The sequence below is a fragment of the Phyllobates terribilis genome, unplaced genomic scaffold (assembly GCF_046119375.1).
Source record: "Phyllobates terribilis strain yellow unplaced genomic scaffold, ASM4611937v1 Scaffold_4__5_contigs__length_816908805, whole genome shotgun sequence".
Taxonomy (NCBI): Eukaryota; Metazoa; Chordata; class Amphibia; order Anura; family Dendrobatidae; genus Phyllobates; species Phyllobates terribilis.
The window spans coordinates 701,739,058-702,027,415 of record NW_027362764.1 but is presented as its reverse complement, the minus strand read 5'-3'; the positions used below and the strand labels follow the sequence as shown (position 1 = coordinate 702,027,415).

Here is a 288,358-nt window from a genome sequence, read left to right as displayed (position 1 = left end):
GACTGCGTTCTTCCAGGGGCAACGTTTTCAGGAGATCCATTACCACCTGGTTCATTTTCTCACAAAGTCCATTAGTTTGCGGATGATAGGGTGTCGTCCTTATCTTCCGGCAGCCATACAGATTGCAGAATTCCTGGAAGACCTCCGCTTCAAAGGCAGGTCCCTGGTCCGTCAGCACTTGGTCCGGGTACCCGTGTGGGCGGCAGAAGTGCTGCTGGAAGGCTCTAGCTGCTGTTTGAGCCGTTAAGTCCTTAACGGGGATGACAACCAAGAACCGGGAGTAATGATCCACAATGGTTAACGAGTAGACGTAGCCACTTCTGCTTGGGGTCAGTTTTACATGATCCAAGGCTACCAGTTCCAACGGCTGCCGGGTGACGATGGACTGCAGGGGAGTCTTCTGGCTGGCACGGTCCTTCCTTCTTAGGTTGCACGGGCCACAGTCTCTGCACCACCTCTCGATGGTTCCCCTCATGCCTACCCAGTGGAACCGCCCACGCAGCAGGAACTCCAGCTTCTTCCATCCGAAGTGTCCAGCCCCGTCGTGGTATGCTTCCATCACCATGGCTGCGTCTCTCCGTGGCACCACTACTTGCCAGATTAGTTCATGCGTCCGGGAGTTAACCATTCTGCGGCACAACTTCCCTTTGTAAAGGAACAGTCGACTCTTCTCAGCCCACAGTTGCTTGGCTTCCTCCGGAGCGTCTGGGTCAAGGCGAGCCTCTGGCCGAGTCAGCATCTCCTTCACCAGTCGGACGGCAGGGTCACTGTCTTGCGTTTCCTCCCAGTTGTAGTGAGGCAAGGGGTTAAACGTAGCGGCTTGCTTACTCCTTACCCGATGGGAATACTGGATAGTCCCATGACGGTGGAACGCGGGGAGTTCGACTTCTTCCAATCCCTCTGGATCTTCTCCTACGTCCGGTAGGTTTGGCATCCTGAACAGGGCGTCCGCGTTGGTATTGGAGCGTCCTGCCCGGTATTTGATTGTGAACTCGTAGTTGGACAGACGGGCCATCCATCTCTGCTCTAGGGCACCGAGTCTTGCCGTGTCCAGGTGTGTCAACGGGTTGTTATCCGTGTACACGGTGAACCGGGAAGAAGCGAGGTAGTGCTTAATGCGTTCGGTGACTGCCCACACCACTGCCAGGAACTCTAGCTTAAATGAGCTGTAATTCTCAGGGTTTCTTTCGGTGGGTCGCAGTTTTCGACTGGCGTAAGCGATTACTCGTTCTTTACCCTGCTGGATCTGGGACAGTACGGCTCCTAGCACGATGTTACTTGCGTCGGTGTAGAGGATAAAGGGCTGGCTGTAATCAGGGTACGCCAGGATTTCATCCCCCGTGAGGGCCATCTTCAGCTGGCGGAAGGACTCTTCTTCTAACTTCTCCCATTTGAAGGGCGGCTTCTGGTTCTTGGCCTTCCGGGACTGGCCTATCAGGAGGTCCTGCATAGGAGCTGCCTTTTTGGTGAAACCGGGGATGAATCTGCGGTAATAGCCTACCAACCCGAGGAACTGCCGCACTTCCTTTACACTGGAGGGACTTGGCCATTCCTTAATTGCGGTGATCTTATCAGGGTCGGGAGCCACTCCGTCAGCGCTCACCACGTGTCCCAGGTACTGCACCTTTGGTTTTAGGAGGTGACACTTGGAGGGTTTTACCTTTAGGCCGTAGTTTGCCAGAGCTTCGAACACTTCCGCCAGGTGTTTCAGGTGGTCCTCATAAGTCTTGGAATATACGATGACATCGTCCAGGTACAACAGGACCGTCTCAAAGTTTCGGTGTCCCAGACAGCATTCCATCAATCGTTGGAAGGTTCCTGGTGCATTACAGAGCCCGAACGGCATGCAGGTAAACTCACTAAGTCCCATCGGGGTGGTGAATGCAGTCTTCTCCCGGTCCGACTCTGCTACAGGAACCTGCCAGTACCCGCTAGTAAGATCCAAGGTAGAGAAGAAGTTAGCAGATTTTAAAGCAGCCAAAGACTCCTCTATCCTTGGTAAGGGGTACGCATCCTTGTGTGTGATACGGTTGATTTTCCGGTAATCTACACACATTCTCATGGTGTTGTCTTTCTTTTTGACCAAGACTAGTGGAGCTGCCCAGGGGCTACAGCTATCTCTGATTACCCCAGCCTCCTTCATGTCTCTAAGCATCCCCTTGGTGTGTTGGTAGTGTGCAGGGGGTACGGGTCGATACCTCTCTTTTATGGGAGGATGGTCTCCCGTGGGGATGTGGTGTTCTGCCCCCTTGACTCGCCCGAAGTCTAACGGGTGTTTACTAAACACTCTCTCATACTCTTGAACCACCCGATAGACTCCCTGTTTCTGGTGTGAGGGAGTGGAATCAGTTCCTAAATGTAGTTGCTGACACCAATCCTCCATTTGTTGTTTAGAGCCGTTACCTTCCTCCGGAGAAGATGGAGGCAAGGGTTCTACGGACTGTATGGAATTCTGATTGATGGTATACAATTTGGCTAGCGTGGCATACCGGGGCAGGTACACTTCCTTCTTCCCGATATTTATTATGCGAACGGGCACCCTGCCATGGCGTACATTGACCACCCCCCGTGCTGTCAAAATGGTGGGCCTACTGTCTGAGTAAACTGGTTCTACCATTGCCTGGTAATCTCTACCTCTCAGACCAATAGCCGCCCGGCACCAAATCATCATTTCACTTTTTGGGGGCATGGCAATAGGGAAAGGGTCACACATTCTCACGCTACCAATCTCACCGCCGGAGAGTTCCACCTGTTGCCGTCGCATCAGTGCCCGGATCTCTTTTTGGAGCACTCGCTGCTGGCCGGAGCTGGCGTTCTTGGCAACCTGCTGTAAAATAAAAATCACCTCTGCAAGACAATTTTCAATTACATTAGTTCCTAAAGTTATCTTAGGGTGACTCTCGCGCTTGTCAATGTCCACAATGATCAGTCCCTGTGCTGCCAGCTCGACTCTACCGATTTTAATGGTCACCTCTTTAAATCCGATCTGTGGCACGGGCTGACCATTGCTGGCGATGATACTCAAGTCGTCGTCAGGGTAGCGGGTTATATCCGAGTCATTCCAGTACTGCTTGAAGAGCACGTACGGGATGGTGGTGACCTGTGACCCGGTGTCCAGTAGGGCACTCATAGGAATGCCATCCAGTACCACAGGCAAGACTGGACGTCCTCCCACGTATTTGTCACGCCAGTTTGATGGGCCTGATGATCTTTTTCCTAGGGGTTGGCCCTCTACCCTAGGTTGTGCCAGTTTAAAGGACAGTACCTGGCCATATGTCCGGGTTGATTGCAGCGGCGGCAGATAGGTTGTCCGTCCTCGTTGTATCGGTCGCTGGGTCTTCCTCTGGCCGGTGGGGTCCTCCTTGGTCGGCGCCACGGGATGTCCTCCGGTCCGGATGCCAGCTGGATCTTCCCTGGAATAGAAACCTGTAAAGACTGCACAGTTCGGGTTAGCGCAGCAACGCTTTTAGCTAGCTCTTGGACCTGATGGTGCAGGTCTGGAGCCGGGTCATTGTTCAAAGCCTGCGCATCAGCTCCCACAGGCCCTGCCGACAAGGGCGCCGCCTCCTGGTGGTAAGTGGTAGTGGGGCGTCTGTGGGTCACAACGCCACCTGGTGCCGGTTCTCGGAGCACCCGGATGGCTCTGTCCTTGAACTGTGCAAATCCCAGATGAGGGTCCTGTAAGGCCATTGCCCGCAACTGGGTTTGGTGGGCATTGCAATATAAACCCTCTATAAATTGTTCAGTCAACAGCCGGTCCTCGTCTCCCACGCCGTCAGGGTCGGTCTGCTTAATGGCTCTCAGGGCCTCTTGTAGGTTTAGTGCATAGTCCCTTATACTCTCTTGTGCTCGCTGCTTGCACCCGTAGAATCTAAGCTTGATCTCGGCTGAGGTGCGGGTATCAAAGGTGTCCTTCAGCCGGGTTAGTATCCCTGCGACAGTCCTCCCCCCAGGTGGCCAGGACTTTACCTCCCTTTGGGCTGCCCCAGTTAATTGGGCCACCAGGATGCTCACTTTTTGCTCTTCTGTGAGGGGGTACACCTGGAAGAGGCTATCCAGCTTTTCTCTAAAGTCATGCAGGGTATGTGACTCCCCTGAGTACTGGGGTAGCCAAGCCGCTCCCGGGATATAGGGCATGGTGAAAGGCATGACGGCAGCAGTGGTGTCGCTGGCGGGGGTTGAGGTAGTGAAGCTCTCCTCCGTATCCGACATCTTCCTCCCCCCTAGTGGACCGTGGCCTACCTTGTGATGATCCTCTTCCGTAGGTCGCGGCTCCGCAGTGGATCGTCAGGGTTGAGGACCTTCCGTCGCGCTCCTGTGACGTCAGCGTCTGCTGGGCTCCTTCCAGGACCTTACGCGACGTCCGGACGTGAGGCGGGGCTTCAGTTCTCGCGCGCTTTCGGAGTCCACGCCCCTCTTCTTCCCGCGCGGCGTCTTCAAGATGGCGTCCAACGGCGGGAAAACTCCACGGAAGGCGGGAAGAAGGCTGAAAATGGCGCCGGATGGCGGGAATCTTCACCGATGGCGGGAAGAAGGCTGAAGATGGCGCCGGATGGCGGGAATCTTCACCACAGGTAAGTTTGAACAGTCTTTTTCAGGCACGCAGTACCCGGTGGTTGCGGGCACGTTATCCTGCCGACTACGCCAAAAGTTGACGCGCCCTGGGCCTATGGGATGTAGCGTTGCGCACGCAGGGACTACCCGGAGCCGGATCTGATAGGGGTAGTAGTCTCGTGGCGGTGACCCGGTCCGTGCCCAGGGAGTCAGACTAAGTGGCGGTATATTAGCAGTAGATGTAGGACGACTACGCCACCCGTTGAATGCAGCTATGGAGCTGCCGCTGCAGGACAGTCCGCTGAGGCCGGTGGATGGATGGTGCAGCGTAGATGGTATAACCCCCAACGGGAGGGGTATGGCCTCAGGGCAGCAGATGGGGATGATGGGGGTAGCAGGAACCACTCAGAGACGGTGCGGTGTAGTTCAGGGTCTTTACTGGTGACAAAGATAGACCCTCCCGGAGTACTTGCTAGCGGTCGGGGTCTGGTCAGTCCTTGAGCAGATGGGATCCCCCTTGGCCAGGCGGAGTTGTAGGCCTCCCCAACTAACTGTACTCTTCTGGCTACCTTGCTAGAAGCGGGTAAAAGTAGCCCACGTCCCTGAGTGTACCGTGTGGTGCTCACCCGTATGGCCGGTGACTCGGGGCCTTCTAGTAGCTTCCGCTCCACGACGGCGGTGCTGGTCCCACTCGTGTGACCGAGCCTTCGGGTTTCTGGGCCAGAGGACCTGAAATCCCCTGCCGGTCGGTTTCTGCTGCTGGGTAGGAGTTAGTTCCCACAGCCTCGGACTCCGGGTCCGGTAAGAAATCTTCAATCAGGGCGAGCTCTACAGCTTCCAGCCCTGACCTCCTCTTAGCACGACTCCCACAGAGCTCCTGATCTTTCCTTCCTATTACTGCTTCTCTTCTTCTCTCTACTCTTCTCACTAACCCTGCCTCAGCCCCAGGTTTATATAGGGGAAGTCCTTCCCCTCCCAGGACTGGGCAGGAGGTGTGGCATGCATAGGATTCCTGACCAAGAGACCTCCCACCTGCTCTCAGACCTAACATTGCTGTTACTGTGGAAACCAGACCCCTGGGGTGCCACACTTGCACTCCAAGAAAACAAACCAGATGCTAACTTCTATCATCATCATCAAGCTCCTCACCTTGGCACTCTCAACTCCCCTGATGGAGAAGCCAGGGCCCACCGGATGAGTCCGGTTCTTTGGTGGGCTCGTCCAATGCTGACCTAAAGCAGGCCGGGCTAAGAAAAGTGTGGGGGGAAGTTCCAAGGAGAAATAGGGGTGGCTGGGGACCGTTTATGGACACCCAGCCGTCCCCAGGTGGCTGGGGACTGTGTGTGGACACCCGGCCGCGGGGCGGCTGGGGACCGAGTATGGACACCCGGCCGCCCCCTGGCGGCTGGGGACCGAGCGTGGACACGCGGCCGCTGGGCGGCTGGGGACTGAGTATGGATACCAGGTCGCCGATGCAGCCATGACATGGTGGCCGGCGTCTGCCTCCACATGCCTAAAAGGCCCAATTTCACGTGCAAGCAAGCTAGCAGTATGGTATTGCTGCCTGGGGGTGGGTGGGTGGCAGGTTGCACACTTACGCTTGCATTCCAAGAAAACAAAGCAGATGCTAACTTCTATCATCATCATCATGCTCCTCACCTTGGCACTCTCAACTCCCCTGATGGAGAAGCCAGGACCCACCGGAGGAGTCTGGTTCTCTGGTGGGTTCGTCCAATGCTGCCCTAAAGCAGGTGGCTGGGGACCGAGTATGGACACCCGGCCACCCCCTGGTGGCTGAGGACCGAGCGTGGACACCCGGCCGCCGGGCGGCTGGGGACTGAGTATGGATACCTCGCTGCCAAAGCAGCCATGAGGTAGTGGCCAGCTTCGGCCTCCTCCAAACTAAAAGGCCCCATTTCAAGTGCAAGCTAGCAGTATGGTATTGCAGCCTGGGGGTGGGTGGGTGGCAGGCTGCATACTTGCGCTTGCATTGCATGGAATGGAGAGGTACAATTGAACACTGGCCTGGGACACGGACTTGCACGGGGATAGTTGCAAGTCTGCATCTTCTGATGCGGAAGGATCACTTCTGATGGGCACACTTTTAGGCAGTGACCTGGGTGTCAGAGATGCTTCCAGGGGTCTTCCCCATGCTGTTCCCATGTCTTTTCAGCACTGTGTGCATGTGTCACACAGTACATGGCCAGATAAGGTTGTAAAATGTTAAAATGACATTTCCCGGTGAATGCATTTGTCACGGTTGAAAGCAATACAAAAGTGCAAAAACGCATAAAAAATGCTACTTGTGAACATAGCCCAAGGTGTGGAGGAGTATTTTTGTTTTTGGTTATTTATTTTACCTTATACACAAGTCTTTACCCTGGAAAGGAAGTTCCTTAACATATTTCACAGGAAAACCGCTTCAGTTTAGTTTTTGAACGTTTTATTGTGAGCCTGTAAAAGTGGCTTAATACCTCTGACCACGTTGTTGACAGCAGTGACCTGGGGGTCCGAAATGCTTCCTGGGGCGATCCCCATGCTGTTCCCATGTCATTTGAGCACTGTCACTATCGTTTTGGGCACTTTTTAGGCTTTCTACAGACTGCCGGGGGTCCCGCCGCAAAAATGCTCGGGTCTCCCATAGACTAACATTGGGCTCGTTGCTCGGGTCGAGCACCCGAGTATCACGGTGAGCTCGGCCCGAGCTTCGAGCACCCGAGCATTTTAGTGCTCGCTCAACACTAGTTACTACTCCTTTTACAGGAAAATTAAGGTTTTTGTGCTGCTTTTTCATTGGAATCCCTATCGCTCTCTAATAGGTGCCAATTCGTTGTTATTGCTGAATGAATAGTTTTATCCATATTCATGTGTTTGAATGTAAATTCAAATCTTCCCAAATGCTCTGTACTTTTCCCCACTTTACTTTTTAACAAGTTCTTTTGTGAGTTTTTTTACGCTTTTTCTAAAGCTCTCACTAATAGTGAAGTTATTATATTCATGAGCTTCAGCTCTTCTTTTTTAACTAGCATCTATTTCTTGATTTTAACTGTTTTTTTTTAAATATTTTTGGCATTAAAAATTAGACTTTTATAATCTATTCACGTGTCACTTCTAGTTGTTGCCAGGGGAGACCTACACCTGGTAAGTCTTTGTTTAAATACTTGTTAATAAGAAGTGCAACTTTGAGATGTAGTATACAAAAGGAACAAATTTTGATATAAATTATTTTTTAATTGTATTAATTATACAAAAGTAAAAAAACACAATTAAAACTATATAAATGTAACATTGTCATTTTCGGACTGACCCACAGAATAAAATGAACACTATATATATTTAGCTCTGCGCATAGAGTAAAATTTAAAACCCCAAAAAACAGTCGCAGAATTATTGTTTTGTTTAAATTTCTTCTCATAAAGAGTTAATAAAAGTTCTCTAATTACTTCTATGAACTCCAAAATGAGAGGCAAATCTCGGTTTTCCTGCACAGGGGGGTAAACATTCAGTTTGGAACCCCCTTCTACACACAGCTTAAGCGGTTTGAGTAGTCGTTGTGTGACCGCTCATATGCAATTTCCATATTTAGGCCACGGCCCTACTATCAGTATTTGGTCAGTATTCGGTCAGTATTTTTTCTCAGGAGTGGGAGCCAAAACCAGGAGTGGATTATAAATATAGAATTGGTGACTTGTTTCTATTATACTTTTTCTCTGATTGTTACTCACCTGGTTTTGGCTCCCACTCCTGAGAAAAATTACTTACAGAATACTGACCAAATACTGATAGTGGGGCCATGGCCTTAGTCACGTGCTGACTACCTGCTCTTCCTAATTTTCTCAATGTTCAGTGAAATATGGCAGCCCCTGCTTCATTGAGAGAAGCAGGAAGTGAAGCTAGTTGGCACATGACCATAAGTAAAAAAATTGCATATGTGTGGTCATGTGATGACCGCTGGAGCCAGAAGCAGAATCAAATCCTGATAGTGAGTATATTACATGCTATTAGGATTTGACATGTTACAGTGCTAAATGATATAATGAGTACTCCTAACATAAATACAGATGTAGTAACCTTTAACTTGTCAGACAACACAATACTTTATGAAAATAACCATGTATTGCATTATCTGACCGGTTATAGCTTGTTAAATGTGTACTGGATCAGAACCAATATCAGTACACAAATACATCACTTGAACCACCGTCAGTACATGAATACATCACCAGAACCATCATCAGAATAGAAATACATCACCATGACCCCCGTCATTCAGTGTGCTTTGGGGCAGGATGTGGAGGCTGGGTCTTGTTCTGGTTCTCCGCCCCCTCCCCCCCAGCCTCCTTTGCTTCTTGTACAGGTCACTGATTATTCGGCGACCTGCCTCCTTTTTAAAATTCCGCGGCGTCGCCATCATTGTGTGGGCGGTGCGTGCGCAGTGTGAGTCTGCGTCCTGTGTGCAGGACTTCAATAAAATGGCGACCAAAGCTGCGCAAGCGTAGGATGAGATTTCGGCTCAGTAAAAAATTACATTTTCTTCATCCAAACTGTCCCTTCACAGATTTCACCCCCCCATAGTGTCCACTGACACACTCCCCACCATACTGTCCTCTCACACATTTCTCCCCACCATACTGTCTCATCACAATTTCCTACTTTATCCCCCTTTGACATGGCAGCACGGTGGGTTTGCAGTACTTGGGTCGTGGGCTCAAATTCTACCAAGTACGACATCTGAAAGGAATTTGTATATTCTCCCCGTGTTTGTGTGGGTTTCCTCCTGGGTTCTCTGGTTTCTTTCTACACGTAAATGACATACTGATAGGGAACGTACAATGTGAGCCCCAATAGGAACAGTGATGATCATGTCTGTAAAGCGCTGTGGAATATGTAGGCTCTATGTAAGTATAATAAATAAAACAGAACTTGTCTTAACCCTTTTGGTAATTTTTTGATTTTCTAATAGACTTTCATTAACATTGCTATGACTCAGCGAGCCATAAACACCTAATTGGCAGATGCCAGAATTTGGTGTGTTAATGTGTGTTAATCATAATAAGTATAAATACATCTGTTATATTGTCAGTAAGGCTGTGTGCACACGATGCGTTTTTAATGCATTTCCGCAGCGTTTTTGCAGCTGCGGAAACGCATTAAAAATGCATGGTAGAAGGGCACCAATGTTCCCCAATGATAATCCGCATGTGCTGTGCACATGCTGCGGAAATTTCCGCTGCGGATTATCATTGCGGAAAAAAACGCAGCACTACCAATTATTTTGCGGAAGTGCTGCGTCTTCGCCGCCATTGACTTGCATTAGACCGCATGGATTACGCATCACTGTATATGTAGATGCGTAATCCAAGCGTTCTAATGTGCGGATGGTACCCGGGTGTAGATGAGAGGAGAGTCTCCTCCACACCCAGGTACCATTAAAAAATCTGTAAAAAAAGAATAAAATAAAAAATAAATGTATACTTACCTTCTGTCGGCCCGCGCACCGCTCCTGCTTGGTTCCCGGCACTTTGCAGTGAGTTGAAGGACCTGCGCTGACGTCAGAGTCATGTGATGGGTCATGTGACGCTGACGTCGGCAGGTCTTTCAATTCACTGTTGCCGGCAAGGGAGAACAGAGTGAGCGGGACACCGGGGGCCATCGGAGGGTAAGTATACATTTATTTTTTTATTTTTACCACTCTCTCGGGTCACACTATATACATCATTGCTGTTTGCATGGATTTATATAGTGTGACCTAGTTGTCACAAGCACTTTCCAAATGATGCTAATCGCTTGGAAAGCGCTTGTCAATCCGCATACGGAAATGTCAGTGGGTAACCGCTCCATTTCCGCATGTCCCTGGCAGGAAAACACATGTACAATCCGCATGTACAATCCGCATGCGTTTTTTTCTGCCAGGGAGATGCAGAAACACTCAGGAAAAAATCCTGAGCATTTCTGCATCGTGGGCACATAGCCTAAAAGTTATCAAATATTCTGGAAATGGTCCTCTGCAGATGATCATTGTCATTTTTAATGGTAATCAGCCAATAAAACCCTAACAGAATAATTCATGTATTTATAGATTAGTCAATCAGAAAGGAAGCAAATCAAAAATGAATCTTTATGGTTATGATCACATGCACCAGTTGGGAGTTCTGTCAAGATTTTGGCAACAAGAATAGTGCAGCAAGTAATGCTATTTCTGCCATAAAATATGTTGGAACCCTCCATTGAACTATAATCTATCTCATTATAAGGCTTCATTCACATGTCAGTTTTTTCACGTATGAGAAAAACGGACCGAGTTTCATAAGTGATTCTCATCTGAGTTTCATCAGAATTTGGTCCAAGTGTTAACAGTTTTTCTTGTATGTGAAAAAAATAGTTTCCCCACCTTTGGTTTCTAAAAATCAAAGCCATCTGAGTGCAGTCTAATTTTTTCACGGACCCATAGACTTACAATGCCGATTTTATTCTGATACTTAGATCAAAATTGGGCATGTCTCTGCAATTTTGCATGGACCTCTTGGTTCGTGAAAAATTGCAGATGTGTGAATGACTCCATTCACTATTATAGGTAAGAGTTACAGTGAAGGAAATAATTATTTGATCCCTTGCTGTTTTTGTAAGTTTGCCCACTGACAAAGACATGAACAGTCTATAATTTTAAGGGTAGGTTAATTTAAACATTGAGAGATAGAATATCCCCCCCAAAAATCAAGAAAATCACATTGTATAAATTAGATAAATTTATTTGCATTTTGCACAGAGAAATAAGTATTTGATTCCTCTGACAAACAACACTTAATACTTGGTGGCAAAACCTTTGTTGGCAAGCACAGCAGTCAGACGTTTTTTGTAGTTAATGATGAGGGTTGCGCACATGTCGGGAGGAATTTTGGTCCACTCCTCTTTGCAGATCATCTCTAAATCACTAAGATTTTGAGGCTGTCACTTGGCAACTCGGAGCTTCAACTCCCTCCAAAAGTTTTCTATGGGATTAAGGTCTGGAGACTGGCTAGGCCACTCCATGATCTTAATGTGCTTCTTTTTGAGCCACTCGTTTGTTGCCTCGGCTGTATGTTTTGGGTCATTGTCTTGCTGGAAGACCCAGCCATGACCAATTTTTAATGTCCTGGCGGAGGGAAGGAGGTTGTCACTCAGGATTTTATGGTACGTGGCTTCATCCATTCTCCCATTGATGCGGTGAAGTAGTCCTGTGCCCTTAGCAGGGAAACACCCCCAAAACATAATGTTTCCACCTCCATGCTTGACAGTGGGGACGGTGTTCTTTGGGTCATAGGCAGCATTTCTCTTCCTCCAAACACGGCGAGATGAGTTAATGCCAAAGAGCTCAATTTTTGTCTCATCTGACCGCAGCACCTTCTCTCAATAACTCACAGAATCATCCAGGTGTTCATTGGCAAACTTCAGATGGGCCTGCACATGTGCCTTCTTGAGCAGGGGAACCTTACAGACACTGCAGGATTTTAAACCTTTAAGGCGTAATGTGTTACCAATGGTTTTCTTGGTGACTGTGATCCCAGCTGCCTTGAGATCATTAACAAGTTCCCCCCGTGTAGTTTTAGGCTGATCTCTCACCTTCCTCATGATCAATGATACCCCACGAGGTGAGATTTTGCATGGTGACCCAGATAGATGTCAATTGACAGTCATTTTGTATTTCTTTCATTTTCTTACTATTGCACCAACAGTTGTCTCCTTCTCACCCAGAATCTTACTTATGGTTTTGTAGCCCATTCCAGCTTTGTGCAGGTCTATGATCTTGTTCCTGACATCATTAGAAAGCTCTTTGGTCTTGCCCATGTTGTAGAGGTTAGAGTCTGACTGATTAATTGAGTCTGTGGACAGGAGTCTTTTATACAGGTGACCACGTAAGACAACTGTCTTTAATGCAGGTAATGAGTTGATTAGGAGCGTCTAACTGGTATGTAGGAGCCAGAACTCATATTGGTTTGTAGGGGATCAAATACTTATTTCTCACAGCAAAATGCAAATAAATTTATCCAATTTATACAATGTGATATTCTTGATTTTTTTTTTTTGGATATTCTATCTCTCAATGTTAAAATTAACCTACCCTTAAAATTATAGACTGTTCATATTTTTGTCAGTGGGTAAGCTTACAAAAACAGCAAGGGATCAAATAATAATTTCTTTCACTGTATATTTGTGAAAAACACGATAGCACTTGTACGCAAAAAAACGGACGTCTGAATAAGCTCTAAGTCTTTTGGACGCCTTTTTCTTATAAATGGAAGCCATAGCCCAGTTGTGATCACATCCTAAGACCGTATCATGGTCATCAGAGAAAATCCTGCAGGGCTGCAGAAACTAGAGAACAAGTGTGGACTAGCTGTAAATACCTCACAATCTTTTTTTTTTTGGCAACACTCTGGATGACATTTTGAAGGAATCTTGAATAACTGTCAGCCTGACCTTGTGCATCTCAGATTGCAGTTTGTGAGGAGAGAAGAATAATAAGAGGCAAAAAGACAAGGAAGAACAGATAAGATCTCCATAGATAAGCTCAGAAGATTTACGATTTTAATATTAAATTGCAATATGTGTGCAATTTATTTCAGCAGCCTGAAAGCTGCACTCTCTTCACTTCACACAACCTAATGAGTTTTCATGTGGGAATTCACTGTATAAATGTGGAAAAGACGAGGACGTGACCAAGATGGAACCTTCACAATGGGAAAACTCTTGAGACCACCTAAAAATGCTTCCACTTTTTCTTTTTTATCTTTACTTATTGAAATATATATATAAAAACATGATTCCTCTTATATTCTATATGTGTTTTAAGTTTATTTATTTAATTATTTGTATGTCACAGCGTTTTGCTATAAATCTTTGCTTTGTAACAGCTACCTGGCAGATAAGAACTCTGCGATAGAAACGTCCCACCCACTAGTAACATCTTCCACAAATGCAAATATGACTTGAAAATAGAAAAAAAAATCTCACCGTACTATATCATGTCATGCCTGCTTCATCTCAGTGGAGTGCCATATCCAAAACTGCTGACCCGCAGAGAAATCCATCAAAAGCCTAAAGTGGGAAGGCACCTCCAGTTAAAACAATCTTCAAACTTTATTTCATATCAAAAAGGAGAATAAAAATTTCCACATCTTGGTGGTAAAAAAACTCTGACGCGTTTCAGGCGCTAATCGTGCCCTTAGTCTTAGAGCATGGACTAAGGGCGCGCTTAGCACTAGAAAAGCGTCAGAGTGTTTTTACCGCCAACATGTGGAAATTTTTATTCTCCTTTTTGATATGAAATAAAGTTTGAAGATTGTTTTAACTGGAGGTGCCTTCCCACTTTTTGCTTTTGATACATGCACATATGACTTTATCCTCATCGACAAATTTCTATAGCAATAAAATGAGTTGATTGTTGACTAAAAAAGATGCTGCCTTTGTCTGTACATAGTGAATGAAGTGTATTGTGCCACGTACTGCTCATATAAGAGGGTGGTGACCCACCGGAGGATTCACCTGTTCTTCTGTGGGCCAGTCTGTGAATGAGCATGAAATGTGGGCATGGGAGATTTTTGTGGGCATGATCTGAGTTTTCACCTATTGCCCATGGCTGGACGCCGATCTCTGTGCCTCTGGATACAAACATATATCCATTTGAGGGTATATGTATATAAATTCTGTTACAGTACCAAAGTATGGTGTGGAAGATAGATCTCTGCAGGCAGTTCATGCATTTATTTAGCTACAGAAAGAAGTAGCCTTGTTTATATGAGATGGTGGTACAGCAGCATGGAAATATAACAAGGGTCTCAACATTCTGTTAAAATGGGTTTCCAGCATCAATAAATATCTTACAATCTGCTGACAATGGTATAAAATAACAAGATGTGTAATATTCACCTTAAAAGAATGAAAAGTGATTGTTAAAGGAGTTTTCCAGTTTCAAAAAATGCCTGTCACCTGGCTGCTTTTTGTTTAAAAAAAACGAAACTTCGGTTTACTCACCCTTTCAGTATCCAGGACCAAGTCTCTGATCCCAATAACTGTTATTGCCTGCAGCACTGTCGTCACATTAATAGTGAGGCAGGCAATAGGTGAGCTCAGCGGCTCTGAACGGCTCATGAAGGCAACTTGGACAAAGTTGCTGATGGGTTGCTGCGCTGTAGATGCGACATCAGCACTGTAGGCAATAACAGACACTGGGAGCAGCAGTAGAGACTGCAGCCAGGGGACATGGGTTTTCCAAAATCTGGAAAACCCCTTCAATAATCGCTTTCCGCTGCTGTGCTGACACTACCTCTCCTGTGCTGACACTACCTCTCCTGTGCTGACACTACCTCTCCTGTGCTGACACTACCTCTCCTGTGCGGACGCTTCCCTCATCCCCTGTTGGACTTTGTTTTTCTACCTCCATGTTGTGTCAACATGTGATCCCTGATACACATATTTTAAAGCTTGGGGTAGATGGAGACTGTGGTTATGACACAGGTCACATGGCAAAAAATTGTGGAAGGGCTCTATTGCATTGCAGCATAATGAAAGCGAATGGAGTCACATTGTGACCAGCAAGGTACCGTGTCTGTGACAAGCAAAATGCTGAAAGTCTGAACTAGCTTGATTTTTTTTTGAGTACTGTTTGTTGTGGCCATAATAGTTTTCAGGTCACACATACCCCATTCACGTGTACTATGCTGTGATTTATCAGCACCATGCAACTTGTGTCATAGCTAAAGTCTCAGTGTGGTCCCCGAATAAAGCCTACCTGTCTGTCACGGGTGTGTCAGAGGTGACAGACAGTCGCCCTGCAGTTGGTTGCAGGAGATCTCTACGTTTGGCATTACAGACATCTTCGTAGAGGCTGGCTGTCTCTAGGACCCAGCGGCTACCTCCCTCTGCTTAATTAGCTCTCTGGCCTGGGTGTCTGAGAGGGAGGTGCCGGCGATATTCATTACTACTTGTGAGGCTTTAGCAAGAGCAGTACTTCATCCTCTCTGGAGCTTGAGGCCGTGTGCGCATTTGTCTGGAGTCATCTAAAGCTAAGCAATCCCCCCCTGTTTGTCTACCCTTGTTGTCTATAGTGGAGATCGGCTAGTTCACATCTCCTCCCTTCTCTAGCCTTAGCCATACACTAGGGTAAGTCAGGGTGAGGCACGCGTGCGGCGATTGGTGAAGAGCCAATATAGGGACGGTAGTTGAGACAGGGTGACACTAGACCAGACTAGGAGGTCTCCACTCCCCCTTTCCCTAGTGTCTGGGCTCCCTTTCCCTCTGTGCTGCACTAAGTCTTTCCCACACCGTGCGTGACACTGTCATTTCAAGACTATGTTCAGAATAAGCTGTCCTGTGTGTGTGTACATGAGCAGTAATAATATTTCTGGCCATTATATGACTTATAGCAGGTATTTTTCACTAATTTTCCCATCTGCAGCCTCTCTTTCTTATGTTTAAGCTAGTGGGTTGAGACAACACACGGAAAAGGAGGCGATCCTGCTCTCATATCTCTACTTTGCACTCTCTCAAATTCAGCAGCAGCATGAAGAGCATTAGATAGCAATACTCAGCAGTGTAGCTGTGAATTCACTCCTAAGGTGAGATCAACTCTTCAATAGGAAGCTGAATTTGACACCTCACTGAGTTTACAGTCTGTCTTGTTTAGACCGAGATGGATTTTAGTAGTTTTTCAAAGTCAATAATGAGTTCAGGAGGGGGAGCTAGGGGAAGTCGTGGCTCATAAGTAGAGAAAAAAGCATATTTTCTGATAAGATATTTTACATATATTATATAAAGATATATATATATATTTTTTAACAGTTTATTGAGACAACAATGATCATTTACAGATAGACCGACAATGTTTTGTTATTTCACAGAAAAGTCCACTAACTCTAAATTCTTGAAAGAAAATGAATTTTGGCTGGTAGTACACAATAAAACTTTCTAACACTTCATGATTGATTTTTGACAATAAAACAAATATTTCCATACCGTTTAGACATTTTTCTCTGCAATGAGAAGAAAACTCTGTATGCAAACAAACAATTATAGCAGTTCATAAATGGCTGGATAGTATTATAAAGTACACACAATCCAATTCTCAAAGATCATTATTCATTGAAAATGAATACATATGTGCAATAAACCCAGCCGTATGTAGTTGTACTCTGTGTAACGGCAGAAGAATGTAAAAAGGACAAATTTCAGTTCTATTGTGCAATCTCGTAACAACATATTATTTTTCAGGCATTGAGCGGATTTATGAGCTGCTCGTGGATGAACGATAACAGTATTGTGATCAGAAGCCTAACATAAAGTACCCGGGCTGAAACCCTTGGTGAGAAATCTTTAATAGCATCAGAGAGACCTTGCCCCTCCTTCTCCAGGAGAGCTAATTTGCATACCTATTTTCACAGGGTCCATTTCCTGGCTTGCAAGACTCCCTATGCCACAAGGAGAAGTGGCATCCAATGGGAGGTTCACACTTTGCATATTTTCAGGTTCCAGACGCTACTGCAAACTCTGTACTTCATTTGCTTATGCTGAAAGTATAAAATAATTATTATTTTTTAATTAAAACATTAAACATTATTTAGGATATGCAGAATAACAATCAGTATACAATAATAAGATTAATGTCTAGATCTGATATTGCTAGATATAAAGAGGTTCCAGTAATAGAAAACCAATGTTTAAAATCTATGTTCAGAAATTAGTTTGTTGCATATGTACAAGGTCCTAATAGATTAATATAATTTATTCATCCTGATAGAAGAAGAGTTACCTCTCCTGGAAAATCAGAAATCAATGTGATAAGCCAGACCCTATTTCGAAATGAGGCACTTGCAATCATTTGTCCCAAATTTGGTGGGATATTTTAGTGTAATGCTGGTGATGGTACAGCCACTTTTTTTGGGGTAACATAGCATTAATGAGCGACATCCATTAGATTATGGTTGGGGATGTAGCCGCCAGTCACTTCCTCACCACCTTCCTCGCATAATGTAGAGGTTGTGGCAAAAGGTATGCATGGATCTTGACTCACATGTTTCTAAATCAATATATAGTAAACATTTTTTTGGGGCGGAGAGGAACTGGGGATCCCATTATGTCATTTGAAAATCTAATCACCTGCTCCCAAAAACAAATTATCCGTGGACAGCTCCAAATGAGGAGGAAGAAAGAGCCAGGAGCTGTATGATATTTGGGCCATTAATTTAAGTAATCAGGTCTAAACCTAGTTAGTTGTGAAATAGTGTAATGCGCTTTAAGTAGGATTTATAATTGTAAAAGACGTTCATTGAGATTCAAAGAAACTAATTTGGGTGAGGTTATGTTACGCATCTGTAGCACCCTGAGGATTCGGCTGCTACAGGGGTATTGCACCTCAACCCAGAGGTGTGATATTCCACTCCCGGGTAAGGATGGAGTGTGGAACTGAGCTCGGTAGGCTGCATGCACTACACACATCCCATTTCCGAGGAGCAGGCCGACGGTACTCCCACTTAGAAATGTGCAGGTACGACCGAGTCTGTTCCTGGCTGGAGTGGGAGGGGGGTGGTACATCCCAGTAGTGTAGGGGCAGATAGGGGGAGCAGCCTGGGTAAAGATAGGAGCTCATTGGGTGCTGGTCGCCTGAGCTCACACATAGAGGGTGTATATAAGGTGGGCACCATCAAAGAACAGGGTCAGTCAGCCACAGTCAGTCAGCCACAGTCAGTCAGTCTGTGAGTCTTTGCAGAGAAGTCAGAGAAAGAGGAGCAGAGAAGCCCCAGAGAGAGAGAGGAGAAAGCCAGAAAGACCCAGAGGGGGAAACAGAAAAGGAACTCTGAGAACCCAAAGTCCATCAGCGGGTGAAGAGTTGGCAAAAGGGTACCGGATCCCAAGCTGGTGGGGGCAAAAGCACACCCTAGCCAGAGACCGGAGGCCGTGGGCAGTGTCTGCCACGGCCACCCACCACATCCACCCCGAAGGCATACCACGTGGAGGGTCAGGGAACCCAAGGCCAAGGGTCTCCCAACAGAAGGCCCGAGGGAGCTGGACCTGGGTGGATCACTAGTGGGGACGGCCAGAGGAAAGGACAGAAGGAGAGCTCAGGGTCACGCTCCGGACTTGTTTGGGGGTTGGCTGGATCCAGGACCTGGTGGACGCAGCACGGCTCGGGTGGTCACTTGAAGCTGGAGTGACCGGAACATCAGCAGTGAGTAAATACCCTAAACTGCATAACCCGACTCTGTCTTCATTTTACATCTACGCTGCACCACCACAACCCCCATCCTCTGCACCTGACCCCCTGAGGCTATACCCCACCCGTTGGGGGTTATACCATCACAAGCTGCACCTACACCATCAGCCTCAGCGGACCCTGCTGCAGCGGCGGCCATAGTGACCGCAACACAACGGGTGGCGTAGTCGACATAAAGAACTTTAGTAACATCAGTAAGGACTGCCACATACAACTGAGTTTGACACCCTGGGCACGGACCGGGTCACAGCCACTCGGAAGACTACAACCCCCATCTGATCCGGCTCCGGATATTCCCACTAAAGAATATGGCCCAGGGGGCGTGTCAACTTTGGCGTAGTCGGCAGGATTACGTGCCCACAACAACCGGGTACTGCGTGCCTGAAGAAAAGAACGAGTTTACCTCAAAAAGAAGTCTCCTGCCGGTTCCGGAGGGTCCCCGCCATCGGACCCCATCACCAGTCGATTCCAGCCGGTTGTCCGCCATTAACAGCGTTTTCCCGCCATCTGCAGAGTTTCCCGCCACTGGGAAGCGATTCCCGCCATTTCCAAAGGTTTCCCGCCTTGGAAGAGCGGACGCCATTATGGGCGTGCCAGAGGGTGGCGAGAGGCCACCTCCCATCGTGGGCCAGGACCGAAAATGGCGCCAAAAGTGGAAACCGCCCCCACCAACAGAGACTGTGATGCTAGAGGTGTCTGTCAGCGTGAAAGAACTGCCCCTGGAGCTGACAGTCACCAAGTGGCCCCGGGACCGCCCTCGAGGGGGGAGGAGACGAAAGGAGAGAACAAAGATGGGTGCCGCTTGGAGCAGTCTAGAGCGAGCGCACCCGGAGGCAAGAAGCCTGGAGAAGAATATCGGAGGAGCTTACCCGGAGATGGCGAGAAAGCAGAGCAGCACCGGCCCGTTGGCCAGGAGCCTGCTAGAAACCGAGGAGGGAGAGCAGAGCAGCACCGGCCCGCTGGCCAGGAGCCTGCTGGAGACGACTGTAGGAGAGCAGAGCAGCACCGACCCGTTGGTCAGGAGCCTGCTGGAAACAACGACCCCACTAGGCCTAGTGGAGGTCCTAGCACAGCTCCCCCGAGACCGGGAGTGTGCACAGACCGCTCTGGAGGGCCTCGCAAGGAGGATGGCCCGGGTGCAGCGAGAGACGTTAGCAGAATGGAGCCGTGAGATGGTCCAGCAGACAAGAACTCGTCAGCGGAGCACGCCACCCGAGACGAGGAGACAGACCGCCTCTGAGGATGGCGCAGGAGGACTGAAGGCCGGAGACGGCGCCGAGAAGGGAGCCGAACGAGTGGAGGCAGGTAAAGGGAACGTCTATACCCCAAACCGGGAAACCGCGTACCTGCCCCAGCTCCCCGTCGCAGAGCCCGAAGTCTATCCTGCCGTGCCCGTCGCTGCAACGTCACCGCCGCAGACTAGGCCTCAAACGGGAGCCGCGACCCCTGTGACGTCACACGCCTCGACCCCGAGCGTGACCAAGCAGGAAGTACCACCAGCCTGGTCGCAAGGCCTAGTACCCCCGGGCGCCGCAATACCAACAGCGCCCCCTACCTCCGCGGAGCCCCCGGCCTGGTCGCAGGGCCAAGTAGCCCAGGGCGCCGCCGTCCTTACGGTGCCCTTCACCTTCCAGATACCCCAGGCCTGGCCGCAAGGCCCGGGCAACCCGGGCGCTAACACCACCGCGCCCATAAGACCAAGAGTGCCGCATCTGGGAGAGGACCTGTACGCCCAGCATACGTGCCCGGATGGGCAGCCATTTATATGGCCACCGGAGTTCCACCATCCCCGACTCCGGAGAGAGAGACCCCTGGATGAACCCCTGATCCCGGCTCCAAAGCCCGTGAAGAGGATCTCGCCCCCGCTAGCGGAAGCGCAGTTTGAGTGGGACCCCACCGGAGAAGATCTTATGGGGTTCACTCAAGAAACTCGGGCAGCTGCAGCGGAGCGTGCTGAGTGCTGCCGCCAACAGCTCGAGGACTTCGAGAGGGAGCGGAGAGAGAGGCGGGTCCGGGAACAGCAAGCTCAAGTAAGGAGCGCGGAGCAGAAGAGCCGGGCCAGGAGAGACCCCCGTGCAGCGCATAGTCCCCGCACCACCGGGACTGTGATAAAGTTTAACCTGCAGCATGGGTGGGGCTTCATCCGAGACCACCACACCCTAGGCGACGTCTTCGTAACCAGGAGAGACGTTGAGTCCCACCTACCGGAGGGACACAGAGGTCGTGACCTTTACATCGGGGACGAGGTCACCTTCACCCGGCACAAGTGTGCCAAAGGTCCCTACGCCCTCCATGTGCATCGCCTGACGGAGGAAGAGCTGCGGTGTGAGGAGGAAGAGCAAGAGGACCCGGACGGGTCTGAAGCTAAAGGTAACCATAAAGAAAGAGCAGGAGGACGCCGTCGTTAAGTACAGCGAAGTAGAAGCTGTATATAGTTGCCCGTCGGGGCACTGTGAACTGAAATTGTTACTGTTGCTAATATAGTCCCCGTTGGGACCAGCAAGTGTGAACTGTTACCCGTATTTCCCTAAATCCCACTGACCGAGGACTGAGAGCGGTCATTCCTCCCTAATACCTGGCCGAGGACTGGGAGCGGCCATATCCCTTGTAAATAGTTGCGCGTCCTAAAGCGCCCCTACTGGCTTTATAGGAAAGCCACGAGTTCCAAAGACTGTCGCACTTTACCCGGTCACACGTTGCACAGTGACCGGAGGAGGAGCCAGAGGCGACGAGAATGTTTTATAAGAATGTTTTGCTGCTAATGTATGTTATTTTATATGTTTATACGATGTTGTTGATATGAAAAAAAAATTTTGTATGTTTTGGTGTTGTTTATGTCTTACAGGCCGAGGACGTGCTGTGATTTACCAGGGGGGAATGTAGCACCCTGAGGATTCGGCTGCTACAGGGGTATTGCACCTCAACCCAGAGGTGTGATATTCCACTCCCGGGTAAGGATGGAGTGTGGATCTGAGCTCGGTAGGCTGCATGCACTACACACATCCCATTTCCGAGGAGCAGGCTGACGGTACTCCCACTTAGAAATGTGCAGGTACGACCGAGTCTGTTCCTGGCTGGAGTGGGAGGGGGGTGGTACATCCCAGTAGTGTAGGGGCAGATAGGGGGAGCAGCCTGGGTAAAGATAGGAGCTCATTGGGTGCTGGTCGCCTGAGCTCACACATAGAGGGTGTATATAAGGTGGGCACCATCAAAGAACAGGGTCAGTCAGCCACAGTCAGTCAGCCACAGTCAGTCAGTCTGTGAGTCTTTGCAGAGAAGTCAGAGGAAGAGGAGCAGAGAAGCCCCAGAGAGAGAGAGGAGAAAGCCAGAAAGACCCAGAGGGGGAAACAGAAAAGGAACTCTGAGAACCCAAAGTCCATCAGCGGGTGAAGAGTTGGCAAAAGGGTACCGGATCCCAAGCTGGTGGGGGCAAAAGCACACCCTAGCCAGAGACCGGAGGCCGTGGGCAGTGTCTGCCACGGCCACCCACCACATCCACCCCGAAGGCATACCACGTGGAGGGTCAGGGAACCCAAGGCCAAGGGTCTCCCAACAGAAGGCCCGAGGGAGCTGGACCTGGGTGGATCACTAGTGGGGACGGCCAGAGGAAAGGACAGAAGGAGAGCTCAGGGTCACGCTCCGGACTTGTTTGGGGGTTGGCTGGATCCAGGACCTGGTGGACGCAGCACGGCTCGGGTGGTCACTTGAAGCTGGAGTGACCGGAACATCAGCAGTGAGTAAATACCCTAAACTGCATAACCCGACTCTGTCTTCATTTTACATCTACGCTGCACCACCACAACCCCCATCCTCTGCACCTGACCCCCTGAGGCTATACCCCACCCGTTGGGGGTTATACCATCACAAGCTGCACCTACACCATCAGCCTCAGCGGACCCTGCTGCAGCGGCGGCCATAGTGACCGCAACACAACGGGTGGCGTAGTCGACATAAAGAACTTTAGTAACATCAGTAAGGACTGCCACATACAACTGAGTTTGACACCCTGGGCACGGACCGGGTCACAGCCACTCGGAAGACTACAACCCCCATCTGATCCGGCTCCGGATATTCCCACTAAAGAATATGGCCCAGGGGGCGCGTCACATCTGACCCGGATCCGGGCTTTGTTTACCTCACCCCGGTGTGCTAAACTCTGTTGTACGCCATGTTGGGATTTGTAGATGGCAGGGGGTAATCCCATGTGATCATCTGCCTGGGCCTATATAAGGCCTACCAAGACACACACCTGTGGTATTAAGGCTTTAGTGTTCCTGAGTCCAGTACCTCTGCTATCTGTCTGTGGTCTCCAAGCCCTTCTGCAACCTGTTTGCGATCTCCAGCACCGCTGCTACCTGTCTGCGGTCTTCAGTATGTCTCCTGTCTGACTATGGCTTACAGTACTTCTGTTACCTGTCTGCGGTCTCCAGGATGTCTCCTGTCTACCTAAGACTTCCGGTACCTCTGCTACCTGTCTGCAGTACCTCTGCTACCTGTCTGAAGTCTCCAGGGCCTCTGCTACCTGTCTGCGGTACACTAGGTTATGTAGAGAGTTTTAATTTGACTGGGTTTTGGGTCCTGGATTTAGGAGCATTCAAAAGAGTCTGGGTGGAAAATGTCATTCCCATAATCCATCCCGGGGCTAAGAGACCTAATAACATGCAACTGGGTTAGGTCAGCAGAGTGAAGTAGTGATTAAGATGAACAGATGTGTGTTTGTTTGGTGAACACATTTTAAAACTGCTTGAGCTGATACAGCATGGAATATCTACAGCATGGAATATCACTGCTACATTTATTTTGTTTATTGTACCTAAAGAAAGGACTATTAGTAATGTTGTGCATTCATATTGAAGGAAGGCTGCTTTCATTTTGGAGTTATAAGGTTTATGATGGACAATAAACCTTATGATGTTTTGATATAAAAAATGATTGTGCGTATCCAAGCAGCTATCAGAGAGCTTAACAATATACAGTACAGTCCAAAAGTTTGGACACACCTTCTCATTTAAAGATTTTTCTGTATTTTCATGACTTTGAAAATTGTACATTCACACTGAAGGCATCAAAACTATGAATTAACACATGTGGAATTATATACTTAACAAAAAAGTGTGAAACAACTGAAAATATGTCTTATATTCTAGGTTCTTCAAAGTAGCCACCTTTTGCTTTGATGACTGCTTTGCACACTCTTGGCATTCTCTTGATGAGCTTCAAGAGGTAGTCACCGGAAATGGTTTTCACTACACAGGTGTGACCTGTCAGGTTTAATAAGTGGGATTTCTTGCCTTATAAATGGGGTTGGGACCATCAGTTGTGTTGTGCAGAAGTCAGGTGGCTACACAGCTGATAGTCCTACTGAATAGACTGTTAGAATTTGTATTATGGCAAGAAAAAAGCAGCTAAGTAAAGAAAAATGAGTAGCCAGCATTACTTTAAGAAATGAAGGTCAGTCATTGTGAAAAATTGGGAAAACTTTGAAAGTGTCCCCAAGTGCAGTTGCAAAAACCATCAAGCGCTACAAAGAAACTGGCTCACATGAGGACCGCCCCAGGAAAGGAAGACCTAGAGTCACCTCTGCTTCTGAGGATAAGTTTATACGAGTCACCAGCCTCAGAAATCGCAGGTTAACAGCAGCTCAGATTAGAGACCAGGTCAATGCCACACAGAGTTCTAGCAGCAGACACATCTCTACAACAACTGTTAAGAGGAGACTTTGTGCAGCAGGCCTTCATGGTAAAATAGCTGCTAGGAAACCACTGCTAAGGACAGGCAACAAGCAGAAGAGACTTGTTTGGGCTAAAGAACACAAGGAATGGACATTAGACCAGTGGAAATCTGTGCTTTGGTCTGATGAATCCAAATTTGAGATCTTTGGTTCCAACCACCGTGTCTTTGTGCGACGCAGAAAAGGTGAACGGATGGACTCTACATGCCTGGTTCCCACCGTGAAGCATGGAGGAGGAGGTGTGATGGTGTGGGGGTGCTTTGCTGGTGACACTGTTGAGGATTTATTCAAAATTGAAGGCATACTGAACCAGCATGGCTACCACAGCATCTTGCAGCGGCATGCTATTCCATCCGGTTTGCGTTTAGTTGGACCATCATTTATTTTTCAACAGGACAATGACCCCAAACACACCTCCAGGCTGTGTAAGGGCTATTTGACCAAGAAGGAGAGTGATGGGGTGCTACGCCAGATGGCCTGGCCTCCACAGTCACCAGACCTGAACCCAATCGAGATTGTTTGGGTAAGCTGGACCGCAGAGTGAAGGCAAAAAGGTCAACAAGTGCTAAGCATCTCTGGGAACTCCTTCAAGATTGTTGGAAGACCATTTCCCGTGACTACCTCTTGAAGCTCATCAAGAGAATGCCAAGAGTGTGAAAAGCAGTCATCAAAGCAAAAGGTGGCTACTTTGAAGAACCTAGAATATAAGACATATTTTCAGTTGTTTCACACTTTTTTGTTAAGTATATAATTCCACATGTGTTAATTCATAGTTTTGATGCCTTCAGTGTGAATGTACAATTTTCATAGTCATGAAAATACAGAAAAATCTTTAAATGAGAAGGTGTGTCCAAACTTTTGGTCTGTACTGTATATTAACTTATTGCCAGCATTTTAGTAAAAATACCTCACCCCATGTATTAATCTGTAGCTATTCAACTGTGTGGATGGCTGTGGGGGCAATTACAGTGTTTGGACCGTTGTGTGGAGGGCCATTGTGGAGGACTTGTGGAGGATCATTATACTCTGTGGGGTGCATTATACTATGTGGATGGCTGTATGAGGGCTATTATACTTTTTGGAGGGCTGTGTGGGGGTCATTATGCTGTGCGGAGGGCTTTGTGGGGACCATTATACTGTGATGAGGGCTGTTGAGGGCCAATATACTGTGTGGATGGTTGTGTGAGGGCGAATATACTGTGCAAAGGGCTGATAAAGGACATTATACTGTGTGGAAGGCTAAATAGGGGCTATTATACTTTGTGGAGGGCTATATGGCGGCCAGTATACTGTATTGAGGGCAGTGGGAGGTCAATACACTGTGTGGGGGCCATTATAGTGTGTGCAGAGGTGTGGGGGCCATTATACTATGTGGAGGGCTGTATGGGGGCCATTATACTTTGATGAGGGCTGTTGAAGGCCATTATACTGTGTGGAAGGCTGAGTGGGGGCAATTATACTGTGTGGAGGACTGTTTGGGACCATTATAATGTGTGGATGGCTAAACTGGTGCTATCATACTTTGTGTAGGGGTATTTTGGAGTCATTATACTGTGTGGGGGCCTGTGGTGGGCATTATAATGTGTTGGGGGTCACTGTGGAGACATCATACTGTTTGTGTGGAGGGTACTATGGAGTGACTCATTTTTGTTGGCATCATACTTTATGGGGCCATTAAAGGGGTATCATAGTGGGTCAGATTAAGGAGCTTCAACAGGGGCAAAATTACTCTCTAAAGGACACAATACATGTCCCTCTCCCTATCTTCTGCCTATACGCCATGACTCTGCCTATTCCGCTATTTTTTTTTTTTCATGTATGTGTGTGGGAGGAAAGGGGGTTTGGGCAATTGGGGCTTCTGCTAGGGGGTCTCATAATTTCTATGTATGCTCTGTAAGGCAGCTACCGGACATATAGTTGATGGGAGGTAAGTGTCACAGAGATGGTTGTCATCTGTGATGTAATCCTGGAGTGTTGCTCTAGTGCACATAGCACTAAGAGGATTGTTTGGTGCATCCGTGCCCAGGTTTTCGGGCAGCCTGAGAGACGGGAGGGTCTGGCTGCCCACATACCTCATCTCTGGGTGTGGTTAAGAGGTTATAATGGGGTCCGTTGTTTGACACATGGCCTGTGTGTGTGGAGGGAAAATGCCACCGGTGTGATATCCAGACTGAGCCAGTGTACTGGATGCTACCTAGCCTGTGTGCCCAGAGGACTGGCTAACCAGAGACTTTGTGTAAATAACTGTTTTCTTTGTTTTGCCTGCACTGAAGGCAGTGTATTTTCCCTTTTGCTTGTGGACGGTTTATGCTCCAAACCGACTTGGACATTTAAACGGAAACGCTTCCTGTTTTGCCTCCCGACGCACTAAAGTGAGTAGAAACCTCACAGCCCCTGATCCTGTCCATTCTTATGACAGAAGGTTATTTACATTATTATTCTCGGAGTTGTGGGAAACCTTAAGACAAGCTACATTGCCTGAAGAAATTGAAATCATAACCCGATTTTCTCTGAAGAACAAGTTTTTTTTAGCATATAAAAAAGTCCAGGCCTGAATTAGCTGTAAGCATGAAATTACTCACAGGCCTTTATGAGAAAATATTCATGGAGGTTAATAGAGCAAGCGCACACATCTTCACTTGCGCTGCTTTCCAAAAATACATGAAAACATATGATAAGCAGGGAAGTTTAACTGGAAGAGGTGAAAAACCATAGACCTCTTGTATTTCAAACAGAGTTTGTGCTTTATTGAGTGAGAGCTGCTATGGTTATTGGATGCTGGAATGGGGCAGAGGGTATGGGGATCATTAAAATCTCAATTCAGCTTTACAGTATGAGTTATAAAGCACGTTCTTCTACCATCAGGGGAAAAACATTTTATTTAGAGTTTTGGCATCTAGACAAAACTATAGGAAAGAAAACTCTGCGCCTATGTACAGTGCTCTGAGAGGCAGGATACAGAGATTCCATGTGCTCAATTTTAAATATATTTATTTAAGCAATTTTCCAGCAAATTATTTTTCTATGTCAGCAAATTCTAGATAAAGCTGAAGCCTTTTTAGATCACAGACGTTTTTGTTGTGTGATCTTAAAAGAATGGATCTAAAATTGAGTAAAAATGTTTCTGAACTTAAAAGGGTTTCTGTACTTTTACACAAAACCTGCAGAAAAAAAGCATGGTCTTTATTTAATTATACCTTCTAGTCTAATATGTGCTGGGACTGTCCCCTTTCTTATGCTTTGTAACTTGGCATCCACTCTTCTTTAGTTGGAGTTTCCTCTTCAGCAATATACTAGCACTATATGTTTTAGAACTTCCTTCTACATACATTGCATTTTCCATTATCCAGTGGATGCCCAACCCCAAACTGAAAACCTCGCTGTGATGACACATCTTCTAATGTTAATTAGCTAGACGTCTAGATTTGTTAGGCCAAGAGAAATACACTATTGTGTTTGTGACTTTTGAATGTATGTGTTTCTTGGCTGGTCAAGAAGGACAGTGACTCAGGGTAGAACAATAGTGTTTGTTAATATGCTAATTATATATTGTACTAAGCCAGCTAGTTGTTTATTTACAGAGAAGGTGGATACAAACTATGTAAATTGATTAAATGCTCAAACAATGAGCCCTGCACCTTTCTCCTTGACCTGTGACTGATAACCTGAGCCACAGAAAAATAGGAATTTCTATCGGGCTGCAAAGAGAATCAAGAATCAGAGATACTCTTTAGGACAGTAGCTTGGTACCTACCGCCTGAAAACCTTTCCGGGAGGGCAACCTTGGATTCAGGCTGGACAGGCCTACCTGCAGAGACCCCCACATAGGTGACCTGTAACCGCTGATGCTGCTGCTAAACCTCACAGCGGAGGTCATTCACCTCCAGAGACAGACTGCGCAGCGGCTCTGCGAGCTCTGCAACTGAACCCATACCAGGGAGAAAAAAAAAAAAAACATGCCAAAAAAACAAACACACAAAAAAAAGTAACAAAGTGTCAGTTTTTTTTTTTCCCTTTAAAAATGTGCCTGGCCGGCGATAATGTCACGCAAGGTGTGGGAAAGACTTAATGCAACACAAAGTGAAAAGGGAAAGGGAACTCAGACTCTAGGGAAAGGGGGGAGTGGAGACTTCCTAGGCAGATCTAATATCACCTTGTCTCTACTAACGTTTCTTCACCAATCGCTGCACGCGTACCTCACCCTGTCTTTCCCTGGCGTTTGGCCCTGGCTAGGGAAGGGAAGGGATGAGCGCTAGTCAGTCCCCACTGAACACTAAAGACAACAAGGGGTAACAAATGGGAAAATTGCTTAGCTTTAGTCGACTCCAGACAAATGCGCACACGTCCTCTAGCACCAGAGAGGAAGAAGTACTGCTCTTGCTCAAGCTTTTACAAGGAGTAATGAATATCGCCGACACCTCCCTCTGGCACACAGCAGGTATTTATACACCCAGACCAGGGTGTTAATTAGCCAGAGGAAGGTAGCTGCTGGGTCCTAGAGAAACAGCTTCAAGAAGTTGTCAGTAATGCCAAATGAAGATATCTCCTGCAACCAACTGCAGGGTGACTTCTGTCACTTCTGACACACCCGTGACAGGAGAACATACGAACTCCTTGCAGATGTTGTCCTTGGTGGGATTTGAACCCAGGACCCCAGCACTGCAAGGCTGCAGTGCTAACCACTGAGCCACAGTGTTGCCCCTGGTGTGACAGCTGCTAGGGACAGAGCACACGTGACAAGTTAAATAGAAGGGCCGAGAGACTAGGGAGCTAGTTGTTAGCGTTTATAGTGATTTTGTCAGGTAAAAAAAAATGGTTTTAAATACCGTGATTTGCAGATTGTCTATTTATCACAATATCTATCAAATGAGACCAAATTGCCTAAAGGTGCAGTGACCATTAGCTTAGGATTCTACAGGCTTTGATATGGGTGTCCATATGTTTACTACTCAAAGTACTAAGTAAAATGGAGCTTTCCTATCAGTTACTTTTTTCTACATGCCACTTTCAGGAATATGGACGTATTAGGGTATTGGGACATTCTAATATTAGCCAGAAGAAAAAACCTGTGACAAGAGCAGGTCTTGTCTCAAGCATGTATTCCATGGTTGGTCACCCATAACGCATCACACCGGCGATATCAGCGAATCACTGAATGTAAAGCTGATCTACCGGATGACTCTCCTATGAGAACAAGTTGTGCTGATGGGACATTGCCTCTTAGCAGTACTGATTTAAGTAATCTAGGCTAAGACCAAATGTATTTAATAACCCTCCACTTGAAAAGATTGTCTCATCACTTTTATGTCCTTTAATATTGTAGATGTCAAGGAGATTGACCATTTTTCTCCGGTTCACCTTCCAAAACCCCTTGTAAATAATTATCTTGTCAGTGGAAACCATGTTAAACCAGACATTAGAGCAAAGATGTCCGAACCCACCATTTCTAAGCAATCACCTGATTATCTATTATGCATAGAATTCTCTAGACTCTCCCTTATAGATGATATCCAAGCAAAGATAGATGGGGTATGCTGCATTTCTATGTCCTATCCTTTTGTTCTCAGTGGAGACTAGCCGCCACTAGAGATGTCTGGCAGGACTTACTTCCCTCTCCTAATTGAAAACACATGTACAGTTGGCCAAGTAAAGCACCCACTTGTATAGGGAAATCGGGAAGAAAAGCTGTCAACTGTTGTAAATCTGTGTTACTCACCTGTCCCAGCTTCAGAGCAGAGCCCTGCTACCTTCTTCTATGGCTGCCTCCAATTGCTATGGTCCACTCTAGGTTTCTCAAGCAGTCCGGAAAATTTCTGTGACATCATCACTCAAGGCCTTTTAAGGTTGACTCACATAGCTGCGTGCTGTCTGAGTATTTAGTGATATTTGTATTCAGTTACATTGTTCTGGAGTTTTGCCTCAACATCCATTCACTCAGCTGGCTAATCGTTTCTTCAGCGAACTCCTGTTTTGTTTTGTTTTTATCAAATATATGCATTTAATTCCTGTCTCAGACCTGCAGTTAACCCTTCATCTGCTGTAAGCATAGCAAACTCTTCTCTGATGCTTTCCACACTACAATGCTGCTGCAACAGTGTGCATCTTCTCTACAAGCAAGTTTTCAGTTTGCCTGTTCATCACTGTTGCCTATGTTCCTGCCAAAGACTATATTTCTACTTACCTGATGAAGGCTCCAGACCGGAGTCGAAAACCGGTTCAAGTGTTTTAAGAATCTTCTAATAAAGGAATTATGGAAAATTATATGAAGAAAGAAGGAGTTTTAAGGTTATAATAAAAAATGTAAATCTTTATTAAATTCATATGGTAAAATTAATACATAATAAAGAAACAATAGACATGTGCTACAATGTGAAGGTACAGAGGTAAGTATAGCGTCACAAAGCAGGGGAAGCCAGATAATTGATAAGATAACAAAAGCTAGCTCAGAAAATTCTATAATTCATAAGACAGTGTCTAGTAAATAATATAAGGCTCGGGAACAGGTCTCAGTAATGTATAGGCCATATATAGTCTAAACAGTATATTGCTTACTGGCTAAGGACAGGCGCCACACAAAGAGGGTGGTACAAGAATACCCAAAGTGTTTTTTTGTGGTTTTGTGGAGGCACACGTTTTTATATGTTGATGTACCAACCACCATTATAACTATGGGATTTTGTTTATTAATTATTGTCTTTGTTTTTCACAGCATATCCCAGTTCTTTAATGGATTACAGGGCCCGTGACCCCACGTGGCTTTCTTCACTTAATGATGTGTGCAAAGAGGGTGCGGACGCTAACACTGAGGGCATAGGCCTGAACACGCAAGTTAACATTTCTCAACTTAAGAATTTTATTAAGAGGATAACGCATATATGCATAGGCGGATTATAATGAGGGCAATCTGGGCTACCTCCCGGGGCCCCAAACCTCCAGGGGGCCCGGGGCTGCGGGGTGTCTATGGCCAGATTGCCCTCATTATATGTGCGGCGCCGCAGCACATACCGGCAGACAGCGGCGGGGGGGTGGGGCCCGGGCCACTCCCCCAGCAGTGGCGTACGGCCGCTGCTTCTTCTTCGGTCGGGCCAGCACTGCAGCAGTTAACTTCCCTGTGCTGGCCCGGCCGCATCACTGCTAGGAGACACGGCCCTGTGGGCGGCCGTGTCTCATAGCTGTGACGTCACGCAGTGCGCACCCGGCCTGCAGTGCTGCACCGGAAAAGAGCAGGAGGACTGGAGCCGAGCTGGGGGATGGTGAGTGTGTGTGTGTGTATGTATGTATGTGTGTGTGCAGGCAGATATCATTGTGTGATGTCTGTTTCTATGTATTTTTGTGTTTCAAATGTGTTTATGCGTGTATGTATATCTCTGTATATGTTTGTGTGTGTGCGTGACTACGTGCGTGACTGCGTCCGGCCTCCTGCTGAGTATAGATGGCGCCGTGTGGCCTCTTGCTGTCTCTGGGGGGGGCGCCGTGCGGACTCCCGCTGTGCATAGATGGCGCCGTGCGGCCTCCCGCTGTGTATAGATGGCGCCGTGCGGCCTCCCGCTGTGTATAGATGGCGCCGTGCGGCCTCCCGATGTGCATAGATGGCTATGTGCGGCCTCCTGCTGTGTATAGATGGCTACGTGCGGCCTCCTGCTGTGTATGGATGGCTACGTGCGGCCTCCTGCTGTGTAGATGGCTATGTGTGCTCAATATTGAGTCATACAATTAATGTAAGGCTATGTGCTCATGATGCAGAAATGCTCCGGATTTTTTTTGAGCGTTTCTGCATCTCCCTGGCAGATAAAACACATGTGGATTGTACATGCGGATTGTACATGCGGATTGTACATGCGTTTTTCCTGCCAGGGACTTGCGGATGTGAAGCGTTCTTCACATGCATTTTTAGCATCACTTGGAAAGTGTTTGACAACTTGGTCACACTATATAAATCCATGCAACCGGCATGGATTTATATAGTGTGACCGTAAAAGAATGGTAAAAAAAAAATATATAATTACCTTCTGATGGCCTGCCGACGTCAGCGGTCGCGTGACCCGTCACATGACTAAATGACGTCACGGCAGGTCCTTTTCAGACCATCGTGAGCTGCCGGCAAGCCAGGACGCATTGGATAAAGACACCGGGGGCCATCAGAAGGTAAGTATAATATTTATTTTTTATTTTATTCTTTTTTTACAGGTTCTATGGTACCCGGGTCCGGAGGAGAGTCTCCTCTTCTAGAAACCCGGGTACCATCCGCACATTGAAACGCATGGATTCTGCATGTACAGATGCAGTGATGCGGATTCCATGTGTTCCAATGCAAGTCAATGGCGGCGAAAGCACCGCGCTTCCGCAAAATAATTGGTAGTGCTGCGGATTTTTCCGCAGCGGAAATTTCTACAGCATGTGCACAGCACATGTGGATTATCATTGGGGAACATGGCAGTCCTTCTAACCAAGCGTTTTTTAAGCGTTTCTGCAGTGGATTGCGGCTGCGGAAGCGCTTAAAAAACGCATAGTGGGCACACAGCCTAAAAAAAATGATTATAATTAATATTGTGCCAAATTAATTTCACGTGAACTATCACATGATCTATCACAGGGGGATCATGTGACATGTCACGTGATACATCAGGTGTGTGTGTGTGTGTGTGTGTGTGTGTGGGGGGGGGGGGCACCTTCTAAACTGCCCGGGGCCCTTGCTACTCTTAATCCACCCCTGCATATATGGTGAAACCATGCCTCTTTGGATAAGTACATCCAACGAGGATTGAAACCTAGGGGACTTTGTGCCCAAGTTTTCTCCTCTTTCCCCATAGAGGACAATGATTTTAAAAGTAAATGAAAGAATCTTGCTAATATTTGCTCTTTTGGTTTCCTAACCTTACTATGTGATAGGAACCAAACATTACTGATTGATATGGAAAAATAAATCGAGGAATTGTTAACTGCTCTAAAAAAAGAAATGACAACATCAGCCTTCAAAAAGCTCAATGAAGACATTGATATAGATTTACAAACCTGGGCTGACGAACAACAAAAAGTCAAAACTAAGAAACTTCAGAGATATCAATGACCTTAGATCTAATAGGGTTTATAAATGGAGGAATCCCCTAAATAGATCACGTTAACGTTCTAGGAGTGACCCTACGTCTAGGTCAAGGTCATCTTCTATCCAATCTACGTCTTCATATGACACGGCAACATCTCTCCCTAAGAACACCATTACAGGGAACTCTGGGACAAATAATAGCGCATATCGAGTGAAAACTCGTCAGAATGCTAAACGTCAGATCCCGGGTAATAGCCAATTAGGGATGGATACTCAGGTACTTACAGGTGATGATCACCTTTTCTCCATCTAATAGTTTTCAGCTTTTTACAGCCCTAAAGGATTTGAATCTGTTCTCCCGTAAGTTGATCCTCAGGAAACTTCACCACAAGGATACTCATACACCATCTCTCATGAGCTCTGCCGAGAAGGAGGCCTTACAGACACTGGAGGACCTCCTGGGGGAGCAAGAGCCTTCTCCCAAAGGTGGGTTCCCTCTAAATATTCTTCCTAATTCCACACGTTTCCCTCCCTTGTCTCTTAGCCCTGCGGTGGAGATCTTTACCAGACCTGTCTCTGAGGATTTCAAAAAGCTCCCCGCTGCATGTAAAAAGAACAATTTAACATATGACCAATGACTTGCTATTAGAAAACTCCAATCCCATAGAGATGTAGTCTTTAAACACGCAGACAAGGGAGGGAACATAGTGGTATGGCCCTGTGCATTGTGCGTGAGAGAGGCCCTTCGTCAATTACGGGATTAAAACACCTATACTAAATTACCCTATAGTCAATTGGCCTCTTTTTCGGCGGAGCTCCAATCTATACTGGGTAGAGCTTTTGAAGAGTGTATCATTACTAAGAAAGTTCTAGATGGACTCACATTCCGCTTTCCTAAGATGCCAACGTTTTATCTGCTACCTAAGGTCCACAAAGATGCCGTCAACCTTTCGGGACGTCTGATCGTGTTTGGCATGGAGGGTCTGTGTGAGCCAATTTGTAAATTTGTGTATTTCTACCTCAAACCACTAGTTGAGACCCTGTCATCTTAAATCAAGAACACGACGAACGTCCTTACTTGGGTTGACGGCGTCTTTGTGGACGTTGACACCCTCCTGGTCACAGCCGACGTGGAAACAATATACACGTGTATTGACCATACTGTTGGGCTGGAGGCGATCCGCCTCTTCCCCGCTGCCTCAGATCTGGACGGCCCTCTATGTGAGCTTATTCTAGAGCTGCTGTGCTTTATTTTAACTCATAATGTCTTTTCATTTAAATATCAATATTACCTCCAGCAACGCGGCACAGCCATGGATGCGGCCTGTGCCCTCGTATGCCATTCTCTTCCTGGGTTCCTGGGAGAGATCTTTGTTTGGTGACGGGGGTGTGTGGGCCGCCAACCATGTGCTGTGCTGGTACATTGATGATATTTTGTTCCTGTGGAGGGGTTCAGCGCAGCAGCTCAAGAATTTCATGGGCAGACTCAACATGAACAGGAAGAATATTCGTCTTACATATAAGTTTGATGCTACTAAAATCGACTTCCTGGACGTGGGTCTGGAGGGGGATTCCCATTTCTTCATCCAGACCGACGTCCATAGAAAGTCGACATCCGTCAATTCCCTGATTCATGCCTCTTCTGCCCATGATCCAGCCACTATCAGGGCCGTCCCAGTCGGACAGTTTCTGAGGGTGAGGCGGATCTGTTCCTCCACTCAGAAGTTTGAGGTTCAAGCCTCGGACCTTAAAAGACATTTTGAAGAGCGAGGCTATAGTCGGCGGTCGATCAGAAGGTGCTATAATAGGTGCAAAGCTACCTCAAGAGGCCAGTTATTATATGGTTATAAGAAAAAAACTGAGTCATCGCAAGGAAAGATACGCTTCATCTCTAATTACAACACTGAAGTGGGATCATATGCGCTCAATTCTTGCTAAACACTGGCCCATACTTCAAACAGAACCAGCCATGGCTATGGACCTTACTGACTTTCCTTCAATGACTTCAAAAAGTTCCAAAAACCTTAATGACCTTCTTGTTAAGAGTCATTATGTTCCGGCTAACAATACCTTTTCGTCATCCTTTCAACCGACCTTGGGATGTTTTCCCTGCGATCACCGGCATGCACCAATGTCTCTCGCTCCCGAACCTTTGACTCTTTGGCTGGCGACCGACAATACAAGATCCAACATTGGATATTTTGTAAATCTACTAATGTCATCTACTATGCTACCTGTGGGTGCCCACTCATTTATGTAGGGCTTAGCTCCAGGGAACTTAGAGTCAGGGTTCGGGAGCATGTCAGGGACATTGGCGTTGCCAGATCGGTGACCGATCTATCTGAACTTAAAACTCTTCCTTGGCATTTTCACCAATTCCATAATTGCGATGCAAAGTCCAAATCTATTCGTGGTAGAAATATTGTCCACCTTGGGGCTGGGGGGGGTAACGTTAGACGACTCCTTGCGCAACGAGAAGCAACGTGGATCGTCACCTTGGACATGATGGCCCCTAAGGGACTTAATGACTCCTTTAATTTTTCATTTCTTTAATTTTTGGCTCCATCTGTATACGCTCTCCTCCTTTTACTAGTTTTTAAATACTAAGATACACTATTTTCATTTTGTTTTTACTTGTTTTTTATTGTTTGGGTTCTTTATTTTATTCTTTATTGTGCTTGTCAGTTATTGATTAATTTATTGTTTGCCTCCATATTTTTATTTAGTTTCTTCGTCTTGTTCAGGTTATATGTCTACCATCTACATTGAAGATCAAAACCCATGGATCACTTTGCCATACTAATATTATCATGGCAATTGTCATGAAGTATATATATTAATGTAACGCTGACATCTTTTGTTATGTTTATACTATATAGTACTGTAACTTTTTATATTGTGGTAATCAGGATAATTCCTATACATTATGCACCGTTGATGTTCCGCCATATTTTACTTTATGTTATATAGTATTGCAAACGTTTTCCTTTTTATTGCTCTTTAAATCTGCGTTAATCCACGGTGCTTTGTTTCTTCTCTTATACCTACCCTCGGTGTAACTGTTGTGCGCGAGCCCCCGCCGCGGCCGCGTTCTCCGCTCTGCTGTCTGGTGTCTTTATGCCCGTGTGCGCGCAGAACTCCTGCGTGCTCCTGGTCATGACTGCCAGGCTTGCGGTGCGGGGCACGGCCTGTGTCGGGCGCATACGCCATTCATACTGCATCACTGGCCATTACCAGATCACGTGGTGTACCACGTGACTGGTCATCTGGTTTTTAAAGGTTCTGGCAGTGCAATAGAGTACCTTCCCTTGAGAAAGCCTCCTTCAGTCCACGCGAAACGCGCATTGGGAAGTTGGGTACTCTTGTACCACCCTCTCTGTGTGGCTCCTGTCCTTAGCCGAGTAAGCAATATACTAATTAGACTATATATGGCCTATACATTACTGAGACCTGTTTTCAAGCCTCACATTATTTACTAGACACTGTGTCTTATAAATTATAGAATTGTCTGAGCTAGCTGTTCAACAAAGTTTCTTATATTTGGCCTTTTTTATATTATCAATTATCTGGCTTCCCCGGCTCTGTGACACTATACTTACCTCTGTACCTTCACATTGTAGCACATGTCTATTGTCTATTTATTATTATGTATTAATTTTACCATATGAATTTAATAAATATTTACATTTTTTATTATAACTTTAAAACTCGTTCTTTCTTCATATAATTTTCCATGTTTCCTTGAGTGGTTCACTTGTGGAGGCACACACACGTTTTTACATGTTGATGTACCAACCACCATTATGTTCTATGAGATTTTGTTTATTAATAAAGGAATCATGCCTACAATCGGTAAGAGACTTATTTACTCGGAAGACAGCGCACCACGGCACCCCCGCACAAGCTCTTTACTTATTCTAACCTGATCGAAGACGATGCTGCATTCGGTGCTGAAGTACAGCACAGAGCCGAGTGTATACTACACACTCACCGCTACTTCCATACTTCCATACCCATTCTCACCTAACGCCACCATAACTCCCTAACTGCATGTGTCTACTGATAGCATACAAGTCGGACTTTAACCATTTGCTTGCTGCAAGTCCTAGACTAACAATATATCTACAGTTCCTATGTTTGTCTATGCTCCTGTGTCTTCTTGTGTTTCCTGCTTTGCTTGTACATTTGCCATCCTGAATACCTGGCTGTCCTGGTTCTTGCAGATCCTTGTGCCATTCGGCTTTGACAAGTCCTGCCCACTGTGCTATCACCTTCGGTCCATGTTGTTCACCTTTACCTATGGCTTAAAGAAACCACCTCACCAGATGAACCCATAACAACATGTATGAGCAATTGAGCACCTTTATATAGCAGCCATTGTTAAATTGTATCCATGTAATATTTATGGTGAATAAAAAGGGGTCATAAGCAGGAACCCCTCATAATGTGGTCCCGTATCACCTAAAAAAGTTCTCATTACAGGACCACACTTTTAAATTGCTAACAGAGTATCTTTTGTGTAATTTTTTTCTGGCACTGTTGGCATATACTGTAGTTTACATTTGCTACAGATTTTCAGTAATTAATATTCATAACGTTTTTGTAATATTTTGAGCTTTGGTTACTAATTGTTATCATCGTCATCAGATAAGTGTCTCTGAAGATCAAGGAAATTACAAATAAACATGATAACCACTTTCCACGCATTTTAGGTTTGCGGACCATTTTGTTAAATGCTGTTATCACATTGAACAATGTCTCCAATGTTGCTCTTCTATCAGCATTTTTCCTTTAAGTTAATTAAGTCACTGTGATAATGTATATAGTTATGGGTTATTAATGCATACAGAAGAATAAATAAAATCACAACACTTCTGCATTAGATCCTTCATCTCTGTATCAATCATATTTGACAGGTAAAACATCTGTGTATTGCTGTTTCATTTAAAGTCTATGGGACTGCGGCTCCATTCAAGCGTGGGACAATGGACCCCCATCCATTATATAGTGCAGAATATTAAGCTGTCAGATTTGTTTTATTGTCTTTTTTACAGCGCCACATTAATAAACTCTGGGAATATTTGTAGTTTGAATATTTTTTGAAACAATAAAAATTTCAATTGCAATAAAAAGGAGACTAAAATTGTGTAGAACTAATTCAACTCTTCATATGTTGGCTAAATCCACTGCTAATATCTTATCAGCATCCTCCCAGCTTCCTCTTCTTAGTCATACTATGGAACATAACTTTTAAAACGTTATCACAGTAGTGCAGGCAAACAGTAAAAAATGTACAGTCACATTTATAAAATAGTTTAAGCCAGCATGTCCAAACTATAATATGGAAGACTATATGTCATCATTCCATCAGAATAAAATAATTCTATCTCCAGGGAATTTAAGGCAAATATCATCAATTTTATTTTTTACGGGTTTGAAGTTGCGTGTTATGCAGCGTCAAACCCGCAGTGGCCAGCTGCTACAGCATAGTGGATGGGATTTCTAGAAATCCCATGTCCACTATGCATCTGCGGCACACCCGCGGAGACTGACATGCGGAGCGTCTTTCCAGACCGCAGCATGTGAATTTCTCTGGCGTGTCCGCATGCGGGCTTTCCCCATAGACCTAACCTCTATGAGGAAAGTCCGCTGGTGAAAAAAAAAAATGGAGCCGCTGGTTTTCATAAAATGAGCGGAAGCCCACGGCGGCTATTCCGCTGTGTCAGGGCTGCAGGCGGCTCCGGACAGTGTGCACATACCCTTAGGAGTGCATTGCTCCTCTGTCTCCCAGCTTCCTGGGGGCTTGTTGTCCTCCTGTAGATTGACAGTTCAGGCCAGAGGCAAAGTCACATCACTGGTCAGAGTTGTGCGATCTCCAATGTTGCAAGCAGGGGCAACTTTGCTCTGCAGCAACGGAGGAGCACAAGGACACTGAAGCTGGCCACATGAGTCATCTTCACAACTGCACTTGAGAGAAGTTTTAATAACAGATAAATTGCAAGGTTTCATGTCATTATAAGCACTTTGCAATTTTATCCAAAGAGAAAACTCCTTTCCAACATAGGATGTAATAGTACATCCTATGGTGGGTCCCTATGGATGGTGTAGACCCTATAAAAACAGCATAAAAAAAAAACAGGCCCCGTTTGGCTATTTTTCAAAAAAATTAAAAATGTGATGGATCTTGAAAGAAAGGAGAAAAAAAAACAAAAGAGCACAAATGAAAACTGGCCTTATTGGGTAGCGGTTACGTATAGAGATGGCCAAACCAGTGTGTCCCGTAGACCAGAGGTGCACATATTATTGGTGCAACCAATGCACAGGGGCCATGAGGTAGGAGGGCCATTTCCAGCCCTAAAAACATATGGAATTGTGCATTATGATGAGCTACTTGAGTGTAAAGGGCCCATATATTGTTCTCGCACAGGGGCCCTCTTCTGTCTGTGTCCGCCAATGCCGTAGACTGTAAAAGAGAAAGAGACATATGAACCTCTACACTTCTGCGCGGCACAATATGTTTGCTGAAAGAAGATCGGTGGATCTCTATTGCGTAATGTATACAATACCCAAATAAATAACGACTGTAAAGGGCATAACTAGGAAATGCTGAGAATAAGAGTTTAAAAACAGTTAAAGGGAATGTGTTACCCCACCAGAGGGCAGCATGATGTAGGCGCAGAGACCCCAATTCCATTGATGTGTCACTTATTTTACTTCTTGCTGCAGTTTTGATAAAATCATTTTATCTAATGCAGATCTACTAGTTCTCTGAATACTGAGCGCTGTATAACCCCATCCACACCAATGATTGGCAGTTTTCTGTGTTGACTGTGCATAGGCAGAAAGCTGCCAATCAGTGGTGGGGTGTGTGGTTGGACTACAATGCAGCAGTTTACTAGTTCTCTAGTGAAAATCTCCTGTAGATAAAAGTGATTTAATCAAAACTACAGCAAGCAGCCCAGTAAGTGGCACATCGCTGGAATCAGGGTATCTGTCCCTATATCATGCTGCTCTCAGATTAGATGGCAAAAACCTGGTGACAGATTCCCTTTCATTGCTCAGGGGGGAAGGAAGGGTTAGTCTCTTATTGTAGAGACTCATCTATATAGGGAGACCTATTTTCAAAGAAATGATCCATGGGAAAAAATATGCAAAGTAACTCATACTAGTCAAGACAGGGACCAAACTTTTTTTTGGTTAATTTACATTTTTTTCCATTGAACATTCCCTTGAAAATAAGTCTCCATGCAGTTTGATCCCTTCAATGAGAGCTCCCCTGAGCTGCATCTAGTCATCTCATTCAACCAACCAGTACCCTACTCTATGGAGGAAGGGCAAAACCCCCAAAACAGCGCTGTCTACAGGTGGGTGTCTGGTTTGGCTGTCATGAGTTACTATACTAACTTGTTAATTGAATTTTATAAGTATATAGAGATTGATAGATCTGGCCTGGAAAGTGAGGATGAGTGGTTGAGGACCACTTGCTAGGTCCCTGAGATGGTGGAAACCCTGGGGCACATTTCCTTTTATTTCACCCTCTCTATAAACTCAATCATTTGCCTTCCCATTCTCACAGCCACTTCTTAAATTCGGTAAAGCTAATGCCAATGACGGATGTTAATTATATTAAATCTTTTCATATGGAAAATATTTCTGTAAACTGTCAAATATTGAATCACAGACAGTAAATAACGAGTGGCAATGAAGTGGAAAATGTTAATAATGTTGCAAAGAATTGGGAATTTCTTATTTATACAGTCACTTGAAAAGACGCTGTAAATTTTTGATTGGGTATAGATAATTCATCTTTAATGACACTTTATTTTTAATTTCCCGTTTTGCTGTAGACGTTATCATTATCAATTTTGTGAATATATCTATAAAAGTTAAATAAAAATAGTCATATATATACACAGTATATATAGTCACGGCCACCTAAATACCCTCGTTGTAAATCTGTGTTTGTAAAGGACACATGCCACACACCAGGCGGTAGAGCCAGTAACTCACACCTGTTTTATGAAAAATTCATACTTTAGGTTTTCCCGCTGTCTGAAGTAAGTTTATTCTTGAGAAAAACAAAGTTATAAGTCAGAATATATTATGCCTGATCTAAGAGTCCATCATTTTATTACTCAGTATATTTGGTCCTCACACAAGTCCCTTTTCCATATGACATATTTAGACATATGGACTTTATAGAAATTAGTCTTCTGTTAAGGACCCTGCTTCATATGTAAGAATGGAGAGCTGCTGACTTGCTGATGTCACGGGGGCTCTGTGCATAGTATACTGCCTGGTAGCATTTAATAGGGCTTCAATGGACAAGCTTTGCAAAGCCACTTTGTCTAGCAGATCCCAGGCTTTCACATTTAAAAGCATATACAGAGATCTGGACTTATACAGGGGCGTCTGGGTTGGGTCTACAGAGTGGCTGTTGGCTAATGTAGCAAGCTGGCAGAGGATGGTCAAGAAGCCAAGTCAATACCAGGAGGTCAGGGACAGGAACTAAATTATCAGACAGAAGAATAGTCTAAACATGGGAATAGTTCAGGATAAAAAATTCAAAAAAATTCAGAGAGCTGGGGACTATATATAATGGGAGCCTGCCTAAAACTCACAGAAGGGAGTTGATGAGAATTAGGTTCAGGATTTAAGCCCCAAGTTGCCCGCTTGAATGGCACCACAAGTTCCAGAAAAAAAACAAAGCTCTCTTGCTTTGTTGCCTACCGGGACTGAGTATAGGCCAAAGGGAGTGAGTATAGGCATGACATGGATGTAACAACTGCATTCCGGTGTTGATTTTCACTTCCGCTCTAGACTTCTCAGCATTAAGGGCAGAGTTACAAAGGGGAGGGGAACACTCAGCTATCCAACTTCCATACATGACAGTAGCAATAGTTAATAATGAGGTGTGGTTGACCAGCCAAAGGAGTCACATGATGGGTTTGTCAGCCAATAAACGGTCCCACCTTCTTTTTTAAATCCCCTCCAATTTTTTCACTATGCCATTGCTAATATCCCTGATATACAACCTAATGCAACATTCTGATGGGTGATCTTGTGTTCTGATGCAGCTTTTAACTGTTTCTCTAAGTCACCACTGGTTGCCCATTCATTTTTTACCTTGGTGTTAGGCTCACCTGGTGAGGTGGATCCTCCAAGTCCAAGTGGGCACACGGGTCATGGGCATCAGTGCGGCAGGCGAGAGACAGATAGCAGAGGTACTGGAGAAATCAGGTGGACAGGAGACTGAGGGACTGGAAGCCGCAAGCAGCCAGGAGACGTTTTGGAGACCGCAGAGATGTTTCAGAGATAACAAAGGCCACAAGCAGACAGGACACTAAAGTCTTAATATCAAGACACAGGTGTATGGTGTTGGAGAGCCTTATATAGGCCAGGCAGATAATCACATGGGATCACACCATGCCATCTGCAAAACCCGACGTAAAACACAACAGAGTATAGTGTACCGGGGTGAGGGAAGCAAAGCACTGATCCCGGACATGTGTAGCACTGGGGCTGTTTAACTATTCCTGGCCTGTGATCTCTGCCTGATTTTTTTGGGATTCAGACCTGGCTACCTCTGGCTCCGCTTCAGGTTCAGTTCTTGTTAGTATATTTCTTGGAATATTAAAGTGGTTATGTCACATTGTTACGCACGTGGTTGTGGAACCACTGTGCCACGGTTCGAGGAGAGCCTGGAGGGGCATAACTAGGAGAACACCTGACTCTTTGCTAGAGCCCCTGATGGTGGGTTTAGACTTGGCTCCAGATGGATGCTAGGTGCTACTCCAGAATGGACCCAGGGGCCACAGCAGCTGACCCCCAAGGGGCAGGGAAGCCGGACCGGTCAGGAATTGGATAAGCAGGAGGGATACAGCTGGTAGACAGGTGCTGGATCAGGTACAAGCAGGACTGGTACAGGAACGCGGGATGGCCACAGGTGTGGGATCACAGATGCAGGATCACAGGTGCTGGTTCAGACTGGGTAGGTGAGGTTAGCGGCACTGGTGCAGATCAGACGAATTAGGATCAGGATTAGACACAGGCAGGGTGGATTCGGGTATAGGAACTGCAGGATGGACTGGAACAGGAGCATACAGGATTAGATGCAGAGCACAGGTACGGGGACCTTACAAACAGGATGCAGGTAGAATACTGAATGCTTGAAGTTGCTAAGACATCTCCCAATAGGGGAGGATGCCTTATATACCAAACGTCTGCCAGCTATTGACTCTTTAAGAGGCAAGGAGTATGAACACTAAGCACACTCCCAGGAAACCTGCGTGCTGTGCGCAAGTCCTGAAAGGAAGCAGATGCCGAGGGAGTGTGGACAGGTAAATCAGCACACCGGCATCCCTGCAGGGATGAAGAAGAGGACACGTGCAGGGGCGTCGGCGCTGCTGTAACAGTACCCTCCCTCTAGGCCCCTAGGCGTGAATATTTTCTTTGGGCTCCCACGACCTTTGTTCGGGTCCAAATCCCTTCCAATCGACTAAAAAAAATTTTTTTTCCTCTCATCATCTTCAAGGCTAGAATATTTTTTACTTCAAAGACATCCTCGGAGCTGATGGAAGCAGGCGTGACACCAGGATCCTTGAAGAAGGGACTGGCTTCAGGAGGGACACATGGAAAGAATAGGGTATCTGTAAGGAGGCCTGCAACTTCAACTTATATGATACAACATTAATTTGCTTGAGATCGTCAAAGGGACTGATGATGTTAGGACCTAAAGGCCCCGTCACACTAAGCGACGCTACAGCGATCCCGACAACGATACGACCTGTCAGGGATCGTTGCGTCGCTATGTGGTCGCTGGTGAGATGTCAAACAGTCAGATCTTCCCAATGACGCAGCAATGATGCGGCGACCCGTAACGATCTGTATAACGATGCACGCCTATGTGTTTCTGTGTCGTTGGTAAGGTGTCAAACACACCGATGCATGCTACCCAGCGGGGCCTTAACGATCAAAGAAATGTCCAGACCATTCCGACATGACCAGCGATCTCACAGCAGGGGCCTGGTCGCTGCTAAGTGTCAAACGTAGCGAGATCGCTACTGAGGTCGCTGTTGCGTCTCAAAACTTGTGACTCAGCAGCGCTCTCGCTAGCGATCTCGCTTAGTGTGACGGGGCCTTAACTTGTAGGATGGAAACTTAAGACGGATGTACTTAGAAGTTAATCACACCTTATCTCCAGGACAAAAACAAAGTGGGTCCAAGTGTCTATTGTCCTCATGCCTCTTCAGACGACCTCTCTAGAGTGGCTTTAGTGTCCTCCCATATCTTCGAGAAATCCTTTGTAAGGTTATCGGCTGCTTGTATGCCAGAAGTGGCTGACACCGGAAGAGGAATTACTGGTTGTTTCACAAAAACAATGAAGAATGGAGAACTTGCAGAAGACTCATTTATGTGATTGTTATAGGAAAACTTCGCCCACGGTAAGAGCTTGACCAAATCATCATGATGTGTTAGTTAGTGAAGTGCCGCAGGAAATTGGCCAGAATCTGGTTGATACTCTCCACCTGTCCGTTGGATTGAGGGTGGTGTGCAGATGAGAAATCCATGGTAACTTTCCGAAGCTTGCCAGAATCTGGATGTGAACTGCACACCTTGATCGTACACGATGGTAACAGGGTGATATCTGCCATCTTTGAGAAGTGATCCACCACTACCTAAATGATGAAACAGCCCAAGGACACAGGAAGATCTGCAATCAAGTCCATAGCAATATGCTGCCTAGGAACCTTGCTGCGAGCAAAGGAAGGGCAGGCCGAAATGAACTCCATGATTTCCTTATGCATGGTAGGCCACTAGTAGCGACGTGACATGAGCTGCAAAGTCTTTCTGCCCAGCATGACCGGCCACCTTGGAAGAGTGCCCCCAATGCAGAACTTGCCCGTTGTCTGATTCTGACACCAGGGTTTTTCCTGGCGGAATTCAGGACAGGTTTACTGGAGCCACAGTAACCATCCTGGCTGGCTTGATGATGAGTTGAGGTTCCTCCTCTTGATCAGTGGACAGGAAGGAGCGGGAAAGAGCATCAGCTTTGATGTTGTTGTCAGCTGGCCGAAAATGCAGAACAAAATCAAAAATGGGCAAAAAATAGTGACCAGTTTGCTTGATGCGGGTTCGGTCGTTGTGCGGACTGCAGACAGGCCAGATTCTTTTGGTCGGTATAGATGACGACTGGATGGACTGCTCCCTTGTGAAGGTACCGCCACTCTTCTAGCGCCATCTTAATTGCTAACAACTCTAGGTTGCCAATCGAGTAGTTGGGTTCTGGAGCAGAGAAGGCCTTGGAGAAGAAACCACAGGTCACCATATGGCCGGAAGGAGACTTCTGGGTAAGAACTACTGCAGCCCCAGAAGAAGAGGAGTCTACCTCCAGACAGAATTGTTTGTTCACCTCTGGTCGATGTAATACTGGAATGCAAGAAAAGGTCAGTTTCAGGGAGAGAAAAGCGTTTTCAGCCTCTGGAGTTCATACCTTCGGATCAGCACCCTTATGGATCATGGCGGAGATGTGGGAGGTCCGGGAAGAGAAATGCGGAATGAATTGCAGGTAGTAGTTGGCAAATTCCAGGATATTGCTGGATAGTTTAATGCCGTCAGGGCGCGGACACTCGAAGATGGAAGACACCTTCTCCGGATCCATCTCCAGACCAGTGTCCAAGATGATATAACTTGGGAAAAGGAGAGAAGATTATTCAAACACATATTTCTAAAGTTTAGCAAACAGGCAATTCTCTCTAAGTCGCTGCAGAACTATGCAAACGTTCAACCTATGAGAGGGCAGATCTGCAGAGAAGATCAAGATATCGTCCAGGTAAAACACGACACAAGTATAGAGGAGGTCTTGAAAGATATCATTCACAAATTTGTGGAAGACAGCTGGGGCATTGCTGGGCCCGAACGGAATAACTCGGTATTCATAATGACCGTCCCCGGTGTTGAAAGCCGTCTTCTGTTCATCTCCTTGACGTATCTGGATTAGATTGTATGCTCCATGCAGATACAATTGGGTAAAGATCCTATCACCTCTGAGGAGGTCAAACAATTCCAGAAAAAAACGCAATGAATACTTATTCTTAACCATGATCTAATTGAAGCCCCTATAATCGATACAAGGTCAGGGGGTCCCATCCTGTTCGTACAGGTACAAGACACTTCTCATGACAAGACTAACCCCAAAAAATCACCTCTCTGAATCTCCAGTCCAGGATGGGTTCATGCATGTGGAGCCATGGAAGACCCAGATGGAGGGGGTGAGAAAGACTTGGAAGCATGAAGAAGGCGAAGAGGAATTGCACTCGCCCAGGGTAGCTTCTCCCAGCAACCCTAGGCTTGGGAGTTTTCCGGTTTCTTGGGACAGGAGCGAATGAGATGACCGGTTTCTCCACAATAGAAGCATGGGCCCTTGACTCGGCGGATCTCCTGCCTTTGCTCAGCCAGCCTCGCGTTGTCGACTTGCATAGGTTTGAGAGATTCTGCAGGCGCAGTAGGCTGAGTGAGCGGCCTGTGGAAGGACAGAGCCAGGCGAAACGGATTTCTTTCACGCACCGTTTCTTGCGAAAATTCTGACACAAACGTCTCTAGATCTGTTACTCACCTGTCCTGGCTCCAGAGCCAGGCTGTTTCTTCCTTCGCTCACTGCTTGCTCCCTCTGTGCTAGTCCGCACTGTGTTAATATGCTAATTTAGCTAAGCACTGCCTTGAGGTAATAGTGCATGCTGTTACCACATGCTTTCCAGGAGGCTAGCCACTTTTCCCATTTGTCTCTGCTGCCTAATTATCTATTCATCTGCTTCTGAGTGCTATCCATCTTGTACTACCAACCAGGCCCGGGATCAGCATCCGGCACACCTGGGCAAGCGCCGGGGCCCTGAGCAGGCGGGGGCACAATACTTACCTCTCCCCGTGCCTTCGCCGCAGCTCCGGTCTCTTCCGCGTCCTATGACTGTGACGTCTCAGGTCAGAGGGCGCGATGGCGTCTTTACACCACGCTCTCTCCTGAGCCGTCACAGCGCAGAGCGGGAAGACGCCGGCGCGAGTGAGGAGTCTGGAGCAGCGGCAGCAGGTGAGAAGTGAGGTATTTGATTTTTTTTTTTGTTATGTATGGAGGCATGGGGCATTATATGGGGGGGGGACCAGTGACATCCTGCATGGGGCATTATATGGGGGGGAACAAGTGACATCCTGCATGGGGCATTATATGGGGGGGGAACAAGTGACATCCTGCATGGGGCATTATGTGGGGAGGGGGGAACAAGTGACATCCTGCATGGGTGATTATATGGGGGGAGAGGTGACATCCTGATGGGGCATTATATGGGGGGAGAGGTGACATCCTGCATGGGGCATTATATGGGGTGGGGGGGAACAAGTGACATCCTGCATGGGGCATTATATGGGAGGGTACAAGCAACATCCTGCATGGGGCATTATATGGGGGGGAACAAGTGGCATCCTGCATGGGGCATTATATGGGGGGGAACAAGTGGCATCCTGCATGGGGCATTATATGGGGGGGACAAGTGACATCCTGCATGGGGCATTATATGGGGGGGGGACAAGTGACATCCTCCATGGAGCATTATATGAGGGGGGAACAATTGACATCCTGCATGGGGCATTATATGGGGAGGAGAGGTGACATCCTGCATGGGGCATTGTATGGGGGGGGTGACATCCTGCATAGGGCATTATATTGGGGGAGAGGTGACATCCTGCATAGGGCATTATATGGGGGGCGGTGACATCTTGCAAGGGGCATTATATGGGGGGGTGACATCCTGCATGGGGCATTATATGGGGGAGAGGTGACATCCTGCATGGGGCATTATATGGAGGGATGGGGAGGTGACATCCTGCATGGGGAATTATATGGGGGGAGAGTTGACATCCTGCATGGGGAATTATATGGGGGGAGAGGTGACATCCTGCATGGGGTATTATATGGGGGGGGGGGGGAGGTGACATCCTGCATGGGGCATTATATGGGGAGGAAGTGACATCCTGCATAGGGCATTATATGGGGGGGTACAAGTGACATCCTGCATGGGGCATTATATGGGGGGGTACAAGTGACATCCTGCATGGGGCATTATATGGGGGGGACAAATGACATCCTGCATGGGGGCATTATATGGGGGGGGACAAGTGACATCCTGCATGTGGCATTATATGGGGGGGGAACAAGTGACATCCTGCATGGAGCATTATATGAGGGGGGAGAGGTGACATCCTGCATAGGGCATTATATGGGGGGAGAGGTGACATCCTGCATAGAGCATTATATGGAGGGAGAGGTTACATCCTGCATGGGGCATTATATGGGTGTGTGTGACATCCTGCATGGGGCATTATATGGAGAGGGGGGGGAGAGGTGACATCCTGCATGGGGCATTATATGGGGGGGGGGGGTGACATCCTGCATGGGGAATTATATGGGGGGGCCAGTATCCTGTATGGAGCGTTATATGGGGACCAGTATCCTGTATGGAGAGTTATATGGGGACCAGTATTCTGTATGGAGCAATATATGGGGCCCATAATACTGTATGGAGGACTATTCGCCGGTTTCTGAGCTATTGTAGAATTTACTATAGATATCCCTCATGTATTGTAAGAAGTGAAATTTTCAGCATTGTACAATATATATATTTCTCTGCGGTATCTGTGCATCATGAATTGTAGTACGTGTTAAAGGGGCCAACTGAGACTCTTTCACCCAGGGCCCACAAAAACCTGGAGCCGGCCCTGCTACCAACTCAGCTCTGCTGTTCCTGGTGCTATCCGAACCCTCAACACTGCTGTATCAATGTACCTACTAGCCTATTCATGCCTGCAGTTCTAAGATGATGTCTGCATGCTCACATCTGATGTTTCAAGGTATCTGCCAGCTTACTCATCCCTACTATTCCTAAGCGCTTTTTGCACTTTCAACTCTGTTGTATCATGCTATCTAGCAGCCTACTCCTCTCAGCTATTCCAAGATACAGTCCGCAACATCAACTCTCCTGCAACAAAATCCTTGATTGCCTACTTTACTCCGCTGTTCATGTGTGCCGTATTCAATTGCTCTGCTTCCAGCATCAATGCCCCAGGGTCCATGCTGCTCACCCTTCTTTCTAAATTATAGCTTAGCAAATCCATCTCACCAGTTGAATCCCTTTTTGTTCTCACTTCTCATTAGACTTTTTGTTAACCAATATCCCCCCTTCTCAGGAGATTTGGATAATGTCAATGGCAGCAATTGAACACAGCACTTCTGCCTATTCATTCTAGCACCTCTCTCAAGAGCCTGTGAATGGAGAGGTGGCCGAGCAGGTGAAACTTGCGGTATCAGGATCCATTTCTTTAAGGCTATGTTCACACATCATGGTTTTTTTTCAGCATTTTTTTTTCTGCAGCAAAACCCGATCTCTTACCAGGAGAATTTTTCTTGCTTGTTTTTTTGATGCGTTTTCAGCTTTTTTTTTTTTCCACTGTCCTTTTGTCTCTTTTATGCATGTACATAGAGTTTAGTGACAGAAAAAAAAATCTCCGTCTGGTTTTGGCACAAAAAACACTGAAAGAAGTGACCTGCTCTATTTTGCAAAAACAAAACAAAACATGCAAAGCACAAAATCCTGAACAAGAAAAAAAAAAATGATATTAGATAAAGGAGACGCTGGTAGGCTGATCACTAACAGCAGCAGCGAATTAGTAGACACAGAACCACTGCGTGTCAGTGGGTAGGTGTAACAAGAGTTTAGGTTATATAGTTCGCGCTAAGGTAGTGAGGAGGACTCAGATTCAGTTGATAAAAGGGTCAATTTTTATTAAGTTAAAATGTAATTCTAAAATGTTGGATAAAAAGTTATCATAAGCATTATCGTAACGGTTCTGTTTAAAATTAATAGTCTTTATACAGAGTAAAAGATCAACATAAGAGAGCATATGCTGAATTGTTCACAATGGTGGTCACTTGGGACTGTGGGACTGTATGGGTTGAGACTGTTGGTTGGGTTCAACCGGTGGAGAACCTGTAGGGAGAGAGGTTGCGTTACTTACATTTAGAGGGGTAGTTGACTACGATGATGGTCAATGGGAGAGGTAATATTTACCTGGTTAGTCACTTGGTAGGTGGTCGGTTGATGCTGTGGTGAGTGGTCCACGGTCACTGTAATGTAAATACAACAGTCAGTGTGTCTGGTATGGCACTCTGTTAGGGGTGCGATTGGTAGTGTGGTAGGTACCTTCAAAGAGTACACTGTGTTCCAAATTATTATGCAAATAATATTCTCAGATTTTCCCAAATTACCTATATGAATTGCAGTCATTGTAATTTTCCAGTCAAATAACTATTAGAGTACAATTGAAAGGTTTTTGTACAAACTGCCTATGATAACAGTATATATAAAAAACTCAAACTGCACTCAAAATGCATATTCCAAATTATTATGCACAGCAGTTTTCAACCTTTTCATTTTAATAAAGAACAAAAAAAATGGTCATTTTTGAAATTATAAGCGTTAGCAGGTTATTACAAACTGAAATCAAACAGTTTTCAACTCAAAACTTTATTCTAGGTGATGTTACATTTGCACATAGGACCGCTTGTTCGAAAGGAGCTTCTGAACTCTCTCGTCCATTGAATTTGTCAGGTTTTGGATGGTTTCTGCTTTAATTGTTTTGCATGAGGACAGAATCCCCTCCCAGAGCTGTTGCTTAGATGTGAACTGCCTCCCGCCATCATAGACACTCCTTTGGATGATGCTCCAGAGGTTCTCAAAGGAGTTGAGGTCAGGGGAGCATGGGGGCCACACCATAAGTTTGTCCCCTTTTATGCCCATAGCAGCCAGAGATGCAGATGTTTTATGTGCAGCATGAGATGGGGCATTATCATGCATGAAATGATCTTGATGGTCCAGATGGATGGAGTGGAGGATGGCTGGTTGATGGACACCCCATACAAACACGGCTACGGCGCTAACAAGGAGGAGGTGGAGTAATGTTTTGGGCTGGAATCATGAGGAGAGAGATTGTCGGCCCTTTTAGGATCCCTGAAAGGGTAAAGATGAACTCCATAATGTATGTTGAGTTTCTCAAACAGCACTTCCTGCCATGGTTCAAGAAGAAGAACCGTGCATTCCGCAGCAAGATCATTTTCATCTCCTTCTGGTTTTGGCACAAAAAACACTGAAAGAAGTGACATGCTCTATTTTGCAAAAAAAACAAACAAACAAAAAAAACAAACAAACCACGAGGTGTGCATGAGAATTCTGGTTTCTCAGACTTTGCTGGTACTGTGAAATACAGCTGAAAATTTGCAACAAAAACACCTAAAAGAAAAACCATGATGTGTGCACATAGCCTAAAAGCTCAGTTCACCGTAAATGCTGCTAAGGTGCTCATATAACAATATTTCTGCAATGGGGGGGGGGGGGGGGGGGAGGGTGTGGTTGCCACCAGCAACAAAGTTTCCCAGAAATTTGCAGATCCCATGTTTCAGGACTGTTTTTATTCAACACAGAGCTTCTAGGTCAGGCCTAGGGTTAGATCTAGGGAAAGGTTCAGGATTATGTTTAGGTTAGGATTTAGCCTTAGATTTACGGTTCGGCTAAGGTCTAGGGTTAGATTTGGGCTTAGGTCAAGGACTAGGTTTAGTATTAATGTTCAGCTTAAGGTCACATTTAGGATAAGATTTACGGTTAGGCTCAGGTCTATAGTTAGAATAATTAGGTTTAGAGTATTAAAATTGTTACATAAAAACAAAACAAAATATAACAAATCTTAATTTTTTTCTAGCAAAAAACTAGGAGGTGAAAGAGTAAAGTCTAATGACCTCAGTATTACCTCAGATGTGCTTGAGGTATAAAGGACGGAAAGCGCTAACTGCAGCGCCCTGTACCGGCTATATACACTGTTACATTATATACACAGCTATAGGATACAGTGGTACATCAATGCTGTAGCGATCAGAGAACCCCGTCCTCGATGCTTTGCCTGTGGCTCCTGGACGTTCGCACGTGCGCCCATCGCTCTTATATACTTTGACAAACTCTAGACTGGGTGGAGTTTTAGTCTCAAACTCCGCCCTTTTCACGACTATGCCCCGCCTTTCCCCCCCAGCATGCTCTTGTCCTATCCATGTCGCTTCCGGCTCTCTGTCTCTGCACCAATATGACAGAAGTACCTTGCTAGCTAGCGTCACAGCCCGTAATAGGAGGCCTGACCAATCAGATGACGACCTTGTGACCGCTGTGGCCACTCCCTGCCTGGTTTCTCTCTGAGGGGCGGGCCCTTAGCGGCGGCGCCAGGTTAGGTTGCAGTGTAGTGAGGGAGAGGAGGAGGGATGTGTGTGAGGCATAACATGGAAGTTGTGCGGAGTTAGTGGCTGTTCCGGAACGATTCGTTTGCTCTAGAGTTTGGTGTGAGCGGACACATACAACATGGAGCAGCCTGCGCCCAAGAGGTGAGCCCGGCGGGGACGTGTCACATGTGAGGGGTAGACACTGGGCCTGGGGGACGTAGAGTGATCCAGGCCTGTATCCTCTAGGTGTCCCATCCCAGACTGTCAGCTGCCTCTAAACATAGAGCCCATCACGTGATCTGTGAATTAACTTTTTCCTGGTTTGTGCACTCGGTATTGGCAGCTGTGCCACTGCCTGCCACCTGTGCTCCCTATACCTAAGTGTCACCTGACGGGTTGTTGGTTAAGCAGTGTAAAAAAGAAAAACTCTGCAAACCCATAAGATGCAATGTATTTGCCTTCCTCAGTTCCTGCTTTCTTTGACTGAATGGAAACCTCCTTGTATGCATCCAGAGGTCGATACTCCATGTTCAATTATTTATTTTTGCAGTGTGGATTTTGCTACCAGCTCCAGGTTTCTGTGGTTCTCTGGGTGACAGAGCTGCAGTGGGCCCCTCTTCATTTCTGATTTCCAAGAGCTATAGCTTTTTATTTTTTTGGGTTGATAGCGTTGTATGAGTCTCTTTTTTAGCGGGACGAGTCATCGTTTTTATCTTTCCCATGTTGGGGTTCAAATGACTTCTTGATCTCTTTTTATTCCATTTTTTGGGAAGGCAACATGAGCATAATGCAGCAAATCTGCCATTTCTCTCCTCATCTTTTCAGCATTCATTGCATGTGAGAAATATTCTATTAATTTGGACAGTTATTCACTTGCTGATAATGTAAATGTAAATTTTTTTTTCTCAAGATTTTACAGTATTTGCATTTTAGATAAAATGGGGCGATAGATACCGTATATTCCGGCGTATAAGACGACCTGGTGTATAAGACGACCCCCCTACTTTCCTGTTAAAATATAGAGTTTAGGATATATTCACCGTATAAGACTACCCCTTTTCCAACGCATACCAAACACCGGTAAAAATTAAAAAAAAAACAGATTTGAATTTAACATGGTCCTTTTTTAATTTAAATTCTTATGACATGCAGGTATATAGCAGGAAAACTGTCACTCATAAACATAAGGCATACAACAACATTACTATCATCCATTTTCATCAGCGGCATACACCGGTACCCGACAATTTACAACAGAAAGAATAGAGCTTCACACATAGATTAGATAGATAGAAACATGTCAGTCACATATATAAGAAGTACAGTGACAGTGTTGGTTACTGTACTTGTCATTTAGTGTAAAGGATTTATTTAAAAAAATAATAGTGTTTTCATGCACCGTCTCTTTAAAAAAGCCGGCCGGCAATTCAGCATCTGTACCTGACAATTTAGAATAGAAGGAATAGAGAATCACACATAGATTAGATAGAAACAACAGAAGACAGAAATGGAGCTTTTAGCAAAATGCAATTAGAAAAAAGATTTTATTATTGGTATAAATACATTAAAGTACATGTAAAATCCATAAGGACAAATATAAATACTGATGTGTGCAAGAGAGAACAGAAGACCCCCCTCAACAACAGGCCTCAGGTAGGCATCATTACAGTGCAAAATATGATGTACAGCAAATGGTGAACACTATGCATACCCAACCACAGGGGAGCAATGAATATTGCTAAGGTACCCCATGCTCTATATAAAAATTAAAAGTACTATTGGGAAATAGGCGATGCAAGAGAGTACATAGAAAGCTGAATGATAGTACATCAAACAAAATGATCAAGGCACTAACCCAAGAGCTGAGAACTCCCCATAAGGGGAAGAGAAGGGTACAAAGAGTACAGAAAACACCTACCCAGGGTACTCTCTTGCATCGCCTATTTCCCAATAGTACTTTTAATTTTTATATAGAGCATGGGGTACCTTAGCAATATTCATTGCTCCCCTGTGGTTGGGTATGCATAGTGTTCACCATTTGCTGTACATCATATTTTGCACCGTAATGATGCCTACCTGAGGCCTGTTGTTGAGGGGGGTCTTCTGTTCTCTCTTGCACACATCAGTATTTATATTTGTCCTTATGGATTTTACATGTACTTTAATGTATTTATACCAATAATAAAATCTTTTTTCTAATTGCATTTTGCTAAAAGCTCCATTTCTGTCTTCTGTTGTTTATGTGTTCTGGAGCTATGTTGCTGGTTTGACACGGTTGTGCTTGTGGATTTCCATGGGCCCTGGTTTGCCTCCAGCAATTATGTTTTTGGGTTTAATTTTGCTAATAGATTAGATAGATAGAAACATGTCAGTCACATATATATGAAGTACAGTGACAGTGTTGATTACTGTACTTGTCATTTAATGTTAAAATAAAGGATTTATTTAAAAAAAAATTGGCATGGGGTTCCCCTTAATTTTAGTCTCTAGCGGAGGTTAAGCAGACGGCTGGGGCAGATGTTTGAAGCCTGGGAAGGGGGTAATACCCACGGAGCTTCCCAGACTACTAATATCAGCCCCCAGCTGAATACCTAGCCTTTACTAGCTATTAAAATGGGGGACCCCCCAAAAAAAATGACGTGGGGTCCCCCCTATTTTAATAGCTAGCAAAGGCTAGGCAGACAGCTGGGGGCTGATATTAATAGCCCAGGAAGGGAGCCATGAATATTGGCCCCCTCCCAGGCTAGAAACACCAGCCGTCAGCCGCCCCAGAAATGGCGCATCCATAGGATGCGCCAATTCTGGCACTTAGCCTCGCTCTTCCACGCTGCCCTGGTGCGGTGGCAGGGGGTAATAGGGTTGGGGTTCATGTCAGCGCCAGCTGCCATGAAGCCCAGGTTAGTAATGATGGGCGTCTATAAGACACCCCCATTACTAACCTACAAAGTGTTAAAAAGAAAAAACACACACTACACCAAGAAAAAAATAATTTATTTGAAATAAACCACACCATTTTATTTAATTCTTAGTTTACTAAAAAAAAAAATAGTTACCTGTCCACGTTCCTGCGCTGATCTCCCATGCACAGCTGTCACATCTGGAGATGGTGACAGCTGTGCATGGCTGCTGTAAGCTCACACTGCCGGGAACACGTCCGCTCCCGGCAGCGGGAGCCCCTGACTGAGGTCACCGGAGTGCATTCAGGCAGCGCAGCGCCGGAGACCTCCTTTACGGCACTGCTGTACCGTGGGAATTTCTCACGATACAGCAGGGCCGTAAAGCAGCTAACCGGAGCAGCGCTGCCTGAACTCCGGCGAACCCGCTTATGCAATGACGGGGCTGCTTTACGGCCCCGTCATTCTAGCGGCGGCAGCGGTTCAGAGCGGTCACATTGTATGTGGCTGCTCTGAACTGGAGATCTTCGTGGGACACTCGTGGACTACTACGGAGGGGTAAGGATAAGGTTGTGTTTTATTATTTTATATTTTATTACAGGAGATCGATGGCTTCGGGGAATTAGGTGTCTAGGTGAGTATAGGTGTAGTTTTTTATTTTTTACTTTATTTTAGGTGGCGATCGGCGGGGACAGGTAATGTATGAACTAATTTATTGTAGGTAACCACTGGCCACCAATGACATGTATTTAACATTTATTGGGGACACAGTAGGGCAATTTATATAGCAGGATCAGGCTGATGGGAACTACTGCTCCCATCGAGCTGATCCTGCTGGCAGGAGTGGACGGGGGACAGACATAGGCCGATGGGAGTAGTAGTGTCACATCGGCCTATGTCTGCCTGCACGCGCACACCGCGCACACCGCGCAGACACACCGCGCAGACACACCGCGCAGACACACCGCGCAGACACACCGCGCAGACACACCGCGCAGACACACCGCGCAGACACACCGCGCAGACACACCGCGCAGACACACCGCGCAGACACACCGCGCAGACACACCGCGCAGACACACCGCGCAGACACACCGCGCAGACACACCGCGCAGACACACCGCGCAGACACACCGCGCAGACACACCGCGCAGACACATCGCACACCCGCAGACATCGCACAGACACATCGCACACCCGCAGACACATCGCACAGACACATCGCACACCCGCAGACACATCGCACAGACACCGCGCACACCCGCAGACATCGCACAGACACCGCGCACACCCGCAGACATCGCACAGACACCGCGCACACCCGCAGACATCGCACAGACACCGCGCACACCCGCAGACATCGCACAGACACCGCGCACACCCGCAGACATCGCACAGACACCGCGCACACCCGCAGACATCGCACAGACACATCGCACAGACACCGCGCACACCCGCAGACATCGCACAGACACCGCGCACACCCGCAGACATCGCACAGACACCGCGCACACCCGCAGACATCGCACAGACACCGCGCACACCCGCAGACATCGCACAGACACCGCGCACACCCGCAGACATCGCACAGACACCGCGCACACCCGCAGACATCGCACAGACACCGCGCACACCCGCAGACATCGCACAGACACCGCGCACACCCGCAGACATCGCACAGACACCGCGCACACCCGCAGACATCGCACAGACACCGCGCACACCCGCAGACATCGCACAGACACCGCGCACACCCGCAGACATCGCACAGACACCGCGCACACCCGCAGACATCGCACAGACACCGCGCACACCCGCAGACATCGCACAGACACCGCGCACACCCGCAGACATCGCACAGACACCCCGCAGACATCGCACAGACACCGCGCACACCCGCAGACATCGCACAGACACATCGCACAGACACCGCGCACACCCGCAGACATCGCACAGACACATCGCACAGACACCGCGCACACCCGCAGACATCGCACAGACACATCGCACAGACACCGCGCACACCCGCAGACATCGCGCAGACACACCCGCAGACACACCCGCAGACACCAATCATGACGCGTCTGGGAGGTGAGGCTGACCTGTGAGACCGTGGGAAAGTTCATGTGAGTTCATGCAATGCAGTCAAGCATGAACTCACATGAACCCTCTGAGGGCACCGCGGCGACTTCAAATGAACAGCTGATCGGCATCACTTGATACCTCAGCTGTTCATTTGAAATAACCGGCGGGAAAGCGCAGCACAGAACGAGAAAGCTGGCGGTGAAGTCTTTTCACTGCCGGCTTCCCCGCCCGGGTCCTTCGCTCCCCGCTCCTTGGTGCTGCGCTCCCCGCCCGGTCCTAACTTACGATCGGGATGGGAGGTGGCGAGGGGAGCGGAGGATCGGGGTGGGAGGCTGCGGGGAAGCAGTATGGGGCTGTGTGATTGTTTAAAACTTCCCAGCTCCGGACACAGCGCAGCGCTTCTGTGACAAGTGAAAGCTGTCGGCACAGAAGCCCTGCACTGTGTCCGGAGCTGGGAAGACACTGCGATGTGTCAGAAAAGTTCGCTAGGTTCTGTCTGTCTCCGCTGCTGGGAATACGCTGTGCTGTGTCCCAGGCCTGAGAAGACACAGCGCAGCGATGTGTCAGTTTCAGCACAGAAGCGCTGACTGTCTGGACCTACCGCCGCCGTATTTTAACTCCCTCCACCTTATATTAACTCCCACATGGCAGGGATACGGCCACGGCAGCTTATTAACACCCCCAGAGTATCCCCGCATGTCAATTTCTGAAAGTTCAAAAACATTACCGGCGTATAAGACGACCCCAGACTAGACAGAAGATTTTTCAGTCTTCAAAAGTCGTCTTATACGCCGGAATATACGGTAGATATTATTTAACTTTTTTTTATTGGTAATTTTAGGGGACCTGATCCTGTGATTGCTTGTGCCCTGGGCTGGGTTTGATAGTAGGTTCAGTAGGTCCCCGACTTCCATGACAGTAACATCAACGCCCAGCTATCATGTTGCTGGATGTGCAATGGGCGTCAGAAGGGAGCGACACTTTGCCCTAATTTCAGCCTCTAAATTGCTGCGGTCTCATTTGAAAGTGGCTTTTAAAAGGTTAAATTGCTGCGATTGGAGCTAACTCTGATCGCAGCAGTTACACTGAGGCTACGTTCACACGTTCAGTATTTGGTCAGTATTTTACATCAGTATTTATTGTGAACGTGGCCTTAGATGCTGGCTGTGTGAAACAGCCAGCATGAGTCATGTATGGAACGGGCTCATCTCCTGAGCCTGCTTCATACAATTTGTGCTCACTTAGATATACGGTAAATTTTGATAATTGCATCCCAGGCAGGATGGTCCCCCTGGTTCGGAGGGACCGAGTGCTTGCGCATGTCCTGTGCCGGTTGTGCCTGCACTGATACGTTGCAGCAAACCAACAGGCGCAGGGCTCACACATCAGGACCACGGATCGTCTGAACCCGCACAGATGGGTTTTACAGGAAATCAACGTGATTTTCAGATTATAAATGGCCAAGTGATAAAGAGCATGATAATGGCATGTCAGATGCATCTTGGTAATGGTTGTAATGTAATGTGTGACCCCAGCATTGTGAATGTCTGTTTTTTGGTGGTTAATACCAATCTCCACTGGCCATGGATGACACTGCTGGATCTCTATACTCTTATGCAGGTGTAAGATAGCAAAAGTTTTTTTTTTAATCTTTTTGGAAACTGTCTCCAGCACCTCCACCCCTGCATAAAATATTGCACTGTAGCATGCGTTCTCAATTCCTGTTTTCCAGTACGTCTCCATGACAGCACCATAGGAGGAGTAATCCCATATCTTGTGTAGGGACAGGAAGCACAAGAGGTTAAAAGCCCTCCCACCCCCAACCTCTTCAGTGTTTTTCCTGTCCCTACACAGGACAGGGAGTACAGGAGGAGCGCTTGTGCAAGAGCACTGGTGCGAAGTTAGATGTACCTCAAGGAACCCCGGGGGATCGGGGGGGGCGCGACTCTATCCTTCCTGCCGCCAAGCAGGTCCTGGGCCAACACTCCCTGTCGGGAGTCCTTCAGCCTTCCGGTGTGTTGGAGCCTCCGGGTGCTGCTCCCCCATCGCCGGGGCTCTCGGCGTCCTGCTCTGGGAGGGTCCAGCTTCTCCCGGCTTCAGGACCGCCTGGCATCGAAACCGGAAGTTCGGAGATGACGACTTCCGGTGGCGGTCGCGCAGGAAATTCAAATCGCGGGTCGACCAGGTGCCAGGGAGCAGGAGAAAATGACAGGACGACCAGGTAAGGTATAAGAAGGGGGGCTGGGGAGCATCAAAGGCAGGCTTACAGCTTGGACACCCCTGACAGTAAAGTGGCAGATATGTCTCACCCTGATACCCTTCCTGGATCGCCCCACAGTCATGTAAGTGTACCATTACATTTTTATATGGTTAATGGAGCTTGCTCTTATCAAGCCCCCAATATTTTTTATATGATATCTCTGGGCAATTACCACCTCCTTCTGAGCAAAAGAAGGATACAGGGAAAAAAGCCACAGTGAAATCCAAGAGGTGCCTGGATTGTAACAGCAGACTTCCCGACTCGTATACAAAACGTCTATGTGCTGAATGTAGAGCACGGGGCTTTATTAAAGGAGATGCGTTTTATAATCAAAGAAGAAGTTCAGGCTTCTACTACGTCTCTGCTGCCCCCAGGTTCAGGAGTCAAGGATGGCCAGTGACCCAAAAGACCCAGAGAAGATATAGCACCATCTTCTGAGGGTGAAATCGACCCATCTGGCGACTCTGACAACCGTGACACCATTAGTCCACCTCAGGGCGGGGAACAAAAAAATATGTTCCGCTCACATGGTATGGATATTCTTCTACGAGCAGTCCGAAACACGATGCTAGTAGAGGAAACGGAGAAGAGCAGTAACATTCAGGATTAGATGTTTGGTGGTCTTAGAACCCAGAGATCTATGGTTTTCCCTGTTAATGCTCATGTGAAGGACATGATACTGGAGGAATGGGAGGATGTGGAGAAGAGACTCTCTATTCCACGAGACTTCCGCGCCCGACTATCTTGACCTAGAGGACACCAATGTGTGGGAAACTATTCCTAACATTGACGTCCCAGTGGCTAAGGTGGTCAAGAAAACCTCTATCCCCTTTGAGGACTCGTCAGGACTTAAAGATCCTATGGATAGGAAGGCGGATTGACTTTTGAAAAAAGCCTAGGAAGCTTTGGTGGCAATTATTAAATCTAATGTCGCTGCTACATGTATTGCCAGATCCACACCCCGAGGGAATCTCTCCTTCAATCATTGCCCCTATTAAAAATGGCAACCAATATTATGGCCGACGCTTCGGTTAAATCTGTCCGATTTGCGGCCAGAAATAATGCACTTTCCAACTCAGCCCATAGAGCTGTTTGGTTAAAAACATGGTCTGGAGATACAGCTTCTAAGAACAAGCTGTGCTCCATTCCATTTTCAGGGCTCAGAGTATTCGAACCAGTATTAGACGACATTCTAGAATAAGCGTCCGATAAAAAGAAGGGCTTCCCTGAGGAGAAAAAGAAGGAGCAGCCCTTTCGCAAACCTTTCCCTTCCTGTAGATATAACACCCAGAAAAAAGGGGGTTCCACGAGCTGGAGTTTTAATAAGGGGGACAAAGATAAGAAATACCAGCCCAGTACTAGCTCCCGTCCAAAACGGCAATGACTATGTCAGAGTAGGGGGGCGTTTTTCAAAAACAGTTGGCATCGGGGCACTCAAAATCCCTGGATACTAACAACTATAGCGCAGGGTTACAGGATAGTTTTCTCAAAAATTCCGCCTGACAAAGGGTTCCCCTACCTCTCTTTCCCGTCTACTGGCAGACATAGAGAAGCTGCTACTTCAGAGGGTTATTGTGCCAGTTCCAGAACACGAACAACATTGGGGCCATTACTCCTCTCTATTTTCAATAAAGAAACCGTAAGGGGAGTTCCGTACAATTATCAACCTGAAACCCCTAAACCGATGGGTTCGCTACAAAAAATTCCACATGGAATCAGTAAGATCAGCCATTCCTCTAAGAGACGCAGATGCGGTAATGTGCACCCTGGACCTCAGGGATGCATACTACCAACTGCCAATACATTCCTCAAGTCAGCAATATCTGAGGTTTGCACTACCATCAGTCCGTCTGATTCTACACTACCAGTTCCGATGTCTTCCCTTTTGGCCTGTCATCTGCTCCCAGAATCTTTACAAAGATCATGGCAGAGGCGGTGGCCTATATCTGACTCAGGGATATTACCATCATTCCGTACTTGGACGACTTCCTGTTGGTGGCAGGATCTCCTCTAGGTATGACGCAACATCTGGAATTTGTCCTACAGACATTAACCAGCCTGGGTTTGATTGTGAACTAAGAAAAATCCAATCTTGTCCCAAGTACTTCACACATCTTCCTGGGAGTCCGTCTCGACTCCCGAATGCGAATGTCTTATCTCCCGGAAGACAAGATGCTCTCAGTTCCACAAAGGATTCGTTCTTTTGCAAGAGAGAAGAAACCTTCAATCCGAAAGGCAATGAGTATTTTGGGAATCATGACGTCATGCATCACCTGCGTCAGATGGAGCCAGTTCCATTCCAGGCCTCCACAGAAATGCATCCTGGAAGTGACAGACGGGCATCAGAATTACCGAGACAGGAAGATGTCTTTGTCCAGAGACTCCCAGGACTCTCTACACTGGTGGCTCGACGAGAAGAATCTACAGAAGGGAGTGCAGTGGATTCTGGAACCTTGTCTTTTAGTGACCACTGACGCAAGTCTCTCAGGATGGGGAGCTCGAGTGGGAGATTCTTATCTCCAAGGAACATGGTCCTCAGAGATTCAGACCCGATCATCGAATTTTCGGGAACTACCGGTGATTTGGGAAGCCCTACAGATAAGCCGGGTGGTCTTGAGAGACAGACATGTGAAAATCTTGTCGGACAACATCACGGCAGTTTCTTTCATCAGACATCAGGGTGGACCAAGACATCCACTTCTCCAGTCCCTGGCCAAGAGGATATTCTTAGGTATAGAAAAGATAGTGAGCTCCATTTCAGCAGTTCACCTTCGGGGATCCGACATTCAGGAGGCAGATTACCTCAGCAAGCATCAGATGAAGGCTTCAGAATGGGAACTGAAGGAAGAGGTGTTCCAGCGACTAACTCGCGGATGGGGTCAGCCGCACCTAGACCTTTTTGCATCCAGAACGAATGCAAAGACGACCTCTTTCTTCTCTCTCGACCCAGGATATCCTCCTCTGGCAGTGGATGCTCTCTCACAATATTGGGGAGAGGGCCTAACATATGCCTTCCCACCTGCTCCTCTAATTCTGAGAATGCTGCGGAAAATTCAGGAAGATCGGTCAATTGTCCCGTTCTGGCCAAGGAGGAGTTGGTTCTCCCTTCTATTTCATCTAGCGTTGGAAGACCCAATCATGTTACTATTTCAGGAAGATCTTCTGACGCAAGGTCCACTGTTGCATCGGAATCTTCAACAACTCCAGCTCTTAGCTTGGCTTCTGAAGGGGAGATCCTGAAAAACAAGGGCTTATCCGCCAGAGTGATCCAGGCTGTGCAGGCTAGTAGAAAACCTGTAACCCAGGCCATATATAAAAAAGTCTGGAGGACCTTTTGTCATTTCCACAGGACGGTAGACACCTCTCAGCGAGACATCCCTGCGATCCTTGTTTTCTTGCAGTTGGGATTTGACGCAGGTCTTAGACCTAGTACCTTGAAGGTGCAGATTGCGGCACTAGGTGCTTTCTTCGACACATAATTGTCCTCGCATCCCTGGATAATCAGGTTTGTCAAGGCAATCCAGAGACTTAGGCCTACCCAGAGAATTTCTTCCCCTCCGTGGGATCTGAATCTTGTCCTGAGAGTCCTTTGCAAACCTGCCTTCGGTCCAGTTAATGAATTAGAAATAAAGAACTTGACTCTGAAAACAGTCTTCTTGGTGGCAATCACCACGGCTAAACGGTTGGGTGAAATCCAGGCTTTATTGGTTGTCGAGCCATGTATGCTGATTCGGGATGATTGCATCATTCTCAAGCTGAATCCAAGTTTCTCCCCGAAGGTGGAGTCATTGATGACCTTAAACCAAGAGGTGGTTCTTCCATCATTCTGCGAAAATCTTAGGAATCAGAGGGAGGAAGAGTTCCACAAGCTTGATGTCCGCAGAGTAGTGTTAGCCTATTTGGAAGCCACTCGGAACTGGAGATTAGACTCTAATCTTTTTATACAGTTTGGGGGGAAAAATAGAGGCAGGAAGGCTTCAAAACCATCCTTAGCTAGATGGGTCACATTCATGATTAATCTAGCGTATCTTTCAGAAGGACAGCTCCCCCTGAAATTATCAAAGCCCATTCTACCAGAGCAGTTTCCACCTCATGGGCAACTAGAGCAGGGGCTACCATTGAACAGATATGTACTGCAGCCACATGGTCAGGACATACTACTTTCTGCAAACACTACAAGCTAGATGTTCTCTCACAGCAGAGATCTGTGTTTGGTAGGAAGATACATCAGGCAGTTATCCCACCCTAAGCTATGAGTTCTTGGGTATACTCCTATGGTGCTGTCATGGGGTCTTACTGGAAAACCGGAATTAGTCTTACGGGTAATGATGTTTCCAGGAATCCACATGACAGCACCCTTATTTCCCTCCCTATATTGCTCCTGTATGTGACTCTAACATATGTCTAAGCAGTCTAAAATAAAATTCTGTTGTACCCAGCCAATGTGGTTCTTGGAAAATCACTGAGGAGGTTGGGGGTGGGAGGGATTTTAACCTCTTGTGCTTCCTGTTCCTACACAGGATATGGGATTACTCCTCCTATGGTGCTGTCATGTGGACTCCTGGAAACATCATTACCGGTAAGACTAATTCCGTTTTTTCTTGGTGAAGAGGGAGGACTGGAGGCGGGGTGTGACTGGTATTTAGCAAATTGACTGGTTTTGCCTACTTGTGTTAGAGGGAATCTGTCACCAGTTTTTTGGCACCTAACCTGACAGCAGCATAATATAGGAGCAGAGACCCTGATTCCAGTGATGTGTCACTTACTGAGCTGTAGTTTTCATAATCTCCTGCTGATAAAACAGTGATTTTATCACTGGAGGACTAGTAAACCTGCTACCATGTTGTCCTCCATAGTCTGTATAAACTCGCCACTGATTGGCAGCTTTCTGCCTATGCAGTGTACACAGAAAGCTGCCAATCAGTGGTGTGTGTGGGGTTATGCAGAGCTCAGTATTCAGAGCAATGCTATATCTGCAGCAGATAAAGCAGGGATTGTATCAAAATGACAACAAGCAGCCCAATAAGTGACAAGTCACATTAATCGGGGTCTCTGCCCCTACATTATGCTGCACTCGGATGGGGCAGCAAAAACCCAGTGACAAATTCCCTTTAAAGCCTGAGAATGTCTAGAGTTACCTGAGATCTTGGCATCTGATGTTAATTATAAATGGCTGAAAGTGAGGATCGGGTATATGGGATATTATACCGTTCTGTCGGGAGATAAGCGGATGCCCAGAAGCCCCTTGTCTCTCATTAACTCTGTGCTGAAATAAACATGTACATCCAGCTATTCTGAGTGCACATTTTTGGGGAGCGGGAAATACTATCTTGTGGCCCATGGTGGGCCAGAGCTTCCTATCTCGGTCTTTGCCGGCTTAGATTGCAGTTTTGTTGTTGTGTAATTGCTGCAGTTCATTCAGCAAGAAATTGCACAAGACAGGACTTCTCTGATCAGGTCTATTCTCTTCTATGGGGAGATGGAAGAAAACCTTTATCTGGTAATTCCCAGGACTCGACCTACTAACAGATTATCCGGTCCTTAGGGGAGATGTGCCATGGAGGCAGCACTGCGGACCCCTCACTTACAAGATTGGCGTAGATATGCCTACACTTTTCTGTGCAAATATCCCTTTAAGGCTGCTGTATGCCCACAATGCGTTTTTTAAGCGTTTCCAAAGCGGCAAGAACGCTGCAGAAACGCTTAAAAACGCATGGTAGAAGGCCTGCCATGTTCCTCAATGATAATCCGTATGTGCACATGCTGCGGGAATTTCCGCTGCGGATTATCATTGCGAAAAAAAACGCAGCACTACCAATTATTATGTGGAAGCGTTGTGTTTTTGCCGCCATTGACATGCATTAGAGCGCATAATATCCACATCACTGCTTCTGTAAATGCGCAATCCAAGCGTTTGTGTGCGGATGGTACCCGGGTGTGGAGGAGAGGAAACTCTCCTCTGGACCCGGGTACCATAGAATCTGTAAAAAAAAGAATAAAATAAAAAATAAATATTATATTTACCTTCTGATGGCCCCTGGTCTCCTTGTCCTCCCTTGCTGGCAGATCACGGTGGACTGAAGGACCTGCGTTGACGTCATAGTCATGTGATGGCAGGTCCTTCAGTGTAGTGTACCGCGAGCTGCTGGCAAGCCAGGACGGAGCGAAGCAAGACTGCGGGGGCCATCAGAAGGTAAGTATATATTTATTTTTTTTATTTTGACATTCTTTGTGGTCACACTATATAAATCCATTCCGGTTGCATGGCTGTATATAGTGTGACCAAGTTGTCAAGCACTTTCCAAGTGATGCTAAAATCTCTTGGAAAGCTCTTGTCAACCCGCATGTGGAAATGCATGTGAAGAACGCTTCACATCCGCATGTCCCTGGCAGGAAAACGCATGTACAATCTGCATGTACAGTCCACATGTACAATCCCCATGCCTTCTTTTCTGCCAGGGAGATGCAGAAACGCTCAGGAAAAATCCGGAGAATTTCTGCATCGTGGGCACATAGCCTAAAGGGTTGTTCGCTTTTTGCACAATCTTTTTGTTGGAAGACTTTCTGGACAATAAAGTTAATCATATGTTGCTCCTTTCCAAAAGAATCCATTTGTCATCTGTAATCTGTGTGGTGACCTTGCAGCAAGTGTTCAGATCCTCTGCAGTGCCTCCACATTAGAGATGAAGCATTACATACTGTCCAGTTAATTCGAGGGGTGCGTTGTATAATGCCACGTCCTCCAGGGGGAGAGATGCCCTTTGTTGCTTCATTGTGGCTGATGGGGCTTGATGATCCCCCTTTTTGTTGAGACTTTGGAAAAAGAAGCATGATCAGCTTTTATCACTGGGGAAAGGCGCATGTTTCTGCTGTGAAAAAAATGTAGTATTATAAGGCGGCCATTAATAAATGTCTATCAATGAGCTGTTCCGACAGAGCAGTTCTTCCTTATCCCTTGGGGATCCCCCTTGATTATATGAATATATTAAAGTCGATTTCAGATGACTGTCAGTGCGTGTAACACAAAACGGTGCACAGACTTTTCCAGGATGCACTATTTTTAGACGTTTTTGAATGAGAATAAAGCCCATAGAGCTCAAAGGATGAATAAAGAAAGGATTCAACATGAACAGATGTATTCTGTGATTAAATAGGAAACAGTCGGGGCTTTTATTCTCTTTTTTTTTTTTTAATTGTGGATGTGAAAGCAGGTGTCAAGTACAGACAGATATACAAAACGGCATACATAATAATAATCGTCCATTATTTCTGCACTAAAAAGGGGTAAGTTATCATACGGTTATCTGAGACCAGCCTAATGTTAGACAATAATAATTTGGCTGATGGCTGCCTCTTCCGATTCCTCATATATAAGAATGGTTGCCTCGGCCTTATGTTCGGGTGTTCTCAATGGGAGAACCACTTCCAGACTCCCCTGACAGAGTCTTCTCTCCCCCAACGTCATCTGTCGGGGTAGAGTCAGGGCGCCTTACATACGAAATAGATGACAGGGAGGATTTTCTTCTCATAAAGACGCAATGAGACCCCCAGCCTTTGTGTTGGAGGACATGTTTCCATGGAGCAATTGTAAACCAACATATAAAGGTTCAGCACAAACAACCAGCTCTGGAGCTCACATCTCCATGCACACCAACACTGAGTGAGCCAGAAGGCTGTGTATTTATCCTCTGGAATCTGCCCTGGGGTGGAGATATGGTGAACAGCCTCCCACCCACTCTGCATCTGTTCACTCAACCTATTCCTAAACATGGCTGATTAACCCCACTCAGCACTTAATGTGCTGGAGCATTTTCCAAACGGTTTTGAGGGCTGTCGTTAAAGGACAAGCTCCTTCCCGTGGTGGCGTCTCACAACTGGCATCTCTAAGGATAAGCTGCCAGTCCATTCTTGTTTCTGCAACGAAAGTAATTTGCCTTTACATCTTCTTTCTTTACTGGCAAAACAAGGGCTTTCTCTGTGGCAACCATAAGCCCTAATAGAGCACATTGGTGGGTAAATGTATCAGTGTAGTTTAGCGATGCTCTGAGTTCTATATCACTAGGTGATTTGGTTACAGCCATTTACATGGGCCGATAATGTTCCTGTAATGGGTGTGTATCGATGATATAGCAAGCGTCGATCATTTGCTTCCATTTATATGGTACTGGCACTGGCAGCATGAGCAGACGAACAAACATTCATGTGATCTCAAAGCGGTTCGTTTTTGTGGGTAGCGAGTCCCCTGTTCACACGAAACGAGCTCGACAGGGAGGATTTTCTTCTCATAAAAGCTCAATGAGACCCCCAGCCTTTGTGTTGGAGGACTTGTTTCCAATGAACAATTGTAAACCCACATATAACGGTTCAGCACAAATATCCAGCTCTGGAGCTCACATCTCCATGCACACCAAACACTGAATGAGCCAGAAGGCTGTGTATTTATCCTCTGGACTCTGCCTTGCGGTGGAGATATGGTGAACAGCCTCCCACTCACTCTGCATCTGTTCACTCAACCTAGCTCTAAACGTGGCCGATTAACCCCACTCAGCACTTAGTGTATTGGAACGTTTTCCTAGGTTCATATCACTGAAGCTAACATGTGAAATTGATTTTTTTTTTTCAACATTTCACAGCACTTTGAAAAAGTTTTTGTCCAGTTCATTGTATGGTAAAAAGAATAATATCGTTCAAAACTACACCCCTCCAAATCTTATGTTTCTTGGAGGAAAGCTAGGAAACAATGAAAGCTCAAAGAAAAATGATCCTAAAGAGGTTGTTAGCCAAGATGCTTGCTAGACGTTGAGGATGGCTGAATGTCCTCTGCTGCTGAGGTTTTGCATTCAGAAAGAACAGACCTTATTGCAGTCTGTCAGTAACGAGTCCGAACACTCCGTACGTCCATTCAGTGACACGGCCGCTAATGCGATATTGTTACTATGAAGACGTGAGTACGACCTTCACTACCACCGCAGGGAGGTACTGCACACACCATCACTATTTGTCATGCGTTCCCATATCTCCCTCTATTATTTTGCACAAGGGAAAATTATCTCCTTACTAGTAGCAATGTGATGGTGCTGGATCAGGGGTACAGACACATCGGTGACCCCAAAATATTGGTCACGTGTACTACTTCAATGACCTCTCAGATTCCCACTAATCACTGACATGTCAGAAGGTGCAATACATCAAGGCTGAACAAAGCCATGCTGAATTGCCAACCACTGCAGTAAGGGGTTTTGTCTTCATCATACAGTCTGTAGCTGGGGGCTTCATCCATTTCCATGCAGCCACTTGCAGCTGGTGCCACGTGCATGGCGTGGCATGCATGGCGTGGCATACAGTGTGTGCTCCTCCTGCATCGTTCGTTTGTGTCGTTAGCTGAAAATGCCAGAAATGTTCTGCATGGAGCATGGAAAGCCAATATCCATTACAGCAATGGAGAATGATTATAAAACACAAGTAACCACCGGAGGAGGCGGCTGTTCTCAGGTCACACATTTGTAAGGCACCCATATATAATAGATTGATCCTCCCCTTCAGATTTAGTCTTACCATCTAATGTGTATGGAGACCCCTCCTGACTCTTTCTCCAACAAATTATTTCAAACAACCAATAATTTCTTCCACTATATCAGCCACCGCCAGAGAGAGAGCAGTCACTCCGCTGACGTTTACTTCACGGCTATCTAAGGTGTATGGCCAACTTAAGGACGAATTCACGTCAGGTTTTTTTTTTTTTCTTTCGCGAATAAAGATATGTGCTGGATCCAATTATAATCCATTTTGCTCCTTATATCTGTTTTTACTATCAGTGCTTTAACAGTTTCTCGTATGCAAAAAAAAAACCTCCAAAAAACAAAATAAGGCTTATCCTAATTATTTAACAGTAAAAAACAGACCATGCTCATGCGATGGACTCATTCGTTTGTAACTGTGCCCTTTGCAGACTATCAATCCACAAAAAGACGGACATGTGAACATGCACATAGACTATAATGGAAAATGGACATCTGATCATCTTGGATCTGTAATTCCTCCCAGAGCAGCCTTTGTGCAGGCTGAATTTCATTGTTGCGTAGCATAAGATTATATATTTTTTATTTTAAAAGCTGAATGTTCTAGCCATTTGTGTCACTTACTAATATGGAAATATGGCTTTCTTCTATGCTGACCAATGTCCCACATGTACGCTCCTTCTCTGGTTGCCTTTGCTTATGTCCATAGACCTGTGTTTGTACATTTGCATGTCACGATCTTTCCTGCAGCCGTCCATCCTTGGACTTTAGGTAACAGTGTTTTTTTCAGCCATTATAATAGTGCAACTGACCGTGATGATCTTTTACAAAGTGTGCTGATTCTTGGGCTGACCGCTGCCATGTTTGCCCCGTCCAGTGACCAGCAGTCAACATTCTCACAAGCACTCTTTCGGCCGACTATCGGCCCTTGGATTTGGGCCTTTACCTGGACTTTAGAAAGATTTGTCTACCTCTTGGGGACTTTTTAATTCTTTCTCAATTGCATGCATTCGGGGTTTCAGGGTTAAAGTTCATTTTTGCAGTTGGAATCCCTTAAAAATCTTGCACCGTTTGGTTTTTACATGCTCTGTTTGCTGCACATTCAATTTTGATGTAGTCTGTAGCCATTTATCAGCTGAGAAAAAGACGGGTAAGAGTTATAAACTCTAACATCATTCAATCTAAATGAGCTCACTGACTGTTTCTCCATTAACTCATCCTGCAGACAGCAGTAGTGTGACACGAAAGCTATAGAAGGGAAACTGAAAATTTTTAAAAACCAGTTCCAAAAATTAAATTTTAGCCCCAAAGCTTTCAGTAAAGTAAAAAAAAAAAAAAAACAAAAACAAAAAAACCCCCAAAAGATGGACAGCTCTTTTTAAGTATTAAGCTTAATATTTAGATTACTTCTGAGTTTTGACTCCTTTTCCATATTACAACCCACATTTCTCTGGTAGCACTGCTCCATAGTGTTATCTAACCACGCAGTGCTGTGTTAGGCGTCTTCGTTTCTTCCCGCTGCTTTCTTACATATTAGACACGCTTGAAGTCATTCCCTTTTGTTCTCTTTTGAAAATACAACAATCCAGAATCCACCTCTGTCTTGTGCAGGTCACATCAATAATGGATAGGGTTTTGCTGTATTTTAGAAATATGGCAGCACTATTAAATGAGATGTAAAATATACGCACATCAGCCGTAACTACCGGCCTAACTTTACCTAGGTCTGCCATGGCTTGGGGTACAAGTCTACAGTCACTCTGTGTCTGCAGACTTGAGAATCCGCACAGCACTGCTTTGTGCTTTGAAGATTCTCTGGTGCCGGTCACATTCAGACTAGACTTATCTGGCCTCGTTCAATGCACTTGTATTGAACAAGGCCACACAAGTCTAGTTGGCACATGCCCACATGTATGCTAATCGCATATTTGCGGTCACGTGCCCGCCCACTCACGGTGCTGGTACCGGAGAATCCTGACAGCGCGCACTGTGTGCTCTGTGAGGATTCACAAGTCTGTAGTCGCAGAATGCTGATTTTTACCCCAAGGCCGTACAACCCCTTTAAGGCCTGGACTAGAATGCTTCTGAAGGTGTCCTGTGGTATCTGCACCAAGACGTTAGCAGCGGATCCTGTAAATCAGATACAAAACCTTGTCAGCAGGGTTTTGCCACCTAATCTGAGAGTAGCAAAATGTAGGGGCAGAGACACTGATCGTAACAGTGTCACTTACTGGGCTACTTGCTGTATTTTTGATAATCTGCTGATAAAAGTTTTTTTTATTTTTTATCAGTAGAGGACTAAGTAAACCTCCATATTCATGAGCTCTGTATAACCCTGCCTCCACAATGTATTTGCAGCTTTCTGCCTATGCACAGCGTACACAGAAAGCAGCCAATCAGTGGCATGGGCGTGGTTATACACAGCTCAGCATTCTGAGCACTGCTAGATCTGCAGCAGATAAAGCAGAGATTTTATCAAAATGACAGCAAGAAGCCCAGTAAGCGACACACAACTGGAATCATGGTTTCTGCCTCTACATCATGCTGCTGTCATATGGGATAGCAAAAACCTGGTGATAGAGTACCTTGAAGAACTAAGGTGATCTGGTAGGTACATATTTATTTTTTGTAATTTTAGGACCACCCTGGGCTTATTTTCAAAATAAATAGAAGTGTACAATCCATAAATAAAACTGTGTGAATAAACTGCACGTGTGAAGGCAGCCTTACTTCTATGGAACAGTTTATTACCTTCTTTTTACATTTAGTTGCTGTATCAAAGACTGCATTTGTCTTGGTTGAAAGCAATGCAAAAGTGCAAAAACGCTGCGTGTGAACATAGCCCAAGGTGTGGAGGAGCATTTTTGTTTTTCATTATTTCTGTTTTACTGTTCCCATCGATTTGGGCAATTTTTAGGTCCTCTGCAGACCGCCGGGGGGAGCCGCCGGAAAAATGCTCGAGTTACCCATAGACTTACATTGGGCTCGTTACTCGGACCGAGCACTCGAGCATTCCAATTTGCTCGACCCAAGCAACGAGTACCTGAGAATTTTAGTGCTCGCTCATCACTAGTAACTAGCAAAATTATGAATGCATTTCTGGGCTGTAAGGATAAATGCACAAGATGCTGAATTGCTGCGGCTTTTACAACCAGATCTGCCATCTGGTAAGTCTGCAGCATGATCTAGTATTCGCGGCCAAGTAGATGATTTATTGAGCTTCGTCTGCTGACACCATCAGAGCATCAGCCGGCTTAGGACCGACCACAGGGCACTTGTAGTCTGATTCCCTCCTTAGTGCACCATACTTGTAGCAATATGTGCTGTCAGAAACTATGGAGGAATACTGTGTGCATGATCAACCTCCGCTCAAATCACCATCTATGGGATTGCTGGAAATCCCTTAACGCTGGACTCTGCAAAGTAGTTTGCTGACGTTCCGCCAAAATTTTGACACATGGTGTGCGGCACATGAAAGGGAACCTGACCAGCTAATTGAGGCAGCATGAATCAGAGCCTGGCTACACGATATTATTTTCTGAAATGCTCTGTTTCGAGAAACATGTACTTTAAAGTTCTGGACAGGAACTATACACAGAGATTAGACTAGTCCGGCCCCTGTCGCCATCTTGCTTCACTCTAGTTGATTTGACCGGTCTCTTGCTATTGGAGAGACCTGTCAATCATCTGCGTTGGCACTGGTAAAAGGTGGCCTAGACTCGTCCTCAACCAGAACTTTAAAGTATATTCTCTCCAAAATGGCAGAGCTCTTCAGAGAAGAATATACCTGCCTACAATCGTGTAGCCAGGCTCTGATTTATGCTGCCTATGGTTCGGGGGGCATGATTCAGATGACAGGCTCCCTTTAAGCCACATCCCTTTTCTTCCACTCTCTTGTCCCCTAAGCCATGTGCCCTCGTCTACTGAAAAAAGTGTCATAAATAATGGCAAGGCCATTCTGTCTGAAACGCGTTAGTTGTTACTTTTTAATTTTTTTTTTCTAATAATCTTGTGTTTTTATAAGAAAACCTTTTATGCTGGATATTTCTACATTCCTGTTTTTTCTTTTTTTTTTGGTACAAATTGCACCAGATTTCTTGCACGTTAAGCGCGTCTGATCATAAATGTAGTGTTGTATGTGGAATGGTAAAATGTTCTCTTTATGTACAGCGCATTTTTTTTAAACATTTTGTTGGCTGCAAGAGTTAGAGATACTTGCAATTAATAAATAAAAAGGAGTTCGCAGCATCCTTGCATGATGGAGGACTCCCATCTACACTTGCCGGTTTGCAGGATTGCATCTACCTCGTCACTCGCTCACGGTCATCTTCTGCAAGCTTTCAGCGTTTTCAGTGTCCTACAAAATAGGAAGTTAGTCACTGGCGTTGTACATTATTTCAGGTTACACATCATTTTTGTGGTTGGAAACAATGCTAACAATTTAGCAATGAAATAACCGTATGACCCATGTGCGGGGCCTCCAGTTGCTGATTCCTGTTGGTAATTCCCACTTGTAACCTTATCTCTGGTAACAATAATACGGATTGAGGCTGCAGTTCCTGTCGGTAGCGTATAGACAGGTGCAGTGTAAGAATATTATTATTGTGGCCTATTTAGAGCTTTGTTAAACTACCGCATAACACAGCAGCTGTGTGCAACTGGTCACCCGGACATAAAGCAGACCACCAAAACGATGCTTCAGATTATTCAGTAAAAATGGGATGAAGCATGGAGGTATGATGGAACAAGTTTGCCATAATTTCTTTCTACATTGTGTTTGTGGGTGGGTGTGTATTATATAATATATCATGATTTATTTTTTTGCATTTTATTTTCTTTATGACCACAAAGAATCATTGGCGGTAGCTTTTACATTTTTGTTTTATTGATTTTATTATTGTTTTTATTCATTTATTATTTCACACATTGTGCTTCCTACAAGGTCATAGAAGACATTTGGGGCCCATTTCAATATTTATTGCTAATTGTCCTGCAACTGGGTCCGGCATATTAACTACTTCTGCATCACCCATATACAATAAATGTCCGGGCGGTCCACACTTTACTTTGCGCTGACATTGCAGAATATCTATGCAGAGTAAGCTGCTTGCAGGAGATTGTGCCGCTTTGGGGGGCAGAGAACCGGCTGTCAGACAAAGCCAGACTTCCCACGGAGAGGTCAAACTTTGTATGTTACCATATTTTCCTTCTCGATTCTTGCATGCACAATGCTGAACCAGCGCTTGTGTATACAGATTAGGGAGAACTGACACTTCCTCCAATACACCCAGTGATAATGTGATACCTGGGCTTAGGGAGTGACCAGGAGCTGCTTAGTCCTAGGAAACCCAGGCAGTTCTGCTATGCAGCCATGAGGCTGAATTTTCCCTGTAACTGGGTCTAATATACCAGCCCCAGCTACAGGGGAAATCAGCTATTTAAATTATGTATTCATATAAAAACCTATTGGGGGGACATAGTGTTTGAAAAAATAATTAAAAATAAATAAAAACTAGAGCACCCACCCAAAAAAAAAAAAAAAAAAAAAAAGAAAAACGCCAGTATTAATTTATTTTCTAGCCCCACCACCATAAAAAAACACATAACAGTATATAAAATTTGTATGAAACATAGTTGTAATTAAGTTTAACGTAATTAATTTTTATTTTTTAACACCTTTTTTTGATCGTGAAAAAAAATTACCTGTATTATTCTATTTTTCTTTATATTTTCTGCCGGTTTCAGCAAAAACAAACAAAAAAAAATATATAAAAATGACATAAAAATGAAGCCTTTTCTAAATAAAAGAAGCAAAAATTATTTGAATATCCAAACAAGAATTTTTTTTTTAAAGCTGTTAAAAATGCCTGTACTATAGAACATGAAAATGTGCCTGTTCAAGAAAGGGGGATAATGGCCGGTCCTGAAATGCTGAACCACAGCTCAAGGGAAAATGTAGCATCCTGGGTCCGCTACATACCTGATGGGATCACATGGTTGCCAGTTCTGGAGGAAGAATCGCAGTTAGCGCTTCCTGTACTGATACACAGTATTCGTTCATTGATGTGTATACAGCTTTCAGGAAGGCATCACCAGACATGTATGGTTAATCCGAGAGCAGCATGACTTAAGGGTAGAGACCCTTATTCCAGTGATGTATCACTTTGTTTACTGGGTGCAGCAGTTATGTTACAATCACAGTTTTCTCTGCTTCTCATCTAGCAGTTCTCTGAATTCTGAGCTCAGTATAACCCCACCCCCACCACTGATAGGCAGCGTTCTGCCTATGCACAGTGTACAAAGCAAGCAGCCAATCAGTGGTGGGGGTGTTCTTGGACCAGGAGGTACGAAACACGTAGTTCTCTAGTGATAATCTGCTGATTTAAAACACTGATTGAATTGAAACCGCAAAACACAGCCCAGTAAGTGACACATAACTGGAATCCGGGTCTCTGCCCCTACGCCATTCTGTTCTCAGATTACATAGTAAAAACCTGCTGAAAGATTCCTTTTTAGCGTGTTAAAATCATTTCTTAATTTGCATGTGAAATTTACTGAACGAGGAGATTTTGAAGCTAAATGGTAAATAAGTAAATGAAACCAGACTCAGATTCTGTGTCGAAACATAAAATATATAGATAGAGATATATTTTATATATATTTATAATATAATCCTTTATGGACAAATAAATGTGTTAAGCGTGAATGGAAGCAATATATTTAATGATTGTGTGATGGGTGACGTTCATTCAAAGTAAGATGAGTTTTGTTAGGCTTGGGCTAACATGGCGGCTTTGCTAGGTCAAATATTGCTATATACCACTGGTATGTTGCAGCGTAATACAGGTGAATGGGGTTGCATTGTGGCCCACAGGATATTGCAACCATGACAAGTCGCTAAAAAGTAAGCTGATCTAACTTTTTGGAACTTGCTTGTTGCGGTACCCTTGGGTTCACAATTCACCTGCATTATCCTGCGATGTATCCGTGGCACATAGCGATATTTGGCCACTTGACCTGTAATTTCAGCCGAAAACACGCAATCCCTATTATATAGCCTCCCCGGACAATAAGTTGTGTACAAAGATAAAAACACAAAAAGGAAAAATTCCAGCAGCAACAAACAAAATAAAATGTAGAAAATTTATTAACATTCGTTAGAATCACATGAAAAAAAAATGAAGAAAAAGGGGAACACAAATGAAGGTGATGGGGGGGACGTACGCATCCTTATTCATAGGTAAATGAGTTTTCTTAGGCCTGGGCTTCATGGCAGCTTTACCTATGACTAAAGACTTGTTAGTTCAAAACGTGTAAGGTCCCCCACCTCCACATCCCCTTCTTTAGTTTTCCCCTTTTTCTCCTTTTTTTTTTTTTCTCATGTTTTTGGTCATGTGATTTTATGGAACATCAATAAATTTTCTACATTTTATTTTTTTGGTCAGTGCAGAGCAGGACAAGTTCCCCAGAGTAAGAGATGAGGATCCTGAAAAGAGCACCCCGTCTATAAACCCAGAGTTCCCAAATATTTAAAGCGTTTTCTAAAATACTTTTTGCATTCATTTCTTTCTTTTGTGGTGAAGTTGCATGCTTCCTGCGACCAAAACATCAGCGCTGTCGCGATTTTTATTCTTGCAGTGGATTCAAGTGGCAATGAGGCCTGATGATACTGTACAGTTGATACTTTCTATACTGGGAATGTGTTGACCTTATGTCTATATGTTTCTTTTTCTTTTATTAGCAAACTTAAAAAGCTGAGTGAAGACAGCCTGACTAAACAGCCAGAAGAGGTCTTTGATGTTCTAGAAAAGCTTGGCGAAGGGTGAGTGTAAAATGTAATATTCTTTTTTTTTTTTTTATCACTTGTGCGGATTCAGGGATAAAATGCGGTCTGTTAAATTTGCTTTAAAGCGTGACTGTAAAGTGTTTTATTAGACCTTTATAATACATCCATTGCAATGTTCTGGGAGATCTCTTATATTTACACACAGGAACACTCTAATATTGGAAAATATTAAAAATGATCAATGCCAAAGTCTTTATATATAACAAAATAAAAAAATCTCTGCCTTTCTCATTTCACTTTTGTTGTCCATATTGAATACTACGAGCGATGCTTTCTGTAAAAAAATGATCTGATGATTTTGGATTTTATTACACTGGACAGATGGGGTTTCCGTTTTGGAAAAATTAATTTCCCCGTCGCTTTGTTTTCCTTTAAATTCTTAATAATGTTTTTTTTTTTTACATTTTCCCAGTTTGGTATTTTGTGTTGAGCGTGATGCTTTATAGACTCTATTGAATACAGTATAAGAACTCGTTTTATCACTGCAAAATAAACTTTTTAATATCAAAAAGAAATATTTGGCACTGGGGTAGATTAGTTATATACGCAGAGAGAATATGCGGGAGATATAAAAACACCATATAACAGTCAGGACTTTCTGATTGTTTAGTCAGTTCTGGATGGAAGATGGCCAAATCCTATAAACAAGCTGAATAAAAACTTTTGTATTCTAATAAATGGCGACCTTAGATAAAAAGTTTAAAGTATATAGAAATCCCGACTTGACAGGCCCAATAAATTATGGAAGTTAAAGGCGTTGTCTGGCCTTAAAGAAGTTGTCCACTACTTTTTAAGATTGCCCCAATGTATTAACCATGTAATTATAAGACCTTTTGTAGTTACCTCTGGTAGTCTTTATTGCCTGTGAGTGGGGCTATCCTTGGCCGCTCACAGGCATCATGTGACCCCCGGCTGATGTCATGTCAAGTGAGACATGTCATCAGTGATGTAGTCCCCGCGGTGGATACTGGGCTGTAGCGGGGTTACCCCGCGCATCACACCAAGCATCCACCGCGCGCTTTCTCAATGAATGAGGAGAGGGAAAGCGAGCTGTGGGTGCCTAGTGTGATGCGCGGGGTAACCCCACCTACAGCCCAGCATCTACCGTAGAACGCAGCACTGGGTCACCCTTGGCTGCATCCGGAGCTTAACGTGACATCAGCGGATGTCAGATCCGACTGCAGCCGGGGGTCACATGATGCCTGTGAGCGGCTAGTGATAGCGCCGCTCACCGGCAGTAAAGACTACCAAAGGTAATTAAAAAAAGTCTTATAATCACATGGTTAATACATTGGGGGAATCGTAAAAAGTAGTGGACAACTCCTTTAACCCCTTTTATGACCTGGAGTGCACTAGTACGCCCCAGGTCATCACTCTCGGCCCAGCGCGGGCTCCGGCGCTGAGCCCGCACTGAACCGGGCACAAGACAGCTGATTTATACAGCTGACATGTGCCTGCAATTGCCGCGGGTGGAATCGCGATCCACCCGCAGCTGTTAACCACTTAAATGCCGTTGTCCATCTCTGACAGCGGCATTTAACATTGCCGCGCCGGAAGCACGACATCAGCCCCTGCCGTCTGTGACCCTGTCACATGATTGCGGGTTACTGATGGGTTGGCATGACAACCCGGGGTCTGCAGAAAATCTGTAAAAAAAAAAATAAAAAATAATAAAAAAAAAAATAAATGTATACTTACCTTCTGTCGGCCCGCGCACCGCTCCTGCTTGGTTCCCGGCACTTTGCAGTGAGTTGAAGGACCTGCGCTGACGTCAGAGTCATGTGACGGGTCACGTGACGCTGACGTCGGCAGGTCTTTCAATTCAATGTTGCCGGCAAGGGAGAACGGAGTGAGCAGGACAGCGCGGGCCATCGGAGGGTAAAGTATACATTTATTTTTTATTTTTTACCCTTCTTTCGGTCACACTAAATAAATCCATGCTGGTTGCATGGATTTATATAGTGTGACCTAGTTGTCAAGCACTTTCCAGGTGATGCTAAAATCACCTGGAAAGCGCTTGTCAATCTGCATGTGGAAACGCATGTGAATCCGCATGTATTCCGCAGGAAAAACGCATGTACAATCCGCATGCGTTTTTCTGCCAGGGAGATGCAGGAATGATGCAGAAATTTTCTGCTTCATTTCTGCATCGTGTGCACATACCCTAAAACATGATTTTTGTAAGCAGCTTCTTTACTGTGAAGACAACAGTTTTTGACTGCAGATGAAAAACACTGCAAAAACGTAACATGTGAACATTGCCTTAGGAACCCTACATACAGTTATGGCCGAAAGTGTTGGCACCCTTGAAATTGTTTTGTTATACACATTTAACACAAAACCCCCAAACTGGGTTGGACAAAATTGTTGGCACCTTTCCAATATTGAGGGCAATCAACTTTGTTTCAAGCATATGATTCTCGTTCAAACTCACCAGTGGCAAGTAACATGTGTGGGCAATATGAAAATCCAAATAAAAAGGGGAGAAGTTGACTTAATCTTTGCATTGTGTGTCTGTGTGTGCCACACTAAGCATAGAGAACGGAAAGAGGAGAAGAGAACTGTTTGAGAACTTGAGAACCAAAATTGTTGAATAATATCAACAATCTCAAGGTTACAAATCCTTCTCCAGAGATCTTGATGTTCCTTTGTCCATGGTGCGCAACAAAATCAAGAAGTTTACAAGCCATGGCACTGTAGCTAATCTCCATGAACCTGGAAGACAGAGAAAAATTGATGAAAGGTTGCCACTCAGGATAGTCCGGATGGTGGATAAGCAGTCCCAATCAAGTTCCAAAGAATTCAATCTGTCATGCTGGCTCAGGGTGCATCAGTGTCAGCGCAAACTATCTGTCGACATTTAAATGAAATGAAACACTATGGCAGGAGACCCAGAAGGACTCCACTGCTGACACAGACATAAAGCAAGACTGCAGTTTGCCAGAATGTATGGGAGTAAACCAAAAATGGGGAAGCATCTTGTGGACAGATGAGACCAAGATAGAGCTTTTTGGTAAAGCACATCATTCTACTGTTTACTGAAAACTTAATGAGGCCTCCAAAGAAAAGAACACAGTACCTACAGTCAAACCTACATTGAAGATGTTTTGGGGTTGTGTTGCTGCCTCTAGCACTGGGTGCATTGGCTGTGTGCAAGGCATCATGTAATCTTGATTACCAAAGGATTTTAGGTTGCAATGTAGTGCCCAGTATCAGAAAGCTGGGTTTTGCACCCTAGGTCATGGGTTTTCCAGCAGGACAATGACAATAAAAAATCTTCAAGAAGCCCCCAGAAATGGATGGAAACAAAGCGCTGGAGAGTTCTGAAGTGGCAGCAATGAGTCCGAATCTAAATCCTATTGAACACTTGTGGAGAGATCTTAAAATATGAGAGACCTGGAGCAGTTGGCAAAAGAAGAGTGGTGAAAAATTCCAGTTGCACGGTGTAAGAAGCTTGTTGATGGTTATAGGAAGCGATTGATTGCAGTTAGTTATTCCAAAGGGCGTGCAACCAAATATTAAGTTGAGGGTGCAACAATTTTGTCCGGCCCACGTTTGGGGTTTGTATGTGAAATTATGTCCAATTTGCCTTCTTTTTTTTGTGCTGTTCAAATGCACACATGTGAAATAAACATGTGTAACTGCAATAATTTTTGAGAATTACCTCATTTTCTGGAATAATTTCAAGGGTGTCAACACTTTCGGCCAAGACTAAATCCCTGGACCATAGATTAATAAATTCATTCATAGACACATTACCAAACCATCCATAGATACTCACCTACATTGATACGCACCTCATCACCTGGATCCCTCCAATTAATTTAGAGAATCAAATTGCAAACATCCATAAAGTCTAATTGGGTATCAACCAGGGAAGATCCTTCGTGTATAGATGTAATCTCTGTCTCCAACCTAAGCGATTTATACCTTATCAAGTTTATTAGGGCATTTCCTAGACCTGTAGGAAATTTTGTAAAATGGTACATATTTATTAAAGGGGTTCTTCAGTGAAAACAAATTATCACCTATCCACAGTATGAATGATTACTTGCTGACTGGTCGGTGTCCGACTGTTGAGACCTCCACTGATTGGGTGGGCCGCTTACATGTTAGATGAAAGTTGACGTTTGATGTGTGTGGGGAAATTTCAGGGGAGATGAACCTAAAACGGAGTTGTGTGTTGGGCAGGTATAAAGTTCACCAGCTTCCATAGATTGGCTGTGAAGATCCTCGGCAATTACTTGCTTTTTTAAAAGTATTTTCCTGTCTAATATTATATAGATATTTTATACCTGTTGAGTAGGGATTACTTACTTTCCAGTTTTTGGAAAACCCCTGTCCCAGAGTTGCAATTTGCCTTAAACAAAACTGGGCTTTACTCACCCTCACTGGGTCCCGCGCTGAGTCTCCGTGGCTGCTCCCGGAGTCCATTATTGTCTGCACTGCTGTCGTCACTTTGGACAACGTGATCTCAGTGATTGACCGCAGCGCTTTCCACATGATGTCAGCGCTGCAGACAATAACAGACGCCAGGGCAGCGGCAGAGACTCGGTGCTAGACCCGGGGAGGTTGAGTAAAGCTCATTTTACTTTTAAGATAAACTGCAGCCAGGAAAAAGCAGTTATCCAAAACAAGCGTAGGATAACTTTAAAAGAAAATGTAACAAAAGTCAGAGAATGTTATAATATAACAAATACCCCTGTTTCTATGTTGCTGTCATTTTGCTGGTCTTCACCTATTTCTTGTATCCCCTGACCGCCGAGGGCAGTGATTGATTGCGGAGAACAGGTAACTAAAATGCAATCCCATTATCTTTTTGGAAATTTTTTAATTTGGACAGCCCCGCTAAATCAAAACATTTGATACAATTTTATCATTTATATAGTTTATGCATCAAGAGGATCTGTTGCCAGGTTTCACAACTGAAAAGTTTACACCTTATGAGGCTGGTGTACTTAATTTGAAAAATCAATGTCAGAATGGCCGTATAATCCTTTTAAAAAGTTTTCCTGCCTGATACGAAAATGAGTTGTGTTCTGATAGTTTTATGTCCTTTTTTGGAATTATCATGTCCATAGATTCCCTGAGACCATTTATAACTAGTGTTGAGCCACCCCCGTAGTGTTCGAGTTCGGTTCGTCGAACACCCATATGTTCGCCAAACTGTTCGTCGAACACCGTTAAAACCAATGGCAGGCAAACAAAAACACATAGAAACACATAGAAAACACCTTCAAAGGTGTCCAAAAGCTGACAAACTGCTCAGAAGACACAACTAACACATGGAAAAGTGACAAGTACATATAGTCATGCGAAAAGAAAAGAGGTGGAGGAGTAAAAGGAGGGGGAGACACAGATATAGGCATGTCATGCCCTTCTAAAATCCAAAAAGTGAGAAGCCGACACGGCCAGTCCGCTCCTGCCCGTGCCACCTCCGTGTCGCCGGGTTTGTGCCAGAGCCGCGGTGAACCCTGACGGCCAGCCCCCCTCTCCCAATACTGGTGCCTGTCCGCTGGTGGGTCGAGCGAGCCCCCCTGTGGTGGAGGCAGCTCTAAGCTTTTTAATTTAAATTGTCTCTCTAATTTGAATGAATACACTTTAAATCGATTTACAAGGATCTATTGGAGGGCAAGTCTCATGCCAGCAGCCGCGTAATTCCAGCTCCAGTAGCGTCCACTAAAGCTGCTGCAGTTAAAAAGCTTTTATAAGGATCGAGCTCGGCTGTCCACCGCAAGGCATCCTACTGCCAGTCCCAGCCCCTATGCCTTGGGGTGCCTCCTGATGCTCTTCACTGAGTATCCCGTGGTCCCGAAGCATTTCCTTTGAAAAAATTAAGTGTCCAAACTACAGGTGGTGTAGCTTGCTTAACAGCCGGGATAATCCGCTGAGTAGCAGACACTGCTACTAGGCACAAAGTATTTCCTGGGCTAGATGCAGTTAAAAATTTGTAATTAGATACTCTCGTTGGATGCTGAGAAAGCATTCCATAGAGTCTCCTGGCACGCCATATATGATTCTCTTAAAAAGCTTGGGGTAGGGGTCTAGGGGACCCTTTTATAGCCAAAATCACGGCCCTGTATCACAATACGTCACCTAGGCTGAAGATAAATGGAACTGCAGCACCCTGAGGGCTCGGTTGCTACAGAGGTATTGCACCTCACCCAGAGGTGTGATATCTCACTCTCAGGTAAGGATGGAGTGTGGATCAGGACCCGACACCTGCATGCATTACACCACATTGCCGTGGGGCAGGGCGACCAATATGCCTCTGAGATGGGCACGACAGTCCCTGTCCCTGGCTGGAGTGGGGGGAGGGAACACTGAGGAAGGGGAACCCTGTAGTGCAGGAGCAGGGAGGAAGCAGTTCCTGGGTGCATTGAGAAGGGAGTATAAAAGGTGGGCACCATCTTAGTTCAGTGCAGAGAAGTCTGAGCAGAAGTGGCAGGGAGCAGGGACTCTGCATGAGCTCTGCTCCGGAGGCGGGCCTAGTAACAGAGGCCCAGGCCTGGAAGAGGGAGAAGGAAGGAAGAGGAGTGGAGAAGGCTCCAGGAAGGAGGAATGAAGGGATCCCAGGGGTGCGGACGGGCGAGTCGCCACCGCACGCCCGAATCCACCTGCTTGGAGGGGTCAGGCCAAAGGGGGAGACCGGTCCCCGAAACTAGTGGAGGCAGGAAACGACCCTCAGCTAGAAACCGGAGGCTGTGACATTTTATGTGGCGCAGCCCCTCGCTACACCCGCTAGGAAGGCACCACATAGGGTCAGGGAAACTGGCGCCAAGTTTACCAAGAGGAGGCCCGAGGCAGCCGGACAGAAGGGTTGGTAAGAAAGGCCAGACAAAGGACACACAAAGGGGGTCCTGTGAAGCGCTCCAAAGTTATCTGGGAGTTGTCTGAGCCCCTCACCTGGTGAGCACAGTACGACGTGGGCAGCCGTTACCTGCAGACGTGGTCTGGATAATAAGAACTGTGAGTAAAGGCCCTGGACTGCATCACTGACTCAGTGTCGTTACTGCTGCTGCCCTGCACCATCACCCCCATCCTCCGCATACACTGCCCTGAGGCTATACTCCTCCCGTGGGGAGTTATGCTACGCTCTGCTGCACCCACAACACCAGCCTCAGTGGTCTGCCCTGTAGCGGCGGTTCACTCTGACCGCAATCCACGGGTGGCGTAGTCGGACATTTAAACATCAAAACCACATAAATAGTTCCGCCACTGGTTTGACCACCCTGAGCCACGGAACCGGGTCGCCGCCACGAAGACTACAACCACCAGCATCCACCAAAAAGGGTCCGGCTCCGGGTGTCCCAAGGCCCAGGGGGTGCATCAGAACATTTTCATCACCTTTCACAATCACCAATGGGACAAGGCAGGGATGTCCTCTGTCCCCTCTCTTATACATTCTAGTGACGGAGCACCTGCTCTCATCAATTCGCCATAACCCCAATATTAGGTGGATTGAGGTGGGAGGCACCGAGTACAAGTGCTCTCTATTTGCTGATGATGTCCTAGTATATATCACTCAATCACATATATCCATCCATGCTGTTATGGCTGAAATAGATCACTTTGTTACATGGTCAAATTTTAAAATCAATGCAGCGAAGTCTGAGGCCCTCGATGTCTCCCTCCCCAAATCCATATAGGATTCCATCCAGTCCAACTTTCCCTTTGCCTGGCCCTCACAGGGTATCAAATACTTAGGAATTCCTATTCATAGAGACCTCTCCCATCTATGTTATCTTAATTTTGGGCCCTTTATTGAACAACTCCATACAGACCACGGTTGGCAAGTTAGAACTGTAAGATTCACTACGTGAACCACTGGTGTTTTGTGGAAAAGCACATGTACACTGCGTTCCAAATTATTATGCAAAAAGTGTTTAGGAGTGATAAGGGAAGAATTTGTTTGTTTGTCAGTTAAGCTCATTGATGGTGATGTGTGTCAGGGCTCTTTATATCACTGTAAGCAATTGCAGACACCTGTGCTAATTAGTTTGGCAGGTGTGTCCAATGAAAGGCAAGACTACTTAAGAAGGCTGTCTCACATTATTAAGCAGCCTACATTTTCTGCCAAAATGGGAAAGAAAAAGGATGTGTCGGCTGCTGAGAAGCAACAAATTGTGGAGTGTTTAGGTCAAGGCATGACTACAATCAACATTGTGCGATGATCAGGATGAAGTGTCTTGGCAATCAAGAAGTATGTAGCTGATTCACAGTACACACGTGTGCGTGCTGATAAGGTCAAATTGAGGACTCTTTCCTACAGGCAATTACGTCAGGTTAAAAGAGCAGCGGCAAAAAAGCCTTGTCATAGCAGCAGACAAGTTTTTGAAGCTGCTGGTGCCTCCAACGTCCCCCGAACAACAAGATGCAGGGTCCTTCAGAGGTTTGCAGCTGTGCATACGCCATCCTGTCGACCTCCTCTATCCACTTCACACAAGCAGAAACGGCTCCAGTGGGCTAAACATTACCTGAAGACTGATTTCAAAACTGTTTTGTTCACGGATGAGTGCCGTGCAGCGCTCGATGGTCCAGATGGATGGAGTGGAGGATGGCTGGTTGATGGACACCCCACGCAAACACGGCTACAGCGCCAACAAGGAGGAGGTGGAGTAATGTTTTGGGCTGGAATCATGGGGAGAGAGATTGTCGGCCCCTTTAGGATCCCTGAAGGCGCTAAAGATGAACTCCATAATGTATGTGGATTTTCTCAAACAGCACTTCCTGCCATGGTTCAAGAAGAAGAACCGTGTATTTCACAGCAAGATCATTTTTCTGCATGATAATGCACCATCTCATGCTGCACATAAAACATCTGCATCTCTGGCTGATATGGGCATAAAAGGGGACAAACTTATGGTGTGACCCCCATGCTCCCCTGACCTCTACCCCATTCAGAACCCCTGGAGCATCATTAAAAGGAGTGTCTATGATGGCGGGAGGCAGTTCACATCTAAGCAACAGCTCTGGGAGGGTATTCTGTCCTCATGCAAAACAATTGAAGCAGAAACCATCCAAAACCTGACAAATTCAATGGACGAGAGAGTTCAGAAGCTCCTTTCGAACAAGCGGTCCTATGTGCAAATGTAACATCACCTAGAATAAAGTTTTGAGTTGAAAACTGTTTGATTTCAGTTTCTAATAACCTGCTAATGCTTATAATTTCAAAAATGACCATTTTTTTGGCCTTTATTAAAATGAAAAGGTTGATCGAAAAGTTTGGGGGATCTAAGAGTGTGGCAACCCAGTAGTCATGATTACTTCGAATTCTGACAATATGAGGGTCATGTTGCAGGTAGTGCAGCAAGAAGGCACTTATGTGTCTTGCGCATCTCGGAGCCCCAAAATTATTTTCCGAGCTAGATGCAGCTAAAAATTATTAGTAATTTTAAATCTGGTGGAACTTAGTATAGATGGCCTAATAGGATAAGTGCTGCACACTGCTACAAAGCCCAAATTATTTTCCAGCCAAGATACAGATAAACATGATTAGTAATTTTAAATCTGGTGGAGCTTATTATAGATGGCCTAATAGAATCAGTGCTGCACACTGCTACAAAGCCCAAATTATTTTCCAGCCAAGATACAGATAAACATGATTAGTAATTTGAAAGCTTAAAACGGTTGGTAGGGTGATTTTAACCAATCATCAAGCTTTTACTCTTCCCCAGGATGACACAGGGGTAGAAAAGTCGTTTCGGATCCATGATTTGTTCATCTTTATGAACGTGAGTCTGTCTACATTATCAGTGGAGAGCCGCGTGCGCTTATCTGTCAGCACACCACCAGCAGCGCTGAACACACGTTCAGACAGAACGCTGGCTGCGGGGCATGACAAGATCTCCAAGGCGTAAGTGGCTAGCTCCGGCCATTTATCCAGATTGGAAGCCCAAAAAGAGCAAGGGTCCAGTGACACAGTCATGGCTTCAATGTTTACTTGGAGATACTCCTGTACCATCGTCTCTAGGCGTTGACTATGTGTCAGACTTCTTGTCTCCTGTGGCCTTGCAAAGGATGGGCTAAAAAAGTGGTGAAATGATTCCGCAAAATTGATGTTACCAGCAGATACTGTGGTTCTGTTAAGGTTTGAGTGCTGAACACTTGACGGTCCCACGGTTGGCAAGTTGGAACTGTGAGATTCACTTCGTGCACCACTGGTGTTTTGTGGCAAAGCACATGTAAGATTCTGCAACAGTCTCTGCTGATACTCCTGCATGCGTGCATCCCTTTCTATGGCAGGAATAATTTCGGCAAATTTACTTTTGTACCGGGGATCTAACAGTGTGGCAACCCAGTAGTCAGGATTATTTCTAATTCTCACAATTCGAGGGTCATGTTGCAGGTAGTGCAGCAAGAAGGCACTCATGTGTGTTGCGCATCCAGGAGCACCAAGTCCCTGTTGTGTTGGTGGCGAGGTAACAATCATGCTTCCCTCCTCTGTCCTCTCCCCCCAACCTCGCACAACAGAAATGTGATCAAGGTCTCCCTCATCTGATGAGTCTTCCATCAGTTCGTCCTCCACTTCTTCCTGGGCTCCTGCACCTTCCTCACTAGTTTGGCTGCTACCATGCGCCCTGGTAGAACCATCTCCCCCACCCTCACATGCCTGCCGCCTTGGTGCTGCCGACCGTCTGGACCTTGCAGATGTTAGCCCTTCCGCATACAACTCCTCCTCCTCTACTTCCTCCACCTCCTCTTGTGCCACCACCTGACTCCGAATTCTGTTTAACATGTGCTCCAGCATGTAAATAATCGGAATAGTCATGCTGATAATGGCATCGTCAGCACTAAACATCTTCGTCGCCATTTCAAAACTGTGCAGAAGGGTGCATAGGTCCCTGATCTGAGACCACTCCTCCAGCGTGATTTGCCCCACCTCTGGATCTCGTTGGCCCAGGCTATACGTCATAACGTCTTGCACCAGGGCTTGTCGGTGCTGCCACAGTCGCTGCAACATGTGCAGAGTTGAATTCCACCGGGTAGGCACATCGCATTTTACCCGGTGAAGTGGCAGGCCCAACGACTTCTGTAGAGATGTAAGTCGGTGAGCTGCGGGATGCGAACGGCGGAAGTGAGCACACAGCGACCGTGCCCTCTGCAGAAGGCCATCTAGTCTGGGATAGTGGGCTAAAAATTGTTGGACAACCAGGTTCAACACGTGAGCCATACAAGGCACGTGTGTGACATTGCCCCGGCGAAGGGCCGCACCCAGGTTTGCAGCATTGTCGCACACGGCCTTCCCTGATTTCAGGTCCAGTGGAGACAACCATTCATGAAATTGGTTCTCCAGAGCTGACCACAACTCCTCAGCTGTGTGACTCACATTTCCCAGACATTTCAAAGTAAAAACCGCCTGAGGACGTTGAGCCCTACTGCCAGCATAGTAAGGAGGTGTGCAGGATCCCTTCTGCGCAGTTAGAAAGCTTGTGGCATGACCAGACAGGCTTTGGGTGCAGGTGGAAGACCGAGAGGAGGTTGAGGAGGCAGAAGCAGTGGAGGAAAAATGACATAAAGAGGATTGACGCACAACTCGTGGGGACGGCAAGACTTGGACAGCAGCCCCTTGTCCTGCTGTCACCATAGTTACCCAGTGCCCAGTCAGCGACATGTAACGCCCCTGTCCATGCCTACTCGTCCAAGTGTCTGTGGTGAAATGCACCCTGTCACACACAGAGTTTCTCAAAGAAGCGGTGATGTTGTGTGCGACATGCTGGTGGAGCGCAGGCACACCTTTCTTTGAGAAGTAGTGCCGACTGGGCATCTGGTACTGGGGCACTGCGACGGACATAAGGTCTCGAAAATCCTCTGTGTCCACCAGGCGGAAAGGCAGCATTTCTGTAGCCAAGAGCTTGCAGATGGTGAAATTCAACCTCTTAGCTTTCTCATGGCTAGGAGGAAATGGTCTTTTACTTGTCCACATCTGAGGGACCGAGGGCTGGCTATTGTGCTTAGACGGGGTTGATAAGGGTGTCCCCGGCAAACTGCCGGTCTGTGAGGAAGATGCAGGCGGACATGTTAGGTTGCCTTGATCCAAAGGTGGTGCTATCGATGTCGAACAGCGCTCAACACCAGCTGGTGTTACCACCTCCAAAGAAAATGATGACCTGCCAATCACGCTGGCTGTTGCGGGTAAAGAGGTGGCAGGTCTGCGCCCCAAAACAGGTGTGACTGCTGTCCCCCCAGTCACAGAGGATGAAGAGGCCGCAGATGCACAAGATATGGCAGATGGTGGTTGGCCCGGCCGGCTAGGCCGCATTGTAGCACACTGAGCTTCCCACTGCAACTTATGCTTCATGTCCATGTGCCGATTCATGCATGAAGTACTCAAACTATGTATTTTTTGGCCTCTACTTAGCTTTTGCTGACAAATGTTACAGATAACACGAGTTGGGTCATCTTTATCGATCTGAAAAAATGCCCAGGCTATGCAAGGCTTAGCACCCATGCGACCTGAAGAGCCACCACGACTTGTGGTGAGAGGCAGAGTTGTGTTTGAGGATGCAGTTGTTGACGTGCTTCCAGTACTACGTCTCTGTCCAGGAAGGCGCAACCTGACCTCGTCGTCACTAGCATCTTCCTCCACCTCCTCTGCTGACCTCATCTCTTGGCTGACTGTGGGTTGACAGTAAGTGGGATCTCCAACCTCATCATCATCACCCTGTGCGTTATCACACCCGTCGTCCTCAGAGCCAACCTGTTCCTGCCCTGACAAAAAACTAAAGTTGTCGCTCCAATCAGGTATTTGAGTCTCATCATCGTCTTCCTCATTGTCTCCACCAGCAGGAGTTACAGTTTGGGAATGAGGGTCTACATTATGGTCAGAACCTTCTGCGTCTGGTCCTGGATCCGACTCATAAAGATTCTGGGCATCAGTGCAGATCATTTCCTCGTCTGGATTCACAGAAGCGCTGGAGTCGACCTCTGATTCCCAGGCTATAGTATGAGTAAACAGCTCTGCAGACTCAACCATCTGTTCTACTTCATACTCAGACGGGCAGCTGGAGATTTGGGAGCTGTGAGGAAGCAAGTGCGATTGGGGTGACACCTTTGAGGACTGGAGTATTTGTGATGTTGAAGTTGATGTGGAGGAGAGCCCACTTAAAGGAGCACTTGATATCCGTTGAAGCACCTGCTGTTTTTGTGCCTCATCTGGAATTTGTAGCGATTGGCGTGGCCGTAAGAAAGGGATCTTATCACATTGTCCGCTAAAAGAAGTAGACATTTTAGTTTGGCTGGAAGATGGTCTTTCTTCTGCAGATGTTACTGTTGCTTTAACACCTACCCCACGGACACAACCTTTTTTCCCCTTCCCAACACGCCTATTCCCCTTTCCACCAGCAGCAGGCCTTTTTCCACTCATTTTGGTGGTTAACTAATTCACAACTCTGGAGTTGTTTGCGCAAAAAAACAATGGATGGGAACCGAGCAGAGCTGAGTGGCCAAACTGTGGTATTAGGCCAAAACTATTGGCTGGTTTAGATGCAGAAAAAAATTATATTCGATTTGCAACCTGATGGAGGTCAGTATAGATGGACTAATAGAACAAGTCCCACGCACAGCTAGAAGCCCAAATATTTTTTCAGAGGTAGATGCAGAAAAAAAATATATTCAGTTTGCAACCTGATGGAGGTCAGTATAGATGGACTAATAGAGAAAGACCCACACACTGCTAGAAGGCCAAATATTTTTTCAGAGCTAGATGCAGACAAAAAATTATTTTGAATTTGCAACCTGATGGAGGTCAGTATAGGTGGACTAATAGAACAAGTCCCACACACTGCTAGAAGGCCAAATATTTTTTCAGAGCTAGATGCAGAAAAAAATTATATTCAGTTTGCAACCTGATGGAGGTCAGTATAGATGGACTAATAGAGAAAGTCCCACACACTGCTAGAAGGCCAAATATTTTTTCAGAGCTAGATGCAGATAAAAATTATTTTTAATTTGCAACCTGATGGAGGTCAGTATAGATGGACTAATAGAGAAAGTCCCACACACTGCTAGAAGGCCAAATATTTTTTCAGAGCTAGATGCAGAAAAAAATTATATTCAGTTTGCAACCTGATGGAGGTCTGTATAGATGGATTAATAGAGAAAGTCCCACACACTGCTAGAAGCCCAATATTTTTTCAGAGGTAGATGCAGAAAAAAAATATATTCAGTTTGCAACCTGATGGAGGTCTGTATAGATGGATTAATAGAACAAGTCCCACACACAGCTAGAAGCCCAATATTTTTTCAGAGGTAGATGCAGAAAAAAAATATATTAAGTTTGCAACCTGATGGACGTCTGTATAGATGGACTAATAGAGAAAGTCCCACACACTGCTAGAAGGCCAAATATTTTTTCAGAGCTAGATGCATATAAAAATTATTTTTAATTTGCAACCTGATGGAGGTCAGTATAGATGGACTAATAGAGAAAGTCCCACACACTGCTAGAAGGCCAAATATTTTTTCAGAGCTAGATGCATATAAAAATTATATTCAGTTTGCAACCTGATGGAGGTCAGTATAGATGGACTAATAGAGAAAGTCCCACACACTGCTAGAAGCCCAATATTTTTTCAGAGCTAGATGCAGAAAAAAATTATATTCAATTTGCAACCTGATGGAGGTCAGTATAGATGGACTAATAGAATGATGCTATGCCCAAAAGATTTTACTTCACTAGGTGCAGTAAAAAAATTGGTATTCTATACACAGGTGGTATATCTTGCAACACAGATAGGCTACTCCACTGACTAACACACTCTGCAATAGGCCAAAAAGGATTAGCTTTGCTAGATTCAGCCAAATGCTGTGAAAAAAACTTGCACAGCACTGGCACAGACCTGCCTGGCAAAAACTGATAGGAACTGATGTAACCTAGTCCTGAAAAGGACTCCAATTACAATTAGTCTTTACTCCCACAACCTATCTATTTAAGAGCACAGACCTGCCTGATAAAAGTCGTAGGAAATGCTGTAACCTAGTCCTTAAAAGGACTGCAATCACAACTATTCCCTACTCCCAAGCTATCTGTAGATTTGTGCGAAAATTGGCTTGAAATTAACAAGGTATAGCGCACACAGCAACAGCGGTGCCGTCTAACACGCAGCTGCAGCAGTGAGAAAATGGTGGCGACGGGGAAAATGGCTGGGTCTTATAGGGCAAGGACATGTGACATACACTGCCAATGACACATGCCCTTGCTTGTGTGAAAAAAAGCACTTCGCTCCGTGTGTGCGCTGCTGATAGGCTGACAGATTGCACCTCCCCACTGCAAATGCGGGAAAGAGAAAAAAAAATGGAGATCTTCATTGTTCCTGCAGAGATCCATCCCCTGCCCCTCCCCCCACCCCGCTGTACACTCAAACTGCGTATTAACATTAATTTTCATCATTACTGAGAAAAAATCCAGTTATGATTTTGGTGCACGAACAGTTATCGAACATAACCTCGAACAGCCGAATTTTTCTCAAATCGTTCGTGTTCGCCGAACGGCTCGAACACCGCCCAAAACAGCTCGAATTTGAGATTGGCGAACAGTTCGAGTTGAACAACGCTCATCTCTATTTATAACACGCGACATAAGTATTTCTTCAATGTGACTGCACAGGTAGGAGCTTCCGGACGTGTTTCTACAGAGGCTTTTTGTTCCTTGATATAGTAACGGTTCTCGCTTTACTATTCATAGATGCAGAAGTCTCCTGCGCCGGCGGGATTTTCTGTCATTTCCTGTTGCAGAACAGTAGCAGCCTTTCCCTTTTGACTTATGTGTTTATTTTACTTTTTCTGTATATCCTGATTGCAACAGCTTCTCTGCAGGGATCTTCTTGTGCATCAGTAGAGCTGTCACTTCCTCTACTTAGGTTATGTTCACACTTGATGGGTTTTTCAGCGGTTTTGATGTTTTTTTATGAAAATTTTCAGCTGCCTTTTGCAGTATCAGCAAAGTCTATGAGAAACCAGAATTCTCTGTTCACACACCATGTTTTTTTTTTTTTTTGTTCAGGATTTTGTGCCTTGCATATTTTGATGAAAATAGAGCATGTCACTTCTTTGAGCTTCTTTTCAGAGTTTTTTCACCCATAGGAAGTAATGGGTGGTGAAAAAATGCTTAAATAATGCATCAAAAACGCGTCAAAATTTGTATCAGCGTTTTTGATGCAAAAATAGAATGGGGTTCTTTTTTTTCACAGAACTTTATGTACATGCATAAATAGAGACAGAAGGACAGTGGAAAAAACGCATCAAAAAAACACCAAAACTGCAAGAAAAATCCTGAACAAAATGCCCTTGAATATCCGGTTTTTCTGCAGAAAATTGACGCTAAAAAAACCCAACAAAACATGATGTGTGAACATAGCCTTATCCTAAATGGTTTAGGCTTACTAGTCAATAGCAGAGCATGAGTAAAAACACTGTGTGAAACTCTTGGCACTGTTATGTGTTCATTAGGTAGAAGCCAAATGCTGATTCCAGTATTAAAGAGGTTGAAAATGTAACAACCACAACACGTTTCAGCTCCCAGGATCGGACTCTTAATCGGATCGTAGTAGTACCAGGTGCCCAGTTATAAGGGCGCCAAATGGGCCATTAGTAAGTCACATACATGGATCACAATTTTTTTAATAACATACCGCTCTGGCAAAAATTAAGAGACCACTGCAAAATTTTCATTTTCTCAGATTTTTCTCTTTATAGGTATATTTTTGAGTAAAATGTACATTATTGTTTTAGTCTATAAACTACTGACAACATTTCTCAGAAATTTAAAGCTAAAAATTTTGTATTTATTTGCAGCAAATGAGAAATCGTCAAAATACTTAAAAAAAAAAAAAAAAAAAAGTGCTTTCAGACCTCAAATTGCTCATGTTTTAACTGTGAAATCAATATTTGTCAATATTTGGTAGACTAACCATGATTTTTAATCACCGCTTTCATACGTCTTGGCATGCTTTCCACCAGTCTTGCCATGCTTTCCAATAGAAAACTGTTCAGTGGTCTCTTAATTTTTGCCAGAGCTGTATGTATGTAGAAAATTTTTGTAAAGGTAAACTAAAAAGGGAAATATGATTAGTTTTTATCAACTAAAATAACTAAATAATTGAAGGAAAAAAAAAAAAAGTGTGCATACCTTTTTAGTATTAAATTAAAGGGGCTGTCGAGGCTTGGGATACAAATCCAGTTACTCTGTGACTGCAGACTGAATTCTCACAGCATTGACTGTGCACACTGTCAGGATTCTACAGTGTCGGGAGCTGACCGTTATGTGATCACATGGATATGATTTGATACCTCTGGCCACATTCTGACTAGACGTGTCTGGCCTTGCTCAATCCACTTGTATTGTGCGTACATCTTGTCGGCACGTGACAACATGCATACAAATCGCATTCTTGCTGTCACATTTTTACTATTATACTATTTCTCACAGCACTGGGACATTTATATATGTGGCAATAACAAATTTGCTTATTTTTCTTTTTTCTTTTTTTATTTTTAATGTGGGGAAGAGTGCTGTTTCAAATTTTCATGTGGTGTTTTTGTTATTTCTTAGTCCTTTTTTTATAATTTTTTTTTGTCTTTTTTGGGTACTTAAACCTGTGATCTTTTGATCTATATACTACAGTACAACTAGTTTGCAATATATAGAAAAAAATGATGTTCTGATTTGAAGTCCGGCCCCATTCTGGGATTCACAGACATGACAATCTAACGGCGGGGGCAATTGGGAGGCTGATGCTTGTATTTTATCGTGTCGAATGTTGTTGGGAACCTGACATAAGGCTTACGCTTCTCCTATGTTGGGTAGAGCTTAAATTTGCCAACTTTGGTGAGATGGAGATCTACTGCAATAATGCAAAAGAGGAATGGAGGACCTGACATCACTCCTGACATTTCTGTTTTTGTAAATTTTTGCATACCCCTTAAAATAATTCTTGGCCATCTTTTATTAGAACTTTGATTTGCAATATTATTACTCTTGGAGATCTTTAACTGTATTAATCACAGGTTACCATTTTGCTTTTCCTTAAACATCATTCAGACATTCGTTTTTCACATACCAATTATTGGTTAGGGAGCTGTTCACACGTTCGTATTATTTTGTGGACTGAGTGTCCATGCAAAAATCATGTAGACGTGTCCATGTTTTACCGGCATCTCGAATGAAAAGTATCAATACGAGACTATGGATCCTTGGAAATCATGAGCAGCGCATGGAGAGGGCATCAGTGTGCGGTCTGTGATTAACATCGCGAAGGATCAGAGAAGCATTGTCCTATATTTATACATATGAGAAAATCACTGATGATCAAAACGGTCACTGACCAAATAATGATCAATTCTGATCCAAAACTTTGAGATTCGTACCATTTTATTTGTGTACGTGAACAAACATGGATGTCTGAACGAGGCCTTAGGATGACCAGTGCTGACAGTATTATGGCTGACAAACCCCATTGACTCTCGTAACAGTTGTCTATTTTATTCCAACATTACCAGGAGGAACATGGGAGGAAAGGGACAGTGCGGAGCTGTAAGAAGAGACCTTTATTGGAATGTGTGCATTTACTAGCACAGACATTAGGAGGGATAACAAAGTTTCTTTTAAAGTATAGTTGGCTCCTAGATCTGAAGCCTCTGTCGCTCCAGCTCTATTCTCTGACCAGGCGGCCCTAAGTGGAGAATAGAGCTGGAGTGGCAGAGGCTTTAGATCTACACTAGCTCATCAACCTCATTCAAACCCTGATTTTCTTAATTACAGAGAAACGGACTAGCCATGTAAAGGTATTGCTTGTCTTGTCCTTGAAATAGCTACATAAGCATATTAATATTAGGGGGTGAAATCCTGTAAACAAATCAGACCACACTGTATTAATAATTGATAATTTCTAAAAGTTCAGTATTTTTTTTTGGGCATGTATATAATTTTCTGTTGCTATATTCTATTTAAGATGTTTGTGTTTTTTTATTTCCTGCTCAATTATTTTCCTTTCCCTCTGTAGGTCCTATGGCAGTGTATTTAAAGCCATTCACAAAGAGTCGGGGCAGGTTGTTGCAATTAAACAAGTTCCTGTGGAATCCGATCTTCAAGAAATCATTAAGGAGATCTCGATCATGCAGCAGTGTGACAGGTACTCCGGTCGCTGATATCACCTGAGTTAGTAGCTTAGGCTGAGTCATTAGAATTCACCTATTATTTTTCTTTTAATTACTGTGAGCTTTATAATTTCTTGTGTTGCGATGTTCACCAAAGATAGATAGCTGTTGGCTGAAGAATCGTTTGACTGCCGGTTGCCTCTCCCAACTCCCTTATACATTGGAGTACTCCCCTATACACAGCAGCGCTCTGAGAGAGTCACTACTGGACTTTTTTGTCGGATGAAAAGGATCGTCAGTCCGAAATCTGACATTTTGGAGTAGGCAGTCGGGAGGACCCCATATACATTAGGCTATTTGGCTGACATTAGTGTATCGGGCCTTAAAGGCAATGTGTCACTGTTTTTAATACAAAATGGCATGTACTTTGTTAACATGTATTTACGTATTTTTTTTCTGCAGCTGCTGGGGCAATACGGCAGCCCCAGTCCATAGGAGACAGCGGTCGGTGTCCGACTGCATCTCCTACACTGGCTGCCTTAGCTGTGAGCTGTGCCCACCCCCTGGGCTGTCCAGTTCTCACCTGTGGGGTTAGCCAAAGTGTCATTTTATTGTAGTCCTAATCTCTGCTCTGAACTTCTTCCAGCGGTGAGAACAGCTTTGTAACCTTGGATTAGTAGTACAATACCAGGCTGCCAACCTGTACTCACCGCCACTGTCACTGCAGTGTTCGGAGCACTGCAGTGTAATCATCATACTGCTGTGCTGTGAACACTGTCTTAACTCTGCTCAGTCAGTGTAAGGACTCATTCAGATATCAGTCTGCGGGCTTGTTAGATGTCTGTTTCGCTTTGTAGAAGCAATGCTGCCAGCAGTGCTTGGTGACGCTGTCCACATCTTGGTATCACTTTGCAGTCTCCAAAAAAAAAAGTGTTTTTGCACTGTGATCCTAAACTTGATTCCCCCTTATCTTTTTGCAGACACCTAGAGGGGGCGGGGAGAAGTGACATCACACACATTCAAGCAGATCCCGCCCACTTTTACTGCAGTCATAATGCGAGCTAGCAGTGCACTAGGTTTTCATGGCATTTTTCAGCAACTACTCCCCCTAGTGTCTTATAGGTTGACTAGACGGTGGCCCGATTCTAACGCATCGGGTATTCTAGAATATGTATGCGGCCGACCGGGCGCAATTAGCAGAGCGGTGTTTAAATTTGGCGCCAAAATCGCTGATTGGTCGCGGCTGGCAACCGCGACCAATCAGCAAAGCGGTGTTTAAATTTGGCGGGTATCTCTGTGATTGGTCGCGGGCTGTGGCCGCGACCAATCAGCGAACCGTGTTAGTGAGGACTGGAGAGCGTGTTTAAATTTGGCGCCAATAATGCTGATTGGTCGCGGCCTGCAAACTCGACCAATCAGCAGAGGGGTGTTTAAATTTGGCGCTGAAATCGCTGATTGGTCGGCCGGCGGCCGCGACCAATCAGCAGAGCGTTGTTTAAATTTTCCGCCCATATCGCTGATTGGTCGCTGGCGTCGACCGCGACCAATCCGCGTCGTATTAGTGAGGACCGGGTAGTGGCGCTGCCCGAGCGGCTACTTCCGCTGCGAGCAGCTGGGAGATGAGCGGCTGCTCGCAGCAGAAGCATCCCGACCGGCAGCGCCGCTCCCCGGTCCTCAGTTCACACTTGCCGTCGGAAGATCAGCGGCCCCAGCCGCTGATCTCCCGACGTTAGCCGCATGGAGGTCAGCGGCGCCGGTCGGGGTAGTTCTGCTGCTAGCGCCGCTCATTCATCTCCCTGCTGCATCGCCGCTGACCTCCGTGCGGCAGATGAGCCGCTAACGGCCGCCATCTTTTTTCTGAAAGGCCGGACCAATGAGCAACGCGGGATTTCCTGGACAGACAGACATACAAACCGACCGACGGGATAAGACAATTATATATATATATAGATTATATCAAAACTGTTTTAAATTATTTTTCATATTTTGTACCATTAAAAAAATCATTTTTTTTTTTTTGTTTAAATTAAAACATGAATGCTTTAGTTGTTGAAAAATACATTTTTGATGATACATTCCTTTTAAGTATCAGTGGCTCGTTTGCCAAAAAATGGTGTGGGGGGGGGGGGGAGCTGTCCGTTGTGCCTGTACAGTGATGGCTCATATTACATTTGACCCGCAGTCTCCCCCATCACTTCACTCCACACACGTGGCCTATATCTGTGTAGAGGCTGCTGTAATCACAGGAGTTTAGTTACTACAAAGATTGATATTACCTTTTTTTTCTTCTTTAGTAAAGGTGGATTTACATCGCAAAATTATCGGTAATGCTTGTTTCCCATAATTAAAGAAAAAAAAAAAAAAAAAGCCGCCAATCACTCGACGAACTTGTCCTTTGGATGTAACGATTTTTAAGCTTGCATAAAATGTATTATTCTCGGCGGCATCATCCTGTCTGTGTACATAGAACGATCTGTTACCAATAGTTCTGTGTGCATGGAAGTGCAATAGACCAGTCTAAACAATCTGCTATGTGACTGCTGATTTGCTTTGATACAGCTGAGAGCAGCATGATGTAGGGGCGGAGACCCCGATTCCAGTGATGTGTCACTTACTAGGCTGGCTCTTGCTGTTTAATTTAAATCCAGTGTTTTATCAGCAGGAGATGATCACTACAGGACTAGGTGCCTCGTGCCTCCTAGTCAAGTGCTCTGTGGAACGCTGCCTCCATCACTACTGATGGGCAGCTTTCTGCCTATGCACAGTGTACTCTGAAAGCTGCCAATCAGTGATGTGGGCGGGGTTATATTGAGCTCAGAATTGTGAGCACTGCTAGATCTGCAGCAGAGAAAACAGTGATTTTATCAAAAGGACAGCATGCCGATCAACCATTGCTATCAGGGTCTTGGTCCCTACATCATGCCTGTCTCAGATTAAATAGCATATGGTCCAGTAGATTGTTTTATCTAAAAACATTACTTAAGACCAGATCCTCGCAGTGATTTCTTGCTGGCTCTCACAGTTGGTCGTAGTCTGTGCCAAAATGTTTTAACATTCTCTCAATTTACTTTCTATACATTAGAATAAACACCTAAGACGGCCGTTATTTTGTTAAATCAGATATCTGTGCAGCCAGGGGATCCTCACCAACATGGAGGGATTTCCCTCACAGTTTTAGAGCAGGAGAATGTTGGTTATATGATCATTTCAAAGTATAAAATATCACTTATAAAAATTTTTTTTTTCTTTTTGTAGCCACTACGTTGTGAAATATTATGGTAGCTACTTTAAAAACACAGACTTATGGATAGTAATGGAGTATTGTGGAGCTGGCTCCGTCTCCGACATAATTCGATTACGAAATAAAACAGTAAGTAAATTTAGTCTATTATTTTTTTATACAATGTGTTAAATGTGACTTTTTTCCTATCCTTTTGAAAACGTGTTTTGTAAACTGTGCATGAAGTAGCCTATTGTGTTATTATGAATCAAATTAGTTTAAAAATGTCTGGAAGAGACTCGTTTTGAGTCCAAAATGTGATTCCGCTTGGTTACTAATCGGTGAATGAGCCTTAAAGCTACTTTTCATAAATGGACAACACGTGTGGAAAAAGTTGACTAACATTTTTTGATAATCCAAAAGTGCTAGCCCAAAAAAAATTACAAATAATAAAAAGCTAAACAGATACTTAATAAGTCTTCAAGTTGCTTTTGCATGTTATGCAAATAGGCCAACAATTCTTGAAAGGTGCGATTTTGGTGGCTCTTTGGAGGCACAGTATAACGTGGGAGACGGCACCAGGAGAGAATGCGCTCAGGGTATGAGTGGGTTAACAATAGATGTAGGAAACGGCAAGATAGTCTTAGTATGACGTGCAATATTCAGCGAATAATATTACCTTTATTGAAGTCCATAAATTGACAGATTACAAACCAGTTTTTGGCTCTGGACAGGAGAATTCTTCAGTCTATTTCCTGACGAAAGCTCCTGTCTGGAGATGAAAATCTATTTGTGATATGTCAATATGTGTACTTCAATAAAGGTAATATTATTCGCTATTATTTGCACTTTATAATTTAACTGAGCTGCGCGCCGCCACCTCGCCTTTTCCGACAGTCCATAGGAGTCAACTCTACACTTCAAGTCAAGATTCTCCCGTCATATACAGCACCTGTTTCCATAAACTCTAGTGTCCCAAATTATTGTAAAATCTCACTGCTAGAAAGCATTAAATGCCTTCATGAGCCTGGTATTATATTTGGGTAATAAATAAGAAAAAATTCAGCTCATTGCTGAGATGCTGTTCCAATTCGGGAGGAGCACGGCACTGTGGACTGAACAGTGTTCAAGAGCCATGTAGCTCGAAATGCATGTGGATTGATTCCTGTTATACACACCACCCCTCTTTATTGCTTTGTTGTCTGAGAGACCCAATTTTTTATCAATTTCATTCTTAAAGGATTTCCAATAAAGATTTTGCAACTTTTTAATTACTCCGATGTGTTGAGCTGGTTCCAATTCCAATTTCCTCAATTATATTTGGGTCCAGTGACTTTGCACTATCCTCATTGTCAGTACCACGGACAGTGCCAGGAGGGACATGTGCCGATGGTCATCACGTGGTACAAGTTTCTAAGGGCAGCTCATCACTTCAGCGATTAATATGTAACTTGGGAGCTGAAGGTGAAGTATGTGTCGTACATACATGTACAGATCCTATGTAAATGACAATATGCTCTGTATAATTGTATTAGGGACCATTTTACCATTTTATTCAATTAACGGTCGCCATCCACTGAAACAGGAGAGCGCTGAGAAAGTCTGCAGTGGAAACTTCTCTAATAAGCTCCATAATTGTTTTACATCTCGATTGCATAAAAATAGAAACTACTGGAAAATTACAAATTATGTGTGGTGACCATAAACAAGAGAAAGTAAATGCAATACGAGAAAGGAATGTTAATGGATTCAGGCTAAATACATTTTTATCCGTACCCTTCAATCTTGTGAGCACTGAACCAACCACCTCTACTTCCCCGACGCGTTTGTTCCCGACCTGCACAATGCTCCTTTCTGACCATACAGCCTGCAGCGCTACCAGCCCCGCTGATGGGAACCCTCTGATTTTTGTTTGCCTCTGTGCTTCTGTCTCCTTTAATCTGTAGGTGAAGCAGCCTTTATTTTATTATGGCCGGATTTGCAATCATGTTAAACCTCAGAAACGTCCATGTTTGCTGATCACAGTAGATAACGCAGATTGTACATTTTCCAGCTGCTCAGGAAAAACATCTGCACTTACCGCAGAGCATGATATTGCATTCTTACAGGGCCGGCCAACCCTAAATGGGACTTTGAAGTGGGAATTGAGAAAATGGAAAAGAGCATTTAACCTTTCGCTGTTTAAGAAGCTTAGAAAAAGCCGATTATTTGTGCAGGTTTTCAGCCCCCTCTAGCGTAAAGGACCTGCACTGCTCTGCTGGGTTTTGCTTATTTCTGCAAAGAAATGTTACAGTAAACATGTCATTTCTCAGTTCTGGAAATCTATGAATATTATGCACAACCATCTTTAGTTTAAACATACATGCATATTTTTTTGCATGCTTTATTATTTTATATATTACAATGCTATTCCATATGTCAATATTTTACATTTGCCTTATGCTATTTTTTTTAATTGGGGGAATAAGAAGGTAAAACATTTTTGTTAAAGGAAGACTAAACCTAGAAATAAATGCTTAAAGGGGTTGTCCGATCCAAATCGATAAGTCTGCAGTCACTCTGTGTGACTGCAGACTTATGAATCCCCCTAGCGCACCCACTGTGCACTGCGGGTTTGCCAGTTTCTGAGCTGCTACCGGACTGTATGTATGTGTTATATATACACGCCAGGCAAGGGCCCATCTAGTGGGTGTGGCCTCGCTCCATACAAGTGTATGCGGCCATCCGGTGGGCGTGGCCAACTGAAGGCTGCAGCCTTGCTCCATACAAGTGTATGAAGAGCGAGGCCACGCCCACTGGCCGAGAGCATCTATAACTCATAGATACCTCCTCCGGTCCGGAGTCAGAAACCGGCGAACCCCCACAGCGCACAGTGCGTTCGCTGGGGGGATTCATATTTCTGCAGTCACACAGAGTGACCTATCAATTTGGACTGGACAACCCCTTTTAAAGAGAACCTATCACTTTCTCAAAAAATTGGGCTGCTTGATTTTAGCCATGTATGTTACAAAGGAAAAATATACTTTCAAAGCCGCTGAGGACCCAGCCACGCGGAAGACTGGTCAGACAAGTGAGTCCCCGACGGCTTTTCCCTCCGATTGATAGGTCTGTCCCTATACATGCATGCAAAGAGAGACCTGTCACTGAAGGGTAGCAGGTGGGGAGAAGCCACCAGAGACCCACCTGTCTGACTAGTCTATAGCACTACTTGGTCCCAGTCTGCTTTTAAAGCATGTTGTTGTTTTTTTTTTTTTTTTTTTTTCATGAAACGCCGCAGCGTTTCAGAGTTGAATCATGCATTCAGTGCCTGATACATGCTCCTGTGGATTGGGCAGCATGTATTAGTTATCAGATTTCCTTTAAATACCTTGTAAAAATCTCTGAGCTCCACTGATTTTGTCACTCTTTTCTGTTTTGTGCTGCCTCACTCCATTGCAGAGATATTCACATTTGTTGCTTTAGGAGCGCACTATGTGAAATCTCTGCTTGCAGTTTAACAAGGCATTTTTTATTCAGTCTTCTCTCAGGCGTGCGCTTTTAGCCCCTACTTCCCAGACGTTGGCAGTCACAGCTCGCCATCAGATCTAGCAGTCCCAGATGCTGCTGAGCTGTGATTTAATCTGCAGCATGCATTTTATGCATGACCCAAAAAGGTCAGCCTTGTAGGAAGTCTGATGTTTATCCCTTACAGATAAATTCATTGCCGAGATGTAGTGGGAGCTCTGCTGCAGCCAGTTGTCATACAGCATGACAGGGACATGGCTGAGCATCTGAGACGCACAAGTTTTTTTTTTTTCTTTATACATATTTCCAGTTTTTAATTGCAATACAAATCTGGTCAAGAGTGACATTAATGGTGATGGTGGAGATTGTTTTTACCTTTTTTGTGTATTTTCTGCCTTTTTAGTGTGTTATTTTTTAAATATGTGGTCACAATACAGCTTCATGCACACAGTCTGTGTTGCAGCTCTGTAGGATAGACTTGTGTGCTACCCTATAATATTTTGTCATCTGTTGTATTTGTACCTCTGTACATCTCAGCATTGTGTGCTCCATGGAGCCGTAATATAACTGAATGAGGCGCTCTGCAGTGCAGATTTGTAGTTTCCTGCACTTGCCCTTTTGTTTTCTATTTATTTATTTTTTTATCTTCTATTTCTCATAAACTGCTCAAAAAAATAAAGGGAACACTTAAACAGAATATAGCTCCAAGTAATCAAACTTCTATGAAATCAAACTGTCCACTTAGGAAGCAACACTGATTGACAATCAATTTCACATGCTGTTGTGCAAATGGAATAGACAATAGATGGAAATTATTGGCAATTATCAAGACACCCTCAATAAAGGAGTGGTTCTGCAGGTGGGGACCACAGACCACATCTTAGTACCAATGCTTTCTGGCTGATGTTTTGGTCACTTTTGAATGTTGGTTGTGCTTTCACACTCATGGTAGCAAGAGATGGACTCTACAACCCACAGAAGTTGCTCAGGTAGTGCAGCTCATCCAGGATGACACATCAATGCAAGCTGTGGCAAGAAGGTTTGCTGTGTCTGTCAGCGTAGTGTCCGGAGGCTGGAGGCGCTACTAGGAGACAGGCCAGTACACCAAGTGACGTGGAGGGGGGCCGTAGGAGGGCAACAACCCAGCAGCAGGACCACTACCTCCGCCTTTATGCTAGAAGGAACAGGAGGAGCACTGCCAGAGCCCTGCAAAATGACCTCCAGCAGGCCACAAATGTGCATGTGTCTGGGCAAACTGTCAGCAACCGACTCCATGAGGGTGGTATGAGGGAGGGCCCGACGTCCACAGATGGGGGTTGTGCTCACAGCCCAACACCGTGCAGGACGCTTGGCATTTGCCACAGAACACCAGGATTGGCAAAGTCGCCACTGGCACCCTGTGCTCTTCACAGATGAAAGCAGGTTCACACTGAGCACATGTGACAGATGTGACAGAGTCTGGAGACGCCGTGGAGAGCGATCTGCTGCCTGCAACATCCTTCAGTATGGCCTCCCTACAACGCCTGGGCATGCTCCTGATGAGGTTGCGGATGGTCTCCTGTGGGATCTCCTCCCAGACCTGGACTAAAGCATCCGCCAACTCCTGGACAGTCTGTGGTGCAACGTGACATTGGTGGATGGAGCGAGACATGATGTCCCAGATGGGCTCAATCGGATTCAGGTCTGGGGAACGGGCGGCCAGTCCATATCTTCAATGCCTTCATCTTGCAGGAACTGCTGACACACTCCAGCCACATTAGGTCTGGCATTGTCCTGCATTAGGAGGAACCCAGGGCCAACTGCACCAGCATACGGTCTCACAAGGGGTCTGAGGATCTCATCTCGGTACCTAATGGCAGTCAGGCTAACTCTGGCGAGCACATGGAGGGCTGTGCGGCCCTCCAAAGAAATGCCACCCCACACCATTACTGACCCACTGCCAAACATGTCATGCTGAAGGATGTTGCAGGCAGCAGATCGCTCTCAACGGCGTCTCCAGACTCTGTCACATGTGCTCCGTGTGAACCTGCTTTCTTCTGTGAAGAGCACAGGGCGCCAATGGTGACTTTGCCAATCCTGGTGTTCTGTTTCAAATCCCAAGCGTCCTGCACGTCCCCCATCTGTGGACGTCGGGCCCTCATACCACCCTCATGGAGTCGGTTTCTAACAGTTTGTGCAGACACATGCACATTTGTGGCCTGCTGGAGGTCATTTTACAGGGCTCTGTCAGTGCTCCTCCTGTTCCTCCTTGCACAAAGGCGGAGGCAGCGGTCCTGCTGCTGGGTTGTTGCCCTCCTACGGCCCCCTGCACGTCTCCTGGTGTACTGGCCTGTCTCCTGGTATCGCCGCCAGCCTCTGGACACAACGCTGACAGACACAGCAAACCTTCTTGCCACAGCTGGCATTGATGTGCCATCCTGGATGAGCTGCACTACCTGAGCAACTTCTGTGGGTTGTAGAGTCCGTCTCTTGCAACCACCAGTGTGAAAGCACAACTAACATTCAAAAGTGACCAAAACATCAGCCAGAAAGCATTGGTACTGAGATGTGGTGTTGCTTCCTAAGTGGACAGTTTGATTTCACAGAAGTTTGATGTACTTGGAGTTATATTCTGTTGTTTAAGTGTTCCCTTTATTTTTTTGAGGAGTGTATATATAACAATGTATTTTTATGGTGCCTTTATACTGAGGTGAAGAAAAATATTTATCTTGTTCCTATAAGGTTTTGAGCCCACGATCAGGAAGAGCAGTGTTTTGGACGCAGCTCACCTGCACTGTGTCCAAAATGCTGCGTTCTACATAACAAGCACAATGGATGGGACTTAGTCTCCACTATGAAATTTCCACAGTAGAATGTCATTAGATGCGGTAACGCCACATGGTTTAGTGAACACATGCAGATTTACCTGCGTGATTATAACGCAGTGTTTTGGATGCAGCGAGAATACGCTGCATCCAAAGCGCTGCTGTTCCTGATCGTGGTAATGTAGCCTAAAAGTATTAAAAGTAATAAGCAATTACAATTTTTTATTTTTAGTGTCTACTCAGGTCTTGAACCCACACCTTTCACATTACAGATTGATGGGAGCTTTATTGTGCCAAGCCACAAGCTTTTTTGAGCAGTGTATTACAGATTTGCTTTGTTTTATGTGTACTATTGATTTATGAAATAATAATTAAATCGACGGTTACACTTTAGCCATACATACAGCTCAAAAATTTGAATTTTGCTTCGTTGTTGCATTTCGAGTATTGTAGTGTACTGTAAACTTGTGTATTTTTCATAAAAAACAAAACAAAAAAATGAATATCTGGTTTGTTTTTCAGCTAACGGAGGATGAAATTGCTACGATACTTAAATCCACGCTCAAAGGACTTGAATACTTACACTTTATGAGGAAGATCCACAGAGATATAAAGGCCGGGAATATCCTCCTTAACACGGAAGGTCACGCTAAACTGGCAGATTTTGGAGTTGCGGGCCAGTTGACTGTAAGTGCCATAGGAGGAGATGGATGTCTCTTAATTTTATGGTGGACTATCCAAAAAGTTTTATTTTTTTTGAATAGGACACAATGGCAAAACGCAATACAGTAATTGGGACCCCGTTCTGGATGGCTCCTGAAGTGATACAAGAGATTGGGTACAACTGTGTAGCGGATATTTGGTCCCTGGGAATTACTTCAATAGAAATGGCAGAAGGAAAGCCGCCTTATGCCGATATTCACCCAATGAGGGTAAGCGAGTTCTGAGTCATTTATAACCCTACAATTGTCACTTTGTCGTCAATAGAATCTATGTCTGAGAGTATTATTAAAGGGAATGCCCACCAGAGTAACTTACTACCTAACCTTAGGAAAAATGATAACTTGCTGTATCCCCACCGGTCCTCAGAATGGGGCTTTGGAGTCCTAGTATGAATGGAGCTATTCTCAAGCATGCACGCTTCTGCTCCATGTATTGTCTGGGGGACTGGCTGAGATAGGAGCGCGTCAGCTGGCCTTCCCCATTCTGTGCCATGAACACGACTCCAGAGCATTGGTTTCCGGAGTGCTGAGGGCTATGGTGGGTAATCACCTAGATCACCAGACTAGATGTTTTCTCTTACAGACTTTATACAGATATCACGTCCATATGCTTCCTTACTTTACTCTTTGTACCAAGCTATTGTGTTGTAGAGGCCTTTGCTTTTAAATAGGACCTCTCACCAAATTTTTCATGTTCAGCAGTTTAGGTTACAGCGGTTTTGACCCCATATCAATGACTTCCCACCCACCTATTTAGGATATATGAGCGTCAAGAGAGCTTTTACACAAGCGATTCTTAATTTGGCACACGCAGCCCATTTATATATTGCATGTTGGAAAAATGTATGGCTGGGTGCATCTGGAGCTGATCACTGGGCCATCTTAAAGGGGTAGTCCCATGCCCTGCACATCTTACCCCTTGTGCAGGGCATTGCGTAGCTTAGGTATTCCATGGTTACAACCACTCATAGTGACAGTTAGCTGTTAGTGGGTGTAGAAGGTGTAATAATAGCAAATTCCTCCAATTAGAAATGTAGTACAGTTCTTCTGATTCGCTAAGTCACTTACCCCATGTGCAGGGCATTGCAGTAGCTGAAAGGGGTATTTGCATCTACAAGATCTTATCTATCCCAATATACAGTAGGTGCAATAATAATAATAATAATAATAATAATAATAGTAAAACCAAATATCTCCAATTATAAATGTAGTATAGTTTTTCTGTTTCGCTTTGTCTCTTTCCTCATGTGCAGACATTGCAGGACCTTAGGTATCCATAGTTATGACCACTAACAACTAGCTAACTAACTGTCACTATATCAGTGGTCGTAACCATGGATACCTAAGGTCCTGCAATGCCCTGCACATGAAGAACCAGAAAAACTATACTACATTTCTAGTTGGAGGCATTTGCTAATATTACTATTATTAAACCTACTGCATTTTGGGATAGGATCTTGGAGATGGAAATACCCCTTTAAGTATTCCATGGTTACAACCACTCATAGTGACAGTTAGCTGTTAGTGGTTGTGACCATTGATACCTAAGCTACTGCAATGCCCTGCACATGGGGTAAGCAACATGGTGAATCAGAATAACTCCAATACATTTCTAATTGGCGGTATTTGCTTATAATAATATTATTTATTGTTATTATTGTTGTTGTTAACATTTTTACATCAATGCTGTACGTATTGGGATAGTATCTTGGAGATTGGAATGCCCCTCAAAGTATAAAAATAGTTTATTGATCATAGATGATGCATTTTTTGATTAAAGCCCAAGGAAGCTGCTGTTGGCCGTACAACAAAGCTGCCGTGAGAACCCCAACATGGACAAATGGGCCTGGTCCTCCAGAGCATCAGTTCCGCCTCGTTCTTGTAACTAGAGGGATCCTACTCTGAGGGCCTTTCTGTCATAGCCATATGCACTAATTGGGCAAATAGGCTGGATTCCTCATTCTTGGGCGTGGAAGTCTCTCCTGACTTACAATTGCAAAATCTGTGGTTTCTGCTGAAGAAATATCCTATTTCTACTGCTTTAATATTGTGAGCCACCAGACGAGAGAGCACGACTGTATGTTTCATCTTGTACTGTTTTGCGTGTTGTCTTTACGTTTGTAAGTGGCCTTTCTACTGGATGTGTCCGAGTCATTAATGATCCCAATATGTCCATTGCCGTTTAGTTTTCTGTTTCCCACTGTGATGTTACGGGTTCAGAAGGCCAAGAAGTTTAGTGGAGAGCAGTTTTGGGAATGCTCTCATCCAAGAGGCAGGAAATAATAAGCTGGGGATAAAAATAAAGCTGAACAGAAATAGGCATTTTTGGAGGAAGGGGAAAATCGCTCATTCTCTGCAATCAGTGAAATTTAATGCAACCGTATGAAATAGAAAATCTGTTCAGCGAGCGGCCTGTATTGATTACAGATTAATTATTTGATTGCCCTAGCCTGATTTCCAGTGTAATATTTTCTAGCTTAATGTAATCACCCGTACGCAGCTGGAATCACTCAAACCTCTTAATTTCATTTAGCTGCACCGGGTACATAAAGGTAAGCGGCTAATTTCCGAAACATGAGTTTTTAAGATGTAGCGACAAAAAATGGAAAAGACGAAATCCCTTTTTAATGCCGATAATCAGATAAGCCGAGGGTAGACTTGTACCTCTCCAATTAAACTACCGCTTATAATGGGCCACGTCCTCCTGGTGGATAACAAGCTAAGTAGGGAGTATTAAAGGGACACGAACGTCAAGACTTAGGCAAGAGCGGAAATCTTTTCATAGTCTGATTGGGGATGTGTAAAATGCTCGTTAATTTGAAGCGGTGATGTCATTAATATCAAAACTGTAGTAAAACGAGAACAATTTCTAATCTAAAGATGACTTGTTGTTGGTGTGCTCCATTTGCCTAATTTTAAATATAATTTGTGAGAATCTTTAACCCCCCTCAAATTATTTATATGACTCTGTGCCCCCTTAAAATATATGCCAGTTGATCCCTTTATGATCCCAAAGTTCTGCTCCTGCAGCGAAAAATTGTGTTTTGAAGTTCTGTATATACCTGTCTGGAAGTGCATTGGGGTGTGACGATGCACTTACAGCTTCTCAGCCTCACGCTGTCTTTCCATACCTAGCAGTACCCTACCCTGGTTTATTGGCATGTCGTTTGCTGTGATATATGGTCCCTGACCTGTCAGTCGGCCACAGAAAGGTACTGGCAGGAAATACAGCGTGCTGCTAAGAAGCTGTAAGTGCATCATCACTCCCCAATGCACTTCCTGACACAAATTCACAAAGCGATTTGCAGGGACAGTGCTTCATGGTCCTTAACAGATTGACTGGCTTATTTTTTAATGGGCTACAAAATCATACTAATGTTTGGGGGGGGGGTGGATCTAAAAAATTGGGTACTGTAAGTGCAGGAGAGTTCATAATCAGAATTGTGGAAAATTGTTTGGCAGGACCCAGTCCAGCAGCCAAGTGAGTAATTTGTGGCCATCTCCTACATCCCGGCATCCATGGACCTTCTTTTGATTAGCTGGCCTTTCAAAATAGGAGCCATGTCAGGAGTTTGGAGATAGTTCTCAGGGCTCCACAATGTAGTGACTTGGCCACTGGACTGCGTCCTGCCAATGAATTCACATCAATATATACAATACAGACCAAAAGTTAAGACACACCTTCTCATTTAAAGATTTTTCTGTATTTTCATGAGTATGAAAATGTACATTCACACTGAAGGCATCAAAACTATGAATTAACACATGTGGAATTATATACTTAACAAAAAAGTGTGAAACAACTGAAAATATGTCTTATTTTCTAGGTTCTTGAAAGTAGCCACCTTTTGCTTTGATGACTGCTTTGCACACTCTTGGCATTCTCTTGATGAGCTTCAAGAGGTAGTCACCGGAAATGGTCTTCCAACAATCTTGAAGGAGTTCCCAGAGATGCTTAGCACTTGTTGGCTCTTTTGCCTTCACTCTGCGGTCCAGCTCACCCCAAACCATCTCGATTGGGTTCAGGTCTGGTGACTGTGGAGGCCAGGTCATCTGGCGTAGCACCCCATCACTCTCGTTCTTGATCAAATAGCCCTTACACAGCCTGGAGGTGTGTTTGGGGTCATTGTCCTGTTGAAAAATAAATGATGGTCCAACTAAACGCAAACCGGATGGAATAGCATGCCTCTGCAAGATGCTGTGGTAGCCATGCTGGTTCAGTATGCCTTCAATTTTGAACAAATCCCCAACAGTGTCACCAGCAAAGCACCCCCACACCATCACACCTCCTCCTCCATGCTTCACGGTGGGAACCAGGCATGTAGAGTCCATCCGTTCACCTTTTCTGCGTCGCACAAAGACACTGTGGTTGGAACCAAAGATCTCAAATTTGGGCTCCTCAGACCAAAGCACAGATTTCCACTGGTCTAATGTCCATTCCTTGTGTTCTTTAGACCAAACAAGTCTCTTCTGCTTGTTGCCTGTCCTTAGCAGTGGTTTCCTAGCAGCTATTTTACCATGAAGGCCTGCTGCAATTGTTGTAGAGACGTGTCTGCTGCTAGAACTCTTTGTGGCATTGACCTGGTCTCTAATCTGAGCTGCTGTTAACCTGCGATTTCTGAGGCTGGTGACTCTGATAAACTTATCCTCAGAAGCAGAGGTGACTCTTGGTCTTCCTTTCCTGGGGCGGTCCTCATGTGAGCCAGTTTCTTTGTAGCGCTTGATGGTTTTTGCAACTGCACTTGGGGACACTTTCATTGTTTGCCCAATTTTTTGGACTGACTGACCTTCATTTCTTAAAGTAATGATGGCCACTAGTTTTTCTTTACTTAGCTGCTTTTTTTCTTGCCATAATACAAATTCTAACAGTCAATTCAGTAGGACTATCAGCTGTGTATCCACCAGACTTCTGCACAACACAACTGATGGTCCCAACCCCATTAATAAGGCAAGAAATCCCACTTATTAAACCTGACTGGTCACACCTGTGAAGTGAAAACCATTTCCGGTGACTACCTCTTGAAGCTCATCAAGAGAATGCCAAGAGTGTGCAAAGCAGTCATCAAAGCAAAAGGTGGCTACTTTGAAGAACCTAGAATATAAGACATATTTTCAGTTGTTTCACACTTTTTTAAGTATATAATTCCACATGTGTTAATTCATAGTTTTGATGCCTTCAGTGTGAATGTACAATTTTCATAGTCATGAAAATACAGAAAAATCTTTAAATGAGAAGGCGTGTCCAAACTTTTGGTCTGTACTGTATATTGTAAAAATATAATTTTATATAATCATAAAATTCACCTGTTCTAACCTCAGGTGGTCCCTGTTGGTCTCGCGGTGGTCCTTTGATGAAAGGTATCTGACGAAAGGTTTTTGCATTATAATCTGAGAGCACCATGACGTAGGGGCAGGGACCCTGATTCCAGCGATGTTACACTTGCTAGGCTGTGTGTTGCTGTTTCAATAAAATCAGTGTTTTATCAGCAGATTATCACTGCAGGGGTTTTGTACCTCCTGGTCGAGCCCTGTACCACTTCTGATTAGCAGCTTTCTGTCAATATACAGTGTACACAGAAAGCTGCCAATCAGTGGTGTGGGCGGGGTTATACAGGGCTCAGCATTCAGAGATCTGCTGCAGAGAAGACAATTGTATGAAAATGACCAATAGAGTGACACATCACTAGAATTGGGGTCTCTCCCCCTACATTATGATGCTCTCAGATTACATAGCAAAAGCCTGCTGACATATTCCCTTTTAAAAGTCCATTTATAATAACCAGAATGCAAAGTATCCCTTTTTTTTGGACTCTTATTTCTGGCGAAAACCAACATTAAGTGTTACATGTTCCTATAGCTCCCCCACAGGAGAAATTAAGTAGTACATATTTATATCATTCAGTTGCCAGTGTAATGCAAGACAGGCGCTTTGTAATGACTCTTCACTCCAAGGTACTGGAACATCTTTCTGTTAACTCAAAAGTTCCTAAAAAGTTTGATTTTATAAATTTTAATTTTGAAATCGGAAACCATTCAATGCGAAAACCATTCAGCCGTTCTAGCCTGTGTGTCGCTTTAAGTAGCCGTTGCGGTGTTCACTAATCTAGCTCTGAGCTCTCAATAGTAAATTACCGTAAAAGTATCAAGATTTCTTTCCTCTTTCTGGTTTTCTCTCTGCTCTGACCTCACAAGCTTCCTGGACATGTGTTGACTTCTTTAGATTGTGGGACTTTGTTTTTCTTCTGACATTCATCCGATAAAGGCGAGCTCGCAGGCCTGGGCTTATTGTCTTTGCTTTTCCTGGAGCAGGGCCATACTCTTCAGTATTTATGTAAAGTACAATTTTTGTTACTGGGGAATGCATGTTGAAATGATCCTGCACACTGTTTAGCTGCAGGCCAGTTGGCACTGCCACAAAGTCAATCTATTGCCAACAGGCCATTTCCTCCTTGGCCAAGCTCGAGCTTTAAATAGAAGTCTAACATGGCTTTTTAAAACAAGTGTTCTGGCAGAGAGGAAACCGTGGATTCCTCGCAAACAAGCATTGCTTCCGCCTGATAAATACACTGCACACATGCAGGAGGTTATGACAATCCCAGGCCACATCAGCATTGCCAGGGTTAAGGGCGATTCTGGAAATTATAATTTAATCCTAATCCTCCGTTTAGGACGGATCAACCAAAGATTTGTCTTATTTAATCTAAATTAGGCGTCATGTTATACACATGATGGTTTAACTACTGTAGAATAATTCTTACACAATTGTGAGATTTCTTTAATGCATGTATAGGTATGTATTGATTTGGACAAAGGGCATTTTCTGTCATTTTAGTGTAATTAGGGATGAGTAATGACATAATTTGTGAACATTTTGCTTACTTAGTACCAATTTATTCTGCAGCACTGTACAGACACATTGCCATTAGCCCCTGACCCTAGTGGGGCTGCTATCTGATTTCCATATCTCATAGATTCTAATGCCGCATACTCGGCCAGCTCTTCCATAAACAGGAGGGCTCATTCGGCCGATTGCATTTTTGTTCTCCATTAGAAGACAGCCGCTAGACTTCTCTGGTGGTGGCAGTTTGTCTGGGAGAAAAAAAGGATCTGCAGTCCGAAACCGGACAATCGGTTTCAAAAGACTCCAAGAGGTTAAAACAAGAGAGCTGACCATTCCGTTTTCTGCTCTGAAGACGCTCCATACTTTACTAGTCATAAGGAAGGCTCGGAAGTCGCATGAGTGTTTATTCACGGGTTTTCCCAGCGCTTTTGCTTCAGAAACAGCTAGTAGTTTCTCCATTTGTTGAATGGAGAAAAAAACAAATAAACGAAAAATGCTAGTGCAAAAGACAGCCCAAAAATTATGGAAAAATGCTTGCAACAAAACCCCTAAAAAACATAAGCCGTCAAAAACGTCAATTGCTCAGGAAATGTTCAAAAAACGCCCAGACATTTTAGGACAAAAATTTGCAACGTGCCCTGAAGCATCTTCCTAGTAAGAGAATTTGGCTGAGTGTGAGAGGTATTGTGTGCACATTCCCTAAAAGTTTCCCAATTCCTAATGTAGAATGTAAATAATAAACTAGTTATAGAAAACGTTCATATGCCTCAAAATGGTACCATTGAAAACGTCAACTCATCTCCCTAAAAATGTACAGAATTTTTTTTTGTATTTTTTTTCCCACTAGTAATGAAGACTTCTTAACCCCTTAGTGACCAATAGACGTCTTTTTACTGACCTGCGATATAAGAGACCAACAGGTGACAATCCTGTAACTGTCACCTGTACACTATAGCTGACAACTTGCTGCATCAGCCACGATCAGTGTTGGCACCCACCATGGATGTTTAACCCCTTAGATTCTGCTGTCAACAGTGACTACAGAATGTAAATAGTTAACAGAGTGTGGGGGTTTCCTCTTTAACCTCATTGGCACCCAGAGATCTTGATTGTGTGGTTCTGATGTTTGCCATGGCAGGTAACTGTCAATTAATGGCCTTAGCGTTTACTGGCTATAGCGGCCTGTACAGAAGTTATCAAAATTTACGTGGGAAAAATAAACTGTTTCATTGTCATGCAACTTTCCATTACTTCCTGAAAAGAACCAGAAGGGTTAATGAACTACCTGAAAGCAATTTTAAATACGTTGAGGGGTGTGGTCTTTAAAATGGCATCACTTTTGGGTGGTTTCCAACATATAGGACCCCCAAAGTCACTTTAAAACTGAACAGGTCCCTATAAAAATAAGTTTTGTAAATTTCCTTGAAAAAATGAAAAATTACTGCTACATTTTTAAACCTTCTAAAATGCTAACAAAATAAAAGAACACTTTACAAATGGTGCTGATGTAAAGCAGACATGAGGGAAATGTTATTTAGTAATGTTTTTGTGTGGTATGGCTGTTGGGATTAAAGGGGTTTTGTTCACCTCTGAAAAGGGCACGGCTGAACAGAAGCCAGATGGAGTCCAGAGTAACTCTGCTGCCTCATTATAGTGAATGGATCCCTCGGTGGTTTCATCTAAATCACTTCATAAAGGAGATTTAGATGTAAACCCCTATGTAAGTGCTCAGCGTAGAGCACAGGATAAATGTGATCCCAAGTGTTATATAGAATGTTCCCAATAAAAGCTTCAGCTCAATCCACAAAAAAAGCAAGTGCCCACTCAGGTCCGTCATCTTCCACGTTACTGGTAATACAAAGGCTCTAGAAAAGCATTGTGGCTCCTTTCCCCACAAAAGAAATCCAGCAAATTCTGTGCTCCCAAATCCAAATGTTTCCTCCCTTTTGAGCCCGTGTGCCTAAACCACATTTGGCGTCCACATGTTTGGAATTTCTGTAGGGATGAGAGCCCGATTTACTTACTGGTGCATGTCTCCAGAAGTACGAGCTGGGCACTACAATGGCTGATAGGCAATTTTCACTCTGCATCATCCACTGCTGCTTGTTTCTGGAAAACACCAATGGAGTCAAAATTATCACTACACCTGTAGATAAATTCCTAGAGGGGTGTCTTTTCTAAAATGAGGTCAATTGAGGGAGGTTTCTGCATTTCTAGTACGTAGGGGCGCTGTATATGGAGTCCGCATACTATCCTCTGATTTATTCCAAGAGTCAAATAGCTCTCCTTCCCTCCTGAATCTTGCCGTGTGGCTAAGCAGTACTGTACAGCCACATATGGGGTATTGCCACGTTCAGCAGAAATTGTGTGACAAATTTTGGTGACATTTTTTACACATTTCCCCATGTGGAAATTTAATATTGGGCTAAAATATTTTTTTTTTTGTGGTAAAAATGTAATTATTTTTTCTTCACTGCCCAATGGTATAAAATTTTGTGAGACACCTGTGGAGTCTATATGATCACTGTAACCTTAGATGAATTCATTAAGAGGTTTAGTTTGTAAAATGGGGTTACTTATGGGGGAGTTCTGCTGTACTAGCACCTCAGGGGTTCCAGTGGATCATGGCACCCCCTAACCAGAACAGTAAAATCTGCACTACAATATGGCGCTTCTTCCTTTCTGAGTTTTCCACAGTATTTCCCGATTTACACGTAGGGTATTGGCGCACTCGGGAAAAATTGCACAACACACTGTGAGGTCCATTTTTCCTATTAGCCCTTATAAAAATTTTAAACTTGGGGCTAAAACAACATTTTAGTTGTAAAAATGTAATTATTCTTTCCTCACAGCCCAATGGTCTAAAACTCTTTGAGGCACATGTGGTGTCAACATGCTCAATGCACCCCTATATGAATTCAATGGGGGGAGGGTGAAGTTTTTAAAATTGGGGCATGATGGGTGGGGTGGTTCTGCTTTTGTGGCACCTTTTGGAAGTTCTGCCAATGTGACATGGCATCCTAAAACCATTCCAGCTAAACTCCAATATGGCACTTATTCCCTTCTGAGCTTTTGACATTCTGAGTTTTTGACCACATATGGTCAAGAGAAATTGCGTAGCAAATTGTACTGTTCATTTACTCCTATTATCCCTTTTAAAAATTAAAAACTTGGGGCCAAAGCAACATTTAATGGAAAAAATTATAATTTTTCCATTTACGCAGCCTAATGTTTTACAATTCTGTAAATTGCCTGTAGGTTAACAATGCTCAGTGCATCCCAAGTTGAATTCCTTGAGAGGTGTAGTTTCCAAAATTTGGGTCAATTGTAAGGGTTTCTCCTTTTTTAGCAGGTCAGAGGCTTTTTAAATGTGACATGGCATCCGCAATCTATTCCAGCCAGTATTCAGTTGCCGCTCCTTACCTTCCGAGCCCTGCAGTGTGCCCAAACAGTAGTTCCCCACCACATATGGGGGTATCGACGTAGTCGAAAGAAATTGCTCAACAAATTGTGCAGTCCATTTTCTCCGGTTACCATTGTGAAAATGAAAAATTTGGGGCAAAACAAACATTTTGTGGGAAAAATTTATTTTTTTTATTTTCATGGCTCGACATTATAAAATTCTATGAAGCACCTGTATGTTCAAGATGCTCACCGCACCTCTAAGTTCCTTGAGGGGTGTAGTTTCCAAAATGGGATCACTTCTGGGGGGGGTTTCCACTGTTTAGGCACATCTGGGGCTCTGCAGAAGCGACATAGAGAACCCTACCTATTTAAGACAATTTTGCGTTTCAAAAGTCAAACGATGCTCCTTCCCTTCAGAACCCTGACGTTTGCTCAAGCTGTAGTTTTCCACCACATATGGTGTATTGGTGTACTCTTGAGAAATTGCACAAAAATTGATATTGTCCGTTTTCTCCTGTCACCCTTGTGGAAATGCAAAATTTGGGGCTAAAGAAACATTTTTGCAGGAAAAAGTAAAATTTTCATTTTTTCTTTCCATACTACTTTAATTCCTGTGAAGCACCAAAAGGGTAATACAATTCTTGAATGTGCTTTTGAGTACTTTGAGGGGTGTAGTTTTTAGAATGGTGTCACTTTTTGGTATTTTCTGCCATCTGGGTCCTTCAATGTCACTTCAAATGTGATGTGGTCCCTAAAAAAAAAAAAGGTTTCGTAAATTTTTTTGGAAAAAGGAAAAAATGCTGATTTACCTTTTAACCCTTCTAACTTCCTAAGGAAAAAAATGTTTAAAACATGATGCTGATGTAAAGTAGACATGTGGTAAAAGTTATGTATTAACTATTTTGTGTGGTATAACTATCTGGTTTAAGGGTATAAAAATGAGTAGATTGAAAAGAGCGACATTTTTGCAAAAATTCTGATATTTTCACAAATAAGCTCAAAAAATAAATTTACCGCTAACATAAAGTACAATGTGTCGTAAAAAAAACAATCTCATCAGTGGGAGCCGTTAAAGCGTTCAAGAGTTATTACCACATAAATTGAGACTGGTCAGAATTGTAGAATTTGGCCTGGTCAGGAAGGTGAGAACAGGCTCAAGGGTGAAAGTGAAAGATACAGTTAATTTCCTCGCAGTAGCCACTCTTTCAGTAAGGTGGTCAGACAGCATTGTAGTGCTATTACCTTGCAGATTAACCCTATATCTGCAGGTTAATAACATTTGCAAGGACTGTTAACTCTTTAACGGGTGCATATCAACAATATTACAACTTGTTTATTATCCATAGCGGACATTCACTGCAGCTGCAACATTCTGTGATGGTATGCAATAGTTGACACTTTTATCTCTGATCTTACACCCTGTGGTGATCTGTTGATGACGAACGTCCATCTGGAAGGGAATTGTTTTGAGGAGTCCGTCCTTGTTTCTGAGGTGAGAATGTAGCTTTGCGTGGGTTTGATGCACGCAGCTTCTTATCTACAGGTGCATCTCACTAAATTAGAATATCATCAAAAAGTTAATTTATTTCAGTTTTTCAGTACAAAAAGTAAAACTCATATTATATAGAGTCATTACAAACAGAGTGATTTATTTCTGTTAATGTTGATGATTATGGCTTACAGCCAATGAAAACACAAAAGTCAGTAACTCGGTAAATTAGAATAATTAACAAAAAACACCTGCAAAGGCTTCCTAAGCATTTAAAAAGGTCCCTTAGTCTGTTTCAGTAGGCTCCACAATCATGGGGAAGACTGCTGACTTGACAAGTGTCCAGAAGGCAGTCATTGACACTAATTAAATGCAAAGTAAATTGTGCATTTCATTTGGAAATCAAGGTCCCAGAGTCTGGCGGAAGAGTGGAGAGGCCACAATCCAAGCTGCTTGAGGTCTAGTGTGAAGTTTCCACAATCAGTGATGGTTTGGGGAGCCATGTCATCTGCTGGTGTAGGTCCACTGTGTTTTATCAAGACTAAAGTCAGCGCAGCCATCTACCAGGAAATTTTAGAGCACTTCATGCTTCCCTCTGCCGACAAGCTTTTTGGAGATGGAAATGTCATTGTCCAGCAGGACTCGGCACCTGTCCACACTGCCAAAAGTACCAATACCTGGTTTACAAACAACAGTATCACTGTGCTTGATTGGCAGCAAACTCTCCTGACCTTAACCCCATAGAGAATCTATAGGGTATTGTCAAGAGGAAGATGAGCGACACCAGACCCAACAATGCAGACGAGCTGAAGGCTGCTATCAAAGCAACCTGGGCTTCCATAACACCTCAGCAGTGCCACAGGCTGATCGCCTCCATGCCACGCCGCATTGATGCAGTAACTGATGCAAAAGGAGCCCCGACCAAGTATTGAGTGCATTTACTGAACATACATTTCAGCAGGGCTACATTTTGGATTTTAAAAACATTTTTCAAGCTGTTGTTATAAAGTATTTTAATTTACTGAGATAATGACTTTTGTGTTTTCATTGGCTGTAAGCCATAATCATCAACATTAACAGAAATAAACACTTGAAATAGATCACTCTGTGTGTAATGACTCTGTATAATATGAGTTTCACTTTTTGTATTGAAGAACTGAAATAAATTAACTTTTTGATGATATTCTAATTTAGTGAGATGCACCTGTATGTCTAACTTATAAGAACGCGCTCGCAGCTGTGTCATCTCCACAATGAGTAAATTATGTATGGAACAAATGGAACAATACCCTGCAGGGCTTGGACTGATGCTGGAAACTGGCACAGTTTGCTACTTGCTTATCTGTACTTTTGTGTAGAGTTTCCAGATTAGGCATTCATGACCAGGCACATGTGAAATGCACACTCTGGAATCCATTTATACGGATACAATGTGTATATAATTGGTACCATGTTGGCATTCATTGCCATTATTATGTTTTACATTTAGCAATATGTTAGACTGTGTTAGCACTGGCATTAGATTCCGCTTTGTCAGGTTTATGAAGCGTGACAGAATACCTTTAAAGGAACACTACGCCTAGAAATAAATAAATCAAAAAAAAAATATAAAAAATTTGAATTCCTGCATGACTTGAGATCAATTTAGGAATGTTAAGAAAAATCATCTTTTACTAATATATAAATGAGCTGGCAATTGCCCCTTAGCATGGTCGATTGTTCTTTCTAAACCATGCCTCGCGTTGCCCACTTTGCCTTGATGGACAGCTGCATTTGGCATGTGTACAAGACCACAGTGGCACGTGACAATGGTGAGGCTGTCCAACAAGTGAAAGGAGCCAGGGTTTAGACAGGAGAGCTGGGCATATGCCAGGACTAGGGCCACCCTCGCCGGCTCGTTTACTTTTTGGAAAAATATGGATTTTCGCAACATTTCTAAACTGATCTGTACCCACAGTGGTTTGGTGAAGCCCCCTGAAAAAAGAGGAAAACAAAACAATCCAGCAGCCAGAAAAAAATGTATATATTTAAAACTTCTCATTTATTAAGGCTTGTTAAAAAAGGAGAAAAGAAAAAAGATTAAAATGACACTTTAACGCTAAGTCTACGCGTTTCGACCTCTCCTAGCTTTTAGTCCTGACCAGGTGAAGCCCCCCCTACCTGGCCCTGTTCATGGTTTATTGTGCATAAACCATCTGAGGATTCCCCTTAAACTGGCAAGGAGCAGGTCGTAGGAACGGGCCGAGCTTAAAGTATTAAGTAGTCTCCTATTGCAGACAGTCAAAGGAGAAGACTCCTACTACACTCAACTGCATATTTGTCTAAATCGAAGGATTTTTTATATTTTTAAGGAGAACTCATTTTTAATGTAGCATTATTTAAACTCAAGTATGTATGTTAGAAATACTGTATTTTTTTTTCTCTATCTTTCTCTTTATCTCTTTTTTTTTGGTGGGTCGATAGAAAAACAAAAACAACCCCTAACCCCACCCTCCCCCACTATTCCGTACAGTTGCATTCCATGTTATAAGTATACACTATACATAGAAACACTTTTATAAAAAACAACAAAAAAACAAACAGTCAGTGAAAAAAAACGCAATTAACCTGATTTACTTAAAGGAAACCTGTTACCTGAAAAAATGCTATTAACCTGCAGATGAGGGGTTAAATTGCAGGCTAACAGTGTTGTGAACCTGCCCCACGCTTCCTTTAACCCTTCGGCTTGAACGGTTTTGGTCACTGCTGTGTGTAGAGAGAGCTGTGGCTGTAGCCACGACCCTCGCCCTGACTGACAGCCGGCCCTAATGCTGATCCTGCTGTCAGTCAGGGCCGGGGCGCTGTTACAGCCGCTGCTCTCTATGCAAAGAGTGTTATGATCCTGTGCTGGCGCTGTTTTTGTGACTGAAACCATAACTCTGCTGGGGGGAATAAAGTTAATTTTCTCCTGGCAGTGCGGGGCTCTCAGTGCCGGCGCTGGGCAGGTTCACAACGCTATTAACCTGCAGATGAACCCCATATCTGCAGGTTAATGCCTTTTTTTTTCAGGTGTCAGGTTCACTTTAAATTTTAGTAGAAAAGCTGCAACATCAAAAACACAGCAAACATTCATCATGGGAACAGAGCCCTAGGCTTTTGGTGAGTTTTTGTTAGAGATTTTCTGCTCTATTTCTGCACCCATTAAGTAAAATGGGTTACTTGCCTTTTTTTTCCTCTGAAATATGCAGCATAATAAAGTCACCAAAAGCTCATTGTAGGAACTTGGCCTTAAAAGGAAGCTATCATCAGAAAATGACCTATTCATTTAAATAAGTTTTTTTTTTTTGTGTGTTAAATGTATATATATATATATATATATATATATATATATATATATATATATATATATATATATATATATATATATATATATATATATATATATATATATATATATTTTTTTTTTTTTTTTTGATTTTTTTTTCTTATACTTGTCACAATGTGTATTAAAAAAAAAAAAATATATATAAATCTTGTGATTTTGCCTATTATGATTGGTGGATCCTGTGTTATCAGCTATGTACTGAGGTGTTTGTTACCTGTCATTGCAATCCTTCCTCTGCTGATAACCAAACTCCTGTAAACTCTTCATTAAAGAACAGTAAGTAAGAGTCTAAAAAAGCCCCCGAGGCCATTGTGAAAATTGGAAGATTATTAGTTTTCTATATATATAAAAATCCTGGTATGGAAAAAAAAAAAAAAACAACAAAACAAACTGCTCCTATTTTGTAAAATTGAAACACAAAACCCTGATAGGTCATTTCTGATGATGGCTTCTCGTTAAAGATTGTTATCAGATTCGACCAACCATGCAAGATTTTCAGTTCTAGAGAAAATCCTTATTTTTTTAATCTTATTTTTTTTTTTTTTTAAGCTATTGGATTAAAGTCAAGATTGTTTAAAAAAAAAAAAAAAAAGTACAGCCATTAAAAGTAATGAAGGCTTGTGTTGAATTATATGTAACCAAATATTTCTTGCCCAATCTAATTATCCTTCCAAATGCTAATATTTGCGTTCTAACTTGCATTTATGGAGTGTGAAACCTGTCAAGTGGTCATGTCACGCCGTGGAGTTAATTTACATATTTGTATAGGTTCCTCTGACCCGTACCCGAATTGTGCCATTTTAATGGTAATCATTATCCAATCCTCGGCAATGCACAGGCTGTTATATGAACAGATTGTAAATACATCTTCCATGCCGGGCGAGCCGCTCGTAAGAGAAAACATTCCAGATGTTTTTCTTATTAAAATCCAATTCACCTGCCAAGACATACAGGAATGTGTAAGGAACCTCCGAGGATTTCATATGCAATGTGGCTAATGTGTTACCTGTGGACACCAGTGTTCCACATGCCCAGAGATTAGATAACAGGAGATCTCGTCTTTTCAGGTTGACCGGCTTATTCCATATTGAAATCCAGTCTATGGCCTCCAGAGATCGTTGCCCCTATTCACATACTAAAGATCGGCAAATGTGGTTTTCTAATCATTACGTATGCTGCAATTTTAAGTGGTCAGCTCGATCAGTCTTTGACGTTTATTTGATCCTCCGTGTATACTCAACCCACCGTCTTTCATATATGAAAAAGTCTTGAGACTTAATAAGGGATGTGGCTTTATTATATTATTTATCTGGTAAGTTTGTGTCATCTGGTTTCTTAAAATCGTTTGGTAACTGGGGAGGAGATTACAGGTCTGATTTCTCCCTCCAGATTTGGTAGCTTTATATTAAATATTTCTTTACCATTTCATGAGCACTTATAGAAGACCGGTCATCATGTCATAAATGGACAACCAACGTGCCGAATCCTTCTCTTCCCCAACGTTTTCTTTATTAGCGGGTTTAGCTGAACTTAGTCTGTCTTTAAATCTAGACCCTGTATGTTGTGTAGAGTAGTGTTTTACGCTTTTTCAGACATCTGTGATCATCGGTCTGATCTCGCATTGCAATACACTGACAGACCACGCGTCTCCCCAACCTGAGCGTGACAACCTCATAGAAATATATGAAGCGGTTCACGCTCGGGAGGCACATGGCCACTCCGTGCATTGTGTTTTGAGATCGGACCGATGATCATGGATATCTGAAAGAGTCCTTACAGTGGACTTTTTGGGTCATCGTATTTTGTAACCAGTTTCATTTACCAATGCCAAGAAGGCAATTACTTCCACTACAAGTTTGGCAGAAGGAACCACTCATTTGAAATTTTCTTTATAAATTGCACTTGATCGGTCACAACAGATCACATTGGTGAGCACCACTTTACAGACACCACACAAGAAGGTGTATTTTTACTGTGTACTTTTAAATTTATCTTGTTGACCTCTTGCTCAAGAAGTTTCTAATTTATTATTCTCCCCTATTGCCTCCTGCACTCTTCATTCACTCTGAAATGCTGATAAAATATGTCTTGAGACAAGACTGACTTTAAGCTCTTTGAGGGATAATGCTACATCTTGCCCATAGAAGCCTTTTAAAAGACAAGGGGGAGGAGTAAGCCACAGAGACCGCATTACTACTTTCCAGTAAGTGTTTTACCTTACTGCACTGCTGGATTCACCACTACACTGCATAGTACTTATGTATAATGTCCTCCATGCTACTTCCGCTACTGAACATGTGCTACATAGATACTGGATTGCAGGAACCCTTCATGTTTCATTGTACTGTGTATGGGAGAAATCGTAGCATCTGGTCTCTATCCACTAGCTCAGAGACAATTGGTATTTAAAGATGGGGTATTCAGAGAGGAAAACTGATAGAAAATACAGCACACTGGTAATTTAATAATATGAAATTATTCCTTGAAAAAAATAAAATAAGTATAGATATATAATGGCAGAATCTGCAAATTATCCGATGTTCATGGGTGGGTTTCCCATTGGAAAAATCCCACTACTACCCTGATAAATCCTCTAGTTGTCAGGGTTGTATTGCTGACAGAGGCTTCTCTATGCTCATTGAAAAGACACAAATTCTCAGCCGGGCCGAGCATTCATATGTATGGGGAACAATAGAGAAATAACTGTCGGCTGGGCGAGGGTGTGCTCAACTGTTAGGCTTAGTGCCCACAATGCAGAAAGGAAGCAGAAATTTTCCTGAGCATTTCTGCATCTCCTTGGCAGAAAAATGCATGCGGTTTTTGCATGTGTATTTGCCATGCGTTTTTACAATGCATTGTATAGGCAAATCTGCATGCAGAAACGCACAAGAATTGGTCATGTCCGAATTTGTTCTGCGAGTAAAATCCGCGCAGAAAAAATCCTGACCATGTGCACAGAACTTGCAGAATGTCATAGGAAGTCGTGGGATAAGGTGTGCAATGCGTTTCTGGATCAAATCCGCACCAAAAATGCATCGTGGGCACGCAGCGTAACGCAGTGTGTATGGCCAGCTTTAAGGGGTTGTCCACTTTCTTTGTACATGATTTTATGATACAGGTTCTCCTCCTCCTTCCTCACAGACTGCACAGCTCTCCCATGTGCTACTGCTGGAGGAGCATGTGACCAGACCTGTCAATCAAGCCTCCTCCAATTGAAAAACAGCTTTCCCATTTGCAGTGATTTTCTATTGGTGGACAGGTCTGGTCACATGTTCCTCAATCAGCAATGATTTTATGGACAGGAGAGCAGCACACTCTGTGAGGAAGGCCACATTGACCAGTGCAGAATGAGAACCTGTGCTACTTGTATATCAGTAATTGTCATAAAATCATGTCCCCAACACATCAGTAAAAAAAAAAAAAAGTAAAGTGATCAACCACTTTAGGTGCGTTATGAAACGTCTTGGAGTAGGTGGTTGCATAGCGAGCGTCATTAATGGGATGTGACATTTTATCCATTCATGTTTGTCAGTCATGGGCTTTTCTGAAGAAGATTAGGTCGGGAATGTGTAATCAAGTAGCAGGACCAGAGCAAGTAAAGAACCGTACAAGGCAGACGGCAATTGAAGACTTAATTGGTATTAAATAGGATACATATATCTTTGGGTTTTGCAAATGTTGCTTTGATTAAACGGAATACGTTTTTTTTTTTTTGTCCTTTATTTACATATATACACATATAAAAGTAGGAAATCTGAAACATGCCCTATTTGATGGTTGGCTTTCCTTTTGACTTTGATTAATCACTTTGAAAGTAAGCAGTGAATCAGTTCTGTAATTTCCAAATTACACACACGCTGGTAAAGCTGAAACCCAATCCACGATAAGTGAAGGATAACTGGATGCTGGTCGTGTTTATGAGCCTCTGTATATTTTTGTAGCATAACTCGCATTCTTACAAGTGCTAATCTTCTGTACGACTGTACCGCGCTCCCAGGAGGTATTTACATCACGGCCTCATTTACAAATGTTTAACCTTAGGTATTGCTTTCAAAGTTGGTGAGTCTCTTAATATGTAAATTGCAAAGGGCTGTAGAATGGGAGGATATCATGGTTTTTTATGTGTTTTATGTCAATGTACAATTTAAAGGGATCTCCACAGAATCACTCTTGGGTCCTATTTAGAGAGATCAAGTTTTGAGATCAACTCAAAACCCAGGATTCGGTCGTCTTCATAAGCCATGGGTAAGAGCTGGTCACACTCGGCTGGACTGGTTCTGCCCATGGCCTTAAAATCCTGTATTAAAGTTTACACTCCACCTCCGGCTATCTTGCCTGATTTGACAGCTCCTCAATGTCCCTCCTCCCTGCTGCTGAGATCTCAGTGCTCAGTACAAGCTGCAGCAGTCAGACTGGGTGACCGAAGCCTGAATACATGTGACTCATGAGCTCTCTCACACTGTAACTGGACTTACAAAATGCTCATTTGATTATTAGGTTTATACAGCAATTTTAAATTTAATTTTCAAAGTAAGTGCACCAACCTCATCAGGTCTAAGAGCTATTTAATGATATATCCAAACTGTTTTTTTTTTTATTGCAATGTATGAAGTTGTTTATGATATCTTAACCTAAACTGTAAGAAACTGTGTACACCACACTACATACTGAAAGATAAATAGTATCGGTAAAATTAACACATCACACCTACCTCCCCAAAATATCACCTCTTTAAGAAGACTACACCCTTATCTAAACCAGATTTCTGTTTCTCCATATATGATGAATACTGGCCACCCTTTTTCAACTTCAATCTTGGGTGGTTTTCTGAAAAAGTTTCATTATATTTAAAGGGGTTGTCCAGTTTTGGAAAAACCCCTTTTTCCAGTCTGCAGTTTGATATAAAAAAAGACCAACAAACTGTGCTTTACTCACCCTCCCCTGGAAGTTGAGGTTAAGATCAAAGCACAAGACCTTTCAGACTGCAATACTTCTTGAATGGACACAAAATTAATAAGATATAAATGCTAATGGGATTTTACGATCACCCAGCTGCAGCTTATTTTAAAGAAACAAAATGTGCTTTACTCGCCTCCCCCAGGTCCAGCACACAGTCTCCACATCTGTTCTTGGCGGTATTGATTGTCTGCAGTACAGACATCAGCTTGACAGCGGCACAAGCAGAAATTTAACTCTATGGCTTCACTGACGGGCAATAACAGACATCTGGAGAAGTAGCGGAGACTCTGTGCTGGACTTGGGGAGGGTGAGTTAAGGTTTTTTTTATTTTTTAAATAAACTGATTTGCAGCCGGGTGTCACAGGTTTTCAAAAAAAGTAATCTGCTTTCTTTCAGGATTAGCGCCCCTCTGTTCTGTAGGCACCCTTTTGGTATTGCATCTCTGTTCTGTTTAGTCGCAGATCAGTGTCAAACAGTACTGTGTGTTCCAAAGATAGAAATAATGTAGTCGTGGAGTCTTTTTCAATAAAGAAATATATACATATATTTTTAATCTTCTTTAATACACTTTTTATTGCTCCATGTCTTCTAATCTGCCTGCAGAAGTGGGCAAAATTTTTTTTAAAAATACACCCTATGGCAGCAAACACTTAATAAAAGTGTTTAATGTTTTCTAATGTGAGCATAAAAAAATATTCAAAAGGAGCAATAATCAATCCAGATTTCTTCAGCTGAAATGTGATGGTCCACAGGCAATTTATAATCCTTTTCCTGTTAAAACATTTAGCAAATTTTGATGGAGTTGCAAGAGGAAAGTTTATGGAAATGTGACTTCAGGTGGTTCAAGTTGGGCGAAATCTTTAATTCTACATTTTTTTTTATGGCACCTGTTTCCATTTAGTATCCCTGGCAACAAGAGTGCTATCAAAATGGTTACTAGACCACCATGAGTTATGAAAGGAGCGGGATGGAGTGAAATCATTGTTTCCGCCCTTTTTTCATATACTTTTAGGACAGATGTTGTTCTGATGTTCTGCGTTAGAGCGAGTGTTTTAGATCTTTTTTTTCAAAGTTAAACAAATCTTTAGGTGGAACCATCCGCGTTGCTAAGACACCGCATGGGAACACATTTTCTCGCAGCCTATTTCAAGCTGTTGATTTTTCTTCAGTGTTTATAGGAATTGTGGTCGTTCTTTGTGAGCTGGTAACGGGAAACCATGATGTATAAGATTTGCAGCACCACCCAGCTCACATATGGCGCTCTACAGCGCACCAGTGTCCAAATATACGACTGGAGATGGGATACTAGCGCAGTTTTCCATGGGAGTTCTGATCGGTCACTGGCTGAAGGTTTCTGGCCACAAATATCAGGTAGGTTGGACCCCATGCCATTGGATAGCAACAGTCCAAAAATGCATTGGGTGACCAGCTCAGATCTTCTTGCTTCGAGTTTCCTATAGGGCTTTTACCAATCAATGATCTCTGTCCCTCTCTGTATTGGAGCTCACACACTGCTTGCGACATGAGCGCTGCTGTATATGCACAGCCTGGTGCCTCTCTGGTTCTGTGTATGCACAGCCTGGTGCCTCTCTGGTTCTGTGTATGCACAGCCTGGTGCCTCTCTGGTTCTGTGTATGCACAGCCTGGTGCCTCTCCGGTGATGTGTATGCACAGGCTGGTGCCTCTCCGGTGATGTGTATGCACAGGCTGGTGCCTCTCCGGTGATGTGTATGCACAGCCTGGTGCCTCTCCAATGCTGTGTATGCACAGCCTGGTGCCTCTCCAATGCTGTGTATGCACAGCCTGGTGCCTCTCCGGTGATGTGTATGCACAGCCTGGTGCCTCTCCGGTGATGTGTATGCACAGCCTGGTGCCTCTCCGGTGATGTGTATGCACAGCCTGGTACCTCTCCGGTGATGTGTATGCACAGCCTGGTGCCTCTCCGGTGATGTGCATGCACAGCCTGGTGCCTCTCCGGTGATGTGCATGCACAGCCTGGTGCCTCTCCGGTGATGTGCATGCACAGCCTGGTGCCGCTCCGGTGATGTGCATGCACAGCCTGGTGCCGCTCTGGTGATGTGCATGCACAGCCTGGTGCCGCTCTGGTGATGTGCATGCACAGCCTGGTGCCGCTCTGGTGATGTGCATGCACAGCCTGGTGCCGCACTGGTGATGTGCATGCACAGCCTGGTGCCGCTCTGGTGATGTGCATGCACAGCCTGGTGCCGCTCTGGTGATGTGCATGCACAGCCTGGTGCCGCTCTGGTGATGTGCATGCACAGCCTGGTGCCGCTCCGGTGATGTGCATGCACAGCCTGGTGCCGCTCCGGTGATGTGCATGCACAGCCTGGTGCCGCTCCGGTGATGTGCATGCACAGCCTGGTGCCGCTCCGGGGATGTGCATGCACAGCCTGGTGCCGCTCTGGTGATGTGCATGCACAGCCTGGTGCCGCACTGGTGATGTGCATGCACAGCCTGGTGCCGCTCTGGTGATGTGCATGCACAGCCTGGTGCCGCTCTGGTGATGTGCATGCACAGCCTGGTGCCGCACTGGTGATGTGCATGCACAGCCTGGTGCCGCTCTGGTGATGTGCATGCACAGCCTGGTGCCGCTCTGGTGATGTGCATGCACAGCCTGGTGCCGCTCTGGTGATGTGCATGCACAGCCTGGTGCCGCTCCGGGGATGTGCATGCACAGCCTGGTGCCGCTCCGGGGATGTGCATGCACAGCCTGGTGCCGCTCCGGGGATGTGCATGCACAGCCTGGTGCCGCTCCGGGGATGTGCATGCACAGCCTGGTGCCGCTCCGGGGATGTGCATGCACAGCCTGGTGCCGCTCCGGTGATGTGCATGCACAGCCTGGTGCCTCTTCGCTGCTGTGCATGCACAGCCTGGTACCTCTTCGCTGCTGTGCATGCACAGCCTGGTACCTCTTCGCTGCTGTGCATACACAGCCTGGTGCCTCTCTGCTGCCTTAAACCTGAATTGAAGAGATGGGCAAATTTGTGGAATTCTTCCGCTCTGCGATTATTGAAGACATCAGTTACCAAGAATTATTAAACATGCGGTTTTGTTCGTTGCGTTTCGAAGTGACACACACTTCTTCCTCAGGAAACAACCACATATCTTATGCCTTAAACCTGGATGGATGTCTGTACAGCATCTTGCTCACAAATTGTACTAAGCTCACTATTGTGTCTAATAAATTTCTATTTCAACAACCTTCCTCATGATGCTTGTGCAAGGTATTCGAGTTGGTGCGAATCGATTTTCAGGACCAAGTCCATTGTCATTGTCGGCAATCTGTGGCCACTGGACAGGAGTCATGAGAACCGCCTCTTAAGTGACAGCATCCACTGCTATTTTTCCAATTACTCGTTGTGGTGTGGCACACAAGTAAAGCCGCAAATGCGATCAAGTAGGAGGTGGTTCTCAGGTCTCCTGTCTAGTGGCCACAGATTACTGATGTGGCGATGGACCTGCTCCTTCAAAGCGATTTGCACCAGTTCTACAAGGTATCGGGAAAATGTAGTTAGACCAGGTTCACACTTGTGTTTGAGGCTGTTACCCCACCAAAAAGCAGCCATATGGACCCCTTATAGTCAATTGGGGGGATCTGGTGCTGTAGTGCCTGTCATGGGATGGTCCACTACTTGAAGAGTTCAGTTTTTCTGTTCCTAAAACAAGGTAATGGTGTTTCTTAGTCCTTGGCTGGATTTGAGACCGGACCCCAGCGCTACATTGCCACAACTCTAACCACTGTTGTCTTGTAGGTAGTCTGTGATCTTCTATGATGCATAACCTCGGCCAGCACAGAGCTTGTTCTCCAGCATCCCTTCACTTGGTCACTTTGTGGTGGCTGCCTAGAAACAGGCATTGTTGACCTGGTGACTTTTGGTACTGATTTAGCTTAATTCTGAATGCCGAAGCAGATTCGTCCTCGATTTGGTTATTCCCCCAGATCTTGGTACTTGTAGACTCCCTGGAGGAGTTTTTTCAAATATTGATTGTTTTTGCCCAAAATCTCTTTATAATAAATTACTAATTCTACATATGGATTACCTGTATAGTAATCTACTACCTTTACATTTGGGCTGTCCCTGTGATAATCTACCTCGTCTATATATGGTTTGTCTATATTCAGTTTGCACATTTGGATTACCTGTATGGTAATCTGCCACTTCTACTTTTGGATTATCTATATAATAATCTACCACTTCTACATTTGGGGTATACATTTCAGCAGTACCTATTTTTATGTTTTACTGCTCATATAGAGAAATCCAATAATGGCTTGTGGCTTCTGGTTTGGGTTACTTACGAGCACCACGATGACGGTACACCGAGCCATTTAGTGAAGGGCAGCCAGGTTGATTGCTTTAGGGTTGTTCCGCAATATAGAAGGGAAATCTATACGTGACCGGCGTCTGGGGAATTGAGGCCACTCAGCATCATTATACATTACATGATCATTTTTGGTTATACAAGTGGATTTCAGGAAACCGCCTGTGATAAAGTATCAGCGTGACTGTACTAACTAGTAGCAAAAAAATGTCAAGTAAAAGGTCCCCGGAGAGATTTCCGTATTTATCCCTGCTCGCTAGCAAAGCCTAATTATTCCCATATTGTGATCTAGTAAGTTCCATTTTACAGTTCGTGAAGCTCTGATGGGAGCGTGTCTGAAATCAGTGACAAATATCATTACAAGATGTTTGTAGGGAACTCTACCGCATCTCAGGATGACAGATTCATGTTCTACATTATATACCGACAGCAGAAAATGTAGTACTTTTGACAGGGCAAGACTTCTGAATAGGAAATCTACTTACAGATAGCGAAACTGGATATCCTCGCGCAGAAAGTTTTCTTTGTACCATGTGCTTTTCCAGCTTACTTGCAATCATTTTGGACATATATTGAAAAGTTTGGGGCTTTAGGTAGAATTTAGACTTCTTAAAAATAAATAAATAAATAAATAAATGTATGGGCCTATGATCGTGATGCCACCCTTTTCCTATCCCACCAATATGCCGGTTCGTTTAAAGCATTTGATGTACAACGAAGGTTTTGCAGTGCTGTACAGCGAAGGTTTTGCAGTGCTACACAGCCATTTCGGGAGAAAACAAAAAAAAATCTATTGTAAATAAAAAGCACTCTTTTTTTTGCTAATTACCATTGTACAAAAGGAGATTATCCAAAAACTGCCCTTAAAATGCCCAGTAGTAGATGTTTTAAATTTTTCAACTATGATGTATTGTAAAATGTTGGTGGATATCTGTGCGGTATAAATCTTCTTCATTTCTATCACTACAACTTTCTGTTGGTGAAGTGTTATCAGTTTTACTCACCTTTCTGTTGATAAGGTGACTCGTGCTGCCACCTAGTGGTAAGTAACTAGTCAGTGACCATATTTCTGATATTCCATACCGTGCTTTTTTTTTTTTTTTTGTGGACTTCCATTATTATTATTATCCTATTATATTGCAGTATCTTTTCCCCACCTTTTTGTCATTCTTTACTTTTTGCGGTTTCCAGAAATAAAGTCTGGCTAACAATAGTTTTACTTGCTTTATATTGAAACTTCCTAGATGTTAATGGTATTCGAAAAAAAAAACAACAAAGTATGGTCATTTGGTATCAATCATGCATACACTTTTTTCTAAAAGTTTTTAGATTTTTTTTTTTGACTTGGAGGTAGTCTTTTACTCCCAATACTTAATTTAAATTATTTGTACAGTTCTATAGGGTCTTAGCCCCTATAAAACTCATATCTGCAATAAAGATTTCCTTTATTTGTACAAAAAAATGTTTTACTGCATATGCAAATGAGGGTTAATCATTGCATCAAAGTGCTCAGCACACTGTTTTGCCCAGGCAATTAACATGCTATGCACCTCCCCTAAGCTTGATTGACAGCTCTCTTGCACACAGTGAGCGCTGCTTGAATTAAATGCCTGGCCCTGCATGTTTGCACTGACACTGCAGGAGCTGAACAGTGTCGGTGAGGATGTGCTCTCATCCTTCTCTCCAGTCTGCGGCTGCCGCTCGCTACACACAGGGACGTACATGGTTCCTTGATTGACGAGGCTGATTGGTGTACTGAGCCATAGCCAAGGGCCAAGGATGTACCAAGAGGCCCTCATTTACATATTCAATAAAAATTGAATAAAAAAAAATTCAGAAAAATTAAACAATAGTAAATTTTTAGTGCTCATATGCGACTTATAGGGGCCAAGTCATTAATAGTTAAAATCTAGTTTTTGGAGGTAAAAGACTCCCTTTAAGTGTATTATGTAGCAGTCCATTCTATTCCCTTAAAATTAAGAAAATACTTGTCATTTCATAATTTGGCGACATGGAGTTTGAGCTCCCCTCTCCACAATAATTCTCACTGCTCCACCCCTGGGTGGGTGAGCTCGAGTGAATCTGCAGTCAGTTATGTGTGGTGTCTATAGGATCGACAAAGCCGAGTAATAGCGCTCAGCTGGGAATAAGTATTAAATGTCCATCTTGGGAAACCCCTTTAAGAATCGGAGACCTGATGACGACTTGCCTTCGAAACACATGGGGATGGATATGTTGAGATCAGCACACCCGACTCTTCTTTCTGCTGACATCTGCTTTATGGGGTTCTGTCAAGGTCTCCATACTCATAGGATTGTTGGTGGTAGTGCTACATGTGAACGTAAGCTAGAACCAGCATTGCTGTCAGATGTACATGCACTTTTCAGATTTATGGTGTCTGAATTGCTGCAGTGGTATCTAAGGGAAAAAAAAATCTCCCGGGCAATAAAGGGAACGGGCAGAACTTTGAACCAGGACTTGTCTATAGCATAAATAACCCTGGAGGCATTTCTGGGAAACCTTCTGAGCGATAACCCTGTTAATCAAACCTCAACTAATTTTGTATATTTATGATATTACTACATTGAGTTACTCTTACACAAAGTGTTTTTACGGCCATGGTGTGATTTGCTATGTATAATTACCGTGGTTTATTTAGCAGCCATTAGAATTACGATAAGTACTGTAGATGGTAAAGGTTTTATTATGTTTGCCAGAATGGTTCAAATTATAGTATCCATATCTCAATCTGGCAAAATAAATTACACTGGCACTCATTGTTAAGTCTTGTTTTATTGGTGCATATACAACAAAATTTTCTGCAGCTGATCGCTCATGCCGGAGGGGGAGCTGGTAACCACAGGAGAGACAACATCTCGGGCTTCTACTTGTTCTCGTCTATCTCCGTCAACACCATAGAAAATTAATGGAGCATAGGAGCACAAACTCAACCTCCGCGCTATTCAAATAGGACCCCCAGCAGCTCCTTTCTCGGGATCGATGAGTATCCTAGCAGTTGGACCTGCAGTGATGAATATCTTATCGCTTATCCTATTGATAGGGGATAAATTTATATACAGTAGTTGGTACAACCCCTTTAAAAGGGTTGTGTCGCCTTCATAAAAACTTTACCCTGTGTGTTGATGGCTAAAAAAGGTAAAAGCGAGGCATCTAAACCTCTTCCCTTTTGGATCCAGTCCAGGCCCCTCTTGGTGTCTGTGCCGACATTGGAAACGATGACGTCATGTGGTCAGGTCACTAGAACGGCATTACAATCAGCTGCAGCCAATCACAGATCTCCGCTGGGGTGTAACTATGATGGGTGCAGCTGTTGTAGTTGAACTTGGGTCTTGGCGTTTAAATTGGTCCAAAAGATCCCTTAGTCCATATGAGAAGACGAGTACTATCTAAGATGTGTGATTGTTGGGGGTACTGTTGGAGATTTTGCACTGCGGTCCATGAGCTTGAAGTTGAACCACTGTGACTCGGTGGTCCTGTAACAAAAGAACTTTGACTTTGTGGCTGTTGGTGCTGGTGCAGACCATCGGGATATTCTGTGGTTGATCCACGGGCATGACAACAGGTGATTTATGCCTCAATTCGTTTTTTAAGCCATAAATGCCCAAAGTAAACTTTTTGTTATGGCTAAACAACCTCGGTAAGATGCTTATACATGGGATAGCTAAAGGCCAGATTATCGTTCAGCCAAAAACGATCTCTTCTGACGCATCCATACGTGTGCAGGCTCGGCTGATTCACACATTTATGTATTTTTAGTGGGGAGAAGGAAGGTGCCATGAGACACATCTGACAGCTGCTTATCTCACCCGAAAATTGAAAGGTTCGATTGCTTAAAGAGGTTTTGCCATGATCAAAAGTTCATTTTAATCAATAATGGAATAATAATAACTTCCACAATTGGATGTGATGAAATAAAATGTTCCTGTGCTGAGATAATCTTATAAATGTGCCCCTGCTGTGTACTGTGTAATGGCTGTGTCTCACCGTGTAGGAACATGGTCTGATCATACCACATCTCCTGGGCAGGGGGGGAAGCAAAAGAGTATACAGATATTACAGCAAGGGATCACAGCTGATTATTTTTGTGAGGCCAAACATTTCACTGCCTTTTTTTAAACAATGTTTTACTTGAAAAAAACAAACAAAAAAAATCATTTGCGAACCCATGCTGTAATGTCTATATACTTTTTTTTTTTTTTCCTTCCTGCCCAGGAGATGTGCTATGATCAGACCATGTCCCTGTACGGTCAGACACAGCCATTACACAGTACACAGCAGGGGCACATTTATAAGATTATCTCAGCACAGGAACATTTTATTTAAACACATCCAATTGTGGAACTTATTATTATTCCAAGATCTATTGATTAAAATGAACTTTTGTTTGAGTGAACACCCCTTTAAATTCCACGTCCCCCAACATTTTACCTTGGAGTAGAGTCTGGAAGCTTCCGTACTCATGAAATGATTGTCCAGTCCCGCATTAATTGCTGGGGTCCAGACTATTATATGTAATCTGCTAGGGGGCATTTACTGTAAAGCTCAAATTTGTATGACTATATAGATAATTTTGATTTACTTTCGAAAATAATGTAAAAGGTTCGGCCTGTATTCACCTCTAACAGCATAGGAGTATATTGCAGTATGTATGAACCACTGATTGTGTTAGTATTTTAATGATCTCATATGGGTGGGCTCTTGGTAAAATACAACTTGCCGTTATAATTTCACCATATCCTTTTTTTTTTAAATGTAAACTCAAGTTATTATAATTACAGCTTAATAAGTTTTACATGCCAGAGGCAGAGCTCCTTCTAAATGTGAATGACAGCTGTGGAGATTTAGGTTTCGCCACTGAATGCCTTGCCTTCAGGCTGGCATTCCCATAACTTTTTTCAGGTGCAGAAGAAACCATCGGCTAATTTGTTATGAAAGTGAAAGAAAAGTTGTTTGATAATTCTAAGGGAAATGTGCCACGGACATCTGTTTGTAATGAGCGTGCGTCCTTTCAAAACCTTACTATGTTACCGGCATGATTGCTGCATTGAAGAGAGCGAATCTGCGGATCACTCCCACTTCCTCTTGCGGGTCATTTTATACATGACGGAGGTGTTATTAACTCCGAACGACATGCAAGCTCCACCATCACTGGGCAGAAAACCAGTGCTGATCTTTCCCCAGACTCTAATCTGGATGGGTTAATTAGAGAGCAGGCAAAGGCTTTTTATTCTTCTCTCCCTTTACGATTGTCGGATAAATGGAGAATAACCCGATCACAGATTGCTTTTGTATTAATATATACTGCTCATGAGGGTCCCTGCCTAATTAGGGATTGGAAACCTGTGCCTCTAAATTTCTTGGGAACTTTTCATGTTCCCTTTTAAAGGGAATCTATCACCAGGTTTTTGCTACTCCATCTGAGAACAGAACGTTGTAAGGAAAGAGACCCTGATTCCAGCGATTTATCACTTAGTTTACTGGGTGCAGCAGTTTGAATAAAATCACATTATTTTCTATTTGGATCTAGCAGAGCTCTGAATGCTGAGCCCTGTATAACTCTGCCCACACTACTGATTGGTGGCTTTTTGTGCACACTGTTTATTGACAGAAAGCTGCTAGTCATTGTTGGAGGTGTGGTTGGACTAGAAGGCATGAGACATCTAGTCCTCTAGTGACAGTCTTCTGCTGATAAAACATTGATTTTATTGAAAGAGAGAAAATGCAGTCTAACGAGTGACACATTGCTGGTGTCAGGGTCTCAGCCCCTACCACATGCTCTCAGATTACATAACAGAAACCTGCTGATGGATTCCCTTTTTTTAAAGGGATTTATCAAATAGTTTTTTTCTGAAAATCCCCATTTACTTGAATGGATGGGTGGTAGCAGGAAACCAGACCCCCTTTTTTTCCCCATCCCTGTTAATGGTTGCATACATTTGTGTTACGATGATTGAAACTCCCTAGTTAGAAGTGTTGATATTGATGGAGTCCTCATTATTAGACCATCATAATGCCATTAGGCCACATTGAAATGTGGCTGATTTTGTAGCATATTCAGATTTTGCTCCGCAAGTTTGTAGTAATTTAGAGAATGGATTTTTTAAAATGGTGTCTAGCACAAATATATTGAACATGCTGCAGCTTTTTCAGTTTGTAGTTTCTAGCCCTGGTCAAGGTGCGCGTCCTGGACAGACTGACCATGATCCACACTGGACACACAACTTTAATCGTAAAGGTGATGTACACTTAGTTATTGGGCTTTGACTAGTCCCAACTTGCTATAAGGGTATCTTGACAATTAGCAGATCAAAATGTTTCCTTGTCGGGGTCCCTCATCGATAAGCTATAAACTTGGGAGAAATCTGCCAGTAAGTACTCAGTTTCCCTGCAGCACCCCCACAGGCGTAATGAAGCATGACACCATGCCCATTCCCATCAATAAGTTGTCTCTGTAATACAGGGCAGGTCCTCCAAAGCACAAAATACGTTTTTTTAGTCGACCTTCTGAGAATGATATTGAGCAGAGGCCCCCATCCCTCTTCTATTAGCATCAAATTTGTAATACCATATACAGTACAGACCAAAAGTTTGGACACACCTCATTTAAAGATTTTTCTGTATTTTCGTGACTATGAAAATTATACATTCACACTGAAGGCATCAAAACTATGAATTAACACATGTGGAATTAAATACTTAACAAAAAAGTGTGAAACAACTGAAAATATGTCTTATATTCTAGGTTCTTCAAAGTAGCCACCTTTTGCTTTGATGACTGCTTTGCACACTCTTGGCATTCTCTTGATGAGCTTCAAGAGGTAGTCACCGGAAATGGTTTTCACTTCACAGGTGTGCCCTGTCAGGTTTAATAAGTGGGATTTCTTGCCTTATAAATGGGGTTGGGACCATCAGTTGTGTTGTGCAGAAGTCTGGTGGATACACAGCTGATAGTCCTACTGAATAGACTGTTAGAATTTGTATTATGGCAAGAAAAAAAGCAGCTACAAAGAAACTGGCTCACATGAGGACCGCCCCAGGAAAGGAAGACCAAGAGTCACCTCTGCTTCTGAGGATAAGTTTATCTGAGTCACCAGCCACAGAAATCGCAAGTTAACAGCAGCTCAGATTAGAGACCAGGTCAATGCCACACAGAGTTCTAGCAGCAGACACATCTCTACAACAACTGTTAAGAGAAGACTTTGTGCAGCAGGCCTTCATGGTAAAATAGCTGCTAGGAATCCACTGCTAAGGACAGGCAACAAGCAGAAGAGACTTGTTTGGGCTAAAGAACACAAGGAATGAACATTAGACCAGTGGAAATCTGTGCTTTGGTCTGATGAGTCCAAATTGGAGATCTTTGGTTCCAACCACCGTGTCTTTGTGCGACGCAGAAAAGGTGAATGGATGGACTCTACATGCCTGGTTCCCACCGTGAAGCATGGAGGAGGAGGTGTGATGGTGTGGGGGTGCTTTGCTGGTGACACTGTTGGGGATTTATTCAAAATTGAAGGCATACTGAACCAGCATGGCTACCACAGCATCTTGCAGCGGCTTGCTACTCCATCCGGTTCGCTTTTAGTTGGACCATCATTTGTTTTTCAATGGGACAATGACCCCAAACACACCTCCAGGCTGTGTAAGGGCTATTTGACCAAGATGGAGAGTGATGGGGTGCTACGCCAGATGACCTGGCCTCCACAGTCACCAGACCTGAACCCAATCGAGATGGTTTGGGGTGAGCTGGACCGCAGAGTGAAGGCAAAAGGGCCAACAAGTGCTAAGCATCTCTGGGAACTCCTTCAAGATTGTTGGAAGACCATTTCCTGTGACTACCTCTTGAAGCTCATCAAGAGAATGCCAAGAGTGTGCAAAGCAGTCATCAAAGCAAAAGGTGGCTACTTTGAAGAACCTAGAATATAAGACATATTTTCAGTTGTTTCACACTTTTTTGTTAAGTATTTAATTCCACATGTGTTAATTCATAGTTTTGATGCCTTCAGTGTGAATGTATAATTTTCATAGTCATGAAAATACAGAAAAATCTTTAAATGAGAAGGTGTGTCCAAACTTTTGGTCTGTGCTGTATGATCATTTCGACATAGGACACTTCATATCTGACACCTTGTTATTGGATGATTTTGCTTTTGGCACCGGATCCATAACTGACGCACGGTACATTCTTGTTTGATACCACAATGGATTTTGAGTTTCTGCTGTGGTTTCAGATTTTATTAAGGAAAGGGCGGTTAGGAAGTCTTGACACATGCCGCCTCCCCTCCACTGCCCCTGATACCGCCAGTGGCAGTGTTATCAGCGACGGTCCTATAACTGAGCTGTGGAAGAAGGGGCGTGTATCTGAAACTTCCTAACCGCCGTCTCCATAGCATAGAGAAAAGGATTGGAGGTGCACACTGATGTAGGTGAGGTACTGGGGAAATGGGATCAGTAGCCATAGATCAGCAAAAAGTAATCCACCGCACACTCTTATTTCAATGATCAAGTGAATAAATTTTATTTTCACAAATAGTGAGTTAGACTAATGCACTCATATCGAGAAGGTGCAGGGTAATTGCGACTAGCAGTTTAAATCAGGGCTGTGCAGTCTGTAAGCCAAACCTCCAACTCCTCAATTTCCATGACTCAGACTCCCCCATACATGGCTCATGTTTAAGGGATAAATTTACTGTAGCACAGATTCATCTCAGCTAAAAGTCTAGACCCTTAGATCAGGAATAGGACAGACATTTATAGGACATTTCATAACTTTCTAAAATTCTTATAAAAAATACTCCCCACAAACTGCATTGAACTACTGTACCCAATTTATTATATAGTTTAGGAGTTGGAGTTGGTCCTTTTTATACAGACTCCGACTCCACCAAAATGGACACCGACTCCAACTCCACAGCCCTGGTTTAAATACAACGTTTCGCTGGAGAGAGGGTTGCACTATAACACCGCTGTCGTTGTGCAATGCACAAGCCAGACAAGTTTGCATATAGGGCTTCTTATTATGAGGGATTTTATTGGCTATTTTTATGTCATTTGTCATCCCTATTCATCCCAGTCGGATTGCAATATGTGGAGTCGAGAAGAATTTCCCCTAATAATGAGCAACTATTATCTTTTTTGAAGTTTTTGCCTTCCGCTGGAATTGTTGTCTTTCAACAATGAATCCTTTGATGAAATACTTAGTCTTTTGGGCTATTTTTCAATAAGTTTTTTTTCCCAGTGATGATATACCTGGGCTCCCATACAGTTTGTGAGGTTGCATAATGATGAGCGAGAAAAAAACCCAGTAGAGACCTAATTTATTATTCCTTTAATGTGGTTATCACCTTTCTACTGGATAGCTGATTGGTGTAGGTTCTACCACAGGAATCCCAACCATTTATCCAGAATTTGAGTCTTGTATCCCCCTAAATGCCCCCCAACCACAAGAAATGTAGTGTCACGGGTTTACCAGCGACAGTCAGGAGTCAGAAGACCGCAGCGTCTGAGTTCATGTTCTCCTGCATTGAATAGAAGCACTTCTCCCTACATTAAATGGTGCTAGTTTCTTTCAGCAGTGCAGGAGTTAATCCGCTCAGCTTTGAGTCTCTGTAGCTTCTATTTGGAAGTTCTCAGCTGTGCAGCATCAGCCACTCCCCTCTCCTATATAAGGAAAAAGAGAAAATCCAGCGCCCCAAAAAATATGTATAAAAAAAATGTATTGATCCATATCGAGGATTAAAATACAAATAGGTAATGAGCAATAGAAAAAGTTTGAATCCAGCTCACCAATCTTGTGAAAGTTCCAGCAAGATGCAAGGACCGTATTCTTGTGTTGGCAACAAGTAGTATAATCAAAATAGAAGGAAAAGGGGGATCCAGCACCACTTGCATGAAGAAAAATATTAATTGATTGTGAACTATTTAAAAAACGTTTCATGATTAAAAAGCGCTCAATCAGAAGCATGCTGACTGACGCCTTTCGAACAGACAGTTCTTAGTCCTAGTGTTGCATCAGCACGGTGTGGTGCTGGATCCCCCTTCTTGTCTTTCTATTTTAAATAGGAAATAAATGACAAAAAATGAAAAGGGATGGGAAGCGGAGAGGTAGGTAGGGGGCTATAAAAGCAAAACCTTGCACATTTTGAACATACGTGTCCTTAGCTATAGCTTATAGGTATACCTTTTATGTCCTATTTGTACTTTAATCCTTGATATGGGTTAATACATTTATTTATTTTTAAACATATTTATTCTGGTGATGGATTTTTTTATTTTTTTATTGTGGCTCTACAGCTGGTGCTGGTCCAGCATCTTTTCCGTGCATCACTCCTGTATTCCGGTATTGGTGGCCACTATGGTGAGCTGATATATTTTTGTTTTTCTTACCTCACCTATGTAGTCTCTGCTCTGGCTATCTGGGATTGCCAGTGTTATGTACAGCCCGGTGAGGATTGGAGGTGTTGGTGTTCGGTAGAGATGTTTAAAGAGAGTTGTTCTGTGACTGTTGCTTGGTGTTTTGGTTGTGTGCATGCATAGTAGTCCCTTCCTCTTCTATTTTTGTTTACCTTCCTAGTCCCTTCAGTGTTTCTCACTGTTGTCTGTGAGTGCTTATTTTCTGTGTTATTTTCATTTGTTCCTGTATGTCCTTCCTTGTTTTTCTGGTTTGTGTATATACATAAACTAATCCTCCCCACTTCCCTGGGTGGGGGAGGGGACAGATTAGGGCTGATTTAGGAGTTCAGCAAGGTACGTGGCCCTGGCATATTCACCATCAGAAGTGGGGAGCAGTGATACATAGAGCGCCCCTAGTGTTAGGGACAGGGTAGGAGCCCCTGGTCCTGGGTTGTCAGATAACAGCTTCGTGAACTTGTAGCCAGGAGAGATTGAATGAAGCTCTGGTCGGACACGTGCCCTGCCACCCTATTCTTAGTGTGTGGCATACACTGAGAGAGCAAGAACTCAATTCTTCAGGCGCCCTTTCAATATCTAGATCTATGGAAACTAACATTTTTTGCCCTCATCTGCATCATTTTTTGACCACCAATATTTGTGCAAACTTGGATTAAATTGATATTCTTTTGAAGTGTTGTCCAATTTTTTCTTCAATGATATCCGCTTTTACCACTGCGTGACTGACCTATACTATTTCCAAGTATCAGCAATTGCCCTTCCCTACAAGATCGTAGCTTGGAGATGCTAATCTAGAACATAGCAAGCTTAAAATAATCACCGAATAGACCCATTGACCCCTGTGGTTAAGGAATACTAGGTTATCTAATAAGGACATTAGCCAAAATTAGTTCTTCAATTTTCCCTAATTAGCTTAAGCATTAACAATTTATATTACGTTAATAGGTCGTGTCCAATCAATTGTCCTTTCATCTCTGTGGCCGAATCTCCTGGTTACACTTCATTGCTGCCCCCGAATTGAAATTTTATCTCATTTTAGAGAATTGTTTACGAAAAGCAATTTTCTTGGCTAATCAGTTTACATTTTGCGCTCTTAATTGTAATCTAACATTCAGTTTCCGCTGCTTGGTAATGAAGATGCTTAGCCAGCGGCAGGTTTGAAGTTTATTAATTCCTTTCACTTTCTTATATATTTAACCAAGATTATAGCATGATATGTTCCGGTCCTCTTAGTAGCTTGTGTAAATGTTTAGAAGTGGTGGCTAAATGCAAGTTTTTTAAATTGATTACAGTCTTGATTATATTGGCTCGTCTAGCCAGAGATGATCGTTGGCCACTGTGTGACCTAGCCCCAAAGGCAAGCTCCGTTTTCTTCCTAGATTTTTTTCTTCTTCTATATAACTAATTGGCCAGTGTTTACTTTAGTAAATGTCATATGGACACCGTAAAAAGCAAGTGACCTGCATTGAATTAGTGTAATTGTTAAACAAACAGAACATGACATAGTTTTGGTCTCCTACAGGAAAGGAGAAAGTTGGAAAGATTTTTGAGTTTGATAAATAGTAACTAAAGATATGTTCACGCAGCATGCGTCATACTTCCATTTTCCTTTTATCCTTTTTTTTTCTTTCATACAGTTTTTTTTTTTTTAATCTGAACTGCAAAGTTATTTCTTTTACAATAAAGCTTCTCTTTAGAAAATGATTTTTTTTTCCCTTTGGTACTAAGGATGAGCCTAATAAGTGCTTTTGATCTTAGTAATTTTTTTTTTTTAAAGATCATAGCTGAAATTATCCAGTTCTGATACCATTTTTTTCACAGTAGGGTTTAAAAAGTAATTACAAGTAGGTCTCCTGGTAAAAGGGAAAAAAAGGCTGGGGTCTTCTTCTTGTGGCTATACAAAACTTACTCTTAGCTTGTCCTGAATGATTAGGAGTAGGTTTGCTATATATTTTTTTTTTTTTTGCTTCCTGCATACAAGAAAATAAAGGACGGGAAAGACTTGCACGACGGGAAAGACTTGCACGACGGAAGGATCACTCAAGATGCAGCGACGACACTGGAAGTTAATAGGGGAATAGCTATGAGAAAATCAACAATGAAGTCACTGGACAAGGTCCTCAAATCGAGGAACATTTTACTAAGACCCGACTCGTAGACAGTCAGTTTTTTTTCTGTGGTAACATACGGATATAAAACCTGAACTATAAAAAAAGAAGAAACAACTCCTTCGAAATATGGTGTTGGAGAAGGATCTTATTAATACAATGGATGGCAAGAAGAACAAACCGAGCAATTTTGGAATAAATAGACATGTCACATGAACCAAGGATCATCAAGCTAGGACTTGCCTACTTTGGACATATACGAGTAGCGCAATCAATGGAGAAGGATGCTGTTGTTGGAAAAATAGACAGAACAAGGAGAAGAGGAAGACCAGCAACCCGATGGCTTGATACTATCAAGATAACGGTGGAGAAGACCCTGGTGGACCTATCTAGGCTTGCACAAGTTCGATCTTCCTACTGAGCATTCATCCATCAAGCCTCCATAACTCGAGATTGATCCAAATGGCAGTAAAAAAAAAAAAAGAAAAAAAAAAGACTTTAAAGATTGTCCAATCACTGATGAAAATCTGTTAATTCTTTTCACATACAAAAAAAATAACGGATGTCTGAAAAGGCCTAAAATGGGAAACTTATATAAAGTCAATCAGTCACATGATTCATGATGCCCAAATCAAGGGCATGTGCAAATCATTGCCTGGATGCATAATTGCAGCCAGTTATGTCTAAACTATAGTTTCTCTGAAATGCTAAAGAGTTTTAAAGAGCAGGGGCATAGAAATCACGGGGCCCCATAGCAGAAGCTCTAATTGGGTCCCCTACACAAAAATGAAATAAATATTTGTCTGTGTCACAGAAGAGCAGATGTCACAATTTTCCAGCCTTTACATAGTAATTTTCCTCCTGCTGAAGTCCTAGATTCCTCTTTCATTGCTCCCATAAATTATGATGCCAATAAAAGTGCCCTCCAAACACAGCATGATACCCCAATGGTGCATTCTTCCACATTAGCCTCCACGTGCACAGTATAATGACCCTACTGTGCCCCACCTCAACTCCCAAGGCAAAGTATGGTGACCTCAACACAGTATGATCCCCCAACTGTGACTCCCACACAGCCCTCCATACAGTATAATGGGCCTACATACAGTATAATGGCCCGCACTAGCCCTCCAAACAGTATAATGGCCCCACACAGCCCTCCAAACAGTATGATGGACCCCACACAAACCTTCACACCGTATAATTACTTTCATACAGTATAATGTCCCCCACATAGCCCTCAAAATATTATAATGGCCCCTTATAGCCTTCCATATAATGCGTCACCCATAATCCTCCATATAGTATAATGAACTTCCTATGGTCCTTCATAGAATATAATGCACTCCCCATAGTCCTCCATATAGTATATTACGCACCCCATAAGGTAAAATGCAGCCCCCATATAGTATAATGCACCCCACAGTCCTGCAGTATTATGGGCCCCACGTACTCGCTGATTTTAAAATACCATATATTTTAAATAAACTGACCCGAGTATAAGTAGAGACCCCTAATTTTACCACAAAAAACTGGGAAAATGTATTGACTCGCCTATAAGCCTAGGGTGGGAAATGCAACAACTACTGGTAAATTTCCCCATCCTGGTACGCATGGCACCCCTCATCCCCCAATCTTGGTATGTGTGTCCCCTTCATCCCCCAATCCTGGTATGTGTGTCCCCTTCATCCCCCAATCCTGGTATGCGTGGCACCCCTCATCCCCCAATCCTGGTATGCGTGGCACCCCTCATCCCCCAATCCTGGTATGCGTGGCACCCCTCATCCCCCAATCCTGGTATGCGTGGCACCCCTCATCCCCCAATCCTGGTATGCGTGGCACCCCTCATCCCCCAGTCCTGGTATGCGTGGCACCTCTCACCCCCCCCCAGTCCTGGTATGCGTGGCACCTCTCACCCCCCCCCCCAGTCCTGGTATGCGTGGCACCTCTCACCCCCCCCCCCAGTCCTGGTATGCGTGGCACCTCTCACCCCCCCCCCAGTCCTGGTATGCGTGGCACCTCTCACCCCCCCCAGTCCTGGTATGCGTGGCACCTCTCACCCCCCCCAGTCCTGGTATGCGTGGCACCTCTCACCCCCCCCCCCCAGTCCTGGTATGCGTGGCACCTCTCACCCCCCTAGTCCTGGTATGCGTGGCACCTCTCACCCCCCCCCCCCAGTCCTGGTATGCGTGGCACCTCTCAGCCCCCCAGTCCTGGTATGCGTGGCACCTCTTACCCCCCAGTCCTGGTATGCGTGGCACCTCTCACCCCCCAGTCCTGGTATGTGTGGTCCCCTCATCCCCCAATCCTGGTATGTATGGCCCAATCACTGCACACATAAAACAAATAAACACTTATACTCCCCTTCCTTCCTCACCTCTGCTCCAGCGCTTTGTCCTGTCTGCCACCAGATCATGTCAGCATCTGAGCAGCGCGCCTGCATATTCACTCCTCTCCACAGCGGGACTATGGGCATGGGCGTGGAGAAGAATGAATATGCAATCTCTTTAGTAGCGGGCACTGTCAGCTTTGATGAAAATCTGATCCAGTACATTGATGGAAATTGGCTTATTTTTCACGTACAAGAAAAAAATCAACTTCTAAATGAGGCCATTTTCGCGTACATGTTTTATCCATGTTTTTCATGTATAGAACGCGTACCCATTAAAGATTTATGATGCTATTCACATGCCTGTGTCTCTGCAAAAAAAAAAACCAACCTAGACAATGTCCATTTTTGATTGGAGTCATGGATCAAAATTAAATAGGTGTTTGGGTCCGTGAGAAATCATCAGATTGTTGTCCGTGTGCATCATTGTAAGGCCGCGTTCACCCATTCAGTATTTGGTCAGTATTTTCCATCAGTATTTATAAGCCAAAACCAGGAGTGGGTGATAAATACAGAAGTGGTGACGTGTTTCTATTATACTTTTCCTCTGATTGTTTCACGCCTGATTTTGGCTACAAATACTGATGTAAAATACTGACCAACTACTGAAGGTGTGAATGTGGCATAAGGCATAGAAGAAGCTTGGCAATTTATTCAGAGAAAGCCTTGATTATTGGAAAATTAATCATTTGCAGTTATCTTGGTAGATCGATGGCCCATGTGCAATCTATTATATCACACCATACTGATTAAATAGTAATCTATCCTCCCTGATGCATGTGACCGTGTTTCCATAACATGACTGTGTTGTCTTTATTGTGTGTCTATGAGGAGATGACTTTACAACCTTAATTGCGTCATTTGTCACATAAAAAAAAAAAAATAAATAAAACCTTTGTACTTTTTTAATAAAAGAAGACACATTTACAGTACGCAGTTAATGGTTGTTAAACTACTGGTTGCCATTGTAAAAATGAGCTACTAGTGTAAGGTTAAGTGTGTTGCAATGTGCTGCTTTTATGGCCAGATACAAAGAGCTGCTTGTCATGTTTATACACCAATAAATTACACTTTTAAAGCGTTCACGTATCCATAATTACAAGAAAAATCATATTACATGTGAACCTTTCCCCTACATTGCAGTAACATTGTTCACCTAGAAAAATACAGACCACCTGTTACAGGGGCGGACACAGACTGTAGTGGGCCCCTGTGCAAGAAATTTTGGGGGGCCCCCCCTGCCCTTCATAAGGCAACAAAGTTATGTAAACATAACCCCCCATGTGCATCTCTCACCCCCCCATGTGCAGCTCTCATCCCACCCATGTGCAGCTCTCACCCCCGTGCATCTCTCATCCCCCCATGTGCATCTCTCATCCCCCCCATGTGCATCTCTCATCCCCCCCATGTGCATCTCTCATCCCCCCATGTGCATCTCTCACCCCCCCATGTGCATCTCTCACCCCCCCATGTGCATCTTTCACCCCCCCCATGTTCATCTCTCATCCCCCCCGTGCATCTCTGATTCCCCCCACTCCTAGTTAATTAATTGTATTTAAAAAAAATAAAACTTGTTATACTTACCCCCATGCAATCCCTGCAGAATCCTGGCGCTCGTCCACGTCGCTGCCACCAGGTTCTCCTGACGTTCGGCCATGTGACGGCGCCACATACATAGCCATCAGCTTTTGTTTTGGCCAAAATATTTTTAAAGCCGCCACCACGATAAGGTAGACTCTTCTGGCCGGGCCCTACTCTAACCTATTAAAATTTTCTTAAAATATCCAATACTCTTTTTAGATATATTTTTATTTAGTTTTCTTTAAGGGAATGTGTCATATACATTTTTTTTTTAAATGACCAATAATACCACATACAGGGAATACCGCCACACCATGACCAGACCACATATTACCACAACATAGTGACCGAATAATACCACACAGAAGGGAGAAAAACTGCCACACCATGACCAGACCACATATTACCACTACATTACTAATATTACCACCACATTACTAATATTACCATAAGTGTCATTATACACGGAAGCTCTATACATGGTATGTATAACGTAAGTGTCCAGGTAATCTAGTGATCACCAGTGAAATTATACACAGGAGCTCTGTATATAGTGTCAGTGTACAGGTAATACAGTGATCACCAGTGACATTATACACAGGAGCTCTGTATATAGTGTACAGGTAATACAGTGATCATCAGTGACATTATACACAGGAGCTCTGTATATAGTGTCAGTGTACAGGTAATACAGGGATCACCAGTGACATTATACACAGGAGCTCTGTATATAGTGTCAGTGTACAGGTAATACAGTGATCACCAGTGAAATTATACACAGGAGCTCTGTATATAGTGTCAGTGTACAGGTAATACAGTGATCACCAGTGACATTATACACAGTGTACATGTAATAGACTGACTCACCAGTGACGTCTCTAGGTGAAGTCCTTCATCTTCGCTTTTCTCCTTCATCCAGCACAGACCGCCATCACGTCTTCCAGCCAGGACTCGTCTCTGCATAAAATAACACAGTTATCTAGAGCACATTCCCCAACTTCTACATTACGCAGCTGAATACAGACGTGCATCCACCATCAATATATGGTTAGTTATTATGCAACCTACCATTCCAAATATAAATTGTAATCCACCACTGTGCCCCCATTAACTGTAAATAGGCACTTAATATATAATTTAATTAGAACCTCTACTCTTTCCGCCAATTTGTTACCAGTCACACTCCTGCATCCGCAACGCCCCCTACTCTATACTTCCTGCTCCCCGCATTCAATATTTACATGCACCCCCTGCCCCAATTCATTATATCATGTCCGTGCTCTCCCCACCCCATCATCATTTATCATTTACTCTCCCCCACCCCACATTCGTTATGTGCAGCTCATTATCCCCCTACTCCCAATTCCCCCATGTGCAGCTCTCAAACCCCCCCATGTGCAGCTCTCATCCCCCCCCATGTGCACATCTCTCACCCCCTCCCCCACATGTGCCCCTCTCTCATCCCCCTCCACCACATGTGCACCTCTCTCATCCCCCCCCACATGTGCACCTCTCTCATCCCCCCCCACATGTGCATCTCCCATCTCCCCCCCCCACACATGTGCATCTCCCATCTCCCCCCCACCACATGTGCATCTCCCATCCCCCCCCACACATGTGCATCTCCCATCTCCCCCCCACACACACGTGCATCTCCCATCTCCCCCCCCACACACGTGCATCTCCCATCTCCCCCCCCACACACGTGCATCTCCCATCTCCCCCCACACACACATGTGCATCTCCCATCTCCCCCCACACACACATGTGCATCTCCCATCTCCCCCCCACACACACATGTGCATCTCCCATCCCCCCCCACACACATGTCCATCTCCCATCTCCCCCCCCCACACACATGTGCATCTCCCATCTCCAACCCCCACGCACACACATGTGCATCTCCCATCTCCCCCCCCACACACACACACACACACACACACACACACACACACACACACACACACACACACACACACACACACACACGTGCATCTCCCATCTCTCCACTCCTAGTTAATTGTATTTAAAAAAAAATAAAACTTGTTATACTTACCCCCATGCGATCCCTGCAGAATCCTGGCGCTCGTCCAAATCGCTGACAGCAGGTTCTCCTGACTTCCGGCCATGTGACGGCACCGTCACATGACCGGAAGTCAGGGGAATCATGAAGGCGCTGCTGCAACAGCGCAGCTCAGTGCTGAAATGTCCCGGACCCGGCGCATAGCATGGGGCCGGGGGCCCCATGAGGAGAGAGACGCACAAGAGGGGGGCCCCCGAGGGGGCCCCTACCGGCCGGGCCCCATACTGGAGTCAGGGCAGTCATGCCCTGATGGCGGCCCTGCTGGAGGCTGGAGGGGCCCCCTCTCCCTCGGGGCCCCCGTTCAATGAACCGGCTGCACGGGCGGTAGTTCCGCCCCTGACCTGTTATCTCCCATAAATTAATTTCCTTGATAAAAAGTCCCCAAAGGCTTTTAAAAAGTTGATTTTAATAATTAGCAGTGTTTCCAGCATAAAAATACTTTTTAACCCCCTCTTTTTATTTATTATTGCTTTCATCTCCATTGTTGCTGTAGCTAATCTGTGCTGCTCTGCTTAGAATCAGTGTCCTTCCCCTTCTGGAAGCTGATAATAGTTGTACCCTGCAGGAGGAGGCTTTTCAGCTATATTGCCATGGTACTTGCAGAGACTGTTCTCTTTTTATGAAAAGCCGGTCAAATATCTATTTCTGCTGGCTGCTTTGCATTTATAAGAATATTACTGTTCTGAAAACGGACTATAAGGAATGTGGCATATATGCTCTGTTGCTCTGCAGTGCTGGTGTCCTGGGTTCAAATCCCACCAAAACCATCTCCCCCTGTTTGTGTGCCAAGAGGCTCAGTGTATAATATCACCTGCTGGTTTTGCATGTCCTACCTACCTCACTGATGATTGACATCGCTTTTCTACCGACAGTGCTCCATCCAGGAAAGCCAGTGCTGTCAATCACCGGTGAGGGAGGCGGGGCATGTAAAACCAGTGAGCAGAGTGAAGCTTGTTGACCACGGCAATGATGCACCGAGCACCTTAATTAGGATATTTGATTAAACTTAAATTTCTACAGAATGGAGATAGCGATTAGAGCACTAAGGCTATGTTAACACGTTGCATTTCTGTTGCTTTTCTTCTTTTTGCTGGTAATTAAATAATAAATTAAAAGCTGCTTTTACAGTACCAGAAAAGAGCTTTCAGATATCAGAAATCTCATGCATTGTTTTTTTCCAGACTGCATTGGAAAACTGCTACTTTTTTTTAAAACTGCAGCATGTGGCTTTTTTCAGTTTTTTTTCAGTGTTTTTTTTTCCATAGAAAGCAAAGTGCGTGCAAAATAGCAAATAAAAACATTGCCATCATTTTTTAGTCAAAAAAAGCATGTACAGCAGGATGTGAAACCCATTTATTTTTGTGATTTTTCTCAATTTTAAACCATGATGTATTGGTCTCTTCACCCGAGAATGGCAGTTAGCATTAGGGCAGTTTAATAAAATTAGTGATGTGTTCAAGTAAACAATTGCCTGAACAATTCAATGGCCGACCAATGTGTAAAACTAAACATTACCTGACTAATGTGGCAAAGTAAACATTGTCCGCCTTACAAAATGCACTGCCAATGTTTTAGGTAAACTATTCCAGACCAATTCAACTCCCCCACTGTTCTTACGTTTGTAATTAGGTATTTTTTCATTAACTTTTTTGTTGAGAATAGTCACTTTTTATTCCCACATAAAAATATTTTTTCACTAAATAATTTGATCAATTTGCCCTTTCTTTACAATTTGCCATTTTTTAACTGCCAGGAGATCAGGTTTTGGCTGCAGAAAAAAACTGCAAAAATGCAACTTGTGAACATGACCTAAAGGTGTTTTTTTATTTTAGCAGTTTTATCCTCTAGCATTGGACTTGGCGTACACTGTTAGTTTGGACGGACAGGCTCTATTTGACTGTTCAAACCAAGTACATGCGTTCGGTGCACCCTTGGTGTGGCCAAACATTTACTTGCACCTTCCCACCTGCTTGTTTTTCCTCTATCTCCACCCCCTTTTTCATTTTGATTTTCAGTTCTGGCTTTATAGAGCTAGAGAAGGGCGGAGATAGATGGAAAACAAGCAGGTGTGAAGGTGTACTTAAATGTTTAACCCCGCCATGGTGCATCAAGCGCCTGTACTTAGTTTGAACAGTCATTCTGTGCTGACAGTCTTTTTAAGGCAATCCAACATGGGTCCAACCACTTGTCAGTGATGAAGAATGACTGTGCAATGTTGAAGTGTTAAAGGTTTCGCCAGATTTTCAGTACAAACAGCATATATTATTAAATAATATCTTTGACCTGATGAGACTCGTGTGTATACTGTGAAAATCCAGGTCAGAATGGTTGTAGAATCCTGATGTTAAGAGGAGCATTTTAGAAGTACAGCTATAGAATGAAAAAACTCATGAGTGCAAGTGTATCCAGTCTTCACCTAACAAAATGCTTTTCTGACAACTACAGCTTGTACTAAGCAGTGTGAGCTCTCATCAGGTAGGAGGGGCACTGATGAGCTGTCTATCAGGCTGTCTTTTAGAGGTAAAGTTAAACTTTAATAAAATATTATACAGATATTCTGAAATGGATTTTCCATGCAAGTACAGCATCCTCATCAGGTGTAAAATCTATTTAGTAATTTTAGTTTTTGTGAAAGTTGGTGACTATAGTGGATTGATTTGAGGGACTCCGGCCCATTGACCAGGTCATTTAGTTTCTGACCACTGGATGGAAATCTCGCCATTCCCTTACTTTCTGAATCACTAACGCAGTTTTTTATTAGCCGGGCTGAAATGACATCATCATTGCTACTTGGCGCATAGATAACATTATGCCAGCCATGCTAATCAAAAGCCACAAGCATCCTGTCTAGCAGCCAAAGACTACTGACCTGGCCATTGGACTAGAGTCCAGTGAATCGATCCTTCCATCTCTATTAGTGACTGTCCCACATTAAGTATGTATGTTTATATAGCCTAATATCCACATTGCACAGTCTAAGCAGTGGGTTATGTGTGGACCAAGAATGAAGGATTTGGTTCTGTCATCTGCATTGAACGACTGAGTAGTTTTTTTTCTCTTGAATCGCGAAAGAGTGATCTATGATTTTGAAAAAATATATTCCTGGCAAAAGTGGGGGAAGCTCATTTTATTTCATTCACTTTAATACAGTTAACACAATCCAAGTAGTAATAGTGCTCTGAAATTTCCTGAATTGCAAACAGAAAGAGCTGAAGAAGGGTTTTTCAAGGCACAATGCAGATTATGTGCTTTCACACAGCGTTCTGTGTCCCCGTTGGGGTATACGTCCTAAAATTCCCTGCAAAACTGGGTCCGGACATATGCGCTCATGGGGGCAATAGACCGCAATGGTGACAGCAGAGCGAATGTGAGTTCTGCCGTGCACTTTTTTCGGGAGTGTACGCCCACAGGAGGCATACACTCAGACATAGGCTGCTGCGTCTGAGTGCCTAGCCAGTCTCCAGACCTTAATCCCATAGAAAACTTATGGACGGAGTTGAAGCTCCGAGTTGCCAAGCGACAGCCTCAAAATCTTAATGATTTAGAGATGATCTGCAAAGAGGAGTGGACCAAAATTCCTCCTGACATGTGCGCAACCCTCATCATCAACTACAAAAAATGTCTGACTGCTGTGCTAGCCAACAAGGGTTTTGCCAACCAATATTAAGTGTTGTTTGCCAGAGGGATCAAATACTTATTTCTCACTGCAAAATGCAAAAAATGCGTCTCTAGTCGTCTATCACATGTGCTCAGTGTGAACCTGCTTCCATCTGTGAAGGGCACAGGGCGCCAGTGGCGACTTTGCCAATCCTGGTGTTCTGTGGCAAATGCCAAGCATCCTGCACGGTGTTGGGCTGTGAGCACAACCCCCATCTGTGGACGTCGGGCCCTCATACCACCCTCATGGAGTCGGTTTCTAACCGTTTGTGCAGACACATGCACATTTATGGCCTGCTGGAGGTCATTTTGCAGGGCTCTGGCAGTGCTCCTCCTGTTCCTCCTTGCACAAAGGCGGAGGTAGCGGTCCTGCTGCTGGTTTGTTGCCCTCCTACGGCCCCCTCCACGTCTCCTGGTGTACTGGCCTGTCTCTTGGTAGTGCCTCCAGCCTCTGGACACTACGCTGACAGACGTAGTAAACCTTCTTGCCACAGCTCGCATTCATGTGCCATCCTGGATGAGCTGCACTACCTGAGCAACTTCTGTGGGTTGTAGAGTCCGTCTCATGTTACTACGAGAAAGCACAACCAACATTCAAAAGTGACCAAAACATCAGCCAGAAAGCATTGGTACTAAGATGTGGTCTGTGGTCCCCACCTGCAGAACTACTCCTTTATTGAGGGTGTCTTGATAATTGCCAATCAATTTCACATGCTGTTGTGCAAATGGAATAGACAATAGATGGAAATTATTGGCAATCAGTGTTGCTTCCTAAGTAGACAGTTTGATTTACTTGGAGTTACATTCTGTTGTTTAAGTGTTCCCTTTATTTTTTTGTGAGCAGTGTATACACACACACACACACACACACACACACACACACACACACACACACACTATACATTTTTTCTTAAAATAATAAAAGATTGTGATGTGTAAGAGTAATACTTTTAGAAAGTTAGTGAAAATCCAGCACTTGTTCTCCAGAAGGAGACATCCTGGGGATAGTAGCAAAAATAGGCAGAGGACTGGGGACAGGCTGCTCTCGAGTATTGTTTTTTTTTTTTTCTTGTCGCTAAATCCGCCACAAGGTTCAAGTAATTTGGGCATTTTGTATTTAGTGCTGATTTTTATGGTCTCTATGGGCGTTGCTCGCAGAGTACGGTAATAATACAGAGTAGCCAAACAAAAACTAGGGAGCAGCAGTAATAAAATAAGATAAAAGAAAAAGCTGGCCACTTTTAATATGGCGACGGGTCCTCTTCAGGAATGCTCAGACTCATGTCAAATATACAAAAATAATATTTGTTAATGTTTCCTTTTTTAATTTTTTTTTAATTCTATTATCTTTATGGTAATTTGTGTTAAAGGAATTAATTTTGCTATTTTTTTGTACGTTTTCTTTACCCTTTTACCTGCTTGGTACAAACTGCAAAATCCAAAGGTGGGATTTTGCATGGTACCACTACGTGCCGTCCTTCTTGCTGATAACATTTATAGCTCTCAAAGATTGATTGCTATGATTGACAATTTTAGAAGCCTGCGAAAAGTTTATGTAATAGACACTGTTCAGTAGTAAACTTAAAGATTGTTATCATTATGTTAATTACACAGTTTTCTCCAACATTTTGCACTAGTATTGTTGTCATTAGCCTCTTTTGGGGAGCAACTTTAATGAGGACAGGTCATTGGGAGGTGTCTGACATTTGCTGATAGTTTTAAAAGCATTTTTTTTCCAAATTACTGATTTATTGCAAATGCAAAATCAGTTTTATATATGTGAATATTTTTATTTCTACCATTTGCATGGATTTCTACAAAGTAAAGAGATTTAGACTTTCGTTCTAATTTTCCTCCCAGTTTTTTTTTTTTATTGTAAAATTTAACTCTGATTATAGTGCATGCTAAATCTATGCAAAATAATATATTTATTGAGTTACAGAGTACAGATGCGGCCAGAAACTATCCGTCCGATTTACTAATGTTAAAGCCAGAAAATGGCTCAAGCATGTACCAGTTTTTTGACTGTCCAAAATTTGCTGAGAGACGTTCCCCCTTTTAAAGGTTACCTTTCACTCAATGCATGAATCAGAGCCTTCCTGCATCCACATACTTTCACCTTGGTGAGCTTATATGGGGATTGATTGTGGGATGTGCTAGGTCTTTTAGCAGATTGAGACCCCCAATTTACAGGATATCTTCGCCCCAGGAGGTCCCAGGCGGTAGATATTGTTGCCATGTTTCCTATGACTGCAGCCAGGTATGGTTCTCTCTAAAACGTTCTGGCAATGGGCTAGTCTCTTCCTATGGTCTCTGGCCGGCTGTGTTATTATGTTATATGAACCGATCCTTACAATGCAATCTGTTTGACCAAAACATCACATATTTGTACTGCAGAACCAATAAAACATCCATTCTTATTAGACACGTTAACGTTAAGGAACCGAGGCCTTTATTTTTCCTTTTTGGCTGGTGATCCTTATTGTGAGCAATCTAATGGACACTTGATTGTCTGGTCACTTGTGAAGAACCCTTCCCCACCTTTTCCTTTAGATAGCTGACAATCCCAACCATGTTTTCTCCATCAGGTCACAGCAATTCAGAGTGAAACATCGTTTAGGGCAGCACTTGCTGACCAATTTCCTTTGAAGGCTAATGTAATAGCAATAAGTAGGAGCATGAGCACAGAATCTGACTACGCAAGGTTTGTTTGTAGTCTGTAACCATGGACACTGCCAGTGTAGAGATAATAAGAGTATACTAGAATGTTTTTAATTCATTTATTTCACTATTTGCTGAGCTTATTCACTTTTTATTGAATGGGGTTCCATCAATGTTAAGGATTTCTCTAATTGCAAGGAAATATTAAGCAACCTTATGTTTCTCTTTATTGTTTGAGGCAAGTAAAATTTTGAGCATGAAAAGTCATTTGATAGCAACAACTGAATTCATTCCCTTCTGCATTCTTGTTGCTGTAACATTGGGGTTAGTTTTCATGTCATGTCACATCATTGAAAAGCAAACTTTTCATTACATCAAAGCAGTTTAACTTTTAATAAGCTAAAAAAGTTTGCAGATATCAGACATTTTTTTTCTTCACCTTTAAGCTCCGTGCAAAGAAAATGAGAAATGAGCCTGTCTCTGTCAACATTACTTGTATCCCAGCTCTTCCCCAGATAAGATAATGTTTAATACTGTTAGCGGGGACTTTATCCTGTAATTCTTTCTTATGTCTAAGCTTCTGTTTCTTCTCTTTATCCAAACAATGTGCTGACTAGAGAAATATTTGCAGTAGTTATTTTTTATGAAGGAAGATGAGATAAGGCGATAAACTTCTCTCTGGGGCTTTTCGAGTTCATCATGCTGAATGTTTACTGCTGCTCAATGTTTATGTAGGAAGGTGTCGAGCCCGGTCTGAGCTAGGAATCTGTAGCCAGTCATGGCTTTTATGTAAAATGCGTGGTCCTAAAAGGCCCTCCATAAACATTAGAATTAAGTTGTCCACTCACTGAATTTGAATGACCATTTGATGTGTATAGACGCCTTCCCACAATCTCGGACAGATGAAGTCAGGGCATTTAAAGGGGTTGTCCAGTCTTGGGGATGCAGTCACTATGTGACCGTAGACTTGTGAATCCTCACAGTGCACGCTGTCAGGATTCTCCTTGCTGGGAGTGAGCAGGCATGTGATTGTTGCAAGTATGTTTTGCATACTTCAAATCACATTCCAACTAGACGTGTCCAGCTTAGATTGTGCACGTCTAGTCGGCACTTGACTGCATGTATAGAAAATCGCATACTAATGGTCACCAGAGAATTCTGACAACTTGTGTTGATCACAGGGGGTTTGAAAGCTGAGATTCCCCACTATCCCAAGAACAGGGCTCCGAGTTCCATCTTAAATTTAGCTCTGCATGTTCGCTTTCATCTTTATTCATTGTCTATGGGACTGCTGAGAAAAGCTGAGCGTTGTAATAGTCCATGAATGAAGTAGAGGCTGAGCATGCGCAGCTCACTCTATTTAAGGTCAAACTTCTCACAGCCCCATTCTGGGGGTTCCAGAGCCACGTTCTTGGCATCACTTGGGGTCTATTGTGGTCCAACCCTCAGCGATCAGAAAGTTATTCCCTATTGCATGTATAGTGCATAGCCCTATAATGAAAATCGTGCAATAATTACCGTCACATAATTACCTCTACATTCTGAGATTATTGTTATCTATATACAGTACAGACCAAAAGTTTGGACACACCTTCTCATTTAAAGATTTTTCTGTATTTTCATGACTTTGAAAATTGTACATTCACACTGAAGGCATCAAAACTATGAATTAACACATGTGGAATTATATACTTAACAAAAAAGTGTGAAACAAATGAAAATATGTCTTATATTCTAGGTTCTTCAAAGTAGCCACCTTTTGCTTTGATGACTGCTTTGCACACTCTTGGCATTCTCCTGATGAGCTTCATAGTTTAATTCATAGTTTTGATGCCTTCAGTGTGAATGTACAATTTTCATAGTTATGAAAATACAGAAAAATCTTTAAATGAGAAAGTGTGTCCAAACTTTTGGTCTGTACTGTATGATATATTTTTCTGAAATTATCAGAGTATTTATAACTTTTAATCATGGGTAGTGAATTCTTTAGTTTTGATAGGGCCATATTTCATAAATTATTTTATACAAAAAAAAAAAAGTAAAAGTAAATCACAGAATATCCTGCTGCTAGGATCTCCATCGATCAGCTGTTATTTGTTTGGAAACTGACGATCAAGTGTTTAATTCCACTGCAGCGCCCCCGCAGGAGAACGCTAGCATTACATGGTGCCCATAGAGAGCCATTGGCTGCCTGTGCTATGCACACACGTTTCCACAGAGAAGCCAATCTTCGTACGCCGCCCTGTTGAGCTAGGAAACCAGGTTTTATTAACGATCATGCCTTAATGAACGGTTTTATAATAGTTCTCTAAACCTGACAGCTCTCAACAATAACATGGAGGAATTAGTAGCGTGACGGGACGTGCAGCTCCGGGAGCTGTCATCATTTCAATCTGTAATCGTTCATACAAGTATTGATTTTGATAATCTTGGCTGCTGCTGTATATTGATCCGGAGGAGAAGCTGGTGGACCTTCCCATAGTGGAGCTGGGCTCTGCAGACAGCCCGAATAATTTACAGCCTCTCATAATACTGCAGGTAAAGAGCGATATGTGAGGAGTGCAGATAACAGCTGGGAAGGGAAGAGATTGCTACTGAATAACTGCTAAATTTCATTTCAGATCATTAAGAGATTAGGACACAGCCCAGGGTACTAAAGGTCACTGCCAGATTGTTTCCTTCAAGGACAGGCGTTAGTGTGAGAATCTCTAGTAGTCAGTTGCCCGGCCATAAAATAAAAAAAACAAACATCTGTAGTGTTTTTATGCATTAAGCAAATTATCATAACTTTTTCATCCATATTTGGAAGAAACTCTGTTGTACGCTATGCTCACCTGTTTGCTTTCTGTACAGTCATTCTGCCCGTGAACAGTGTATTGTGATTTATACATTTCTGTACTGGTCCATTAGGGTATGTTTTATCTTATTTTATTCCCTTTAGTATTACCAGTTTGTGTTTTTTTTAGTTGGCCATATGGTTAGAAATGTTTTTTTTTTTTTTGTTCAAATTTTTATGGTCTTTACCAAGGGAATGAGGCTCACAGGATCCTCTGGGGGCGTCTTTATTCTGCTCTGCATTATTACCCTATGAGCAATGCCCCTTTGTAAAGACCATAAAAATTAGTAAAAAAAAACCCAAACTATTCTGTTGAGCATTAGAAATATGTTTTTATATATTGTTGGGTTGTTTTTTGCATTTTTTTTCTTCATATTTTTCAATTAGCAAATTTCAATTTGCACTTAATTTTTTTTTATTATTGTTTTTTTTATTTCATTGTTCATTTGGTTCCTAGATGCAAGGTTAAGCAACTTTCCATTATAGTTTTCATTAAAAAGTTTCTGCAAGTCCCTTATGCAGCTGAGTGATCTGCAAAAAAAAGCTACTAAAGCCTGCTCCTAATGACTGACTGCTCCCCACTCCCTTCTCTCAGTGTTGGAGATAGCAGGAGGGAGTTGTATACAGACCTGCAGTGTAGAGAGGAGAAAATATCTCAAGGAGGGAAGACAGAGCAGGCTGTAGACAAGGAGGAAAGTGAATGGAGAGAAAATAAGTGCATCTTTAGCAGTTTTGCTCATATATGAGAATAAAAGAAGACTTCACATCCAGCCTATGTAGCCTGGAGAGTCCTATGGCTATGTTCATACAATGCGTTTTCGCAGCTTTTTTTTTTTTTTTTTTTTTTTTTTTTTATATATATAAATTTTCAGTTGGCAAAGTCTGAGATTTCTGAAATCTCATGCTCACGCCTTGTTTTTTTTCTTCCTGACTTTTGTCAAAGAACTGCATTTTTGCAAAATGCAGCAGGTCACTTCTTTCAGTGTTTTTCACCCATAGAAAGCTTTGAGTAGTGCAAAAATGCTGCACAAACGCAGGTATCAGTCTTTGCTGCGTTTTTGGTGCCAAAACCAGGTTATTTTTTTATACACTAAACTTTATCGCCATGCACAAGAGACAAATGTACCCTGACAAAAACACAAACGGAGTTAAAGTTTTTTGCAGCTTTTTTTTTTACGTTTCAGAATGTACACTGCTCAAAAAAATAAAGGGAACACTCAAATAACACATCCTAGACCTGAATGAATTAAATATTCTCATTGAATACTTTGTTCTGTACAAAGTTGAATGTGCTGACCACAAAATCACACAAAAATCATCAATGCAAATCAAATTTATTAACCAATGGAGGCCTGGATTTGGAGTCACCCCCAAAATTAAAGTGGAAACACACTACAGGCTGATCCAACTTTGATGTAATATCCTTAAAAGAAGTCAAAATGAGGCTCCGTATTGTGTGCGGCCTCCACGTGCCCGTATGACCTCCCTACAACGCCTGGGCATGCTCCTGATGAGGTTGCGGATGGTCTCCTGTGGGATCTCCTCCCAGACCTGGACTAAAGCATCCGCCAACTCCTGGACAGTCTGTGGTGCAACGTGACAGTGGATGGAGCGAGACATGATTTCCCAGATGTGCTCAATCGGATTCGGGTCTGGGGAACGGGCGGGCCAGTCCATAGCTTCAATGCCTTCATCTTGCAGGAACTGCTGACACACTCCAGCCACATGAGGTCTGGCATTGTCCTGCATTAGGAGGAACCCAGGGCCAACCGCACCAGCATATGGTCTCACAAGGGGTCTGAGGATCTCATCTCGGTACCGAATTTCAGTCAGGCTACCTCTGGCGAGCACATGGAGGTCTGTGCGGCCCTCCAAAGAAATGCCACCCCACACCATAACTTACCCACTGCCAAACCGGTCATGCTGAAGGATGTTGCCGGCAGCAGATCGCTCTCCACGGCGTCTCCAGACTCTGTCACATCTGTCACATGTGCTCAGTGTGAACCTGCTTTCATCTGTGAAGAGCACAGGGTGCCAGTGGCGACTTTGCCAATCCTGGTGTTCTGTGGCAAATGCCAAGCATCCTGCACGGTGTTGGGCTGTAAGCACAGCCCCCATCTGTGGACGTCTGGCCCTCATACCACCCTCATGGAGTCGGTTTCTAACCGTTTGTGCAGACACATGCACATTTGTGGCCTGCTGGAGGTCATTTTGCAGGGCTCTGGCTGTGCTCTTCCTGTTCCTCCTTGCACAAAGGCGGAGGTAGCAGTCCTGCTGCTTTGTTGTTGCCCTCCTACGGCTGCTTCCATGTCTCCTGGTGTACTGGCCTGTCTCCTGGTAGCGCGTCCAGCCTCTGGACTCTACGCTGACAGACACAGCAAACCTTCTTGCCACAGCTCGCATTGATGTGCCCTCCTGGATCAGCTGCACTACCTGAGCAACTTCTGTGGGTTGTAGAGTCCGTCTCATGCTACCACGAGTGTGAAAGCACAACCAACATTCAAAAGTGACCAAAACATCAGCCAGAAAGCATTGGTACTGAGATGTGGTCAGTGATCCTCACCTGCAGAACCACTCCTTTATTTAGGGCGTCTTGATAATTGCTAATAATTTCCATCTATTGTCTATTCCATTTGCACAACAGCATGTGAAATTGATTGTCAATCTGTGTTGCTTCCTAAGTGGACAGTTTGATTTCACAGAAGTTTGATTTACTTGGAGTTATACTCTGTTGTTTAAGTGTTCCCTTTATTTTTTTGAGCAGTGTATTTGAAAGTAACTATATTTTTCAAATCCTGGAGACCCCTTTAACTAGCCATACGGTTTCTTTTTTTGAGTGTTCATGCATCCATGCAGTGAGACCACTAATGTTCAGCAATTAATGACCTCCCGATATTTCATGTCAAACATTTACTCAATAGAATGTATTTACACTAGGAATAAATGTGACATTTTTTCCTGTAGTATAAACTGAAAGAAAATTTAACCTGCCTTTTTTTGTGATATTATAATTATATTGGCCTCTAAAACACCAAATCTGATCCCACTTCTGACACCATGTTTCTGGAAGCCATGTAGGGTATTTGAACAATAAATGTATTAAGACTAGTGTTGAGCGAGTATGTTCTATTAACCTTTCGCCGAGCATGCTCGGGCCGAGCTCCGAGTAGTTACTGCAGCTCGGTGTTATGTTTGAATCGCTCCCGTGTGCATGATTTGTGACCGTTTGACAACTTTATTACATGTGAGGAATGTGTAAGAAATAGACATTCTTCACATGTATTAAAGCTGTCAAAAAGTCGCAAATCATGCACACGGGAGCGATTCAAACATAACACCGAGCTGCTGTAACTACTCGGAGCTCGGCCCAAGCATACTCTGCGAAAGGGTTAACAGAACATACTCGCTCATCACTAATTAAGACCTCTGTTATATCAGTGAAGCCTGCGGATGTCCGTAAACATGAGAACACATGTAAAACTTTTAGCAAAGATGGGGGCTCTCCAATGTTTGTCATTGACTTGTTCTTGCAGTCGGTGGAGGCCAGGGGGCAACTGCAAGGCCTCCCACTGTTGGTAGTTTCTATCAGCGGCATGTTAAAAAGAAAACAAAAAAAAAAATATGTTTAAAGGAAATCTATTGTCAGAAAATTACCTATTCTTTAAATCAGATTTCTGTGTTAAATGTATCATTTAAAACGTTCTGGGAATGCATTTTTTTCACCCCCATGTCATTTTATTGAACAAAAAAAAAAATTTGTGATCTTGTAATTTTCACAGTGCACTTCCCCCACTGCCCTCCGGCTTCATCCATCTTGATGGAGACTGGCGAAAATGCCAAAAGTCGCAAAATGTTAGCACAGCTTGTTTTCTGGGGGAAAACTTTGATCGAACGGTTATGTTTTCATTGGGTTCATTATTATCACAGATAGGATAACAATGACAGCTTACACCTGTGTACACAGGTGACAGCACAGGATCCACCAATCATATTAGTTAATGTCACAGCTGACCTGCTCCTTCTTCCTTCACAATTTTTACACACACTCATTAGGTGCTTCAATACAAAATATAGGGTCGGGATTTGACCACTGTGGCTAATGTGCACGTGCATTTTCTTTTAATTATAGGAAGTTAGTAATAAAAAGCCCCAGTGACCTGTCTGAAGATTGCAAGGTTTCTATTTTTATTCATTTTTTTTTACAGGCTGTGATGTTTTAAAAAAATAAAATAAATAAACTAAAAAACCCCCCACATTTCTCAAAAATTGATTTAACACCAAAACCTGATTTAATTAGGTTATTTTCTGTTGGTATCTTCCCTTTTAAGGACAATTCTTTGCTTTCAAACTAGCTGTCTGTGTTGTGTGCTTTACATTGCATTTTAACCATGTGTATATTTTTCCTATTTTAGGCTATATTCATGATTCCCACAAATCCTCCACCTACTTTTAGGAAACCTGAGTTGTGGTCAGATGAATTTACAGATTTTGTGAAGAAATGTCTTGTGAAAAACCCAGAACAGAGAGCGACTGCTACCCAGCTCCTCCAGGTAGTGACACGTATACATTATTAATAATATGGATATGTTCACTCACTGTAACAAAGGGGGGTGCCAGGAAGAAAAGAAGCATCCAATGAGTATGAAAATATTTTTTACTTTTTGTCTTTACTTACTGGATCAGTTTCAAATGGATGATAACTGGACTTGTGAACTTATCCTTGACATTGAATGTTGTCACCTGTACACAGGATAAATGATTAATTGTCGCCATAGTCAATAGAGCGCTCCTTGCCAACAGAGCATTTTTAGAGCCTGTTTCCCTAATCATTGGATGTCCACTATTGACCATGTTCTCACATTCAGTTTTTGTAAGTTAAAACCAAGAATGGAACGATAAGAGGAAAAAGTATAATAGAAACATGTCACCACTTAAGCTTTTGTCACTCACTCCTGGTTTTGGCTTACAAATACTGATATAAATTACTGACCAAATACTGAACGTGTGAATGTGGCCTTAAAGGGGTTGTCCACTACTTGGATAACCCCTTCTTAGGCCAGTTTCAGACGTCCGGATATTTCCGGTACCGGAAAAACCCGTACCGCAGATGTCCGTGTGCACCTGTGTGACACACATGTGCCGCATCAGAAGCTCACGTACCGGTGTTTGGGAATCAGCAGTACAGTTTGCGCTGTTCCCAAGCACTGGGTGCTGAACACTGTCCTCATCATTGTCCCTTGTTTGCGCTGTGATCAGCACAAGCAAGGGACAATGTTGGGAGTAGTAATCTGCTCCCGCAGTGTCCAGGTGTAAAAATAAGACTAAAATAATAAAATCCTTATACTCACTTGTCCTTTGTCCGCTGACGCCGAGGAGGCTGGGAGAATGAGCCGCTCCAGCGAGCGAGCCCCGGAGCTGACCTCAGGAGCTGTGTCCTGTCAGCTCACTGCAGCTGCTTATTCTCCTCGGCAGTCAGAGGATTACAGCGGGGGACATCTCCAGACAGTTGAGTATACAAATTTATTTTATTCTTATTTTTACACATGGACACTGCGGGATCAGACTATTACTCCCAACATTGTCCCTTGCTCGTGCTGATCACAGCGTGAGCAAGGAACAATGATGAGGGCAGCATTCAGCACCCGGTGCTTGAGAATCACAATACAGTAACTGTAGCGCTGGTACGTGTCACACTGATGACACACGGATGTCATCCGTGTGTGTTCAGCGTAAGACATTTTGCGACCCGTGCAGCGTGTAAAAAAACCTGACATTTCAGCTTGTTTTGCCCATGGACACATGGTCCGTGGAAACACACTGACATGTGCACAGACTTATAGATTTGAATAGGTCTGCGTATATCAGTGTCTCCAGTACGTGTAGAGACTGTCACCACACGTACCGGGCACACTGCCGTGTGAAAGAGCCCTTGCTTCGTATGTTTGCCCCCAGTTAAATAATTGCTATGCCCTACTTCCGCTTGCAAAAATACCCCCAAAAAAATAATACTAGAATTTCTGGATTTTGCCTATCCAGCCTCTAGAAAAAAAAAAACAAAACAAAATCTGTGTGGTCAAAAAGTTGTGTGCACGCAAGAATGGCTGCAGTGAAAACTGTAGCCTGAATTGTGAAAAATAAGGCCCCACACAACGGTCTGTTTAGAAAAAAAAATTATAGGTCTAAGAATCTGGCAAACACCCAAAAATCTTTTTCTTTTTTGTTTTGAGTAGTAAAACATTAAAAAGCTATATAAATAGGTATTATTACCATATTGACTTGTGGATTAAAGTTAATGTTATGTAAACTAAATAGTGAATTATGTTGTTTTTTTTTTTTCTAAATTCCGTTGTTTTTCTTTATTTTATTCCATGTCCCCCAATTTTTTTTTAATAAAAAGTGATCAGTCGTATGTAGCCGTAAATGGGACCACTGAAAACAACATCTTGTTATTCCAAAAATAAGCTCTCATACGGCTCCATTGAAGGAAAATTGTGAAATGTATGGCTCTCGGAAATTGATTTTTTTCGAGTATTTATTGTACAAAAGTAGTAAAACATTACTAAAACCATATTTGCTATCGTCATAACTTTATTCTATGGGACAGTACGATTAACACCTTAATTTAAGTGGTCATGAGATTTCTATAAATCCCATGCGCTTTGTTGGAACTGTAGGACGCTGCGATTTTGCACAATATAGTTCAAGTAGGATGGATAGGATTTATAGTTATCTCCTGCCCACTGAGCTTTTTTGTTTTCTCCGTGTAAACTGACTTGCGGTACTTGTTTCACATTTGCATCATCTCAGTTTTTTACATGCAGATTTTCCCCATAGGATTGCATTAGATGCTGATAATTCGCAGGTAAAATCACATGTAATCCACACAAGATTGTATCTATGTTTTGTCAAACCCAAATGCCAGGAAAAATTGAGAACAAAGCTGCTGCATTTAAAACATGACGTACCAAAAAGAGACTAGAACCACGTCAAACGTGTGATATAAAGTATGTAAAAAACGCAGTAAAAAACACAATGAAAAAAGAACACATAACTTAAATACTAGATGTAGAAATGGTTCAGAAATCTGCAGCATCAAAAACTTAGGAAATACTCATCATATCATGGGAAAGGGGCCTTATTTGTGCAGCATGTGAATTGCAAAAAATTTGAGGGAAAAAAACAAAACAGTAAGTTTTTTTTTTTTTTTTTTTTGCTTCCAAATTTATCTCTATAGAGCGTTACTAAAAGTTTGGTAATAAGTTATCTGCTTTTTATTTTAACTTGAGTATCTCCTCCAATTGCCGTTGCTCCTCTGGAACAGGTTTTCTTCTTTGCACCTTAAAATTCCAAGGTTATTATTCCCTGAAGACAAAGATAAATTTTTTCCCATCAGACGTCTGCGCATGTGTCACAGAACTTTTCTGTGGGCGCTGCCATGTTTTGATTGGCCAGCATCAAAGGAAAAAAAGGCAAATAACGAAATATAAGTTCTGTGGTACACGCCCAGTTAGTTGAAAGAAAAATTTGCATCTTTGTTTTCGGAGATAATAAATTTGGAACGGAAGGTACACAGAAGAAAAAGAAAACTGTTCCAGAATCAGTGGAGCAGCGGCAATTGAAGGAGATAATCATGTTACATATAAAACAAAAAAAATCCAGTGGAATGACTTTTATAAAAATGTTATTTGCACATTTTTGTAATGTTTACTTTTTTTTTAAATTTATAAAAACATTATTTACATGTTGTTTTTTTTAATTTGTAATATTGTCATTCCCAAATCATTCTTCTTTTATATAGTCCACATAGCTTCATCATTTTATCACTTTAATTCTATTTATTAATTTATGTAATATATTGTTCCTGATGTACATCAGATAATTTTCTTGTAAGATTCTCTCAATAAATAACGAAGGTAAATACATAATTTCTTGCTCTTCACCAGTCGGCAGGGCAGAGTTTCTTAGCACAGCGTCCCTTTACAATCAGTGTTGGTATGAAGACGTTGCGTTACCGCCGCTCTCCGTTGCTGATTGTTTGTATTATTTTACAACCTGTTTTTTACGCTGGGTTGTAATTTCGATATTGGGTTCTCAGCGATGTGGACTTTAAAAGTGTTTTAGTACATTTATGGAGTAATAAAGTAAATCACTACTATCTACTATATGGTTATGGCTTGCTGAGAATATGCATTGCTGTTTACTGAATTGTGTAGTCGTGCAGTTTACTGGGGCAATTATTACAAATCCCATGTGCCTTTTTTACGTGTGGTACAACACGCATCTAGTTTAATAAGATAAAATAAAAAAAATAATCGGGGTTCTTATATTAAAAATAGGTAAAAGTGTCCCTGGGAAAGACCCCATTTATATGTCCTCAATAAGGGGGGTAGGGTACTCCAACTTGTCTGTAGACTATTCACGAGATGCATTAAAAAGTGACTGCATTAGATACACTTATAATAAATCTGTGATTGGTGTGAATGTGACTCTTGTTATGGGATGTGGTGTTCCCATTTTTGAGGTGCACCTGCTTGGTAAATTTGTTTGACATATAGGTTTCTGTTGGGTAGCTATCATTAGGTACATTACTGTTATATTATTTATGTAAAGAAGCAATATTAATAAAATGTAATTTTCTATGACCTACGTGCCCATATAGACTTGCTTAGGAGGGTTGATTCTGCTAACAAATTCCCTTTAAAATTGTCTAAACCATAATGTTATATGTACGTTATATGTACCGTACATTCACATGATGAAACAATAAATAAAATTGTACTTTAGACTATGAGGGAAAAGAGGTCCGGCACATCCATCCAGGTAACAGAAAATAACTGTCGACATTTATTCATAATCCACTAAAAACAGAGACTTGAGGGAAGGTAAATACTGACGCGTTTCCGGTGCCTTGGACACACTTAATTATAGCATATCAAGTGACTCTTAAGGCTCTTTTACACGTCTGTGTTTCCAGTACTTGTGATGACCGTTTCCACACATACCGGAGACACTGACACACGAAAACCCATTCAAATGATTGGGTCTATGCACATCTCAGTGTGTTTCCACGGACCGTGTGTCCATGTGCTCCACACACTGACGTCCTTTTTTTTGCGGACTCACGGTCCGCAAAACATCCCACGCGGATAACATCCATGTGATACTTACCGATGCCTGGTAATCAGTGGTATAGTTAGCTCTGCTCCCAAGCGCCGGTGCTGAACACTGCCCTCAACCTGTTTCTCTGCCGGCGCTGTGATCAGCACTAGCCGGGACAATGATGAGGGTGGTAGTCTGCTCCCGCAGTGTCCCTGTGTAAAATAAGAATAAAATAATAAAATTCATATGCTCACCTGTCTGGAGATGTCCCCCGCTGTAATCCTCTGACTGCTGACACTGGGGAGAGTGAGCCACTCCGGAGCTGCACTCAGTGAGTGACAGGACACTGCTCCTGAGCTCTGTGCAGCTCTTGTGTCCACTTGCTGGAGTGGCTTATTCTCCCGGGCTCCCCGGCACCAGCAGTCAAAAGGATTTCAGCGGGTGACATCTTTGGAAAGGTGAGTATAAGGATTTTATTTTATTCCTATTTTTACACAGCGACTCTGCGGGAGCAGACACTACTACTCTTATCATTGTCCCTGCTTGTGCTGATCGCAGCACCGGCAGGGAACCATGATGAGGGAAGTGTTCAGCACCCGGCGCTAAGGAACAGCGCTTACTGTAGCATTGATTCCCTGGCGCCGCCCGCGTGATCCTGATGCCGCACACGGTTGCCTCACTCGGACACATGGACATGGATATCTCCGGTACCGTTTTTTCCGGTACTGGAAATATATGGATGTGTGAAACCGGCCTTATGAGTCTCGTTTTAAACATAATGGAGCCAATCCTCATCATCTAATGGTATAACGTACATCAACCAGTAAAGGAAACAACACCTCTTATAAGAGGATGGATGAGAACGGATTTCTTTTCCCTCGTTCCTATTATTGCTGTTCTTCACCAGCAGGTTCAGGCACCCACTGATTGCAGTTCTTCCCAGCTATACAGATGATCAGCAGGCGTGGCGAGCTTAAAAATTTTTCCTTTGTACTTTTGACTATTGATGTATATGTTTTTTATTTATTATTTATTCGTGTGAATTTAATTTTACGATTTTGACAATTTTAAAGGGGATTTTACAGTAGGATCATCTCTCCCCTGCAGTCTATATGAGCATGTAGGTCATAGAAAGTTTAATAAAATAATACTTTGATAATTTCTAAATATGTAAATCAGCTGTTAAGATCTATGGGCCTGTCACAGATCTTCCCAACAATCTGACTCTAGGGTTTATTGTAAATGAAAGTAGGTATTACCAGTGTGAAAATATGTAGATCTGGAGAGAAGACGGTCAGTCGTTAAATGAGCCTTTAATTTACAATAAGCTCTGGAGGCAGATTCTCAGGGAGATCTATGTCCGGCCCATAGATCTTAACAGCTTATTTACATATTAAGAAAAATATAGATTTATTTGGAATAAGACATCGGATCACAGATATCAAGGTATCAATTTATTCAACGGTCTCTGACCTACATGCCCATATAGACGACTTAGGAGGGCTGATCCTACGGACAGATGCTTTTACATTTTATATTACATTTTATATTGTATATTGTATCCACCATATAATTCTATACTTACGTACAGCTGCCAATACACTTTGTTTTAGTAACTGTAGAAATGGCAACGCATAACATCTTCCTCTGTCAAAGCCATATTGATTGGTTTGTCTATGATATTGCATTGTACTGTCTATGAAGGTTTTTTTGTGTCTGATGTTGTGTTTCAGGGTAGCTTTTTATATCTAGCACTGGAGACAATACTCTTCCATTCTTCCTAATAGAGGAGAGCTAATTTTCTTACCTTTTTTCCCGTACGTTTTGTCTTGTAAAGGGAATCTGTCGTGTAAAAGAATACTCTTAACTTGCAGTTGCAGATATGTGATTAATTTGCAGGTCAATAGCATTTTGGCACCGTGTGGCGCCACCACCGAGAGCCCCACTGTCGGGAAAAAATAATAACTAAAAGACATCTATTGACGCGGCTTATTTTTGGGCTAACAAAGGGGTTGGCAGTCCAAAATCTGACCTGCTGGATCGTTAAAGGGGTTTCCAAATGAACAAAAGTTGATTTTAATCAATAGATCTTGAAATAATAATAACTTCCACAATTTGATGTGTTTAACCCTTTTAAAGCCCATGACGTACTATTCCGTACCGGCGCCCTGGGCTTTAAGAGCCTGGTACGGAATAGTACGTCATGGCAATCGCGCCCGCACACAGGTTGTGCGGGCGCGGTCGCCGCCGGGTGTCAGCTGATTGTCACAGCTGACACCCGGTACTATGTGCAGGGAGCGGTCCCGCACCGCTCCCGGCACATTAACCCCCGCAATGCTGCGATCGAAGTCGATCGCAGCATTGCGGTGGCTAAGGGGAGGTGATCGCAATACTCACTTCCTCTTCCTGCCTCCAGCGCTGTCTGCCGCGGCTGCCCAGGTGTTGCCATGTGACGCGATGTCGTCATGACAACATCCGGGTCACCAGACAGCAGGAAGATTTTTTGGTCATAGGCAGTACATGACCAAACAATCTTCTCACTGTGCAGCGCTGACAGCCTGCATAGCACAGGGATGGTGCTCCATCCCTATGCTATGCAGGCAATCAGAATAAAAAAAGTGAAAGTCCCATAGTGGGACAAAGTAAAAAAAACTGTAAGAAAGTGAAAAAAAAAAACCAAAAAAAAAAAACCGTAAAAATATATAAAAAAAAAAAAATCCGCCAAAAATAAAAATACAATGTACCCATCAATAAATATTATTATGAAAAAAAGCAAACAATAAAAGTACACGTTTGGTATCGCCGCGTCCGGAACGACCTGTCCTATAAAGTTGTCCCACTAGTTAACCCCTTCAGTGAACACGGTAAAACAATTAATAAAAAACTATGCAAAAAACAATGCTTTATCATCATACCGCCAAACAAAAAATAGAATAACACGCGATCAAAAAGACTAATATAAATAAAAATGTTACCGCTGAAAACGTCATCTTGTCCCGCAAAAAAGAAGCCGCCATACAGCTCCATCATCCGAAAAAATCTAAAAGTTATAGCTCTCAGAATAAAGCGATGCAAAAAATATTTTTTTCTATAAAATAGCTTTTATTGTGTAAAAGCGCCAAAACATAGAAAAACGATATAAATATGGTACCGCTGTAAATGTACTGACCCGAAGAGTAAAGCTACCTTATCAATTTTACCACACGCGGAGCAGAATAAAAAAATAAAAAAAACAATTCCTGAATTGTTAGTTTTTGTTTATTCTGCCTCCCAAAAGCTGGAATAGAAAGCGATCAAAAAATGTCAAGTGTCTGAAAATGGCACCAATAAAAACGTCAACTCATCCCGCAGAAAACAAGCCATCACATGACTGTCGGCCAAAATATGGAAAAATTATAGCTCTCAAAATATGGCAATGCAAAACTAGATTTTACAAAACGTGTCTTTTAGTGTGTGACAGCTGTCAATCATAAAAACCCGATATGATTCTGGTATCTCTGTAGTCGCACCGACCCGAAGAATAAGATCGTCTAATCACTTATACCGCACTAGGAACGACGTAAAAAATAAACGCTAGGGCTGGGGTTGGGGTTAGGGTTGTGCTAATGTTAGGGTTGGGGTTAGGGTTGGGCTAGGGTAGGGTTAGGGTTGTTTTTTTTTTCAAAAGTAAAAACAAAAAAGGTGACGATATGGCAACTAGTGTTGAACTCAAGTGCTCGCTACTTGAGTTTGCATCTGGTGCTCGGGTATGCATTGAGTATTGCTGGTGCTTGAGTCTCCGCCCCATATGTTTCGTGGCCAAAAAAAACCTCTTGGGGATTGCCTGCCATGCACGAACGATCCCCCCATGTTTTTTTTGGGTGTTTAATAACCATGAAACATGCGAGTGGGGACTCGAGCATGTCGCTCGAGCACACGTGATACATGGTGCATACCTGAGTACCCGATGCAAACTCAAGTAGTGAGCACTTGCGCTCAAGACTAATGACAACTTATTCAATATGATTACCTAATGTTATCAAATTCTGTGTCGTACCTCTGGGTTCAAAATGTTCACTATACCCCTTGATAAAATCCTTGAGGGGTGTAGTTTCCAAAATGGGGTCACTTGTGGGGGGTTTCCACTTTTTAGGCACACCAGGGGCTCTCCAAACGCGACATGGCATCCACTCTCGATTCCAGCGGATTTTGCGTTCAAAAAGTCACACAGTGCTCCTTCCCTTCTGAACTCTGCCGTGCGCCCAAACACTGTATTTTCCCCACATATGGGGTATTGGCGTACTCAGGAGAAATTGCACAAAAGGTTTTGGGGTCCATTTTCTCCTCTTACCCTTGTGAAAATAAAAAAAATTGGGGCTAAAACATAATTTTTGTGGAAAAAGTTAGATTTTTTTTTTTATTTTCACGGCTCCATGTTATAAACTTCTGTAAAGGACTTGGGGGTTCAAGGTGCTTACCACACATCTAGATAAGTTCCCTGAGGGGTCTAGTTTCCAAAATGGTGTCACTTGTTGGGGGTTTCCACTGTTTAGGCACATCAGGGGCTCTCCAAACGCAACATGGCGTCCGCTAATTATTCAAGCAAATTTTACATTCAATAAGTCAAATGACGCTCCTTCCCTTCCGAACCCTGCCGCGCGCCCAAACAGTGGTTTTCCCCCCACATATGGGGTATCTGCTTACTCAGGAGAAATTGTACAACAAACTGCATAGTGCAATTTCTTCTGTTACCCTTATGAAAATGCAAAAGTGGGGGCTGAAAAACATTTTTGTGGGAAAAATGTGAAATTTTATTTTTACGGCTCAATGTTATAAACTTCTGTGAAGCACCTGGGGGTTCAAGGTGCTCCCCACACATCTAGATAAGTTCCCTGAGGGGTCTATTTTCCAAAATGGTGTCACTTGTGGGGGGTTTCCACTGTTTAGGCACATCAGGGGCTCCCCAAATGCAACATGGCATCCGCTAATTATTCAAGCAAATTTTACATTCAAAAAGTCAAATGGCGCTCCTTCCCTTCTGAACCCTGCCGTGCGCCCAAACAGTGTTTTTTCCCCACATATGGGGTATCTGCGTGCCCAGGGGAAATTGCACAACAAATTTTGGGTTCCATTTTTTCCTGTTACCCCTGCGAAAATAAAAAAAAATTGGGTCTAAGGTAACATTTTTGTGAAAAAAGTTAAATGTTCATTTTTTTTCTTCCACATTCCAAAAATTCCTGTGAAGCACCTGAAGGGTTAATAAAGTTCTTGAATGTGGTTTTGAGCACCTTGAGGGGTGCAGTTTTTAGAATGGTGTCACTTTTGGGTATTTTCTGTCATAAAGACCCCTCAAAGTGACTTTAAATATGATGTGGTCCCTAAAAAAAATGGTTTTGTAAATTTTGTTGGAAAAATGAGAAATTGCTGGTCAACTTTTAACCCTTATAGCTCCCCAATAAAAAAAAATCTGGGTTCCAAAATTGTGCTGATGTAAAGTAGACATGTGGGAAATGTTATTTATTAATTATTTTGTGTGACATATCTCTCTGATTTAAGGGCATAAAAATTTAAATTTTGAAAATTGCAAAATTTTCAAAATTTTCGTTTTTTTCACAAATAAACGCAAGTGATATCGAAGAAATATTACCACAATCATGAAGTACAATATGTCACGAAAAAACTATCTCAGAATCAGGGGGATCCGTTGAAGCGTTCCAGAGTAATTACCTCTGACAGTGGTCAGAATTGTATAAATTGGCCTGGTCATTAACGTGCAAACCACCTTGGGTTGTAAAGGGGTTAAATAAAATGTTCCTGTGCTGAGATAATCTTATAAACGTTCCCCTGCTGTGTACTGTGTAATGGCTGTGTCTGACCGTACAGGAACATGGTCTAATCATACCACATCTCCTGGGCAGGGGAGAGAAAAAAGTATACAGACATTACAGCATGGGATCGTAAATGATTATTTCTTTGAAGTAGAGCATTGTTTAAAAACAGGCAGGGAAATGTTTGGCCTCACAGAAAGAATCAGCTGTGATTCCATTCTGTAATATCAGTATACTCTTTTGCTTCCTCCCTTGCCCAGGAGCTGTGGTATGATCAGACCATGTTCCTGCACGGTCAGACACAGCCATTACACAATACAGCAGGGGCACATTTATAAGATTATTTCAGCACAGGAACATTTTATTTAACATATGCAATTGTAGAAATTATTATTATTCCAATATCTATTGATTAAAATCAACTTTTGTTAGTAGAAAAATCCCTTTAACTCCCCTGACATAATCTGTCCGAGGCCCCTATATGCACACAAAACTGTTGGCCGAAGTCGTGTGCATCCTTGGAGTCAGCCGATGTTTGTCTTGTGTATGGGGCACTTTAGAGAAGAGCAACTTATAGGTGATACTGGAGAAACAGTTTTCTTCCTTTTAGAGGAGAGCTAATCTACATACAGTCATATGAAAAAGTTTGGGCACCCCTATTAATCTTAAGCTTAATGTTTTATAAAAATTGGTGTTTTTGCAACAGCTATTTCAGTTTGATATATGTAATAACTGTTGGATACAGTAATGTTTCTGCCTTGAAATGAGGTTTATTGTACTAACAGAAAATGTGCAATTTGCATTCAAACAAAATTTGACAGGTGCATAAGTATGGGCACCTCACCAGAAAAGTGACATTAATATTTAGTAGATCCTCCTTTTGCAAAAATAACAGCCTCTAGTCGCTTCCTGTAGCTTTTAATGAGTTCCTGGATCCTGGATGAAGGTATTTTTGACCATTCCTCTTTACAAAACAATTCCAGTTCAGTTAAGTTTGATGGTCGCCGAGCATGGACAGCCCTCTTCAAATGATCCCACAGATGTTCAATGATATTCAGGTCTGGGGACTGGGATGGCCATTCCAGAACATTGTAATTGTTCCTCTGCATGAATGCCTGAGTAGATTTGGAGCGGTGTTTTGGATCATTGTCTTGCTGAAAGATCCATCCACTGCGTAACTTCAACTTTATCACTGATTCTTGAACACTATTGCCAAGAATCTGCTGATACTGAGTGGAATCCATGCGTCCCTCAACTTTAACAAGATTCCCAGTGCCGGCATTGACCACACAGCCCCAAAGCATGATGGAACCTCCACCAAATTTTACTGTGGGTAGCAAGTGTTTTTCTTGGAATGCTGTGTTTTTTTGCCATCATGCATAACGCCTTTTTGTATGACCAAACAACTCAATCTTGGTTTCATCAGTCCACAGGACCTTCTTCCAAAAGAAATAGGCTTCTTCAAATGTGCTTTTGCATACCTCAGCCGACTCTGTTTGTGGCGTACTTGCAGAAACGGCTTCTTTCGCATCACTCTCCCATACAGCTTCTCCTTGTGCAAAGTGCGTTGTATAGTTGACCGATGCACAGTGACACCATCTGCAGCAAGTTGATGCTGCAGCTCTCTGGAGGTGGTCTGAGGATTGTCCTTGACTGATCTCACCATTCTTCTTCTCTGCCTTTCTGATGTTTTTCTTGTCCTGACACTTCTGGCCTTAACAAGAACTGTCCCTATGTTCTTCCATTTCCTTACTATGTTCCTCACAGTGGAAACTGACAGGTTAAATCTCTGAGACAGCTTTTTGTATCCTTCCCCTGAACAACTATGTTGAATAAGCTTTGTTTTCAGATCATTTGACAGTTGTTTTGAGGAGCCCATGATGCCACTCTTCAGAGGAGATTCAAACAGGAGAACAACTTGCAAGTGGCCACTTTAAGTAGCTTTTCTCATGATTGCATACACCTGGCTATAAAGTTCAAAGCTCAATGAGGTTACAAAACCAAAAAAAGTGCTTTAGTAAGTCAGTAAAAAGTAGGCAGGAGTATTTAAAACAAGAAAATGATAAGGGTGCCCATACTTATGCACCTGTCAAATTTTGTTTGAATGCAGATTGCACATTTTCTGTTAGCACAATAAACCTCATTTCAAGGCAGAAACATTACTGTGTCCAACAGTTATTACATATATCAAACTGAAATAGCTGTTGCAAAAACACCAATTTTTATAAAACATTAAGCTTAAGATTAATAGGGGTGCCCAAACTTTTTCATATGACTGTACTTAAACTATGTTTACGTAAGGAGAAAAAGTACTCCTGTAAGATGAATACATTTTTAAATGTGATATTGTCCTCATTTTAATGATGGATAGAATCATTTTTTCAATGCTATGACTTGTGCATTAAAAAAAAGAAAAAAAAAAGACCTAAAAATAGTAGCGCGTTTTGGGCTGTCCACTGAAGTTTAACCTGATCAGTTTCAAAAGTTCACGCGAAGCTCAGAAACCTTTGTAATTCCCTTTGCACATTGAAGCCCTGGAAAGCTATTCTTTCATGATGCTGTAAATTACCGCATATCACAACCCTCCTCTTTCTGGAGATAACACTTCTTATTTTGGTATTGAATAACTTTTATGAGCTAGTTACTCAGATATCTGATTTAAGATGGAAGCATTCCAAATGAAATAAATATCAGCTCTGTAAGTGCTGGTATTCACTGATTGCCCAAATGATTAACAGATCCTGGAGCTTGGCCCCGCGAGTGACTTCTTCTAGGTCAGTGACATAGAGTGCGTGGAATGTGCTGCTCTCCATGGCGGAGGGCAACATCTAAGATTATTGCGAGCCTTGTGCTTGCAATGTGGAAATTCCCAGTAGAAAGAGAGGATCAATGGACATGCACACGGAAAGGCGGCTGAGGTGTGGATGATTTAACTCCTTTGTTGCCCTAAGAGTTCCAGGCGATAACCTTTGTTACTTAAAGGAATATTTATTGAGCTTGAGCAAATAATGAGCTCACATTGCCGGAGTCCTTTTTATATATATATATATATATATATATATATATATATATATATATATATATATATATATATATATATATATATATATATATATATATATATATATATATATATATATATAATATTTAAATGTGGAGCCAAGATCGGTGATTGGTCGCGGCCGATATTTAAATGTGGCGCCCAAATCGGTGATTGGTCGCGGGCAGCGTCCGCGACCAATCAGCACAGCGGTGTTAAACTTTTGCGGTAAGATCAGTGATTGGTCGGGTCCGAAGACCGCGACCCATCATCGAATCGTCTTGGTGAGGACCGGAGAGCGGCGCTGCCTGTGTGGCTACTTCCGCAGCGAGAACCCGGGACATGAGTGGGTGCTCGCAGCAGAAGTATCCCGACCCGCAGCGCCGCTCCCCGGTCCTCCCTTCCTCATGGAGGTCAGCGGCACCGGCGGTCGGGGTCCTTCCGCTGCTACCGGCCTGGAGATGAGCGCCTCGCGCCGCTCATCTCCCGGCTGCATCTCCGTCCTGCAGATGGGACCGGCGGTTGAGGTCCTTCTGCTGGTACCGGCCGGGAGATGAGCGCCTCACGCCGGTCATCTCTCGGCTGCATCGCCGCTGAGCTCCGTCCCGCAGATGAGCCGCTAACGGCCGCCATCTTTTTTCAGAAATCCCGCGGCGCTGATTGTCCGCTGCCGGACCAATGAGCAACGCGGGATTTCCTGGACAGACAGACAGACAGAATAAGACGATTATATATATAGATTAGCAGCAATAGACTGACTCAGACCCTATGTTATGTACTAAAGCACCTAATGAGCGTGTGCTAAGGTAATTGTGAAGAGATGGGGGGGGGTAGGAGCAGCTGTATCATTGCTTATTGTGATTGGTAGATCTGATATTATCAACTGTGTATAGAGGTGTTACCTTGTAATCCTGCCTGTTATAAGGAGCCTGCTGAAAATTCTGCCTGAAAAGAAAGAAAATATGAATCTAAAGTTGCCCCAATGGCCAGTGTGAAAAATGCAAGATTATTAATTTTTTTTTTTTTTTAACACAGATCGTGATATTACATAAAATACATTGCCATAAATGTTTTCTAAACCCATGTAGTAATGTTTCTCCTTTTGGAGAGTGACTTGCTAGTGTAAGGAGACTTATAGACCATGTAATGGTCCTCTGGGAAATTAAAGAGGCAACTTGTATATTTAATTTCCTGGAGGAGCATTGCATATAAGTCTAATTACATTTGCATTTCAGGCATGCCACCCCTTTGAACCCAGTCAGAGGCCTCATATAGCTAAATCAGACCACTTGCTTTGTACTGAGGAGGGGGGCAACACCCCGAAACACTTGTCTGCAAATTGAGATTCTGCTTTGGCTTTTATCCTAAGTCATGTGGCAAGACTTGTTAAATTAAAGGCTCAGTATTGACTTTTAGGATTGCTGCTTCCAATTGGTAGTGCTAGCGTTCAAGTCCTTCCTCTATGAAGAGGTAATTTGCACATTATAAATCTATGTAACACATTCATTTTAAATAGATTTCATGCAATAGATTGTCTTTTGTATTACGGGAACTTCTCAGAACTTATCTAAATAGACAAAACCCAACTTTGATGCTCAAAGATACATAGAGCATCAACGCTAAATATCAGCGCTACTTGATTGATCTCACTCCAGAACTCCATTTTTAATAGCTTTCTACACCAATACTACCAAAGGTTCAGCACCGAGACCCCCCCCCCCCTATCAAATATCCTGCTCGGCTGATCAAAGAACAGTGGGAAATGTATAATGATGGACGATCTTCACTGCCCTCACAAATATTTTATTAAGTGTGTTTATCTATCTGATGAAACAGATTTTTTTATAACTAGATTCGTCGGGAAGTCGTCTAACCTCCCCAAGCACCACACAGCCGTTCCGTATCTGAATGCATAAAGTGCATCGTTCTTTGGCAGTTGGTGGGGTCCTTTGAAGTGGTCAAACATTAATACCAGCGGGAGCAGAAGGTTTACACTTAATGTAGGTTTGTGCCTGCTGTACGTATACAGTGTAGGGTTACACATGTGCATGACTACATCGCCTCCAAAACGGGCTAATTGTAGTTTAATTTGGTTTAAAGATATTTTGGAAATGACTCAAATTAAGCCCTTTCCTTGTTTACAGAAGATATTATCATTTTTTCCCCTGCTGTATGGCTCAGGTTACAGATTCTCCACGCTTACAGTCATGGAACACAAGTTTGGGGAAATAAACATTGGGAATAATGACCTTCATGCTGCCTCTTATTTGCATTTCTCAGTTTGCGAAATATACTTATATATAACATAAGTGTGTGTGTGTGTGTGTGTGTAATATACAGTACAGACCAAAAGTTTGGACACCTCATTTAAAGATTTTTCTGTATTTTCATGACTATGAAAATTGTACATTCACACTGAAGGCATCAAAACTATGAATTAACACATGTGGAATTATATACTTAACAAAAAAGTGTGAAACAACTGAAAATATGTCTTATATTCTAGGTTCTTCAAAGTAGCCACCTTTTGCTTTGATGACTGCTTTGCACACTCTTGGCATTCTCTTGATGAGCTTCAAGAGGTAGTCACCGGAAATGGTCTTCCAACAATCTTGAAGGAGTTCCCAGAGATGCTTAGCACTTGTTGGCCCTTTTGCCTTCAGTCTGCGGTCCAGCTCACCCCAAACCATCTCGATTGGGTTCAGGTCTGGTGACTGTGGAGGCCAGGTCATCTGGCGTAGCACCCCATCACTCTCCTTCTTGGTCAAATAGCCCTTACACAGCCTGGAGGTGTGTTTGGGGTCATTGTCCTGTTGAAAAATAAATGATGGTCCAACTAAACGCAAACCGGATGGATTAGCATGCCGCTGCAAGATGCTGTGGTAGCCATGCTAGTTCAGTATGCCTTCAATTTTGAATAAATCCCCAACAGTGTCACCAGCAAAGCACCCCCACACCATCACACCTCCTTCTCCATGCTTCATGGTGGGAACCAGGCATGTAGAGTCCATCCATTCACCTTTTCTGCGTCACACAAAGACACGGTGGTTGGAACCAAAGATCTCCAATTTGGACTCATCAGACCAAAGCACAGATTTCCACTGGTCTAATGTCCATTCCTTGTGTTCTTTAGCCCAAACAAGTCTCTTCTGCTTGTTGCCTGTCCTTAGCAGTGGTTTCCTAGCAGCTATTTTACCATGAAGGCCTGCTGCACAATGTCTCCTCTTAACAGTTGTTGTAGAGATGTGTCTGCTGCTAGAACTCTGTGTGGCATTGACCTGGTCTCTAATCTGAGCTGCTGTTAACCTGCGATTTCTGAGGCTGGTGACTCGGATAAACTTATCCTCAGAAGCAGAGGTGACTCTTGGTCTTCCTTTCCTGGGGCGGTCCTCATGTGAGCCAGTTTCTTTGTAGCGCTTGATGGTTTTTGCAACTGCACTTGGGGACACTTTCAAAGTTTTCCCAATTCCCACTTATTAAACCTGACAGGGCACACCTGTGAAGTGAAAACCATTTCCGGTGACTACCTCTTGAAGCTCATCAAGAGAATGCCAAGAGTGTGCAAAGCAGTCATCAAAGCAAAAGATGGCTATTTTGAAGAACCTAGAATATAAGACATATTTTCAGTAGTTTCACACTTTTTTGTTATGTATATAATTCCACATGTGGTAATTCATAGTTTTGATGCCTTCAGTGTGAATGTACAATTTTCAAAGTCATGAAAATACAGAAAAATCTTTAAATGATAATGTGTGTCCAAACTTTTGGTCTGTACTGTATATGTGTGTATAAAAATAATAACAATAATGTGTGTGTGTATATGTATACACTGTGTGCAGAATTATTAGGCAAATGAGTATTTTGATCACATGATACTTTTTATACATGTTGTCCTACTCTAAGCTGCATAAGCTTGAGAGCCAACTACCAATTAAGTAAATCTGGTAATATGCCTCTCTGTAATGAGGAGGGGTGTTGAGTAGTGTTCAGCGAGTATGTTCTGTTAACCCTTTCGCCGAGTATGCTCGGGCTGAGCTCCATGTATTTACAGCTGCTCGGTGATATGGTTGAATCTCTCCCGTGTGCATGATTTGCGACTATGTGAGGAATGTCTGTTTCTTACACATTCCTCACATGTAATAAAGCTGTCAAACAGTTGCAAATCATGTACATGGGAGCGATTTAACCTGATCACCGAGCAGCTGTAAATACTCGGAGCTCGGCCCGAGCATACTCGGACAGAACATACTCGCTCAACCCTAGTGTTGACTAATGACATCAACACCCTATATAAGGTGTGCTTAATTATTAGGCAACTTCCTTTCCTTTGGCAAAATGGGTTAGAAGAGAGATTTGACGGGCTCTGAAAAGTCCAAAATAGTGAGATGTCTTGCAGAGGGATGCAGCAGTCTTGAAATTTCCAAACTTTTGAAGCGTGATCACCAAACAATCAAGCGTTTCATGACAAATAGCCAACAGGGTTGCAAGAAGCGTGTTGGCCAAAAAAGGCGCAAAATAACTGCCCATGAATTGAGGAAAATCAAGCGTGAACCTGCCAAGATGCCATTCGCTACCAGTTTTGCCTTATTTCAGAGCTGCAACGTTACTGGAGTATCAAAAAGCACAAGGTGTGCGATACTCAGGGACATGGCCAAGGTGAGGAAGACTGAAAAACGACCACCTTTGAACAAGAAACATAAGATAAAACGTCAAAAATGGGACAAGAAATATCTTAAGACTGATTTTTCAAAGGTTTTATGGACTGATGAAATGAGTGACTCTTGATGGGCCAGAGGCTGGATCAGTAAAGGGCAGAGAGCTCCACTCCGAATCAGACGTCAGCAAGGTGGAGGTGGGGTACTGGTATGGGCTGGTATCATCAAAGATGAACTTGTGGAACCTTTTCGGGTTGAGGATGGAATGAAGCTCAACGCCCAAACCTATTGCCAGTTTCTGGAAGACACCTTCTTCAAGCAGTGGTACAGGAAAAAGTCTGTATCGTTCAAGAAAAACATGATTTTCATGCAGGACAATGCTCCATCACATGCATCCAACTACTCCACAGCGTGGCTGGCCAGTAAAGGTCTTTAAGAAGAAAAAATAATGACATGGCCCCCTTGTTCACCTGATCTGAGCCCCATAGAGAACCTGTGGTCCATCATAAAATGTGAGATCTACAGGGAGGGAAAACAGTACACCTCTCGGAACAGTGTTTGGGAGGCTGTGGTGGCTGCTGCACGCAATGTTGATCGAAAACAGATCAAGCAACTGATAGAATCTATGGATGGAAGGCTGAGTGTCATCATAAAGTAAGGTGGCTATACTGATCACTAATTTTTTGGGTTTTTGTTTTTGCATGTCAGAAATGTTTTTTCTAAATTTTGTGCACTGATATTTGTTTACCTGGTGAAAATAAACACGTGAGATGGGATTGTATTTGTTTTTTATTAAGTTGCCTAATAATTCTGCACAGTAATAGTTACCTGCACAAACAGATATCCTCCTAAGATAGTCAAATCTAAAAAAAACCCACTCCAACTTCCAAAAATATTAAGTTTGGATATTTATGAGTCTTTTGAGTTGATTGAGAACATAGTTGTTGATCAATAATAAAAATAATCCTCTAAAATACAACTTGCCTAATAATTCTGCACACAGTGTATATATATGTGTTTGTGTGTGTGTATATATATATAGTTGGGAAAAGAAGTATTGATACACTGCCGATTTTGCAAGTTTTCCCACCTACAAAGAATGGGGATGTCCGTAATTTTTATCGTAGGTACACTTCACCTATGAGAGACAGAATCTTAAAAAAAAAAAAAAAAAAAAAAAAATCCAGAAAATAGCATTATATGATTTTTACATAATTAATTTGCATTTTATTGCATGAAATAAGTATTTGATGCGATAGACAAACAGAGCTTAATATTTGGTACAGAAACCTTTGTTGGCAATTAGTGGTCAGACGTTTCCTGTAATTCTTTACCAAGTTTGCACACACTACAGCATGGGTTTTGGCCCACTCCTCCATACAGGTTTCCGGCCTGTAGCTGGGCGACATTGAGTTTCAGCCTCCTCCAAAGATTTTCTTTTGGTTTCATGTCTGGCGACTTACTAGGCCACTCCAGGACCTTGAAATGCTTCTTACGGAGCCACTCCTTGCTTGCCCTGGCTGTGTTTTGGGTCATTGTTCTGCTGGAAGCCCCAGCCATGACCCATCTTCAATGCTCTTGCTGAGGGAAGGAGGTTGTTGGCCAAAATCTCATGATACATGACCCCATCCATCCTCACTTCAGTACGGTTCAGTTGTGCTGTCCTCTTTCCAGAAAAGCACCCACAAAGTATGATGATTCCCCCACCATGCTTCACAGTTGGCACGGTGTTCTTGGGGTTTGTACTCATCCTCCTTCTTCTTCCTCCAAACACGGCAAGTGGAGTTGATATCAAAAAGTTATATTTTGGTCTCATCTGACCACATGACCTTCTCCTATTCCTCCTCTGGATCATCAAGATGTTCATTGACGAACTTCAAACGGGCCTGGACATGTGCTGGCGTGAGCAGGGGGACCTTTTGTGCCCTGCAAGATGACAGCGTAGAGTGTTATTAACGGTAATGTTTGAGACACTGGTCCCAGCTCTTTTTAGGTAATTGACCAGGTCCTCCCGTGTAGTTTTGGTCCAATTCCTGACCTTTCTCAAAATCATTCTTACCCTATGAGGCAAGATCTTGCATGGAGCCCCAGACCGAGGAAGATTGAAAGTGATCTTGTGTTTCTTCCATTTTCTAATAATTGTGTGAACAGTTGTTGCCTTCTCACCGAGCTACTTTCCTATTGTCCTATAGACCATCCCAGCCTTGTGCAGGTCTACAATTTTGTCCCTGGTGTCCTTAGACAGCTCTTTTGTCTTGGCCATGGTGGAGAGGTTGGAGTGTGATTGAGTGGTTGGACAGGTGTCGTTCAATACAGGTAATGAGTTCAGAAAACTAACAAGTCTGTGAGAGTCAGAATTCCTACTAGATGGTTGGTAATCAAATACTTATTTCATGCAATAAGATGCAGTTTAATTATTTAAAAATCATACAATGTGATTTTCTGTTTTTTATTTTTAGATTCTGTCCCTCACAGGTGAAGTGTACCTACTCTAAAAATGACAGACCTCTCCATTCCTTGTAGGTAGGAAAACTTCCAAAATCGGCTATGTATCAAATACTCAAATACATACATACAATACAATATACACTACTCAAAAAAATTAAGAGAACACTTAAACAACAGAATATAACTCCTAGTGAATCAAACTTCTGTGAATTCAAACTGTCCACTTAGGAAGCAACACTGATTGACAATCAATTTCACATGCTGTTGTGCAAATGGAATAGACAATAGATGGAAATTATTGGCAATTATCAAGACACACTCAATAAAGGAGTGGTTCTGCAGATGGGGTCCACAGACCACATCTCAGTACCAATGCTTTCTGGCTGATGTTTTGGTCACTTTTGAATGTTGGTTGTGCTTTCACACTCGTGGTAGCATGAGACGGACTCTACAACCCACAGAAGTTGCTCAGGTAGTGCAGCTCATCCAGGATGGCACATGAATGCGAGCTGTGGCAAGAAGGTTTTCTGTGTCTGTCAGCGTAGTGTCCAGAGGCTGGAGGCGCTACCAGGAGACAGGCCAGTACACCAGGAGACGTGGAAGGGGCCGTAGGAGGGCAACAACCCAGAAGCAGGACCGCTACCTCCGCCTTTGTGCAAGGAGGAACCGGAGGAGCACAGCCAGAGCCCTGCAAAATGACCTCCAGCAGGCCACAAATGTGCATGTGTCTGCACAAACGGTTAGAAACAGACTCCATGAGGGTGGTATGAGGGCCCGACGTCCACAGATGGGGGTTGTGCTCACAGCCCAACAACGTGCAGGATGCTTGGCATTTGCCACAGAACACCAGGATTGGCAAAGTCGCCACTGGCGCCCTTTGCTCTTCACAGATGAAAGCAGGTTCACACTGAGCTCATGTGACAGATGTGAGAGTGTCTGGAGACGCCATGGAGAGCGATCTGCTACCTGCAACATCCTTCAGCATGACCGGTTTGGCAGTGGGTCAGTAATGGTGTGGGGTGGCATTTCTTTGGAGGGCCGCACAGCTCTCCATATACTCGCCAGAGGTAGCCTGACTGTCATTAGGTATCGAGATGAGATCATGAGACCCCTTGTGAGACCATATGCTGGTGTGGTTGGCCCTGGGTTCCTCCTAATGCAAGACAATGCCAGATTTCATGTGGCTGGAGTGCGTCAGCAGTTGGCGGATGCTTTAGTCCAGATCTGGGAGGAAATCCCACAGGAGACCATCCGCAACCTCATCAGGAGCATGCCCGGGCATTGTAGGGAGGTCATACAGGCACGTGGAGGCCGCACACAATACTGAGCCTCATTTTGACTTGTTTTAAGGACATTACGTCAAAGTTAGATCAGCCTGTAGTGTGTTTTTCCACTTTAATTTTGGGGGTGACTCCAAATCCAGGCCTCCATTGGTTAATAAATTTGATTTCCATTGATGATTTTTATGTGATTTTGTTGTCAGCACATTCAACTTTGTACAGAACAAAGTATTCAATGAGAATATTTCATTCATTCAGATCTAGGATGTGTTATTTGAGTGTTCACTTTTTTTTTTTTTTGAGCAGTGTATAATATTTGGCTTTCGGGTAAAATTTTTGCAAAATGTAAAAAGTTCATACTACATTGTTAATTTATCATGAAAGTAGGGCATTTAAGTAGAAGCAAACAATTTATTGAAACAAAAGCCAACAACAGTGGTAGGTATACCCCAACAAAAGATGTCAATGTCTCTATAACCTGTCATGAGACCTTGATCATCTTTTTCAGCTTGACGACGTCTCCTGCTGTTCACAAGTGGAGTTCTTGTCTGCTGAGGCATGACATCCCTCTCTTCTTGAAGGGTGACCCTCACATCATTGAGGTTCTGGGCTACAGAGTTATGAACCTCTACACTGCGACTCAGCTGATCCCACAGGTTTTCTATGGGACTCTGGTCCCGAGAAAGTGTAGGCCACTCCACTTGAGGTATCCCTGTCTCCAGCAGCCATTCCCTAATGATTCAACCTTGATGATCTGGAGCATTGTTGTCCATCAAGATGAAATTAGGCCTGTGTTGTTCCTGCTGGATTAATCACTGGATTAATTATATTATTCAATTAGTAGAGGCTTGTCACTGCCTTTCACAGTGTAGGGCAATTCTGTATTGACTAGACACAGCTGCCTACACTGTAACACCACCACCACCTAAGGCTAATCTGGCGACAACAGTGGCTGGTGCATAGCGCTCTCCTTGATGTCTCCAGCATCGTTGGTGGCCATCGTTTCTGCTCAGCGTGAATCAACCTTCATCAGTGAACAGCGCTGAGTTCACTTGAAAGGCTAGATTGCATTTTAGGATCATCCTAAAATTTCACTCGAAAGTCAAATATCCGTAACTTTTTTTGAGTAGTGTATATGAAAATAAATTTCTGTACAAATTAATTAGTCAGATAAATCTTTTCTCTATTTTTTTTTTTTTTATCATGTATTCCAGTATGGCTTATTGAATTATTTTTATCAGTTTAATAACTGAAATAGATTTTACTCTTTTATGTACATAATCTCATGCTTTCGAGTTGACATGGGCTGAATATAATGATGTGTCTGAGTGTCCGCCTCCAGTAGGCGCACACTCCCGGAAATGATGCGCGTCAGAGCTCACGTTTCCTCTGCTGGCACAATTAGTTTATGGCCTTGTTGACGCATAGGTCCGGATCCCATTGTGCTGAGGGTTTGGACGTATTCCCCGACGGGACTAGCGAACATGACCCTAGATGCAATGTGAAAGCACCCTAAGGCTAGTCTATATTTTTTACATTTTTCAGTTTGCCAAACTTCTTTATGGTGTGTATCACTTTTTACAAGCCATCTCGAATCCATTTTTTTCTAAGCAGGTACATGTCTCGGTCTTCAAAAAAAGGATATGTGAAAAGGCATATTGATTGTAACGGGTCTGTGAGCTATTCTTAAAAATAATGGATATTTCACATACCCAAAGAACCGATATTTGAAAGAGCCCTAAGGCTGGACTCAACTGATCGTCTGCATTCCCAGACCAGTCCTTTCCACAGCTTCGTGCACTAGTTTGCATTGTGGAGGGTGCAGGAATCTACCATTACATGCACTGATCTATTGGGATGACTATAATGGATGAGAAGACTATGTTCACACTCAGCATTTTTGCTGCAGCCAAAACCGGCTCTCTAGGCTGTAAAACTGCTGCATTCAAAATTTTTCAGTGTTTTCAATTTGTATTAGGTTCGTTGTTTGGGTGCAGATTACTTGTGTGTTTTTGTCTAGGGTAAATGTTTAAGAAAAGTTAGTTGTTTTTTTTCCCACTTTCTTATTGTTTTTTTTTTTTTTGAGTTATTAAATACTGAAGAATTGTCAAAAACAAGTCACTTCTCAAATTTAGTCAGGGAAAAAAACAATCATTTGCCTAACATTTCTGAAATCTCATAGCTTTTGTCAGTACTGTAAAGAGCTGCTTTTAATATGCAAAAGAGAGAGCAAAAAAGGCTGCATGTGAACGTAGCCTAATAGTGCACGCTGCATATTTTTCCACATCAAGAAAACTGCTCATGTGCACTAGCATTGTACACCGTGGGCTGCAATAAACAGGTCTGAACATAAATTTATCGTTTTATTTTTATAGAAGTTTTGCACTTAGTTTCAAGTGTGACAAAGAAAATGAAACCATTTAGATTATGTTGTAATAATGTCTGTATTTTCCCCGCAGCACACCTTTATTAAAAATGCTAAACCGGTGTCCATTCTCCGAGATCTCATCACAGAAGCGATGGATATCAAGGCGAAAAGACATGAGGAGCAGCAAAGAGAACTCGAGGAGGAGGATGAAAATTCAGTAAGTCTTTATAATCTTAGAAGAAATTACATGTTTTGACTTTGAATATTTTGATACTTATTTTTTGTTTTAGATTTTCATTGTGAGCATATGATTTTGGACATGTACAACATGCATTTCAAATTCCAGTAGCTATTTTTATGTTGATGTGGGTATATATTTATTCACTGCCCATTTTTGTCGTTTTTCCAGTATACAGCAAGTCTCGTGATTATTTATATAAGTGCCGCAATATACACAGCAGGTGAAATAAGTATTGAACACGTCACCAATTTTCTAAGTAGATATATTTCTAAAGGTGCTATCGACATGAAATTCTCACCAGATGTCAGTAACAACCCGTCGAATCCACATAGGAAAAGAAATCAAACCGTAGATGTATATAAATTATGTGTAATAATGAGAAATGACACAGGGAAAAAGTATTGAACAGATGAAGAAAGAGAGGTGCAAAAAGCCACGGAAAGTCATGATACCAGCTGAAATCTATCAGTAATTACAAATTATTCCTGCTTCTTAGTGAAAAAGAATACCAGCTGGTTCAACTGATGACCTATGAAAAAGTTTCTCATTATTAAGGTGCTACACAAGAAACCTCTCATGATGTGTAAAACCAGTGAGCTGTCTCAAGACCTTTGCAACCTTATTGTTGGAGTGCATACTGATAGCATTAGTTACAGAAGAATTTCTAAACTACTGAAGGTTCCAGTGAGCACTGTTGGGGCCATAATCCGGAAGTGGAAAGAACATCATTTCATCATAAACCGGCCACGACCAGGTGCTCTATGCAAGATTTCAGAGAGAGGAGAGAAAATAATTATCAGAAGAGTTGTATAAGACCCAAGGACCACCTGTGGAGAGCTACAGAAAGACATGGAAACAGCAGGTACAATTGTTTCAAAGAAAACTAGAGGTGATGCACTCAATCTCCATGGCCTGTATGCACGCTCACCACCCAAGACTCCATTGCTGGACAAAATGCATGTTCAAGCATGTCTAACTTTTTATTAATAACATTTAGACAAGCCTGTGAAATACTGAGAGAATATAGTCTGGTCTGATGAGACCAAAATTGAACTCTCTGCATGCTATAATACCCACCGTATATAGAGGCCAAAAGGCACTGCAGATCTCACCCCAAAATCACCATACCAACAGTGAATTTTGGAGGGGAAATATCATGGTGTGGGGCTGTTTACCATGCTATGGCACTGGCTAACTTCATATTATTGAAGGGAGGATGAATGAACAAATGTACCAAGACATTCTTGATAAAAATCTGCTGCCATCTACTAGGATGATGAAGATGAAATGACGGTGGACATATCAACAGACAATGATCCCAAACACAAAGCCAAGAAAATGCTCAATTGGTTTCTGAGAATACAGCTGCTAGAATGAAGCAGCCAAACACTGGACCTGAATCTAATGGAAAGTTTATAGAAGGAACTAAAGCTCAGAGTTCATAGAAGGAGCCCACAGGACCGTCAGGATTTGAGAAGTGTTTGGGTGGAAAAATGGGCCAAAATCACACCTGAGCAATGCATGCGACTAGTTTCTCCATACAGGAGGAATCTTGAAGCTGTCATCACCAACAAAGGCTTTTGCACGAAGTATTTCATAAATTTCAGTAAATGTGTTCAATACTTTTTCCCTGTGTCATTTCTCATTATTACACACAAGTTTTGGACATCTATGATTTGATTTCTTTGCCTGTGTGGATTGGATGGGTTGTTACCGACATCTGGTGAGAATTTCATGTCGGTAGCACCTTTTGAAATATATTTACTTAAAAAATTGGTGACGTGTTCATTATTTATTTCACCCACTGTATACTTACATACAAGCTGGTGCTGAAGGCAAGCCAGAAGTCCGCCTGCATAACCTATCCCCATCATTACAGAATAGGGTTCTGCTACCGACTAGACGGCATGTAGGGAATGGTTCCTGGCACTGTGTCAGCGGGATTAATCAGCAGGATGATCTGCATCATCATCAGCAACAACCATGTCCTCTAATCCAGATAACTGAGCACTTCAAGAGGATACAGTTTCATTGTTAGGAAATGTAGTCATTATGTTTGTGTTGGTAATGCCGTGCGTTGTGGACGTAGTCAGGAAAAGGCTGACATACCCAGTTCTCCAGAGAGTAAAGTAAAAAAAGCTGGACAGGTCTGTACCTATGTGATTGGAAATCATGGAGCTTGCTTGTGTGTATAGCTCTTCAATGTGTAATTTTCCTTTCTGCCATGCCTTTTCCCATGTTTAGAGTTCACTTATAACCTTTTTGTTCAATTTTATTTTTTTACCTTTTTATTAGATTTAGTAAATATTTCTTCTGCTTTTATTGGCTTTTCTCGGGTACATCTCAGCTTTTCAGAATGGGTTTAAGAAAACATCAATTGAGTTGACTTATTTTGCATGCAAGCCCCCACCCTAACATGTTACTTATCCAAAACGGCAGCAAGGAATTCCCCTCAAACATAGTCCCAGCTAGAGTTCCTCCTGAGCCTGTTTTGACCACAGAGCACAGACCCTTTATATAAACCTGACATGTCGGAATAGGTTTCCAATGATATTTTCAGCAGTCACATAGTGCCAACATACCCATTAATAGTGCCAGGTAATTTGCCTACATTAAAGTGGTTGTCGAGGCATGGGTATATCATTACCTATCTACAGAATAGCTCATGAATAGCCGATCATTGGTGGTCCAACACCCAGTACCTCCACTGATCGTCTGTTTTTGTTCTTCTGGCGGTTGGATGTAATCACTTGGAAAGAAGTTTCTGAGCACAACTCCATTCCAAGTGTAGGGGCCCTGCTGGCTACTGCAGAGTAAGGTGTTGTACTGCAGGATCCAGCAGCGGCTGCTACACTTTATATGGTGCTAGCTTCATTCAATCTGTTTACATCCAGCCTCTGCCAGAGCTAAGCTATCTGATTGGTGGGTTTGCTGAGCATCGGACCCTCACCAGTCTCTGCTTTTGATAACCTATCCTGTATATAGGTCATGAAATACATGTAACCCTTTTACAGAAAGAAAATCTGTAATAAAATCTTTACCTGGTTCCCACTAATTTAGATCTCCTATTTGCAATAAGATTGAGAGGGGGTGCCAATAGCGCTGTTACCCAGACAAGTAGTGGTATAAAGGAAAAAAGATGAAATGCACAACTCATATGATGGTATAATGGAGTGTTGCAGGAGACTCCAAACCTCAAGGGTCTGAGTACCATAAGTTGCGGATGCAAGAAAGTGCCAATGATTCCGCGCTCCTCCGGGTCAAGGATGGGATGCAATACCCAGTGCTTGGTTAAGAGTCCATTTATTTAAAAGCTAAAACCAGACGTGTTTCGTGGACGTCCTGTCCACTTCATCAGTTCAAGCAATGCACTGATGAAGTGGATAGGGCGTCCACGAAACGTGTCTGATTTTAGTTTTTAAATAAATGGACTCTTAACCAAGCACTGGGTATTGCATCCCTTCCTTGACCCAGAGGAGCGCGGGATTATTGGCACTTTCTTGCATTCACAACTTATGGTAGATCTCCTATTTGTGATAGCCAGGTAGATACAAGATCTGCCTGCATATTTGCTCCTCTCCCTTTGCTGATAATCTTTTACACATAAGCAAATGGGGACTTCAATAGTGCATCCACCTGGCCAGACTTAAGGTCGCAAATGAGCACAGATTGATATAGACGGAACCATCGCTAATACTGCCGTCTGTGTCCTCATACAGTATCGAGTTATTAACTTCACATCCCCTGCTTACACGGGGCAATGTGTGGCCATTAAGGGTGATTATTTTTTGTTGTCCTAAACGATCTAATCATCCTACAGATGAACAGTTCAGCATGTAATAGCTGGCATGTTTACACGGGTCCATTATCGAGAATGTGCATTCTCCAATTATCTCCTTGTCTAAATAAATCCTTACATTTGTCAGATCACTCATTGACTCCTTTGCCGAAAAGCTGCTCAGAACTCTTGCCAACCAGCAGACCACCAGTCAGTGTACGAGGGCTGGCAGGTATGGGCTCCTGTCTGACATCCATGGCTCTTCTTTTGATTAGTGAGCCTGGCGAGATGTCAGGAAAAGCCGGCTAAACAAAAGACAGGCTAAGGATGCCATTAGGTAGGGGGTGATTCTTGGGGTTCCCGTCAGTGTGCCAGAGATTGCTCACTTGGCCCACGGTCTGAGTCTTGTGAATTGATGCGCAACCACTTTGTCCACAGGATAGGAGATAAATCATTTTTGGGGGTCTCACAAACCATTGTAATGGAAGGCTTTAGCCCCTCGATTGGTCATGGCATGACTGACCGTAGTGTAGAGGAGGAAGTTGTATGTAGCGGTGGTCATGCACGTACCACGCTGATTCATTGAATGGAACCACTCCCAAGTTTCTCCAGTCTTCCAGTGATCATGGCGGTCCCACAGTGGATCCCCCAGTGATCAGACATTGGTCACTTGTACGGTAAATAGATAATGTCCATTTTGGGACAACTTTTAAAAAGGTCATTTTTGGGGGGAAAGCTGGGTGATGACCCATACAGCCCTTACTACAGCTCCTACACGGATGTCCCTCAGCTCCCCAAGATGCATTAACAGCTCTGCTTCAGCATGAATTATTCTGTCCCACACGCACCGCAATATATAGGATTACACATGTACAAAACCTCAAAAAGCCATTAGCAGTTTTCATGTCAGGCCCATGAGACGAGCACGGGCCGCTCTACACTGCGCCTCTTATTCTGCACCGTTCCCCCCCCTGTGTACGTTGGCACCCCTGCCTGTACCTCTTACCTCCTTTCCTATAAATGACAAAAAGCAAATGAAAGATTTGAGGCTAAACCAGTCCTCAGTATGCAGCGAGAACACAGAAAAAACAAAGCCGAGTGACCCTGTTCTTTAAGGTAATAAATATTTGGCCGTTTTCCCTGCAATCTGTCATGAACTGAGGTCTGATTGTGATACATTCCTCCGCACAGCTGCTTGACCTCCTGAATCAAAATCCTATCCAAAAAATTAAAATTCTCTAGAAGAGGCCAGTCATAGTCAGTATGCTTAAACTAACATTTAAGCGTTCAGATCTCCGTTACCCCCCCTGTAGAATACTTTGCTTGCCGTTTTCTGCTAATTAAAAAAATCTGTTTACTTACCTCAGCACCTATCAAAACATGTCAGGCTGTCACAAGAGGTTTCCATCATAGCACTCACACCAGTAAGATGTACGCGGAGCGGCAGCCCTGTGTAACCGGCTCCTACCGTCACCTTAAAGGGCCTTCTTCTCTGGAGCAGATTGCAGCTTGTCGTTTTATCTCTACGTCTTATTCCATCATCTTATTTTGGGGGGCTCAGACATGAATCTACATTAATAGGATTTTCAATGTGTTTAGCTTGGAAAACCCAGTCTCATATGTTATTATAGAAAATACTGATTTATTAGTGGACATTGCTTGTGATAGGAAAAAGAGAAAAACAGCGTCTTACCCTGGGAGATGTGGCATGTCCTTGAGGTAGGCAGACAGCCCATTGTTTACTGCTGGGTTCAGATAGCCGTATCATGCCCAGACTGATCACTGGTCAAGGGTCTCTTGACCCCAACTTACAGCCTTATATATGCCGGTGAAGCTTTCAGTTTGAGTCAGAAGTCGCGTGGTCAGACCAGGCTTTTTGCTTCCTTTACATACGGTGAAATACGGCTGTCTAAACCTGGCCTTAAATCATTTTTTTTCATTGTGGATCACATATGGAGTATGAAATAGGGCCGTTTGAACCCGGCCTTATAGTAAAATATACTGGGAGTGCTTCATTAACTGCCCTTCTCCCCTTTCCCCCACACCTGATTGTCCCCCATACTTCACTTTTTATATTATGGGGTGGCGTATATAATTCGATGATCATTATCTGTTTTCTTTCCTTCAGACTCCATCTTGATATCTAGCTCTCGTTCTGCATGTTCTTCCTCTGCTCTGTTATAAATCCCATGATGAATCCGTACATATCACCTGACCAGCTAGAACATGTTACCGTCTCTGCCTGCTGTGGAAACAGTGTGATTTTCCTCTGCTTTATATTCTTCTAAATAAAATAATTATATTCTTAGCTCATATATTATAAATATGCAGTCAAGGAGGCCGAACGGGGAACTCCTGCATTATAACTGTGTAACAGGAGCTGTGCAGTAATCATCATTATCTGTGATATAAGCTTCTTTCTTACCCCTGTGGATCACTGCAGCCAATCCACGACTGCTATTGGGCTAATGCACTTTTCATTCCCTCGAATGAACCTCGAATAAGTGGAAGTATGGATAGCGCAGCAACCCAATAGCGGCCACTGACTGACTGCAGGACTCGCATAGCATAACAATGTCACCTGAAGCCCCTGTAGACATCGAAAAAACTGTGCTTGTGCAGGAAGTGAATTTGATGTATTTTGTCATTTACAATGGGACTACTTATTTTAAAATGAGTTGTCCAGGTAGTGGACAACCCCTTTAAAAGATGACCTGTCACCTGTCCTGACATGGCTGCTTTAGATAATACCCATGTTAACCAGAAACAAAGAGTTCTGGAGCATCTTTTCTTTGATCTGTGCTTTGTTGCATTACTCTGTTTTGCTTCCTAGTATTATATTAATAGATTGACAAATGAGTGTCACTATTCTCATTGTCAAAGGAGTGTAGCCCTGCTCAGTCTAAGGGCGAATCAGTAACTTGGATGTGGTCTGTGGTCATTAATCAGCTGAGGGGGGAGCTCAGTGAAAGAAAGCTAAAAGCTACAAATGGCCAGTCAAACCATCATAGTGGGCTTACTGACAGATTCTCAGTTAAATCATTCTGCAGCCAGCAGAAGACAGTGCATCACAGCGGCTATAAGGAGGCAAGCTGTGCAAAACATTTAATGAAGCCCAATTACAAAATTGATTTGTAGCCTCAGTGACCTAAAAGGAAAAACATGTCCTCAAATGTGGACAGTTCCTTTAAAATAAAATAATAAAAAAAAAATAATAAAAAATGGATACTAGCATAAAGGGAAAGATAAAACTATTCTATTAAATTGCTCTTGGTTTGACCTTTGCTTGTCAGAATAATTGTTTTTGACTGTTTTTATTTCAATTAATTGAAAATTGTCACTTCGGGCGATTTCCAGGCAGTGAATACACACACATGTTTAAAGGTGCAGGGATAATGGACAGATGGCAGCACGTGAACTATTACACAACTTACTACTTGTGTAGCCGATTCCTTCTGCACGTTCACCCCCCTGATCTGGATATTCCTGGCTCCTACTCTTTTATTCTGTTGTCTTTGGCGCCCCCTTGTGTTACATATGTGAACTGCATATCTTTAGGAAACGACTTAAGATGGGCCAGAATGTGCCCATTTTGCCATTAAAATGGATGCATAGAATTTTTTTTTAACCCTTAGTGTGTTAACAGTGTGCGGATTTGTACAAGAGAACTACACTGTGTTCCAAATTATTATGCAAATAATATTTTCTCAGATTTTCCCAAATTACCTACATGAATTGCAGTCATTGTAATTTTCCAGTCAAATAACTATTAGAGTACAATTGAAAGGTTTTTGTACAAACTGCCTATGATAACAGTATATTTTTTAAAAAATTAAAAACTCAAACTGCACTCAAAATGCATGTTCCAAATTATTATGCACAGCAGAGTTTTCAACCTTTTCATTTTAATAAAGAACAAAAAAATGGTCATTTTTGAAATTATAAGCATTAGCAGGTTATTACAAACTGAAATCAAACAGTTTTCAACTCAAAACTTTATTCTAGGTGATGTTACATTTTCACATAGGACCCCTTGTTCGAAAGAAGCTTCTGAACTCTCTCGTCCATTGAATTTGTCAGGTTTTGGATGGTTTCTGCTTCAGTTGTTTTGCATGAGGACAGAATACCCTCCCAGAGCTGTTGCTTAGATGTGAACTGCCTCCCGCCATCATAGACACTCCTTTTGATGATGCTCCAGAGGTTCTCAATGGGGTTGAGGTCAGGGGAGCATGGGGGTCACACCATAAGTTTGTCCCCTTTTATGCCCATAGCAGCCAGAGATGCAGATGTGTTATATGCAGCATGAGACAGGGCATGATGGCGGGAGGCAGTTCACATCTAAGCAACAGCTCTGGGAGGGTATTCTGCCCTCATGCAAAACAATTAAAGCAGAAACCATCCAAAACCTGACAAATTCAATGGATGAGAGAGTTCAGAAGCTCCTTTCGAACAAGGGGTCCTATGTGCAAATGTAACATCACCTAGAATAAAGTTTTGAGTTGAAAACTGTTTGATTTCAGTTTGTAATAACCTGCTAACGCTTATAATTTCAAAAATGACAATTTTTTTGTTCTTTATTAAAATGAAAAGGTTGAAAACTGCTGTGCATAATAATTTGGAACATGCATTTTGAGTGCAGTTTGAGTTTTTTATATATACTGTTATCATAGGCAGTTTGTACAAAAACCTTTCAATTGTACTCTAATAGTTATTTGACTGGAAAATTACAATGACTGCAATCCATATAGGTAATTTGGGAAAATCTGAGAAAATATTATTTGCATAATAATTTGGAACACAGTGTAGTGCCAGAAACCTAATTTTCATTCAGTTAGTCTAATCCACAGCTTTTCCATGCAGAATTCCTGCTAATAAACATGTTTAATCTTATTGGAGATAAATTTTTCGTTCCCTGTGTTTTTAAAGTCCTGAAAATTGAACTGCTGCTGCAACTCCTAGCAATCAACTGCTGTGCTGGAACATGTCCTAAAGCGTTCATTTGTCTTGTAGCGCCACCGCTGGGAATGTGAAGCATTACGTGATGCTCAGAGGGATGGGCTGGCTGGTTGATAGAAGACTTACCTTTGCGAACTCCAAATGCCCTAATAATCTCAGAAATGCCCCTCTTTTGAGCAATCTCATTAAAGAGCCCCGTTCTCAGGATCAGTGGTTGTCCCATTAGTCTGACCTTCACCAATCTCAAAGTTATCACCTTTTTAATAACCCTTTAAAGCTGATACGTCACCAGATTTCACAGTATAAAGAGCAAACATTATGAAATAGTTCTCAAAAAGCCCATTTGAGAATGTCTTTATAATCCTGATCGTGACATGAGCAGTTTTAATCCTGCCATAGAGTCAGAGAGCTCAGGAGTCCCGGTGTAGTCAATCTGCGCTCACAGTTGCAGGTTGTACTTTGCAGTGTGAGATCACTGCAGTGAGGAGGGACACTGAGAAGCTTTCAGAAGTAATTCCTTTCCTTCGTCCAGCCAAGAGGGTAAAGTAATATATATTTTTTAATTTGTTGATCATAGTAAAACATATTCTTGTAGAGAAACCCCCCCCCCCCCCAAAAAAAAAATCCTTACAATTGGCATACCCAGTCTTAATCATGATCTACCTCTTGAAATGCATAGGGTTTTTTTTGTATCTCATGTCATTTTTCTACTGCATATTCACATATTACATTTTTTTTTGCTACACTGAGTAGCTGTCATAAAGGATTATACAGCAATTCTGGCATGGATTTTCAAAGTAAATACACCAATCTCATCAGGTCTAAGATATCTATTTTGTAGAGTTGAGCAAAAAGATTTGCGCTGTCCTCAACCGGCGTCCACTTTGCTCCTTCGAGGCAGACGGACCAGAGCAGTATCCACTTCTGGTGCCGGTATCCTTGGCCCGGCATCCTGGGTGCCTACGGCATTTACTAATGAACATCCATCATGGCTAAGGCTCATATGATGACATAATGTCCCAGGGTCTAGTAATCGCCAGAGGCACGAAGACTGGCCTAGCCAACTGCCTCCTCGGGGGAGCGAACTGTACACTGGATCCGTACAGTGCAGATCCTTTTGCTCATCCGTATGATTTAGTAATTTGTGCAGTTTGTATTATGAAATCTGGTGGCAGATCCATAAATAAGGGCACGGTTTCCTCTGACTGTGCCCTGGTTATTGCTCCACTATGTACATCATGTCCTCTCCACCATTCTGACTTGAGAAGGTGGGAAATCAGAGGGGAGGGGCAGAAACCCACCGCAGAAGTAATTAGGATATCACACTCGCTGATCTAAGCCGGATAATTCGGACCATCTGACAAATACCAGCGCACTGCCAGTTTGGCTGCATGGTGTATTGTGAGACGGAGCAGATAAGGGGGGCTCTGACAACCCTCACTGTTCAGTCCGCTGTTAATTGCTGGCTGTCCTTTCCTATAACCATTATTGGAATATATATACGGCCGAGATGTGATGTGTGTTCTGTGCAACAAATAAAAGATTACATGTTGTAATCCCACCCACGGCTCGTCACAGCGCGATTGTCCTCTACCTCTCGGTTGTGGCGCTGATTGATTAGCCGCGATGCCATGCAAACAGAGCCTGTTCTGCTTCAGTAATTGCAAGTTGGATGTTACTGGAATCAATAATTTCCAGGTCCAGTCTGAAATTTCCAAGTTTATTGCTTCAAAATAATGTGCAAATTGAGGTAAACCAAACCACGGCTGCACCGTGCCCGAAAAGCAAAAGGAATCGTCAAATGCTAATATGATGATGATCATTAAATGGGGCTTTCTGAAAAGTGGATAGTCTATTTCTAGGATACACCAGTATCAGATTGAGGGGAGTCTGCACCACCATCATAGCTACCTGGCATGGGACGGAGCTGGAATACCAGACATGGCTTTCTTTGAGATTGCTGGAAAATGCTGGGCACTAGTCTCTGCTATCTCTGGAAGCCCCATAGAGAATAGCCTGAGCAGTTTTGTGAATGCCCAACCACCACCATCAATTCACGCTTTCAGGATTTGTGTTGATCCCAGCAGATCAGCTAATTATTACTTATTGAAAAAAGGAGCAATCGGCTCACCTGTTCAGGTGCACAGCAAAATACTCCATTAATAGCTACAGTCCAAACAATAGCCAACACTCACATCTTCTTTACAAGAATTGCTTTATTGATCCTTTAGTATAAAAGGCACAAAAAAATGGTTGAACACAACAGCACAAAAATTAAAAAGCCAAAAAAGAAATATCTGCTGCGCTCCCAGGCAACATGTTTCACACTTGCATGACAAAGGACCATGCAGGTCTGAAACATGTTGCCCGAGAACGCAGCTGATAATTCACCAGGGTTTGTACTGATGATGAAGTTGTATAATTCGAAACGCGTTGACTATTAAACCACACTTCTTTGGATTTCGACCTTCTCGTCATCATTGACGGCAGCGCGGGTTAACCCATACTGATCCCAGCTAGTACCAGGTAAGTACAGGTCATGCCTTTTCCTAACGTGTGGGAGAAGCCATGTCTTTGCCTTTGTTTGCAGATATTTGGGCTCCATATGGGGCGTATGATTCATGCCCTGGATTATCATCAGTTCGGCTTTGCATTCCCGGAACATTACTGCCACTGATTGGAAATGCTGTTGTATCCAACGCTGGAATCTGTTCCTTTCAACAATCCCCCAGCATCTGCTCCGCAGATCTCTCTGTTACTAAAAATGGCCCTCTTGTTTTTTTTTTCTTCTGGGGATGAGAGGCTAGTAAAATATGGCAGCCTCCATAAATTGACCTCACACTTAATGTTTGCAGAATAAAAATGCCTCCCGTCGCGCTCCCTGATCCCATTGTCTTTTCTCTGCTTTAATTGTAAATTACGACCCAGAGAAGTAGTCAGACCAATAAAACGCGCGGCGAGAGTTCATTGTTTTCCAGCATGAAACTCCTCGTATTTATAGAAAGGTCTGAGGTTTTCATGTGATGTGGTTATGGCAAAATAAATTTGTATAAACTAAATCCTTTTTTTTTTTTCACAGGCGATGCAATTCAGCACGTTTCTGTGAAGGATCGTACTGCGGGGTTAACTCTTTATGTTCATGACCTTGCTGTGTTATATTTCAGGAAGAAGATGAACTGGACTCTCATACAATGGTCAAGACCAGCTCCGAGAGCGCCGGGACCATGAGGGCTGCCAGCACGATGAGCGAAGGAGGCCAAACCATGATCGAGCATAATAGTACCATGCTGGAGTCCGATCTGGGCACCATGGTCATAAACAGTGATGAGGAAGAGGAGGAGGAAGAAGATGGCACTATGAAAAGTAGGTTGTCCTCAGGTTGTCTCTTATTTATGAACGATCAACTTGGATTATGAAGTCAAAAAGATTATTGAGGAACATTATCCAGAGCTTTGGTCTTTCCTGACACGTCTGCACCATTACTTCTCATATTCCCCTTTATAGGACAGTTCTGGAGAGTTTTTTTTCTTCGTGGTGAATAAATTGAAAACTATTTTTTTTTTCCATTTCAATCCATGTAAAGACCAATTTACCCAGACGATTTCTGTCCATAAAGGGAATGCCTATCTGCTGTATACAATGGCCGGATCACACGGGCGACACAACTGTAGGGGACAGAACAGTCGTTAATATGATCGCTCTGTCCCCATACAGCTTGCATGTTAGCTGCAGCACGTTTCTTGTGTACACGGGGGGATGTGCTGCGGACCACCATGCCTGTGTGAATCCAATCATACAAGTGTTTTTCTTATTCCTCGGCTGGTCGGTGGCGTGTTCACACTGGTTTACCATCGGGAACGGTCATTTTTGTAACGTGTAAATGCGACTGAAGACAATGTTCGAACAATCAACATACAAGTAGAAGGGTAACAGTTATCAGTTTCTTAAAAGCTTATTCCCCTCATCATAGATGAATTTTGTTGGATAGTCCTTGTAAAATCAAGCAATTTTGCAATTTACCGCTTGTTAAAATTTGCAGCCATTCTTTAGGTATTATAAGACTTTTCCTTAGTTTACAGCTCGGTGGTCGGTCTCCAAGGTAACGAGCTATAAACAAAAGTAAAGTTAATATCTCACAAACGGCTGAAAATGTTACTAAGCAGTATATTGCAAAATTGCTTGTATTTACGAGCACTAGCCAACTTATGAAGTTGGGAATAATCGTTTCATAGATTTCCATGAGGAATAATAGAGGAACATCACAATGCGCAGTTATACGAAAAAGCGCAATATCATGTGAGCAGAAAGAATCTATCACTCTCTATTCTGCAAATCATTAGTCAGGGAAAACGAGGATTATTGTGAAGGGTTTTGGGCAGCAGTGCACAAGTAGATGGCAGGAGAGCAAGTACAACGCTGGGCGCAAAAGCAATAAATGGAGGGAGTGGTCAACACCTCCCGCATTTATCAAAATCCTGGCTAAAAAAGACGGCTGAGACGTGGGCTGATTACTGTGGATAACTATAACAAAGCCTTCCATGGGTTTCATACACAGATATATCGCTTCTTGGAATGGTTTCCACACAATTACTACAAGGAATGCATAAATGGCAGCCCCTTTCTGACTAGCCCCATTGGTGCCAATCCACATGCATGCCTGCGGCCATTGCAGAAATTTAAGGGTCAGCTTCGTGTTTCCGTCCCAAATTCCACTTCCATTTTTAGTGAATACTTACCCCTGCTAGGGAATAAGATCAGGAATTATTATACAAATATTTTACACTAAACTGCGGCTGTCATCAACCTTCCAAACCATGCTCTATAGGAGCACTGGATAAGTGTAATACCTGCCGCTGTCCTGGCCTCAGTAGGTCTGATCTCCAGTCCTGCCCTCAAGGTGATCAGTCACTTTCATGGACTGTCCCGGAATAAAAGCCAATTGTGCCTCCGATCAGCCACTGTCACACACAGCAAATTGTCTGCGTTGGTCTCATAATGACCATAATGACTTGTGAATTGAGCTTTATGCTGCAGGATGTATGATGGTGAATCTGGTATGTTTACTGGGCCAATGTTCATTTTTACATAGCGGAAACCTTTACCATTTGAGAGCAAATAGAGGCTTGTCCACCACTGCATGCTCTGACTTGTAGCCCTCCACCACTGCATGCTCTGACTTGTAGCCCTCCACCACTGCATGCTCTGACTTGTAGCCCTCCACCGCTGCATGCTCTGACTTGTAGCCCCCCTCCACCGCTGCATGCTCTGACTTGTAGCCCCCCTCCACCGCTGCATGCTCTGACTTGTAGCCCCCCTCCACCGCTGCATGCTCTGACTTGTAGCCCCCCTCCACCGCTGCATGCTCTGACTTGTAGCCCCCCTCCACCGCTGCATGCTCTGACTTGTAGCCCCCCTCCACCGCTGCATGCTCTGACTTGTAGCCCCCCTCCACCGCTGCATGCTCTGACTTGTAGCCCCCCTCCACCGCTGCATGCTCTGACTTGTAGCCCCCCTCCACCGCTGCGTGCTCTGACTTGTAGCCCCCCTCCACCGCTGCGTGCTGTGACTTGTAGCCCCCCTCCACCGCTGCGTGCTCTGACTTGTAGCCCCCCTCCACCGCTGCGTGCTCTGACTTGTAGCCCTCCACCGCTGCATGCTCTGACTTGTAGCCCTCCACCGCTGCGTGCTCTGACTTGTAGCCCCCCTCCACCGCTGCGTGCTCTGACTTGTAGCCCTCCACCGCTGCGTGCTCTGACTTGTAGCCCCCCTCCACCGCTGCGTGCTCTGACTTGTAGCCCTCCACCGCTGCATGCTCTGACTTGTAGCCCTCCACCGCTGCATGCTCTGACTTGTCGCCGTCCCCTTTGGAAATGTGTCTGTGCCAAACTTATATACGGAAAGATGAGAAATGTAATCCGTGATCATCAGTGGAAACTTTACTGCATACTTTACTATGTATAGCATTTTCTTTACCTTTTATGGGGCCCTCATTGTATCAGAAGCCCAGTGGATGGTATTCATTACATATTTGTCCACTAGATGGTGGTAACGAGCAGATTGTCACTTGCAGCCAGCAACTCTGCCCAAAGCAGCGTGTCGTTACTGTCACACACAGTATTACCTGCTTACACTACACAAAAACTTTCATGCAAAACAGTTGAGTCTTCCTTGCTTTGCTTCATTTATTATTATTTTTTTTAAATATACCTGGTCATGTGCAATGACCAAGATAGTTAGAGTAGGCACAAAATTTAATTTGTGTATTGGTCATCTGGGTTATACTTTAAAAAAAAAAAAAGAAGGTGAATAGTTTTGCATGAATTAGGTATAAGTTGGTTTAAGAGGAAAAAGCCCGTAAAGCGGAGTTCACACTTTTGTGTCTTTGCAGGATGTTTTTTTGTCCTGCATCTAATTTAAACTGTTTGAAAACTGATGACAAATTGGTAACTGTATGTTCATTGCTTTACAATCCCGAGATCGGGTAGCTTCCCTCGAGTGTAGTGGAGGTGCGCAAGCTCGACCTTCTCTATTTATTGTCTATGGGTCTGCCAGAAATAGCTGAGCGATGTACTCTGCTTTCTCCGGCAGTCCCTTAAACAATCAATGGAACAGCGGTCTATAATGCATGCAGTCACTCCATTCGCTGCAGCGCTCGGTTCTCAGGATCCAGAGTCATGATTTCTGGATCACTGGGGGTCCCAGCTTTTGGACCTGCATAAAATCAGCAAGTTACCCTCTATCCTATGGATAGGAGATAACTTATTATTTTGGGAATAACCCTTTGTACTATTTGGAGGGATAAGGTAGGAAGAAAAGGAGTGTGCAACACACCGAGATATAAGGCAGACATCAACAGATCAAACTGCGGATTCAAGCAACTGTTTTTTCTATATTCACTGCTGAATTCACAGCCACACAGCTCAGTGCTGCAGTATAATGTCTTTTCTGTGTGTGCCACAGAGATTGAATAGCGGGAATCCTTCTCTTGTGAACAGTGTATAGGACACATTATAGAGGCTAGTCTCCACACACCAGCTTAGAGAGAACTGAAAGTGAGTGAGTCTGCAGAGGGGAATACTGGTGAAACATGCAGGATACGAGTCATTTAATGACCAGAAATAGTGTGATTTCTCCTAATCCTGAAGTTATATAACATAATAATAATAAAAAAAAAAAAAAAGCAAAACTTAAACTAACCTGCCGGACCAACGTTGATCAAAATGATGCCAGAGTTATTTCTCTGTGCTCATGGGCATGTGATGCACCTGTGAAGGCTGCTGCCCATCAGTGGATACTGATTGAATGCAGCGCTCACGTGATATAACAATGTACCGTGCTGGCAGACACCGCACCAGTTTAGGAGGTTTGTTTGTCTTGCTTTTTTTCCCACTATTTATGGGGTATTTTATCCAGTAGTGGGCAGCCCCTTTAATTTCTTTTGTCAGCATTGCCATGTGAGGGCTTGAGACAAGTAATATATATATATATGTGCAGGCTCTTGTCGCGCAGGCTCTTGTCGCGCAGGCTCTTGTCGCGCAGGCTCTTGTCGCGCAGGCTCTTGTCGCGCAGGCTCTTGTCGCGCAGGCTCTTGTCGCGCAGGCTTTTGTCGCGCAGGCTCTTGTCGCGCAGGCTTTTGTCGCGCAGGCTTTTGTCGCGCAGGCCCTTGTCGCGCAGGCCCTTGTCGCGCAGGCCCTTGTCGCGCAGGCCCTTGTCGCGCAGGCCCTTGTCGCGCAGGCCCTTGTCGCGCAGGCCCTTGTCGCGCAGGCCCTTGTCGCGCAGGCTTTTGTCGCGCAGGCTTTTGTCGCGCAGGCCCTTGTCGCGCAGGCCCTTGTCGCGCAGGCCCTTGTCGCGCAGGCCCTTGTCGCGCAGGCCCTTGTCGCGAAGGCTCTTGTCCTGTACCGATCAGACAGATCAATGTCAGGCTGGAGGAGAAAGAATTGCACCACAGCATAGTTCTCTGTTTGGGAAGTACACTGAGTCAGCATTCTCCTTGATCACAAGAAGCTGCCTCTGGACTACAAGACGCACACACTTTTCAGCAAGATTTTTTTCTTGCTAAAAAGAGCGTCTAAGGCTATGTTTCCACAAAAGTTTTTGGTGAGTTTTTTTAAACTGTGTTTTTTAAAGAATGCAAGTAACCCATTTTACTTAATGAGTGCAGAAAATCTGCAACATAAAAAACTCACCAAAAGCTCATTGTGGGAACATAGTCCAAAAATACTGTAATTGCCTAGAAAATGTCTTTTGTTTATGGCCGGTTCTTTCCCTTAATGCGGATGCACATCTATTTGTACACCTTCAAACCAGCTTCAACTTCCACAAAATTTATCAATATTTCATTGTGAAAACAGCTATATACTGTATTTTAGCAGGTTGATAAAACACACGTCCCTCAATTTAAACTTTTCTCGAATTATACATTCTCTCCCGCTAGATTATTTGTAACCACAATGCCATTTGTTGTGAGAAAAGCTTCCAGCTTTTTTTTTTTTAAATGCTGATATATTATCAGCCATCACTACCTCTTGTGGTTGGAATGCCACAGTCTGACTGCTCTAACTGTAAAGAACCCTTTCCTGTTTAGCTGCCGGAATCGCCATGAAAAATCACAAAACCTCCATCAATATTTCCAAGTTTTTTTGTGCAAAGCAACAAATCCTCATTTATTAGTGATTAGAAATGAAATGTTAATTTCTTAATGATAATTTCCAGGTAATCTCACTGAATGACTTGTTCTTTCCCTCTGTTCTGCACTCCTGGTTAATAATATCAATCTGTAATTACGCACAGGTCTCAGAGTTCTCTTTCTGCACACGGGGACGGATTATGTTGTCCTCTGTCTGGCCAACATTACTTATTTTCCATAACAGGAAAAAACAATATAGATAATCTAGAGAGGCCCATAAGCCAAACAAAACCATAGAAGAACACCCCCCCCCTTATTTAACATTTACTTTTAATAATTCACTTAAAAAGATACCAATATCAGTATCCCACCACACAAATGGACATTACAATCATACAACATATATAAATAGGGTTGCCTGTCGTACATAGAGAAAAATAGGTGAACTATCTGTTCCCTTTTCTCTATACCTATTCATCTCTACCTAGCTTCGGGGGTCGACTCCCTAATGTGTACATGAGATTGGCGCCTCCGCTCCTCGTAGGCTTGCCCTATTAGGGCTCTGGTATACCCTATGGTAGCGTCAATCTCTATAGCAGATGCAAGGATTGTGGTGTCACTCACTGTATTTTTCAGTTGCCAAAAATGGACAGAAAAGTTTGTTGATAAATAATATATCTCAGGGCCTAGTGCTTGCCCTGACCATGTCCCTACCTGCCCGCTGATGTGGACCCTACCTTAATTACAATGCAATGACTAAGGACATAACCGTCTGAAACGCGTATGCGATTACTCTATCTGGAGTTTTTTATGGATTTGCAATAAAGAAGAATTTTTTATGAGGACCCAGTGCTGGATGTACCTTCCTTTTCTCTTCATTGTTCCTTGCTATACTACAAGAAGTCCGTGCAGAGGAGATTCTAAGTCCATGGGTGAGCTGAATACAAGGTTACTGCAAGGTTTCCTATGACTTTCATCAGGGGATCGCTGTAGGAAGATATAGGGTATATCCGTCTCACCCAAGGCTGTACAGGAGAAGAGATATTTTAACACGCGGCAGCTGACAGCCGGAAGAAATGAGTAATGGGGGAATATAGCAATTGAGAAGGGGTTGTTCGCGTAGTGGATAACCCCCTCTTCAAGTAAACTAATAGCAGCAAATAGATACCCCCCCACCTCCACAACACTATTATGGAATTCCTAAAACCAAAGATTGTAGTTCACGATAAAATTGTAAAATATGACCGGGTACAAAGCTTTCTAACCTAAGGGCCCAGTTATGTGTCCAATGTTGATTTCACTAAGGATACTGGGAGAGTTCTTCTCTGAAGCCTGCAGATTTGAGAGTGCAGCTTTGAATGGGGGCAGTATAGCGAGGGTCAGTTTGGGGGAGATATGGAAAGGGGCAGTATGTGGGGGGACATTATGGAGAGGGGTCGTGTGGTGGATATATGGGGGAAATGTATGAAGGGGCAGTGTGGGGGGATATTTTATACAGGGGCACAGAATGGATGGCATTTTGGAGAGGGACCGTGTGGGGGATATTATACAGATGGGCAGAGTGTAGGGGGGGTATTTTATAGAAGGATATGGTGTGGATTTTTTTTTATAGAGGCGCAGCGTGGGGGAGTATTTTAAAGAGGGGCAGTTTGTGTGGGTATATGAAGCTCTGGGCATGTAATATCATGCCGTCTGTGCTACATGGAGACAAAAGGGATGGGAAGGATTCCAATCTGGGAAGATGTCACTTATAAGGTACATGGATTTTAAAAAAAATTGTGACACTGACTACGTCTTATGAGTGCCAGTGCTATGGTTCCTGTATGGTCAGCAGTCTGATGATAACTGATAACAATAACTCCTAGCATCTCCTTACCATTATTAAGGACATACTGGGAATTGTAGGTTCATGCAATGCAAATATATATTGGTCTGACCTGCCATTACAATTGATCATTGTACTAAGCTTGGAGGTTATTTCGCTGTATTCATGTACTGACTGTTTCTGTTGCTGCTTTCTTGTTCTAACTGTGTTTCTGTTGCCGCATTCATGTACTGATGGTGTTTATTTTGCTGCATTCATGACAATAGTTCTTGTGTTGCCTTCATGTACTGATTGTGGTTTGGAAGTTGCATTCATGTACTAATGGTAGTTCTGGTGCTGCATTCATGTAATGATGGTGCTTCTGATGCTCCATTCATGTACTGATTGTGGTTCTGGTGTTGCACTCATGCTAAAAGTTAAGTGGTTCTAGTCTTGTACACCTGTAGCATTCTGTAATGTGTTTCATGGCTATGTTAAAGCTTAAAGTGTCAAAGCTTAGAGATTTGAGAATGAGGAGGATTTAAGTTTCTGCCCCAAAAAAACCTCTGTTTTAAGGCTGTGTGCCCACTATGCGTTTTTTAAGCGTTTCTGCAGCGGTAATTCAGCCGCAGAAACTCTTAAAAAAACGCTTGTTAGTAGGCCTGCCATGTTCCCCAATGATAATCCGCATGTGCTGTGCACATACTGCAGAAATTTCCGTTGTGGATTATCATTGTGGAAAAATCCGCAGCACTACAAATTATTTTGCGGAATCGCGGCGATTTGGCCGCCATTTACTTGCATTGAATCGCTTAATATTCACATGACTACATGTGCACATGCGAATATTAAGCGATTCAATGTGAGAATGGTACCCGGGTCTGGAGAAGAGGAGACTCTCATCCTGACCCGGGTACCATAGTACCTGTAAAAAAAAAAAAAAAAAAAAGAATTTAAAATAAAACATATTACACTCACCTTTTGATGGCCCGCGGTCTTGGCTGCCAGGTCGCTCGCGATGGAGTAAAAGAACCTTCCATGACCTCATTCAGTCATGTGACAGGTCACGCGGCCGCTGACGTCGGCTGCTGTGTGACCAGTCACATGACTAAATGACGTCATGGACGGTTCTTTTACACCACTACGAGACTTCGGGAAGACCGGAGAAGAAGACCGGGGGCCGTCGGAGGGTGAGTATAATGTTGTTATTTTTTTTATTATTTTTTACCATTTTTATTCTTTTTTTTTTTTTTTTTTAAAACTAACTTGGTCACACTATATAAAATCCATGCTGCTTGCATGGATTTATATACTGTGACCAAGTTGTCAAGCACTTTCCAAGTGATGCTAAAATCGTTTTGGAAAGCGCTTGTCAACCCGCATGCAGAAATCGCATGTTCAAAACGCTTCACATCCGCATGTCCCTGGCAGGAAAAATTCATGTACAATCCACATGTACAATCCGCATGCGTTTTTTCTGCCAGGGGAGATGCAGAAACGCTCAGGAAAAAATCCGGAGCATTTCTGCATCGTGGGCACATAGCCTAAGTTTGCGTGTGTTCACACTGATTTTTTGGAGCAGAAACTCTCCAAATCCTTCTCAAATACTTTTGGTTCTGGTGATGTATTAATACACTGATGGTGGTTCTAGTGGTGTATTCATGTAACTACCCCTTTTCAAAATTTGTGTCCCTTGGGTTTGGTTCATTATGGCAATGTGGCCCTGTTGTAACTGAAGATTCCTTTCAGCATAAGGAAATGTTTTTACAAAGTGACTGTTTCATGTAGATGAGTTGCGTATGCACTCTGATGTAAGGCGGACACTCACATCTGCAGGGTAGTTTGCTGTTGACAGATCCTGCCTTCAATGTGAAATGAAATTAGTGTCACTGTGCTTTGTGATCAATCACTACATCATGGCGCAAACTTCCTTGGAGGTAAAAATAGCTGAAAAGACGGAATATTCATAATTGTAAATCTATTAATAAAGCCTCGGCTCTAACCACAACATTTCAATTAAAATAAGCTGCTCCCATTTTTCTTTCTCAATGCCTCTTGGTGATTAATGAGTCATGGGAGTGAGGGGACACGGGGGACTGTCTGCGTTACACGTGGTAGGTATTTAGCTCTGAGCTTTTTATGAGATTTGGCATCGGGTACCTATGTTCTGTTTAGCAGCAGAATGTCACATTTAAAGTATGAAATAAGTTATCATGTGAATGTGTGTCCACGTCCCTATGTGCTGCAGGGACACCACGCCACGCCATGTAATGGACTCACCTTCACCCTATGGGTATTACAGCGTGTAGATCACTCACAGCGGATTTATTATCCGAATATGAAGATTGTGCTGGGTACATATCCCACAGGTATATACCAGCATCTATAATGTGAAATGCTTCTCATCTGTAGACCATAACTAAATACGGTTCTTGTTGCTCTGATTTGGTAGCATAATGGACATATTTTAATGTTTTCGGGGTTTTTTGCCCAGTGGACATATAAATAATTAATTGATCATATTTTTTAATTTTGACTTGGGTGTTGACCGTTAGTTGAGGCCCAGATATGACCATATTCTAGTTGATGAGCTCCAGCCCAAAAAAAAAAAAAGTTGAGAAACCCTGGTCCATAGTGACCACCAGAACACCCCCAACATTATCATCAAGATCCCATCAGGATTGGACAGGTTGAGCCAACCAGTTTGGATTTATAATTTACATTAAAATAAGTATTCCCAGAAAAATTTGACAGCCGCTAGAGAGAAGTTTGGGTTGGTCATTTAACTATTGGTCTTCTCATGTCCACTTAGTGCTTTTCCTAAAAAAAAAAAAAAAAAATTTAGTACTGTACCTGCCCACCTGATAGGTGGTAAAAATGTGATCCCTGGAAACTCCATGATCACTAGTACCTTTAGTACTCCTTAATCCTCAGTTCCTCCTTCACAACGGCTGAGAGGTGAGGCACAATGCTAACCATGAAGGCTGGGCACTGTGCCACTGTCTGCATAACATAACCGTGTATACCCAACTCAATTGTTGCAGAGAAACTTTTCTTCACAATGATCATCCACTTTAGAAAGAATATGGACCTCCATTGGTCACAATCTAAACACAGTATAGGTAAACATTTTAAAGGGAATCTGTCTCCAGGTTTTTGATATGTAATCTGAGAGCAGCATGATGTAGAGTCAGAGACCCTGATTCCAGCTATGTGTCACTTACTAGGCTGTGTCTTGAAGTTTCAATAAAATCGGGAGATTATCACTGGAGGACTAGGTGTCTCGTGCCTCCTAGTCCAAACAGGCCCATATACAGTGTGCACAGAAAGCTGACAAGCAGTGGAGTGGGCGGGACTATACAGGGCTCAACGTTCAGAGATCTGCTAGATCTGCAGTAGAGAAAATAGGGATTCAATCACAACTGTTGTGCCCAGTAAACTGAGTGACACATCGCTTGAATCAGGGTCTGTGCCCCTACATCATGCTGTTGTCCGATTCCCTTTAAAGGAGTTGGTCACTTTCTTTATTTCCCCAAATATGCCTTGCTTTCCATTAATATCCTTTCATTAGAATATCTTTGCCAATGTCTTTATTTTACATTGTCCAATCTTCGTGGACTGTGTGCTTTTCTTACATTAACATGGCCCCTGATGAAGAGAAATGGGACCAAAGACTTCATTTAACTGCCTCCATGGAATAATATAGCACACGTCATTGTACATGGGCTAGTTTTGTTTCCGTACACAGTAGTATTAAATGGAGGCCACTAATCTGTGAGTCTTGCTTTTCAGAAGTCCCTGCATGCTCCATCATCAGCTGCCATATAGTACATGATAAAGATTGGACTAAACAATGGTTGACACTATATGACTCAAGACAGTAGTGGACCTTCTAATACCATTATTAGTGACTTTCTATCTGCTGTTTCCAGCAGCTCATTTAGGAAACAAAGACCCCTGTTAACTCCAGCTCATTAGTGCAGTAAATGAACAGTGTTTTTCCTACTCCAGTCCTCAACTATCCCCAACGATTTGAGAATGTGCCATAAAGAAAAAAAACTTAAAATTCCTAATACACTGACCATAATGAATAGTGCAAATCCCCGCATGTTTTGTGGCGGTCTAACAGCTGCAAAACATGCGGCGACGGGGACTCAAACATGTCACTCGAGCACCCGCGATCCTCGGTGCATACCCGAGCATCCTTGGCAAACTCTAGTAACGAGCACTTGAGCTCATCACTACTGGAGCGTAGACACTAATCTTAGAGATTGGAAAGACACACGGGACAAATTGTTTGCATACTATTGTTCATGTATAGTCTAATCATGGGAAATTTCCATTATGGTTTCCGTACCATAGGAGCCTTGTGGACAAGTAAATAATCCTCACCTTGAGATATGCATTTCAAGACCAATACGTCAGGCTTTCAAAACACTTGCAGTGGGATTCTTAACAGATCTGTCACCAGATTTCACAGTGCCAAGTGCATGTATTATTAAATGCATATCTCGGATTTGATGAGACTGGTATACTCACTTTGAAAATCTGTGACTGAATGGCCGTATAATCTTGATATTAAAAAGAGCATTTAAAGGGAACCTGACTGAATGAAGATCCAGTCTAAATCTAACAGCACAATATAATAAAGCCGGGGGAGCTCAGTTGATAGATTTATAGTTGTGTGAGAGAAGATTCAGTAGAACCTGTGCTTTTACTTATTTAAACCTGTTCTCTTTTCTGGGACTTTCGGTCCATCAGGCGGTCCTACCAGTGATTGACAGGAACCTCTGTATGCACACTTAAACATAGAAAGCTGTCAGTCACTGATGGGACCACTCACTGGACCGAAAATCCAAATTAGTAAAACATGGGTTATACTGATTATTTTCTTACTAAACTATGTATCAATCGGCTCAGCTCCCCCTGCTCTATAACAATGTGCCTGCAGATTAGACTGCAGTTCATTGGTGATGACAAGTTCCCTTTAATGAGTCCAGCTAAAGCATGTGAGAGCTCAAGAGTCCAAGAGTATGCATTCACCACTCTTCCAGCCTGACTGACCATTGCAGCTTATACTGAGCAGAGTGAGAAATCAACAGCAACAGGGAGGAGGGGCACTGAGGAGCTGTCAATCAGGCTGGGTGGTTTTAGATTGAGTTTGACGTTTTACAAGCGATTATACAGCTATTCTGACTTGTATATTTGCAGTAAGTACACCAGCCTCACCAGGTCTAAAATATCTATTTAATAATATGTGCAGTTTGTATTGTGAAATCTGGTGATCTATCTCCCTTTAAGTGTAGGCATAGGTTTCCTTCTGGTCGTAAGTAGCATGCCATCTTTTCACCTACTGTCTTGTTTTTATTTGGAGCAGCCATCATCTCTTTAAACTCCCTTAATAGCATGTGTCATAAGCTCTCTTAACAAAGTTGTTACGGAACAGATCCTCGTTGGCTGACCATCTGTTATAAATAAACACTAGACGCTCGCTCTGGTGCAGCACGTCAGCGTTTATTCATTGTAGAGGACTCGGTACTAGTTCCCTCTTGCTGCCCACGTACAGAGAATCCTGCTGCTTGAGCGTTTCCCATCAGCAAATCCTCCAGGCGAAAGCATGACATCCTTATGTGCTGACAATGACGGCTGAATCCTAATTGAGTCTTTGCACACTACAGCTACACGGCAGTGCATGGATATCCCTGCAGGAGGGGGCCAGTAGCTGAGCGCTGGAGGTGGAATGATCACCTGGGCGGATAAAAGTTGTTCCTATTGACTTTGCATAAGCTAATAATATGCATCATTTCAGCGGTCTCCTTAGGGTTGTATTGTGTTTTGCATATAGCGTTCCATCTAAATGGCTAATATTTAATTCATTCCGCTTTAGTTGCTCTTTTCCTCCAGCTCTTGGCTAGATGTAAATTATTAACGCTCTAAATTAATATTAATTGTTTTCACATACACTTAGGGGGTTTCTACTCTTGAAGCTTTAAGTTCTTTGTTTGCTCCAGGAATAATAAGTTATTCCGCATCTGTGTTTTAATGTACAGCGTTAATCCCCCTCCAAACCTACGTGCTAAAAAGATTTTGGAAAGGAGAAGTAGACACGTTCCAATAAGCGATCACTCAGAAGTATTGAATCGTGGAAAACAACCCCAAACTATTTTCTCACATGGGAGGCACTCGGAAAATAGGATTAACACTTGTACTCAAGTGCGGAATAAATCAGTCCAAGTAATCAGCGCTGCTTTCTGCGCTCATCACTTGTAATGGTGTCGTCATTTTACTCTCCTAGATTCCTTAGCATTGAGCCGCGGATTGTTTATGCGTTCATCTTGCTTTTATGGAAGACAAATCTATTATTCATTGCTGTGCGGAGAGACTTTCCATCAGTGCCCATTGTTAACCAGTTTGTGACTAAGCAATTATCCCTATTAAGGGGATTGTTTAATTCATTAAAAAAATTTTTTCTAATATTTAAAGACCCCTTCTGAATTATTGTTTAGTAGTGATGAGCGAGCGACTCAAGTGAGTGAGCGTTATGCTCGAGATCCCGCCTTGCAATGTTTCGCGACTGTTAGTACCAACAATTCTCATTGCGCACCCCATCACCTTGATGCTCACTCGAGTGGCAAGCACGCGCGCTCATCACTATTGTTTAGTAGAAGAGTGTATTTTGACCTAAAAAAAAATTGCTGAGTTGCAGAATTGAAGAGTTTCATAATTTTTTTTAGTTTTTTTTTTGTTTGTTTTGGCTTCCAGCCTCTCTGCTTCACTGTGCATTGCTAGCTGCAGAATTAAGCCCCTGAAGGGTCCGTCAGTGAGCTCGTTCTGTCAATAGTGTTTGTCACTCTTTTCTGCCGTTTTCTCGTTTTAAGATGATTTTTGGTCCACATCAAAGTTTGAGCTGAACTTAAAGGAGTTGTCCATGGCTTAGTTTTTAGACCCATAGTAAAATAAAACAGACAGGTATTTGTTAACATGGGCAACTGCCTGTTATCCCAGGCTAAGAGCAGTCCCTGACTGCTCCTGTTAGCGATTCAGCTTCTCCACGTCAACAGAGCAGCTCTTTTTCTTGGCTGCTCTGTTGACGGGGCATGACGGCCGACGTCCTGCTGATTGACAGCTGGCTCTCCGCAGTTAGGCAGCGGGGAGATGGCTGTCAATCAGCATGATATCTGCAGTCACTCCCCTAGAAGAGAAGCTGCTCATCTGTTGACGTGACCTCAGCCGAAGCAGCTAAATCGCCTGTAGGAGCAATCTGTGTCGGCAGAGATTGGTGCCGGGCACAACAGGTAGATAGTTAGCAACTAGTTCTTAGGCCCGTAGTAAAAAAAAATAAAATGAAATTGTCCTGGATAACCCCTTTGTGTTTACACTAGCCAACCATGCTGTGTTAAAAGGCAACTGATTATTAAATATTTGCCAATCAGCGGTGATGTAAATGCATTAATAGATGGGCCGACCGTGATTCATATGTGCACTAAATATCTGTAACAGATCACATAGACGGTCATTATTCTTGTTTATAAAGGACTATGCGCTGCCGAGAATGATGACCTTTTCTGATCAATGATCATTTTGCTCACTCATCAGGCGATTGGCAGCCCGATCAGACCCGTTTATCGTCAGCCTAGCCGAGCATGGCAGGGAGAAGCGGGCAGGCACGTGCCTCCCTGACTAGTCCTCCTAGTCACCTCGTATCCTGCTCTCTTTTGAAACACTGCAGTGTTACAGAGTGAAACATACACATTTTCAATAACGGATCTTATCTCTGATTCTTGCTGTCCGTGGGTTGGGATTTTGCCGTTCACAAACCGTCCATGGTAAATGTCCATCTGCAGCACTGTACACTCACAGTATACAGAGGCTCTGCGGAGACTCAAACCTTCTGCTTCATGCAAGACTGCAACCTGGCTTCTTCTACCTGACTGCCACCCATACCTAATATTTTTATCCTTGCCATTCGATAGCTAAATTAATGAATTAATCTCAATATTTATTCTGATTATTTTATTGGAGTTATGGTTTTCCGTTTCTTCTACCCATTCCAATCTTATTTACATTTGAATACATACATGATTTTTCATGTGCCCGTAGACTTTTGTAGGAAATTTTTATCTCTGATCAAAAACAGACATGTCTTTTGTAATTTTTTTTTTTTTGTGGTCACACGACCTGCAAAAAAACACCATCAACATGTGAACTGCTCCATAGATAACGCGTGCGTGTTCAGTCCATATAACATGTGCATGTTCTGTCCATGAAAATCACAAATAGAACATATAAGTGAAAATCTGATGTCTGAATCAGGCATTAATAGGGGATATTCAGGCAATTTTTTTTTTTTTTTACTATGAGCCAAAAAACTAACAGGCAGGTAGATACAAATAGCGGCAACTACCTGCCTGTTCTATCAGGCGCTGGCTTGGAGCGGTCATAGTGTTCATTTTACTACTTAAGAAAATTTGAAAACCAATATCCACCAGGTACATTGTTATCCAAGAGAAAAAGGAGACTATAAGAACACCAAAAACTTAATTTGCCTCAAATGTCCTAGGTATTAACTCCATGCATAAGCATGTTCAGAATCAGGGAGACCAAATGGAGTTTTGAAAGCTTAAAAAATTACATTTTATTAATATAAAAAGTTACAAATAGACATAAACAATAATAATCAAAAGATTAAGACAGTGCATGGCTAGCTATGCGTCTGGTGCCACTCAACATATCATGCAGATACTACATCACAGTCCATATGAAAGTGAATGACATTCAGACACAATGGTCATCAGTATAATAAGGCAATGCCTGAGTCCATGGTAACAATTTGCATAACACCATACCAGTGATAGGACACCAAATGGAAGGTCAGCACAGAAAGAAATTACCCCCCGACGCGCGTTTCGCATGTTCAAGCAGTATGCTTCTTCATGAGTCCCCCTTTTTGTTATGATAAAGGAAAAGTTAGCTGCGAGTTTTCCATGTTCTTTACATATTGGGGGCATTCATACTTCCCAATGCATATTCTTTTTCTAGCTGGTCTGTTTACTAAGCACTGACCCTAAACATGTATGATATTTAAAGTGGATCTGTCACCAGATTTCTCAATTCAAACTGCATACATTAATGAATAGATCTTAGACCTGACGAGACTAGTGTACTTACTTTGAAAATTCATGTCAGAATGGCTGTATAATCCTCATTGAAAGTGTGAACTTGAGTTATACCCACTTAACCTGATTGACAGCTCCTCAGTGTCCCTCCTCCCTTTTTCTGCTGACATGTCACACTGCTCAGTACAAACTGAATACATTTGGACACGTGAGCATTAAGTTCTATAGCTGGTCTCATAAAATCTTTTACCAGGACCATCACTCCTCTCGGAGTATGGTGAATTACCGTTTGTGTTACTCTATAATGTCTTAGCTTATTGGTACAAGTTCCCTTTTAATTGTAAAGTGCTGCGGAATATGTTTCCGGTATAGAAATAAAAAATATTATTACTTTATCAGAAATATATGGCCTTTATGAGAATCATTTTCCAAATAAGGACACCAGCCTCATCAGGATGAAGATCTATGTAATAAAGTATGCAGCTTGCATTGTAGAATTTGATGACACATCTGCTTTAAATGTTCAAGTCCTATCAGCTTTGGACTTTAAAGAATAACAATACTGTGTATTGAGTGCAGATCTAATTATATCTCCTGAATGGACAATTTCTGGAGTTGCCGGGGCTGATAGCTTTCTCCACAGAAGTGTCTGTGATTTTCATTGCCTGCCTTGACATGTCTTGTACTTGTCTTCCTCTGGAGACTCCAGTTAACTTTGGATAAAAAGTGTTGAGTTTGTCAGGTTTCGGCGAGCCGTCATTTGCATTCGCTGAGATTGAAGGTCTGTACCCACATGAGAATATTGGGATTAATGAGTAGAATGAAAGGACTGGTACAAACAGTTCCCAAACTTTTTAATTCAAGTTTCATTTCAGGTATTGCGATCAAAACACAGACTGTGAGAACCCGGCCTAAGGTTATGTGAGTTTTTTGTGCATTTTTTCAGCGCAGAAATGGGCCATGAGCTCCTGGTGCTAAAGCAATCATTGCAAGCAAACAACAGCACCAAGCTTGAGCTTGATAAGAAATGCATCGCTGAAATCTGTGGTTTAACCCCTACAGCATGCTGTCTTCAGCTTGCATAGCAAAAACTTGCTGACAGATTCCTTTTAATACTGGGCTTCCTTGAAAATAAGCCCTCCTATATACTAATGATACGTGACCCAGCTTTCCCATCCTGATTTCCATGCTGATTTCTCTGTACCTCCCTGCTCCTATATACTAATGGTATGTTTTTCAACTTTCAATTACTACCCCGTACTCTTATTTATGACTGTTTACTTGGCTTTTGAATATCCAGCATATGGCTCAGCCTTAATCAGCTGGTCAAGATGAGCGCAGACCACTCCCCTCTGGTTCACAGCTGAATGCATTCTTTAGCAAATATATTGTGAACTAGGAGTCTGCTAGACTTTAGTCTGTGTCCATCACCTTAAGTGTGTCCATTGATTAAGTGTGAGAAATATGAATTATACATGTATAGAACCTGAAGGGAACTGGATGCTAAGTCACAGTAAATAATGTTTGTGTTTGTTTTCACTCGCACCCCCTTAATCCTTCAATTTTTACAACCACCCCTAATCCCTAGTAACTCTTCAGCTCTCCCTCCATCATCCCCATTCATCTCACCTCCTCCTCAGAACTATTCCTCAACATTCTATCCTGTGTCTCAAAACACAGACAGCCACCTCATGCTCTCTCCTGCTCCCATCTACTAACACTTTCTCTTCTCCTCCTCACTGCTGGCGATATCTCCCCAAATCCTGGTCCTCCTCACCAGATGCCCACAGTCACTTCCACCTTCTACCCACGATCTATCACAAACTCTTGCAGCCCTTCTAACCTTAAACCATCCGCACAGCCCCCGCTTCCACAGTCCTTCTAACAGGAGCTCTATGGAACTCCCGCTTCGTCTGCAACAACCTTTCCTACATTCACGATCTCTTCATCACTACCAAGCGTTCCTTCCTCCGGATCACTGAAACCTGGCTCACCCCCTCCGACATGGCCTCTCCTGCTGCACTTTCGTACGGTGGATTCCACCTTTCCCACACCCCACTGGCAAGCATGGTGGAGGAGTAGGTTTCCTCCTATCAGATAACTGCTCCTTCACCCAAATCCCACTGCTGCCCTCCGTTACTCTCCCCTCTTCTGAGGTGCACTGTCTGCGCATCTACTCCCCCCTCCAACTGGCTGTCATTTACTGTCCCCCAGGGTCCCTCCTTTGACCACTTCACCACCTGGCTACTTCATTTCTTTTCTACTGACATCCCCACTAGCCTCATGGGTGACTTCAACATCCCCATTCATACTTCCCTCCCAGCTGCCTCTAAGCTTCTATCCCTCACTTCCTCCTTAGGCCTTACCCAGAGGTCTTCCGCAGCCACCCACAAAGATGGCCACACTCTGGACCTCATCTTCACCTGCCTCTGCTCCCTGTCTAACCTCTGCAACTCACCCCTCCCTCTTTCTGACCACAACCTACTTACATTCTCTACCCTTTCCTCTCCAGGTCCTCAATCCCCACTCCACAAACTTGCACACCCTCGCAGAAATCTTAAACACCTTGACCTACACTCACACTCTGAATCTCTTCTCCCTCTTACAGACATTAGTTCCTTACATGATGCAGACTTTGCTGACACTTTATACAACACCACAACAGCTGCAGCTCTCAATTGGGTCGCCGCCCTCACACATACCAAAGCTCGCACAATCAACAAGCAACCCTGGCACACCAGCCTAACTAAAGAACTGTGACGGGCCTCCAGGGTCGCTGGGCGTAGATGGAAAAGGTCCCACACCAATGAGCACTTCATCGCATTCCAACAGTCCCTCACTACCTTCAAGTCCACACTCACTGCAGCAAAATAAACATACTTCTCATCTCTCATATCCTCCCTGTCTAACAACCCCAAACAGCTATTCAACATTATCTCTTGCGTCCCCCAGTCCCTCCACCCTCTCCCCTTATTTCAGCTGAAGACTGCCTCATTCTTCAAGCAGAAGATTGACACCATCAGACAAAGCGTTTGCCTTAAGTCCCCACAGCCCCTCCTCATATCCACTAAACCCTCCTCCAAAACCACCTTTTCCACCATTACGGAAGATCAACTTTCCTCTTTAATCTCCAAATCACACTTCATCACATGTAAACTTGACCCAATCTCGTCCCACCGCATCCCAAACCTTACCACCATCTTCATCCCAACCCTAACTCACCTCTTCAACCTGTCACTAACAACTTGCATCTTCCCCTCATGCTTCAAACATGTCTCAATCACACCCATCCTCAAAAAGCCCTCCCTTGACCCTTCCTCTCTGACTAGCTACCGCCCCATATCACTTCTTCCATATGCCTCAAAACTACTGGAACAACACGTCCATTCTGAGCTGTCCTCCCACCTCTCCTCCTACTCCCTCTTCGACCGCCTACAATCTGGTTTCCGACCGCAACATTCTACTGAAACTGCACTGACCAAAGTCACCAATGACCTACTAACTGCCAAATCTAAGCGACACTACTCTGTCCTCCTCCTCCTAGACCTGTCATCTGCCTTCGACACAGTGGATCATTCCCTCTTACTACAGACTCTTTGATCTCTCGGCATCACAGACTTGGCACAAACCTGGATCTCCTCATACCTAACAGACCGGACATTCAGTGTCTCCCATTCACACACCACCACCTCATCTCGCCCCCTAACCGTCTGTGTTCCCCAAGGTTCAGTTCTGTAACTCCTGCTTTTCTCCATCTACACCTTAGGCCTGGGACAGCTCATAGAGTCTCATGGCTTTCATTATCACCTCTATGCCAATGACACACACAGATCTACTTCTCTAGACCCGATTTGTCTATTTCATCCTTCTTCTCTGCTAGATTTCTAAAACTTAACATGGATAAAACAGAATTCATCATCTTTCCGCCATCTCACTCAACCCCCCCAACTGACCGATCTATCAAGGTCAATGGCTGTCCACTCTCCCCAGGCCCGCAAGCTCGCTTCCTGGGGTAAACCTGGACTCTGACCTCTCCTTCAAACAATATATCCAAGCCCTTTCTACTTCCTGCCGACTCCAACTTAAAAATATCTCCCAGATCCGCATATTCCTCAACCATGAATTTGCAAAAACACTAGTGCACGCCCTCATCATCTCCCGCCACGACTACTGCAACATCCTGCTCTGTGGCCTCCCTTCCAACACTCTCGCACCCCTCCAAACTATCGTAAACTCCGCTGCCCGACTAATCCACCTGTCCCCCCCACTATTCCTCCTCTCTGTCAATCTCTTTACTGGCTCCCCATTACCCAGAGATTCCAGTTCAAAACCCTAACCATGACATACAAAGCCATTCACAATCTGTCTCCTCCATATATCTCTGACCTAGTCTCTCGGTACATACCTGCACGCAACCTCCGATCCTCACAAGATCTCCTTCTCTACTCCCCTCTTATCTCCTCTTACCACAATCGCATACAAGATTTCTGACTCTAGCCTACTGTGGAAACCTTCAAAAAGAACCTGAAGTCCCACCTCTTCAGACAAGTGTACAACCTGCAGTAACCACTGCTCCGCCATACCACTGCATCACCAGCTCTACCCTCACATACTGTATCCTCACCAATCTCTTGTAGATTGTGAGCTCTCGCGGGCAGGGTCCTCGCTCCTCCTGTACCAGTTGCCGTCACGTTTTGTTCAAGATTATTGTAATTGTTTTTGCTATGTATACCTCTTTCTCACATGTAAAGCGCCATGGAATAAATAGTATAATTTTACAGGATTTTTTGATTGTTTGAAATATAAGCCCTACTCCAAAAATAATCCCTAGTTGCAGTAAGTGCTGGGGTTGTGGGGTGGGGTGGTCACTACACTCTTGAGGGCCCCCCGCATTTCTATTTTGAGGTTGACTGTTTATGGACCTTTGATGACATCATGATCATGTGACAATGATGTCACCAAAGATCCTTTAATTGTGGGAGTCTAGAGGAACTGAAGAGTACAGGTTGGTATGTGGGTGTATATATACAGGTGCTTCTCACAAAATTAGAATATCTTCAAAAATGTAATTTATTTCAGTTCTTCAATACAAAAAGTGAAACTCATATATTATATAGTCATTACAAACAGAGTGATCTATTTCAAGTGTTTATTTCTGTTAATGTTGATGATTATGGCTTACAGCCAATGAAACCACAAAAGTCATTATCAAAGTAAATTAGAATACTTCATAACAACAGCTTGAAAAATGTTTTGAACCCCTTTAAAGCCTTGGGTGTAGTAGTACGCCCCAGGCCATCACCCCCGGTTCAGTGAGGGCTCCAACGCTGAGCCCGCACTGAACCGGGCACATGTCAGCTGATTTATACAGCCCCCACCAGCCGTGGGTGGAATCGCGATCCACCCGCGGCTGTTAACCAGTTAAACACCGCTGTCAATCTCTGACAGCGGCATTTAACAGCTCCGTGCCGGAAGCGCGGCCTTAGCCCCGCCCATCGGTGACCCCCGTCACGTGATCGTGGGTCACTGCTGGGTGGGCATAGCCCCTGTGGTTGTCATGTCTCGCTAGCTATGAGCGCCCCCTAGTGGTCGGCTCTCATAGCACAGGAGCATTTCTCCTGCATACAGGCGATCTGCTCATCGCCTGTATGCAGTAGAAACGATCAGGAAACTGCTGTTTCTAGTCTCCTATGAAGACTATTGAAGCATGCAGAAAGAGTAAAAAAAAAAAAAAGTTTTAAAAATATGAAAAAAATTAAAGTTTAAATCACCCCCCTTTCGCCCCATTCAAAATGAAATAATAATAAAAAAAATTCCCACATACACACATTTGGTATCAGAATCGCCTGATCTATCAATATAAAAAAAAATTAATCCGATCGGTAAACTGTGTAACGAGAAATAAATTCTAAACTCCAGAATTACGTTTTTTTGGTCGTCGCAACATTGCAATAAAATGCAATAACGGGCGATCAAAACATCGTATTTATCGCAAAATGGTATCAATAAAAACTTCAGCTCGGCACTAAAAAATAAGGTCTCACCCGGCCCCAGATTGCGAAAAACTCTACGGGTCTCGGAAATTGCCGTCATTTTTTTTTTTTTTTTTTTTTTAGCTTACTTTGGATTTTTTTTCACCACTTAAATATAAAATAACCTATACATGTTTGGTGTCTACAAACTCGTAATGACCTGGAGAATAATAATGGCAGGTCAGTTTTATCATTCAGCGAAAGTGATAAAGAAAACCCCAAAAAACTGTTGAATTGCATTTTTTTGCAATTTCACCGCACTTGGAATTTTTTGCCCGTTTTCCAGTACACAATATGATAAATCCAGTGATGGCGTTTAAAAGTACAACTCGTCCCACAAAACATAAGCCCTCACATGGCCATATTGACCGAAAAATAAAAAGGCTATGGCTCTGGGAAGAAGGGGAGCAAAAAACAAAAATGGAAAAACCCAAGGTCCTTAAGGGGTTAAAATCTGAAATGTTGGCCTACTGAAATGTATGTTCAGTAAATGCACTCAATACTTGGCCGGGCTCCTTTTGCATCAGTTACTGCATCAATGCAGCGTGGCATGGAGGCGATCAGCCTGTGGCACTGCTGAGGTGTTATGGAAGCCCAGGTTGCTTTGATAGCAGCCTTCAGCTCGTCTGCATTGTTGGGTCTGGTGTCTCTCATCTTCCTCTTGACAATACCCCATAGATTCTCTATGGGGTTAAGGTCAGGCCAGTTTGCTGGCCAATCAAGCGCAGTGATACTGTTGTTTGTAAACCAGGTATTGGTACTTTTGGCAGTGTGGACAGGTGCCGAGTCCTGCTGGACAATGACATTTCCATCTCCAAAAAGCTTGTCGTCAGAGGGAAGCATGAAGTGCTCTAAAACTTCCTTGTAGACAGCTGCGCTGACTTTAGTCTTGATAAAACACAGTGGACCTACACCAGCAGATGACATGGCTCCCCAAACCATCACTGATTGTGGAAACTTCACACTAGACCTCCAGCAGCTTGGATTGTGGCCTCTCCACTCTTCCACCAGACACTGGGACCTTGATTTCCAAATGAAATGCAAAATTTACTTTCATCTGAAAACAACACCTTGGACCACTGAGCAGCAGTCAAGATCTTTTTCTCCTTGGCCCAGGTAAGACACTTCTGGCGTTGTCTATTGGTCATGAGTGGCTGGACACAAGGAATGCGACACTTGTAGCCCATGTCCTGGATACGTCTGTGTGTGGTGGCTCTTGAAGCAATGACTCCAGCAGAAGTCCACTCCTTGTGAATCTCCCCCAAATGTTTGAATGGTCTTTTCTTAACAATCCTTTCAAGGCTGCGGTTATCCCGGTTGCTTGTGCACCTTTTTCTACTACATTTTTTCCTTCCACTCAACTTTCCATTAATATGCTTGGATACAGCACTCTGTGAAAGCAAGCTTCTTTAGCAATGACCTTTTGTGGCTTTCCCTCCTTGTGGAGTGTGTCAATAACTGCCTTCTGGATATCTGTCAAGTCAGCAGTCTTCCCCATGATTGTGGAGCCTACTGAAACAGACTAAGGGACCTTTTTAAACGCTTAGGAAGCCTTTGCAGGTGTTTTTTTATTAATTATTCAAACTTACTGAGATAATGACTTGTTTTGTGTTTTCATTGGCTGTAAGCCATAATCATCAACATTAACAGAAATAAACACTTGAAATAGATCACTCTGTTTGTAATGACTATATATAATATGTTTCACTTTTTGTATTGAAGAACTGAAATAAATTAACTTTTTGAGGATATTCAAATTTTGTGAGAAGCACCTGTGTATATGTGTATGTATGTGCGTTGTGTGATGACATGATTATATTTGAATAAATGTGGACTCTTTTTGTTCAAGAATAAATGTGGATTTTTGTTCATGGAAAAATATAATAAGGGATCCCCTGAAAATAAGCCTTATCCCATCTTTTGGAGGAAAAAATATCTTATTTTCGGGGAAACTCTGCATCTGTTGGCCGAGACCTCACTTAGCTGTCTACTTTATCTCAAGACCCCATCTAATGGGGGTAGAGTTGGAAGCCCCCACATGGACATTAGACTTATGTCATCCAAACCCGCCGCTATCGACAGGTTCGGCTGACACTCTGTGTATAGGAGGATTATTCGGCCAACAGCCTTCTCATGTGAATGACTGCTAAAGATGGTCACCTGGTTTAAACAGATTGTGGTTCAAGTACAAGATAAGTGAAACAATACACAGTACATTTCTCTTATCTACCTTCAAGGATCCTATCCTTAGGGGTCTGACTCCCAGAGCTCCTGTCAATCTGATGTTTACAGTGACTGCTGCTGCCCTTTCCCTTGTTGTTCACCAGCCACAGCTCAGTAGCTTTGGTAATGGTGCTCTGGAATTGCCCATCAGTTCTTTCATAGCAGCTACAATTTGTACAGAGAATTTCCCTCATTTACTTCCAGTCACCAAGACTGGCATTTCCTACATTTCCTACTCCAGTGTAAAGGGCACCTGTGGGGCATGCAACGCCTTGCACTGAAGCTGTGACAAGGGACTGAAAAAGATGTCAATCACGCTGAGGATGAGTGATTATAGCACCTGAAACTGGACTGGTCCCTGGTTATTAGCAAATCATAAGCGGTGATATAAAGAGTTTTTGCCACTTATAGCAGCATAGTTTTGGAACAACACAGTTAAATATACTGTTTACAGCTTTGAGACCTTGAGGAACCGGACTGCTTTTCTTTTAAGGAAAGTCCTCAGGCGTAAGGTGCGCCACATTCATTAAGAGGTCATGCCTGGCGTAGATTTCTTGTATGATTTACCACAATTTTTGGTGAGATTATGACTTTGCCAGGCCAAGATTGGAGAATGCCCCCTTCTGCTAAGCCTACCCCAGGAAGAGGAGATAAAAATGTACTACTGTCCATATGTTATGTATGTATTTTCTGTGCTGGTGGAAGTGAGGATATGGTGGCTCTATTGGTGGCTTATAGTCGTAGTCGCTATTGTCATCATTTCTGTATGAGTGATGAAATTTGGTATTTTACAATATTGAGCGTTTATTCAAGTCTTTATCGTGCAATAAACTTTTTTCTTTTAATAACTAGGGAACGCAACGTCTCCCCAAGCACCGCGGCCTTCCTTCATGGACTACTTTGATAAGCAAGACTCCAAAAATAAACCTCACGAGAACCACAACCGGAATGTCCATGACCAGTACCACATATCCAAGAATGTATTTCCCGACAACTGGAAGGTTCCTCCTGATGGCGATTTTGACTTTGTGAGTAATTCCATGTTTCAGCGTCTGTCATCGGTTCGGTCACACTGCCCTCTCTTCTGTGGCCGATCAGGTACACTTCCAGGTGTAGCAAATCAACTGCAGCACAGAAGAGCGAGGGCTCTCGTTCGGTACTTCAAAAGTGAGTGCACTCCCCAGAATGTAGTCAAGCCGCCGCTGTCAATCAAGGCAGAGGGAGGCAGCCATATGCAAAAGATAGTGGGCAGAATGGTGCATTGAGCCTCTCTGGGCCACGCCAAGGGTGCACCGAGCACCCTAATATGCAGAAAAATCACTTAATCAAATCTGCACATGAAGGCAATGATTAATAAAATACCGGTCCTAGTCTCACATTAAAGAAACACTCTCATCAAAGTTTCTATCCTCTTAATATATTGCAGTCATCACGTGATATAGCGCTGTGTACTTAGAATTGCTCATTTTTCCTTTCTACCCAGTTAATTCTTCTCTTTTGTCTCCTCTATGTAGAGACAGGAAGTCTCTTTTCCCTGTATGAGTCATCCCCCTCTTCAACTTCTGACCCAGCTGCTCCCTCCTCCCTCTGCCAGGGACTTTTACAGTGATGACTCATGTAGGGAAAGAAACTTCCTGTTTCTATATAGAAGTTAGAAGGATTCAGCTAGTCACATTTTAATCATGTAATGTCCTAGACCTAATGGAAGAGAGAAAAATTATCTCTGTGGAAAGGCAAAATGAGCAATTGTAAGTACACAATGCTATATTTATATTATGACCGCAATATAATGAGAGGGAAAAAAAAATTGGTGGGAGGAGAAGTGCTTCTTTAATGTGACCTGTGCACAATAATCTGCTGCTTTAGGGTAAAAAATGTACATTTCCGCTCACTTTATGCAAAATGGTGTCACTAAGCCTCCTTGGCTATTCAGAAATAAAGGAGAACATATGTCCTTTCCTTCCATATTGTCTCTTTGGCTTCCATCTGGCTGGAATACATTTATATACAGAAAAAATAGCCATTCTATATCATATAATAGGAAAAACGTGCCATGCAGAGGTCAATATATGAACACATCAGTGCAGTGTTGAAACAGGTTGCATGGACTTTATACCACTACTAATTTGATGCCTGTTGTGTTTTTTTTTTATACTTTTCAGTAATATTTTAACAATTAAATACCTATTCATATTACTTATTTCTTGATCCACTTTCTATTCCATCTAGACTTGCCCTGCCGGTAGCGCCCAAGGCTCAGTATTTGTTTCCGTACTTTGTCGTTTATATAGCGTCTTAGATTATTTTACTAAACGTTCAGCTCATACAGTTTGTGTAAAAATGTAAAATGTGCCTTATTGACAGTCACTATGTGAGCGAATAGGATCTACAAACTCTGGTAAAGACCTGTGTGATCAGTTCCTATGTCTGAGAAGTGCTGACCCCTGACAGCGTCCATGTCCCCCTATCTGGGGACTGATGTTTTCTTTGTGACGTTTTGTGCTCTTCTAATTAGTATATGCTGTGATGTTTTGGGAGGATTGGCTTCTGCAGCTGTGAGAAGAAACATCTGTAAATGCCGATAGTTTTCCCTATGAGCGGGCGGTTTGCATAATAAATTGTCCATTTTTCAGAAAACTATAAATATAAACCTCTGCCACACTGTCCATCAAACATTCATAAGAACTTTACATAATGCAGAGGTTCCATCAATGTCTGATCGGTCAGGATCCAACACCCGGCACATCTGCCTCCTATTCAGATCAGTAGGTGGCGAATGTGCAGTACCTAGCCGTGGCCACTATCAGAGGATGGAGCAGCTCCGAAATTGAGCAGCTCCGGGCTGCGGCTGCCGCCACCGGAAACAGCTGATCGGCGGGGCTGCCTGGTGTCGGACCCCGACCGATGAGACATTGATGACCGATCCTATGAAAAAGTAGTGGACACCTCTTTAATAACATTTTTTGCAGCTTTTTATTTAAAGGAATGTTCCACGATAAGTCTATGATCAGTCCCCTCTCTCCATAACTTCTATACACTTGCTTCTATTCTTCAAAAGTTTCGTAGAACTTTTTTAGTGAATTTGTCACAATTTAATCTCATTTAATAGATAACGTGATGGTCAGTCTGCAAATCTCTTTATTTAAACACAAGGTTGTGTTATCCCCCCGAAGATCCCCCCCCAAAGTGCCAGCCAATGAGGTGCTCACTTTTGCCTATTGCAACCACCTGTTATGTATAATCCATCTATTGTACGGACTCAGAATTCAGGAATTAGGGGTAGGTTTGCATTGCTTCGCTCCTGCTCTCCTGTCTGTCAAACTGCATACAGGTATGACAGGCAGACAGACTTTCAGGCACACTATTGGACATTGGTTTGCACAGTGCTTCCTGGAAAGTGAAAGCAAGGAAGTTCCAATATCTATAGTGCTGGTAGAATGCTGATACAGAAAAACCATCTATTTAAAAAGTGTGGGTTACAAGTTAGACTGGTGTGTGTACCAAAATCAGCTTTTGGTAGGCAGGAAGACCACTCTGGATTTGTATGAAAGTAAAGCTGTGCATTTAGGAAGGTCAAAATTTTGATGAATTGCTTCCTATAGTGGCCAAACTCTGATTTTGTAAGGAACAGTTAGCAATCCAATGTGCTTACTGGTGTCTGGACTGTTTCACTGTGGTAGATGTTCAAATAAAACAGGATCAGGCATGCTGGATTTCAACATGCCTGATCCTTTCATTGTCACAGGAAATAACCTGGGCTGTGTTCGCACATTGTGGAATATTTCAGCTGCGGATTCGGTTGCAAATCCACAATGAATAATGAATCTGCAGACAGAATCCGCATGTGTTACTTGTGGATTTGGCAATTATTTGTTTTGTACTGTAAGTAGTTGTGGATTTGCGGTGTGTAATTCTGCACCGCTAATCTGCGATGTGTGAACTTGGCTTTTTTGTGTGAACGGTTTCTGGATGCGACTCTCTTCCTCCTTGCCTCTGAGAACACGTGCCGAGCCGAGCAGGTCAACGGGGTTAGTACTAAAGCTCATTGCGGGCAGGTTAGTGGCTCTCTATGTAGGAATCCGGCTGTACTACTGCCTATTTGAACAACTTCCGAATAAAAAAAAATAGTCTAAAATAAAAATTCCTATACCAAGAAGTAATACCAAACTGAAAAAAAAAAAGAAAACAGATCCAAATAGCATAAACATATAAGGTTTACTCTGTTCATACAGAAAATAAACCCAGAAAAATAATAAAAATAAATGTAAAAATTCCATTCCACAGTAGTTAAAAAATTAAAAGTACACAGTAAATAAAAAAAATTCCACAGTGGTTTACATTTCTTAGTAAAATTTTAAAACCAAAGCAAAACTGTCAAGTAGCTTTGTAAATACTTTTTCTGATTTGTCCTGGCAATTGCCAGTCCTCAGTTTCTTGCCATTCCTGATATTAATAACACCTTGGATTTGCTTCCATCTGCTCCTCGCAGGACTTCCTCCATATGTCCTTTCCAGTTGGATACAAGCACAATTTTAATCCTGACCTAGAGTTCCTGAATGATTTATTTTTTTTTGTGTATTTTTTTTTTCTTCCTGCTTATCCAATATTTAAAGGTTTTGTGAATAAAGACGTGAAAAAAATATTAGTTTCTTCTTCCCTATATAATTTTACCTTGTAGAAGTCTTCCCTCCGCCTGTTTTTAATCTCCGATATTGCAGGCAATAACTTTGCAATATTGTGCTATTAAAATGTAAAGTTGCTCTCCAGCCCGAGGGTTTTCTATTTCTGCAACGATTGAATCAATTAGTTTTAGATGAAGCAACGAGAAAAAAAAAAAGAAAAAAGACGTTGCACTGCGTTCTATCAGTTTCCTCAGCACCAGAAACGACGTACCATGTGGAATGAAAATCTGTTTATTGCAGCAACACCAGTGTAATGATTTCTGTCACTTTGATGGAACTGTTTCCAGGCGGCCATGGTTTCCAGATTGTCTGGCATCGGACAGCAGCGTGCACATCTTTGGGATTTTTTTTTTGTCTTCTGTAAGCTTCCTGTTTTATGTACACAAATTCGAGGTCCTTCTAAGGATTCTGGAACAGTAACAGAACTTGAAAGAGCCATCTGTTAGGAGCAAGACAGAACATTTCAGTGGTTTAATGAGCAGAGGAAATAAATTGGAAACATGGCCGACTGTGAAACACGGGAGTTGTGACCTTAAGCTTAAGGTTGCCACCCGGGGATGCAATCTCCCCGTGGAATGTGGGACACGGGGGCTACTGGTAACAAAGCATTACTGCGCCACGTAATTAATAAAGCATGGCGTTTCTTGGCCTGGATACAGTACAAATCTGCCTTCTGTGTTGAGTTTACTCAAGTTTAATTGCTTGCCATCATTTTTTCCACTTCATTGATTTTTTTTTTTTCGTTTTTTTTTTTCCGTGTAGCTTTGTTCGGACCATTAATATAAATATTCATAAAGATTTAGCACCCGTATGCTATTACTTAGCCGTCTTATTTATGATGGTGCTTACCCTTTTGTTTGCCTCCATGGTCTTATTACTTGTTATGTACTCACCTCGTATGCCCTCCTGACACGGCGCACTCTCGTGACACATCGGATGACGTGTTGGAGCGTTAAATTGGGATTAGGTTTAATTAATTTTTTTTTTTTTTTTTTTTTTTAGAAACGAGAACATTATAAATGAAATAGTATTTTACAGTTGTATTCCTTCTCTAATAAATCTGTTAAAGATGGTATAAAATAACAAAAAGGAAAGTTCAAGCGGTGCGGCTGAGCGCATGCAAATAAATCATGCCCACGTGTGGTCGCTAGTGGCTGTATGATTTACCTGCAAAATTTATATAGGCATTGGCCACCATGGCTGGGTCTGAGTTGGCCACCTACATTCAACCTCACCTTCTGGTCTCACTATTTTTATATTCAAAATTTCATGCTTCCTAGTCCTTCAGTCCTATATCGTCAAGCGACCACTGCAGCCTTTTTGACAATGGTATTCATGTAGAGCAGGGGTGGGGAACTTTCTTTCTACCAAAGGCCATTTGGATATTTATATCATACTTCATGTGCTAACCCCGCCCATAAAGTACATCCTGACGCTAGCACTGGTGTCGGGATGTAATTTTTTCATTGCGCGCACCTCAACGCGCGTGCAATGAAACGCTGCATGTGCATGCTCACAGAATAAGAAGAAACTAAAGGGCTGGCGGCCGTCAACATACAGTTACCGGCCGAAGCACTGTAGCCCTCAAGAATCTGCTTGAGGGTTGTAAAATGGCCCTCGGGCCTGAGGTTCCCCACCCCTGATGTAGAGTTATACAGATCTAACAAAGGTTATCTTGACTCAGATATCACGGTACAAAAAAAGTGTAGTTCAACCACTCATTTGGCATCGCTCAATGGCTTGAGCAATGTTATCTTCATCCTCTTAAAGAGAATTTGTCAACAGGTTTTGCTATGTAATCTGAGAGCGCTTTAATGTAGAGGCCGAGACCCTGATTCCAGCAATGTGTCACTTGCTGGGCTGCATGCGGTAATGTTAACACAATTACCACTTTCTGTGCAGCAGAGCTCAGAATGCTGAGCCCTGTATAACCCCGCCCATTACACTGATTGGCAGCGTCCTGTCTAAACTGTATATTGACAGAAAGCTGCTGATCAGTGGTGAGGGTGGGGTTATACACAGCAGGAGGACTATGAGGCACCTAGTCCTGAAATGATAATCTACTGCTGATAAAACACTGATTTTATTGACACAGCACACAGCCTAATAAGTGACACATTGCTGGAATCAGGGTCTCTGCCCCTTACATTATGCTGCTCTCAGATTACATAGCATAAACTGATATCCATACAAAGCACTATTATTTTCTTAGAAATGGATTTTCTATTTGCATCCAGGAATGTAGACTGGACTCTGGAGCAGTGGAAAGTGTTCTGTGGAGTGACAGATCACGCTTTCTGGTGTCTGATGGACGAGTCTGGGTTTTGTGACTACCAGCAGACCTTGACCTGCCTGACTGCATTGCGTCAGCTGTAAAGTTTGGTGGGGGACTGGTAATGCTATGGGTTTGTTTTTCAGGGGTCCACTAATCCCCTTAGTTCCAGTGAAGGGATATCTTTTTGCTTCAGTATACCAAGACATTTTAGACAGTTGTAACTTCCAACCTTATGGGACTAGTTTGGAGAAGTCTCTTTTCTGTTCCTCATAACTGTCTCCCAGTGCACAAAGCAAGGTCCATAAAGGCATGGGTGGAAGAACCGGCCGGAGCCCCCAACCTCAATACCATCCAACACCTTTGGGATGAACTAGACCTGAGATTGTGATCCCGGCCTCTCCTCCAACATCAGGGTCTGACCTCACTAATGCTCTTTTGGTTGAATCAGCAAAAATTCCCACAGACACCTCTAAAATCTTACCGTTTACTTTGCGGAAAAGAAGTAATTGTTAAGGGGGAGACCAACTCCCTAATGATGCCTATGGGATTGGGATATGAGGTCATGCAAGCTCCTCTAGGTGTCTCCATACTTTTGTCATTACTTTTGTGACCCTATGGCTCCTGACTGATCCCCTCTAAGATGTTAACTCGAGACTGGAAACATTTGTGGCCTCGTCTGTCATTTATTGTGTCCTGTATTCTAGTACGGGATGAGCCAAGTGAGTCTGGAACATGGAGGAGCCGAAACAAACAGAGGCTCTGAGGAACATTTTATTTTGATTTCTGAAAACTGTCTTAAATTAGACATTACGACTTGACTTGTACCAAATGTATGTTACAGTAATTATGTCATTTTAAGGAAATGTGGAGAATATGCAACAGCTGCTAGAAACCAGCACCAGATCAGACCTCAGTAATAAATAGCCCGGAAGCCTGTTGCTTAGCAGAATATTCCATTGTCTGCTTTGGCCGGAACTGACAGAACTATTTAGTAAGCTGACCAGATCTGTCTGTACGCTTATTACAAAGAGTTGGCAGCCACTTTGGGTCATAATTTATATCCACTGCGAGACCTTAATCCATGTCAGTAGGGGCTTCTGGCTCCCGGCTTCAGCTACTGATTCATGAAGATTTTTTGAAACATTGAAAAAGTATTAATTAAAGAAAAAATAAGAACACAAAGCAGTGCGTCCTTACATGCAAAGAAGTTGGGCAGTTATTTTTTTTAAAAGTAGCCGTAAAAATTTTAAAGTCTACGGAATTACTCTTCAAAACTTACAAGAGTAACTGCTGTTTTAAGATTTATGTCATAAACCAATAGCACACGTAAAAATAAGAAACTTTGTAATATATCTTATCAGAGAAATCTGCTTCTTTCTCCCGTGGAGACTTCAGTTCAGGGGTAAAATCTGTATTCAGTGAAGACAAATGATGGGAGATGACAGTTGGTGCTTTTCAGATTCTATGGAAAGAGGAGGCGCTAGAGGTGGAGACTTACATTCTGCTACAATTCTATAGAATTTCATGAGTACCAACTGCCATTTTTTATCTCCATAATGGGAAAATCTGTATCCACTGAAGACACATTTTACCTGTGAAAATTTTAAGTGAAAAATCAGTCCAGGTTGAGAAAAAGATGGTTTCTTTGGCAAGATATATTACAAAGTTGCTTATGTTCACGTGTACTATTGATTTATGTACATAAAATTAAAAACTTAAAACAACGGTTATGCTTTTAAAGTGTTTTTTTTTTTTTTTTTGTTACTACATTTTATTCTAGATGCTTCAGTAGATACTGGCTTAGGAACAGATGGCAATATGGTACATCATTGTGAATCCCCTACAAAACTACAGTGCAATTAATTGAAAAAAGAGCTGTAGCTTCTGAAAAAACACTTAAAAAAATACTGCATGTCAGGGTTTGGTACAGGAAAAGGTATTGCAGAACTGATCTATATACTGCTTCTACAGGAAGAAAAGTATGTCCACCCTTAAATTCCCTTTTCTATTTTTTATTTTAATGATTCAATTCTGTGTTTTTTTTCTTAATATTATGTAGGTAGGCAGAAGCACTTACTATAGGGATCGTCCTGCATGCTGTTTTCACATTAAACATAACTCTGTATACAAGGAGCGCCCTCTAGTGGCGGCCACACGCAGCTAGAATGTTGTTTTTAATTCTCTGTAATGTTATCAAGCTCTTTCTGACTAATATACTGAATGTTCCTGTATTTTATACGGCAAAACGCTCCGAGCCAGACACAGATTTGGAGTTTGGAATCAGAAACATTAAGCTATGACCGCTAGAAAAATATTTTAGGAAAGTATAAAATTTTAGACTCTAAAACAACATGATGATTAAAATAAAGGTTGTGCTGTTGCAATTCATTAATGTCCTTTCCAAAAGGACAGGACACTCAGCACATCCACCGCTCAGCTGTCGTAGGCTCCGGTCGGATGTAAAGACTTAGAATGAAGCTGTAATTCTCCGCTCCATTCAATGTGTAGCAGCCACTGCCGAGTGCTGCAGAATTGCTCCCATGGTGCCACCGACAATTCGAGAGACTGAGCATATGCATCCCGCTCCATTCATTATCTATGGGCCTGCCAGAAAAAGCTTCTCCACTATCTAATTAGTCCCATAGAGAATTGTCTACCCCCGCTTCATTCATTTGGGGTTCTTCAGAGCCCTGCTCTTAGGATATGCCGGGTCCTAGCGGTCAGACCCCCCAGTAATCAGGAATTTCTATCCTAACCTACGGATAAGAGATTACATCAAAACTTGGCACAAAATGTTACTACTGTAAACACATAATTAGTTATTTTTCATTCCATGTACCTCCCCTTTAATCATATATTATATTGGATATGCCTTTGTGTAGCTACAGTTGTACAATTGAGACTTCCGGCAGCTTCTCCCTCTGTCTTGTTTCCTAGATAATATTATTGATGCCGTTCTGTACGGCTTATGATCTGCATTACTGCCATAATGGTAACGCGTCTTTCCCAGCAGGACATTCCTCCTGTATAGATAGAGCTACTAAAGCTTCAGCAGTCCCATGCATTAAATATGAAGTTGTCATGCGAATATATCCTGAATTATTGCATGCTCAGTTAAATCCCTACAATATTACTTTGTGCAGAGGATTGAGGTCCAGAAGCAGCATTTTAATGTGCTGGATCTACATCTAGGTTTTATAAACTTTATGTTTTTTCTTATTACATTTTAAAATATGGAGTAAGAAGGAATCTTGAATCCCTATAAAGGCTATATTGCCTATTGGGCAGCACGGTGGCTCAGTGGTTAGCACTGCAGCCTTGAAGCACTGGGGTCCTGGGTTCAAATCCCACCAAGGACAACATCTGCAAGGAGTTTTTATGTTCTCCCCTTGTTTGTGTGGATTTCCTCCGGGGTCTCCGGTTTCCTCTCACACTCCAAAGACCATACTGATAGGGAATCTACATTGTGAGCCCCAATGGGGACTGTGCAAATAATGTCTGTAAAGCTCTGTGGAATTAATGACGCTGTATAAGTTAGTAAAATAAATAAATAAATATTGTAAGCATCTAAAAATAGGGGGTGAAGCCTGAGTGCAAATCTGCAGCAAAAATTGACATGCTATGCATTTTGACGGCCAGTTACGGTAACTTTCCTGCTCACAATTTCTGCATCATGTGACTGTACAGGCTGCGGGTGCAATGTGCCATCCACATGTACGGTAATCTACTGATCTGCCATACGCGAACCTACATGGACAATCTGCATTTTTGCCCTGTGTGGACGTACCCGAAGAGTGTTTACACTGCTGGTATAACCTTTGTAAATTGAGTTTAAATGGTAATTTTATTTTTTTAAATTATTTATTATGCTGCTTTATACAGTGCCGACATGTACTGCAGCGCTTTACAGACATTATCACCATCCCTATTGGGGCTCACGATCTAAATCCCCTATCAGCGTGGGAGGAAATGGAGGAAACCCACGCTAACACAGGGAGAACATAGAAAATCTATTCAGTTGTACATAAACACATTCCAAATTCTACCTTTGTCCCATGACGGCAGGAAGGCTGTATTGATGTTTTATCCATCAATTAATTTAATCGTGACTGTTATCCATTGGCTTTAGTTCTGTACACACATAGCCATTTGATGACTTAGTCGTGAGAATTAAAATCAGTGTTGAGAAAATGCATTTGATGTCTTCTACTACAGAACTAGACTGTTGTCTGCTTTTATGGGCCTTTTTTTTTAATTCATGCATGTATTTGAGGTTAAAAATAATGTTGCACTGTTTGCCTTTTACAGACTGTGTTGCACTGTCAATTGCTGCCTGCAGAATGGGATAACTGAGAATCCGTCAGTAAGCCCGCTATGATGGAGTGACACAAGAGTTTCTTAGTCTGAGCTGTTCTCAGCTGTTTTATGACCACAGACCAGTTCAAAATTGAATGTGCAGAGAAAGCGTGGAAAAGCCAAGTGGTGCTGTCACGTAAGGTGTGGGAAAGACTAAGTGCAACACAAAGGGAAGAGGGGGAGGAAGCCCAAACACTAGGGAAAGGGGGAGTGGAGACCCCTAGGCAGATCAAATATCACCCTTTCTACCCTACTGTCACTATGTAGGTTCCACACCTATTGCCGAGCAGGACCCTCAACCCTGTATGTTCCTAGAGCTTGGCCCTAGAGGGGGAGGGGTGAGCGCTGGTCAGGCCCCACTACAAACTAAAGACAACAAAGTAGACAAACAAAGGTGACAAACTTAGCTTGAGCAGACACCAGAGGGGAAACACCAACTGTCCTCCAAGGGCACCAGAGAAGAAGTCCGCTAACAGCTAGTGCTCCAAGCCTGCGCAAAGGTACATAGAACTATCACCGGCAATTGCCTGGAGCAAACAGAGTTTTTACAGTGCCTTGTGAAAGTATTTGGCCCCCTTGAACTTTTCTACCTTTTGCCACATTTCTGGCTTCAAACATAAAGATATAAAATTCTAATTTTTTGGGGAAGAATCAACAACAAGTGGAACACAATCGTGAAGTGGAACGAAATTTATTGGATATTTTAAACTTTTTTTTAACAAATTCAAAATTGAAAAGTGGGGCGTGCAATATTATTCGGCCCCCTTGAGTTAATACTTTGTAGCGCCACCTTTTGCTGCGATTACAGCTGCAAGTCACTTGGGGTATGTCTCCATCAGTTTTGCACATCGAGAGGCTGAAATTCTTGCCCATTCTTCCTTGCAAAACAGCTTGAGCTCATTGAGGTTGGATGGAGGGCGTTTGTGAACATCAGTTTTCAGCTCTTTCCACAGATTCTCGATTGGATTCAGGTCTGGACTTTGACTTGGCCATTCTAACACCTGGATACGTTTATTTTTGAACCATTCCATTGTAGATTTTGCTTTGTTTGGGATCATTGTCTTGTTGGAAGATAAATCTCCGTCCCAGTCTCAGGTCTTTTGCAGACTCCAACAGGTTTTCTTCTAGAATGGTCCTGTATTTGGCTCCGTCCATCTTCCCATCAATTTTAACCATCTTCCCTGTCCCTGGTGAAGAAAAGCAGGCCCAAACCATGATGCTGCCACCACCATGTTTGACAGTGGGGATGGTGTTTTGAGGGTGATGAGCTGTGTTGCTTTTACGCCAAACATATCTTTTTGCATTGTGGCCAAAAAGTTCGATTTTTGGTGTCATCTGACCAGAGCACCTTATTCCACATGTTTGGTGTGTCTCCCAGGTGGCTTGTGGCAAACTTCAAACGAGACTTTGTATGGATCTCTTTGAGAAATGGCTTTCTTCTTGCCACTCTTCCATAAAGGCCAGATTTGTGCAGTGTAATACTGATTGTTGTCCTATGGACAGACTCTCCCACCTCAGCTGTAGATCTCTGCAGTTCATTCAGAGTGATCATGGGCCTTTTTGGCTGCATCTCTGATCAGTCTTCTCCTTGTTCGAGATGAAAGTTTAGAGGGATGTCTGGGTCTTGGTAGATTTGCAGTGGTCTGATACTCCTTCCATTTCAATATGATCGCTTGCACAGTGCTCCTTGAGATGTTTAAAACTTGGGAAATCTTTTTGTATGCAGATCGGGCTTTAAACTTCTCCCCAACAGTATCTCGGACCTGCCTGGTGTGTTCCTTGGTCTTCATGATGCTCTCTGCACTTGAAACAGAACTCTGAGACTATCACAGAGCAGGTGCATTTATACGGAGACTTGATTACACACAGGTGGATTCTATTTATCATTACCAGTCATTTAGGACAACATTGGATCATTCAGAGATCCTCACTGAACTTCTGGAGTGAGTTTGCTGCACTGAAAGTAAAGGGGCCGAATAATATTGCACGCCCCACTTTTCAGTTTTTAATTTGTTAAAAAAGTTTAAAATATCCAATAAATTTCGTTCCACTTCACGATTGTGTCCCACTTGTTGTTGATTCTTCCCGAAAAAATTAGAATTTTATCTGTTTGAAGCCAGAAATGTGGCAAAAGGTAGAAAAGTTCAAGGGGGCCAAATACTTTCACAAGATACTGTAACTCCCATGCAAGGGTGTGTCAAACAGCAGCAGGAGGGAGGTCGCCGCTGGGTCTTAAAGGAAGGTGGTGTCTACAATGCCAAGCGCAGTGACCGTCTACAATGCCAAGCGCAGTGACCGTCTACAGCCAGATCCAGAGCGACTGTCTATTACACCTGACACACCCGTGACAGGTGCAAAATGTTAGATTTCTGGTTGGTAAATCTGCAGCGTTTTACTGTTGCAAACTGGATGAGAATTTAAAATTCTAATCTAATCCACACGCTGTGGATCTGTGGTGCTGATTGGCTTTCTAATCTATAGCATGTCAGTTTCAGTTGTGGATAAATTTGTCATTTTATTGGGGAACTTCCTCATTAAGTTCAAAGAGGATATCAAGATCTACAAAAAAAACAAAAAAAAAACACGCAATTTTTGTAGATTTTTTCTCCTATTACAGATGGGTCAACTGCACAATCTACAAGTGCAGTGTATATGTATAAAAAAAATTGTATAAAGCTAAGCGCTCTGACTTTTTACATGCTTTTCTCTGTAAAGTCTGGGCCCCTGTGCTGACGCTTCTTAATATGTGACTGCAGCCAAGCAACCAAAGGCTGTGACAGTCACGTAGGACAAAACAGGAGACAGGGATGTACCGAGAGAAAGAAAACCGTGATATCCGCACTAGTGTCCCATGTGAATGTATTCTAAATAATTTTTGTAATTGGTTTTCATTAAAAAATGTTGCTTCTTTTTGGCTTTTTGTTACAATTTTGATGTAGTCTGTGGTCATAAGCTTAATATGAGCAGAGTTTAGAGAAAAAAAAAGCAATATGACAATTGCAAACTTTCAATGAAGACCATCAGATGAAGCTCACCGACTGATTCTCACTTAACTCATTCTGAAGAAAGATACACAGAGGCTACAGAAGGCAAAAAGTGCAAACCTTTTAATGAAAACCTTTTGTAAAAATTATTTATTAGCCCAGTGTACATACGGTTTAAGGAAAAAAGAAAAAAACTTGTCCTCTATAATGGACAACTTTTAAAATCTGCAGCATATCCCACCCGTGTGAACAAGGTGTAGGTCACTGGAAAGTACTAATGAGTCTAGTGATTGGGTGTCTCCACTGCCTACGCTGTTAGTGTCCCTGGTCGGTTGTCAGCATTTGTGGATTTCGGGTCAAAACATTTTTAACTGTTGATTAAGGGAATTCCTGATAAAAAGAAGAATTCTTTCAGATCAATTGCCGAAGAGGCTCTAAGGTGGAACATGACCCAAGAAGAGCTAAAAAACGAGAAACCGGTTGTAGATCTCCTTAATAGTTATTGGCTGTGATTTTTGCATTTGACTTTTTAAAAAAAAAATAAAATTGTATATTATTATTATGTTTTTTCTAATTTAATACTTTGTGTCTGTAGCAGGACTGGAGTCCTCTGGTTATAATTTCACACGATAAATCATGGCTCTGTGACTAAAGCACGGAGTGTCTGATTTTTACTCTACATCTGTTTCCTCCTAGGGATGTAACGCTGCCTTTGTGTTGCTTTTTTGGTTTTCTATTGTTTTTCTCCAGTTCTGTGTTCTTTTATGCATCGTGATTTATAATACATCATACACAACTGTTTCTGGTCTTGCATAAGAATAATAACTAGATGATTAAACATCGGTTACAGCATTCATCAGATACAAGAGTGACTGTTCCCTTATTAAACTTCACCGGGGAGAACTTACCACATAAGTCGCCTGACTCCAGTCTGGAAATGCTCTAAATTATCTTGGTTTTTGCTCTTTCTAAAACATACTGAAAAGACAATATTCCTTAAAAAAGGACAAATCTCTATCAGTTGGGACAAATTAAAAGATTAACTAAACAGCCCCCACTTCTCAAGTTAAAGGGGTCATGATTTTTTCTCAGGAGTGGGTGATAAATGCAGAATTGGTGACTTGTTTCTATTATACCTTTTCTCTGATTGTTCCTCACCTGGTTTTTGTGAGGAATGGGAGATTCCTGAGAAAAAATACTGACCGAATACTGAAAGTGGGGCCGTGGTCTTAGGGTTAGGCTGCGTGCCCACGTTGCGGATTACAAGGGTTTTTGCTGCGGATTTTCCGCAGCGGAAACGCTTGTAAAACGCTTGGTAATCCGCATCCCATTGTCCCCAATGAGAATCCGCAAGTTCTATGCCCATGCTGTGGATTTTTCCGCAGCGTTTATGCCGCGCTCAAAAATCCGCAGCATGTCCATTAATTTTGCGTTTCCGCATGCGGAATTGCCTTGTGCAATGCATTAAAAACGCAAGGCAATTCCGCATGTGGAAAACGCGCGATAAGCGCGCAATAAATGCGTGCGGAATTCCGCATGCGTTTTTCCGGGAGAGGACATGCGGAAATGAAGCAGAAATTTTCTGCTTCATTTCCGCAACGTGGGCACATAGCCTTAGGCTCACAGTGTAGTGTGCGTGAGCTAAAAGGAAAAATCCATTTTAAATCCATCTGGGGACTTTGCCAAAAATCTGGATCGAATTCACAAGGAATCTGTCTGTAGCATGCTAGTTTTGCCGTGCAGTTCACTAGAAATGTTCATGCCTCTGCATAGAAAGTGACTATGTTGTCATAGAAAACCTGCAACAGAAAATGACTTGCAGTGTGTAGATGAGATTTGTTGGCGAATCTCATCCATTTGGCTGGGACTGCAGATTTTCCACGTGAAAAAAAAACAAAAACGCACAGAAGATCCACGTTTCCGTTTTTAAATTGTCCATATAGCTTAGTAAATCAGACCATAAAGGAAGCAAAGATTTGGTGTGTTTTTTTTTTTTTTTGTCTTTTTCTTTTAGTATTTCCTTATAAAGATTTTGCCATTTTTCTTTTTTCTCTCCAGTCACTTTTTTGGCCAAGGGAAGTAAAACTCTTAAAGTTTACTATTGGGGCTCATGCAGACGACCCTTTAAATAGCCAGTGCTATTTGTGGTTTTGACATATATCACTAGTCCCCATGTTATTCTATGGAGCTGGTGCACATGTCCAATTTTTTTCCTTGCACCAAGTGGTGGGAGGAAAGGAATCGGAGCGTGCACAATTTGCCTCCGATAACCGGACCGTACTTTGATGAGATCCGAGTGTGGTCCGATTTTAACAGACTGACATAATCTATCAGGTGGAAAAAGCTTTTATTTTTTTCCCTGACCACCTCCAAAAAAAACGGTTCTCACTCTGATCAAGCTCTGATCAGTCTGATCTAGCATAATCTGACTTTTTTTCTCAGAGCGAAAACTGTCGAGTGGCCCTAGCCTTACAATCATCATTTTCTCTGGAAGTTCAAATACAAAGTGATACTTTTATCATCACTTTCAGAAGATGGTAAAATGGTTGGACTTTGCCGTCACTTCCTTTTAGAAAATCATGGCCACCTTCGATGAGGGAAGAGCTGCTGCATTCAAGAAAATTGCCAAACCATGGAACAATTTTGTTCCCCAGTTGCAGTCTCAGAACCTTTTCTTGTACAGCTAGGAAAAAAATCCCATAAGTAGAATTATTGGATTATTAATTCAAAACTGAGTAAAGAAGAAATGGATTTGCTGAAGACTGTTTGATGGCTCCATAAAAATGAGGACATGCTCCCCTTAGCGACACATAAATGTTGGTGTTTTTTGCCGCAGGAAGACAAAGGCTCCCAATGACTCGTCTCCATTATTTATGGGAATGTGCATCTTCTCTCTGCAGCGGGATGAAACATTCCTTTCTATCTATTTTCCAAGACATCTGTTTTACTTTAGTGCTTAACTTGATTTGGAATAATGTTTGTGTGTATGAAGATGCTTGCAGTCCTTTGTCTCAGGAGGGCTTCACCTTAAAAGGGCCGATGTGTTTATTCTTGGCTGCTGTTGTGTTTTTGAGTCAGATGTTGAAAGAAAAGAAAAAAAACAACTTTTTTTTTCATCCTGGTACTGCCAACATGGTGGCTTGTACAATTTAATGAGGAAGGCCCCAGCTCCTTGCAAATGTTTGTGCACGTGCTGGATAACTTCATTCTTTGTTGCAGGTCTAGAGCAACAAATCACTACCAATCAATTATTAATAGCCTCCTACGTGGTCCATGCATCTCATTGACGCTGGTTGTCTCAGTAAAGGTATGTGCACATTACGGAATTTTCAGGCGGAGTCCGTCTGAAAAAGCGTTGCGAAACAGCCTCAGAAAGTGAACATGATGCAGTGTAAAGACAACATTGCTGTGTACACTTTGTCTGCTTTAAACTTGTTTTAACCACTTCAGGGTTCAGAAACGGTCAAAAGAGTAGCATGCTTATTCTTACAGAAGTAAAAATGCAGGTGCCATAGAGACAAAGACCGCTGAAGTGGCTCCGCCTAGGAAAAGCTTGGCGGGTCCTCGAGTGTCCTAAAGATGTCAAGTGCACATACCCATAGTCTACCCCTTTAATAATGAGGTATTTTAGGATTGATAACCCAAGGGGTAACGTTTCTTCTTGCGGAGAGTGACATGTTAAGCATCTCAAAGTGAGGAGACTTTTAAGCCCAATGCTCCTCTGGGAAACATCCAAATTGTCCCTTCAGAGAGGAAGAAGACTAGAACTCTAGTGTCACCTATAGGAAGTAGCAATCCTAAAAGTCAATGTCGACCCTTTAACGAGCCTTGTCACATGAGTTAGGATAATAGCCACAATCAAAATCTCAATTTGCAGACACTGTGTTTCGGGTTACTGGCCCACGTCAGTGCAAAGTGTGAGATGTGGTTTGGCTGGGTGAGAGGCGTCTGACCGGTATCCAAGGGGTAATGTTTCTCCTTGTCAGACGCCTCTCACCCAGCCTAACCATGTCTCACACTTTGCACTGACTGGGGGCAGTACCCCAAAACGCAGTGTCTGCAAATTGAAATTTTGGTTTTGGCTATTATCCTAAGTCATGTAACAAGGCTCGTTGAAGGATCGATATTAACTTTTAGGATTGCTACTTTCTATAGTTGGCACTAGAGTTCTAGTCCTCTTCCTCTCTGAAGAGACAATTTGCATGTTTCCCAGAGGAGCATTGGGCTTAAGTCTCCCCACCTTGACATGCTTAACATGTCACTCTCCTCAAGAAGAAACGGTACCCCTTGGATATATTGGTCAGACACCTTTCACCCAGCCAAACTATATCTCCTATATCTCACACTTTGCACTGACGAGGGGCAGTACCCTGAAACACAGTGTCTGCAAATTGAGTTTCTGCTTCTTGGTTATATCCTAAGTCATGTGATAAGGCTCGTTAAAAAGTCACTATTGACTTTTAGGATTGCTACTTTCTGTAGGTGGCACTAGAGTTCTGGTCCTCTTTCTCTCTGAAGAGACAATTTGCATATTTCCCAGAGGAGCATTGCGGCTTTAAAAGTCTCCTCACTGTGACATGCTTAACATGTCGCTCTCCTCAAGGAGAAATGTTACCTCTTAGCTCTCTAATAGCTTACACCACTTTTTCCTCCTTTTGACCACTGCTATTAGAATTCAGTGTATTTTCCCTGGCAAAAGCAGCTGGTCATGGATGGTCCTATGGGTGGAACCCAACATTTTATTTCTTTCTAGATGAAAATAATCTATACAAAATAGTAAACCAGTGGTGTTTTTTGAAACTTGTGGGCCCTAATGCAAAACTTTACACAAGACTCCCAACTATCAAGGGTCCTGAATAGTATTAGTCAGCTTATATGGGCCAAAGGGACCTTTTGGGCCCCTCTACGCGCCATTTTCCATTTCTGACTGCACGCACTATAGTTTCTATCCCTGTACTACAGTCAGTAATGGTTTTTGGATTTGCTCAGATAACCTTCCTGACAACAGAATATTCCAAGAAGCCGTATATTTGTGATGTGATTGTGGATGTCTGTCTTGTTGGCTGTAACCCAGCGCAGTAAGTGAACATATTAGTTTCTGCATTATGCATTCTCCGTCTTCCCCTTGAAGATATGCACTCCAGACAAGCTCGCAAATTCATGCAGCCTGTCATGTTGTTCCTTGGGGATGTTTCTGCTGTGTTCCTGAGTGTTTATAAGACAGCGGAGAATAACGATGAATATTAATCCTCTGCTTTCTTAAGGGTGACTATATTAGACAGTTCATCATTCTGCTGTAGCTTTGAGCAGCCCTGTCTATTTTATATACTTTATATGCATTTCATTTCTTAATTCTTTGTTGATGTTCTTAAAGTACACCTCCACTTTGTTAAAGGGAATCTGTCACCAAGTTTTTGCTATGTAATATGACAGCAGCATGATATAAGGGCAGAGTCCCTGATTCCAGTGATGTATCACTTAGTTTTTTAAGTTCAGCAGCTGTGATATAATCAATGTTTTCTCCTCTGATCTAGCAGTGCTAAAATGCTGAGCTCTGCATAACCCTGCCCACACCACTGATTATCAGTTTTCTGTGTACTTTGTATATTGACATGTCAGTGGTGGGGCTGTGGTCGGACTAGGAGGCACGAGACACCTAGTTGTGTAATTATAATCTCCTGCTGATAAAACACTGAATTAAATGAAATGGCAAAACACAACCTAGTAGATGACACATCATGGGAATCAGGGTCTCTGCCCCTATATTATGCTGTTCTCAGATTACATAGCAAACACTTGCTGACGGATTCTCTTTAAGAGGGTTGTCTAAGACTTTGGTTGTTGATATACTTGACACTCCCATCGATCATTGGTTTGCATCATCTTTGGTGACTGTATGTACACAGTAGGACACCACAGCTTCGTACAGTGTGTTCTGGCTTTTTTCAGGTGATGACACTCGGGTCCTATTGAAGTGAATAGGAGCTGAGCTGCAGTACTCTAGAACAGGGTTCCCCAACTCCAGTCCTCAAGGCCCACCAACAGGTCATGTTTTCAGGATTTCCTTAGTATTGCACAGGTGATGTAACTATTGCCTGTGCTGATGATGGAATTATCACCTGTGCAATACTAAGGAAATCCTGAAAACATGACCTGTTGGTGGGCCTTGAGGACTGGAGTTGGGGAACCCTGCTCTAGAACGACCACTAGAGTATACGGATCTGTGCTGTTCTGTGTATGTCCGGCCTGTTGAAACAACGGATATTGATGACCTAAGCACTGGACAACCCCTTTAAATACGTTAAAACTAATCTGAACTAAACATGAAACACTTATAGGTTTTCCAACAAATAAAACTTAATTTTAATAAATAGATGTTTGAATATTAAGTTCCACAATTGAATGTATTTAAATAAAATGTTCCTGTGCTGAGATAATCTTATAAATATGCCCCTGCTGTGTACTGTGTAATGGCTGTGTCTGACCGTGCAGGAACATGGTCTGATCATACCACAGCTCCTGGGCAGGGGAGGACGGGGGAAGTATACAGACAGGACAGCAGGGGTCACAGCTGATTCTTTCTTTGAAGTAAAACATTGTTTAAAAACAGGCAGTGAAATATTTTACCTCACAAAAAGAATCAGCTGTGATCCCCTGCTGTAATGTCTGTATACTCTTTTAGTTCCTCCCCTGTCCAGGAGCTGTGGTATGATCAGACCATGTTCCTGCACGGTCAGACACAGCCATTACACAGTACAGTCATGGCCAAAAGTATTGAGAATGAGACAAATAGTAATTTTTCCAAAGTTTACTGCTTCATTTTTTGTAATGGCAATTTGCATATACTCCTGAATGTCAAAGAGTGATCAGCTTAACAGCAATTACTGTACTTGCAGTCAATGTTTGCCCAGAAAATGAACTTTAACCCCCAAAACACATTTCAACATCATTGCAGTCCTGCCTTAAAAGGAGCAGCTAACATCGTTTTAGTGATTGATCCATTAACACAGGTGTGGGTGTTGATGAGGACAGGGCTGGCGATCAGTCAGTCATGATTAAGTAAGAATGACATCACTGGACACTTTAAAAGGAGGCTGGTTCTTGGTATCATTGTTTCTCTTCAGTTAACCATGGTTATCTCTAAAGAAACACGTGCATCCATCATTGCACTGCACAAAAATGGCCTAACAGGGAAGAGTATCGCAGCTACAAAGATTGCACCTCAGTCAACAATCTATCGCATCATCAAGAACTTCAAGGAGAGAGCTTCCATTGTTGTCAAAAAGGCTCCAGGTCGCCCAAGAAAGACCAGCAAGCGCCAGGACCGTATCTTAAAACTGTTTCAGCTGCGGGATCGTACTACCAGCAGTGCCGAGCTTGCTCAGGAATGGCAGCAGGCTGGTGTGAGTGCTTCTGCACGCACTGTGAGGCGGAGGCTCTTTGAGCAAGGGCTGGTTTCAAGGAGGGCAGCAAAGAAGCCACTTCTCTCCAGAAAAAACATCAGGGACCGACTGATATTCTGCAAAAGGCACAGGGAGTGGACTGCTGAGGACTGGGGCAAAGTCATTTTCTCTGATGAATCCCCTTTTCGATTGTTTGGGACATCTGGAAAACAGCTTATTCGGAGAAGAAGAGGTGAGCGCTACCACCAGTCTTGTCTCATGCCAACTGTAAAGCATCCTGAAACCATTCATGTGTGGGGTTGCTTCTCAGGCAAGGGAATCGGCTCACTCACAGTCTTGCCTAAAAACACAGCCATGAATAAAGAATGGTACCAAAATGTCCTCCAAGAGCAACTTCTCCCAACCGTCCAAGAGCAGTTTGGCGCCCAACAATGCCTTTTCCAGCATGATGGAGCACCTTGCCATAAAGCAAAGGTGATAACTAAATGGCTCATGGAACAAAACATAGAGATTTTGGGTCCATGGCCTGGAAACTCCCCAGATCTTAATCCCATTGAGAACTTGTGGTCAATCATCAAAAGACGGGTGGACAAACAAAAACCAACAAATTCTGGCAAAATGCCAGCATTGATTATGCAAGAATGGACTGCTATCAGTCAGGATTTGGTCCAAAAGTTGATTGAGAGCATGCCAGGGAGAATTACAGAGGTCTTGAAGAAGAAGGGGCAACACTGCAAATATTGACTTGCTGCATTAACTCATTCTAACTGTCAATATAACCTATTGGTACTCATAATATGATTGCAATTATATTTCTGTATGTGATATAAACATCAGACAAACACTAATAAAAACCAGAGGCCAGCAGATCATGTGAAAATATCATTTTGGTGTCATTCTCAAAACTTTTGGCCATGACTGTACACAGCAGGGGCACATTTATAAGATTATCTCAGCACTGGAACATTTTATTTAAACACATCCAATTGTGGAAGTTATTATTATTCCAAGATTTTTTAATTAAAATTGACTTTCGTTCATGAGAAAACCCCTTTAAGGATCAATTACATTAAGACCCCTCTCACTTTCACGTAGACACAGATGAGTGACTGTACCATTGCCCCCCGATTATTATTGTAAGGGCACTTCCTTTGTGTCAAGTCCTTTTTAGTATTAAGTTCTGTTACGATATTGGGATTACAGTGTAAACAGTTGAGAAAACATCAGAATAATATCTTTGTAAATGCTCCACATATTCCATTTGTTGTTCTCCGTTCTGCCGAGATTGATGCTGATAGTTCTCCTTGAGGTGCATTTATGGGTATATGCTATTGTGGTACCAGATGTACCATACTAATTTGTGTGTGCTGTCTTTCCACATAAACACGCCTGTATACTATGTGCTGTAACACCAAGACGTGTCTGAAAACACTGGAATTCTCTGGTACAAACGGTGTTATCAAGAAAAATGCTGCCTGCTACAAAGTTGGGAGGAGGGGTTTTCTTCACGTGTTCCTCCCCTCGCCCTGCTTATATAAGCCCCTAATGCTGGACATACAGGCTCGTGCAATGCGCCAGACTGGGAGAATTTCACGGCTCAACCATCTTGGAGAGTTTAACTGTCTTAGGAGGAAAACACAAGATACACAAAGTACTGGCAGCTTGACAAAATACTAATTAGGGCTGTTAAATTTTTGATGGGGTAGCGATGACTTGACAACCATGGATAACATAGTGTCACCTGGAGCAGGGGTTAGTAAAACACCTCTTTCCTGGTCGTTGGAGGTTACAGGGTAGACCCCAAGACTATAAATCACCTGAAACATATTCTGTTGATATGCTATAAATGTGTAATATGGAAAGACTCTTATTGGATTTTTAAATCTCTAAGATAAATATTGTGATATGAAAATACGCTGCATCCAAAGCGCTGCTTGTTGCTGATCGTGGGGACATAGCGGCTAACGAAACAGCTGTGAGCTGTTTTTAATAGCCAGGGAACATGTTTGCCTAATGGCACCTTCCTAGGCTAAAAATAGCAGCTCTCAGCTGCCAAAAAAATTGCATTAATGGCAATGCTAATGAGATTGATTGTATGGGATTAGCTGACACCTAGCCCTTTTGTTTAGTGATGACAAGGTGTCAATCAGACCCTTTCATTGCTAAACCTAATTAAAATAAAGAGTTAAATAAACACACAGAGTAAAACACTTTATTTGAAATACAACCGACTTTCTTTAATCATTTAAATTAACCAGTATACTCAGGTCTGACATTAATCCAAGGGTTAAAGCGATGTCACACGTTTCTTTTTTCAAATATCTTTATTTAGCTCCAAAAAGCATTAATTGATGTACAAAAACATCTAAAAAAAAAACGCATCAAAATTGCGGCAAAACGCAAGTTTTTTCTGCAGCGTTTTTCTGCCAAGAGATGCAGAACACTGCAGAAATTGCTGCAATCAAATCCTGAACGTGCGCACATAGCCTAAGGGTTAGTGAAAATCACGTGGATGGCATCAGTGTGCAATCTGTGAATAAAGTTGTAGTGGATAAGGAGAAGCTTTCCAATTTATTGTTATATATGAGAAAATCATTGATGAAAAACTAATGAAAATCGGATGAAAAAACACAGCTGACACTCCGACTGTTTTTTGTGTACGTGAAAAATCACTGTCGTTTGAATACGACCTAAAGATGATCACATATAGTGCATTTACCAACCCTCTGTAAGGCTACATTCACACATTGGTGACAGTGAACCGAACGCGGTAAACTGACTTCAAGGGAACCAGTTACGTTGGAAATTGTATCTGATATGTAAGCAGTATGTAGGCAGAGCGTGACATTTTTGTGTAAAATTTCACAAAAACTTAGATTTTATTCAGTGAAATCCCAGGTGTTTGTATGAATGGAAGTTCAGTGAGCGGTCCTACTAGTGATTGATAGTTTTCCCTATATGACTGTTCATGCAGAGAGAGCTGTCAGTCACTAGTAGGAACGCCCACTGGACTTGTATACATACAAACACCATGGCTTTCAGTGGAGTCCAGTGGGCGGTGCTATTCAGTTATGGTCTTCCCTGTAGGATTGTGCTTGAAGAGCGAGCTGTCAGTCACATGTTGAACCGCCCACTGGACTCAGTTTCTCAGATCAGACGTACGGATCCATTTTACGTGCTGTCCAAGATAAAAACAGACTGCACATGGACATGTATAACTGATGTGTGAACACAGCCCGAATCCTAGCATCTCTGCATTGAGTACATCTCTTTTATGTAGCAGCCACACACTCCATTGTTTCGGGCATATAGTGAACTTGGGTCATGGTGTTTATGTAGCCTTTGCTTTCTCCAGATGAAACCCTTACGATGATAGCGTGTTGGCCACCTGCCCCAGTAAAGGATTGTTTTAATTTTTTCTAAATACTTGAACATGGAAAGTTTTTTTCTCTTTAATAAATCAGGCACCGTAATGTTTTTTCTTTTACCAGAACAATGCCCTTGGTGGGGTCCTTCACATCTATACTTAGTAGGAAAACCAGAGCAAATTGAGAAGAAGCGCCATTCAGCTGCAGTCACATCCAACTCCCTGACTGTATAAGTGCCAGATATTTTCCTTGCATGTGTAAGATTCAAGGCCTGGCAATCAGAACCAATTTCAGTTCCACAATACAATTTGCATTGAGAATTATTGTGATAATAATCAGTGCCACCCCGCTGAGTCTTTCTGCTAACATGCCGAAAACAAGGTCTGCTAAGTATTAGGAGCAGTCAGGGCCCGTGATTTACACGTTGCAGCGAGCGCAGCTACTATTATCTCCGAGCTGTTCAATAGTTTTTAGGAGAACTGACTAATGATTAGCTTAATACCTCTAGTCACTTGACTAAGCCTTTTAATTCCTAATATACTTTTCATGAATCTGGCAGTAAAACTCTGTTACTGTGTCTTTCTCCCTGCAGTGGAAATTCATTGCATTGTGCCCATAGAAATATTGACGCACAGTTAGGGTATTTTTACATTGTGAAAACCGCCATTTTTGCTTTGAATTCTATTCATGTAGAAACATTTCCTATTTTCCCTTGGGTGACATGATACTTATTAAAGGCTTATCAAGGACTGTTTAATTTTATTTTTTTTTAATTACGAGCCTAAGAGCTAGCAGGCAGGTATTGGCTAACTACCTGTCTGTTGTACCTGGCGCTGATCTCTGCCGGTACCGAGCGATCACTGACTGCTCCTGCCGGCGAATTAGGGGCTTCCACTAACACCACATTGACAGAGCAGCGGCTTCTCTTCCTTTGTGCTCTGTCAGGCTGATTGACGGTCTGCTCTCCGCTGCCTAACTGCAGGAAGCCAGCTGTCAATCACTATAACTAGGGATGAGCGGACCCGTGTGAGTTTAGGTTTTGGTACCTGACCCGAACTTTAATCAAAAGTTTGGGTCAGGAGACCTGTTAACGGTTCGGACATCGCAGTCCGCATATGGTCCGTGAATTGCGGACTTGTGAAGTTGTGCCTTTTAGGGTTTTATAGGAAAACCTTTTAACCAATAATAACAATGGGTAACCTCATTTTGACCAAAGTTAGAATTTGTGAAATATCAAGGCAATGTAAAGGATACCAATACCTTGAATGAGATTTATTTACCTTGAATGCCCTCTTTGCCGCAATTACAGCATTGCAGACCTTTGTCATTCTAGCTGTTAATTTGCTGAGGTAATCTTGAGAAATTTCCCCCCATGCTTCCTGAAGCCCCTCCCACAAGTTGTATTGGCTTGATGGGCACTTTTTGCACCATACGGTCAAGCTGCTCCCACAACATCTCAATGGGGTTGAGATCTGGTGACTGCGCTGGCCACTCCATTACAGATAGAATACCAGCTGCCTGCTTCTTCCCTAAATAGTTAATGCATAATTTGGAGGTGTGCTTTGGGTCATTGTCCTGTTGAAGGATGAAATTGGCTCCAATCAAGCACTGTCCACATGGTATGGCATGGCGTTGCAAAATGGAGTGATAGCCTTCCTTATTCAAAATCCCATTTACCTTGTACAAATCTCCCACTTTACCAGCACCAAAGCATACCCAGACCATCACATTACCTCCACCATGCTTGACAGATGGCGTCAGGCATTCTTCCAGCATCTTTTCAGTTGTTCTGCGTCTCACAAATTCGTCACAGATTCGTCTGTCCATAAAACTTTTTCCAATCTTCCTCTGTCCAATGTCTGTGTTCTTTTGCCCATATTAGTCTTTTCCTTTTATTAGCCAGTCTCCGATATGTTTTTTTCTTTGCCAATTTGCCCTGAAGGCCAGCATCCCGGGGTCGCCTCTTCACTGTAGACGCTGACACTGGTGTTTTGTGTGTACTATTAATGAAGCTACCAGCTGAGAAGCTGTGAGGCAACGATTTCTCAAACTAGAGACTCTATTGTACTTGTCTTGTTGCTCAGTTGTGCAGCGGGGTCTCCCACTTCTCTTTCTACTCTGGTTAGAGCCTGTTTGTGCTCTCCCCTAAAGAGAGTAGTACACACCGTTGTAGGAAATCTTCAGTTTCTTGGCAATTTATCGCATGGAATAGCCTTCATTTCTAAGAACAAAAATAGACTGTCGAGTTTCACATGAAAGTTCTCTTTTTCTGGCCATTTTGAGAGTTTCATAGAACAAACAAATGTAATGCTCCAGATTCTCCACTAGCTCAAAGGAAGGTCAATTTTATAGCTTCCCAAATCAGCCAAGCCGTTTTCAGCTGAGCGAACATACTTTTGCAAGGGTTTTCTAGGGTTTTCTAAACATCCATTAGCCTTCTTACACAGCAAACACAATGTACCATTAAAACACTGGAGTGGTGGTTGTTGGAAATGGGCCTCTATACACCTATGTAGATATTGCAATAAAAACAAGACGTTTGCAGCTAGAATAGTCATTTACCACATTAACAATGTATAGAGTGTATTTCTGATTCCTTTAACGTTAGCTTCATTGAAAAAAAAAAGTGCTTTTCTTTCAAAACTAATGAAATTTCTAAATGACCCCAATATATATATATATATATATATATATATATATATATATATATATATATATATATATATATATATATATATATATATATATATATATATATATATATAATACACAGACAAACAAGCAATTACGTGCAGGGATAAATGAAAATACCAATCACAAAATATGCTCACAGACAACAGAGGGAAACACCAGAGAGATGAGGCAGGTAAACGAAATCTGAAAGGAAGGGGACTTTGCACGCAGCCAAAATTCCAAGCAACAGTCACAGAACAATTCTCCAAAACGCCAACAACCGACTCCTCGCTTCTCAACAGGCTGTACAAGACTTAACACTGACAATCCAGATTGTCAGAGGCGAGTATATATAGGAGAGGGGAGTGGCCAACACTGAAGAGCTAAGCTCCTCCAAGCAGGAATCTTCAGACTCCAAGCTGAACAGTTTAACACTTGCACTGCTGACAGAAACCTGCACCGTTTAATATGAGGGAGAAGTGCTTCTAATCAGTGCCGGAGTACGTGAAATCAGATGCTGCAGTCTTCTGGCTCCTCTTTGTCTCGGTAAACCCATGACAGTCATACTACCTTGTGTTAAATCCTCACTGCTGATTTTTGGACAAAGCATTGAAAGGACTGTTATAAATAATGGCGTATGTTTCCTGTGTCTTATTTAAGTTAAATCCCAGTGACAGACAGCCCACTTTAGATTTTCCTCCTGATCAAAAGCTACGGATAAATTAGGAGACATTTGGGCAGAGTTATCAGAAGGAGCTAGCGCTGCAGGCTGGAATCACTGTGCTCCTAATTGATTGCTCTGACAGTAGTAGTCTTCCCTCTGGTCAGAGCGGAGTCCAACTGTCAGATGGTTTCTCATATCTCGTTATAAGGTTCTAGAAAATACATTTTCTAATTTACGGTATATAAACATAGATTATGCCCATGGTGCATATACAATCAGGAAAACAGTATATGAGCTAGCAGTGCGTCATACTTACGGGGAGTCCTTGCTTTCAATGGATAATTCTTTGTATGGTGATCCAGTCTGATCACCACATGGAACTGGGCGGCACAGTTTTTTTTTTCTCTTTTTAAAGCAGACTAATTCATGTTTTTTTTTTTTTTTTTTTTGTTTGCTTTTTTTCTTGCCTTCCTTTGGATCATTAGAAAATAGAGATGATCAAACCCAAACTTAAAAGTTCAGGGTTTGTACCAGACAGTTAGTGTCCAGTGCTAAACGTCGAACACTGACTTCTCCCGGAAGTCTGTTGCAATGCTCGGAGTTCCGGAGAAAGTCCGTTGCAGATAGATTTTTTTTTTTTTTATTCCCCAGATACATAGTTCGGGTCTCCATTGTTTTCAATGGGGTTCAAGTTCGGGTACAGTTCTGTTACCTGAACCGAGCTTTGGACTAAGGTTCGGGTCGGGTACCACGTGTCCGCTCATCCCTTTTAGGGAACAAAGATGAAAGATTTGCCTCCTTGCTCCTCTTCATCTATTTACTCCCTTTGCTTGGTTAGACACAGTTTCTAATGCCATTGGCAACTATGTGTTAACATTTAGGAGCCAAATTATTTGTTTTTGAGCATCAAATTAAATATCAGTGCTGTTACATGTGCAGTCAAGAAAACATTAATACTAAGCTGTGAACTGAATGAAGTATATGCAGAAAGTGGTGGGATGAACATGATGATCTGCATACCTGAAAAAAAAAGCGTAGGGGCTTATACCATCCGATTGTACATAACCAGGGTTATCCTATTTGACAATTTTTTTTCTTATAGACTCTAATATAGAGGCTCAGAATGGCTTAAAAAACAGAGATGCTAATGACTCGCCCCGTGGGGCACCCGGACCCGGGCTTCTGTGCGATGCTGGGGGTAGTAGTGGCAACCCGATCCCGTGGCTCAGGGTGGTCAGACCAAATGCTTGTGGCAGTCTATTTATAGAGTTATGAATGTCCGACTACGCCACCCGTGGATTGCGGTCAGAGATAACCGCTGCTGCAGGGCAGACCGCTGAGGCTGGTGTTGGTGTGCAGCACAGGGATAGGATAACTCCCCACGGGAAGAGTGTAGCCTCAGGGTAGCGTATGTGAATGCTAGGGGTGATAGTGCAGGCCGCAATAGTAACAGTTCAGAGTCCTTTTCAAACAGTCCAGGGTCTTTATTGTAGGTATTATTAATGACCCAACAGGAGTACCGGGTAGGAATGGGCCTGGGTATGTGAGAGCATTCGGGCGAGCCCCACTGGTCAGGGTGAGTGTGAAGGCCTACCGTTCTCTCTCTGCCCTTGCTGACTATCCCCCTTTTCGTGGTGTAATAGCCCACGTCCCTGAGCTGGCCGTGTACTTTGCCTGTATGGCTTGCGACTTGGGCCTTGGGTACCTTTTGCTTCTCGGTGCTGTACTGGTCCCTCTGTGTGGCGGAGCCTCCAGGCTTCTTAGGCCAAGGGACCTGAAATCCCTCGCGGGTTGGTTCTCTGCTGCTGGGCTTGCAACCCTGACAGCCTTGGACCCCAATGTCCGGTAGTGTGGTTCTCTCAGCCAGGACCGGCTCTCGTCGCCTCTGTCCCTGGCTCGCAGTCTCTCCTCTGCCTCACGGACTCCTCAGCTACACCTGAACTGTCCCTCCTTCTCTGGGACTAGTCTCAGTCCTGAGAGAGGTCGTCCAGTTCTCCCTAACCCTGCCCCCAGTTCCAGCTTTTATAGGGGCAGCCAGCTCCCCCTACTGGCCTGGGACAGGAGCTGCTGTATGCTAATTGTCCCTGACCAGGGAACCTCCCTCCTGCTCTCAGACACAGCCTTTAATATTTGTGGCATCCAGGCCTGTGGTGACACACTAACATCACTGAAACCTCATTGCACTCGTTCTGATGCTTCTTGGGCCCCCGCTGGTCTCTACTTCCTGGTCCACAGACAGGAAATTGCTTCTCGACCAATCACCAGCTGCAGCAGTGACTTACTTCAGTCTGTGATTGGTTGCTGCATTCACATGTTCTTGACATAATTGCTGCATCTGGAAGTAGAGACTGATAGATCCACAGGCAACATCGGGATGGGGGTCGTGGGGGATTATTTTGTTTATTGCTTCTTTTATTTAAATTTTTACATTTTCAAAGTAGACTGCCCCTTTTATGCTCGATCATAACACACTATGAAGTAAGCACCTTCAGGTGGCTGCAGGCAATACAGAATCGTATGCTTTACATCGGTCTGTGCAGCAGAGCTCCAGGCTTAAAGGGAATCGGTCACCCCCTGGGACTTATCAGACCTCTACTTATGGGCGTACAGGTGATTGAAATGTAAATCTACAGTACAGACCAAAAGTTTGGACACACCTTCTCATTTAAAGATTTTTCTGTATTTTCATGATTTTGAAAATTGTATTTTCACACTGAAGGCATCAAAACTATGAATTAACACAAGTGGAATTATATACTTAACAAAAAAGTGTGAAACAACTGAAAGTATGTCTTATATTCTAGGTTCTTCAAAGTAGCCACTTTTTGCTTTGATGACTGCTTTGCACACTCTTGGCATTCTCTTGATGAGCTTCAAGAGGTAGTCACCGGAAATGGTCTTCCAACAATCTTGAAGGAGTTCCCAGAGATGCTTAGCACTTGTTGGCCCTTTTGCCTTCACTCTGCGGTCCAGCTCACCCCAAACCATCTCGATTGGGTTTAGGTCTGGTGACTGTGGAGGCCAGGTCATCTGGCGTAGCACCCCATCACTCTCCTTCTTGGTCAGATAGCCATTACACAGCCTGGAGGTGTGTTTGGGGTCATTGTCCCGTTGAAAAATAAATGATGGCCCAACTAAACGCAAACCGGATGGAATAGCTTGCCGCTGCAAGATGCTGTGGTAGCCATGCTGGTTCATTATGCCTTCAATTTTGAATAAATCCCCAACAGTGTCACCAACAAAGCACCCCCACACCATCACACCTCCTCCTCCATGCTTTACGGTGGTAACGAGTCATGTAGAGTCCATCCGTTCACCTTTTCTGCGTCGCACAAAGACACGGTGGTCGGAACCAAAGATCTGAAATTTGGACTCATCAGACCAAAGCACAGATTTCCACTGGTCTAATGTCCATTCCTCGTGTTCTTTAGCCCAAACAAGTCTCTTCTGCTTGTTGCCTGTCCTTAGCAGTGGTTTCCTAGCAGCTATTTTACCATGAAGGCCTGCTGCACAAAGTCTCCTCTTAACAGTTGTTGTAGAGATGTGTCTGCTGCTAGAATTCTGTGTGGCATTGACCTGGTCTCTAATCTGAGCTGCTGTTAACCTGTGATTTCTGAGGCCAGTGACTTGGATAAACTTCTCCTCAGAAGAAGAGGTGACTCTTGGTCTTCCTTTTCTGGGGCGATCCTCATGCGAGTCAGTTTCTTTGTAGCGTTTGATGGTTTTTGCAACTGCACTTGGGGACACTTTCAAAGTTTTCCCAATTTTTCGCACTGACTGACCTTCATTCCTTAAAGTAATGATGGCCACTCGTTTTTCTTTACTTAGCTGCTTTTTTCTTGCCATAATACAAATTCTAACAGTCTATTCAGTAGGACTATCAGCTGCGTATCCACCTGACTTCTGCACAACACAACTGATGGTCCTAACCCCATTTATAAGGCAAGAAATCCCACTTATTAAACCTGACAGGGCACACCTGTGAAGTGAAAACCATTTCCGGTGACTACCTCTTGAAGCTCATCAAGAGAATGCCAAGAGTGTGCAAAGCAGTCATCAAAGCAAAAGGTGGCTACTTTGAAGAACCTAGAATATAAGACATATTTTCAGTTGTTTCACACTTTTTTGTTAAGTATATAATTCCACATGTGTTAATTCATGGTTTTGATGCCTTCAGTGTGAATGTACAATTTTCAAAGTCATGAAAATACAGAAAAATGTTTAAATGAGAAGGTGTGTCCAAACTTTTGGTCTGTACTGTATATATACCTGTATGGCCCATATTAGAGGTTTGCTTTCTTTGAAATTGTTCTTTTATTAATTCAGTTTTCACATGGTTCCTGTCCGGGGGACACTAAGAAATCCCCGTCTATCTACTCAATTTCCATATGCCTCCCCTCCCCTGCACTCTTCTCGCTCACATCCCGCGCATGCGCAAAGCGCCTCTAACGCAAGGCGCGCTTTTTTTTGCTACTGGACTCATTTTTCCCTGCAGTGGTCTTGTGTGCAGGCGCCGGGGAGTCCCTGTGACTTCCGCTCCAGTGACCTCCAGCGTGCGCAACAATAAGGTTTTCTCCCCACTTCCTCCCGGCATCCTGATTGGAACCACAGTGTATACATGTATACACATTTATATACATACATATATATATGTATGTATATACATATACATGTGTATTATTAATCTCTGACCATGCTTATCTTATTTCTGGTTTGTACTATACCATGATGGTTACCATTGATATATATTAAATCAGGTAAAGCAGTCCTGATCTGTCTATGTGCATGTGGTTTTCTATCCTTTATTATCTATCCATTGCTCCTTCTCGTCTTCCGCATACACTACATCCCAGACTTCCCCGCCAGCCGCACAATGCCGTTGCCACCACTTTCTGCTTTTTTTTTTTTACAATCCGTCTGGTTGGCAGGTTCCGATTGTATTGCAGCGTATTCTGTTTTTCCCTTTAATAGCCCTCTGTTGCTATGGAAACAATACAAATCTTTTTGTGTTAACATCTAGGTTAGATAGTTAAGCACTATAATCTTCATGCAGCATTATACAGAGACAATATTTCAGCATAAAAAAGTCTATGTACAAACCAACATGTAAAAATATGGCTTTGTTTATCAAAAGGAAGGTACCCCAGGGCTCGTGTACCTGGGTGTATTCCTAGACCCACAATGACAGTAAATCCAGACTGAGAGAAATTGGAAATGCTAAGTAAAATTTTAGTTTTCGTTAACGATGGATGGTTGAAGTGGATTCTAAATCGTTCAATTGAGGGTCCCTTTATACAAGCAAATAATGTGCCTATAACTAGTGCTAATTGGCAATGTAGCAGGTCGATTGGCATTCCTTAAAGGGAACTTGTCAGAACCTCCCCATCAAACCGTTAATGTAAATCTGTAAGTTCAGCTGACTTTTTTTCTAATGTGTTTTAGTTTTTTACTTTCATTTATAGGTTTCATTAATTGTGAGGGTTTTTGTGTACACGAGCATTCATGCAATTCATCTTTCCCCTCTAATCCAGTTTTCGTTTTCCGTGCCGTCTTAACACTGAGGGAATGTGCTGATGACAAGCAATGAATTCTATGTCAGTATAAGATGTACGATCAATGTCGAAAAGCAAACTATCATTCCGTTGCTGGGCTTATTTACCCTGGGCAATGATTGTTCACGATTAGTTGGGTGATTATCGCCCCGTGTAAGAAGCATTTGTCGTTATTGTGTGCTTGTGCTATATTTTAATATTTTATTAGCTGTGCCTATGATTCTGATTAGCTACGTTACTGCTGACTTATCGCATCTCCCTTATATCCTTGAGATAATGTAGCGCCCTTAAATGTTCTGTTGCCATTAGTCATAATACAGTCAGAAGCTTTTTGGCGACTTTTTAGTGACATACTGGAAGCCTTTCAAAAAACTCTTGGTGTTATAAAAGGAACCATATAATTAAATAGGGTGTAGGTGAGGAAACTTTCTTAAATAAGAAACTTGGTTCCGCTCACTTCCACATCGGGGGCTGAGCAGTGCATGTTACATCACATTTTTACTGATACTTTTTCTAATTGGAGAAGCGCACAATACCTGCCAATTGTGCATACAGCGAGGCAGGTATCCACAGACACTACGTCGCCTACCTTGTTCGGTTCACGACGCAGAAGAAAGCAGAGCTGGAATAGATGAGAATGTGTCAAGTTGTGTAGGGAATGGATTCATCCTATTCACAAGAGGAACATCAAGTTCTCTATTTATTCATCCATAGCCAGAGAGACTGCACAATTCTCAATGTGGAAAAGATGTTCTAAAATGATTAGTTCGCAGGGAATAGAATCATAGAATGATAGAGTTGGAGGGGACCTCCTGGGTCATCTAGTCCAATCCTCTGCTCAATGCAGGATTCACCAAATCATCTCAGACAGATGTCTGTCCAGCCTCTGTTTGAAGACTTCCATTGAAGGAGATCTCACCACCTCTTGTGGCAGCCTGTTCCACTCATTAATCACCCTAACTGTCAAAAAGTTTTTTCTAATATCTAATCTGTGTCTCCTCCCATTCAGTTTCATCCCATTGCTTCTCATGTTTCCAGGTACAAATGAGAATAAGGATGATCCCTCTACACTGTGACATCCCTGCAGATATTTGTACACCGCTATTAAGCCTCCTCTTAGCCTTCTGTTTTGCAAGATACATTCCCAGATCCTTTAACTGTTCCTGTAGGACATACTTTACAGTCCGCTCACCATCCTGGTTGCTATTGTCTGAACTTGCTCCAGTATTTCTAAATATGTATTCACTAAAGCAGTCTTGTCAAGCGAGAACCTTGGTTCATTTCATCATTGTATATTCATGGCATTTTACTACTGATAACCGTTTATTGTAACCTGTATCAGCTCAACATCTTAGAAGAAATAAAACATCGGAAAGTCAGAGTCTCCTAAATTTACCATAGAAGTCAAAGGTAGTAGCAATCACAGAATTGGTTCACCCCCTTTTTAATATTGATTGTGGACATCATTCTAGTTATCAGCACTTACTCTCACTTTATGGCACATAGTGATGGTTATTTTTACTTTATGGCAGTGACCATCCCTCTGCTTCACTCTTTGACATTAAAGCCAGAAATATTGTTGTTTACGAAATTACACACTATTTAGTTTCCTGGTAGCCGTCACTTTGTAATGTGATTTACTGTAGAAATCTATTGTACATTTCAGATGTAAATTATTGTGGTAACCATCACTGGAGATAAAAGCTTTGCTCATCTCTACACACAGAGGGGTGGGGGTTTGGGGAATTCGCATCAGATACTTTTTTCCAAAATGTTTGTGTCGTGACATTCAAATGTCCTTCATCCCACATTATAATTCAGGCCTCGCAAATCCATTAATCTGAAAATTACAGTTATTAAACAGGTGGAGAAAGGAGAACTTCATGCCATGTCAGTATTTATTGTGTGGGTTACTCTTTCGAGAGATGTTCTGTTTTTCAAGAAGCTTAATCTCTGAGAAGGTGATGTTTCTTGAAAGTTTTTTTTTGAGGTACACAAAATGCTATACAATACCCTACATGATATAACCCAGAATACTATCTTGTACAGCACAATGCCCGACATACCACCGGAACTGATGATCAGATTGAAGCAGTGGCATTGATCTTCGACCTCCAACTCAAACTTCTCGATTAGGGGGACCTTTGGGACACTCCTTTGTCTTAGATCAAGATGATGTACAGATTTTGTTTTGTTTGCTAATCTATTTAGGAAGATCATATGCAGCCTGTTTTATTATGCCTGTGTAAAATCCATTCCAAACCTCAAGCCTAATTTACATGGAACAATTCAGTTCCTAATTGGCCAGGCTTTATTAAAGGGGTTGTCCACTACTTTTACATTGATGCCCTATCTGTAGGATAGGGCATCAATGTATGATCGGCCGGGGTCCCGCACGCGACAACCCCTTTAAGAAATGGATGAGTGATAAATTTGAATTTCTTTTATTCATCTCTAATGATCTTGCCGCCATAGAGTTGTGATCCACAGGACCTGTAAAGGAGGCCAGTAGCAACTTGTACCATAATCATTACTGTAAAGTTGTGTTCGTCTGCATAGATTTGCATGACCTGATCTGTTGGCCACATTAGTTATTTTTGCCTCTGGACAGGATCCGTTAGTACCGCCTTCATCAGTGGTTCTTTTTTTATTTAGCCGGTCTGGTGCGACATCACCGTTTCGGAGTGAAGCACAAGACTTCTCGCCAGGCTGGCTAACCATAAAAAGAGCTGGGGATGCCGGCAGGCAAGAGGCTGTTCTCACGGCTAGAGACCACTGACGTGGCTGATGGACCAGGTCGTGCAAATTGATTCGCACCAACTCTATTGGTCAAGCATACACATCAAGAATCATCACTAATGAACATTTTAGTTCTTCATCCAGTAAGGAGGAGGTTCTTCACTGTCAACGCTGAAAATAGGTCTACTAAAAATGCCATCAAATCCTTATTTATTTATTTTACTCACTTATATAGCACCATTAATTCCACAGCGCTTTACATACATCATCATCACTGTCCCCATTGGGGCTCACAATCTACATTCCTCATCAGTTTGTCTTTGAAATGTGGGAGGAAACCCGCGCAAACACAGGGAGAACATACAAACTCCTTGCAAATGTTCTCCTCTGTGGGATTTGAACCCAAGACCCCAGCGCTGCAAGGCTGCAGTTCTAACCACTGAGCCACTGTGCTGCCTAGATTCTTAAATTAATTTTCAGTTCACTGATTGCTTGTCGTTACTTTATAAAGTAATGGTCTGTGAATTGGCCTTCAGGACATATAGAAGGCGCTAGAAAGCTCTTTAGAGATTCTTGATGGTCCACAAGAAGATTCTGCAACATCCACTTCAAAATAAACTCTTCCTGGAGCATCAGACGTCCTCTTTTGTATGGTGCCTCTAACCTTGAAGGATGTTTGAAACAATGAATTGATTGACGCTGCGATTTATTTCTATTTTTCAATTTTTCAGCAACTATAATTTTAGAATTTTTTGTTTATTTTAACATATACTTTTTTTTTACATTTTTCGATTGCAATGTTTGCGAAGACTCGTTAATAAGCTCCACTCTGTTGTCTCCCAGATCTAGATTATTTCCATAGTTATGCTTCTTTCAGCCACTTTTTGAGAATTCGCTTAAAACTTCTTGAATAAGCATTAATGGAGATAGTCTACATTTTCAAGTTGAGCCCTCGTCTTGAAGTGTTTATAAAATGAACGCTAAAGAATTAAGCAACTTCTTTAGCTAAAGTGATTGGAAAAAGATGTGAAGCCACCTTAGAATTTAACAGGGCTGTGGAGTCGGTATAAAATGGACCCACTCCTAAAATATATATTAAATTTTGTACAATGCAGGATGTGCTGTAAATGTTTTCATAAGAATTTGTGAAAGTTATGAAGTGTCCTATAAATGTCTGTTCTGTCCCTGATCTAAGGATCTCGGCTTTTAGTGGAAATGAACCTGTGCTGCACTTTATATACACGCTCAGTAGTGAGGTGGTGCTGTGGAGTCGGAAGTCCGGGAAATTGAGGCGTCTGAGCCGGTGGTTTGGCTTACCGACTCCACAGCCCTGCTTAAAAGTTATGGGCAAAGTAATTCAGAGCAATTTAATATTTCTTTGGGAAGTTTTTGCCATTTCTAAATATGGATCCCAAAAAAGATACAACCGGCATGTTGCATATTCCCAAGGAGACATCTTAAACAATATTATATACGGTAGGTATAATAAAATCACTTATCTAGTCCAGCAGCCCCATAGACAAAGAATGGAGGAGAGGTTGAGCATTCCTACTGCTGTTTCATTCAAGACGGGGATCTTACAAAGGCCTAGAGCCCCATTGTCAGAATTGCCTGGGGTCTCGGCAATCGGAATCTTAGTGGTCTGTAAAGTATCCACCATTCTGCAGGATAATTTGCTAAGGACTTTAATCAACGGCTGCATCCTTAGTATCATATTGGTGGAGGTCCAACACTCTGCTTACGGACTCTGATCGGTAAGAATGCATACGGCACAGCTCTGTACGAGTAGGTACCATTCACATTGATAGGAGCTGAACTGCAGTAATTAAGAACGGCTACTAAACCAGTATTTCTTCTGTTCTGACTGCAGACACTGAGTACTTTCAGCCGCCATGGGATATGGTAATAGCCGATTGGTGGCAGTGGCGGGTGTCAGACTCCCACTCATCCGATGATGACCTATTCTAAGGATACACCATCAATATAAAAGGCCTGGACAACTCTTTAATAGGGCGTGTAGTAAAAGTTCTGAAATCCTATCCCGATCTTAGTTTAAATGCAGACTTCTCGTAATAAAAAAGTTGTAAATGTTATTACTGGAGTATAAATCAATATGAAGAGTTTGCAAGTCCTTCCAACAAAGTAACACAGTCATTTATCATACAGGTTTATGCATCTCTCACTGACACTTTGCAAAACCTTTGCTACAGCAATGTAGGAGTTAAATTAATTACACGGAGGAATATATCTGATATATATTGATCAGATCATTGTGCTACACCAGGGATGTCAAACTCAAATACACAAAGGGCCAAAATTAAAAGCTTGGACAAAGTCGCGGGCCAACCTTGATATTTATTAAAAGAATGTCTACAATTGAGGAAGTTTTTCTTTATCAAATATAACAATGAACTTTTTAATATGGAAACAAACCTAAAGGGGTTGTCCCATGAACAAAGTATATTCTTTTAATAGATTTTAAAATAAAAATATTGGAATAATGTTATGTAAGAGCAGTAAAAAGCATATTTGCGAATGGCCTTGTTTTAAATATGTAGTAACAAAGTATAAAGAAAACTTTAATACAGATAATAAAGTATGATGTAAACAAAATTTCCCCCAAACACACTATAAATTCCTCCCCAGTACCCTTCACATTCACGGTATGATGAGCCTATTGTACATCCCCTCCCTCAATTCCCCTGACAAAGAATGGTGACTCCATCACAGTATGATTCTCCAACTGTGTTCCCCACATAGTTATACTTACAGTATAATGGCCCCATATAGTGCTCCATACAGTATAATGACGCATATAGTGCTCCATACAGCATAATGGCCCCATATAGTTTTCCATACAGCATAATGGCCCCACACAGTGCTCCATGCGGTATAATGGCCCCACACAGTGCTCCATACGGTATAATGGTCCCACACAGTGCTCCATACAGTATAATGGCCCCACACAGTGCTCCATACAGTATAATGGCCCCACACAGTGCTCCATACAGTATAATGGCCCCACACAGTGCTCCATACAGTATAATGGCCCCACACAGTGCTCCATACAGTATAATGGCCCCACACAGTGCTCCATACAGTATAATGGCCCCACACAGTGCTCCATACAGTATAATGGCCCCACACAGTGCTCCATACAGTATAATGGCCCCACATAGTGCTCCATACAGTTTCATGGGCCACACATAGTACTCCATACAGTATAATGGCCCCACTTAGTGCTCCATACAGTTTCATGGCCTCACATAATCCTCCATACAGTATAATGGGCCACACATAGTACTCCATACAGTATAATGGCCCCACATAGTGCTCCATACAGTATAATGGCCCCACATAGTGCTCCATACAGTATAATGGCCCCACATAGTGCTCCATACGGTATAATGGCCCCACATAGTGCTCCATACGGTATAATGGCCCCACATAGTGCTCCATACGGTATAATGGCCCCACATAGTGCTCCATACGGTATAATGGCCCCACATAGTGCTCCATACGGTATAATGGCCCCACACAGTCCTCCATACAGTATGCCCCCACACAGTCCTCCATACAGTATGCCCCCACACAGTCTTCCATACCGTATAATGACCTGACATAGTGCCCCATACAATATAATGGCCTGACATAGTGCTCCATACAGTATAATGGCCTGACATAGTGCTCCATACAGTTTAATGGCCTGACATAGTGCTCCATACAGTTTAATGGCCTCACATACTGCTCCATACAGTATCATGGCCTCACATGATCCTCCATACAGTACAATGGTCCCACACAGTGCTCCATACAGTATAATGGTCTCACACAGTGCTCCATACAGTATAATGGTCTCACATAGTGCTCCATACAGTATAATGGCCCCTTATGGTGCTCCATACCGTATAATGGCCCTACACAGTGCTCCATACAGTATAATGGGCCCACAGTGCTCCATACAGTATAATGGGCCCACAGTGCTCCAAACAGTTTAATGGTCCCACACAGTGCTCCATACAGTATGATGGCCTCACATAGTGTTCCATACAGTATAATGGCCTCACATAGTGCTCCATGCAGTATAATGGCCTCACATAGTGCTCCATGCAGTATAATGGCCTCACATAGTGCGCCATACAGTATAATGGCCTCACATAGTGCGCCATACAGTATAATGGCCTCACATAGTGCGCCATACAGTATAATGGCCTCACATAGTGCTCCATACAGTATAATGGCCCCTTATAGTGTTCCATACAGTATAATAGCCCCACACAGTCCTCCATACAATATAATGGCCCCACACAGTGCTCCATACAGTATAATAGCACCACATAGTCTTCCACATAGTCCTCCATATAATATAATGGGCCCATCATAGATTGTGAGTCCTCGCTCCTCCTGTACCAGTCGCTGTCACATTGTGTTCAAGATTATTGTAATTGTTCTTGTATTATACCCCTTTTTCACATGTAAAGCGCCATGGAATAAATGGCGCTATAATAATAAATAATAATAATAATAACATAGTCCTCCATACAGTATAATGTGTCCACATAGTGCCCCATACAGTCTAATGGGCCCCACATAGTCCTCCATATAGTATAATGGCCCCACATAGTGCTCCATACAGTATAATGGCCTCACATAGTGATCCATATAGTATAATGGCCCCACATAGTCCTCCATACAGTATAATGGGCCCCACATAGTCCTCCATACAGTATAATGGCGGCCCCATACTGTGCTCCATACAGTATAGTGGCCCCATACAGTGCTCCATACTGTATAATGGCCCCACAGTCCTCCATACAGTATAATGGCCCTACACAGTCCTCCATACAGTATAATGGCCCCACACAGTCCTCCATACAGTATAATGGCCCCACACAGTCCTCCATACAGTATAATGGCCCCACACAGTCCTCCATACAGTATAATGGCCCCACACAGTCCTCCATACAGTATAATGGCCCCACATAGTCCTCCATACAGTATAATGGCCCCACATATTCCTCCATACAGTATAATGGCTCCACATAGTCCTCCATACAGTATAATGGCTCCACATAGTCCTCCATACAGTATAATGTGTCCACATAGTGCTCCATGCTGTGTAATGGGCCCCACATTGTCCTCCATACAGTATAATGGCCCCACATAGTGCTCCATACAGTATAATGGGCCTCACATAGTGCTCCATACAGTATAATGTGTCCACATAGTGCTCCATACAGTATAATGGCGGCCCCATACTGTGCTCCATACAGTATAGTGGCCCCATACAGTGCTCCATACTGTATAATGGGCCCACACAGTGCTCTATACAGAATAATGGGCCCACACAGTGCTCCATACATAATAATGGGCCCACACCTTGCTGTGCTACTTAGGGTATAAAGCCAAACCAGAATCTTCCCCCAAAAGGAAAAGACCCTCCGTCTGCAACCCTATAGGTCAATATTGACCTCTAGAATTGCCCCTTCCAATAGTTGGCGCTATGCTGGAATCCCTACGCTCTGTGAAGGGGCTTTTGGCATATCCTGCATTGGCTGCTACTGGAGAATTCTATGATGACCTTGTGAAATGTCTTTTCAGCAGCACTTTGCTGGCTATTCGAGGGGAGGTCTCATGCAGGGGACTCTGATGGGATATTATAGTTTCTTTGTTTCTGTTTTCATTTCCATTTCCCAACTAGCTGTCTGTTCATGTATCCATTAGTCATTATTTTTAATAACGGCCTTCAGCTTGATCTCGAGCCATGGTGACTTGATGGATGAACGATCTGTAGGAATATCGATCTTGTGCAAAACTAGATGAGTCCTCTAGGGTCTCCGCCGTTGTCTTGATGGTATCAAGCGATCAGGTTGCTGGTCTTCCTTCTTACCTTATTCCTTCTATTCTTCTGACCATGATGTCCTTCTCCAGTGATTGCTCTCTTCTTCCATTAATCATAATTCCACTAATTTGTGTACCCCTAGCTTTCTGATGACTGATCTATGAGGAGAATGTCTGAATTGGGGTCTTCATTAGTAGAAGCTACTGGAATCTACAGAATTTTCACATATATTTTGAGCTGAGAATTGTCGATTTGTCATATCACATACTCATGACATCTCATTACTTGCCATTAGTGCCGAGCTCCTGACCTGTGCTTGGGATAATAGCTATTATTATTTGTCTATATAGCACATTATCTGCAATTGTCCATTTGCTTGAGCTCCCGAGTCGCTTTTATGCTGTTTTCTCCTTGCCGTGGTCCCTTCATTGTATTCAAGCTGCAGTATCCTCTGGCGGCATTAAATATGGATGAGCATGTGAGTGTATGGGCTCCAGTTTAGCAGTAATTATACTTTCTATTTATTTGTAGTATATCTATATCACTAGAATGGCGTGTCCATTCATTTATGTTAAAGTACTGCCTAAAATGCGGATATGTCTGTCTGTGTGCCTACTCACAGTGACCCTGTAATGTTCAACATGTCCTATATGTGACATAACAAGAGGAGCTGCTTAAACTAAGATAATAATGCATGCTTGCCTTACTGATCTCTGCTTCTCATCTTGCACCACTGCTCAGGTTTCCTGGGGCTTGAAACCGAACTGGCGTGTGACTGCTGCAGCAGCCAATCACTGGCGCGTGGCTGCTGCAGCAGCCAATCACTGGCGCGTGGCTGCTGCAGCAGCCAATCACTGGCGCGTGGCTGCTGCAGCAGCCAATCACTGGCGCGTGGCTGCTGCAGCAGCCAATCACTGGCGCGTGGCTGCTGCAGCAGCCAATCACTGGCGCGTGGCTGCTGCAGCAGCCAATCACTGGCGCGTGGCTGCTGCAGCAGCCAATCACTGGCGCGTGGCTGCTGCAGCAGCCAATCACTGGCGCGTGGCTGCTGCAGCAGCCAATCACTGGCGCGTGGCTGCTGCAGCAGCCAATCACTGGCGCGTGGCTGCTGCAGCAGCCAATCACTGGCGCGTGGCTGCTGCAGCAGCCAATCACTGGCGCGTGGCTGCTGCAGCAGCCAATCACTGGCGCGTGGCTGCTGCAGCAGCCAATCACTGGCGCGTGGCTGCTGCAGCAGCCAATCACTGGCGCGTGGCTGCTGCAGCAGCCAATCTCTGGCGCGTGGCTGCTGCAGCAGCCAATCTCTGGCGCGTGGCTGCTGCAGCAGCCAATCACTGGCGCGTGGCTGCTGCAGCAGCCAATCACTGGCGCGTGGCTGCTGCAGCAGCCAATCACTGGCGCGTGGCTGCTGCAGCAGCCAATCACTGGCGCGTGACTGCTGCAGCAGCCAATCACTGGCGCGTGACTGCTGCAGCAGCCAATCACTGGCATGCTACACCAATTTAAAAAAATCGGGAGGACAATCCCTTTAACGAGGGCCTATCACTTGTGATAAATATGGATTTTTTTAAACTCGTCTAAATGCCGTTGTTCTCCTGAATCCAGCGTTTTTTCTTTTGTTCCTGCGCCTCTCCATTCCTGAGATAAGGTCCTTTCTTCCCTATATATAAATCTAGTCTTGTTAGCCAAGTGGGCAATAGAATAGCAACATAATAGAATATATGACTACGCCCACTTGACTAACAAGAATAGATTTATACCCAGGGAAGAAAGGGACCTATCTTAAGAAGAAGTGCAGGAGCAAAAGAAAAACCGCGCTGGATTCAGGAGAACAGCGGCATTTACAGCGGGAAACAAAATACCATATTTATGGCCAGAGTCCGCTTCTATTTAAGCCCCAACTTTACTGTCTCTGGTTATATTAGGTCACCTTATATTACTTGTGTATGATAGTTTCTCTATAAACAGGCTCTGGGTAAGGGTCGCTGCATGGATAATGTGGTCTTTCATCCACCTGTCAGTCAGAGGTTGGTGGTTTTCCATGTTATCGCTCAGGAGTACAAGGGACATAAAGTGTTATAATAATGATTTGGCTGCACATATTATGACTTTTCTGCATAAAGCCGCTTGAACATTTTAAGAAGAATTTGTGAATCCTCAGGTTTTAGTCTCCTTTCCTTTCAAACTTCTCTGTTGGTAGAGAGTAGCCCTGAAAAAACGATTGAAGATGAAATGTGGACTTTTCTAGTTCTGAAGCAGCGGTAAAAGCTGATGTATAGCATGTCAAGCTCCTGAGCCGCGCATTCACCCAGCTCTGCATATATTAAGACTTTTTTAAAGCTCTTGAGACTTCACTCCTTGACATTTTTTTCTGCACTTTTGTCATCAGATTTTCAAAAGCTTTTCATGAAGTTCTGTAGTCTAAGATGGCATCTAAAAGCTGAAGACACTGGCTGGGCTGACAGCAGACGGTTGTCTTGGGTACACGGATACATTCTTTTTCTTTTATTACCTTGGGTACACGGATACGTGCTTTTTGTTCTGTATTGACCCCATAGCCTTGGGTACACGGATACGTTCTTTTTCTTTTATTGCCTTGGGTACACGGATACATTCTTTTTCTTTTATTACCTTGGGTACACGGATACGTGCTTTTTGTTCTGTATTGACCCCATAGCCTTGGGTACACGGATACGTTCTTTTTCTTTTATTGCCTTGGGTACACGGATACGTTCTTTTTCTTTTATTACCTTGGGTACACGGATACGTGCTTTTTCTTGTGTATCGACCCTTACTGTTGAAGTATAGGCTGCCATTTCTATAGATTAAAACCTGCAAGTATGAAATTTACCAGCTGCCTCTCCAGAATTGCTTGGGGAAAAACGGTGACCATTTTTTTTCTTTTACCATGCCAGGGCATCCACATGCCGTTTTATCAATTATATTGATTGATTCTAGAAAAATATATTTTTCAAGCAAGCCAGAAAACATTCAGATATGTCCTTATTGATTGTTGTTGGATTTCAGAGAATCCATGACCAATTTCATGCCAGATCTGACCTGTGTGAACATCCCAACTTTTTGGAGTTGTATGAAAAAATAGCAGTCAGCTGTGCTTCCACCCTGCCACCCCAGCATCGGGGACATAACGTGACCGCTTCAGCCACAGGGCTCGGCCGATGTGGATGTGGAGCTGATGACGTTATATGGGGTTATTTATATTTGTTTTATGACGAGGTATTGGAGCGGAGTGTGTACAGGCTGTTCTTAGTGTCACGTAAGTGGCAAAATAACAATGAAATTCAAATAATTTTTGATACAAACTGAGTGCTCATAATACCTGTATAGAAATATCTTTCTTTACCATTCTTCAAGCATTACAGCCTTGCGTCACGCTCATGGTCAGGTCGGTCATTGAAATGCATGTCTGTATACGGCTCTGGCAAATTATCCAGCTTTACAGAGAGATATGTTGTTCATATGCATAAATGTATAAGAAGCGTTGGAGAAGATTCCCTCATGGTGGGAGAAAATCAAATTGGTAGCCGAGGAGGGAGCTTGGTGTGGAATTGGTATTCATACAAGTTTGCGGTGAAATGCAACAAGAACGTGACCAGCCATATAGAACATGAAACTTTTATCAAGAGTTGAGTAGAGAGATGCCTTGTTTTATAACTGTTAAGGTGTGTATTACAGATTAGTCCAAATTTTTATATGTTTAAATACTCCCTTAATTTGTGAGTCCACTTAACTTTCACACTCAACAGGCACTGAAAGTTTCAAACTTTTTGTCCTGATGATGAAGTTGGAAATGTGTTGACCAATAAACAGCAGAAATTTATTCCTGTCTCTTCATCCTTCAAAGGCAGCGCAGTTTAACCCATTTGTTTCCAGTGCCTGTTGAATTATTTCCCGTGGGTCTGCAGCAGCCTAAATCTTTCAGTGGTTGTGTGCATACAACCCGATCACTTGAGCATGCCAGTGCACATTCCTTTTAAAAACTTTTACCCAGATAAGACCCTATTGCACTTTTTGTCCCTTCCAGGTTTTTACTAGCTTTAACTTTTCAAACTTTGTACAAATTATCTCCTATCCACAGAATAGGGCATAACCTCCAGATCGCTGGTGACCCAACCACTGGGACCTTCACCAATCCCAAGAATCGGCCGTGTAAATGGGAGTGGTGGTCGACCATGCTTTCCTTTGCTCCATTCTTTTGCTTTTGCACTTGTGTAGTTAGCCGAGCCCAGCATTTGGCTGGTCTTCGACATTTCCATTAAGAATGGATGGAGGATCGATCACCACTCCATTCACATGAGGCCCTTCAGTATCCCGGTTCTCAGGATCAGTGGGGAGCCAGTGGTTGGACCCTCAACGATCAGGTACTTTATCCCCTTTCCACGGATGGGGTGTAACTTTCAAACATTGCACACCCTCTTTAAGTGCAAGTGATCAGTCTTGTAACATCAGAAGGGATCAGCAGACCCATTCATAGTTCTGTCTGTAAACCATAGTCCTGGATCAGGACTTGCATGGGAATAGCTGTACATAATTTCAAACTTGAACTGAAATCTGTCAGGGTGAAGTAAAATTGTAGTTTTTATTACTGACGTGCCTTTTAGTACACAAAACGTTTGAATACATAGACTTTCTATTAAATCTTTATGCTTTTTTTTGTACACTCCAATCTTGAGGATCTTTTGGTGGTGGTCTCAGAACCTGGATCCTACCAGTTTCAAGGGAATTAGAGGGTAAAAAAAAACAACTTTTTGCAAATGTTTAGTTATTCTTTAAAGCAGAAGTTATTTGCATCTGAAATGTGAGAGATGGGTTATGCGGTACATATAATGACAAAGTGGATTAACTAGTAATAAATGTCAAGTGGCTCTCCTGAATTAATTTCTATTCCTCCCAAAGCTTGATGTCCACAGATGTCTGGCACACAAAAACCAGACGCCCAGGGTGTCTTCTCTTATGTCGTCTGTTGCACACAATAATGGGGCACAGATGTCCTATACAGTGTGCCCGATATTTGCCCTGCACACGTCATTGAGCTCCTGAACATGAGCATTTCATCCCCCATTGTTCCTCCGTCTCCTCCTCAACAATGGGACTGAGCAGACTAAGCAGGTATAATCCTAGTGTCACCTGGACGGCTTTCAGTTTCAGCTCAGTGTGCAGTATATGAGAAAGTTGGACTAAAGATTTTTTTTTTGTTTTTCGTCACGTTCTTGTTGCTACAATAAAAAGCTGTCTGTATAAGGAGATTAAGGGTCTCCGGTGATAATGTCCTTGTAATGAGATACTTAGTATCAGTGACAGATGGGGCTTTAAATGGATTTGCCATTTACCTCTTAAAAAAATCCTTTATGTTCGAAAGAATGGAGGGATTTTTAATTTTATGGTTTACTGCTCATTGGCTAGGTTACCGACCACTTCTGCCAGTCTATCAGCGGTGGCTTTTCTCCTATGCTAATAGCGCAGTACTTGCATGCACTTGTCAGCAGAGCATGTAAGCGTTGTTCTGAAGGTGGCTGGATCTGGCCAGCTTCAGTCCCCCTGCACTCCTCTGATGCTGCGAAAGCAAAGACCCCAGCTTCCGGGAACTAGAGATGCTTCCCAGTCCCTGATACTTTCACAATTGCTAGTCAAGTTTGGTGATACGACAGTAACTACTGCATTTGTTTGCTGAAAAACATCATGGTCACACCGATGCATATTTTACTTCCAAATTTTGTCTATTTCTATTGAGCTTTCTATTCACAATTAAAGGATATTTCACTTTATTAAAAAAAATCGCAGATATGTCTTTCCTTATCTTTGCTCTTATCTTGCCATATCCTGAGATATATGGCACAAAAAGACCAGTTTTGAAATAAAAACATTTATTTTGTGATACTCTCTCAGGAGATGTTTATACCATATGTCTAAGGCTATTTATGTTTATACCTTATGTCTAAGGCTATGAGCCCACGTAGCAGATTTGATGCAGAGCGTTTTTGCCTCTCTCTGGCAGAAAAAAAATGCATGCAGATTTACATGCGTTTTTTCTGCCAGAGAGAAGCGTTTTTTTCAGCGTTTTCACATGTGTTTTTTTCAAGCAGTTTTCCAAGCGATTTTGAGCATCACTTGGAAAAGTGCTTGACAAGTTGGTCACACAATATAAATCCATGCAACCGGCATGGATTTATAACGTGTGAACAACTGATGCTTTAAATGCAGCATCTATAGTAAAAAAAAAAAAAAAAAAAAGAGAATTAAAACGTTAAAAAAACAAACAAACAAAAAAAAACCTGTATACTCACCTCTCCGGTCTCCTCCAGTCTGCTCCCCGCGGCGATCCTCTCTCCTTGGCGTCCCGCGTTGTACTGTCAGGACCTGCGGTGACGTCATTTAGTCAGCTGATGGTCACGCGACCATCACCTGACCGCTGACGTCAGCGGTCGCGTGACCATCAGGTGACTAAATGACGTCACCGCAGGTCCTGACAGTACAACGCGGGACGCCAAGGAGAGAGGACGTGGGCGGGAGCAGACCGGGGGCCGCCGGAGAGGTGAGTATACAGGTTTTGTTTATTTTTAACTTTTTGATTTCTTTTTTTTCACTGCGTGGTAGCCGGGATGAAGAGGAGTTGTAGTCTCCTCTTCATCCTGGGTACCACACGCACCGCGATTACGCTGCAAATTCGCGGCCATTGAATTTAATTGAAACGCAGCAAATCCACATATACCTTCGAGTTTGCTGCGTTTCAATGTTCCTCAATGGCCGCAAATTTGCAGCGTAGAAATGGTCATGCTGCGTTTTGCAACGCAATGTGAATTCGGCGCGCAAATTAGCGCATCATGTGCACAGCACATCAGAATTCACATTGCTTTGCATGGCAGACTGTTTTACAAGCGTTTTCGCAGCCGCAAAAACGCTATAAAGACGCCACAAAGACGCCAAGTGGGCACTTACTGTAAATGTGGCCATCTAGTGGTTGTGATGTACAATTTTGTGTCAAATTTAGATGTTTTATAGAAGCAGACAACTAAGTTGTATTTCTTCCTGGGAGAAAGCCAATGTGAATAATGCTATAGTTTTACATAGTTACTGGAGGTCCAGATATAGATGTGAAACACAATATTAAAACCGAAGGCTTGTATCGACCTCTAGTGATTAAAGAAACCGTGTGTCATCTGACAAATGACCATACTGCCAAAATAGTGATCAGCCAGTGTGATGGTGGGAGTGCAGCCTGACATATGGCACGTAAAGACCCCCGATCTGCCTTAACTGGAGGGTGCACACAGCATAAAATACATCATGGTGCATGTAAGAACAAGCCATGGCTCTGGCCAGTAACAGAGTGTCGTTGGTGTCGTAGTGCGTGTCTCCGACCTCTCGGAGAGATGAAATGCAGCAGTAGGTGTACGGACTTATCGACCATATTTTCTTGAGTAATTCTTAATGAGGCTATAAAATTCCACGGACTGTGACTAGACCGAGCGAGGGTCATAAATGCAGCCGAACTGTGTCCGGATTGATTCCTCATGTCAGAATTGCTTCTTATAAAAAAATACGAAGCCTTATAGGGAGTAATTGTGCTTCTTGTGAAAAATGTGAAGATGTTACACAATGTAACATTGTGATGAATGGTGTTATGGCCGACACCGTGTCTGTGCCACATGCAGAGAACATTAGAGGCGCCGGAACGCTATACTAGTTTGCATTCGTGACATTTATTTTACTCATTTATATTGGGCCATTGATTTCCACAGCAATTTATATACATGATCACTGTCCCCATTGGGGCTCACAATCTACATTCCCTATCAGTATGGTCTTTGGAGTGTGGGAGGAAACCGGAGAACCCGGAGGAAACCCACGCAAACACAGGGAGAACATACAAACTCCTTGCAGATGTTGTCCTTGGTGGGACTTGATCCCAGGACCCCATCGCTGCAAGGCTGCAGTGCTAACCACTGAGCCACCGTGCTGCCCCTAGAGCTAAAAATCTAATTTAGTTTTTTTAGAAAGGAGCAGTGGAGGGATCTGCCATAGCTTGCCACACACATGTGATAAGTCAGCTGAATCAGCCATCCGCTATCTCTCCCGACTTCCCTCTCCCGCTCAGCTGAACGTCCATGTGTTTTCTACAGCCAGACCCCTATGTTCCCCCCGAGAACAGAAGGATCGGATGTTAAAATTTCAATTGCTTGATCCTGATCATTCCCAATATCATGTTTCATTGGAGTGGTGGGATCCCCGTGGGTTCACCATGTTTAGTAAACTTTTATCTAATGTGTTTGATGGTCTTTAGTCACCTACTCAGCTACACTCTGGTGGGAGAGACTTGTCCATCACCTAAAGCGGTGCAGGGAGAAGCTGGGTCGGGGCTTCAAACTACTTTTTTCTCTTAAACTCTAGAGTGTTTCAGAAAAAAGTGTACCTAGCTGTAATCATGCAGTCTGTCTTTGATTCATGCTGACCACTCTTTGGGCAACATGAATCAGCTGACAGGTTCCCATTAAAGGGGTTGTCCAGTACTTTTATATCAATGACATATCCTTAGGATTGGTCATCAATGTCAGATTACTGGGGGATGCGACACCTGGCACCTCCTGCGATCAGCTGTTCCCAGTACCGTACTGCGTGGCTCCATCCACTATGTAGTGGCCACGGCCGGGTACTGCAGCTCCAGCCCCATTTGAATGATCAGGATTGGATCTGCAGTACCCGACTGTAGCCACTATATAGCGGATGGAGCTGGTGCTGTTCCACTCCACAACTGATCACATCTGGATGATCCGGGCATTGGGAACTGCTGATCAACAGGAGTGTATGTGTGTTACTTGGTAACTGCAGTGAATAGTGGAGAAAAACTGAAGGTATTTTCTCATAATGGACTTCAATATATTGGGATAATCCATCAATGTCTAATGTCTATTACAAAACGATCTGGATAAGATGTCTGAATGGGCAAACACTTGGCAAATGAGATTTAATGTAGATAAATGTAGAGTAATGCACCACGGCTGGAGTAATCCTATTGCTGCATACACATAAAAGAGGAATATACGTGGGACTACAGAACAGGAGAAGCCACTTCTAGAATATTGAATCCAGTTTTGGACTCCACATTTTAAAAAGGATATTCAGAAGTCAGCGCTGTGGAGTCTGAGTCTGTATAAAATGGACCGACTCAGATTCCTAAAATATATAATAAATTGGGTACAGTAGTTCATGCAGTTTGTGGGGAATATTTTTTCATAAGAATTTGGGAAAGTTACGAAATGTCCTAAAAATGTCTATCCTAAACCTGATCTAAGGGTCTAGACTTTTAGCTGAGATGAATCTGTGCTACAGTAAATTTATCCCTTAAACATGAGCCATGTATGGGGGAGTCGGAGTCATGGAAATTGAGGAGTCGAAGTCTGAAGTTTGGCTTACCGACTCCACAGCCCTGTCTGAAGTTAGTCACTTCAAAAGCGGCAACTAGATTATTACAAGGGATGGAAGGCCTCTCTTATTTATTATTATTAATTTATTATAGCGCCATTTATTACATGGCGCTTTACATATGAAAAGGGGTATACATAATGATGAGAGGTTGGAAAAGTTGGGCTTCTTTAGCTTACGAAAAAGACGCCTCAGAGGAGATCTCATTTACAGGTATAAATATATGTGTGGTCAGTATATAGGACTAGCACATGACTTATTCCTTCCAAAGACCATACTAAGGACCAGGGGGCACTCATTACGGGTGGAAGAAAAGCGATTCCGGCAACTAAATAAGAAAGGGTTCTTTACAGTCAGACTGTGGAATGCCGACCACAAGAGGTAGTGATGGCCGACACTAGAACAGCTTTTATACAAGGGCTGGATGATTTCCTCAGTACACATAACATTGTGGGTTATAGATAATTTAGTGCCAAAAATGTAGAATTGGTGGAGAAAGGTTGAACTTGATTGGCCTGAGTCTTCTTTCAAGCTATGTAATAGGTGGCAGGCTTTACTTTGGTTCCGGTTTGCTCCTCTTATCTTTTTCTAGAGACCGTGTCGTCAGTCCTAATGATCCGACCATGGTTTCTCTGGAAAAATCCAAAGCAGAAGGATTGCTCAATGCTTTTCCGGGGACCCCCTTTGTCATTTCTAACGGTTGTCAGATATCAGTGGTCTGACCTTGATGATCGAGCATTGCTGGAATGACATTGATGCACCCAGCACAATACTGCTACACATTGTATAATATTCATCTTAATTTGCATTTGGGTTTCTTTTACGGATTTTTGTTTTCATAGCACGTACTGGCATAGCTGCACATGGCAGGTGGTAGTGGTGACCTGTAAATAATGCTCCGGGTGTTACTTAGAGAAGCGTTTGCCTGCGTTCATTAATCACAGTGGATGCTTTTTCCTTTTGATGGGCCAGACAGCAGCTTCATGAAGCAATTATTTATGTCCGGAAGCTCTGTGGCAAAATATAATATCTGCAAGGCTCCGATCAATAGAATACAGCGCCTTCAGGCAGCTTTCTTTAAAATAAATAGCACCCTGCTGGATACCTGAAGTCTTCTCGCTCCGTGACAGTGATATCCAGAGTGGCCTCTGAATAATTGAATAACTCCTAAGAGATGTTGGTACAGAATAGCAGGAACACCGGCAGCACAGGATGAGACCGGGGACGGTAGACATCTACGTCCAGGACAGTTGGATCATTATAAGCTCAGGTAATTGGTCCTGTGCTTTGGTCATATATGGTTTAGTTCTCTTTTACATGGGGTGATAAGGCACAGATCAGACCCCATCATTGTACCATTAGCTATCGGAATGCTAAAAATATTTTGTTAGGACTAGTGATGAGTGAACATGCTCGTTACTCGAGATTTACAAGCATGCTCGGGTGTTTTCCAAGTATCTTCAGCGTGCTTGGTTGTTATGTTTTAGTCACTCCGTGCTCATGATTTGCGACTGTTTGACCGCTTTAATACTTGTGAGGAATGCCTGTTTCTTAGGCATTCCTCACATGTATTAAAGCTGTCAGTCCCAAATCATGAGCACGGAGTGACTAAAACATAACACCCGAGCACGCTGAAGATACTCGGCGAGCACCCGAGCATGCTTGCTCAAAGGGTTAACAGAACGTACTCGCTCATCACTAGTTAGGACTTAAACAGGAAAAAAAAAATCCCACCCTTGCATGATAGACACCTGCTATTCCTATGATAAAGCTTTGCTTCCACCGAGTTGTTATTCATAAGCTCCTGTTGCAGCCATAACAGTGATCAGATCAGGGAAATGACCTCTAATTCTCAGCAATAACACGTTGTGATCATTATCGCGGTCTGATATAATTTAGATCGTAGCTGCTAATGTTGCGTTAGAAAATGTCCTCATGTAATGTGTTGGATGATGTGAGGTCACTAAGTATTATCTCATTAGCAGTTCCAGAGATGGTGGAGGTGAAAGCTACCTATGTTCTCGGCATCCTATACAGAACGGATTTCTTCACAAATCGGCTACAAAGTGCAGTTGCCTTGGGCCTCCCGATATGAGCCATAATGGAGAGCCAGACAAAAGTTTCAGCTAAAGTTGTCTGAATCCACCAATATCGGTGACTTCACCCAACAGTCTTGGTACGGAGGATCCCCAACTCGCCCTCTGACAGATGATGTTAGGAGAAAGGGACCTGAAGAAGTTCTCTGTGATAAGCAGTTGCCAGAGCCGAGCGTTCCTGTGTCTAGAAGAGTCATGAGAGATAGGTGTCGGACGAAGGATCATTCATTCAGCAATCCGTTATCCAATGTGTATGGGGGGGGGGGCCATATCAGTAGCTCCTGTCCTGTGAACCCACCATGTCCAAGTATTACAAAGAATAAGTAAAACCAAGCTCCGCTTTACTGCAGTTGAAGAAGCATGACCGATTTTTATAGGGTTGTTTATTATGAGACCATAATATTAATGGTAACTTATTTTTTATGTGAATGATTCAGTAGTCGACCCATAGCTTCTTCTGATTTCTTTCTGCGGGTGGCTCCCATAAGCAATTATTTGCCCTACAAATTTCAGGCTTCAGATCCCTACTCTCCACAATATAAAATGTCTTTGGTACCTGCACCCTCAGCATTCAACTGCAATCTATAGGCAAGACTGGCAGGAAAACTCCCTGCAGCACCTCCACAGGATAAATGAAGCATTACACAGTGCCCATTCAAATCAGTGACTAGACTGTATAATACAGGACAGGTCCTCCAGAGTGAGAGATGCTCTGTGTACCCACTCTCCACCCTGACCTAGAAATAAAGATCCTGAATAGTGGATGCCACTTTATTAGCCTAGTAGTTTCTTATAAGGTATATAAAAATGGGTTGTCTAAACTGAACAACCCCTTTAAACAGGGGAAAAGGTATTACAATTAAAATACAACACTCTGGCCCGGACTCCTCAAAGCTTTTACCCCTAAAAAATAAGTAGCATAGAAGCTTTGAAAAGTCACAAAATTTTGGTGTAACTTTAAAATTTTGCATATTTTGGAGTTTTCATACCAGTTTTTCCCAGCTTTGCCGAAATGGGCTGAGCTGAGTTGGGACAGGAGTCTCTCCATTATCAATTATTCTTCTGATATAGGGTTTGTCTGCTGGATCAGGCTATCTTGGCTTGATCCAATTCTTGATGCTCTGGTATTCTTACATGTATGAGTATGAGTCTTTCTTCCATTATGTGTATTTCTGTGGTACCCTATAGTACTTTTCAGGATTTGTTGGATGTGTCCGTTCACATGATTGATATTTGGGAAACCCTATTTACTTTGGGATATTAATACTTTAGGATTCATATTTGGTTGCTACTATCTATCTGTCTGTCTGTCTATCTATCACATAGACACATCTATCTATCTGTCTATCTATATATATATATATATATATGCACACACACACGTTATATTACGTTACACATACGTTATATTTATGTATATTTTTTTTTTTTCCAGTGCCTGCCTATTGTTATAGTATCTCACTCATATATATGCATTGATTTATGCTGAGAGATTTTGGTTTTGATTGTTTTTAATCCTGGAGTCACATTGTGTCAAATTATTACTTTTTACGTTTATAGGTGTGAAACTGTTTCTGTATTCCCTTTATTTTATTTTTTTTCTTTCATGTGGTTGTTTACAGTGGTAGCATCCTATTTCTTATTTATTTTGGCTGTGCATGTTTATAGTTTTTCTTTGTAAAAGCTTTGAAAAGTCACAAACTCAGAGTTACGCCAAAATTTTGCATCTTTTGAAGTTTTCATACCAGTTTTTCCCAAGGAGCGCGTCAGGAGTGTGAAGCCACAGTTAATTTATAACACACTGTGTTGTTCCATACTCCAGAAATCTCCCTTCAGTCCCTGACTGGAGTAAGATTTCTGGTGTAGCGCATGGAAGTGCACACTGCTTGTCAGACCCTCAAGATCCATGAAGAGGTGTGCACCTCTACATGAATGAGGAGGGTCTGACTTCAGCACACCCCCTCATCAAATCCGGTGAGAAAATCACCGGTCTTGATGACTTGGTGGCCTATGTCTTCTCTTTGGAAAACAAGGATGGGGATGGCCTTGCTACTCTACTTGAATCTTGACTATATGAATTACAATATGTGTCCTGATTTATGTCCACTGTATTCCCATGCTAACCAAAATGTATTTTCTGATTCTGCCAACAGCTGAAGAATTTAAGCTTTGAGGAGCTGCAGATGAGACTAAAAGCTCTGGACCCCATGATGGAGCGGGAGATAGAAGAACTGCGGCAGAGGTACTCAGCAAAGAGGCAGCCCATTCTTGATGCAATGGACGCCAAGAAGCGAAGGCAACAGAACTTCTGATAAGGATCAAGCCTCCTTTTCACAAATGGACATAAGCAGTTTCTAGGAACTTCAGAAATGAAACCTGTGGTCACATTACAGAGATGTTTTCCCTGGCGAAGCAATGATTGAGTAAACTCGTGTAACTTTCTCCATCCTTACAAAGAACATTGCATTCTTCCCTCCTCTTTGCTCGTTAGCCGCGTGAGAAGTCCTGAGAATTAAGCCTTTAGGTCCTACAGATGACTCCCCACTCTCCCTTTGCTTTTGCTCCATTGTTTTGTCAATGAACTTCTCCCCCCCCCCCCCCGATTCTTTTAACTAGCATTATCTACCCTAGTCTTTGCATGTCGTATTGTGGAGGATTTGGGAAGACCTTTCCAACAATCCCATCTGGAGCAGCAGCCAGCATAGTCTTTTAATATTCCTTCATATCAGAGTTTTCAGGGACTTATGTTCGCACCTTGGTAAATATTCTTTTGCCTTAACGTTACAACATATCTATTTATTTCTGCGTGTTACATTTGAGTGTGTCGAACATTAGTGACCAAACGTGTTCTGTGCTTTTTGTCGTTTTGTGTTTTTTCTTTTTTTGCTGCATTTTGAGCCTGAATTCTAAACCTAATGTTTGTTAGTCTACTTCACAGGATCGCTCCACGTGGGTACTGAGAAGTGCTTACTTTCTGAAGAAATTTACGTAGCTCGTCACAGGCAGTTTGCGGGTTCCAAATGCTAAATTAAGTTTTGATGCTGAAATGCTACTAGTCAGTGTAATTATCTGCGAGGGACCATAAATCCAGCTCGCTCCCCCCACCACCTCAATGTACTGCACCTAAAGAAGCAGCAGGAAACCTGAATATAACAGGGACGTAGTTCTGCAATCAGTCCATGTGTTTGTGTATGGTATAAAGATAAAAAAATCTTTATACCATATAATGTTCTTCGTGTCTAAAGTCTTTGGCAGATCACTTTTGTCTTTGCATCAGAAAAGCTTTAATTTTGGCCACTCTGCATTTTTTAATATTTCTAAGATTTAGGCTCAAGCTTGAGCTTGAAAACCCTTTAAAGGACAACTAAACAGAAAAATACGCATGAAAAATTCTGTAATTCTTCATTTTCCAGAAGTTTTGTGCCCAACGACTGCACAAATCTCCCCAATCTTTTTCACAATCCTGTGTGTGGCTGTGAGAAAATTGGCTGCAGAAGGAAAAATTGAATGTTAAGCCCCAGCTTCTTGCCTATATTTTGCTAGCTTAGCTGATGGTGGACGATTAACACCTGTGCTTTGAGATGGGAGCTAACATTTAAGCGTGTGATTTCCCTTGTCCAGAATGACTGTATTTCGGCTTCTTGATAATTAGTGTTTCTCCCCATTGGTCATGTGTGACCTTTACATCTTGTCGGGAAGCTTTTCATCTCTTCCAGCGTCACCACATAAAGCATTGCATGCTGTGGATAAGGCTGGATTCTTGTAATTTCGAGCCTATACTAGAATCCGTGACATTACTTTCGTTGTAAAGCATGTAATGATTTTCCAAGACATTTGGTATTGCTAAATGTTATGTTCGTGAGCTGCAGCGTTAAGCAGCGCTGATTCCTATACTGCAGAGCATAACATGGATGCTAAATGTCCACCACGCACTCCTGCACTGACATTTCTTTTTACTTTGGCAACTTTGAAGGATGTATTTCTTTCCCGCAATTCAGCCTGTGGACTATGTGCATAGTATTAGCGTTGTATAACATGTATGGCGGATGGAGGCCCTCCTATATGTAGCAGCTGCTGTGTGTTTCTTTCCAGTTTCTTATTTATTCTCTTTGTGAAGAAGTGCCCATCTGACTGTGGACTGTCTGCTATTGCATATCTTCCACATTAAAGTGGTTATTTGGCGACAGGTATTGTGCAAGCGTGTCCTCAGGCGTGCAGTCGCCACTCTGGGCGTCCCCAGTTAACCCCTTTAAAGAGGAGCTGTCACTCAGTCAAAGTGGCCAGTTTTTGCTCTGGAATATATTGCCGGTGCTCTCCTGATACTTGTGGGGGTTTTTTGCTATCTGCCATATGGTTCCAGAGATATGGGCCTTTTTAGTTAGCACAGGATCCTCTGGGGCGTGTCTTTAGGCTGCTCTGCATTATTACCCTATGAGCTACGCCCCCTTGTAAGGACCATACAAATTAGCACTAAATAAAAAGGCCCATATCTCTGGAACTGTGTGGCGGATTTAAATAAAAAAACAAAACAAGGATGTGTAAAGTAAGAGCCAAGGACTGGCCATTTTGACCTGGTGTGTCTCTTAAAGATTAATAGGACTGACCAGCTGTACCAGGTGCCGCTCAAGCTCAGCTATGCACACTGCACAGCGCACAAGAAACCACTAAGACGCATTAGTGTTACTACTGTTACATGACGGGTAAGGAGCTCTTTAATCTTATATTAGAATATTCTTATGATTTTATGCTTTTTATAGTTTGATTGCAATAATGCTTAAAGGATTTTTCCAGATCCTCCAGTGATAAAATGTGGTGTAAGACAGAAGGGAATTCAAAACTTTGGGAACATTTTGTATTCTGTTCTTTTAGGGATAAAGGAACAATGACTGAGCGCAGTGGAAGAATATTGGGGTGCTACAGGTGTTAACTATATGCTCATTGTCGTAAAAAAGCAGCCCCTATGTTGTCTCCTTATTCTAGATTTCAACCCATTTGTAATGTACAGACCAAATAATACTGGTGTACTGAATAGGTGACCTTAAAAAAATGGCATTGGAGGAGAGCGCGCCAGTGTACATAGGTGTGCTAACATTCATTTGAAATCCGGACTGGCCATTAAGCCGCCCTCCTCCCCATACACATTAGACGGGTTCTTCAGCGCATTGTTCGGCCGGCAACTATCTCACCTGACTCTCAAGCGCTCCTGATAAAGCCGCTGCCAAACATGTCTGGCGGTGGCTTATATCAGGGAGAACAAAAGGATCCGCAGTATGAAATCGGATATACTGGATCCTTAACGTTGTCAGGGGCCCCCATATACATTAGACTGTCGGCTCAACCAGTCGTTATTGGCAGGTTCGGCCGACATTAGTCTAATGTGCACGGGGGCTTTATGCCTTATGCATATGGCAGAGCACCTGAGTACTGCAGAGCCGTAGGACATACTGAGCAGATAGCAATGCTGCTAGGGGAGAATACCGCTATAATATGGCATTCGATGAAGCTCACCATAGGGTCTCAGACGTACCCTTGTAGGGAGCATTAAAGCCTGTGGGTGCCGGATCACGCCTGTCACCTGAGGTTGCGTGTTCACATGTATGAGCAGCTTGTGTTGACCTACTCCCCTCCAGCAGTTGGGGAAACTACAACTCCCAGCATGATTTCTGCCTCTACATATTAACTAGAACAATTCAGTTTCCTATACAATACACCACTCAAACTATCACTAGTCCTTGGCCAGCGAGCCCAATAACACCTTGGATTAACCACAAATGGTCAAGCTGCCGGATCATCAGGGATCAGACTCTGAAGCCATCGTAGTGTATACCTTTCACCAGATAATAGACATAAAGTGATCACGGCCCAATGTCTATGGCTGTCCTAATGCAGAGAGCTGTACATTCCCCACGTTTTGGCTCCTTGGATTTAGGACTGAGGTTACGGAGGAGGACAGTTTTATTTCATAAACCGGTGCTTTTTATCGGACGACAGTACAAAATGTAAAGATTACATTAAGGGACCATTAGCCGCGAGTAACCAAAGATATAATGTCCCTGCAATGCGGACAGCGCGTCCTACAAATGTTATCAGGGCTTTCCTTTTTATCCTGCCATTTACATGGTCGGCAGGCACAATGTCACATTGCTGCTAGCAGACGTATTCTTTCTTTATTGCACCCTTACACTGTGGGCATTCATATTCTCTGCGTCAGCCTGCTTAGCCGTCTGGCATTGTTAGTCGTGAATCCAGCAGTGTGACCTTGAAAAGGCAGCCTGGAAAGTCTGCGCAGGTCTCTGCGTCTGTAGTGCTGCCTGCTTGGCATTAGCGAGTGATCTACTGAACTACTATTCTTAATACTGCCTTATAAAAGCCAAGTGTCTTGTTGTGCCTTCAGCGTATGACGACACCCGGCTGACTAATTCTTCGCTTGTGGAGCAGAGGTATTAAAGGTGACTTGTCTGATCTCCTTACATGTTTGGTTTAGTAAATACTTGTTTATTTCAGAAATTAGCATTTTCCATTCCTCCATTAGGCTATGTGCCCACGTTGCGGACCTGAAGCATATTTTTTACGCTTCTCCCTGGCGGGAAAATCGCATGCGGATATTACATGCAGTTTTCCCGCCAGGTAGAAGCGTTTGTGAGGCGTCTTTGCATGCATTTCCGCATGCGGGTTATCAAGCACTTCTCCAAGCATCACTTGGAAAAGTGCTTGACAACTTGTTCAGAATGGTAAAAAATAAAAAAATAAACTTTATACTCACCTTCTGATGCATTCTCTGCCCCGTCCGGAGGCTTGAGCGGCTCACGCTGTTGTGTGCAGGACCTGCGGTGACGTCATTGAGTCATGTGGTGGGTCACATGACTCAATGACGTGGCAGGTCCTTCAGACAACAGCGCGACGGAGGGAAAACATCAGAAGATAAGTATAAACTTTATTTTATTCTTTTTTTTACAGGTTCTTTGGTACCCAGGTCTGGATGAGAGTCTCCTCTCATCCAGACTTGGGTACCATCCGCACATTGATTCCGCTGCGCTTCCGCAAAATTAATGAACATGCTGCGGATTTTTGACCGTAGCATATACGCTGCGGAAAAATCCGCAGCATGGGCATTGACATTGCGGAATGCCATTGGGGACCATGGGGTGCGGATATACATGCGTTTTTCAAGCGTTTACGCTGCGGAAATTCCGCAGCATATACGCTTGAAAAATGCTACGTGGGCACACAGCCTTATTCCTCTTCGACCCATTCTCCTTGTCAGTAGGGTGGGTCCCCAACCTTGTCGGTACTGATTTGGACAGTGTAAAACTGTTAAGGGATCCAAGGGATAACATTTCTCCTTGTGGAGAATAACATGCCAAGACTGGCATGCCAATATGAGGAGGCTTTTAGGCCTTGCAATGCTATGCAAATTGCCTCTTCAATGAGGAAAAAGACTAGAACTATAGCGCCACCTATTGGAAGTATCAATTCTAAAAGTCAATATCTACCCTTTACCGAGCCTTGCCACATGAATTAAGATAAAAACCAAACCAGAATCTCAGTTTGCGGACACTGTATTTCGGGGTGCTGCCCCTCATCAGTGAAAAGTGTGAGATCTGGTTTGGCTAGGTGAGAGGCTTCTGACCGGGATCACTCTCCACAATGAGAAACATTATCCCTTGCATCCTGGTCAGAAGCCTCTCACCTAGCCAAACCAGATCTCTCACTTTGTGCTGATGAGGGGCAGCATCCCGAAACAGTGTCTGCAAATTGAGATTCTGGTTTTTGCTTTTATCTTAAGTCATGTGGCAAGGCTTGTTAAAATGTTGATACTGACTTTTAGGATTGCTATGTTCAATAGGTGGCACTAGAGTTCTAGTCCTCTTCCTCTCTGACCTCTCTGTTTTTACAATTTGCACTGTAAAGGGACAAACCCCTCTTTTATGAGGCGAATGGTAACACCTAGTTAGTTTATTCATGTTTCATGGAAGAATAACTGAGGACCATGAAAGTGTTCTAAGATCAGTTTTCTGGCAAAGTAATTTTAAGGTGAATTCAAATATTTACTAAAACTAATATTGGAGGAGGAGGACCTCGAATATCTCATAGACTCGGTCATCCCAGCTGTTAGGCACCGAACAAGCCTATAGGTGTCCTACTGTTTTGATGTAAGTTCACCTCTATATTAAATGGATGGGTGTTGGGAAACCTACCGGTATCGTTACTCAGGTTTTTAGAATTCTCATCCATCCCAGCGGAGAGATGTCTACACGGGTGGGAACCCCTCGTTCGCTGAATCAATGGTGTGTCCAGCTGCGGGGTCCCCAATCATCTGATTCTTATGAAAACGCTGATTGAAGATTCATGAAGTATTTCTTAAAAAAAACACCCTAGACCCAAAATGGGGAAAATGATGGGGGGTGTTTCTGTTTTGTTTTCCTCTCATCAGATGTCTAGATTTGCTTAAGCGCCGGTTCTTGTGTTATGTTCTGTTTGCCGAGTTGTGTGTGACTTTGTTTGTACACATTCATTTTCCCTTGTTTTAACTTCCATTATGTTTAAAACCACTTAAGAACTATTTCTTCAATTTTACTTTTTATGAGATTTCATTTTAATATATTATTTACATGCAGAACATATTAAGGAAAAAATAATAAAAATCTAAAAAAAAAAAAACCCTTTCACTTGTCTGTCTTATTGTTGATAATATAGTGTGAATGTATCTTCTTTTTAATTAAAGTTCAACTGACTTCAATGAAATTTGCGGGGCATCAAATGTGTTATTTTGTTACTTTAAAGGGAATCTGTCAGCAGGTATTTACTATGTACATTGCGGACAACATGATGGATCTGAAACACGGATTTCACAATGTGTCACTTATTAGGCTGTGTGCTGTTATGTCCATACAATGAGTGTTTTATCAGCAGGAGATTATCACTACAGGACTAGGAGTCCTGTTCATCCTGGTCCAACCACTCCCCCAGCACTATTAGCAGCTCGCTGTCAATATACAATGTACACAGAAAGCTGTGGTGTGAACAGGGTCAGCTTTCTGAGCTATGCTACATCTAAAAAACTCTGATTGTATCACAACTGCTGCACCCAGTAAACGAAGTAATACATTGTTGGAATCTGGGTCTATTTCTCTACATTATGCTGCTGTCAGATGAGGTAGCAAAAACGTGGTGACAGGTTCCCTTTAAGGAAATATAATCTGCCTCAAACCACAGAAATAATCCCAGACAGATCTGGTACCATTTTTTATGCTGTAGTTTAGAAATAGATTTTTTTTCCCGATCATAAAATGTGTGGAATTTAAAAATTACGATTTTTAAATTAAATTTTGAACTTTGCAAATACAAAGGATCTCAGTTTTTTTTGTTTTCTAGCTGTGGTGGGATCTGTTCTTTAAGTTTGCAAAATAATTGGTGGAGATCAGTCAGAATTACTTTTTGTTTTGTCTCATGGGAATTTTTATTGCTTGGCTACCAACAGTAATTAGCACCAAAAATGTAAATTAATTTGTTTGGACAGTGGTGTAATTTATATGGAAGTCTCTGATCCATATTCAAGTCCTGGTGTTTGTGTTTTTTTAGCTTAATGAGCATTGAGCAGCATCTTTTGTGAAAAAAAGAGAAAGCAATTCTGCATATATGGTACATGGACGTGGGTCTGTTTTTTGTAATAACACAAAAGCCCAAAGAAATGTTAGCTTTTTTTTTTTTTTTTTTTTTTTTTTTTTTTATATATATGACTGCAAAAGGAACCAGATATAGTCACATCTACGTGTGGAAGTTCTATGTGATTTCCCTTTTGCATTTAGGCTGCCCTAGTGCCATTTCTGAAAGAAGGGATTTA

General features: G+C 43.2%; 1 protein-coding gene and 1 long non-coding RNA gene across 2 annotated transcripts; one reads left to right on the top strand and one right to left on the bottom strand.

The window, feature by feature from the left end:
- Positions 1-50,401: 50,401 nt before the first annotated feature.
- LOC141264491 (uncharacterized) lies at positions 50,402-52,631 on the bottom strand. Its single transcript, XR_012319969.1, has 3 exons — positions 52,420-52,631; positions 50,688-50,743; positions 50,402-50,606 (listed from the first exon to the last, which is right to left on the bottom strand). It is a non-coding gene; the product is annotated as an uncharacterized lncRNA (long non-coding RNA).
- A 220-nt stretch (positions 52,632-52,851) lies between these two features.
- STK3 (serine/threonine kinase 3) lies at positions 52,852-283,992 on the top strand. Its single transcript, XM_073679611.1, has 11 exons — positions 52,852-53,038; positions 77,375-77,455; positions 96,481-96,609; positions 99,830-99,944; positions 106,625-106,789; positions 106,867-107,034; positions 163,379-163,516; positions 187,755-187,880; positions 199,803-200,001; positions 225,292-225,467; positions 280,668-283,992. Exons 1-11 carry the CDS (start codon positions 53,016-53,018, stop codon positions 280,824-280,826), a joined length of 1,479 nt encoding a protein of 492 aa, XP_073535712.1. The 5' UTR covers positions 52,852-53,015; the 3' UTR covers positions 280,827-283,992.
- The last annotated feature ends 4,366 nt before the right edge of the window (positions 283,993-288,358 follow it).

Coding starts and splice junctions, on each gene's coding strand:
- STK3 (XM_073679611.1), top strand. CDS start 53,016: ATGGAGCAGCCTGCGCCCAAGAG. Junction 106,790..106,866: donor GAGTTGCGGGCCAGTTGACT/GTAAGTGCCATA, acceptor TTTTTTGAATAG/GACACAATGGCAAAACGCAA. Junction 200,002..225,291: donor AGAAGATGGCACTATGAAAA/GTAGGTTGTCCT, acceptor TTTAATAACTAG/GGAACGCAACGTCTCCCCAA.